This window comes from Physella acuta, unplaced genomic scaffold (genome assembly GCF_028476545.2).
Source record: "Physella acuta isolate Inbredline_101_S28 unplaced genomic scaffold, ASM2847654v3 ptg000456l, whole genome shotgun sequence".
NCBI lineage: Eukaryota > Metazoa > Mollusca > Gastropoda > Physidae > Physella > Physella acuta.
In genome coordinates this window covers 2,655-246,447 of record NW_026731975.1, presented here as the reverse complement: position 1 = coordinate 246,447, position 243,793 = coordinate 2,655, and the positions used below count along the sequence as shown (strand labels likewise).

The 243,793-nt window shown below is 36.8% G+C and overlaps 10 protein-coding genes and 1 non-coding gene across 24 annotated transcripts; 3 read left to right on the top strand and 8 right to left on the bottom strand.

The window, feature by feature from the left end:
• Positions 1-240: 240 nt before the first annotated feature.
• LOC131943443 (DNA excision repair protein ERCC-5-like) lies at positions 241-10,650 on the bottom strand. The gene is made up of 15 exons (XM_059303582.1): positions 10,138-10,650; positions 9,796-9,875; positions 9,249-9,344; positions 8,722-8,930; positions 8,353-8,413; positions 7,998-8,144; positions 7,023-7,590; positions 5,791-6,716; positions 5,366-5,485; positions 4,938-5,151; positions 4,233-4,377; positions 4,028-4,116; positions 3,124-3,226; positions 2,820-2,904; positions 241-2,479 (listed from the first exon to the last, which is right to left on the bottom strand). Exons 1-15 carry the CDS (start codon positions 10,223-10,225, stop codon positions 650-652), a joined length of 4,761 nt encoding a protein of 1,586 aa, XP_059159565.1. The 5' UTR covers positions 10,226-10,650; the 3' UTR covers positions 241-649.
• A 3,466-nt stretch (positions 10,651-14,116) lies between these two features.
• LOC131943441 (protein MIS12 homolog) lies at positions 14,117-18,093 on the top strand. Of its 8 annotated transcripts, none has more exons than XM_059303578.1 (7): positions 14,117-14,319; positions 15,735-15,899; positions 15,981-16,048; positions 16,327-16,425; positions 16,576-16,716; positions 17,355-17,469; positions 17,561-18,093. In XM_059303578.1, exons 2-7 carry the CDS (start codon positions 15,761-15,763, stop codon positions 17,623-17,625), a joined length of 627 nt encoding a protein of 208 aa, XP_059159561.1. In that variant the 5' UTR covers positions 14,117-14,319; positions 15,735-15,760; the 3' UTR covers positions 17,626-18,093. The 8 variants fall into 8 exon arrangements, with proteins under 8 accessions (XP_059159561.1, XP_059159555.1, XP_059159554.1 ...); XM_059303572.1 differs by having other exon boundaries at positions 14,117-14,344; XM_059303571.1 differs by having other exon boundaries at positions 14,117-14,362.
• Positions 18,094-18,185: 92 nt separating this feature from the next.
• On the bottom strand, positions 18,186-23,730 carry LOC131943442 (mitochondrial fission 1 protein). Of its 2 annotated transcripts, none has more exons than XM_059303581.1 (5): positions 23,635-23,730; positions 22,018-22,150; positions 21,680-21,759; positions 20,664-20,769; positions 18,186-18,966 (listed from the first exon to the last, which is right to left on the bottom strand). In XM_059303581.1, exons 1-5 carry the CDS (start codon positions 23,677-23,679, stop codon positions 18,878-18,880), a joined length of 453 nt encoding a protein of 150 aa, XP_059159564.1. In that variant the 5' UTR covers positions 23,680-23,730; the 3' UTR covers positions 18,186-18,877. The 2 variants fall into 2 exon arrangements, with proteins under 2 accessions (XP_059159564.1, XP_059159563.1); XM_059303580.1 differs by lacking the exon at positions 18,186-18,966 and adding an exon at positions 19,903-20,263.
• Positions 23,731-27,361: 3,631 nt separating this feature from the next.
• LOC131943431 (sterile alpha motif domain-containing protein 9-like) lies at positions 27,362-32,069 on the top strand. Its single transcript, XM_059303560.1, has 3 exons — positions 27,362-27,437; positions 27,664-29,974; positions 30,077-32,069. Exons 1-3 carry the CDS (start codon positions 27,362-27,364, stop codon positions 32,067-32,069), a joined length of 4,380 nt encoding a protein of 1,459 aa, XP_059159543.1.
• A 5,559-nt stretch (positions 32,070-37,628) lies between these two features.
• Positions 37,629-40,256, bottom strand: LOC131943453 (protein CWC15 homolog). The gene is made up of 6 exons (XM_059303597.1): positions 40,077-40,256; positions 39,789-39,892; positions 39,590-39,675; positions 39,207-39,309; positions 38,510-38,618; positions 37,629-38,170 (listed from the first exon to the last, which is right to left on the bottom strand). Exons 1-6 carry the CDS (start codon positions 40,205-40,207, stop codon positions 38,044-38,046), a joined length of 660 nt encoding a protein of 219 aa, XP_059159580.1. The 5' UTR covers positions 40,208-40,256; the 3' UTR covers positions 37,629-38,043.
• Positions 40,257-42,968: 2,712 nt separating this feature from the next.
• Positions 42,969-53,857, bottom strand: LOC131943454 (protein CWC15 homolog). 2 transcript variants are annotated; one of them, XM_059303599.1, is made up of 7 exons: positions 53,729-53,857; positions 47,407-47,553; positions 47,137-47,240; positions 46,938-47,023; positions 46,583-46,685; positions 45,870-45,978; positions 42,969-45,362 (listed from the first exon to the last, which is right to left on the bottom strand). In XM_059303599.1, exons 2-7 carry the CDS (start codon positions 47,535-47,537, stop codon positions 45,236-45,238), a joined length of 660 nt encoding a protein of 219 aa, XP_059159582.1. In that variant the 5' UTR covers positions 47,538-47,553; positions 53,729-53,857; the 3' UTR covers positions 42,969-45,235. The 2 variants fall into 2 exon arrangements, with proteins under 2 accessions (XP_059159582.1, XP_059159581.1); XM_059303598.1 differs by lacking the exon at positions 53,729-53,857 and adding an exon at positions 49,933-50,078 and having other exon boundaries at positions 42,972-45,362.
• Trnam-cau (transfer RNA methionine (anticodon CAU)) lies at positions 53,293-53,385 on the bottom strand. Its single transcript has 2 exons — positions 53,349-53,385; positions 53,293-53,328 (listed from the first exon to the last, which is right to left on the bottom strand). It is a non-coding gene; the product is annotated as a tRNA-Met (tRNA).
• Positions 53,858-53,969: 112 nt separating the features above from the next.
• Positions 53,970-137,487, top strand: LOC131943448 (tyrosine-protein kinase RYK-like). 2 transcript variants are annotated; one of them, XM_059303590.1, is made up of 14 exons: positions 53,970-54,164; positions 100,856-100,983; positions 101,508-101,607; positions 102,144-102,272; positions 127,568-127,675; positions 127,822-127,981; positions 130,068-130,144; positions 130,498-130,626; positions 130,984-131,076; positions 131,529-131,731; positions 132,760-132,869; positions 133,606-133,765; positions 134,046-134,182; positions 134,489-137,487. In XM_059303590.1, the coding sequence occupies exons 1-14, from the start codon at positions 54,056-54,058 to the stop codon at positions 134,598-134,600; spliced, it is 1,755 nt and encodes a 584-aa protein (XP_059159573.1). In that variant the 5' UTR covers positions 53,970-54,055; the 3' UTR covers positions 134,601-137,487. The 2 variants fall into 2 exon arrangements, with proteins under 2 accessions (XP_059159573.1, XP_059159572.1); XM_059303589.1 differs by having other exon boundaries at positions 130,059-130,144.
• Positions 137,488-142,860: 5,373 nt separating this feature from the next.
• LOC131943455 (ATP-binding cassette sub-family C member 5-like) lies at positions 142,861-149,262 on the bottom strand. The gene is made up of 13 exons (XM_059303601.1): positions 149,120-149,262; positions 148,704-148,903; positions 148,403-148,588; positions 147,954-148,083; positions 147,331-147,613; positions 146,799-146,985; positions 146,245-146,334; positions 145,706-145,892; positions 145,393-145,552; positions 144,956-145,037; positions 144,384-144,497; positions 143,624-143,788; positions 142,861-143,134 (listed from the first exon to the last, which is right to left on the bottom strand). The coding sequence occupies exons 1-13, from the start codon at positions 149,232-149,234 to the stop codon at positions 142,871-142,873; spliced, it is 2,163 nt and encodes a 720-aa protein (XP_059159584.1). The 5' UTR covers positions 149,235-149,262; the 3' UTR covers positions 142,861-142,870.
• Positions 149,263-149,404: 142 nt separating this feature from the next.
• Positions 149,405-171,873, bottom strand: LOC131943430 (ATP-binding cassette sub-family C member 5-like). The gene is made up of 20 exons (XM_059303559.1): positions 171,712-171,873; positions 170,136-170,441; positions 157,815-157,953; positions 156,838-157,017; positions 155,543-155,693; positions 154,566-154,713; positions 154,370-154,455; positions 153,996-154,169; positions 153,579-153,641; positions 153,368-153,452; positions 152,942-153,090; positions 152,459-152,566; positions 152,225-152,339; positions 151,823-152,064; positions 151,562-151,633; positions 151,107-151,231; positions 150,641-150,713; positions 150,006-150,209; positions 149,531-149,708; positions 149,405-149,421 (listed from the first exon to the last, which is right to left on the bottom strand). Exons 2-20 carry the CDS (start codon positions 170,152-170,154, stop codon positions 149,405-149,407), a joined length of 2,328 nt encoding a protein of 775 aa, XP_059159542.1. The 5' UTR covers positions 170,155-170,441; positions 171,712-171,873.
• Positions 171,874-231,496: 59,623 nt separating this feature from the next.
• LOC131943429 (uncharacterized) lies at positions 231,497-241,727 on the bottom strand. Of its 4 annotated transcripts, none has more exons than XM_059303557.1 (13): positions 241,514-241,727; positions 239,532-239,693; positions 238,896-239,018; positions 238,351-238,452; positions 238,071-238,235; positions 236,810-237,037; positions 236,315-236,382; positions 235,484-235,591; positions 234,583-234,778; positions 234,046-234,145; positions 233,648-233,754; positions 233,257-233,388; positions 231,497-232,184 (listed from the first exon to the last, which is right to left on the bottom strand). In XM_059303557.1, exons 2-13 carry the CDS (start codon positions 239,682-239,684, stop codon positions 232,062-232,064), a joined length of 1,605 nt encoding a protein of 534 aa, XP_059159540.1. In that variant the 5' UTR covers positions 239,685-239,693; positions 241,514-241,727; the 3' UTR covers positions 231,497-232,061. The 4 variants fall into 4 exon arrangements, with proteins under 4 accessions (XP_059159540.1, XP_059159538.1, XP_059159539.1 ...); XM_059303555.1 differs by lacking the exon at positions 241,514-241,727 and adding an exon at positions 240,971-241,264; XM_059303556.1 differs by lacking the exon at positions 241,514-241,727 and adding an exon at positions 240,971-241,264 and having other exon boundaries at positions 239,532-239,690.
• Between the last annotated feature and the right edge of the window lie 2,066 nt (positions 241,728-243,793).

Sequence of the window (243,793 nt, the reverse complement as noted above, 5' to 3'; positions counted from 1 at the left end):
AACATTTTTAAAGAAAATTTTCCTCAAAGGGAAAAGAAAGGTTTCTTTTAAAAATAAATAAAGTTAAATCTCTGTAGTTTTTAAATGTATGGTTCCAATAATAAATGAAATAAGACTATCAATCAAATAATATCCGATACAGGCATATCAACATTATTAAATGTAATGTTTTATTTGTAGAATAATAAACATTTTCCATAAACAAAAAAGGATTGTAGAAAAAAAATTCATAATAATAAATTAATGTGGCTTTTAAAGCATTAGAAGCATGATGCAAATGATATGTATAAATATCACAAACACAGTAGATTTCATTAGGATTAAGAGGGAACAATTATATTATTTTTTTTTAAACAAATGGGAAAAATGTGAAAGGTGGGGTTGTGGAAGTAGTCTACCACAGGAAGAGCATGAGAAAGGCAGAGCTAAGTTTTAAGTCTGCTACAGGCACAGCAGTGAGAAATTATGCCCTGTGTGTCCTACACACCTTATTGCTACACACTTAGTTATCAAGTTGGAACACAGCTTGCAAAAATAACACAGCTCATTGTGTGTATAGTACCAGTTTGTTGGATGGAAAAGTATAGGCCATCACAAAGATATACCAGATGGGACAAAAAGTTCAAAACACCCATTAGTAATATCATGGCTATGTAAAGTCACAATCACTGAAGTCACTTCCTAAATCTTCTGCAGTCATCATAGCATACTCTGTAATGTCATCACTGTCCTCAACTTGAGCACTTCCTGTTTGGTTTCTATTTTTACCACGACCTTTGCCCTTCCCAGCAAATGCCCTGCCTTTACTTGCATTCCCACTGGACTGCAGTGGGAGAATACCATGACCTCTGACTGACCTTGCATCAGTCAAGTGTTCCATTTGCCTTCTGAAAACTTCTTTTGTGCCCAGCTTCCTTCTGTAGGCATCATCTTCATCATCACTCCCAGCGATTGGTTGGTCAAAATTCTTAGCTCTGGCTGACTTACTCCCCTTTGAACTTTGGTCACCCACAGTAAAGGAATCTTTATTTCTATCACTTTTATCTTGAATTTTCAACTTTTTAGATACTTCAGGCGGAGAAACATCTTCAAATGTATCTTCACCCATCAAACTAGCAAAAGAAAAATCATCTAAATTTGCTTTGTCCATAACTTTGTGGGATTTGTTTTTCTGTGAATGCTTTGAGATATCCTTAACTTGTTTTTTTGTTTTAGAAAGTTTTTTAGCTTTGGTCAGGGTATCCATTCCACCGAGTAGATCTTCAAAAGACATAACCTGATCGGTATCTTTGTCCTGCGGCCTGGCCTTCAGCATCTCTGCTGCTGCTCTTTTCTCACTCTCCTCCAGCCTCTTCTCCACAGCGTTCTTGACGTGCTCACCTTTCAGCTGGTGAAGCAACATCTTGTCCTCTCTACTCCTTTTGTTTAAGTACGCCAGTGTTTCCGGAAGGTTCTGCTTGTTGATGATGGAAACATCAGCTTTTTTTATATCCACTTCGGCTGTGCTTTTATCCACTGCGTCTGTGGAGGAACTGCTAAGATTAGAACTGGCCAGAGGTATAGGGGTAATCTCTTTATTTTGGAGTGAATTTTCATCATCGTGGTTTAAAGCTGGTTGAGGGGTTTGACCTTTCACTACATGTGTAGAAACTGACCCCATATCACTCATAATTTTACTAGTTTTCTCAAAAGACACTTTGGAAATTCCCTGTGACTTTTTCACTTGAGTTTTATCACTGAGTGAAGAATGGAAATTATTTGGTGGTTTATCCCTGGCTAATTTTGGTGGTGTTTTCAGTTTGTCCACACTGTTAGAGTGACCAGCAGAGGTTGGTTTTGTTTTCTCACTACCATCATCTGATTGGTCACTGCTGCTACTTTCAGACAAGTTCCCTACTGCCTTAACACTAGGTCTTTTGTGAGCAGTAGCGCCTCTTGGTTTTCCTTTTATTTTAGGTTTTGCTCTATCAAGGGAAGCAACCGTTTTATTTCTAGGTTTAGCAGTGCATGAACCTTTCATGGGAGGACAACTCTGATTTTTTTCTTTCATTTTTTTTAAGACAGCAGAAGCTTGTTTAACCTTCTCAGCCATGGCCAGCATGAATCCATCAGAGTCTGCTTCACTTGCACTTTGGATGCTAGATTTATCTCTCTCTAATTTCTGGTCATTAATATCCAACCCCTTATCTGCTTCTAACTTTCTTTTTCTCCCTTTGCCTCCATCTGACTTAGATTTAGACTTGACATTTGACTTTATGCCATCTTGTATTCCTGCATTTGGATTCTCGACATGTGACTTTGATTTTACATTTACACGTGCGCTTGTGTCATCAGAACCTTCATGATCCACTGAACCGTCACCAGATTTTCCCTGGGAGTTTTTAACTAAAGCAAGGGCTTTCTTCAACCTGCCGCTCTTAATTTTTGAAACAGGAGTGAAACTGTCAGGGTGAAAAAAGGCTGAAATTCTTGCTTGGCTCTGTGGGGAAAAAAAATCTTGAAAGATTAAATTTTAGTTTTAAAAAACTGTTATATAGTTTTCTATACAAGTACTTAATTTCAATTTTTGTGAAAACCAAACTCAATTTAAAATTATAGGAGTTTTTAATCCTTAAATATAAATTATTATTATAATCTAAATTATGATAATTCTTGAGTCAGCTAACAGCTATGATATTTATTTTAGCCTAATCACAACAAACCAAATTAAAATAATTATAAATATCCGTAACAGTTATGTAGCTTTTGTTTGATCAAGTGAGATTAAAATAACTTTATGTACATATGTAGGATATTTTTTCTGAACTTTTTATACTCACATCTTTTTTAGTTAATTGCTTTATCATTGGAAGAAGGGACTGGTCAGTTTTTTCTTTGGACCAACCAAATTTTGTCTTTGCAAAACTAATACTATGTTAAGGGTAATAACTACTTAAAATATTCTTTTAATTGTACTAGACTTCTACTTTTAAATGTTAAAACATAAAGAAATAGACTCAAAAGTACAATATTTTCAACTTTCCATCAGAATATATTTTAATAATTATACATTGCATTTTGACTACAAAGGTTGGAGAAAAAAAAATGTCTACAGTTATAATTGTTTGACTGATTTAAGGATACTCTCTCAATAGATCCAGCTCTGGCAATCTCCATGTAAATCTCTCAGTGGAATCATCAACTGTAGGGTTTAGGTAGGCATCAACCACTGTCTTACTAGGGAACCCTGAAACAGATGGAAAAGGGTTAACTAGGCTTCAATCACTGTCTTACTAGGGAACCCTGAAACAGATAAAAAAGGGTTAACTAGGCTTCAATCACTGTCTTACTAAGGAACCCTGAAACAGAAAAGGGTTAACTAGGCTTCAATCACTGTCTTACTAAGGAACCCTGAAACAGAAAAGGGTTAACTAGGTTTAAATGAATGTCTTACTAGGGAACCCTGAAACAGAAAAGGGTTAACTAGGCTTCAATGACTGTCTTACTAGGGAACCCTGAAACAGAAAAGGGTTAACTAGGCTTCAATGACTGTCTTACTAGGGAACCCTGAAACAGAAAAGGGTTAACTAGGCTTCAATGACTGTCTTACTAGGGAACCCTGAAACAGAAAAGGGTTAACTAGGCTTCAATGACTGTCTTACTAGGGAACCCTAAAACAGATAGAAAAGGGTTAAGTAGGCTCCAACCACTGTCTTACTAGGGCACTGGTTCCCAATGTGGGTTGGGACCCCCAGGAGGGAATCGAGAAGGGTTTTCTGGGGAGGGGGGGGGGGTTGCCAACATGTAGACTAATCCAAACAAAATTGTACTAGAAAATCTTTGGTGTTTATTAATTTCTTTATTAATATTGACTTTTTAATAATGTGGGGGTCACTGGTCACTTAGTGATTGTAAAAAAAGTTTGGGAACCTGTGTACTAGGGTATTTTGAGATAGGTAGATCGTTTTTAAAAAGAAATAATACAATAATTAGATATGACCCACACACAGCACACAAATATCTTACAAGAATTTACGGTACAACTTACCTGGAAAAAGTTTTAAATCTTTAAGTCGATCTCTTGTTCTGTTTTCTAATGTCTGAATGCCCTGTCTCTTTATCTTGTCCCACCACTGCCTATAAATAGATTCACTTTTAATTTTATTTACCAACAAACATAATAGTAAACAATATATATTAAATCTTCATATAACACTATCAGTTAAGAAGACTATAGAAGGATGACTAATTACTTGAATCTACATAAGCCTTCAAGCCCATCCCCAGGAAACTCTGCCATTATTTCTAGAGCTCTCACTGGCCCAACTCCTTGGATACCCTCTGTGTAGTCACTTCCACACAGTAGAGCTATGTTGATTAGCTGCTCTCTGCCTAGCCCTGAACAACAACAAAATAGGAATTTTGTTATTAAGGACACAAACATGTAATAAAATAAAAAAAAATAAAAAAATAATACACAAAACAAATAAAACAATTTAAAAAGCACAGACGAGCTGTAATTTCAATTACAAAATGCATTATAAAACAAAAACTGTTTATTTTAAGCTTCAGTCCTCGTTGATTGTAGTGGCAACTTGAAAAGTACGTGTTTAAGCACATTGGTCACACTTTTTAATCTCCAACACAAAGTTGTTTCTTTTAACTCTTGTAAGGTACAAATAATGACCAGGCAATTGAGTTGTAGTGTGTGTGTGTGATTTCCAACTTAAAAATTTTTTTTGTTGCGGGTGGTGATGGACTACAGAAGACCTACTCTAGTTATATAAAGGAACCATCAAAATTTGAAATGGGAAGGAAAATTTAAGCATGTGATTTCTAACCCTAAAATTTTAAACGCACATTCCATTTATCAATTTATTAAAACTCCATATAACATTGGATAAAATATAGTAACACATCTTTAACGTTTTTACTAAATGAGAATACTAAAATTTTACCAAAGTGCTTGTGTATGTTGTCAAATGTAAACAACTCCACGTGTTTGCTTTGGTTGAAAAAGTTTTTGTACATCCTACGGCCACCAAACAACCAGATGTCGCTGTCGTCAGTGATTGTGCCCTGAGTTTGATCTGTGATGTCAAGAAATGCACACTGAGCCTCAGCTTCCATGGGGCTGACTAAGTAGGGGATTCCAAAAAGTCTCAACAACTCCTGTAAAAGGAACAATATAAATAGTAAGAAATAGCCACACACAACATTTTCAAAAGGTTGACATGATTAGTCAACCAAAACTATTTTAAATTAGCAGAGACAACTAGCAAGCCAAAGCAATTTTTTAAATTAGCAGACATGGCTTGCCAGCCAAAACTATTTTTAATTAGCTAACAAAAAAATATTTTGGCAGGCTTGATTAAAAGACACTTACCTGAGCTTCCATGTTTATTTGTTCTGTTACCGATGTGGCAAGTCTGTTTTGTTTGCCTTGCTCCATGAGCAGTGCCATTCTTTCACTGTCTAGGTCGGTATTCATTTCCATTAGATCATCCTACAATCGAAAATGAGAAAATGAAACAAAAGCACATTATTCATGTTGTTCAGTAATTAAACAACTGCTAATTGAGCAGTAAAGTAAACATTACAATGAAAAACATGCATGATGACTTAAATCTGAGAGTAGATAAAACTAAATTGTATTACACTTGTAAAAAAAACTGTAAGTGTAAGATGATTCCATAGCTTGAGTTAGCCTTGAGATTTAATTGGTCTTTTAAAAAACTAGTTATTCTATAACAAGATTTTTGCATTATTTACCATAGTAAACAGAACCAGTACACAAACCTCGTTACTTACATTATTAAGATTGTGGAAATATGTTTCTATCTCATCCTCTCCTTCAAAATCTTCTGGTTGGGGTCTGGCAACAGCTTTTGATGGTGATATACTGAGCTTTGATCCATCAAGGTTTTCTTCTTCACTAACTTCACTGTCTGAAGAGCTGCTTATACCTTTTTCATTTAGGGACTCTTCAGTTTCACTTAGTGCGGATTTGAGCTCTTCTGTGATACCTTGGATGTTAGTCTTGGATTCATTATTAGATAGTCTGACATTGTCAATGTTACTTTTTACTGAACTAGAAGCAGGTGACTCTTTATTTGCCTTGGTTAAACCTGGACTTGTGTTAGTTTTGTGTGAACTATTGACAGCAGTTTGTAGAGAAATTTCAATGGCAAGTTGTAATTCTTCATCACTATCTGACAGTGGCACAGAATCTTTTCTTGTCTGAGCTTTCCCCTCATGCGCTGATTTTAGCCCAGCATCACCACTACTGAAAGCAGGACAACTCTGCTCATCTTCTACCTCGTCAGAATCTTCCCTAAAAAACCCCCCACTTGTACTGGTGTCAGGAACAACATCCCCACCATCGCCCCCTTCAACCTCTTGTAACGTTTCGTTAAGTTTTTTCTTTTTCTCCTCCAGTTGTTGAAGAATATCGTTGAGAACACTTTTTCTCTTAGCTACAACACTTTCATCAGATGCCAACTTCTGAATGACGTCTTCACTTCCAAGTTGAGCACGTTCTGTTGAATTAGGTTCCTTTCTTATCTGAGAAGGTGGATCTCCTGGCTGCTGAATATCTGAAGTCTTAAGATTTTTATGAGGAATAACTTCAGGCAAAGTTAGTGGCTCTGAAGAAGTCTGAAAAATGCTAGCTGGGAATAATTCATCTTCTTCTACCACTGCAGTTGGATCAATTGTAACTTCAATGAATCCTTCGTCTGTAAAATCATACAAATAATGAATTGCTTTCATAAATGCATGTACACATATTCAGTGAAAAAAATTACTGAAATTTATGTTATACCCAATTTTTACATCAACTTCTATGTGAAAATTAGGGTCAGAATTGTAAAAACCCAAATTTAAAGATATCTAAATTAATATGATGCACAATTGAATGATTAATCTTGTATAATTAGCTTAATAATTTTTAAAAGTTTAAGGCCATTATAATGACTAAACAAGTTTCCAAAAATTCTTAAAATAAATCACACAAAAATTTTAATTTGTGGAGCTACTCATACCTTCAGAACTAGAATCCATTTCATCTGATTGAGCAGCCACTTGAAAACTGGAACTTGACAAAGTTTTCATTGTTTCTGTTTCTGATAGATCCTCTCTTCTTTTCATACTGCCTTTATAAACTTCCTTCTGTGAAGATTTTCTCTTTCTCTGCTTTCTGTTATATTTCTTTTTCATCACAATTTCAACATCGCTATCATCAGAGCCTGCTGAAACAACTTTTATCAGTTGTTTTTGTTTCTTTTCATCTTGTAACATTTTCTTCTTATTGTATTCATATTCATCATTCTCTTCTTCAATTTTCTCTAGTTTCACTTTGTTATACAACTCAAATTTTTCTGCTTCCTCCTCTTGCTTTCTTTTTGTGAGGCCCTTGATCAGAACATAATGCGATGAATCTTCAGACACAATCCGCCTTGCTTCTACCTCATCCCCATACAAATCATCACCCAGAGGAACATCACCTGCTGTTTTGGTAGCCATTTCTTTTCTAACTTCTTCTATACGATTTGTTAGCTTACTTTGCTGCATCAGCTTTTTTAGCTGATATGATGAAAAGCTGTCAGAATCCTGCAAATGAATAATGCATAATTTGCAACACCATGCACTATAAAAATTAAAGCTACACAAAGTATTTGAAATAAATAAATCAAAAAGCTCTAAGAGTTCTGAGTAGTCAGTTTTGATTTAATTAATTACAAATGGTATTTCATTTTGTAAAAATCCATAATCATCAGATTTAAAACCATTAGTATTTATTATTAGGCAAAAACTATAAAATGATGGTTCTTTTTCTAGAATTAGGTCAGTATTAATTAGTTATCTAAGTATCAAATGTAATAAATTATCTATCTTGGTAGGTAAATAGGAAAGTCACCAAAAACTACATTTCCCATGATATCCCCACCTGGATTTGAGTAAACAAATAACAAATGTCTTGACCATGCTTTGATAAAACAATATAAAATAAGAATCACCTCAGGCATCTGTATAAGCTTGCTGAGACTGTGGTATTTCTTCCTCTCTTTCAGCTCATTTAAAACTTCATGCTGGATTTCCATTGGCAGGGACCTGAACTCTTCAGAGTCTGGTTGGGCATCAGACGACAGTGAAGATAAACTTTCCTGAAAGATAATTATTTTTTAAACAGATATGAAATTGTAAAAAAAAACTCCACTTAAGTAATTCTATGGTGAAACAGAGTCCTTGTGAGTGATTAGGTAATGTTACTTAATATAGCGATAAGTCTAAAATTAAGTTATTGATATACTGTGACTAGATTTTGTTTTAATATGTTTTAAGCTTAAGGATTACTTTTTTCATTGTACTTACTTTGATCCAAGCTTCTTGCAGTTCAAAGTCCTTCTCCCACTCTTCTGCGTTAATTGCGAGTCTGGGAACAGAATGTCACTATAAATAATAAATTAAAATTAAATCTATTTGGCCCCTAAAGTCTATAGAATTACGTAAGACCCACTAAAAGTGAACTAATGTGGTCTCTTTTATTTTAATACTGGCTGAAATACCCTCTTCTGCCTAAGATGGGGCTGACATTTAATTAAACAACCTATTTAATCCAGTTTTAATTTAGTGCAAATGTTTGTGTTAAACAACAATAAAAACTTAACATAACTTTCAACACAGTCAGTCAAAATGCAGATGGCATAACAAACTTCAAATTAAAAAGTTCTAAAGCTATACCCGATTTCCTCTGATTCTGGCAGTGGAGCTAGTTGAAATATATCACTTTCTTGATCACGACCCCTGCGAACACCAGGCACTCGCTTTGGCGCCGCAGTTTCTCCTAAAGCTTTTTTCACTGCATTACTTTTCACAAGGTTACGAAGTAATTTCTGAGCTATTTCACTGCTCTCCCTTTCTGCTTCAGCCTTTCTTTCTCTTCTAGCAGCCTAATAATGTAAATGAAAAACATTTTTCATAAATATTAAATATCTCTAAAATGTGAAGGTTTATAAAATTAAAGAGTAGGGACTGGAAAAAAAGGTATATTATAACAACATATAAGCATATTAACTTTTTATATTCTATTAGCATGCTAAATGCTTTTCTTAATAAAACAAATTTGTTTTCAAACAGTGAAAATAAAATACTATAGTTTTTACAGCAGTTTGGTAAAGAATAATGTACAAAGTAATATAGCAACTAAAATCAATTAGGTCTATTAGTTATTAAAAAAATGATGTTTTAAAAACATGTTTATTACTGACCATAGTCTGTTTTTTAAGAATGGGTACTCCACCATCAAACACAAAAACAGGCTTGATTCTATAGAACAAAAGCTTGCAAACCCGTGAAAAAAGGCCCTATAAACCAAGATATAAAACAAATTAAGTTAACTAAAACCAAAAGAACAATCTTAGGAAAACATTTAAGTCTTGAAGGTTGGATTTTACTTTTAAAATTAGTTAGACAAAACTACTAAATGATTGTTTAAATTAGTGTGTAAAACAGAAGATTAAGAGTTAATATCCACTAAAAGTGGACAGCATGGTCAAGGGAAGAGCACAACACCACTAATTGAAAAGTTTCTGTTCACTAGTTTGGCTTGAGTAGAACATCTCTGACTCCACCTAACTTGTGTGTGTACCTGGCTTTGAGTTTGGGAAAGTAATGATAACTGGGCAGAGAAACAGATGAGCTCTACTTTATCTGCCCTACAGATTGTTTGTTCTAATAAACTGCAAGTGTTAACACAGTAATAAAAGTAAGGTTATTTTGAAATTATCATATTACAAATCATGATATAGCATTTACCTGTAAATGAGCATTAGGGAGAGGATTTCCATCCTTATCTCTCATTCCTTTCATAGTTTGGTGGAGCCAAATACTAACATCTTGTGTCAGTTAAGAAATCATAGTATGCGTACTTACATTATAACTAATTAAAATTGAAGAAACTTTATTTGATACAATTTTAAAAGCTTTTAAGTCATATTTATCTGGTTTTCATCCCAATGTTAGATATCACGGACAAAATAAATAAGAAAACACAAAATTAAATAGTCCACAATCATAATTTTTACCATTATAACACCTGTAATTTATGCTATAGGTTCCTTTAAAATTTTGCTTAGATCTTTAAGTAAACAAGGATACCAACTGCTAAAACCTTTCCTTCTAAAGATTCAAGTGATACAGGACGTCCAGCAGAATGCAACAGCTGCCACAGTCCATGAACACCCATCTTTCTTGTCAAAAAATGTCCTCAAGTTAATAGCTGGAGGTCCAACAAAAGCATCAATACCAGTAGGTGGAAGTGATCTATTATTGTAGTTACTGGTTGTAAAACAAAAATGACAGAGATAGTTTGTTAATCATCTTGCAAGATGTACATATCACCTTTAATAGTTCTAATTTTTTAAAATTTCACACTCTTAGTACTTTATTCGGGCCAATTAACAGCTTGCATATAGATCTAAACATTTTTATTAAAATAAGTTTACATGAAAGAATTTGGTTTCCAAAAAATAAAATGATTGATGGTAGAGTGGGAAAGGTCTAAAGTCCAAACCAGCCAATGTATATCTAGATCTATTACTCTCCCGAGTCTGCCTACTGCCTTTTTAAAAAAAGCATTATGCTTTGAATTCTTAGACTTGGTTGGGTCTGTGTCAGTTGACTCAGAAGAATGTCCCTGAGCCTACTCAGCTCTGATGGGTACCTGACTCATATTTACTATGTCAAGTAAGCATAATATTTGGAAAATTGACCTAATTATAATAATTTTAAATTTATTAATTAGGGAGAATATTTCGATAAAATCAGTAAATACTTTAATAGTTTAATACACACATGGCTGGCTAATGTCAATGCTAACCCTGTCCCTAAGCCTAACCCCAACCCTGGTCCTACCGTAACCATCATATATAATTATTATTATATATGCATAAACCTATTCCGAAGGCTATTCCTAGCCATAAAAAATTAGTCGAGATTACAATACTAACTAATACTAATAATAACTAACTAACTAAATGGAGTACTAAATTTTTCTAGATCTAGATCTCTACAACCCAACACACCACTATTTTTTTTATTTTTTATGTAGAATCTAGTTCTAGACTCTAGTACACGGGTTCCCAACGTGGGGGTCGCGACCCCCCTGGGGGTCGCGAAGTTCTTTCTGGGGGGTCGCAAACTGGTATACTAAACCTTAGTAATTTGAAACAAAACATAAATATTTAGAAGAATTTTTGAAATTCGGCTTCATTAACATAACTGGAAATGTAATAGAGAAGAAACAAAGCGCACTATACAAAGTTGTTCTCAGTCACGAATCTATGAAATCTTCAAAACTAAAACGTCATTTGAGACGAGTCATTCGGAACACACCAAAAAATATATGGAGTTCTTTCGTCGATAAGAAGCTAGTTGCAAACGCCAGAGACTGGATCGAACAGGACGTTTTCACCAGCATTAGTGCAAGCATCAAATGAAGTCGCGATAGAAAATGCCAAGCAAAAAAAAAACAAAAAAAAACAATAGGAGAAAATCTATCAAACGCTGCCTGTACGTAAATGTTAAATAACACATTTTTATTGAAATTAAGCTTTCACCATTGTCTGCTTTTCAATTTGATAAATCAACAGACGTGAGTTCGTGTTTGCAGTTGCTGGTCTGTGTCTATATTCATGCGGATGATAGCAAAGAAGAGTTGCTCTTTTGTGAAGATAGCATGGAGAAAATAAATATCTTTTTTGAAACTGGATGATTAAAATGGGTTAGAACGGCTGTGGGGGTTTGTACGGATGGTGCGCCATCTATGTTTAGCTCAAAATCGGGCTTTCAGAAAACAGAAAAGATTAGCTCCCTCACCACTGCCCCAGGGGCGGAACTACAGTGCCGCCAGACCCCGCAATGCGGGGGGGGGCCCAGGCCGTTTAGGGGCCCAGAGCTGACCATAATCAATTTTTTTATAGTTAAAAAATAATTTTCTAGTAAAAACAAAACAGATCTATAATACAGTAGTGATGTTCTACAGTAGCTAACACATGCTGTTTCGTAAGGAAAAAATATATAGGCTACATGACTTGTAGTGTGAAAGATAGGCAAACGTTCTAATCACTCCCATGACTTATTTCCCTTTTTTAAATAGTTAAATATGTGTGCTCTTAAGAAATTTTTTAATAGATTTGCACTAAACAAATTAAAAAGCAATTACTTCTCTTAATTATTATTTTTTTAAAAATACGTAATAAAAATGACATAGTATAAAAAGAAAATTTATTAAAAACTAATAATATAAATACTAAAAACGTAAAAATAATTATAAGGCGAGAAACCATTACACATACAAAGCTTTTCTGCTTCATATTCTTTTGACCGACATGTACATTAGGCAGAACTATTTCAGACATTAAAACAGAGAATTTTAAAGCAGACCAATAGCACACACACAAATTATGTGATGTTTTAACATATTTTAATTTAAAATAAAAACTAAGAATTATTACTATTTTTTGAATTTCGGTCAAGCCCGTATTGAGTATTCTATATACGTATTTCGTATATAGGATCCTAATATATATATATATATATATATATATATATATATATATATATATATATATATATATATATATATATATATGGGGCCCAAAAACTTTTTTTGCGGGGTGGCCCTTTTTTTCTAGTTCCGCCACTGCACTGCCCTAATCAATCAACATCAAGAGTCCATTGCTAGTATAAGTCGTAAATTATATAACATCTGGAGCCTTCAAAGAACTGAGCAAAAATAATATAGATCACGAGGTTCTGCTCTTCTACACTACAGTACGCTGGCTGTCAAACGAAATGTTGTAAATTGTGTTTTTGAATTGAAATCTGAAATCAAATTGTTCTTGGGATTGCAAAGGAAACAAGACTTTTTGGTATACTTAAAACGCCATTGAGTGGTTGGAGAGAGTATCATACCTAGCAGATGTGTTCGAACATCAAGATAAGCTTAACCTGAAGCTTCAGGGAAAATTAACGAATATTATAACTTTCCATGATAATCTCGGGGCATTTTTATCAAAGCTGCAAAATCGGTAAAGAAAACAAATCTTGGAAATATTGTAAATTTGAGAAACTCTGCGGTGTGGTAGATGAATCTGATTGTGAGATAATTACAATTTTGAAAGAAGCGATTTCTGGGCATCTTGAATCTCTTGAAAACGAACTGCATTGCTATTTCTCTGAGCTGAAAAAAAGAAGAATCTGCATTTACGCATTACCCATTCTCTTCTTCCCTTGATGTTGCCAGCATTCCCGATGAATTACAAAATGAATTCTTTGATTTGCAGAATGATTCCGTGTAAGTGTAAGATGAAAAACTGCAGACACAATTTAAATTTTTGGTGTAGTATTCACCATTCATACCCAAACGTAAAATTGATTGACTTTTCGAGACTATATTTTCAACTCTATTCTTCGATTAAAAACAAAATTAAGATAATTATAATGACATAGGTTGGTGTTAACAATTTTTTTTAAAAATAAAAACTTAACCACGAAGGTTTAGTTAGTGAATAGTATGCAATTTTACTCATGCTATTAAAATAAAACAGTTATCAAGAGTAGTTCATATTGAAAGTCTACTAGAAAATCTTATTTTAGTGCTTATTAATTTCCATACTAATTTCGGCTTTTTAATTCTATGGGGGGTCGCGGGTCACTTACTTTTTATAAAAGGGGGCCGCCACTCGAAAAAGGTTGGGAACCACTGACACTGCTCTAGTAAGAAGAGTCGAGTCGAGTCTACTAAAAAATTACTAAAAATTACTATTATCGGATATCGGTACCCTTATTAAATTAATCATCCGCGGAAGAGTACTATAGTTGACTTTAAATTCTATAGAGTAGATAGATCGACAGATTAGAATTAGATACTGTCATCTAGATCTAGAACACTAGATCTAGTCTAGAACCTAACTAACTCCAGTCAAATTTCTCTGCAAAACGCAATTAACTACTTACTAAGTTACTAGTATTAGGCCTACTGCCAGACTCTTTTCAAGTCTTTTGTAGACTAGGACCTAGCGGTAAAAAATAGGTTACAGGGCCAAACTTTATAGAAAATAACCACACTTTAGGCTTACTGTCTTTACCTTTAGCCTACCAATTGATTTTTCAAATAATAGGCCTATTAAATTATTATCTAGACTTCGTATATCAAAATAAAAAAATATCTTAAAATAGAAGTGTAGGCGTATTTGTTTTTGGTGTCTAAATTCCAGTCAATTTGGATTGGGATATTCAGTGCTATTCGGCAATTTACGGTGTTTTGCGAAAGCGCCTGTAAAAAATTTTCAAACAAATCACAGTAGTGCCAGTAGTCTATGTGTGTTGTAAAAGTTTGTTGTGATTTTTAGAATCTAGATCTAGATCTAGAATCTAGATCTATAATTTATGTAGTCTATATAACTATATATTATATTGGCCTATTATAGTAACAATGTGAATATTGTCAATAGAGTATATAGTATATAGTGTGTACCACTGTGACTGTACTGTAGGTAGACAGACAGAGTGTTTCATGATTCAAAGTGTTTGTGTGTGTACTGTGTCACACTGTGTGACTAGAGTCTAGAATCTAGATCTAGAAGTATAGATCTAGATCTACTAGAATCTAGATCTAGAACTAGATTTAGTTTTACAGATCTAGATCTAGAATCGTCTCTAGATCTAGGTCTAGACTCTAGTCTAGAGTCAAGATCTAGATTCTAGTCAAATGACAAGTCAAATTGTGAAATTGTCACTAGTCACTACTAGATCTAGTATTAGATTAGTTAGAGTTAGACACTAGTACTAGACTACTACTACTATCTAGATAGTAGATTCTATAGTGGTTAAGTGATAATAAGTGTTAATTTAATAAGTTATAGATCTACACTATTAGTCTCTTAGTCTAGTGGTTACCCAGTTGACGTTTTTATTTATAATTTTAATTTTATACTACTGAATTACTGTGTGGTAGTGGTAGACAATAATGTCATATGATGACCCAGAGGCGTAACAGGGGAGCTGTAGTGTACACATATGTCCCCGGGCGCCCACCCTAGAGGCGTCAAAATGGGTTGGAAAAAAAATTAAAAGCTCATTTTAGCTGCAGTTTTGATTTATAAATATAAAATAAAACAATATGTGGGGGTGGCGCCAAATTGAAAGTTTGTCCCCAGGTGCCAGGAGGGGTCGCTACGCCTCTGTGATGACCCAGTGAGTAGAGCTTAGTCAGAACATTCTTAAATCTTAATCTGCATAGATCTAGTACTTTGAAAGTAAATATAATTAAATAGAGATATACATACTGAAAAAGAAAAGTGAGTAGGCCTACACTACACTACAAGTGGAGTGAGTAGCAGCATAGGGGGCATGCCTACACAGTACAGTGAGCACACTTCAAACTTGACAAAAGTACTATTAAGTTATACAGTTGTGTTAAATACATTCAAGTACTCTGTACAGTACACATGTAGTAGTTAATAAGCAATAGGCTTAATTTATCATTTAAAATTTATCAGTAACTTGAAATATTTACCTTAATTAAAAGAAGTTTCTCTAAGCTAAGGACTATAATAAATTAACAATTAAAATTGGCCCAAATAAAAATTCAAACAACTCTGGCACAGATAGTGATGTTATCCAATCCATTGAGGACTACTTAAGTGACAGTATTAACTTTTATAATGTTGCTTGATTTTTATTTATTGCAGATTGTAGCTTACTGTAAAGACAATAAATGGATAAAATACCAAAAGTTGAAGGTCATTGTGACAATGACAATTTGAAAGCTGATGCAGACACTGATAAAAACGATAATAAATTTGACTATGAGACACAGCATTTTGGTTTTACTCCTATCACCATGGTTAATGGAAGTAAGTTGCCTAGGATTTGACTTTTTGATGTGCTGCTAAAAAATAACAGTCCACTATTTCAGAAATTTTTGTTCTTTTCAGTGTTTAATGCAGTGTGTGACTTTTACAGAGAAGCAATCAAAGTGTTTTGTAAAACATTAAAAGAAAAAGTAGGTGTTTTATATATATATATATATATATATATATATATATATATATATATATATATATATATATATATATATATATATATATATATATATATATATGTTTTTTGCCTATCCTTTTTATTTAAAATAAAATAAAAAATGCTTTCAAAAATGCATATTAATATTACCATATAAAATAAGTTTTACTTAAAAAATTAATTACTATGTACCATATTTGTGCATTAAAGCAATTTATTAAAACTTTTTTTTTGCATTCTTAAACTTCTTTCTTTTCCAAGTATCCAAATGTTATGAGTGATGAGGAATTGAAAAAAGCCGGCCATGCTGTCAGTGAATTAATTGATAAAGATGTTTGCGAGGTTTTTGATGCTATGGAGGTTGAGTTATTTTATTAAACTACTATTTATTATAAATATTACTAAACTGTAATTTACAGCATTTTTAAAAATTAAAACACAAAAATCATTTATAAAATATTATATTACTTTTATATAAAAGCTAGTCATATAATATTTTGTATTCTCCAGTTTTTTTTACTTCGGGATGTGTTCTCTATACCAGCTAATGTTATCTTACCAGAGGATGTTTGTCAGCTAACACGGCTTGATAAAGAGGCTGAAAATGATTTAGAAAAAAGAATATCTGAAGTAAAGAAGAGAATAATTTCAGTAAGGAAAGCATCTTTTAATCATGTTAATTTACTCCACTTTAAAAAGATTTAGATATTTATTCTTTAAACCAGCTAGATCTCATTTAATTAGCTACTGGGTTTTTTTGTCTTGCTTATTTTGGAATAAAGACAATTAAGAGAAATCATAATCATGTAATTATATTCAAATTTATGAATGCTTGCTAGTTGTGCTAAATTTTACTATAGTTAAACACTAAATCCAAATTTGTTCTTATACAGCTAAAATAAGTTTGATAAATCGCCATCAAACTCAATAACCTTCAATGTTCTAGAGAGTTTAAAATGTAGGACTAGGAGCACTATTTATAATCTAATATTAATTAACATTTCAAAAATCTTTTTTTTTTAAATATATTTTTAAAAATACCATGTTTTCACATTTGGCAATTGGTTTGAAATTGAATTTAAATCTCAAAGTTCAAAGTTATTCCTAAAATTATATTTAAAAATTGTTTATGAAAAATTGTATAAGACATTAGAAAAATTAGAAGTTTTTGATATTTGTTACTGTTTCAGGTTTATTAAATAAGAAAATTAAGTCTGCAAAAATAAGACTGTTGTTTTGGGTTATTTAACATAATTTATGAGTTACATTGCTAGTGCCTTAATCCACAGGTAAAGTATGCTAATGCTGTGTTAAGTCAACACTTAGAAGATTCCCAGGCCTTGAGAGCTTCAATAGACAACATCAAGAAACTAATTTCAGAAAGCAACATCTCACAAACTGGTGGTAAGTGGCTTAAGTAACGGTTAAAGTAAATAAGTTTAAAATTTATTGCATGTGTTTCAAATTTTATAAACATATTACTTTTTTCTTTTAGGTAAAGGTATCAAAGACTGGCTCTCTTATTACAGTGAACATTTAAAGAATTCTGTTCTGGAATAATTTCTTCTGATGGTGTCCTGATCTATGCATTTGATATAAATATATATTGTTTTCTGTGATTTTTTATTTTCACTTCAAACTTTTGAAGTTAAGCACCAATTAAAAATTTGAGTTTTTAATGTTCCGCAACTAGCTTATATAATAACCTTTTGACAGTAATCTGTAATTTTGCATACATACCTGTTTTAGATTTGATAGTACATTTGAACTAAATACCTTGTTGAAATGTGAGCCTTTTTTTTTACTTTACCATGAACAATAGTGTCTCAATGCAGTTGTGGGACAGCATGAGCACATAATAAAAGTTCTCTAAAGGTAGCCATAGTCAGGGAAATAGATGAACTAAATTCATCTACCTCATAAAATTAGTTGATTAAACTGTTATTTGCATTACTTCTTTTTCTATTGCCATGTAAAAATGTACATTTTGAATAGTCTGTGCCTACTGTAAAAAATTCATGTTGAAATTAACCATTATTTTGAAAATGAGTTAAAACTCATGTTATTAAAACACAAATATTGTAAATAAAAAATTAAATGTGTTTGGGTCTATTTACATATTTATTAGTGTTTCCTTATAAGAAGCACATTAGCAATACATCTTAAAATCTACATCCAACATATTCCACACCTAATTAAAATACAGTGAGATTAGTCTTACAAAGGATAAATCATAAATGCATATAAGATTGGCGTTGTCACAGAGATTCAGATTAAAGACCATCACTGTCTGCAAAGTTAGGAGGACCAGATATTTTTACTGGTGAAGTTTCTAAAAAAAAGCTATGGCCAAAGAAATTGAACTCTACTTCATCAGTCTTCACTAGTAATTAACCTCACAAATTTTTTCTTAATTAGATAATAGAAAATTTATAATTAACAAATTTTAAGCTCATTGCATTTTTAATAGGTCTCTCTTACACTCAACATTTCTTTTCATCCATCACATACCAAAGCGATATAAAATGTACAAACATGGGGATATTATAACATTTCCACAGCCTTTTAAGTTTGCAACTATAAATAAAAGAGGAAAAAATTCTTTACAGAATTATATTTATCAAAAATTTTCCAGCTTTGTTTACTAGGTCTATATAATCTTACTCCATGAAAAATTCACATTTTGCTTCAACATTTACTACTTTCTAATACATGTGATTTTGTAAAATAATCTGGTCAACAAAAAGTCAAAGAAAATATAAATAGGAACTACTGAAAAAGAGCTTGAGTATTTGTGTTTCATCCCTCCACTTCATTTTTTTAATGCTGCTATAGTGATGCCTAAGATACCTCCCAAAGCCAGTGCAGCCCCACCTACTATTGCGATGCCTAACAAGCCATCTGAGGACAATGAGCAAAAAGAAAAACTTAAGAAAATGCGTAGGTATAAGAAAAGCATTTGACATATATCAGCACCAATCATATTTTTTAATTAACGTGCCTTATGTTTTAAGTTCGCTAACCTTCACCTGGGTAAACATAGGAGATTGTTTTGGAATGATTGATAAAATTTTATGGAAAAAAACACAGCAATATTTATTTAACTTCTCATATAAAACACAATAGACCCAAACGAGAATAGTCTCGAAAGTATTTGAAAGGCCCATTAAACATTTTAAAAATCATATACAAAGTTATCAAAATAAATATGGTTGAAACAGCCTGACTGTTTATTTCTTGTCTGACTTAACTAAAAATTTGATGAATTTTGCATTTTTGGTAACTAATCAAAAGTAAAGGAAAAAACAACAATGTGTTGTTTACATTTTGTCACTGAAATATAGCATAATGTGGTAAAAATAAGTATAATTTTCTTAAAAAAATTTATCGGAAAAGTTTTGAGTTTAAATTATTAGAAAGTGGGGTTTTCAGAAGATCAATCACAGAGTTCCTGTGCAGCGGTTTAATTCAATGCTTGCCTTACCAACGTGAGACTTGGCAACTTCAGTTTATAATTTAGGCTTGATGAAAATTACCAGAAATGTAGTCTTAAACACAAAATATTATTTTCAAGTTCTCTATATTTGTAATTTTCAAAATGAACTATTAATTTCTTAAAATGTTTTCAAGCTATAGTTTTTTTTACTGCTGCTATGAAGGCAAAATTGAAAAAAAAAACACGATTTTTATCCATATCAACAGCAACGATGGAAGGATTCTGGTGAACTTGATGTCCATTGAGAAAAGGTCGAAATTAAAGTCTTAAAAATGAGATTTCAATAATGTTATGTAGTAGATGGTACGTCATTGGAAAAAAATTGGCAAGAAAACAATAGAAATAATTAGGAAGCTTTAATGTACACTTTACATTGGTTAAATTAGATGTCAATGGGGTTTATTGTAGATAGAAAAATGATAACAGCTTTTTTACCCACTTAGTAAATACATAACTTTAATAAAGAATTTTTTAGGGATCTCAGGTTCAAAAACATTTTGTTGAATTAATTATCAAATACTGTTAATAAAATTGTCAGAGCAAAAACTTTTTAAAGTGTATCATTGGATTGTTCCAACATCATTTTATTTCCAGAACAATTTTAATCTTTAGGTTTCCTCTTCATGGCAGCTATAGTAGCTCCAATGATTCCTCCAACAGCCAGTACAGCACCACCTACGATAGCCATGCCAATCAAGCCATCTGAGGTATGGGAGGAAGATTACACATCAGTTTAGTTAGATGTGGGACATGGGTACTCTTAGGGATGTTTGAGAATACTAATACATTTTTTTCCCATTTGCCCAGGTAGAAAAGCAGCCCTACTAGTGAATTGATATAGTTGTTAAACTAATATATCTGCCAATCAGTGAAAACTGATGTTGTTTTTGTTTTTTTTAAAATAAGTTCTGAGTTACCAGTGGGCCTATATATTTTATCATACCATTACCTCAATTCATTTTGCTAACAGGCTGATAATGTATGATATTTCAAAAATAATAACAGCAAATTTAATATTCATTTATATTTTAGAACTAATATTTTAGAAATGAAGGTGGTCATCAATTACTGATGTGACAGATACTTTTCACATTCAACTAACCTTTTTTCATTTTGTCTTTGACATAATTATGCAGCTGTAAGGCTTGTCTGTTGTTTGGTTCTATTTTACAAATAGCTTCTGTGCATTCAAGAGCCTTTTCATATTCCTAAAACAAGCAATATCAAGACATAATACAAAATGTTCTGTGCAGTCTTTATTTATTAACAAAATAAATCTAACTATTTTGAGTTGTTTAAAAATCATTCAAGGTAAAATACCTTTGCCCTATTAAATATGGGAATAAAGCTTAAAACTTTCAGAAAGTAAATATTCAGAAAAAGAAGTAACAAAGTATTTGTAATGGATATTCTTAAAATTAAAACAAATTATAAGCTGTTAGGATAAAACACCCCTGCACATATATATTTATATAATCAGTAATACATAAATATTCTACAAGACATCATTAACTTTTTAAATTATTTAATAGATTACATTATCAAAAATGCATTTACTCTAGTGCACAATTTAAATATGTCATTGTCACTTTGTTTCCGGTTTACTAAACTGTTAAAAAGCAATTTATGCTCTTTAGAAAGTATGATAATTTAAATTCATTTTTTGTAACCTGTATTCAATTCTACAGTCAGTAGTGTAGCTAAGGTGGTGCAAATGATGCCAGACAGAAGGAACCAAATTTGAGGGTATCTTTTCATTTACTGTTGTCGATAGTGCAGTAAAGGCAAAATGCTCAATATGCACATTTTTGTGCCTGACTGCTACAGCTTTATATCAAACATATCATATTAGTGCTTGCAACATAAACTATTAATACATTGCAGGATATTGTTTTTAACACATAACAAGCTCTCTGTAAAAAAAGAAACTGTTATCCAGCTTTGTTTATCTTTTGTATAGAAAAACATGCTAACCTGTAATACTACTATAACACCAGTATCACACCATGTTCTTAAAATGAAGCAACATGCTTTTATAACGGCTACAACAAGCAATGGCCTAGCTATTCAACCGATTGTAGTGTAAATAACATATTTCACAAAATCATAAGTGTTTACCTTTATCCTCACAAATCCAACTGCTATATAATACAGATAGTCTCTTTTGCTTAAGTCATCTTTAGCACTACGTAACAAATCTGCAATTGACATAAGATAACTAAGCTATTAAATAATTAATGGGTGATTATAAAAATATTTACAAGACATCCCAATGTAAAAGAAATACCAAAAACAAGGTCTCTACTACACAATGTATTAAATGTACTGTCATCTCTTTTTTTTTAGCAATGGTGGTTCTTTTTTCTACTCAAGTTTTACATCATTTGTCTAAAATGATTTTATCCTAGTATAGTAAATATTTTTATGGTAACGTGTGCTGAAACGCATTAATTTACCTTCAAGCAAAGCAATGCCTTTATGCATATCAGCAATGTATCGACTCCTGACAAGGCACCAAGCATAATCAAACTGGGTTTTTTCATTTACATGTCCTCGCCTCAGTTGTTCGTTGTATAAGCCTTCAAAATTCTAAAATTTAAAGTTTTGAATTATGATTGGTCCTGGTAAAATATGTATTCAAAATTTGTAAATTTATAGGGATATCATCGGATGTGAGAAAAAGTTGCAAGGTTACAACAGAAGAAACATATTTTCACAAATAAAGTTTGCTGCATTTGAGAATTTTTAAATTTTATATTTCTAAATTGTGTTTTGTTAAGGATGACGCCTAATTCACTGTAATAAGTTAACAGCCCTGATCTATGGACCCCAGTAGGGAAAGTCTCCAGGTTTTCATTAAATATTTTAAAAAACATGTACAGTGTTAATAAAATAAATGTGGTTTTGATAACCTGATTTTGTGATTTTTGTCAGACTATCTATATATATAATTCTCTTCTGGGAGACGTTAAAAAACAAGCTGCAAGCGCGCCTTGCAGTCCCCTCTCTTCCTCTCTATCGCTACCACCCCCCCACCCCCACCCCCACACACATGGTCTGGTGAGCGGTGTTGTAGAACTATTAGGTTTATCATTATATGAAGAAATAAATCAAATATTGCATGCACTTTTTAAAATAAGACTTTTGAATGACAACCAAATTTTTTATTTTTTTAAAAACCACGTGACCGCTATTTGATGATCACTAGTGAGGAACTCTGGGTACATGGCCACTTAAAAGAGTTATCATGGAGAGGTGTGTTGTCCATGGCAGTGAGTGTCAATTAATATTAAATTAAGTAATTTTAGTTTAAAACAAACTAAAAACTTCAAAATTAGTGCCTAATGGATTAAATATGGATGTCTATCATTCAGTAGTCATGTTTAATTTGAAATTTGGGTAAATTCTAGATTTAGTAAGAAAAGCTAATATATTCTAGCAGTTCTTCAAGTATTAGTAGTTATTGGACTATCCCTAACTTGTATTTCAAAGATTCATAATGAAAGGGATGCACTCGATGTTTCAAGTGCTACAATCTGTAGCTGTTACTTTGTGCATGACAGCATCCCAATAGTTCACTGTTAATGTAATCTGAGCTTGACGAGACTCCCATCGTCAAGCAATCGTTTAATGATAGACCCAGCAAGCATCACTCATTAAATTCGACATCATGGCTATAGGCCTACCAGTCCTTGATTTTCATTATCATTAATTCCTTGCAACGCCTCGTTCTTGGTTTTAAAAAAAAAGTGTCTCCCCCCTCTCCGCTTGCACCGACAACGTCATCATGGGCCACCACGGTGAATTTTTTTTTTAGATTTCGGGTCATGTTTTTACCGCTAACTCACCCGATGTCGACAACCCAATTTTAGGCCTAATGATTTTAAAAATTTATTTTCTAGTGAGTCACCCTTGCCCTTACTTACTACTTTTTTCACTTTTCACAATAACTAGTCTTGGCAGATTTTACATACCTAAAACGATAGATTACCTATGGGCCTAGTAATAAAGATGTTTGGTTATTAATTACTTCACATTAACGATCTTTTAACTTAAATAAATACAATACCCACTTTAAGATCAACTGGATCAATATTTTGTGTAACAGTGGCCTCCATCTTGGAATAAACTAAAAAAGTTGTGTATGTAAACACAAGCAGTTAAAAATGTTAAAGCACGGGTTTCCACTGTTTTTTTTTTTTTTTTGGGTGACGATCCCCTTTAAAAAAAATACTGACCGTATTTTTTCTAAGTTGAAAAAGGCATTGGATTAAGGTAATTAGAAATAGTTCATAGAATAATTTGATTTTAAATTCATTATGTTCAATCATTAATTATTTAATCGATGTATTTTGTATTTATACAAGGAATTGCAAATCTGCGCACAAATGGAACTAAAACGCGGAACGTAGTATGATTTGTACTCTAAATTGTAAAGACTAAATAGAAATCTAGATCTAAATTAATTTATTATCAAATTCCAACTAAAAATATGCGACTTATTTCAATTTTTCCCTTTTTTAAAAAATTGTTCAAACTTCTACCAAAAAATATTTCAGCTCAGATTATGTTTAATAAAAGAGATTAATGTCACCGGTTCTCAGAAAGATGCGCAACGGAAAAAGCGCATCGTAAAAAGCGCACAAAAATATGTGCAACCAGAAAAATATGCGCAAACAGAAAAATACGCACACAGAAAAATGTGCAAACAGAAACATGCATGCACACAACACACGCACATTGCCATAATCTTCATTGGTGAGCGATTTGTGTGTAGTTTTCTGTGTGCGCAAATTTTTATTTGGGTGTTTTCTGTGTGTGCACGTTCCTCTTTTTCTATGTGCGCAAATTTCTGTTTGCGCCTTTTTCTCTTTGAGCATGCTTCTGCGTGCGTAAATCTGTTTGCGCTTTTTTCTGTTTGCGCTTTTTAGCGCAATTTCCATTCTGGAGAATTGCGTTTATTTTCCATTGCGCAATTTTTTTTATTGCACTCTGATGAAAGGTGACGAACCGCATCTGACTTTCATTTTCTTAAATATACCGTATATAGAGCAGAATCGCACCCTACCAGGCGCCACACTTGCGAAATTTAAAAAAAAAAGATTGTTGTACATAACCCCCCCCCCCCCCGGAGTATTCTAATCAACTCGCCAAAGTTTCATACGCCGCTATTTAGTTGTTTTATTTTCTACTTTTCAGTAATTCATAATTTGTGAATTCGACAGTACCAATGCTGCCACTGAAAATATTTGCTTTAAAACACTAAAACCCTCCTTTCCCCAACCCCTACCCCCCCCCTCCACCACCCACATGAAAGCAGCCTCCACTTAGTTACTTCCCCTAAGTATAAAATAGTTTTAAACTAAATTATCTGCCTCTAATAGCCGTCACTAAACCCGGCTCTACGATGTAAACATTTAGCGTGAACTACAGCTCACCAGACCATGTGGGGGGTGGGGTGGTTGCGATATGCTTAGAGAGGAAAAGAGGGGACTGCTCGGCACGCTTACAGCTTGTTTTCTAACGTCTCCCAGAAGAGAATTATATATATAGATGGTGGATTATATAATGAAGCACATTTTTAAAATAAGATATTGTACATTTATTTTTCACTTATCAGTTGAATCTCTTAAGGCTTTTAAAAATATCTCTATAGAAAGTATTTAGCATTGCTTTATTTCATGTGAAGACTCAGGCAACTTTTAACTTAACTTTAGTAGAAGTTCTTAATGTGCTCGAATTGGTTAAGTTGGTGATTTTCATATTGTTACACTTTGTATTCAGGAGGATAGTGTGGTCTGCCCTATTCCAAGCCACATTAGTTTCCCTAACTTGAATCAGGTACCCATCAGAGCTGGGTGGGCCCAAGTCTCTTGCTTGGGATCCAAACTCAAGACTTGTGAGCTCTACCATCAGACCACACCATCCCCTGATTCTCTTATCTAGGTTAAAACAAACTTAAACACATCAACAAATTTAATAGTGATCTTTTTTTTATTAGGTGATCCACGTGTGTTTGAAAGTCAAGTAAGGAAAGTACTCATAGATAATTATACAAATCAGCCAGGTAAAACAAAGCTTTGTGATGTGATGGAGACTGTTAAACAACATGTAAAAGGTAGATTTGATTGGAACAATAAACTGTTATCACAGTTCATTTGCAAAGTCTTTGGCAATGTAACAGTTGAAAACAGCAAGTCTGATGGATGCAAAAAAAAAATCCAAGTACGTAATATTTAGAAATAATTTAATTATATTATTGTAAAAATACTTAAAAAAACTTTTTAAAAAACCACGTTTTTCTTGTGGACTAAAAAGTAGAAAATAAATTTTTCTTCCAACCCTATGGGATCTACCAATGACTGCTCGTAGATTTTGTGCTTCATCGAGCTGTGCAGGTTCTTGTGATGACTGTTCATACATTTGATGACAAAAAACGTGGGTACGTTCACCATCAAATTTCCTGACCCATCTGCCCGACCCACGTTTTTTGTCATCAATGACTAATGACTTAATAAAGTATGACTTGACTAAGTGTTTTTAAATACATAAAAATTTAGGTACCCATCAGAGTTGGGTGGACTCAGGGACGGTCTACTGACTTAAACCCGGATTCGAACTCGAGACTAACGGGTTAGCAGTCCAACTCTCTACCGCTAGACCACTCCGCCACTTATAAAACCTCTTAATTTTGTTTTGATAAATCTGGATTGATAATTTATTTTTGCTTTAGAAATCATGTCCTCAATTTTAGGGTCCTTGGGGCGTAATTTAATTAAGCTAATTTAGGTCTCTAATTGCTAGTTTTTATGATTGCATCTGAAATTGTTAGGCGAAAATAGTCTGCATGCCGAATTTCAGATCTCTAGAGCAATCAGAAGTGGGCTAATTTTCGTTGTCAATTTTAACAACAAACCCACAAACGCGAAGCTGAGTTAAGAAAAACGTGTTAAAAAACATTGCATGGTTGGAATGAGCCCATAGGCTAATAAAGCAGGATCTGAACTAACAAGCTAAGAACACATATTTGTAACAAGAAATTTTGGTACAATTTCTGTTCCTATGATACTTCTTTTTTTTTTTTACTCATTATCTTTCAGCTTCTTAAACTTGGCTTGTTGGTGAAAACTCTCTACCGCTAGACCACTCCGCCACTTATAAAACCTCTTAATTTTGTTTTGATAAATCTGGATTGATAATTTATTTTTGCTTTAGAAATCATGTCCTCAATTTTAGGGTCCTTGGGGCGTAATTTAATTAAGCTAATTTAGGTCTCTAATTGCTAGTTTTTATGATTGCATCTGAAATTGTTAGGCGAAAATAGTCTGCATGCCGAATTTCAGATCTCTAGAGCAATCAGAAGTGGGCTAATTTTCGTTGTCAATTTTAACAACAAACCCACAAACGCGAAGCTGAGTTAAGAAAAACGTGTTAAAAAACATTGCATGGTTGGAATGAGCCCATAGGCTAATAAAGCAGGATCTGAACTAACAAGCTAAGAACACATATTTGTAACAAGAAATTTTGGTACAATTTCTGTTCCTATGATACTTCTTTTTTTTTTTTACTCATTATCTTTCAGCTTCTTAAACTTGGCTTGTTGGTGACAGGCAGTAGCGTTAGATCTATTGTATCTGCTAACTTGCCAAAACTTCACGTTTTCTAATGGATTTAACAATTCTACTTTTTTGTTTACTTTAAGAATGTCTAAAGTTTGTTTTGTATAACTAAAGTATGTTCAAAATGTAGACATTTGTGTAAATTTAGTATTATTTTGCCTTTTTGTATTTCAGGTTCATAATGAACTTAATCCCCCTAACTACAAGAAAAAGTTGTTCAACTTCAGATAATGAAACAACATCATACAGTGATTATGGTATGTATTATTATGACCAAAGAGTAAAACTCATCAGCGCAATTTATATAATATGTACACCACTTTGCTACCGTGTGCAATTCTTGAGTATTTGAATAAGTTTTCTTACTGCAGTAAAAATGTAACCTCAAAAGTAACCTATGTATTTTAATACATTTTAATTATAGGTTTTTTTTTCTTTTAACTTTGGTATTGTGTTAATTTTGATCTATTTTTTTATTTTTAGTTAGCTACCAGGAGTTTCTTAATTTTGATCCTGAAACTTTAAAAGCCTACCTGGAACAGTTTTTTCACCAAAAGAAGCAAAAAACAAATTTACCTGAAATTCTATGTAAGGCAATGTTGAATGGAGAAGGTCTATTACAATGCAAAGAAGAAGAAATAGAAAAGTTAACACAAGCCCCATTAGGAATCCTCAAAACGCTTACTCTTAAAATTTCTGAGATTAAACAACTCAATGAATCAGAGACATTATCTCAAAAGAAAAATGAAAGTTTGCGAAAATTTGGAAGCAAAGTGGAAGACTCTTTTTTCTATAAATATAACTGTAATGTTGATATATCTAACAAAATTTATAATAAGCTGAATCCTATAAGAAATTTTTATCTTATAGGAAACCAAGAAAAAACAGATTTAGTAGTAGAGGAAGTAGCATCAAAAACTATTCAATTTTCCTCATGTTGTGCCAATGATAGACAAAATGGTACAATTTACTTTGGTATAGATCCTAATTCTGGAAAAGTAATTGGTATGGCAGCTAGAAAAGAAGATGTATCAGAAACTATTAAATATTTTATTAAAATTTGCTTTCCTGAAGATATAGTGGCTAAACTCCAATTAGTTATTCTAGATCCAGTCTTTATATCTGTTAGGGAATTAGGAAAAACAAGTGAAAAGTTTGTTATAGAGATTGACATTGTCCCATCATATAGAATTTTAAATGATCTTCTTATCACACCAAAATTAAAAAAGCTAAAAGCATGCTCAAATACTGAAACCAAATGTAGAAAAGTTGGACATTTCTACTTTTTTGATGGTAAACCAAAATTATTTAGGGTAGATAATTTAGGTAATTTCCAAGAACATGTTAGTAAGGCTCAGAAGATGAGGCAAGGCGATGAAAGTATTTTATCTCCTACCGCTGAAAATTTGAGAGATAAATTGAAGGACCTTGTTACTGGTGGTAGTGAGACATTGGAAGACTCAATTTATCCATTTTTTATCCTTAGTCCTTTGGATCCATCCAATAGCACAACAATTATTAAAAATGTTGAGTTTATTAGTAATGTACATGCAGAAGCTGTTTTTGATTTTGATCCTAGTGGGTCTACTAAAGGAATTTTTAGCCAATTAAGCCAAAATGAGATCATGACTAGTGTAACATTGGAAAATTTCAAGCATGAAAACAATCAAGAGAGCTCCAAATTTATTGAAAGTCTTGCTTCGCATCCCAGATTACCATGGGTTTTTTGCAATGGACATGAAGCTACCTTATTTGTGGAAACACTTCCCACTGAATGGAATAAGTCTATTCGCTCCACATTTCAACGATGTTTAAATCATTTTATTGAAGGTCGACCAAAAGAACGTATCCTTGTAATAGTGTGTTTATTTTCTAAATTGTATGATACTATGATTGAAGGATTTGAAGAAATATTAACCAACTTTTCCAAACAATGGGTTCTTATTGCTGAGTCAGAAAACATTGTAGAAACATGGAAAAAAGAAATGGTACAGCGGAAAAGACTTGATGAAGGGGATGTGCATGATAGATGTGTAGTGGGAATGACATGGGAACAGATAAACTCTACAATATCACAGTTTATACCACATGAAGAAATAGGAGAATGCATGATACCCCAAGCTGCTGGTGCTCTTACAAAAATACCTGACAAAGAATTAAAATGTTGGGAAGATATTGAGCTGGTTTCTGCAGCAGATCCAGATTTGGATGAAGAAACTAGCTACAGCAAAAATGCTATGGTTAGCTTTTACAAAGGAGGAGAAGTGGATTGGTTGAACTTTAGGTTTGATCAAGTTATTAAGAGGTCACATGATGATGTGCTTATGGACAAAGTTAATAAAGCTTTAACAGAAAGCACAAAGGATGATGGAAAGGTTTCAACAGTTGTTATATTTCACCAACCTGGATCTGGTGCCACAACATCTGCGAAAAAGGTTCTCTGGGAACTTAGGAAAAGCTTCAGGTGTTGTGTAGTAAAACGTATCTCCAAGCAAACTTGCAGTCAGCTTGCAAAAATATGGAAATATTCTGAACCAAGCTCATCCCCTCTGCCTTTGTTGATTTTGGTTGACAATAAAAATAAGGATGAGGATAAAGATAACCATCGTCAGTTAAAACAAAATCTAGAAGACAAATATAAAGAAATATGGAAACAAAGCAAAGAACAGCCCAAATTATTTTGCACTATGATAGTTTGTATTCGTAAAATAATATTACCTTCTCAAGTTTTTCCTTTTCAAATTAAAATAAGGCAGAAATTAACTAAAGAAGAACAAGAGCTGTTTAAAATCAAGTATATTGAAATAAAAAATGCATATGATAAAAATAATGATGAAATTGATCCAAAATTTTTATATTCCTTCAGTTTTTTAATGAATGACTTTATCCTCCCAAGATCTGTTGTTGATATTATTAATGAATTTGTTAATGGTATAAAAGATGAAAGAGAATTAACTCTTCTTTTCTACATTGCCTTTTTAAACAAATATGACCCACAGTTTAGAGCTATTCCTGTCTCTTGTTTTGATGATCTTTTTAAGACGTCCTTAAATACTGCAAGTAATAGAAGAAGCACAAACTGGGAAGCAAATTTAAGTCAAGCAGCTGAAGTTCTGCTTAATATTTTGCCTTTCTCTAAGAAAAAAGCTGGTGATGCAAGAATTTCACTTAGAGTATATCATAAAGAAATGGCTATAAATATACTTACACATAAGAACAAGAAAAATGAAATAATTATAATGAGAGAACTAATAAATTCTATTGCTTTTAAACATGAGACATCAGACTTACACACTCTACAAGACATCATTGCGGACATCATGCTTAAAAGATACTTCAATCAATCTGATGGCAGTAAAGAAATGTTTTCTTCCTTTGTCACAGAAGTTAACAGAGAAAGTAAAGAAAATTCAGCACAACTTCTTTGTGAACTCTTTGAAAAAAATAAAGACCCATTTACTGCTCAGCAAATAAGCCGTTTTTATATTTATTTACAAAATTGGCCAAAAGCAGAAAGATATGCTGAAATAGCAGTTGACAAATATCCTCAACATCCATTCTTATGGGACACTTATGGACAAGTTTATAAATACCAACTTCAAGAAAAACTTCAAACTGTGGGTGTGAATGGCAAATATCCTTTGAGTGATGTTGAACAAGTCATTGAACTTGCCAGGAATGCCATATACTGTTTTAAAAATGAGCAAAGTAAATCTGAAAAATTATCCTTTCATAATGAAAGCAGTGTATCTGGATATTTTAGTGAGCTAAAGACACAAATAATGTTACTGCAGTTATTAGAGAAAAATGAAGCCTTCATAGATCGTAGTCATCTATCTAGGTGTTTAATTCATAAGCGTTTTGATGATCCGTCTTTAATTTTTCTTAAAGATCAAGATAAAGACTTTTTAATGGGTTTAGAAGATAGTTACATACAGACAATGAGAGTCTTAGATGAAGAATATTTACAAATAAGACATGATATTCCATTTGATTATGCAGATTATACAGTAACTTTTAACAAAAATTTAGATCAATTGATTTCTCTGATGACCACTTTCCATATGTATTATGGAATTAAATATGATAAAGAAACTATTAACAAAATGCCTGAGCCTAAAGCTAGTATGTATCGATGGAGAGTGGCCCTGGCAAATGGAGCAATGTCTCTAACTTTCCTATTACACAAGCGATCATATGGAACTTTAGAAAATAGTACTTTAAAAAATATATACAGCCTAATGCTACCTAATGTTTCTTCAAGTCACTGTACTGATAAATACATTTTAGCTATCCTTAATGCAGTAACAATGATGATAGTGAGTAAAAGAAAAGTAAAAACCATAACATCCTTTGAAAAAGTGTTAAATTGGAGCAAAACATTGTATGATTATGAACAGCCACTTGACAAAACTGCATACATTGAACCTTTTATGTATTTTGTTATGTACAACTTCCCTCTGGAGGAAAGAAAAAAATTTGCTATTTGTTCTGTTGAAAAGCTCCAGGATGTCTGTAACAAATGGCAAGAAGTTTATAAATTAAAACATAATAAAGCTGAAGCCAAAACACTATTTTACTTAGCAAAAGGTGGATTCCCACAAGATATGGTTCACTCAGACACCTTCCCTATGACAGAACATGATAACTGGGATAATCCAAAAATGAGAGAACACTTGGCATTGTTTAGTGGAACAGTTGATGTTAGTGGAGCCAGAGTAAATATAAAAATTTTTACCAAGGAAGGGAATAAATTGCATTTAACTATTCCAACATCATATACTGTGAATATTGAGTTGAGGCAGAGGGAAACCTGGTTCTTTGTCGGTTTCAGTTTTGCAGGTCCCAAAGCTTATGGTATTCCACAAGACCCTCCTAATGTGAAATAATTTTCTTTAATTTTTTTTTGCCAATAAGATATAGTATTGTAAATTTAGGAGTAAAGCAGTTAAAATTGTATGTCCTTTTTTTGATAAATTCAAATAACTTATACAAATATATTCACAAAAAATCTTCTGTGTTCTTAATTGAATTTATGTTGGAGGATTTAAACAGATCTGCGGGTGCCCTGTATAGTTTTTTCCTTGAGTGGTGTGTATAGGGGCCAATGTTTGGATTGCACTTGGTTGTACAAGCTAGACCCACTTTTTATGCTCCATTTTGTTTTGATGTATTTTTAACGTTGAGATAAGATTAATGCATGTTTAAATTTTCTTTTTTTCAATTGTGTATTAATAGTAATATGTATGTAAAAAAATTATTTTATTTTACCCAAATTTCACCATCTGTGCACTAAACATAATACAATATGGCTCTATAGTCTATTTGAACATTAGATGATCGCACATTGGAAAATCCAAGCATAAAGCCTGGGCCTTAAATTGAGGAGAGCCGGATGTAGCCCATGTATCAGGCCCCCTTTCTCCACACAGCTATAAATACATTACCCGTACAACTTTGAATCAGCAGTGTCACAGGTGCTGCGGAAAGGATACCAGAGTTGGTAGTCCTATCACCTAAGGGGCCCCACTCCTGTTTGATTTCAGAGTTTTATCTTCCAGTTGTGTTGCGGTCCCCAGCTTATGAGCCTCCTCTGCCCGAGGATTCGAACTCGAGACTTTCGGCTTAGCAACTATGTGCTTGCCGCCGACCACTAAACACAATACATTTTACATAAAACAATATATCTTCTACTAACATTGAAAGATGTGTATTGTGATTTCAAAAGCAGATTGTTTATTAAAAGCATTCAACTGTATTCTTCCCATTCTTAATTGTTATATTGTGGGGGGGATCTCCTCCAAACATAATTAAGTATTATGTTATGTGCCATATTGACTTCGACTTCAGCCTGCTAATTTTTTTGGATATGCTTCCATAGCTTTTGTCCATCCAATAACACTCAGAAAGGCAGATGTTTAATTTTGAAGTTTTCCCTCCAAGATGGGTTCATGTCATGTTTGCCTGTCGTCCCTACTGGGACATAGGCCGCTGACAAGAGCTTTCCAGACGTCTCTGTCCAGGGCTAGTCTCTCCAACCGTCCCCAGGTGTATCCAATCTTCTTGGTGTCTTCTTCCAGGTCACACCTCCAGGTCTTTCTTGGTCTGCCTCTCTTCCTCCTGCCTTGTGCATTCCAGGTGAGGGCCTGTCTTGTTATGCTGGATACAGGCTTCCTGAGTGTGTGGCCAATCCATTTCCATTTTCTCTGGAGGATCTCTACTTCAACTAGCAGTTGATTTGTCCGTTGCCATAGAACATAATTTCTTATGGTTTTAGGCCAGCGAATTTGCAGGATCTTTTTGAGGCATGCGTTTATAAATGATTGTATTTTCTTCTTATTTATAACAGTTATTCTCAATGTCTCGGCTCCATAGAGTAAAACAGGTTTTACTATGTGTTGAAGATCCGGATTGGAATAAAATAAGGTACCTTATATTGCTTTGATGTGTTAAGAATCAGCATAATTGAACACATTTTTAAAAATTTGCTTTGAGAATTTAATAATAGTGATGTTAGTGACCTTTAATTGGTGGTGGATATAGGTAGAATTTTTGGGTAACATTTGATTATTGTTGGCTTATTTGTAGGTTTTATTTTAAATGCCAAAGTAGTAGTGTTAGTTAATTATTGTGCATCTTTTGCTATAACCAACCAGCTACCTTTTGATAAAAAACATATAATAGAACAGTTTTTTTTACAATTAATTGACATTGACTTTAATATAATGGTCATGATTTTATATCCTGTTTACAAAATAATTTTCATTTTGTATACTATTGTTTTTGACACCTTGTTGTATTTTATAAAAATGTATTTTATAGTTAAATAGTTAGTTATATAATTTTCACTAAAAAATAAAACTAATAATATTAAAATTGTGCCATTTTAAATTTTAGTGTATTGATTGCAATAATAATAGTAACAATTTTAAACTGTATTTTAAAAACAAGGTCTTACAAGCCCTAAATAAAAGAAAATGAGGAATAATTAAAGTAAAATAAAGTAAACAAAAGCATGATATTCTATGAAAAAAATTATCCATTTAGGACGTCCACACAGATGGGGGGGGGGGGTAAAAATAGATTTTTGTGGACACATGTGGACTGGGGGGGGGGGCCTTCGGGTCTATGCAGATGTCCACATGTTACATTTAACATCAAAGTGCAAACATAAAACTTATTCTGTGTGTAAAAAGTAAAAATAAGACAACTGTGATCAAGTTTGCTAAAACCATCATAGCGTTTAAATATCTACCCTATAAATTGTTGCAAGAATGTGTCATCACTCTGTTTGAAACCCTCTACTCGACCTTCCGGAGTGTGATGTCGTTTATGGAATAGCTCTGATCCTGAAATTAGTAGTTTTTTTTTTCATAATTGTTTATTGGATTTCCACAGAAAATGTTACCTGATGACCACTTTTGTATAGAAATTTTCATTTTTTAAATTTTTTAAATTCTATTTGCAAATTGTTGAAGTGTTAAATATATTTTTGGACTGAGATATATATATATATATATATATATATATATATATATATATATATATATATATATATATATATATATATATATATATATATATATATATATGATTGTAACATTTTGTGGTGTTTGTTTCAAGTGCATTTAAAATTGTAAAATGTCAATATTTTTAAACATTTAAAGGGATAGTGTGGTCAGCACTGTGCTCAGCTGCCTTTACTTTTCTTGAGTCAGGTACCCATTTGAGCTGGGTGGACTTAAGGACATCCTACTGTCCCGACTTAGATACCTTTGGAAAAGCATGTATTCACTTCACTATTCGCCCCACTAATTTTAAAAAAATGTTCATCTAAAAGGGATATTATAAAAAATGAATAACCCCTAAAATACATAACAAAACAAATTACCAAATGGAGAGGAAGGTAGATATTTTGCTGTTGCTCATATAACCTGAAAATGTTTATAGCATTATTGACGTAGGCCTATATGTTATGTATTAATAGTGTACTTTTCACTTTACAAACATTGTTAAGGTGATAAGCAGGTTGTTGTGTGTGAGTATTTGGACTGTCTTTTGGTATAAACATGATGGTTAAAAAGTTGTTTTTTTTTTTACCTATGAGGGAATCAGAGAACAAAATAACAGTACATTTTCGTATAGTGGTACTATTATCAATTTCTAATTGTACAATATTGAAATTATAAAGCAGCTGCCATTGAGATTAGATTCTTTTGTGATTATTCATGGTAAAGAACCAGTTGCTTGAACAGGTGGCACTGCTTGAAACAGCTTTGTGGTGGTGAATTTTACATTTATATTGCCAAGTAAATTTTTTTTTGGGGCAGATCAATTTTAGTTTAAATTGCTAGTCATCACACTTTTTAAAATTGTGTTTCTATACTTGTATGATAGAGGAATAAACAAAATTGTTAATAAAGTACTTATAGGGTTGCCAGATACCTTTTCCGAAAATACTGGACACCTTTCCATCCTTCCATTCTCAGGTATGCCGCAAAGCAGAAGAAGGGGGGTAACAGTATTATTCATATACTTGTCCAGTATTTATATTTATTTTATCCTGGACAGTCTGCTCAAATACTGGACTGTCCAGTTAAAAACTGGACACCTGGCAACCCTAAGTACTTATGTTTAATTTAAGCACATTGTTCACCAGAATTAACTTAGTTATGATAGTAATGATAGCCTGAAGACTTGAACCTGAACACTAAGATTTTAATGAGTGACTGCTTTTATTTTAATTAACTAAATCATTATGTATTATTAGATGAGAATATTTACATAAAAAAACTTGTTTTTGCCTATTAGAACTTATTTTTATAGTTGATTGTATTGTTTTTACTCTATACCTCAACTCTTTGTTTTTAGGAATTTTAATAATAAATAAATGAAGTGATATTTAGTTTTATTAAAAATAAAATAATCATTTTCATCCCATCCCCTGTCAACATTAATTAATTTTTTTTTCAAATACTAAGAGTGACTATTTTATAGTATAAAATAACATCCTACATGCATGCAAACCAGGATGATAAGTTTATAAAGAATGCATTATGGGTAGGGAGGTAATCTATATATAGTACTCAATGGTGAATAATCTATATATATAATTCTCTTCATTGGGACCATGCGAGACACAAAGACGTAAGCTCAACAGACCATATCACTACCACCCCCACCAGTCTGGTGAGCTGTTTACAATTGTAGTGATGGCTATTAGGGGCAGATAATTTAGTTTTTAAACGATTCAAACTAAGTGGAGATAATAAGATGTTCTGCTTGCTCTTTTCGTTGTCGCCTGTAAACTGTCATCCCAGATGTTTTGTTAACAATTCACCCCCTCCACACAAAGATATTTTGAAAAATATGTAGGCCTATCTATCAAAGTTGACTAATTTTTTTGCATGTGTAATTTTAATGCTACAAATATTTTAATTACTCTGCTCTTAATTAATGTATTGTGGGGCTATAGGCAAGATTTTAGGAGCCCCCCCCCCCCCCCCACCCCCTTCCATACAGATATATCTAAACCCAAACAAAAACTGAAAGGCTTGATCCACTTGTTATTGAAAAAAAAACTGATCACTAGTTCTATATCTTCCAAAACTATAAATAGAAATCTTTAAATCAATACACTTGTACTGTACTTGTAGTATTTAATGGACCCAACCAAGAATAGACTGTTTTATTTTTGTATTTTTGTGGACTTTACTAAAGCTTGTATGTATTTTATGTCTTTAGTATTTTTGGAAACCAAACACAATGTAAAAAAAATGCAAAACAATTTGTTTGCATTTTATCACAAATATAAGCAAAAATGGCAGAACTAAGTCAAGTCACTTAGGTGGTTTAATTAAAATAATTTTATTTAAAAAATCTGCAAAGTTTTAGAAGAAATTACTATGAAGTGGGGTTTTCAGAAAATTGATTAATGAGTTCCTGTACTGACAATTAATGTTTGTCTTATGAAAGTGAAACTTCAGGTTATAACTTAGGCTAGTTGAAAATAAATAAAAATGTAGCCTTAAACTCAAAAGTTTTCAAGTTCTCTGGATTTACAACTTTTAATTTTATACCACTGATTCTAAAAATATTAAATTTCTGTATTATTTTCAGGTTTAAGTTATTAAAAATTGTTTTTACTGCCACTTTGATGGCAAAATAAAAAAAAACCACAATTTTTATCCACATCAACAATAATGATAGGATTCTTGCAACTCGATGTCATTTAATATTATTATATGAAAATAAAGCCTACATTTATATAGACTAACACATTGTCATCAAGGATATTTTTGAAAGATTTGGAAATAACATCTGGGTGAACAATTTATTTAAACATTACACCAAGAACAACAGCATCAAGAATTGAGTTAAATAAATACTTTTGAGTATGGGTTTTAAAAATAATTTTATTGGAAATGAATCATTTATTTTATGTAAAACAATTGTTTACACATGTTGTATGCTTCTTTTGGTCACACCTAATTTATGTGAATATGTCTTAATCTAATGAGGTAAAGAATAACTAAATACAATTTAACTTACTTCACATAAAGGAACTATCATTGAATTATTTTTATGTGAAAGATTACATATAATAAAAAGTTTTTTTTTAAAAGTACTAAACATCAGTGAGACTAATCTAACAAGCACTCCCTACCCTTGCCTTAACTCACTCATTAAGACATTCTGACAATTTACACTTACTGTTTGATAAAATCTTTTTTTACACCTAAGTTGTTGGTTACAAATATAACCAAATAAGCTAAACATAATCTCCACATATAATGATGTACAAAAATGAATGAATTTAATAGTACATTTTAAAAACTTTAATCAAAAGCAAAATTGAGAGTGTTATTTTACATATTTCTCCATAAACTTTTTATGAAACTCTGAACGTAATGTGTCGTTTATAAAACCCCTTGAAGTTCTTGATTCATCACCTTTGGCACAATTCTTGAACACAACATCATCATCCCATCTGTTAAAAATAGTTGAGAAAGAAAATGTGTGAGTTTCCATCTGGAATAATTTTAGTTGCATGCATGGTAGCATGAACCTTAAAAAAAAGGTCTTAAGATTTTAAAATAATAGCAACTGATGTTACAGTATTACCTATTTATACTTTTCTAGTAAGCTATTGCTCAAATTTTTAAGTACAACTCATTTAAATGTACAAACTTTGCTTGTCTCCATTATTTTAACCAGTTTTTGAAACAATGCAATTACAATTTGACATAAAATTTTGGCAGGTTTTTCTTTTGATTTAAAAAAAAACAACTCAACATTAGATCAGAAGAAATAATACAAACGGACTAACCTCCTTTTAACCTTAAAGTCTGTGGCTGATTGCTTTTCTGGCTGCATTAATGGGTTACCCATAAGAATATTTTCAGTTCGAATCCTTTCTTCTTCTGCTTTTCTTTCAGCTTCCTGTAACCACAAAAACAGTTTAGTGCTCAGAAATGTTGAGAGGATTTCATACACCTAATTTTAACTTTAAAAGAACTTTTTAAACTAAGAAAAAAAAAACAATGAACATCTTTTCTTGAGGAAAAAACACTTCAGAGGTAAATTATGCTCAATGAAAACAAGTGCATGTTTATGTCCCTACCCAATCATGGCTGATAGATTAATACTATAACCACTTTATTTTTTGGTAATTTATTTAACACACAAATGTTATTGTTTTGATTCTGCAGCTGAAGACAGTTCTAAATAGGCTTACTTTTTCACAATTTTTTCTCTAAAAAATACAAAAACAGATCTAAATGAAAATGCAGCAAGAAGTAAATACAACTTAAGAGTTAGAGCTCTTGTGATATCACTATCAAGATTAATGATTAAAAAATTTGAATCTGCAAATGAATAGAATAAATAGAATAAAGTATCAATGAACACTGGTGGCATTCTGAAAACTGCGAGCATCATTCTTGTCTTAAACCAGGTTTATAACAATAATCTACACACATAATGAAATTTAAACGGATAATAAGTCTCTTGAAAGTATTCTGAACTTGCCATTTTTGCTTTTTCTTCTATTCTCTCTTTCTTTATTCTTTGTAGCTCTGCTAATAATTCAGCTGTGTCATCTTCATCATCAGAATCCTCTTCATCTTCCTTTTATTTGTTGAAAAGGAATTGAAATAATGTCTCAGTTAAAACAATAATAGGCCTAATAATAATAAAACAAGTGATATTTAAACACAATTTTTTTTTGTAATTGAGAAAAAAAGTTCATTTTAGCAATCATTATTAAAAATTAAAATGAAATAAATTAGATCATAATCAATTATATGAATTAATTATTGCTCAAGTTTTTAATTTCTTTAACTTTAACATTTTCACAAGAACACACAAATTATCTTATTTTAGAACTGAAAAAAATGTTATGTTTTACATCATCATCAACAGGGTCATCTGCATCAAGGTTAGCTGCTGGTATCTGTTCAATTCTTGGTCTTTTACTACTGCTGCTACCAGAATCTGAAATTTTCAACAAACTAAGAATTCAAAGTATTTAAAATAAGGAAAAATAAAAGATAAACAATTAAAGATAGAGAATACAAGTTCTTTTTTTTTTTAAAAAGACAATCAACCTCTTCCTCTGTCCCGCTTCTCTCGTGAAGATCTTTCTCTTTCCTCTAATTCACGACGAAAGTCACGATTTCTAAGTTCTTCTTGTGTGCCTTGACCTTCTTGTCTAAAATAAAAATAAACTTGATATTAAAAACATCTAGCTAGAAAGAAATGTATGTATTTAATAATCCATAAGAACTCATACATTGGAATGTGCATGATAGAATGACATTGAATTGAAAGGCATACTTTAATTTAAACAAGACACTGCTATTGTAAATTTTAGAAAAAATAAAACTTATAATCACCTGTATTTTGATTTGGTGTGGGATGGAAGATCTCTACTTGAATATTGTTTTGAGAGAACACTAAGATCACCCTCTCCTTTACCACGGCCTCCTTTGGCTGTATCCCATGTTGGTCTAGCAGCTGTTGTCATCTTGATAAGTCAGGTGCTTAAAAATACAAGAGAAAACAGTGGCATCATAATTACATATATATAAATGTCATTTGATACATAAGGGAAGTAATTTCAAACAGTCTGAGTTTGAAATGGATGTTAATTTATGTGATTATTTATTTCTATTTTTAGCAACTACTATTTCTAAGAAATGTAATTAAATTTTTCAATTAAAATATACAGAACTACTTTTTAAATTTTTTAACTACTATGGCAAAGCACTATTCTGTTCTACTGCTAATACATTCTACCCTTCTCTGTTTTATTATCCCCTACTCTCCTCTACCCTAACCAACCCTACTCACTGAGTCACTCTAACCCTCTCTGACCCTAACCATTCTCCATTTCAGTGTACAGTACAGTGTCCAAATAGTGGTGTGTAAAGTGTTGCATGTCTGTTTGGGAGTTATCTGGCGGGTGTAGTGTTGTTGGTGCATTAAAAAATACATTGTTTTTAAGAAATCTGAAAGAACTCAACAAAAACCTACAAATGAGATTAGCTTGTTATAAGGGGAATAAATTGTTATATGAATAGTTGGCTGAAAATTTCTCAATGACAGTACAATTTTAAAAAATGTTTTTAAAAAAGTGTACTTAACATGTATATTATGTATATTAATTGTAGTAATACATTATTTTTTAAGTAACCACCTTCTGTAAGGAATTATAGTTTTGAAAGTTGCTCAATAATATTTCTTGCAGGGATTCGAGCTCAATGTGTAAATAGGTAATTGCATAAGCAATTTCATTTAAATATCACAATTGATGACTTTTTAGTTCTATTTTTTAAATACTCTATAGGAATACTGAAGTTCAGATCTCACTGTGAATGTAAACCATAGGATTTATGTATTCCATATATCCATTGCTATTCCAATATTTTTAGTCTAGCAACAGTTTGTGATATCTTATATTTTAAATATTACAGCAATTTATTGCCCTAGTGCAGATCAAGTTATGGTAATTTTTTCAGCATATACAATCCTGATTTATTGACTAGTGGTAAATCTATGTTCTAATACTAATTGTCACAAGTTATTACATTTATTGTCTCTTAACAAATCTGTTATAAAAAAATGTATTAATGTAATGTTTATTGCCACCAATTATAATTTGAAATATAAATAATTTAAGCAGAACAAAATCTAAATTAAATTTTGATCAGTTGATTAGGAAAAACTTGCCAATCTTTTTTGTAAAATTTGTGTTAAAATAACTTGACCAGATGTCTTCTGAGGTATACTGCTAATTTTATTTAACAAATTAGTTGTAAAAGTTTTAATGGCTAATCGCCGATCTAGCAGTTCTTTATTACTAGGACTTAAATTAGTTACCTAGTTTTTCTTAGAGAGCATAGTGATGTTTAAAGAACCACTTGGCTTTATATAACCAGGCTCACAACATAAATGCTTAAAAAATTGCTCTGTTGTTATTAGTACTATTTAGTGTAGCTATAGCTTTAATTTTTGGAAATTAATTACGGTATGTATTATTCTTGCTGGCTTATTGATCAAAGAAGGTGTGATTTTGTTTTATATGATAAAGTATAGTGTTTCTGTAGCCTTTGGTTGTTTTTTTTAATGAAAGAAGGTTTTATGCCCAAAGTTTAACCACCAACCTGGAGGACCAAGATGCTAGCTTTCATCTGATCCCTATCCATGGAGTTCTTCCAGCTTAGTTGAATCTAGCAGGAGTTTACACTCCCAATGGTATAGCTCTGGTAGCCATCAGGGCACACAAGCTGCCAAGTCAGGCAAGGCTCTAGCACCAGACGGACATATCACTAAACTGTCATGCATCTGTTGCCATAAGCAGCCTGTACTATTAAAGTTGATATGCAAAAGAAGTTTTTTTTTTACTGTAAAATATAATTATTGGCAGTATGAAAGATCTCAAGTGTCTTGTACCTTCGACATATACCATAACATAATGGTCATGATTTTATATTCTATTTTCAATATATTTTAATCTAGTATACCATTGTTATTAAAATCTTGATTTATTTCACAGTTTATTTTTATAGTAAAATAGCTTATAATTTTACTTTTATACTAAAACTTAGAATAGTACAATTTTGTTATTTTAATTTTTTTAGCATAATAGTAATAGTAAATGTTATGCACTGAAGTCAAGAAAATAAATTTGTTTTGTTAAAATTGTTGTACCTCAATTTATTAAAATATAAATAAAAAGTGTCTTTTTTATTGTAAAAGTTGTCAAATTTATACACCATATTTTGAAAAGAGTACATTTTTTTCTACATGGAGTACATATTTCTGTCATGTGTATATTTTTAGCATAATAGTAAATGTTATGCACTGAAGTCAAGAAAATAAATTTGTTTTGTTATAATGAATTGTTATACCTCAATTTGTTAAAATATAAACAAAAGTGTCTTTTTTATTGTAAAAGTTGTCAAATTTATACACCATATTTTGAAAAGAGTACATTTTTTTCTACATTGACTACATATTTCTGTCATGTGTATGGCTATTCCATGTATAATATTTTTCTTAAAATTTACAATTTTTTTCAGCTTTCAAAATATGGAAAAAAGTAGTTTACTGTTGCTTATTTTTGATGAAAATGTTCTGCTGTATTTAGCAGAGGTGAAATAGGCCTATATATTACATACTCAAAAAGCATGGGATTTTACAGACATTTTGAAGAGTTGTTATCTGAATTTGGACTGTCATTTGGGATAAATTTGTTGGTGTGTATTGTCATATTTTCCCATGGTATTTACTATTCATTTCAATTTACAAGTCAAAATTATAAAGTAACTATCATTAAGATTTTTTTATATTGTAATTGTTCATAGTTAAGAACTAATAGGTAGAATGGGTGGCGCTGTTTTAAAGAACTCTGTGGTGGTGAATGTTACATGAATATAGTTGGATAAAAATTAAGCAAATAAGTGAACAATCATGACTGATTTAGTACTGTGTTTACATGTTTATTAATGAACTATAAATGTTTAATTTAAGCACATTTTCCACCTGAAATTACCCATATAGATGTAGGCCTATATAGCTCAGAGTGGATAGCCTGAAAACTTGAATCTTAATGCCATTAGTGACTGCCTTTATTTCAGCAATACAATTCATTGTGTATTAGAAGAAATTTTGTAGATTTTTTATATTCAACTTTTTTGGTGCATAATATTAAAATTTTTTTTTAAAAAACAGTTTATTCATTTTGTTTTTATTTTAAACCTGTTTGTTGTTTTAATAATGAATAAGTGAATGAACAAGAACTAACTGATCATTAGTTTGATCTATATATCTTCATAAGACTAAAAATCTTCAAATAAATAATTTGTACCAACTGATATCAAAATTAACCCTTAATATTTATAGATTCACAAATCGTCATCATGTATACATCATGTATACATTTCAAAAGAAATGAAATAACTGTTTTGGTAGAACTGGGCAAAAATTGATTGCAATATTTCACAGATAGGATCAAGAAGGGAGTCATATGAATTCTCTTAATATTCAAGAATTAAAAAAAAAGGTTTTTATCGGAAACTAGTTATTGTTCATTTTCTGTAAAACTATTGTTTGTACACATGATATGCTTTTTTTGCACAAACCAAATACTTTAAAAAAATTTGTCCTAGTGCAATTCAATGAGGTTAATAATAACTAAATAAAAATTGAACTTACTTCATGTGAATGAACAATCATTTATAAATTGTAAGTAAAAGTTAACAAATAATAAAAAAAGTAAATTATATTTAAAAAAAAACCTAATCTCATTGAAACTAATCTAAGAAGCCTCCCTTCCCACATAATTTATACTTATTGTTTTAGAAAATGGATACTTTATGTTACACAAGAAGTTTATAACTAATAATGTGATCAAAGAAGCTAAATATTATCGGGTGTAGGACAAAAGGCAGACATAAATAAACCAGGAGTGATCTCCCCTAAACTTTCTCGAATATTCTAATATAACACTACGGGGGATGGCAACTCGAGACAGACAATATTTTTAATCCATTTTTAATTACTTAAACTTTTTATAATAGAATAGAATCTCGTATGAAAAAGAATTGCACACCAAGTGAAAGCCAAATAAAATGCGTTTTTTTTTGAGAAATCGGAAATAGCATAAATTACTACTTCCGGTCAACGGAAATTACTCAAAATTTGGTAGAAGGCAGAGAATTAGAACTTTTACTTACTTGTGAAATTTCATTTATCTATCTGAAATAGTACTCAAGTTATAGGCTTTTGAAAAATTCAAAATAGGAAAAGTTCAACTTCCGGTTATCGGAAATCGCTTAAAAAATTGATACGGATCTACGATTTTGATATAATACTTATATATGAAATTTCATCAAACTAGCTGTAACGGTACTTAAGTTATCGTGTTTACACACAGACACACATATGGGCAAGATTGCAAAACTACGTTTTTCCGACTCGGGGAGCCCTAAAATGTCAAGATTTGCAAAAATCTCTATTTTTTTTTTTTTGCAAGATTACAAGACTTTATACTTCGTATATACGAGAAAGTAAAAAGGCTCACTGGGCAAAATGCCAACAGACTATAAGGGCGACAAACATAAAACTCCTAATATCACAAAATATGGGTCACTACAGATCTCCCCTCTAGAGTACCATCAAAGAACAAAGACAGAGGTCGAACATCCAAGGGAAGAGACAGTGTTAGTTGCTATCCTTATAATGTGAACAATCTGGTCCAAGAAACTGGAGATTACAGGAGTGTCCTAAACACAAAAGGTCAACACTTAAATATTGCGAAGTTTGGTCACTACTGATTGTTTTTAATAACTACTAAGCATGTCTATTATTTTAGATTGTTGTTTTATAAAACTTGTCTGCCTTATGTCCAGTCTGCCTTTCTAATGTCAGCCTTATGGTTTGTCTGCCTTTTTTTGTCTGAATCCTATATAATCCCATATAATAATATACAAAAATGAATATATTTCATAATACATTTTATTGACTGTAATCAAAAGCAAAACTTAAAGTGCTATTTTACATATTTCTCCATAAACTTTTTATGAAATTCTGAACGTAATGTGTCGTTTATAAAACCCCTTGAAGTTCTTGTTTCATCACCTTTGGCACAGTTCTTGAAAACAACATCATCATCCCATCTGTTAAAAATATTTGAGAAAGACAATTTGTGAGTTTCAATAGTCACAACAATCTAGAATAACTTAAGCTGCATGCTTATGGTAGCATGAACATTAAAAAAGTCTACTTTTCCAATAAGCTATTGCTCAAATTTTCAAATACAACACATTTTAAATGTACAAACTAATGTACATTATTCTAACCAGTTAAAACCAAGGGGGTCATTGCTTTTCAATCATGAAAGCAATTTTCTAAAGAAATAAAACGTAAGTTTTATATAACTTCCTTGAGAATAGTAATCAAGTACAACTGATTTTAGCATAAAATGGGTACATTTTTTAAAGTTACTATTGTTGCCTTGGCCCCAACCATCAACAGGAAAAAGTTTTATGTGCTTCCATATTTTCCTATTTGTGTTTTTGAAACAATTCAATTAAAATTTGACATAAAATTTTGGCAGGTTTTTCTTTTGGTTTAAAAAAAAACCCTCAACATTAGATCAGAAGAAATAATACAAACGGACTAACCTCCTTTTAACCTTAAAGTCTGTGGCTGATTGCTTTTCTGGCTGCATTAATGGGTTACCCATGAGAATATTTTCAGTTCGAATCCTTTCTTCTTCTGCTTTTCTTTCAGCTTCCTGTAACCACAAAAACAGTTTAGTGCTCAGAAATGTTGAGAGGATTTCATACACCTAATTTTAACTTTCAAAGAACTTTTTAAACTAAGAAAAAAAAACAATGAACATCTTTTCTTGAGGAAAAAACACTTCAGAGGAAAATTATGCTCAATGAAAACAAGTGCATGTATATGTCCCTACCCAATCATGGATGATAGATTAATAATACTACAACCACTTTATTTTTTGGTAAATTATTTAACACACAAATGTTATTGTTTTGATTCTGCAGCTGAAGGCAGTTCTGCTATGTTAAATAGGCCTACTTTTTCACAATTTTTTCTCTAAAAAATACAAAAATAGACTAGATCTAAATGAAAATGCAGCAAGAAGTAAATACAACTTAGAGTTAGAGCTCTTGTGATATCACTATCAAGATTAATGATTAAAAAATTTGAATCTGCAAAATGAATAGAGTAAATAGAATAAAGTACCAAATGAAAGCTGGTGGCATTCTGAAAACTGTGAGCATCATTCTTGTCTTTAACCAGGTTTATAACAATAATCTACACACATAATGCAATTTAAACGGATAATAAATCTCTTGAAAGTATTCTGAACTTGCCATTTTTGCTTTTTCTTCTATTCTCTCTTTCTTTATTCTTTGTAGCTCTGCTAATAATTCAGCTGTGTCATCTTCATCATCAGAATCCTCTTCATCTTCCTTTTATTTGTTGAAAAGGAATTGAAATAATGTCTCAGTTAAAACAATAATAGGCCTAATAATAATAAAACAAGTGATATTTAAAAAGTTCATTTTAGCAATCATAATTAAAAATTAAAATGAAATAAATTAGATCATAATCAATTATATGAATTAATTTTTGCTCAAGTTTTTAATTTCTTTAACTTTAACATTTTCACAAGAACACACAAATTATCTTATTTTAGAACTGAAAAAAATGTTATGTTTTACATCATCATCAACAGGGTCATCTGCATCAAGGTTAGCTGCTGGTATCTGTTCAATTCTTGGTCTTTTACTACTGCTGCTACCAGAATCTGAAATTTTCAACAAACTAAGAATTCAAAGTATTTAAAATAAGGAAAAATAAAAGATAAACAATTAAAGATAGAGAATACAAGTTCTTTTTTTTTTTAAAAAGACAATCAACCTCTTCCTCTGTCCCGCTTCTCCCGTGAAGATCTTTCTCTTTCCTCTAATTCACGACGAAAGTCACGATTTCTAAGTTCTTCTTGTGTGCCTTGACCTTCTTGTCTAAAATAAAAATAAACTTGATATTAAAAACATCTAGCTAGAAAGAAATGTATGTATTTAATAATCCATAAGAACTCATACATTGGAATGTGCATGATAGAATGACATTGAATTGAAAGGCATACTTTACTATTGTAAATTGTAGAAGTAAAAAACTTATAATCACCTGTATTTTGATTTGGTGTGGGATGGAAGATCTCTACTTGAATATTGTTTTGAGAGAACACTAAGATCACCCTCTCCTTTACCACGGCCTCCTTTGGCTGTATCCCATGTTGGTCTAGCAGCTGTTGTCATCTTGATAAGTCAGGTGCTTAAAAATACAAGAGAAAACAGTGGCATCATAATTACATATATAAATGTAATTTGATACATAAGGGAAGTAATTTCAAGCAGAGTCTGTGAGTTTGAATAGATGTTAATTTATGTGATTACTTATTTCTATTTTTAGCAACTACTATTTCTAAGAAATGTAATTAAATTTTTCAATTAAAATATACAGAACTACTTTTTAAATTTTTGAACTATGACAAAGCACTATTCTGTTCTACTGCTAATACATTCTATCCTTCTCTGTTTTATTATCCCCTACTCTCCTCTACCCTAACCAATCCCACTCACTGAGTCACTCTAACCCTCTCTGACCCTAACCATTCTCCATTCCAGTGTACAGTACAGTGTCCAAATAGTGGTGTGTAAAGTGTTGCATGTCTGTTTGGGAGTTATCTGGCGGGTGTAGTGTTGTTGGTGCATTAAAAAATGTGTCTTTTTATGGTTTGGTGGTTTCATGAGGCGTGGCGTAGTGTAATTAGGCTTACTGTTATTTAATTATTTTAATATTGTCACATCTTTTTGCTTTAATTAATTAATAGGGGCCTAGCCTCTAGAATACCATTATTACTTTTTATTACTATAATATTAGTCTATAGTAGGCCTATAGATCTAGAATCTATTCTAGATCTATAACATTTATACCTATTAACAATTAGATCTAGATCTATATACTCGGTTGTGTTGTGTACTGTTTTTTCTTATTGCCCTCCAAAAACTTAGACCTAAATCTAACCTACCAAAAATTATTTTGAAAAATTGTTTACAAATTATTTAAAAATGAAACTTTTAATATGATCTTTTTTTTAAATATGTATTTGAAAATATTTCTATTGCCTACACACACGCCATCTTCAATATGCAAAGTTTCATCACTGGACCTTAAGGTCGATTCTAGCCAGAAGATGCACATAGAGCTACAATTACCTGGTTTTTCTTTTCATCTAGGCTATTCAAATAGATTTTAAAATTTTTTTAATACTTTACTTATAGTAGTTATAGAATAGAACTCTTAACTCGATATACTATAAATCCATAACTATACTATGAACGCATCGTCCGAAGCGCAACTGCTCTACCACATGGATAGTTTTGTCAGAAGAATAAGGTTAAAAGTAAAAGCCAAAATGGCAATTAATTTGATCCCATTGCGCAGCTATAAAGTCAGTAAAGGGATAATTTGAGCCCATTGCTCATAAGTAGTTACATTGTAACTTAATTAAATAAATAGGCAATCCTAAACTTTAAAGCTGGACACAAACTTTGAATGCAGATTTTCAGATCTAGATCTAGATCTATTTATTTTTAGTTACAGTCAAATCACGGGTTGGTTAAAGTCAACAAAGTGACTACTTGGAAAAAGATGTTTCGGCGGATAATATGAAACTCAATAGTTCTGCACATGCCTGATGACCTTGCCTTAATACTAATAGGTGTGCTAGGATTAGTTAGGGTTAGGGTTCTGCGGTTTGTTTGTAAACACATGCATGTGCAGAGTTAGGGCAGAGTACCAATGAATGAAGGCGGTAGTTTCTCCATTTTTAAAGTGTAAAAAGTAAAAGTAAAGTAGATCTAGTAGTGAAGTGTTTAAAGAACAGAAATAGATCTAGACTATTCTAGTAAACATCTAAAAATTAGGCTTAGATCTAATTAAAATTATTATTCTAAAAAAAATCTCAAAAAGTCCGTTGCTCAAGCACTCCAATCACTCAGGGGGAATCAGATCAGGGTAATCTATCGTTTTGGGTACGTAAAATCGCCCGCGGCTAGAAATGTGCGAAAAAGTTACCTCACTGTCAAGGCTTTAATAGAAGTATATTGTGATATATTTGTGTCAAATATTATAGATAAATGAATAATAAACCTAAATCAATGGCTAAATATATCAATATAGGCCAGAAATTAACTTTAAACAGCAGTGTTTGCGAGCAAGATTTCCTATATAAACAGCCGCCATTTGTAAAATAGAGTTGCCTTCCCCTGAATCTTGCGCTATATTCCGCTATAAGTTTGCAAAAACAGAACTTAAACAAGATGGCTGCTATAGTAAATGAGCATGGTTGCATCTGTTGGAAACATCGCTAGTCTTCATTTATTACTGAAAAGTTTTAATTCAGTTGTTTAAAAACAGGTACATAAATGAAACAAGGAATCATTTTTGTATTTTTCAGAACATAAATCCTCCTCAAAATGTGAAATAATTATTAAAATTCAAGGAGTCACCTGTCTTTCACATTACTAGTCGCGGGCGATTTTACGTACCTAAAACGATAGATTACCCAGATCAGTCAGAATCAACTTCAAAATCACGGCAATAAACCACAATTTATAACTGAACGTTAAATTATTACAGATGGATTACCTTTACTTAAATTTTTAAAAGATTATATTGTTTAATCTTTAAAATTAGATCGAGAAACTATAAAGCTATTAGATCTACACTATATTTATATTGAAAGAGCTCTTTTCATAAATAATCAACAGACGGACGCCATGTTAGGAGAAAATATTAAAACTAAAAACCGTCTGCCGGCGTTTGCTAACGAAAAACGTAAAATGGACTAAGCAGTATCTGTAGTACAATACAATTACTAAAATATTACTATTATATCTAGAAAAGATCTAGTCTACTATTTTTAGAATCATTTAGATCTATATCAGTGCAGGAATAATGTATTGGTTTGTTTGCGCAACACTTTTTAAAGCTTTATCAAAAGAAATGTCTTCAAAATATTCGAAATAGCTGCTTGTATTCTGTTTAAAGTTACTTTTTAAAATGGACAACTATAACATAACACTTTTTTAACGCATCCATCTATTTTAACTCGTCGCACATCATCCGTAAAGTCCGAGCGTCCCCCCGGAGTGACGTAATTTATAGACGACCCCTGCTTGTAAATTACTGCAAATAGAGATGCAGCCTCAAAGAAAACAAGTTAATTAAAAAGTCTAGTGACATTTAAGCGCAATTTCCTTATGTTATCTAAAAATAGCTCTGTCGTATCGTAAATCAAGAGCAGGGTTAGTAAAACCATTGGTTAAAATACATGTTTTATTTACAATAGAGTTACATGACTAAAAACCATTGCGCGCCTAGCTACTGAACGTGATTACGCAGCCATTGAACGTGATGGCGCAGCTATTGAACGTGATGACGCGTGTGGTGTGGTTGGATAAAAATGCCTACTAATTCAGTCCAAATTTTAATTAATTAAAAAAAAATTGTGACCGAACGAAAGGATATTTTTGAAAACTTTCTTCGGCAATATTGTTCAAAATTATGGCAGGAATCGATTGGTACATGTTTCAAGTCGCTAAGTGGTCTGGATGCCGAGATATGGGCCAAAAAAACTGCATTTTTTCGAGGTTTTTTGGCTTTTCCGGGAAATCCATGAAAGAAACCCGGAATTTTTATGGCCTATGTTTATCCTCGTAACTTGCTTAACATAATTGCTTTTGGAACTAGTCCTCGATATTGCTTTGTTGAGGAGGAGATACGACTTAAAGCTGCGGACACACATTCATCCATCCATCCATCCAGAAATGACGGGTTAATAAACGCAATTCTCCAGAATGGAAATTGCGCTAAAAATCTCAAAATATCTACATTTGCAAAATATGGCATAAATTCTTAAAATATTAAATTTTCTAAATTTTACATGAAAATCTCGTAAGTTAAGTTTGTATGTAACTCTACTTAGTAAAGGGAATCAGCCAAAGAAACACAGAACACAGAACAAGCCTAGAAGAATTTCGGGGAAACAAACTTTTTTTCCCCTCCAGATTTAAACGTCCGTGTTTGTAGTTTTTATGCCCATTGTTTGACATACAATATTTAACAAATTGACTCGAGTTGTTTATCATTTTGTTATAGGCCTACTGTGTTATAAAGAGGATAGGGTGGCGCCGATCTATATATATTTCTCTTCTGTGAGACGCTAGAAAACAAGCTGTAAGCGCGCTCCCTACCACCCCCACCCCTACATGGTCTGGTGAGCTGTGGTTCACGCTATGTTTACATTCGTGGAGCCGGGTTTAGTGACGGTTATTAGGGGCAGATAATTTAGTTTGAAACGATTTTAAATTTAGGGGAGGTAACTAAGAGGAGTTTACTTTCACGGGGGGAGGGGTGTAGGGGTGGGGGAAAGGAGGGGGAGGGTTATCGTCTTTAACGAGCTACTGATAGTGTTTTAAAGCAAATATTTTCAGTGGCAGCGTTGGTACTGTCGAATTCACAAATTATGAATTACTGAAAAGTAGAACATAAAACAACTAAATAGCGGTGTATGATACGCCGCGGGTCGGTTCGTTGTAAATATTTATGGAAACCCACCATATTTGTTGCTTAAAGTATTTTCTTGATTACCTCCCCTTACCATTATCTCTTACCACAAACACGCGATGAAGTAAGCAAGTGTTTCTTTCAGGCTTTTCTTCGAGCCTCTCACTCCCCCCCCCCCCCCCCAAGAACTAAATGGAATTGTTATAGAAAATAAAACTTTTACTAGTGTCCGCCTCCCCCCCCCCCCTCGTAAAGTTTAGTCAAAGATCGCTCAGTCTTTATTGTTAAAAAAATGTTTTTTTGGAGATTGGTAAAAAATAGCTAAAATAAAGAAATGAGTATAAGGTATAATGAAAATGAGCGTTTATTTAACTTTAAAGCATCTTTTTGGAGAACGAGGCGCAGTGGCGTAACAACCATGTGGCCAAGATGGACAAAACTTACAATATTTATCTGAGAAATATTTAGGGACCTACACGTTTATAAGAAGTTTGTGCTTACCCCCCCCCCCCCCCGATATTGTCCGCTCCCCAGCTTGCTTGCGAAATTGTAAACAGTATTCCATTTATATAGAAAATAGGCCTATATACTTTAACAAGTGTCAGCCCCCCAAACCCCCCCCCCCCCTCGCTACGTCTCTGGCTCCCCCGGAGAAAAAAAGTCTTTTTTTCTCCGGGGCGGGGGTGCACTTGATATTTTCGGAGGGGGGGGGGGGCGGTCTACATTTTCCGGGGGGGGGGGGGGGGGGCTGACACTAGTAAAAGTATACTATATAAATTCCATCTCGTCCGGAGGGGGGCGGTAGACTTTCTTCGTCCCCCCCCCCCCCCCAAGAGATGCCTGGAAGAAACTCTAACTACTATGTATTCTTGTAATATGAAGGCGAAATCAGGGCCCGACTTCCGTCTAGTCAATCAAGGATACTGCCCTGGGGCTCTAGTTACGAGTTCTGTTTTCAATGGCATCTTAATGAAACTTTCGGTTATCATATGAGTGTTCACCGTTTTTCAAAAAAAAAAAAAAAAAAAAACAGGAAAAAAAAAACACTGTATGTCCTAATACGCCTTCATCATTAGAGTATTTATGCTTTTTTTTCCCCATGCGACTTTTTTCCTACAATCGAGGTAAGTTGGCAGTTGAGATTTTGAATCCTAACGTAGGGAGACAAGATAGGGAATGAAACAATGCATATGATTCGTCGAGGAAAGAAAAGAAAATAGACTTATAGTGATAGACTCTATACCTCTTGAGACCCGCCAAGTATTCTTTAGGAAATATTAAGAACAGATATTTGTATACAGGCTAATAGAATATATAGCATTTTACGTAATCCGATTTTTATATCATGGGGCATAAAAAAATCCGGGCATACATTTTTTCCAACCTTTTTAAAAATAAATTATGAACTGAAAACCCTCGTCTTAAAAAAAAAAAAAATTTTGCCCCGGGTGAGGATCGAACTCACGACCTTCAGATCGCTCGGATTTTTGTATGATTATGAGACTGACGCGCTACCTACTGCGCTACCGAGGCTACGAAATCGCTGGAAGATTATTTAACGAGTCTCTTGATCTATTTTAAGCTATTGTAAGGGAAATAACCAGTACATTAATCAGAATGACGGTATTATAACCTCGGCACAAGACGTTATAAAATGATAAAGGATCATTAGCTCTATTTAAATAAACACCTTTGTTAAAAGTATAGAAGTGATTTTTTATACTTAATGTAAGAAAAAAAAATAGGATAAAAACAAGTGACAAAAACATTCTTATTTATTATTTAGTTGCCCACGGATCTAGATCTTCTACTTGACACCGAGAAGACTGAGAGAGACAGTAAGTGTTGATGAAGCGTTAACAACACTTAGATCTACAATACGTCTCACAAAAAGTATCTAATTTAAGTTCTGTATTCTTAATGCAATTATCATTTTTCGCCACTTTGTAACAGCGCTGTAATTTACTGACGTAAATCCCAACTCTTATTGTAAACATTGAAGGTCTATGCTTTGTTTCCCCCAGTGAATTTCTAGCCAATCATCGCTCGCTAAACTCCTCGCGAAGTGTGTTTGTGGGCTGGATCGACCCCGATTGGGGTCGCGCAGCAGTAGTACTGTAACTCGGATGCTACGAGCTGTGTTATTATGGTGGACAGAATGTGTTCGGAACTTGGATGAATAAGTTGCGCATTCTCATGGAAAATGCTTCTTGCTAGTCTTCCGAGGATTGTTTTCCTCTTTGGTTATATAACTTTTTCTAACGCCTATTTAAATTTATACTTAAGTACACAGGAAACTTTTCGTTTGCTAGGTAAGTCGGCACATTTTCGATCATTTTTTGTTGATTGGTTCGTTTCGTATACTTTTTTAAACTCTTCCTTTGAAGTTCAAGACTAGAGAAGCTAGGCTGTTTTATTTTTAGTTTTCACTCGACCTAGAATCTAGGTAGATTCTAGTCTAGATCTAGATCTAGAATCTCAAGATCTAATCTAGATCTAGATCTAGCATAGAACTTCTGGCACTCAGGTTTCCATTCAGTACGGCAAACGTGTAGATTCTCGATTCCTCTATCTATTCCATAGGCCATAAAAAAAGGCCCCTACCTAGCCCTGGAACTAATTTACTAATTTTAAAGTAGAGTCTAGAATCTAAATCTTGATCTTAATCAGTAATAATCAGTCTTAATCGTATTTTAAATTTTAAGATGAAGTCATGATATGATAATAATAAATAATTCTACAAGTTACAAGTCAAGTATTAGGCCCTAAGTATTAAAAATTAAAATAAATAATAATCTTCGATTCTAGACTAGGGAGACTGACTAGCTAGACTAATAGCAGATTCTAGAGAGTAGAGGTTTTAGAATTCTAGATTTAGAAAATCTAGTTCAGCTGCTAATTCACAGTTCTATAAATTATTGCTAGTGTAGATCTACATATAGATTAGATCTATATGCCTAGATCTAGTCTAAATTCTATCGGTGACTCAAAACTAGACAACGCGACTCCAGATCTAGCAGACTGTATTCCAGCTTAAATTTTTTATTTAACTATTCCTAGGCCCTTAGCAGCTATAAGTATCTGTATGTTGACATTGTTATTATTAAATCAAGCAGATATTCCTATTTTAAAAGTTAAAAAGAGGTCTTCTTTTAAAATTAAAATGAGTTTACCCCCCCCCCCCCCCCCTCCTCATCATCGCAAAAAGTGATGATCTCCATGATTTTAGACTGGAGCCTACCACCATTCTCAATGTTGGAGCTTTTGATTTTAGAATGTTGATTTCTTTATAATAATATAGGCTTACAGAACTTTGTCAACATTTTGTGTATCGATCAATTTCTAAAACAAGTCTTTTTAAAAACATGAAATAACGGCTAAAATTTAGTTCCTTGCACTTGCATTACTTTTTCAAATGCAAGCGTGAGTCACATTTCCTGAAGCCCCCTTGTCACATAATTCCAATTCCACCACCTCCTAGGAATGTGACACCATTTATGAATTAGTCAACACACTTAATATTAGTTTTATAGATACATAGTTCAATGGTTAACTCTAACTTAACTCTAACTTAATCCCTGTTTCTATCATGTTAATACATGTTTAAAGTCACTTATACATAAATCACCTTTACAAGTATATATTATAAATATTAAAAATAAAACAGACCTAGTAATAACTACCATGTTCGTTCTATTTTTTCACATTTAAAAGATTTTTTATATCCTCTAACGTCTTAACCAGAAATAGCTATTTCTTTCAGCATTATACTTTGCAATTAAGCAACAGAAACTGCAAACACTTAATCCTACTCGTAAACCTACATTTAGTCCATAAATAATTGTAGGAAAAGGTAATCCTTTAAAAATAGAAGATTGAATAAATATATGTAAAGCAAAATCAGCTTTTGATTTGTGCCGTTACAGTACTCATCATACACTAACTGTTGTTTTAGTGTCTTTTAACATTACCTGTTCAATTCACATTGCTTATCTCTTCTGATAATACTCCAAAAGTCAAACCCTAAAGGCAGATGCTGGAAATTACTGTTCATTATGATGATTTAAAAAAATTCTTTTTACTATGACTCTTTTTACTCTCCTCAAGAAAAAAACCCCAAACAAACAAAAGAGTATCAAAATTTCCTTCAAGTTTTTACTAATTTTACTATTTTACTAGTATGATGATGGTTGCTTTGTTTAACTACTTACTTACAGTTGTTTTTGTTGACAATGCTCCTAAAATGTATACTGTGGAAAATAATATTATAAGCAAGAAACAGAATAAAATACAATTGTAATGCTCTTAACACATGCACTTCCAGTATGATGATGGCTGCTTTGTTTAACTACTTACAGTTGTTGACAATACCCCTAAATGTATACAGTAGAAAATAATTGTATAAACAACAAGGAATAAAAAAAAAAACTATTTTATTGCTCTTCACATATGTACTTCTGAAGTAGCATCAAGAAAAACAGCGACCTCCATCATACAGAGCCTCTCTAGTCCTGTTAGAAAAAACTGGATCTTATTCCTGTTTTTTTTTTCTTTCTTTTTTCTTGCTAATTAAGTGTCACAAAAAGCCCAGCAATTTTAATTTCACCGGCTTTAGCAAAATCAATGTAACACCTGAGTTTCCAGCATTAGAGACGAAAATCAAATTTAGTCATTATAGTCTAAGGTCAGGGGTCGACGTGGTCGAGTCGGTAAAGCTCATGGTTGCTAAACCGAAAAGTCTCGAGTTCGAACCCTCGGGCAGATGAGGCTCGTTAGCTGGGGACAGCCACTCTTCTAGGAGAGACAACTCCAAAAATCAAACAACTGCTGCCTTGTAGCTTGTTCTTGGTTGGGCAAAGGCTATGGAAGCAAATCCAAAAAGAAAAGCAGGCTGAAATCGGAGTCAATGGCCTCAATGGCGCATAACCAGTTGACACGTAACGCTTAATTGTGTTGAAGGCGTGGTCGAGTCGGCAAAAAGCTCATGGTTGATAAATTCGAACAAAGTCTCGAGTTCAAACCCACTGGCAGATAAATCTCGATCCCCATTCAACACTAATAATTAAGAACGAGGAAGAAGAAGAAGTCTAAGGTCTTTAAACACAAACTATTTTAGTAATGAGCAACTTTAATGTGAACACACATTTAGTCCTTCTATTCCGAGTTGTTCTTTGTTTTCATATAAATGCCCTAGTGATGATTTCAATTTATTTGGAAAAATAAAAAAAATAAACTAAGACTGGGCTACTCATACGTTGCACATATTAAAAACAAAAAGGGGGGGGGGGGGGGGGCAACGACGCTGCGCTTCTCAAGACGTCAATTTGAGAGATCACCGACCTATAAGCTGCTAATTAAAGAAGACGAAAAGCTATTTAGGAGGCGGGCGAATTTCTGCAGAAACACCAAGCCAAACGTGGCAATATTAATTTTCGTCCCCGGCTTGGATGTCCCCCGGCTGACGCGGGGTATGCGGAGGGCTGTTTGGATTTCATTAACCGCTCTAGACGGGCGAGAGACTTCCCCCCAGACAGTCCGTCCGAAATTCGCATTGTCCTTCACACGCGACGTTCCCGCTATCCTTTTTTTGGCTTTGTTTCGGCCCCCAGAATTTTACTCTCGTTTATTTTAAATTATTTAACCGTGGTGCTGTTTTTTTTACCCAGTTATGGCTCATTCGAAATCTGGGTCCCTCGTCGGCTCAAGTAATATTTTCTTTGATGACATTTTAAGAAAATTCAGCATAAAAATAGTATTCGTATTTATGGCTTTGAGGATTACTATAGAAAGTATTGAATCCTTTTTGCTGGTGTCGTTGACCTACCCTAGCCCTGATCCTTACTGTCTTGAGGCCCGATGACAGCATTAGAAATACGGTAGGGCGTATCGAATCAATGTTTTTACTGGTATCGTTTACACTACCTTAGTCATCGACCTAGTTTATATTTATAAACACCTAAGAGATATATTAAAAACGAGAAAGGGAATTTATTGCGAGGCAGCTAACATAGAAGTAGATACAAAACAACCCGTACTAGCCTACACCTGACGAGAAATTCACATCCCCAACACTAAACTTCACCTACATATGTTTTACCAACATTCACCTAAATGTATTTTATCAACACTATTTTAACATCTAAGACAACCTTTGCGGTGCGTGTATCCTTTTAAAAATATCTCATTAATAACCTTATCAACATTGCAGATGTTTTTTAAAAGTCGGTTTACACCAGCGATGCCCAGCCACGGCGACTTTTCATGCAGCTCGTTAATTACTGGCTGCATCGGCTCATCTGTTTTAAAAGTCTCCGCATAATGTGTCTTTGATCATAGATTCTGGTACCGCAATGTAGGGTAACTCTTGGCCCACTTATACCATTGTTGTATCTTAATGTTAACAGCTAGCGTTTAACATTAACCTCTGACCGGTGTATTGTATTCTAATTACTGTATCACTTTACTTATTGTTTCATGGATAGACAGAATCTCTTTAGATAAACACTTATATCCCTTGACGAATGGCGTTACTAAAATTTTCGGCTCCCGGTGCGGATAATTAATATTGTCTTCCCATACTCCCATACAAGTAAATTGTTAATAAGGACTGACTCGTTTTTTTTTTTGGCGCCCTGGGCGAATTTTCTGTACTCTTTTCATATTAGTTGGTACATTTTTAATAAGAGGGGGTTTCCAGTTTTGCCACCCAGGTACCTATATATTTTTACTTAAAAATATTGACACCCGGGGCGATTCGTGTCCTCCGCCCCACCTTAAGTACGCCACTGCCACTACCCTTGGTCTCTCCTTTCCTTTATTCTCTACCTTCTTTATTCCTAAAACACAAACAGGAGAGAGAGAGAGAGAAAAAAAAACTAGCCCGATGGTTAAAATATTAGCAGTAAAGAAAAACATACGGTTGGGGTTATGTTATTCCTGACTAGGGGATAATTGTTTTATCACCGCTGGGCCGCCCCATCAGTACTGCCTGGGTGTTACGGTAAACACTGTTACAGGCGTGTTAGAAAATTTTAAAATTAGCGCTGCTGTGGTGAGGCACCAAGTTTATTATGTGTCATAATGAATTATTGTTATTATATAGACTGGGGGAACATGCTGGGGTTTCTTGTTAAAAACTGGCGAGGAACGGTGCGAAATGGTTAAGTAAGCATATACAAGGTAGCTGATGTTAATGAATTGTATTGCACATGATACAGTTATCAAAAACAATAACATAAAAATCAATGAAATTATGTTATCATAAATACATAATGAAAAGGTGTAGTTTATCTTGATCCAATGGATGTATAGCCGCTTTTGCTATAATTTTTAATCAGAAAAACAAGATCATAATAATATTTTTTTTGTTTATTCTTGTCTTTAAGACATAATTTGCTTGTTTACAAAAAAAAAAAAAAAAAGACAACGAAAAAAAAAAGAAAAAAAACAACGTATATCACATTTAAAAAGTAAGGGTTTACATGTCATATAAAAAAAAATGCCGGCTCTCTACTCAAAAGGACGGTTTTTATTTCAAGTGCTGTGTATGCATGTAGCATGCTTACATTTTATTGAAGATAAAACGTACGAATAATAGTCGTTATACATTATATGTATATTTATTTTCTTTATTTTTCCTCTATGATTTGTTATTGATCTAAACTAAGTAGGCCCTATCAGTATTTTCTACTACCAGTCTAGTTTTTTTTAGTAACTCCAGCTGAGTGTCATGACAGGATAATTGTAACGCGCCACAGCTATCTCCTCGTTATTCCGTGCTTGATGTAGCTATCCCACGGTTGTCTTCCCCTCGTCCGACCCCCCCCCCCCCCCTTTACTCCGGACCCCCCACCCCCACTACTGGCTTCGCGTGTTTCGGACAAATTGGATCAAGCCTGACCCATCACCTCATCTATTTCTGCTGCAGTTTCGTTAGCAGACTTTAATACAGCGGTTAATATGATTTCTCTGAGGAAAGGGACGGGAGCCGAGAGTCTCTCCCCGGTAGCGTCATGGTGTACCCCCGCGCCTGCCCTCGCGGTTTTCATGACGCCAAATGAGGCACACGGGCGAGTGCTGCTAACATTTGATGTATGGCACTCCCCAACCCGGCCCTCTGACATTCTCTCGGTCTTGGTCGCAGATACAATAAACTTGTATAAATAAAGAGTAAGCACACGATTTCACGCTCGTGTATTTTTCAACACAAGATACCCTAACATTGAGAAATAAAAAAATAAAAAAAAACAACACCGGGTTCGTATTTCACGAAACAATGTTCTGTTGCAGAAATAAATGCAGAGTTGATTGGTAAGAACCGAGTCAACCTTTAGAAATGCACGCGTCCTGAAATAGTCCTGAATGGAACAATGTATAATGTGGTGAGAACAAAGTTTGATTGGCGCGTGTCACACTGATGACGCACAGTGCTTTTCGGTGTTGCGCCTATTGAACGCACGAATTCCCGTCCAGCGCTGGTACTTATTAAACTAATTCTTTCCGGGTAGAATAAAATACAAGAGTCGAGGGGCACACATTCATCATTGTGTCAAAACTCCAGTAATGAACCCCAATAATCAATCGTCATGCACCCGATTGACGTAAACATTGATGTTTTCTCTTAATGGCGCTACTGTGGAGGCTGAAAATGGCGCTCGTTTCACGTTTTGTCTCAAATAGCTTATTATCATGTTTTTTCTTTTTGTTTAGTACCTTTATATAATATGCTATTGATATAATTGATATTTAAAAACATGTTTTGTATGAGTTATTTTAACATCTTAAATATTGACTTTTTAATGTATTTTGAAACCGCATACTGTAGTGTATTGATTAGCTTTAAAAATGTTGCCTAAATATTGACATATTCAAGACTTTAAAACCATATGGATTGTGTGGGTTGGCTTTACCTAAGTTATTAACATTTTAGATATTTTGCCAAATTTTGTGTTTTATATTTCAAGCTGCTTACTATATTATCGACTTAATTTTAATATTGAGGCGATTATTTCACCATCTTATTTATATTAATGTAATCTTGTAATCGCCTTAATAAAATAAATGTAAAGCAAATTTCATATTATCACAGCTATTTAATATAACAATAAAATACACTGATAAAGAAATATTCGATATATGCATAACAAGAGGTCATTCCCTGCCATGGCGTGGAGCCAATTGGACATGACCACTACAAGTGGTTGACACTTTCTCCCGATAAGGGTAACAAAGCGCTACAACTCTTGATTGTATCTCTGACCGCACTCGTGGTATTTATTCTGCCGATACCCGTTATCTAGGCTATCGCTAAATCTTATTGAAAAACCTTATCGCCCGGTGACTTATACAATAACACACTCACCTGGTCGGACAGGATGTGTGTTCATAAGTCACGCACGCAACTGCCAGGTCTACAGTACGCCAGTATACCGCAGGTTAACGAATTATCATACGGTCAATTGGTCAAAGTTCAATCACTACCGAATTTTTTTTCTCCCGTCACGGAGTGTCGTATCCGACTTCTGCCGCCTGATTAAAATGCGTAGCCATGCATATCTGCTATAGTTTGTGACGTTGCATACTGTACACGTTTTCTTTTTTTTTTCTGGCGAGAAATATGATTCATATCGCACAGCGGGAACACAGGGACGTTATTAGAAATTTAACTCTAGAGTTTGTTAGCTACTTTAAAAAAAAAAAAAAAAAATCCTCAGCATGTAAAATAGAAGCTTGTTACTGATCGTCATTAAGGCAAATCATATGTTTGTTTTGATTGTATCTCTGACATATCCGCAATCCTTAACGTTGTCTGGAATTTGTTAAGCGATGTAACAAAAACATGTACCATATAGGCCATTCTATGGGTTGTCACCAAAGCGAATCACAGCTTTGTTTTGATGGTATCTCTGACATGTCCGCGGTCTTGTACATTGTCTAAAATCTAATTCGAGAATTTGCTTAGTCTTGTAAAACAACTACAAAAACAAACAAAAACATGTAATATAAGGCCATTCTATGGGTTGTCATCAAAGCTAATCACAGCTTTGTTTTGTGGTATCTCTGACATATCCGCGGTCCTAAACATTGTCTAGAATCTAACTCAAAAATTTACTAAGTCTTGTAAAACAACAACAAAGAACAAAACAAACATGTAATATAAAGGCCATTCTACTTTCTATGGGTCGTCACCGAGTCGATTCACATCGTTGTTATGATGGTATCTCTTGAAATATCCGCAACCTTAAACCTTGTCAGAAAATTAGCTCTAGCCCTACCATCGATACCAGCGGAGTAATAAACCTCGACATGAGACCGACAACAATCACCCAAGGACTGATATACATCCCTGTAACAAAATGCAATTTAACTACTGAGAAAATGTCAGTAAAAGGGCATCGACTTTTCTATCCTTAGTATAGGCTAATATTAGCAGTTATATATATATATATATATATATATATATATATATATATATATATATATATATATATATATATATATATATATATATATAATTGTTTCTAGACGTATGCCGCTACTATTGAAAGTATAGTTTAGTAGCAGTGGTAGTATAGTACATATACAGCTAACATTGGAAGTATAGGCTAATAGGGTAGTACAGTATTGAAAGCATAGTTTAATAGCAGTGGGTAGTAACGCACCAATACTGCTAAAATTGGAAGGGTAGACTAATAGCAGTAGCATTATACTATTATTATAGCACACACTGTTTCTATGTTATATAGTTATATCCATACAACTAGCATTGACTTGCTGGTCGGCTGGGGTTTAATCTATCGGTGTCAAAAACGCCGGCGGAGGTGTCAGTCAGATCGTGTTCAAATCTTCACGCCCCAACAGGACGGCTGGACAGCCGTAACGAGCAGCGTGCGGGAGATCACCGGGCTGACGTAGATCGGAGTGGGCACACGGAACGTCTCCGGTTGGTTGCTCTGCGGTCCGTTTAGGCTTCAATACTCATATACGCCGTCGTTCAAATTAGCTCTCGCCTTTCTTACTTTATCGTGATCCTTTAAAATATATACATTTGGACGGGGAAATTTTAAAAGGTACTTCCAACCTTAGATTAAAATTTTCATTGTGCATTTTTCTCCCATCAAAGCTTGATGATCATCCCCGGCTTGATGGGAATTCACACGGCAAAATATTTTTATTTGATTAAAATGAAATCAACAATAGGCCTAGTACAGCTCCGTTCATGGGGGCCTATCGAGATATTTTACCTGGGGGCCCACCGGGATTTTCACTGTAGACCGGCTGGCCAGTCCACCTGTTTTGTATTAAAGGGTACGCTACTCACTTCTGATCACAAAGTCTACCTTCATTTATGGCTTTTGTGTACATAAAAAGCATTCAATTTATGTGGTCATTTGTCAAATCGTGGATACAACCAACAACATCAGACATCGAAATTCATCGTTGTATTGTAGGCCGTTGCGTAGAATTCATGTGGAGTGGATTAAAAATAAAACTCCTTTAAGTCTCTCATATTATTATTATTTTTTTTACATCTGTCACTGTCGTCTGTCCGAATATGGACCTCATTGTTAGTTTCATAACCACTGGGACACCAGCGCCATCTCCCGTCCGGGTGCCCTAATGATTTCTCTTGTTGGCCCGAGTCAGGGGAGCAAACCTGATTTATGCTGCGCCAGCTGCATACAAAACAGCCGGCCCCCGCCGCGATGAGTACCGTCTTTAGGTAAATCAGCTACACTTCTATACCCAGGGGCAGCCGACGCCCACACGTGTTTTGTGAACTGATTAGCGACAGCTATGAATTTTTTTAAGCTACTTTGATTTTTTTTAAACGAACTCCAACCCACGTTCGTTTATCGAATTTCAAATCTTTATAATAAAATTTCTTTTAGTTTGTCACAAAAGCACCAATTCCCCCCCTCTCCCCCTCCATTGTTGTTTAATACCACATGTCTCCACCCCCACGTCCCTTGGCTTTAAACTTGTCAGTTTTACTCTACAGCAATTAAATCGACATAATCTTATTTGGCCTGCGGTAAATGAAGTGTGAGGAAACACGTTTTTACCGTATCACACGTTTTTGCCGTATAATTTTATGGTCCATGAAATTTGATCACTTCGTCACCGCGTGACGTATTCTCTATTGACAAGTTTCTGATAGTGTATATATTTTTTTATTAATAAATAATGCTGTGCTAAACTTAATAAAATAACTATATAGTTAAAAATCGTGCCATGTAGTTTGGCAGTGTTAATGCTTTGTGTTCAAAGCAAAATCTGTTAAAACGTCCCACGTTACATTCTAATAATAAGCAACTTAAATAAATTTAAAAAAAAGCGGTTCTTAAAACGTTATAAAAAGTCACAAGACCAAGACGTTTTTTACCACCCCTAATCCGTTTATAATTACCGTTCATATTTTAGGTAGGAAATTTGATTTCCCAATTTTCGGGACGTTTAGTATTCATTCACCATTTTTTATCACTCCCCCTCCCCCTTTCTTCCCCCCCCCCCCCCTTTCCTTTATCCCCAAATAACGAACACGATAGAGCTGACACCGAGACCAATACACCCCATGTGACCTGATCCAATTAACCAAAAAAAAAAAAAAATGACAACTATCCTTTTTCTTCATTTCCATGACGAAACCTATCCTTTTTTTTTCGTAAGGAGAGACCCCGTCTTCTTTCGTGTTCGACAGCTATGAATAATAAAAAATAAAAATAACCCACAGGATATTGTTAGCCTGAGATCTTGGTCACTATGTCCGCGACACCTTGGGCGTTGTCGTACTCTATCAGACTGATCACTGTATCATTTTCTCCTTCAGCCTTGGCTTACCCACCCCGGTGTCTAAATATTCACCTAACGGTTTACGCTTACACCACGGGTCTATTTACGAGTAGAAACACAACACGGAGTTATATATTTTTTTTTATCATTCGATATCAGACATGTTTGGCTATGCAAAGTTTGTGCACGTTTCTTTTTGTCCGACTCGATATCACGTGACTATACATTACAGCCCCCATAAATCAAACCTTTCTGTACTGTGATATGGAAATAATGAAGAAAGCTTGAGTGTGCTTCTGACTGCGCTTTGAGTACCCTTTTGGGAGCACACAGCTTTTTGTATGTCTGCTGTAGAGACTTAGTTATTATATTGCGCTTGTTCCTCCCATTTTTTTTACGTGACGTATTTTTATGCTAAAATATTCCTGTTTGATTGCCTGTTGAGTTTTACAAGCCAAAATGGAGGCAGGTAGTCGAGTGTGCTGTTACATTTAGTTGCTGAATGTAAAAAAAAAAAAAAAGATGAAGGTACCAACGTCATTGAAAAAAATAAATAACGACCAGCGCATGGTGTGTGAAAGAAATGAAAAAAAAAGTTATTCAGAATAAATTTCTTGGTGTTATTTTTTTTTTTTAGATAGCGAATGTCAGAAAATTCACTTCCGCAAATACATTCTTTACTTGAAGTATTATAAAAACTGAAATTTTAAATTAAATTCTATAAAGGCATCTTAAATCTTTATTTAGCTTGATGGTTTGAATTTTTATTTTGTTTTTGTGAGAAACGTGTTTAAAAATCTGTATACCCGTTTGTCCTAGTTTCCCTCTCCTCCGCTTCTCCACCCAAAAGAATTAAATGAATTAAATTGAAACAAAAATAGTGACATGCAATACATTATTATTATAACTGTGTTAACGCTGGCATTTCAATCTTAAGTTCTTAAAACTCTGGTCGCTTTGTTTTCTCTCCCATGTTTAGTGTTGTAAGAGCAAATCCCCATAACCCCCGGCTTGCCTACGTGGATAAAAGTTATTTAGACGGCTTCCTTCTTAGCCGATGTTGACACAAATCCTAACCGCAAAAAAAAGTCATTTCCCTGTCGATTTTTCTAGCCAGATTTCAAGAAATTGATTAACGTTTTTTTCCTTATATTTGCCCATCAGATTATAAGCTTTACTGGATTATATATATAAAAAAAACGTACACCTTAGATATATTATTTTATTTTTCATCCGGCAATAAAAGAAAAATAGCAACCGCCAAGTTTTAACGCGCTATAAATTGCTTAGAATCTCTTATGTGGGATTTAAGATACAAAATGGCAATATAAATGTGTTCCCTGTGTATTGTTTAAGTACCGAAATTTTGATGCAGGTATTTTAAATCATAAAGTACCATTATAAAGTCATTTCATATTTTAAATTGAAATGGACACATATTTAGATTTAGTACACACGGTTAGATATATAATATAGTACTTTCAATACAGCCAATTATTTTTTAGCGCAATTTCCATTCTGGAGAATTGCGTTTATTAACCCGTCATTTCTGGATGTATGAATGAATGGATGGATGGATGGATGGATGTGTGTCCGCAGCTTTAAGTCGTATCTCCTCCTCAACGAAGCAATATCGATGACTAGTTCCAAAAGCAATTATGTTAAGCAAGTTACGAGGATGAGCATAGGCCATAAAAATTCCGGGTTTCTTTCATGGATTTCCCGGAAAAGCCAAAAAACCTCGAAAAAAAAAGCAATTTTTGGCCCATATCTCGGCAACCAGACCACTTAGCGACTTGAAACATGTACCAATCGATTCCTGTCATAATTTAGAACAATATTGCCGAAGAAAGTTTTCAAACATATCCTTTCATTCGGTCACAAAATTTTTTTTTAATTAATTAAAATTTGGACCGAATTAGTAGGCATTTTATGCAACCACACCACACGCGTCATCACGTTCAATAGCTGCGCCATCACGTTCAATGGCTGCGACGTCACGTTCGGTAGCTGGGCGCGCAATGGTTTTTAGTCATGTTACACTATTGTAAATAAAACATGTAAAATAATGAAAAAAAATTAATAAAAAATGTTTTAATAACTAACCAATGGTTTTACTAACCCTGCTCTTGATTTACGCTACGACAGAGCTATTTTTAGATAACACAAGGAAATTGCGCTAAAATTGTCACTAGACTTTTTTTAATTACTTGTTTCTTCTATAATTTACAAAACAATTTCGTACGTATGTATAGAGTATAGAACATTGCTCTCTTTCTTAAAGGCTATGTTCTTATCAGCTGAAGTTCTCATTTCGTTAAGAGAAACATGTATGTTTTAAGTATGCGTAGCGGGCACAGGTATCTAAAATTGATCTTCGCAAATTTTATTTCGTGGGGCTTTTTTTTTTTTTTTGTTTAATGAAAATGTTGGGACGTTTCGACCCAGTCAAAGAACAAGTCGGTTAACTGCACCCAGTCTTATCCTTGCATTTAGGAATATTTACATGTAAACAAACTGCCGGAACACACATTACGAAACGTGTAGTAACAGGAATTTGGGCAATACACTCAAAACATTCGTTTATCAAGGCTAAGCCATGGTGAATAATTATATTGTTGAAAAAATAAAACCCAAACCTTTCTGATTATACGACTTGTATGAATTAATAACAAATAATAATCCGTCGATTATTATATTAAAGAGACCTCGAAGTGCACATTTTTGAAAAATCGTAGAGATAGGAGGGGTCGGCGTGGTGGAGTCGGTAAAGCACATGGTTGCTAAACCGAAAAATTCTCGAGTTCGAACCCTCGGGCGGAAATCTGCTCGATAGTTGGGGACAGAAACTCCAAAATCAAACAACTGCTGCCCTGTAGTTTGTTCATGGTTGGACAAAGGCTATGGAAGTAAATAATAAAAAAAAGAGGCTGAAATCGGAGTCAACGGCTTAAACTAGGCCACATAACCAGTTGACACGTATACTTAATTGTGTTGGAGGGAACCCCTTCCAACACTAGAATTAAGATACGAGGAAGAAGACAGAGAAAGAAATCCAGAAAACTTAACACAAAACATAATATCAGTGTATATTACATGTTGAGCATTATGTTTTTGAAGAAAAGTCCAACCGTATGACTTCCCCTGCATTGTGTTGATAACCCAATCCTCAGGCTTAAGCCCAGCACGTGATAGCACATAGAAATTGGCCACCGCGGGCATTTGGGCCAAGAGTTTATGTGGCCATACTGCCGCTGCACTGACAACATAAACCTTGATTGTAAAGATTGACACGTATGTCTGATTTATGTCCCCCAGCCATCGTAAGCTTGTATAGAGAGGGGTAGTTGTATAATGGAGCAACCGCATAAAAGTAATGGAGTCGCTGCATATTGTTAAACGTAAGGTTGTTTTAACCGAGGCTGTTTTAATGAAGTATAAAGATTCGCGTGTGGAGTAATTGTAAGGGGCGCGACGGGACACATAACTTAATTAATTGTGTCCCGAATCGGTGGCGCATTTTAATGAGGAAGCGGAACAGATAGGGGGGAAGGGGGACAAAGAGATTTTTTTTTTTTTTTTTTTTTTGGAAACGTGGTGTGGGAAGGGTGCAAGGGGTCGGAGTATTTTTTTCTCAAATTTGGTGCCTTAATTTTGATGACATCATTCAGCTTTTCTTATTGTTTAAATAGACATGGATAGTGATAGTTAATGATATGTATAACACGTCTTAGTGGTATTTGCAGAGTATATTTACTTATTATTTTAATTTAGGTGGAAACTTATTCTTATGTGAACTTTTAAAAACACTTTTTTTTGTTTCTTTATTTTGTTTCTTTATTTATTTTTGCTGTCGTTTTTTTAAAAAAATGCCTATTTTACAAAAAAAATAATAATTTAATAATTATACATTGTAGCTCGCATATTTAAATATTGCTATTTTAGTTATGTTTTGAAAATGTTAAGTCAATAGAACGTTCCCGAGTCCACCCAGCTGTGATGAGTACCTAACTCAGGTTAGGAAATGTAAAAGCGGCTGTGTAGTCTGACCACACTATCCCTTCACATGCTGAGGTCACAGAAACAGGTGAACTCTTCTTCTCTTACCCCATAGACCTTACATTTCGAAAAGGGAACAATACTTTTACTTGCATTCATAGTCAGTGAAATGTACAGAGAAAACAGCCCAAGAGTGTCACACATGAAAGTTGAACTCTGATCGCGGAGAGTGACACTGGAACCTCCATATTCACAAATCATTCTGTGCTCTCCGGCATATACAAAATGACAGCTTTAAATTATAGCGTAATAGGGTGTGTTTATTGCCCCAGTGTGCGTGCATACATGGGCGGTCACTTTTTTTTTACAACCTTTCATAGGGGTGGGGGGGGGCATAACAACGCCCTGTCTTCTTGTAGAGATTTAAAAATGTATTTAAAAAAAAAAAGATATGAACCAATTACTGGACAGGCCACCAGAGGCCATAAATCGAATAGACAATCAAGCGCCTATATTAGTTAAAGAAATATGCATTTATGCATCTACATGTTTATATATATCTATGTATGTATGCATGCGTGTCGGTGAGTTTAAAGATATATTTTATCGATATCACCGTGTTCACGCACAGACTGCACTGTTGTTCTCTGTAACGAGACAAGGCCCCAGAAAACTGGCGCCTGCAGTTGTCAATCATCTTGATTACACCGTTTTATTCAACTGTGATACGCCGCTGCTCACCGAATAATGCGAGGCGAACCGTCGGAACTACCCCGCGTGAGATAATCAAGGGCAGATTACAAACAGCATCTCTCTCGTCGGGTGGGAGTTATCGTTCTTCTTTCCCCGTGTAGGAAATGACGCAGGCGCACTGAGATGACCCGGTGCTGATTAGTTAATGTGTAAAGAGATGATTTTGAAAAGTAAAGTGCTCTTTATAACCTACATGTTAAAAAAAAATATTTTCCTGTTGATGTTTTATCAAGAATATTCTAGAAACAGCTAACGTTGGCACACAAAAAGGCGTACGATAAAAATACTACAATAACAATGTGTAATTGCGGTAATACAATTTTTAAAAAATGTTTTGCGAAAAAAAAATCACGCTAAGCTGATTAGCTTATAGTTCAAAATCGTGAGGAAAATAAATGTGTTGTTGCTTGATGAGAAAAAAATAGGAGAGAAAGGGGGGGGGGGGATGCTTTATGTTTTGTATTGACAAGGGCAGGATGCACGTGCATTGTGGGCTTATTAACTTTGTAATTACTGTAAACCCTTTACTGTATTGTTTTGTCCGTATAGCTTATTACCGTTGCAGTTACTGTAAACCTTCTATATAGGATATTATTAAAAACACCCGATATCAGGTTTGATAAATGGCTTATTACCATTAGAAGTGCTGTAAAACCCTATACTATATTGAAGATTCATAACATAGGGCTTATTGTCGTTATAATTACTGCAGACCATTTTATTTTGTTAGGATATTTACAAAATTTCGATACTGTATAAGTGGTAAGAAATGTTATTTCAACACTAGGGTCAACCTTTTTACCCTAACAATTACATGCCCCCCACAGCACCTAGTTGACTGGTTGCTCTCGTTAATTGCGAATCCACCACGGTGGCATAAATACTTTATCACAACGTCCGCGTGCACTTATTAAATGTTGGAAATGAGCGATAACTCCGACGGCAGGGGAAAATGAATCGAGAAAACAAATGTTCGCACCGAGTTCGATTGTCGTTCTTGAGGTGGTCTGCACTGGTTCGTATAACACCCCCCCCCCCACCCTCCTATAAGTTACAGCTGCTGTGGACGAAGGCATCGCACACAGCAGTGAGTACTGGGGGCGAGATTTCGTCTGAGCAGCCGGGGGTAGCTCTATTGACCTTGAATCATGCGTGACACATGAACGTACTCTTTTCCCACCACTCACCTTCAGCTTAAGTTTACTTTTCGAAAAAAAATATTTCAAACTTAATTTTTTAAACGTTTCTATTTCTAGCATGTTAAGTTTTGTTACCTAACTTAAAAACCCCAGTACGTTGTGTCGTATACAGTAAATATTTTGAGGCTGGCTTAAAAAACAACACGATAAAAAACAACTGCATAATTATTGCATTTACCAATCGGGCCGATCTATAAACAACCAGCTTCCATACGAGTATTTATTAACATACCCTTAGAAGTTAAAAACACCAATAATAAATGCAGTTTAAAAAAAAAACGTAACACTTTCCTACTAATCAATCATCTATATACAATCTCACTTCATGGAGTATCTTAGATACATTGGTATTAAATCAATTGTATTACCCTGAATTATGCTTTTTGATTATCGTTAATAAAGCTCTGTATCTATTAACCTTTTTAATGATGATTACTTTCTTCTACTTTAGACAGAAGAGTTATATGGATAGTAAAATCATATAAATCGACGTGTATTTTTAGGGTTGAGTTTAAATTTAACGAAGAATGATGATAGCACAAAAACACATTGGTTATATTGATAAGAGACGTACAACTAGAGTTTAATTATCTTATAAACTACGATTATTTGGTCAAAACGAAATGGTTAAAAATAAAGTAATTCAAAGTTAAGGTAATTAGATATTTTATTTTTTTAAATTTTACATTCCCTCTTATTTTCCCAAATAAGCAAATTTGTCAAGTTTTGTCCATTTTTAAAAATAATTTTGTTTCATATATTGTTCTACTTTACCTCCAACCTTCCATGAGTAATCTACATTTCTCCTTGTTGCTTAGAAGTAACCTACATAACCTCAACTTTCTTACAGTATACGTACTACTCAATGTAAGGTATTGATGTTTTGTTTATTTTTTTGACATCTGATACAGGACAGAACATGTGTGGTCGAGACGTTTCGTTATCCCTTAAAAATAGCATAACACATTGTTTTCACCGAAAGTCTGGCGCTAAATAACAAAACCGAGATTTAATCGATGTCACACGAGATGCAGGCCTCTTACGGAGTCTGCGATGTGGATGTACTGCATTTCATGAGGATAACCTCTCCTAAAAGCCGGCCTTTGATGCTGCTTGTTAGGGTTAGTGCACTCCCTGGGTAGGACTCGCATTTCAAAGCTCTCGCTTTACGCTCGGAGAACGATCTTGTCAATTGTGTCCAAGGTTTCTCCCATGCGCAGCTGTGTTTGTTCTGTACAGCCTGCTTGTGGAGATTCTTTAGCTATTACGTGGATTATTTCTATATCCTATAGCAGAGCTGCTAGGAGTGGTATGGAATACTCGTACACAATAGCCTTGGAAAAATAAATATGTTCCTTTGATGTTTTTATTTATACTTATAAACTGAGTTTATTTAAACAAAATCTGGGTTTGGTTTAAATCATTGGTTAAATTTTCAGATTTCAGATTTAGAAAATATATATTCTGATAAATAAACACCTGCTGTAATAAAATTAAAATTGACATGTCCTACTAAATAGAATGTATACAGTATTGCATTTGTTTCCGATTTACTAACTAAAATACCCAGCGTTGCCTGAGACTTGACTTATTAGTTGTTCCAGCTCCTGCTTTACTTAGTAAGAAACAGTGAATAACCCTTTATGTTGTTGAAATAACAGTACACGCAGCACAAATAAGAAATGAACCGTTAATTAAAAAAAAACAACAACAAGGTAAAACACACAAAAACGTTAAAGTTTGTAGGGCGACCATAAACTTGTAAAAGTAGTCTCTAAACATATTGTACTATTTAAAAAAAAAGAAAATCCTTCACAGTACATTAATACTGGTATACAAACAAAAGCTACCTTCTATAGTTGAGCGGCGATGAACCTAACATATATTGTGTCTTGTGGGGGTTTACATGAACGCTGGGGGGGGGGGGGGGGGGGGGAGGAAAAAAAATAGAAAAGACGTAGGGCTGTTAATCATCCGAAAACAACGCCAAGCCACAGCTATGGTTTCAGTGTCTTGTTAGTGTTCATGTGGAACGCGCGGACTTCAAAGCTAGATAATCAATGCGATGCTGCCCGTTGTTGACTCCAGCCATGTAAATCTATCACTAGTACCTGTCGTGATATTTGAAGAGATTGTAAACAGATCCCGTGGTGTTGCCGCATCGTCAGCACAAACGTCAACAGGCCGAGGAGGATGTGGAGCTGTCGAGGTAACCTCGGATGATGCGATAGGCTGTGATTTTTTTTTTGTGTTGGGGGAAGTAACTCTAGAAGCAGGGAGTTGCATCCCCTTTTTGCAGGAGTGTTTTCCTTCTGTGAGTCATGTTGTGGAGTGGAAGATGCTGGTGTCGTCTTGCTGACTGACTCGTGCTTTGTTCTGGCATTTTGGCATTCTTACATATGTTGGTGCCATCTTCCTGGCTCGTGCTTTGTTAAAGAATTTCGTTGTTCTTGTTTGTTATTGTCATCTTGCTGGTTTATGCTTTGTTAAAGAAGTTCGGTATTCTTAAAAAAGTTGTTTTTTCCCGAATCATGCTTTGTGAAATAATTTCTTATGTTTATACACGTTGTTATTGTCTTTTTAGTGGGTCATGCTTTGTTAAGGAATATCTGTACTTTTATGTTATTTTCCTGACTCATGCTTGGTTAATTTCTTATTTGTCCTCTTGCCCGGGGACAAACTTTCGATTTGCACCCCCCCCCCCTCAACCTTTCAATTTATTATTCCAACCCATTTTGGCGCCCCCTAAGGTTGGCGCCCGGGGACAGGTGCCCCCCCCTCCGCCCCCCCCCCCCTCCGCTACGCCTCTGCCTCTCGTTAAAAAATTAAGGAATTCTCACAAATGTCATTTTCTCGTCTTATGCTTTGTTAACAGACTTCCGATGTTCTTCTAGATAAAAACGTCTTTTATTAAATTGCCTTGGAATATTTGATACCCACACGCTTGTTAGAACTACCCTATGACTCTAAAACGACAGCACATACCTTTTGATGTTATGTTTTTAACTAGCTCTCATGTTTACCTAAGCTGACACTTCCTTTTCTGCACTGATTTGTCCGGAATATCTATCAGTTTAGCATTACACCTGTCCATTATCTTCCAGCTCTACAAAAAGGTTTAACTTAACACCAACTGATGTCGTTTCACGCACTCTCACACCTAATAGCCGCAATTCTTTGTAGATTATTCTTATCTCTTCTCAATTATATTAAAATCATAATCTATTTTACTTATTTATCAAAAATTCTGAAACACTGCCTTACACAGTGTAAAAGAAATGTAAAAAAAAATTAGGTTGAAGTCCTAAAAAGCCTAGGAGAAAAAAAACGACACAGCGGTCACATACAATTTGCATCTCTTTTATATGGAGCCTTGGGTGAAAAGCGTCTCCATTATCCAGGACCACGAGACGCCGCTCTTTTCTTTAACCCCCCCGAATTGCGGTAAATTGCCGAGGGGAAAACCGAACGCTGGGTAGCTGAGAGCTTCTTTCCGTTTGAAGTTGCTCAACTTCAAGATCTCCTTGAGAAGGGAATTAAGATGGTTGGCGGAATCGTTCCGCTTTTTATACGTATTTGTTCAACCGATATTTCACTCGTACGCCGACCTTGTCGGAACTTTTCACATCAGAACTCAGGGGGATTCGTAGAAAGGGTTGGGGGAAGAGATATGACAGATTAAATTAAAATCTCGGGCTGAGGTCTGTAGGACGTCCCTGAGTCTACTCGGCTCTTATGAGTACATGACTCACGATAGGGAAAGTAAAGCCAGTTGGGCATTGAACTGAAAACTATATCCCTTCACATGCAGAGGTGACAGAGATAAACTCTACTTAATCTGCTCTATTGACCTTTTTTCTTTTACGTGCGAATGTCTGCGTTGTTTTTTTTTTTTTAAAGAAAATTTATTATAAAATTTTTCTTCATGTATAATGATAATAAAAAAAAACACCACAAAAAATAATATTATTAAAAATAGACAATTAAGCCTACCAACTTGAGATAATACTAAAAAAAATTGCGATTTAATCACTTTATTGCACGTTCATTATTTCCGCCTAATGAAAAGTTAAATTAATCGATGCGTAAAGAAAACACCGTAACGATATTACTCCGCCGCGCTTTTAAAACAACGCATTTACGTAATTGTTTTTATCCCGTTAGCCAGGCCTATACGGGGTGTGTGTGTGGGGAAGGGGGTGGGGCGACACCAAATTAATGCACAGGAAACGAGTTTGACAAGTTATAATAATTGAGACGCGCCAGACGTTATTAAATTAACTCCCTCTACGCTTCCACTGCTATCTTCCTATTTTTTTTTTTCATTTTCGCATTTTAGAATAACATTTTTTTTTAAAGACGGGGGGTAACTTTCAGTAGATGATGTTTGCTTTGGTTGACAGGTTCCACCCCCCCCCCTTCCTGGTCCTCGCATACTGGACCGTGTTTTCACTGTAAATAGAAGGAAGTCACCCCCCATCCCCAAACCCCAACACGACCTTCCGGTCAACCCCCTCCTCAACGTGACTTTCCAGTCAACGCCCATCCCCTCCTCGCAATATTCCAGTCCCGCCCCCCCCCCCTTTTCCATCCCCCAACCCCACGCACTCTTCTATCGGCCTCAATAGCATGCTCGGTATCAAAGAAGCAAAAACTGATTCGATTTTTTTTTCTCCCTTCACATCCGCTCAGACCAAATTGTGTAAGTTAAAGTCCATCAGTAAAAAAAAAAAAAAAACTCAATCTCAAAGCAGCGTGCTACTCTGTGGTGAAGTCGAGTCATAGGCACAACGGCTTTCAAAACTCGCCTTAGTTCAAACAAGTAACGCGGAACTAAAATCTGGCATTGATTCAAACTCATATTCTTTGCAATCCATTCTGTCTCATATTCCTCTACATTTGTCTTACAACCCAACTCTTATTTCCTATTATGTCTGATATATTCTTGTAGTCTATCTTACAAGGAATACAAGTCTCATGTTATATCTTTCCTATATCCCTCTACATTTGTCTTACAGTAGTACAGCCCGACTATATTTCCTATTATGTCTGATATATTCTTGCAGTCTGTCTTATAAGTCTCATGTTATATCTTTCCTATATCCCTCTACAGTTGTCAAACAACCTAACTCTAATTTCCTATTATGTCTGATATATACTTGTAGTCTGTCTTATAAGTATCATGTTACATCTTTCCTATATCCCTCTACATTTGTCTTACAGTACAGCCCGACTATATTTCCTATTATGTCTGATATATTCTTGTAGTTTATCTTACAAGTCTCATGTTATATCTTTCCTATATCCCTCTACATTTGTCTAACAACCCAACTCTAATTTCCTATTATGTCTGATATATACTTGCAGTCTGTCTTATAAGTATCATGTTATATCTTTCCTATATCCCTCTACATTTGTCTTACAGTACAGCCCGACTATATTTCCTATTATGTCTGATATATTCTTGTAGTTTATCTTACAAGTCTCATGTTATATCTTTCCTATATCCCTCTACATTTGTCTAACAACCCAACTCTAATTTCCTATTATGTCTGATATATACTTGCAGTCTGTCTTATAAGTATCATGTTATATCTTTCCTATATCCCTCTACATTTGTCTTACAGTACAGCCCGACTATATTTCCTATTATTATGTCTGATATATTCTTGTAGTTTATCTTACAAGTCTATCTAGTGTTATATCTGCACTATATCCCTCTACGTTTGTCTAACAGTGGCGTCGAAGCAGCACTCATGTACTTATAATAATTAATTTAAACCAGAACCGTGTATTAATTAATTAATTAAAGGTCACCCCCTACCAGACGTTTCGTGAAAAATATGAACGCATACTAATCTCGACTGCATCGACTATAGTTAGACTGGAGGATCCATCGTATGCGCAGCTGTGGATTGTGACACACATATAGTTCTAGTTTATGGAACTTGTTTATTGCCCATAGTAACATACGCGTCAAATTTTTTTAAAATTTCGTTTGTCTCCAAGACACATGGAAAAATGAAGTTGAGTTCATCTATTTCAATGATCTCGGCATACAAGGGATAGTGTGGTCTGCACTATGCTCAGCCGCCTTTGTTTCCCATAACGTGAGTCAGGTACCCATAATAGCTGGGTGTCCTCAAAGACAACCTACACCCTCAAGCTCGGGATTCGAACTCGATTTTCGTGTTAGCAATCGTGAGTTCTGCAATCCGACCACAGCCGTATGAATACTAAGAGAAATAATCTGTTTCTGACCAATCTAATGCCAGTTGTATTTTTTTCCTCAATCTATCCAACCCTTGTGGTTTAACCTGGATTCGATCCTACAGCAACATTATTACTACCCAACTACATCGTCATGTTACACATTGTTCTCAACTTAGTTTCTTATTCCGTTTTATCCACCGTGTATTAATATCGAGATAAATACCATAATTAAACAAACAAAAATCCCCGATTAGCTTGATTACCAGCGCAATAGGTTGTTGAACTAATTACTTAATTTGCAAGACATTAATACCCTGCAATGTTTTAACTAACATGCTTATGATTAACGTATTTCATAATTAATTTCATTATCAGAATGAAAAAAAAAAAAAAAAAAAAAAAAAAAAACAACTAGAATAACAATGCTTTAAAAAAATCGTCTCTAGATCGATAACGTTTTTTAAAATCAATTAATACAAATCGCGTTGTCCGTCCTTTCTGGTTGTAACTCAATATCCAGCAGCAAGGAGATGGACAACATCCGCTAGTTAGCTGTTGTTTGACAGGTTTATGCCTTCGATCGTAATTCAATAACATGGACACCGGTGCTGAGAGAGATTGGAATAATCCTGTAAATCTGTCGACCCTCTCTGTGAGATGTCAACATCTATCCGATCTTTTCATCTTGTCAATTATTTTTTATTAAGATATAGAAAATTCCCCACATAAGTTCGTGTATCTAATTTTTTGTTGTTGTTCCTTGTTGCTTTTCCTAATGTTGTTTTTGATACATTTAAAAAAAAAAGTTGTTTAATATTTATTATACATTAAAAAATATATAGCAGCTATAAGGGGAAATAATTCACATTACATCTCTCCACGCCAACTAGTAATCTCCCATTTCCTTTTATTTACTCTTAGTCGCCGTGATAAAAACGCATTAAAGCATTTTCATTAGCTGGGCATTCAGTGTGAAGGAAAAAAAAAGTCCCTTCGTCCTTTCAATTTTCGCTTCATATTCTTTCAACTGTCACTTGCTAAAAGCGCCCAGTCACAGCCCTGAATGGGGGACACAGGATACGGGCAGCCACACATGGGGAATTCACTCCGATAAATTACCACCAGGCCGGGATTGGGGCTCTGAAGCTCTAGCCTCGCTCTGACAGCATCCCTTTCAGCCATTGTGAAAACAAATATTTCGATATCAGCCTGTTGCAAAGAGCCCCGTAGCTCCCCAGAACCTGTAAGCAGAGACGAGTGGGAAATTGGCGAGGGTCGGGTTAACTTGAGTCATTTTGTGTGTGTGTGTGTCACGTGGGGTGATCTCGCTCTTAGGTCGCATACATTTTATTTCTGTGGCCAGATGAAATTCGATAAGAACGTGTTATCACAGCCTTTTTGCTTTTTTCCTCCCCCGTACAGTGGATTGGCAACGCAAATTGGTGCCTAGTGAACCGCGGGTTCGAATCCACTGTCTCTAATTTCAATTTAATAAATTCTCTACATTAAGGGGTCATCCATTTATGACGTCCACAATTATTTTTTTAAATTTTAGACCCCCCCCCCCCGTCCACAAAAATCCACTTTTTTTTCCCTATACAAGTCCATATGCGTCCACAAAAGTCAGTTTTTATCGGACCTTCCCCCCCCCCCCCCCCCCCACGTATGGACGTCATAATCCAGTTAAAATATACGTAGATTATCTTTTCGATTGTCTGTTTATTTTTGTTCTCAAAATTGTGATTTGCTTGTGTATCTTTACCCAAACCATGTACTGTAACGCTAACCTTAACGATAACAACAGTTATTGCAGGAAACACGTGATCGATGCAATACTTTATTATTACCGCCTACAATAATAGAAATGCATAATTTAGTAAATGTAACTCGCTGTATGCTTCCAGCTTAATAACGATTTTAGTTCTCCCAAATAAACGATTTTAAGGTTTTTTAAATTAAGGTAAAGTTTGGCCTTATTATTTTGCTTTTAAGAAACGTTTATTAGGTATGTGCAATACTTTATTATCAAATAAACGATTTTAAGGTTTTTTAAATTAAGGTAAAGTTTGGCCTTATTATTTTGCTTTTAAGAAACGTTTATTAGGTATGTGCATAACAATTTAAAAACATGATTTATATTGTTTATAGGCTACTAAACTCCATACGAACTATCTAACGTCATTATCGTATTATTTCAACCTTTTGCACAATCCACTTAACAGGTGCAATGCAATATTAGACCTATGTTTTATAACGTAATATCTTAATACACAAGCCTCCATTGGATTGTTTTTTCTATATTCCGTATGTTTATTTTTTTTTAAATAATTTTTTATCAGATATAGGGCATTACACAATAGGACGTGTATTTTTTCTATATTCCGTATGTTTATTTTTTTAATTTTTTGTCAGATATAGGGCAGATTTCACAATAGGACGTGTATTTTTTCTATGTTCCGTTTGTTTATTTTATAATTTTTTTTTGGTCAGATATAGGGCAGATTTTACAATAGGACGTGTATATTTGAACAGACACTCGCAGTGGAAGTATGACCCCGACGATGACTGAAAACGGGGAATTGATTATTATCCTCATCTCTTGATTCATCTTTTGTTTATTGTCTTTGATCCTTTTATCACCCCCTCCATCCACCCCCCCCCCCCCCCCCCCCACCATACGTTTCCTTTCTTTCTTGCTCTATTCAAGGCACTTTAGTTCTTCGTTTATTGTATACGTTCCGATTACTGTGTTTATCTTCTGATTACTTATAACTTATGTATCCTGTTTATTCATGTGTATCCGAATACTTCATAGTTTCATCCCATATATCCGTCTACTCATATGTATTCGACTACGTAAGATATATATATCCGATTATTTTATGAATTTAATTAATTATGTGTTTGACTACTTTCCCGTTGTACGACAATCTCATCTGTATCCGATTACTTCAATAATATAATTATGTATGTCCCCGACTACTCCCCATAGTGCTATTTATTTTCGATGACTTCATATGTCTCCGCTTCCTTCCTAAAACTTTTCACTTGACTGAGTCGATATCCTTTCATAAAAATAAAAAAAAACCCATCTTTTCTATCACCTTTTTCTTCCCTTCTCTCTTTCTTATTTGGGAAGATTTGTCTTCTCCTCTCCAGTCCTTTTAGAAAATGACAAGCTCCCAAACTGCACAAAAACATTGGGTGTATCAGTGTCCGGAATGTGAGCACTAACGAAAAAAAACAACATTGGCGGCTTATAAAAATAGAGCCGAATTCGGCGAGCGTTTCTCGGCCGTGTTTTTCCAGCTAGCCCAGCGAGTAACCGTAGACACGGGCTCATTGAAAGACAAGCATTTTTGTACCGCTGTAAGCACTACGCCAGAAGGCAGAGAATGGATGTTTCCTTTCGGCTCAGGGAGCGCTCACACAAAAAGGTCTGCTTCAGTTGCCTCGTAGAAAAAAAAGTTATAACGGGGCTGATAGCTAGTATTGAAAACGTTTCTTTACTTTGTTACTTATAGGTGGGGTGTCTGGTGCCGAGGTAGTTAACACAGTCGTAAAAATGACTTGCAAAGATTTCGGAGAAAAGAATTGATTTGCTTTGGCGACAAAAGTGCAGTAAATATGTATATACGGGTTAGTAATGGCACCATAAGAATTGATTTACATACTAAAAGTGATGCAGTATGAATTGATATACCTGTTGACAATGGTGCAATAACAATTGATATTCTTGGTAACAACGTCACCATTAGAATTCATTTACATACAAACAGTTGTGCAGTATGAATTGATATACTTGATGACAATGGTGCATTAACAATTGATATACAACGATTAAATAAGAATTGATATACATCGTTATTTGGTGCAATTAACGTAGTAGGTATTGATTTTAAAAATTATCCAATCGTATATCATTGAATGGTTTATCAGTACATTGACCATATCTTATTCTGTTTAAATAATAACATACTTGTCAACGTTTTGACAAACACTAGAATTTCATTATATATTTTAAATATTTGTAAAATTTGTTTGTTAGTTTATATTTGTTCACAGACATAGATTTCATCTGCGTATGTAATGAAAACCACGTTATCAAAATGCAAATTATTTTGTATTACCTATCACCCAACCTAATATTCCGATCACCCAACCTACTATTTCGTATTACCTATCGCCCAACCTAATATTTTGTATTACCTATCGCCCAACCTAATATTCCGATCACCCAACCTACTATTTCGTATTACCTATCACCCAACCTACTATTTCGTATTACCTATCACCCAACCTATTTTGTATTACCTATCGCCCAACCTAAGATTCCGATCACCCAACCTACTATTTTGTATTACCTATCCCCCAACCTAATATTCCGATCACCCAACCTACTATTTAGTATTACCTATCACCCATCCTACTATTTCGTATGTTACCTATCACCCAACCTACTATTTAGTATTACCTATCACCCAACCTACTATTTTGTATTACCAATCACCCAACCTAATATTCCGATCACCCAACCTACTATTTCGTATTACCAATCACCCAACCTAATATTCCGATCACACAACCTACTATTTCGTATTACCTATCACCCAACCTAATATTCCGATCACCCAACCTACTATTTCGTATTACCAATCACCCAACCTAATATTCCGATCACCCAACCTACTATTTCGTATTACCTATCCCCCAACCTAATATTCCGATCACCCAACCTTTGTGTACGGATGGGCATTACCTGGCTCACCTGTACCTTTCGCTCAAATCGCGTGCATTGATTCTCAAAGGCACGTTTTTTTAAATCCCAGATGGACGGCCAGATTTCCCCCCTCCCCTTCCCCTTCCCACCAACGACCAGACGGCCAACCTGCGCTCAACCTGGCTAAGACAGGTTTAAAAGGAATGAGCTACTCGCTAAGACAGGTGAGCTACAGTGAGTCGCTAATGATTGCACGCGATACCACTGTCTTATAATGATCTAGACGAAAGGAGAAAACCTTTTTTTCTTCCTCTAGACAAAAAACAAAAACACAACTTACTACCAACACGTTGAAAAAAACGTATACATAAATGCTGCTTGTACAGGTTTATGAACAATCCTTTCTTAACCTGTCTAAAGGTTAGGATGCTAGTTTACCAAGATCATGGTTTATTAGACAGCTGTCTTAAGATTGTAACCTCAGGTTTGGGGTTTGTCTTAGGGTCAGATTAAGACCCGTATCCCAAAATAATTGTGTTTTCGGTTCTTCTAATCTAAGAAAAAGCTAGGACAGGACAGTATTGTATCAAATTGTGTTCTTGTCGGTGTAGTTGTTATGTTATGGTTAGGTTAGGTTAGGTTAAGACTATAGCTAGGTCTAGGTTTCAAGGGTCGCGTTAGTAACAGACAAAAAAATCAAGTCTTGATGCTCTATCCCGGCATTGTTGTAAAAGTAACAAAATTTTTTGTTGGAGTTCCTGTTCTTAGTTCAACTGGTTTTAGACGAAACAGGCATGGAACCCCTGGATTCGATTATCTTTTTATAACCGTATTCTAGTTCGATTGTATCGTTTTGTACGCCGTTGACGTGTTAAGTACAAGCCCCTTAAAGTCACCGAATAAACATACAGACACGGCCCTAAAGCTCTTATAATCGCAACCATTAGTTAATTTAATCCCCCTAGTGCGGCTAGTCAAATTAAAACGTCACGTTTAAATTTCTTTTTGGCTCCCTTCCACTCAAAAAACCCCACTCTTTATGCTGGAATATCCTTATACAAACTGATCCAGCTGTATTGGTTTGACGCTTTCTCCTAGCCCCAATGTACTCACGTCTTTAGCACAATACAATACGTGTGGGTTGTAAAGTGTGAAACTCGAACAAGGGAGATTATGCTTGTTATTTGAGATTACACCCCTATCCCAAAGTAAATATTAATTATTAGATTTCGTTTTTATTTCTGCCTCATTGTGGTCCTTAAGGAGAGTGCGAATGTAATTTTTTCTCTCTCCCAGTTACCCTCAATGGGTGTTGTGTATCGCCTCCTGCCTGCTGTACTCTTTGCCCAAGGGAAATTCAATAGCCAAGATAAGGGGAAACAGGGAATGTAATATAAACCAGCGGGCTGTGAACGGTGAGTCCCCCCCCCCCCTTATAATATCGCTGTGTGACCCCAGATCCTTGGAGCTGTCAATCACGGGGGTGACACCTGCGACGATTGACACAGGCGCGACTAAAACAATTGACCCAGGGAGAGCAAACAGTATGGCAGCCCTGACGTTGTGTGTGACTTGTGCTGCGGTCGGTGCTTCCACGCACTTTTCAGGGTGTGGTGATAAGGGGGGAGGGGGGAGGGTGTGTGTCTGTGGAGGGGGGGGGGGGGTTAAACGGAAACCTCACACCCACACACACACACACCCTTGCTGGTATTTGGTCTTTGCCATTAATATAGCGTCTAAAAAATAGCAATTTAACAAACTAGCTTACAAGTTTACAACTTATCTTTTTCATAAGAACGCGAGTCTAATCCCAACGCTAAACAGAAACAGAAACCTTACACACACCTTTGTTTTACCATTACTTCGCTTCTAGAAATTATAGCAATTTAACAAAATATATATACATATTACTGTTTTCTTTTCATAAAAACTTGAGTCGAATCCTAACCCCAAACAGAAACCTCACTCACACCTTTGCTGATTTTGGCATTACTATCGCTTCTAGAAAATATAGCAATTTAACAAACTAGCTTACAAGTTTATAACTTATCTTTTTCATAAAATCACAAGTCTAATCCTAACCCGAACAGGGATAGAAACCTCACACATACCTTTACATGCCATTAATATAGCTTCTAAAAAATAGCAATTTAACAAACTAGCTTACAAGTTTATAACTTGTCTTTTTTTAAAATAAAAACACGAGTCTAATCTTAACCCCATATAGAAACCTCACGCATGCCTTTACATGCCATTAATATTGCTTCTAAAAATAGCAATGTAACAAACTAGTAGACACGTTTATATTACTGTTTTCTTTTCATAAAAGTCTAATCCTAACCCAAACAGAAACCTCACACACACACCTTTGCTGATTTTGGCATTAATATAGCTTCTAGAAAATATATCAATTTAACAAACTAGCTTACAAGTTTATTACTGTTATCTTTTTAAAAAATACGAGTCTAATCCTAACCCCAAACATAGATATCGGCATAAATAAAGATACTATATCGCACTACTGAAGAAATCAAATGTACCGTAGTATGTTCAAATACGCTGGTATACCCCAGGCATTATTTTAAGGAAAAAAAAATGTTATGTACACAAAATAGCAACATTCTCATGACATCCTACGTAATGCTCTGCTCTTGAAAAACTGTTGTCTAACCGTACACTAAAAAAAAAAAACAACTTTATTTTAAATCGTTGTATGTGTCAATATTCTATTTCTGTTTTGCCACGGGAAATTAAACTGCCTCTCCACTCCGACAAAGCCTAACGGCGCACAGCAACGCTGACAAACGCCCGACTCGCCTCCCAAACACAACCGTATCAAGTGCAAATGCATTTTCAATAGACAAATACTGCCTGGCCCCCAGCCTTTAGTCTGGCCGCATGCAAGTGGGGCGCCCTACACTTGACTGTGAATGGCGCTAGCACAAGGTGTAGGACGGCTGGAAGGGGGGGGGGGGACAAAAAAATCCCATTACGGCCTCGCTAGTCACAAAGGTACAATAACGGCAGGTAGATAGGGTGTTAATGGTGTGTTTTTGTGGGGAGAAATTTTTTTTTTTCGGTCGCTTATGTGCGACACGAAGTCATGGCCGCCAGTCTCAACAACCGAATTTGTTTCGTTTTTTTTTTTCAACTTAAAAAAATGTTATCTAAATGTTTATATACTTTTTCATGTGAGAAAACAAGCACCTTGCTGTATTCACCTCACGCATTATAGACACGTCTTTGAGTTTCTTGAAAGAACTCTAGTAGGGCTTATTGGAGCTATTTAAATTTACTACTTTTACTTCAGGAATATCCCGTTCTCTAATCCTAATTTGACCCTAACATAGATCGGCAAAAAGAGATAATGATTTCGATATGATAATGAGTTTTTACAAGGACCAAAAACGTAATACATTGTCCTTATGTAATGGAAACGCTATAACGAGTAAAACTTTTCTTTTACGTTGACAATATATATAGTTTGTTCAAATCCTACGTATACACATTTAGTAAAATAATGTATTAAAAGTGAGTAGGAATTAAAAAGTATTGCTATAATGCGGTATCTTTTTACTGACTTAAGTAGCACAATTTTTATGTCGTCTACTCATGACCATGTAATATGATAACCAAACTAATTCAGACTTAATCACTCGACTTAAGTTGCTCTTCTATAAAACAATGAAACTCATTGGCAGTAGCTATATATAGTTTATATCAGCTACGTAATTCCGGGTTTTACCAACTATCAAGACTGGCCCATAGCACACTTTTAGTATTGTAAACGTTCCAAAATTGTGGCAACAGACGGTAGATTTGAGACCAGATATGGAAGAAGAAGACAGCAAGCAAGTTTGAATAGAATATGTGGTAAAGCAGGCCAAAGCTCCCCATGAAATGTAGAGCAACAAAGATGGATGGATGCATAATAAATGCACACACTTTTAGTTCTCCAAAACAGGAGTTTATACGTCTTCTCTACGGGGGTGGGAGGCGGGGAGGAAGAGCAACTCTTCTCACCCTGTTGCTTCTCTGTGTTATGTAACCGGATCTTGAGATTTCCCCCATATTGTTGTAGGCGGGGTCTAGACGTGCCTGAGATATCACTGTTACACGATCTGAAGAAACAACTCCACAGAACAAAACACTCGGAACCTTTTTTTTTTTTTTTTAACAATTTGAAACTCGACATGAAGTAATTTGCATTATTTGTTATGGCGTGTGTGTACAATTAGCTCCAGTGTGTTGTTAAATAAAAACCTCTTGTTAGCACAGAGTTACCTACGTCGGCATGCTTGGTTTACCTTCAACACTGGAATCTGATGATGCCTTTTTTTGTCACCTCGGTAGGGGCCGATGTAAGATAAGCAGAAGGGGGGGATGGCTCAAAGATTGATCACCCCGGGAGCCGAAACACATTTTCAATTTGGAATTCAATTTCAAGCCGCGGCACGATAAAAGAGATAGAATTACCATTCTTTTTACCTAGGTTGTCATATATTTGTGTAAGGGGAGGGAATCAGATCTAAACAATGACATGGTGGACGGTTCTGGGGCTTTGCATCCCGTACGCACCGGCGAATGGTGAGACTGGCTTCGGCGTTTTGTGTACCTGGATCGTGGCGTTTTGTTCTGTTGCCGTTTTGGTGTGTGAACGGGGGAAGGCTTTTAACATGGGACGTATAACACGACTCGACGTTTTGAGAACAGATGAGATGCACTAGGCGTGCTTAGCTGTTAAATTTGGTGGGTTTGTTTTACATCGAGGGAGGAATTGTTGACAGAATGGGTGCTGTGTTAAGAAATTTAATTTCATAACTGAACAGTTTCGAAATTTTGAGTGCTATGTCTAGGAGTTTATCTTGGGTTAAGACCGGTTTAGGAACTTTAAATATAATGCAACAACAGAACGGATTGGGAACTTTGAATTTAAATAAATGGGTGCTATGTCTAGGAACTTAACCTGAAAATTGAACGGTTTAGAAACATTAAACAGATTGGCTAGTAATTCAACTTGAAAACTGAACTGTTTAAAAACATTGAACAGATTGTCTAGAAATTCATCTCCAAAACGGCACTAGGTAGTGGAACTTGGGATTGTTCTATCGGGTAAGATTATAGATCTAGCACTTATTACGCATCTTCGCACAAGGGATACTGCGATAAATGACCATTTCACCATGCTTCCCTTGCATCCCTCGATTCTTAATTTTCTTGTCTCTAAAGGTTTTAGTTTGTGTCTCTATTATTCTTTTTTTTTACCTGTATGTCATCTTCTCATTAGGGGTCATCCATTTATGACGTCCACACATGGGGGGGGGGGGGGGGTCCGAAAAAACTGACTTTTGTGGACGCATATGGACTTGTATAAGGAAAAAAAGTGGATTTTTGTGGACGGGAGGGGGGGGGGGTCCAAAATAAAAAAAAATTGTGGAAGGCATAAATGAATGACCCCTTACTTCGTCATCTATTCGTCACTTGATGTCTGACACTTTAAAGTTTTTCTTCGTCTCTTTGTGTGTCTACTTGCGTGGTCTCCCTTGATGTGTCTATATGAATACTCTCATTATCAGTGTTTTGGATACTGACTTGTACAGTAGCTTATAATAAACAAAAATCTATGCGCTGGGAGGCGGTGGGTTGAGGTAATCAAAGTGAATGGATTCAGTTTACCTTGTTATCGCCTTTGAGTGACAACCAACACATCTTTTGATGTAGATGAACCAAGTTCTGTAGTAGCATCCTGGGTACCCAGCCCCTGCACGACTTACGTTACAAACTCAAGCATTCCTTCTTGTCAATTTAGTTTAATAAAAAAAAGTCTTAGGAATATTCTTTTTTTTTTGGTAGACTGACTAGTGAAACTTTCAACATATGTAAATCAGTGGCGTAGCTACCGTAAAGCTAACGTAAGCAAAGCGTAGGGGCCCAAGGCAAATAGGGGCCCTTTTTCGAAAGTTTGAGGGGGGGGGGGGGCAAATCGAAAGCTTGGGGGGGGGGGGGGGGGGGTGCAAATCGAAAGTTTGTCCTCATTCGCCGGGGAGGGTCGCTACGCCTCTGAGGGCCCAATAACACTTTTTGCATAGGGGGCCCAAAATTCCTAGCTACGCCACTGATGTGAATGTTAAAGAATTTACATTAACTATTGGGCTGAATGTATGTAAGGAATGGACAAGATTATATCCAGCATAAGCTATTTTCCTTGCATGCATCTGTCATTCCCTGTCATTCTGGATTTGTGTTGAGCCTGAATACAAAATACCCGTGTGAAGTTTAATTTGTTTTAGATATGTAAACAAAACAGCAAAACACGATGAGAAAGTATGATAAATTATAGCAAGGTGAAGTTTTTTCCCCCCTTCCTCTCCCCTCTAACTTGAAATATATGGCCGGTACCCGTTCAAATTTGTTATTTCCTAAACAACTTTAACCACTCAAACGAGTGATGGAATACAACATGTCTAGCAATTCGCTAAATATAGCAGCCAATAGGATCCATCGAGAGAAGTGCATGACGTCATGTACTAGAACACCCACCGTGACGTTTTGTACGTACTCTCCAAACCTACAATTTTTTTTTCTTTCTCCGTTTATTTTCATTTCCTAACTAAATATTTACCACGCGTGAATTCAGACTCAACATACCAAAGACACAGTTGTTTTACAGCTACAGGATTATGAAGATTAATATATTTTTATGTTGTGTCTTCTTCTTCTTCCCCCCCCCCCCCCCCTCCCCTAACCTAACGTCACACGGTGGTACTTCTTGAAAACAAAATAACGAATATGTAATGTCATGTGGGTGTCTAGGCTCAGTGTGACGTTTCACATTAGCTCTTATTAATGGAGTCTACTCCACGCATGCTTTTTAAATTAAGCCCCCCACCCCCCAACCCAGTTATCGTTCCTGGCTAGTTGTAGTAACGCGTCGCCCCGCTAGTCTCCCCTTAAATAACTTACAACCCCCAGTCGTCTATCCTGGGGCCGGCGTGAGATGCCAGCCAACCGGATCATCCGCTTTGTTCGGCCGGTTTGGCTGCTGGAATAGGGAAATGTGCCGGCGATTATCTGCCAGGTTTGGGTGCATGTCTCAGTGGGCTGGTGTTCGTGAGACAGAGATAAATCTTCGCACAAATGCCGACCGGAAGTCACAGCTGATCAGTACAGTTTCTGCCGGTTAAAAAAAAAACAACACACATTGCCGGTTTTCTACTTGAATTTTAAAAAGTGTTAAAAGATAGCTAATATGAATACAGTAGGCCTGATACACAGAGATTCAATGAAATCGTTTGATAATACGTGTAAAACAATAATATAATACGCATGAGTTCAGTTTCCGTCGGTTTTTTTTTTAAAACCACAGCCGGTTTGTTAGTTGAATAAACAAAGTGTTAAGAGAAAACTAACATAAATAAATAGGGCATGAGACATGCAATAGTTTAGAAAACACTGAATTTTAATGGAATCGTTTAAGAATACGTGTAGCATTTTAAACTAGCATATTTCTACTATACTTTAGATCCAAAAGACACATTCATATGTGCCTTCACTAAAGCATAATGGAGTGTGTACGCACCTCCGCCTCATTGGAATTATGTAACAGCCAAGTAAATTAAATTTATTTTATTGAGAAATCTAATGCATTTATGCAAATGAAGCTCATCTAATATTTAATTAGGTTTTATAAAATATTAAACTATTTCATATTTAATTAGGATTTATAGAATATTAAACTATTTCATTATTTAATTAGGTTTTATAGAATGTTAAAGTGTTTCATATTTAATTAGGTTTTATAAAATATTTGATAATTTTAAAAATCCTTTAATTGTTATAATATTTTCTTAATCCCTAAGTCATTAATAATAGAGTAGTCTCCCCAGATTAAAAAAAAATTCACGTGGGCGCCTCATCTATTTGTAACTTGAGTTCATGACACTTTGTCATTTGTCCCACAAACACTCTTTTTTTGTAAATCACACATAAGTCGAATTTCTACCAGGTTATGCCACAGCTCGATGTAAAGTACGAACCGATTTGTTCTAGCAAAATCCCAAGGAGAGACGAAACAAAAAAAATTCAGCCAACGCCTGGGTAAATGTGACGCTACCCCCTCCAGACGGTCGCCAGGAATCCTTATCATTGTTGAAATCTTGACACTGGTCTCCATCCCTTCAAAGTCTACGAAGAGCCAGCGCCTCTCTGTAGGGCAGCGCAGTATCGGGGGATGCTACGGGCATCTTTGTGTTGGAGCGCCGTTATAAACAAACCCGCTATAGCATTACACGTGTAGCACTAGAAGCAGGGGGACCGCTTTATTTTCATGTGTTTGCGGTGTTCGTGCTGTAAACAGACTGCCAACGGCTTGGCAGCTGCGAGATGTATGTGTACAATATTAGGAATCTATCTAGGCTTGAGCTTAGTTTATGAAGGGAAGTAGAAGAAGTGTGTTTTGAATCGTGATTTCAAAGAATTTTTAAAAATAATTTTTTTTAATGGAAACAAAAATGACCCTGTTGAGTGGTGTTTGAGAACCGCCGTATGAGTAAAATATTTTTAGAATGTCAGCGGTGCCAGACACCCCCTGAGAGTTGTTTGAGAACCAGCACTGAGCCGAACATTCTGAGAATGTCTGCGGTAAAGGTCTTGGTTCCTGGTACGAGACGGTGGCCGAAGCAGAATCCTCGTGGAAATTCTCCACCACGACAAAACACATTTTCAAGTTTCACCTTTTGTCTGAGTGCCTCCGAGTGCGGGTATTTTTAGCTCCCGTCCGGATTTCGATTGTTGAAAGGGCCTTGTTTTTCAATACCGCATTATTGATTCCAATTCATCATTCAATTTGGGACGCTTGTGTTCTACAAAGAAATATTATAATTAATTTTTTTTTTACCTCCGCCGTGACTGTTTTTCTAAAAAGAACTTTTCATAATTCACTTTTTACAGTAAACAGTGAATACTATTTCTTTCTATTTGAGCTTTTGTCTCAAATATTTTTTTTTAAAGTACTCAAACCGGAAGTTGCGCGCACGCGAACTGCACATGAGTACCCAAGATGGTGTAAGCGCTTGTGTTCTCTCCCCTGGTCCCCATTCATACTATAGTAATGGTATTGACATTACGGTTGGCTGTGTAATGGAAGAACAAGGCTCTGTATACATAGACGTTATGGCTTTCAAGTGAAGTTGAATTAACTTTTCTTTATATGAGCGCACAGCTCACATAATGCCAGCACGTTTCAAAGCTACAAGCGAACAAACACATAGTGCGTAGCGCGGCGTTTGAAATCTTGTTTTAATTAAATTGTTTTAAAATTACGAAACTACCAAGCTATTGTAGAATCTTGTATTTGTATATTATGTAAACGGTACGAATCGACAATGTATATAATACATTTTATTTAAACTCAAGTCATGTATAAATTCACACCTCATACAAACGCATGATTCGTAGCGCGACGTTTAAAATCTTGTTTTGATTAAATTGTTTTAAAATTACGAAAGTACCAAGCTATTGTAGAATCATTGTATTTGTATATTATGTAAACGGTGGGGTTCGACAATGCACAAAATACATTTTTATTCAGAGATCATATATAAATTCACAACTCAAAATGTCATCAAATTTTAAAATTTATAACCTTATCATATTATGCAACGTGCATTTTAAATGTTATTTTAATTTTTTGTCCCCCGAATACTAACCTTCCCCGTGTTATGTTGTATTGTGGAACTGTTATAACCCCTACGTGCTAGTGCTACAACCCCCACGTGATCTTTCACCCGAGGTGTCTGTCACCGCCCTGATGAGAACACTACATACTGTGAGAAACAGCGGGGCCCTACGCGACATCTGCCGAGGGATGTCATGCAGCACATGCCAGCGTTCCCAGGCAGGAACCCCGGCAAATTCCTCGCCCCGACCCACGCTAATCACCAAGAATAATACCAGATGATATTGCGCAGGGAATTCGCAGAACCACCGTGGTAACGCTCCAGGAACGGGGACGTGTTCGGCTGACGAGGTCTTCACAGAGCTAGCATCCATCACTTGTGACACATAGTCTGCCTTCGTAGAAGTCTAGCTTGCCCTTTGTTATAGATTTGAGAACTTGAAGAAGTAGTTTTTTCAGTATACTATGCAGGTAGATAGAAAATGATGGGCCCAACCATTTCATGATAGCCAAAACCGCCCCTGATGCGTCGGACCATTTATAAGGGCTTATAACCGCCCCTGCTGTGTACAGCCGCCCCTGATGTATCTGTCACCCCTAATGGGAAGCGGTGATCACACGACAATATTGAGGGCGGGTAGTGGGGGTGGTGATAAGAATTATATTGGACACACATATGCTGTAGTCACACAAGCACATTATTTCTATTTGATGTTTTTACCTTTAAGTTTTAAAATTACCTATTCCCCCTCCCTTCCCATTAAAAACAATACAAGAAAAACAGTGCAAAAAAAACCTCTAATTATTCTTTTGAATTCTTGCCTCAGCTGTGTGTCAATTTCTCCCCACTTAGCAAAACGTTAGACGAAACTCGCGCTATTATTGCGCATTAAAACAAAATTATTCCCTAAGTCCCATGGATTTCCTACTTTATCTATGCTAATTCTCCCAAACACCGCAGGTAAATAGGCGGGAGCTTAACTTTTCATCCCCGGCGCCTCAACATCGGATTTGCTCCCCCTACCATCCAACGACGCGGGTATAAACTTGCCAGAAAAGATCAAATCGTTCTCGAAATCCAGTCTTAAGGGGGATCAACCTAACCCGATCATAATTTGCAACTTAAAACGGAAGCTAAATTTGTTTTGGTGTATCGTCAGCCCGTCTGACGCGCTGGGTGTTTTATTCAATCAGATAACGCCCAACGCCACGGGAAATTAAGTCATGCATATTGGATATTGTGCTGACATTATTTTTTGTTGAATGCAAATTGCATAGACGTTTTAAACAATAGGCCACCACTGTTGAATACGTTTTTTATTCAGTTCAGAAATGCCAGGATCAAATTTTATTGTTAGATATAATTTTAATTGTTGGGGGGTGTATTTATTTTTCAAATAACTCTACATTTGGTTTAGCTTAGGCTTTTGGTAAAGACTACATATTTCTGGGTAGGGTTACGCAAGATAAGATAGTGCATATTTTATTTTTACCATACACACACTAAAGAAAAAAAAACTAATTTAAAATATAAAATAGCTAAATACCTAAATAAAAATAAAAGATTTTATCAGACTTTATAAAACTGATCTATATATTTGGATTGGCGATTAATCTGGAAAAAAATAGTTTTACTGTTACAAAACAAAACAAAGTAATAAGGAGAAACGGAAAAAAAATCAATATCAGCATATTAATATATTGCAAACGGTTTGCAATTTTCAGAAGTTTTATAAGAAAAAAGTGTACTTGTCAATTTTTTTTGTCAAATCTCTTTTGTTGATGAAAATTAATGTAGCAAACTGAGTGCCCGTGGGGTAATACGTTACGTCAGCTCCAACTAATGGCCTTGATCCCATGCTTGAGCAACCCAGAACCAACGGGGTCTGATTCTCTGGGCCCCATGTCAAGGCCCTCCGCTATAAACAAGCCTTGATTTGTGTCCGTCTCCGCATCCGGCTTGCGCTTTTTAAAGGCCAGGGGGGAGCAACGCGTGTAATAGGATATGGGCGGGGGGCGTTTAGTTTGTGTGGGGTTGGGGGGGGGGGGGTCACAATAGGCTGTTGTTTTATATAAACAGTTTACACTGATCCACCTAACAGGAATAATCCAGTTACGTTGTCAGCGGTGAAATCGACACATCGTTATAGAAGCGTTAACTTTACTTGTTTGCTGCACTTAACCGTTACATGGGATTAGAGCCATGTTTCCTCTAAGCTGCGCGGTTGCGCGGCCGCGCATTAGTTTTGACCCGGCCGTGCAGTCATTTTGTAAAATAGATACATAAGACTTTTAGAAAAAAATACACATTGCACTCGAACATTTTCCTCTTAGAGGGAACGTTGGCCAGAAAGTAACTGTTAAAAATATTTTAGTGCTTAGTCAGAGACTCCTTAACTTTCAATCTAAGTTGACTACAATTTAAGGTTTGGGCCAAGGTTAAAATCAGATAATGCTAGGGTGTAAATTAAAAAAATATATACTTAACAATACCGAGCATTGTCGACTCGCTAAACATTTATGAAATGCATCCTGTTCTTTATCTACTGTCGATACAAAATCCTCAATTTATTTCAAGTCGAATAAAACATGTTCCTTTTAAGCTTAAATAAGCAGCTAAAATTAAAATGTTAACAGTAGTAAATTGTGTAAAAAATTGTCTTGATAAATTTCCTTTCCACAACCAGTCCATCGGCCTAACGTAACAACAAAAGGCCGTAAATATCTCCTACAACTCACGCCTGTGTTAATTGGATCGATGCCCCTATAAACTATTACGCTACAGCGGCAATAAAACTTGATATGCAGTTCTAATAAGCCATAACATCTTCTGATATGACCCGTTGCTAAGGCGGGGTGCCAGTCGGTGAGGATAGGAGGATTTATGTCTGATGTCTATTTCATCGGTAGGGAGTAACATTAGGTGAAGTTATGACATTTAATACACTGTTAACAATTTTACGACAAGCTGTTAGCTATAAAAACGTGGAGTTTGTATTGTTTTGGATACGTTTTACGTGGTGAAATTCATAAGAAAGATATAACTGGATATAATTCCTGTTTTTCATCGGTAGGAAATAACATAAGGTGACGTTATGACATTTAATACACGCTTAACAATTTTATTACAAGCTGTTTGCTATAAAAACTTGGAATTTGTATTGTCTTGGATACATTCTACGTGGTGAAAGCATTATAAAAAATATAAATGGATATAACTCCTTTTTTTCTGATGACATTATTTTATATCTTTTTTATCGATATACTTTTTTTATCTCGTAAAGATCGTATATAAATGAATGATTTTGTTGGCGAGTGACGCTTGCTAGCAGCCGACCTCAGAGGTCAGCCACCAGCCAGTAGATGACGCATCAACGTCCCTGTTTGCGCTGCGTCAACATCCAGATCCCATCATGTCGTTACATGGCAATCAATCAATAACGATCAGACCCGTCTTGGGTTCCATCTTCCATTTTATATATTTCTTAGTACACGGAAGGAAAATTGGTTTTCTTGTCTGGGGTCGTTATGATACAGTCTCAGATCATTTTCTGAAGATTTCGCCCTCGACAGTGGGATCGGTTCAAGTGGAGGAGTTTTAGCGAGGCTCCTGTAGGGTGTCCTGTTTGTATTAGATCTGAGATAGTTGTGTGATTGATCCGAGGGCGCTGCCTCGGTAAATCTTTGTTAAGGCTACGTTAAGACACTAAGAATCTTTGTTGAGGTTACGCTAAGACATTGAGAATCTTTGTTAAGGCTACGTTAAGACATTGAGAATCTTTGTTAAGGCTACGCTAAGACATTGAGAATCTTTGTTAAGGCTACGTTAAGACAATGCTTATCTTTGTTAAGGCTACGTTAAGACATTACAAATATTTGTTACGTCTGCGTTAAGACATTGAGAATCTTTGTTAAGGATACGTTAAGACATTGCACATCTATGGTGCAGCTGTTTTCAGACATTGCAAATGTTTGACTACACTAAGACACTACACATCTTTGTCACTGCTACATTAAGACAATTTTTTGTTAAGGCTACATTAAGGCATTAAAATCTTTGTTACGACTGCATTCAAACATTTCTGCTTTGGCTACATTACGACCTTACAAATCTTTGGTACGGCTACATTAAGACATTAAAATCATTGTTACGACTACATTCAATCATTAATGTTTTGGCTACATTAAGACATTGCAAACTTTATTACGGCTACATTAAGACATTGCAAACTTTATTACGGCTACATTAAGACACTTGAGTTCTATTTGCTAATTCGTGTATTGTTCTAACGCTGGCTCCGTTGTTTTATTTATAGACGGGGGTCGTCTGTCTTTGTATTTAATCGATACAATGTGGTGTAGCCAGGATTTAAAATTTGCTTGAACTGGCCTGCTAATGCTGCATTAATAATTCATGAAGTTTTAAACATACTCAAACATCTGCTGCAAGCAACGGCAACATTTTTTTTTTATTTTAAAAGACAACACAATACACGCTGCAAGCAGATATTGTATGTATGCACGTGTATACGTATTTTGTCTATGTTAAAACAATTTTTGTCTTATTAATGGATTCTGCTTCCAATCCCTATTTTATTTCATTGCCAGTAATTACTATTTGTAAAAAGACGTATTTCCTTTAGCTTCAGCGCCTTTAATTTGTTTTCAATAAAAATTACTTTTTCGAAAGTAAACATCCAACCCAACATAACGGTTATTGTTTATTTTTAAATATCAAACTAGTTAGGTAAATCTACAGATGTCACAATATATTGTATCCTTTTTTTCTATTTCTACACTCATGCCACACTGTATAATTTACCGATTCCATTACTTAAATTTAATTAAATTCCTACTTAAGTTTTTACAACATATCTTAAAGCCCGTCTTAAACTCCTTCATAGGACGATCATTTCTGTGTCTCCAATTATCTCTTCAACACGGTTGTCTGTACAAAGTCTCGGTGCACGCACATTATCTCCCCTTAGTTATAGACGGATCTACAATTAACGCGCGGAACCACGACGGTCATTAAGGCTATTACGTAGTGCTGTCTCGCGAATGGACTTGTTCTGGCCATAAAAGTGTCACCGTTTAATACCTGGCTCAGAATTGCAGAACGCCAATCTGGTACCGTCGATGTAACGCACCTGAAAGAACAGGCAGGATTGATCGCTGGCTAACTCGTGTACAGGAGGCGCGCGAGTACGTGGCTATCTGTCTCAGTCCGATGCCGAGGTTAGAACGAGTGTACGGACACTGGGCGGAGGTGAGGGGGGGGGGGTATAAATTCAACAGGTGCTACGCGATAACGGTACAGGCCCGCAAACCATAACTAAGCATCTGTTAGTTTTTAAAAAAAAAACTTAAACTTATTTTTTTTCAACATTCATTCAAACTAAAAAAAAAAACAACAAACAAGCGCGGTGTCTGAAAAAAGGTTTTTGTTCATTTAAAAAAATGCGGCTGTTCCTCCCAAACAAACACTTTCCATGATTTAATATAGTAATATATTTTTTATTAATGCAGTTTGAAACTTAACGTTTTTTTCTCTGTAAACACAACCAAGTTATAGACCTCACTCCACCCCCCACCCCACCCCAATAGATCGACATTTTTTTTCGCAATGGATTTAAAAAAAAGGAAAATCCGCGTTCATGCCCGTTGCGCAATAATCTGTTGCAATTACGTATGCAAATTGTACATCGCTAACTTGGTTTATTATTTACAGCCTCCCAACCTCCGCGGTTGAACAGAACGATTCTCGAGATAAATTATTCCATTCGGGGACTGACCAGCCGGGAAACAAAACATCACGTCTAACCACTTTATTTCTCTCAAGCACATCTGTTGTAAATAATCTCTGTATCCTTCACTCCCCCCACCCTACATATTCTCCGTGATAGTTCTCACCCCCCCCCCCTCACCCCCTACACTATCAATTTCCACATTTTCGCTGATCCCCCCGACCCTGTCCATGTGTAACATTATCCCTGGCCTGTCTCCTCAAACACTTTGGCACTGACATATCTACAGGCACACCCGGTCGCCGGGACATTCCACCCCCACCCCTCCCCCTCCCTGGGCATAGGACATGTAAATTAATAACCAGCCCGGCACAACGAGCTTGTGTTAATCCTAAATATGTGGTACGGTCGCAGACACACAATATGTAATTACATGACCACGCACATAACTTAGCGCGGTACGGTTGTCATTTAATTATATAAAACATAACTTGATCTGTTACTGGTAATAAAACAGGGAGTGTTAGTTACCGCACAAGTTAAAAGACAATTTCAGGTGCAATAGATGTTTGGACTCAAGGGCTTTGTCAGCTCATGAGAGTGTGATTAAAGATTAGACAAAAAAAAGACAAACAGTGACATAATTTTGGACTTAACCCGACAGTGAAAACACATCTGGTTTAAATGCCACGATATCCAAAAGAAAAGACGTGTGATGTTTTATTACTGATTGCATTAACCTCAATGCGGCTACTATTTGTATTTATCCATTTCGCTGATCTGTTACTATGTACTTTTTAAATGTTCCGGTCCATTTATCATTTTTATTCTTACCCCCCCCCCCCCCCCCTCTTGTTTTTTTTTTCAAAATTAATCTCCCCTTTATAATTAAGCCCCAACCCCCACCTTTAACTGCTCAGCTATCTTTCTTTCGTATTTACCTATCCTCTGTTTACAACTTCTTCTCACACCTCTTCCCCTCCTTTTTTTTCCTCACAGGAACCGCCCTTTCTCAGTTGCCTCCCTTTTTAATTACCCCCCTCTCCTCTATCATTTACCTCCCCTTTTCTCTCATGTTACCTCCCCTTTCTCATTTACCTTATTAATTAATACTGTCGTAGAAAATCCAGTCGCTTAAACAGCGATTAGACACGGGGATACCCATAGATTAGGTCCTTGGCATGAAAAAAAAAGGAAACACCAGCACTCAATCTGCGGGGGAGTTGGACGCCTACACCGTTTGCCACTTAAGAACAACAATGGGCCAAGCTTAGATTAGGGTTGACAATGATTTTTTGTTTTTGTTTCCGTTGAATGTTGGACTAATACCCAACACAATGCTTTTCGCACGCCACCGAACATGCGACCCGGTGGGAAAAAAATGTATTGGGACTTAGCTACAGTGCGTAAAAAGCTACAACGATTCCTTCCTATCTATAGTAGCCGTGACCACAAATATAGTACGGCTTAGGGGGGGAGGGATATTTTATTTTCTAAATGTCTTAATAATGCTGCCCAGTTTTCAATTGGTACATTTTAAAAAGACATCAATATGATGGCGAATCGATATAGATCTACATGCAATCAAAACTAAACAAAAACGTTTTGGTTGTTGAAAATTGATCCCAACTGGATATATATATATATATATATATATATATATATATATATATATATATATATATATATATATATATATATATATATATATATATATATATATATATATATATATATTCGTTAAGACGAACAGCACTACTGACTAGAGATTAAATTGCGAACGTCAGATAATGGCAGTTTTTACAAAACAAAAAAAAAATTGTACGAAACGTAAGAGAAGCTGTTCAAGTTAGCGTTACGGTTAAAGAAATTCATTAAAAACCGAACCTCAAAAGCCACGGGTTTAAGTTGGCAAGAGTGAAGAAAGCTGGACGAAAATAGCCCTCTAATTCTTATGCTGTGCTCGGGGATTAAGGTTAAAAGTTAAAAAGATAATACATACATCGACATATTTCCGCTTTATTTTTTAATTCTCTCGTGAAATTTCGCAACACATTTCGTTTTGTATCACCCAAGCACTTGTTTCGCCTTTAAACAGATTGTGTTTAAAAATATTTAAAAACTGATTGGAAGTACGACCACGACACAGAAGGTTGGGTTCCCCGTTGCACTTTCTTTTGTAACAGCAATGTAGATATAAAGGGATAAAGTGTTATTTCAATGCCAAAGGTATCCCGTCTTCACTTTGAGGTGTTTTAAAAATAAAAATCACCAGTCACATTAATAACATAATCTTTGAGACAGTTAACTTAATCTTTAAACAATTTAACTTGATCTTTGAGCCAATTAACTTAATTTTTTAGCCATTGACTTCAGCTTTAAGCCATTTTACTTAATCTTTGAGCCATTTTAATTAATCTTTGAGCCATTTAACTGAATATTTGAGTCATTTTACTTAATCTTTAAGCCATTTTACTTAACGTTAGACCCATTTTACTTAATCTTTGAGCCATTTAACTTAACGTTAGACCCATTTTACTTAATCTTTGAGCCATTTTACTTAACGTTAGAGCCATTTTACTTAATCTTTAAGCCATTTTACTCAACGTTAGAGCCATTTTACTTAATCTTTGAGCCATTTTACTAAATCTTTGAGCCATTTAACTTAACGTTAGACCCATTTTACTTAATCTTTGAGCCATTTTACTAAATCAATGAGCCATTTTACTTAATCTTTGAGCCATTTAACTTAACCTTTAAGCCATTTCGCCATCGTAAAACTACTCTATGCTGACAAGTCCTACTTAATCAACCCCAAACCCCTTGTTTTATTTTAATTGCTATCTACAAGAACTTTTTATAACAGTGTGCCAGTTTTCATTCGGTTGTTTTAAAACCGTCCTGTGTGGTATAGTTTACATTACCCGTCATATTTAGATTGACAGCTGTCAAAAAAATATAAACCAGATGACACAATGCCATAAAGCAAATTACCTTCTGTGACGTAGTACGCCATTATCTTTATTACAGCGCGTCGGCAGTAAACAATGGCTGAAAAAAAACTCAGCGCGCGCTTAAATAGTGCTCGTCCGCCCCGTACAGACTAAACGGTTTTCTCACAACAGTGGTATGAGCTAGTAGTAGTTGTGGTATACTGGGGGATATACTGGCAAGTAGAAGCGTTGTGCCAGATACTCGTGTTTGGTAAATAAACACGGCGTGTCAACGGAGTGCAGGCCGGGTCAGTATGGTGGAACGTTCAGCTGCTTTATGGCCGGGCTACTCGGCAGCCCTCGTTACCCACTCTCGGCTTTCATGCTCTCGAGGGCCAGGCTTTCTCGGTACCGTAAACCTTCCAATTGTTCTGGTAATTTGTAATTAGTTTTAAACCCTCGCGACACTCGTGAGATCAGGGGTTCTAAATTTATTTCCTTCCCGTAGAACAATGTACCCGGTTTCGGATTAAGATGTTATTGAGATCACAGAGTTAATTATAATTATCACATGACCAAGATGTATTTATATCAAGAAAGCGCTCACCATATAGAGACATAAGAAAGCATGAATAAGAATTAAGATATAGTTCTCTGTCATCATCATCATCTTTACGCGTTCATGCTCAAGACACACGGGGTCAGGTGAAGTAGAGTTCATCAGTTTCAGTGACCTCGGCATATGAAAGGATCTTGTGGTCAGCCGCCGTTACTTTCCCTAACGTGAGTCAAGTACACCAGCAGAGCTGGGGTGGATTGAGGGACGTCCTACAGACTCGAGCCAGGGATCCGAACTTTCGGGTTAGCATGCGAATGCTCTACAACTCGACCACACCGTCCCTCCTATAACCTTATTGGACCTATATTTCCCCACCAAACCTGTAACCACCCTTTACCTTGTGTCCCCCCAGGTGTGGAGTACGAGCTGTACTACGTGAGGAATGGCATCATCAACCAGTACGCCCTGTCCTTCGACCTACCTCTACAGTCACACATTGACGAGATCTTCTTCAACTGGCAAAGTCTCGGAAACTTTCCGGTAAGTTTTCTCATACAACCTACTCAGGCACGAATTCACTGATTTTTTGCTCTTTAACGTAAAATGTTCTACGTTTTAAAGGTTTTAAGTCCACTTTCATACACTTATAACGAGGACATTTTTACGAATCATTAAAAAAAAATTACTTTTATAGTTGTTTTTTTATTTGGGAGGGGGGGGGGGGGAGAAGCGTCTTTGTTATATATTAAAAGTCTTTGACAATATATTATAATAAGAATTCTTTTTCCGAAATAGTTATTTATTTTTTAATATTAATTCGTTTTAAGACCAAACCTATTTGTGATGTGTTCTTTTTTGTTGTTGAAAGAGTGCAATATAAGGAGATGAATTGTTTTGGATATGCTCATCGTCCTAAGTCTGCTTTATCTGCTGATACTGCAGTAAACGTCGACTTGAAATTTTTCTTTATGCTACGTTTTAGTATAACAAAGCCATGACTTAAACGTCTTGATTACTACTCGATGATTTCCGATATTTTGATGATGTCTCTGCTTCCATCTTAGGTGTTGTACAGCCTGAGCTACAACATCAGCAACCGCCGAGCCATGAACATGCCGACAGCCAACATCTCGGATAAAGGCGAGGTCCCCAACCAGGTTTCTGGTGAGTGGCAGTTTTAGAATATGAATACCAAGGTGTGCTTAACCGGCTACAAGACATTACCCCCCCCCCCCCCCCGGACAGTTCACCCCGGTCACCCCCCCCGTATTTACCCCCCCGGAACAATTACCCCCCCCCCTGTCAATTACCCCCACCCCTCCTGGGGAATTTACCCCCCCCCCCCCCCCGCATCCGCCAAGATACCTATGTACTACCTTAATCCTAACCTTAAAACAAAGACGAAAAACCTAAGAATTCCCCTCACTCTAAAATTAACCCAAACTTTAGACATTGATTTAAGCCTAACCCTGATCCTAACACTAACCCTAACCCTTACCATAACCCTAGCCCCAACCCTAACCCTAGACCTAGCCCAAACTCAAACCCTAGCTCTTGCCCTAGCTGAACCTTAAGCTATCTACTTTACTTATTTTTTAATGTATGCAATAGCGCAGGTTTAGCACGCCATAACCACCATTTGTAGTGTCCGCCATAACAAGTGCTAATTTGAGATTGTTACTTTTGTTAACTGTTGACAGTGTTTGCGGTGGCCCTGCCGTGCAGTGGTCAGATCAACGCCGAGGTCCACATCAACATTCAGATGAGCATCATCTCCAAACCAGAGCCAACCACTCTCAACTTCAAGAGGAAAAAAGTTTGTCTCAAAAGTAAGTTCATCGCATTTGACTACAGTTTTTTCTTCTTGTTCTTATACAATTTTCTCATCATTGCTTACTCATACACACTTTATTTTTTTCACGTGCAATCATATTTTTTTCTTAATAATTTCAGTTTTTTTATATTATTATTATTATTTTAAATTTTGTTGTTGTTGTTGCATTTCTTAACATACCTGAAGGAAGATTCGGCAAAGTCTGTTCAGTAAAATTCGAGTGCCGATCATTTGTGTCCTTTGTTGAGACTTAAAGCAAAACCGGGGTTAGAGGTCACCCGGCACACCATTTCATACATAAGTTTAAATAGGAACCTTCTCAACATACATGTCGCTTTATGTGGAGCCGTCTAGCGCTCGTAGATCATAGTTTGCAGGGCGAATTTCCGATTAAAAACCTTAATAGGTCTAGGATTGGCTACGTGAGAAATGCCCGATCCTTTTTTTTCTTACACATGGATTAAGGGCACTTTCTTTGACTTCGCCGTAGTCTATAGAGGAGATTGTATATTCAGCCCTATCTCCAGAAGGGTTTCTTTCAGACATATTTGTAGGGGTAGGGCGGGGGAGGGGAGTGGGAAAAGGGCTCTTGAGACTTGTGCACAAGGGCTCACTGGTTAAAGAAGGCCTATATATTTTATATATAGATTATATATTTTTCTTTTTGGTCCAGGGGGTCACCCTCCCTCCCCCCCCCCCCCCCCATCCCACCACATTCCGAAAAGAATGCTTGAACTATACTGATTCATATCCGTTTTCATCTTTCTCGAGTTGGCTACCCATCATAGCCGGGTGGACTCGAACCCTGTAGCCTGAGTACTCCCCAACTCGACCCCCACCGTCCCATGTTTATACTAATAAGCTTTGGGAAATCACCCTGTCGACGCATTGCCCTCGAGGCTCATACATTGACTCACCCACTAGCTCATCAGCACACTGTACGCATGCACTGTGTACAATATAATGTTCATGATAGTCCCAGGGGTTTTTGTACAAATAGCCAACAAGTCAAGATGGGGTCATTGATGTTACGTCATAAAGGTTAATTTACTCAAAATAACAGCGTGGTCAGCTATTAAATGGACAGTCCCTGTTTGTGACTGACGAACATCATGTTGATATTTGCTTTAGTTTAGCGAAGACTACCAAAAACTCATTTTAAAAAATGACCCACCTCGACTGTCTCTAGTTTAGCTATTCCCAGAAAAGCACTTCGTGTTGTTTTTGGCCCCTATTTTAACAATGACTATTAGAAAAGCACAATTTGACATTATTTAGTCCCTTGTTTATTTATGACTCCTATAAAAGCACATCGTGATGTTCTTGGCCCCTAGTTTAGCTATGACTCCTATAAAAGCTTCTTCTCTTCTTTTTCGTGATTAATATTAGTGCTGGAAGGAATCCCCTCCAACACAATTAACTATACGTATCAACTGGTTATGCGCCATTGAGGCCATTGACTCCGATTTCCGCCTACTTTTCTTTTTGGATTTGCTTCCATAGTTTTTGTCCAACCAAGAACAAACTACAAGGCAGCAGTTGTTTGATTTTGGAGTTGTCTCTCTTAGAAGAGTGGCTGTCCGCAGCTAACGAGCCTCATCTGCCCGAGGGTTCGAACTCGACCCTTTTTGGTTTAGCAACCATGAGCTTTTACTGACTCGACCACGCCGACCCCTACTCCTATAAAAGCACATAGTGATGTTTTTGGCCCCTTAAGCGATGACTCCCAACCAAAGTCAAGGTACCGAATGCACCTCACGTCACGAGGGGGGTTATGAAATCTCCGCCGCTGAACACCCCCCATAGTCAACACCTTCTGTCCACGCCGCGGCTTGTCTTGTAGGTCCCGGCACAAGTTTAACAAAACACCCCGGCCACATCTCGCTGAACACAGAAACAGCAGTCGTGTATACATACACCACACTTTGGCCGGCAGCCGATCAACACCATAGCAGATCACTGCCAGCGATGGCACAACCCTTCAGGTACTACATTTTTTTTTTCAAGTCTTACACCCATTCGTCCTGTTCTTGAAAAATCGTCCAATGAAATCTTACACCTATTACGTTAGCTGAGAAAAGTATACCCGTTTAGGTGCGTTGTTTTTTAAAAACACAAACTTCTAATGATAAATGCACGGAGCGTCATAGGAAAAGGGAAACAATCCATGGACTTTAAAAAAAAGGGGAAGCAAATCCTGTACTAACCCTGTCATTAACGCGGCGATTCCTTGTTTCCATGAGCAGTTTCTCTCGTTGACTTCCATTTAGCAAACGAAATGGCGATGACAACCGGGCTGATGACAGGAGCTTGCCTGTGCTCAGATCGTTACATTCTTTCCTTTTTTCTTTCTTTCTTTCCTTTTTCTTTTCTTTCTCTCTCTCCTCCTGATCCTTTCAAAGCCCCCCCCCCCTCCCCTAGTTCCCCCATCCTCACTCCAGAAAATGTTTACTCACAGCTTGACATGCGCAGACCAACACAACATCCGGGGTAACATCATTCTATGTCTAATCCCTACTTACAACATACTGGGGTAACATCATTCTATGTCTAATCCCTACTTACAACATACTGGGGTAACATCATTCTATGTCTAATCCCTACTTACAACATACTGGGGTAACATCATTCTATGTCTAATCCCTACTTACAACATCCGGGGTAACATCATTCTATGTCTAATCCCTACTTACAACATACTGGGGTAACATCATTCTATGTCTAATCCCTACTTACAACATACTGGGGTAACATCATTCTATGTCTAATCCCTACTTACAACATCCGGGGTAACATCATTCTATGTCTAATCCCTACTTACAACATACTGGGGTAACATCATTCTATGTCTAATCCCTACTTACAACATACTGGGGTAACATCATTCTATGTCTAATCCCTACTTACAACATACTGGGGTAACATCATTCTATGTCTAATCCCTACTTACAACATACTGGGGTAACATCATTCTATGTCTAATCCCTACTTACAACATACTGGGGTAACATCATTCTATGTCTAATCCCTACTTACACCATACGGGGGTAACATCATTCTATGTCTAATCCCCTAATTACAACATTTTATTTCTAATCAAAGAAATACAAACGTTAATCATTTTCAATATTTAATCTTTTAAAAACATTGGTGTAGTTTAACGTAAATGCATTTAAGTAAAATTAAGTATGTCAATGAGATTCGGGTTTTAAAAATATTTTACATGTATAGTTATCAGTAACAATTTTCGTCGCTCAAGGTGATGTTAAATACCTACACTTTTTTTTACACCTTTAACCGTATTCATTACAAAAAATGCGTCTACACGTAATACTGGACATCATAATGCATATGTATAAAACAAAACCAAGGTGGTATGTTACGGTACTTTCATAGTACTTCTTTGTTTACATTAAATACACACTGCCTCGCACAGCAACAGTGTTACAAACCACGTAATAAAATTTTCTGCATAGTATTACTTTTATTGCCAGAGTTCACAGTAAGCTTAACATTTGTTTATTTACTGCGTAATGTTGGTGTTTAAAAGAAATGATTTTTTTTTCGTAAATTTAAAAAAAGCCACAAAAAGTACGATTTGGTAGACGGATTTAATTTCACAATAAAAACGTTTTTTTTTTCGCACAAGGAGGTAATTTAGTGTCAGTTACACAAGGGAGATTATTATCACTTTTATTTATTCGACTTTTGATGCAAGACCACTGCGTATATAAATAACTGGGTTATGCTGTTGATTTTTTTTTTAAATTTTCAATTTAAACAACGATTGTAGCCTAAGCTTTATTTGATTAGGTAAAGAAGTGTATTTTAACTTATTTAAAAAGTATAGCCAAGAAGTTAACACGTTACTAACAGCTGTATGTGCAAATGCACCGTGGGTAGAGTGATGCTACTTTCAGTGTGGGAACATTGCCACCGCTTTCGGTGGGCATAATTCTACTACTTACAACATTGGCACATAGCTGCCTCTTGGGCACATTGCCGCCACTTATAACGTGGGGCACAATGCCGCCACTTACAACGCGGGACACAATGCCGCCACTTGCGATGTGGCTGGTATCTGACAGGCTTACAAGACAGGGGCAGACAATTAGTTCAGGGGAAGCAAATCTTGGCCGTGTTGGCTAACGAAAAGCAGATGCGTATGTGTGAAAGCATCTAAGAGATCCAGTACAGCGGTTCCCAAACTACAGTTTGTGTCGACTTATGACGGCACTATATTTTTGAATAAATCACCTTCTCTTTTTTTCTTTAGTACTATCAAAATATTGCAACGGTGAACCACAATTTGTGTGTCGTCTGGTGTAAAGAAATTGAAAAAAAAAAGACTTGAACATTATTGTTATGTGTTGGAAAGATTTAGAAAAACAACAACAAAGAACAGAAAAGCGTGGAAGGACGTTGTGAATGGCATATGCTCCACTAGGAGTTGAAAATGGCGAAGAAGAAGTAGAAGAAAAAAAGCATTTAAGATGTGTATAATACAAAAATATACTCTCAAGCCTAGGGGGGTGGGGCATTCATCATTATTTTGCTATTTTAACCGATTTTATACCCCTCTCTCTACCCCCCCATTTTTTTCCTCTTGTAACACATGGTCACGAAGCCATCCCCTCCCCATATTCCCCCTTAAAGTCACAACGTTACATCCAATGCATGCTAGGTACCACATATAGCTGGGTAAATGTATGGGCAACGACACATAAACTGCGAGATTCGCAACCTGACAAAAAGTTCTAGTCTGAAGGAATTTTTTTTTTTGTCTTTTCTTTTTTAAAGATAAGTCTTCGTTTCTTTGTTAAACCTAAGATTATTTCTTCGTTTGTTTGTTAATCCTAAGATTATGTCTTCGTTTTATTTGTTAAATCACAGATTATATGTCTTCATTTCTTTGTTAAAGATCATAGGTCTTTGTTTATCTGTGTTAATCAGAGATTTTGTGGCTTCGTTTCTATATTAAACATGAGGTTCTACTTTAAATTTTTTTTAATCAAACCTGAAATTTAAAAACACACACTCACCATAGCATCCCAACTTAAAAGGGGCTCGTCTGAAGATTTGCGTATTAAGATTAATAACAAATGTTACGAGCTTTCATCTTGAGATAATGTAATTTAAATACTTTACTATATTAAAAAAATGTTTTTATGATAGACTGCTGTTTAAAATTAAAAAAAAAAACAATATAAAATGCATATAAATCTATTAAAAGTCATTAAAGTAATTAAATTTGTATTACTATTCAGGTAGTCTAAGAACATGATTCAGTAAAAGACACATATTCTGTGTGTAGTGGGTGAAGGAAAGTAAACTAGACAATATTTATGAAAGAAAAGATTAGCTATAGGTGTTTGGAGGTAAAAACAATAAATAAAAGGAAACGGCATGGGAACCCTTGTCTCTGAGATAGCGATAAAAAGGATCAAGATAACCCAAAGGGACAGAAATTATTCGTTTTGTTTTCGCTCTTGATTTGTTTCAATTATTTCACGGAAACTCTACGGTAAATCAACGCGATTTGTCGATAGAACACTACCCTTTCCCCTCTCTCCCGGAAATCCACTAATATGTTGATTTATAGTACATCTCATGGCACTACGGTAAAAATTATTTAGAAAAAGCAGCGGTTCAATTTATTTTTTTAATAATTAGGTAGGAAATTTAAAAAAAAATGTGTGTGAATAGTTAATAGTAATGTTTTTCTCCCCACAAAGCTAAAGGAGAATACACGCTTAAATACTACATCCGAAAATTTTCCACAAAACCCGATGTTAAAACCAAGTATAAACGTATCGTAGGAGCAAAGGGAGAGAAACAAAACAAAGGGCAGCTAAATCATACAGCGCTGCCTACCGTAATTAATAGCGACGGTACGGGAAGACGCTGGACTGTAAAATCCCTGGATGGGCTAGACAAGTGGGTAAATCGTGTGATGACGACTGTAAATATCAGCCGCCACACGCTAATCGATCTTGGCTTTCCTGTGTTTTACTGTTGACCTGGGGCTGAATAGGTTTTTTTTTTTTTTTTTTTTTTTGGGGGGGGGGGGGGGAGGGAGTAGCAGAGACAGACGTCTCAAATAGCCGATGTCCTCTGATGGGTACTCACGGCCGAATTTTAACTCAATGGCGTCCCTGTTCATGTGAGATGTCTCTCGCGAGATGGCGAGATGTCTCTCGTGAGTTCCAAACCTATTCAACGAAAAAGATTTTGGTTCACCACAGAGGATAAACAGTTGGAACTGCGTGGTGATCTCTTTGATTATATTCCATAATAAAATAATTATCTAAAAAATTGATTACTCTGATAATAAGAATCAGATGGAGCGAGTTTCGTTTTGATATTATGATTTAGGCTTTGAAACCTAGAAAATTATTTACTTTTTTTTCTTTTTTTTTTTTCTTCCTTATTTTATATTGTTACGACCCCAAGTGAACTTTACCTGGGTTTGGTCCCATCGAGGAGGGCCAGGTAATTAAAATGAAATGCTTAGGCATGTTAATGCACTGGCCAGCATAGGCCGTGAGAACCTTTGGGCCGTGACGGCCACACCGGATTGGTTACCACGCTGTGGGCGGTGCATACCTGGTGTCTTGGGGTCCGAGCTATTAACGTGGCCAAGAACTCGTGATTTACGGCTGGGAAAACCTTCCAGATCGCACAGGGCCGAGATGGACGGTCATGTCCTGACCTGACCCGACCTGGGGGTCAGGCTCGATTAACAAGGTTCCCACACTAGCGGGGGACGACTTGAGTACTTTAGGAGGGTAGACCGGAGACTGGGGGGACACTCTCGACAGACACTCGGGACACACACACGGAGACGGACGGACGTCTCGGATAGCTAGGTTTAGAGGAGACAGACATGGGGTCGTCTTTGTGAGCTAGTGGAAAGCCACGACATGTTTTAGACTTAGGCTAGGCTAGACGGTTAGGGACAAGTAGGGTAGTCGTACTAAGTACTTTAGTTGTTGTAGATAGTTGTGTATTTTTCCTATTGTGTTCCATGTGGTGGCGGGTTAATGTTAGATGTTGTATTTTGTGGCGAATAAATAGAGATTACTGAAGTTGGCTTTTATTTATTTTTATTTTTCTTCTTCTTGTTTACGATCCCCTGACTAGTTCGAAAGGATTAGAGAAGGGGGTACGTAACAATTGGCGGCTAGAGTCCGGGATAGGACAGACAACGAGTTGAATAGTTTCTTTTGATGCCATGTTCAGTTGGGGGCTCACGAGCTTGTGTTTTAGTTTTAAGTTTTATGAGTAGTGAGAGTAAAGTTGTTCACGGAATCAGGAGAGTTTTCCAAACATTGAGTAAGTAGCGAGCTTATCACCTTTGTATTGACACTGAGTTTATTTTTCTTGATTTTTATGTTGGTCCAGTAGAGCTGGAATTTTTTTTTGTTGATTCAGTATAGCTGGAGGGATTAATGCCCAGTATACTCGAATATTTTTGTGTGGTCCAGTGGAAGTGGAGTGTTCGGGTTTATTCAGTACAGCTGGAGGGTCATTCCCAGGTACGTGAATAAATTCGTAATTTTTATTTGGTTTGCTCAGTATAGCTGGAGGGTCAATTCCCAGTATACGTGAGTGAATCGTTTGTGATCCAGTGTAGCTGGATATCTTAGTTTGGTTGGCCCAGTATAGCTGGTGTCTACCTGTTTCAAGTGTCAAAGGTGATAGCCCTACTTTTAATGTTTAAGTTAAAGTTGTTTGTTGTGAGCCACATTTTTAGTAGTTAACCGCCACCATTTAGCTGAATAAGTTCCGTAAGTGTGAATCATGGACGTAATGAGTTTTATTGAGTGTCCAACTCTAGAAGTTTTAGACAGGTTTTGTCGCGTAGAGTTGTTGCGTCTAGTTGAGGAGCTAGGACTAGAGGTTGATGTGTCGGATAGAGATAGAGTTCTACGAGATCACATTTGTGTTGAGTTAGTGAATACAGGTAGATTAGAGGAGGAGTGCCTAGACTCTATAGAATATTATGAGATAGGACGTATTAGAGTAGAAGAAATTGAGAGAAAGTTTCAAGCTAAGTTGTTAGAGATCGCGAGAGAAAAAGAGGATAAGTTGTTAGAGATCAGGAGGGATATATTCATGTCAGAATCTTGGAAGGAAATTAACATTAAAAGTTTAGAGAAACTGTTCGGACATGAAGTTAAACTATTAGAGATCAGGAGGGAACGGGATTTACTTAGGCTATGGGAGGAGGCGCATCTTAGTGGATTGTTTGACTTTCCAGAATCTGTCTCTGTTTTCTCTCAGGCTAGTGTAGTAGTTTCCGAGGATCGGTATAGAGATGAAGATAGTTTGTTGTCTGATAGAGTAGGTAGTGAGTTTTGTCAGTCTCAGACTAAGGCTGCCACTAGCTTTGGCTCAGTCCCTGAAGTCGACTCTAACCTAGCACAACCAGCACCAACGTCAAAACGTGCTGATAGCTTACGAGTTGAGAGTTGTGTGCCGACAAGTACTGAAGGCATTCAGCAAGTTATTGGTTTAGATAAAATCACGGCAACCACTCTGGTGTTGACCAGTCATGAAAAGGGGCTGTCAATATCTGACCCAGTGGATACAACCACCGATGATATCACGGAAACCACTCTGTTGTTGACCAGTCATGAAAAGGGGCAGTCAATATCAGAACCAGTGGTTACAACCACCGCTGAAATCACGGTAACCACCGAGAGAGTGAATACCCATGAGAACAGGCTGTCCTCGTCTGAACCTGAACCAGTAACTGTATCTGATCAAGACCTTACTACTTGTGGTCTTGAAGGCGTCATGACCTTAACTGGAGGTCATGTGAATGGTGACCTACACCTTCAGTTAGACGAGTCAACGAATCTTCTGCCAGCATCAGTAACGGACGGAATCGTTACCCATTGTCTTGGAGGTGAGCCTAACACGGGCTGTCCTCCCATTATCACGGCAGTATTTGATTTCTCCCCGACCAAGTCCAGCAACCCAGAGGCCATGACCTCACCTGGAGGTCACGTGGATGGTGTTCTACATCCAGAGATAGACAAGTCAACGAATCTTCTGCCAGCATCAGTAACGGACGGAATCGTTACCCATTGTCTTGGAGGTGAGCCTAACACGGGCTGTCCTCCCATTATCACAGCAGTATTTGATTTCTCCCCGACCAAGTCCAGCAACCTGGAGGCCATGACCTCACCTGGAGGTCACGCGGATGGTGTTCTACATCCCGAGTTTGAGGAGACGACGAATCTTTTGTCAACGTCGGTGACAAGCGTAGTTGTTACCTCTTGTTTAGGAGTTGAGCCTAACTCAGGCTTCCCTCCCCTTATCACGGAGGTGATTTATTGTTCTCTGACCGACCCGGTCGAGACCAACAACCTGGAGACGGTGACCTCAGCGGGTCACTTCAACCGAGGGTGCGTACATGCGAGCGCATACCCCATCGCTTTCATGGAGACGGGGCGGGTAATCGTTCCCTCTTTGTGTGACCCGATGTTCAGGATTAACATCGTGTCAAAACATGGCTACACTGCAAGAAGTCCTGTGAAACCACGCCTTATGTGCGAGTTGTTGTTGTTGTGGACGGACAATAACTCTGTCACTAAAATTGTGCTGCGCCGGTATAAAGTTCGGCTAAAGATTTATATTTACGGACTCATGATGACCCGCAAGACGGAAACATAATGACAATGTGTACCTTTGTGTTTCAAACCTATTAGAACTGTTCCCAAGATAGACTGTTTCATGTTTTCCCAGGATGCAAGTGTTCTAATCAAAATGAACTGTTTTCAGGCTTAAAGAATGTACACTTTTACATGTCTTGTTTGAAAAAAAAAATGTGTTATTGATGTTTTACATGCTGTTGAATTCGTGACAGTTTTTAATTGTATTGACAAGTTTTGTTGACTGATGACGTAACTATCAGTAAAACGAAGACTGTTGGTTTTCAATCTTAGCATTATTTGCGACAGTGACACATGTGTTGCAGATTTGCTGTTTTATTTACTTTGATGTCTATGTTTGATGACACTGTGGTTGGTGTATTTAGTCAAACTTGTTATTGTGACTAAATCATTCACGTTTCTTATCTTTTTAGTAATGATTATGTTAAATGGATTTAGTCCCATTTAGGTTTATTCTGGGACTTTTGAGGAATTGTGAGATTGGTATGGTTGTCTAGTAAGAGATGTTCAATTAATTCACCATGTGGTGGCGAATTAATTTCTTGAAGGGTGGGGGTGTTACGACCCCAAGTGAACTTTACCTGGGTTTGGTCCCATCGAGGAGGGCCAGGTAATTAAAATGAAATGCTTAGGCATGTTAATGCACTGGCCAGCATAGGCCGTGAGAACCTTTGGGCCGTGACGGCCACACCGGATTGGTTACCACGCTGTGGGCGGTGCATACCTGGTGTCTTGGGGTCCGAGCTATTAACGTGGCCAAGAACTCGTGATTTACGGCTGGGAAAACCTTCCAGATCGCACAGGGCCGAGATGGACGGTCATGTCCTGACCTGACCCGACCTGGGGGTCAGGCTCGATTAACAAGGTTCCCACACTAGCGGGGGACGACTTGAGTACTTTAGGAGGGTAGACCGGAGACTGGGGGGACACTCTCGACAGACACTCGGGACACACACACGGAGACGGACGGACGTCTCGGATAGCTAGGTTTAGAGGAGACAGACATGGGGTCGTCTTTGTGAGCTAGTGGAAAGCCACGACATGTTTTAGACTTAGGCTAGGCTAGACGGTTAGGGACAAGTAGGGTAGTCGTACTAAGTACTTTAGTTGTTGTAGATAGTTGTGTATTTTTCCTATTGTGTTCCATGTGGTGGCGGGTTAATGTTAGATGTTGTATTTTGTGGCGAATAAATAGAGATTACTGAAGTTGGCTTTTATTTATTTTTATTTTTCTTCTTCTTGTTTACGATCCCCTGACTAGTTCGAAAGGATTAGAGAAGGGGGTACGTAACAATATAAAAAAAAAAATCAAGATAAATGTTTTTCACTACTTCAATTGATATTTCTATTTAACCTAGCTCATCTGTTTACACTGTAGATTGGGAACAAGTTTTTGAGCAGGAAACAAAAATTAGGCTTCCTGTTTTAACATTTGGCAGCACACGTTTCAACAATCTTTATGTTTGTTTTTTTGTTGTGGTCTATAATCTAGGACCTTTTAAAGCCTTAAGTTTGTTTTTTAAATGTTCCGAGTGGTAGTAGAACTCGCTAGCCATCTCGGGATTTATACCAGGCTTCAGCATCACAACTCGCGAGTTTCCTGTGCGGAAATAAAAATGGCTGTTTAAAGAGATAAAAATCTGGCACATTGGAAGTCAGCGCGTTTGCCAAGAAAATGAGAAAATGTTATTTCATAAATCAGGATTTAATGATATGAAGATAACTTTCTATTTTTGTGTGTCGAATCCGAAGAATTTAAAGACGCATAAAAATTGTTGATGAATAAAATCGGCTGGCTGCATCATTTCTTGATGAACCAGGAATTGATTTAGACATTGAATGCTGTGGCCTCCAGTTGGCGGCTAGTTAGGCCATGATATTTTTTTGTAGATTTTTTTTTCGAATATTTTTTTTTTTTTGAAGCAGCTCGTTAGTTTGTTAAGCGAGGTCAGCAACAATTACGTTGTGGGCGATGCAAGAATCAGCTTCATTAAAAATAGCTTCCTGCTTAATGGCCGTCATCAGAGTAATTACGGTACAGGCAAACACGTGATTGGCCTCGTCCAATCGCTGATGATGAACCACTGCAATGAAGTCCTGTGATGACCGGAGATATGTTTGGGTGAAAATAAGGTTGAAAAAGTTTTTTTTTTGTGTTTCGGGTGGGGGAGGGGGCTGTGTTTATTCCAGGCATCTCTTCGCCTGGTACATACAATGTCTAGTGGACACGAAATGTAATGAAATATTACTCAGATTCATAGGTCGTTTTTCCTCAACTGAGATAAGTTACTACACATAGCTGGGTGGGCTCATGTATGTACTACAAACCTAAACACACACTTATCATTTTTTTTTAACCCCACGCGATCAGAATTTAAAAAAAAAAAATTTATTCCCTAAAGCCTCACCAAAGCACCTTAATTAATGCTTTAAGAATTTTTTTTTTACTGTAATACATATTAATTTCAACTCCTCGAAAATACCACGAAACGTGCCAGCGTCGAAGCTTGTGCTACTTTTACAATATTTACGAGCCTGGTGTTAAAAGTTCTAATTTATTATTGCTGCATTCGTCAGGTTTATTTTTTTTTTAAATATTTTTTTTACACCTTCTAAAATCCCTTCTGATCTATTTTTGTGTTGCCGAATCATGTCGGCCATACTGCGTGATAAATGTAAAACAAGTCACTTCCGCTGGCACCCGCCCCTCAGCTCGTGAAACATGGACTCCGCGATGAGTTCATCAAACAAATAGTGAGTCGAGAAATTCGCCATTAGGGCAGAGAGTCGTAAATCATCGCCGAGTTTTCCAGGCTGGCGATGCTGCAACGTCTTGTACCCCCCCTCCTTCCTCCACCTGTAGACTTGCCTCTGTCATGTCTTATCTGTTGTAACGTCAGTAGCAAATTTGCTGGCTGCTCGTTTGACGCCACTCGGCGATACTAAAACGTGTCCAGGATTTGTATGTTACGAGAGGGTACATGCATTCGTTTACTTCTCCACATATACATACTATACATTCAGTGAAACATACTTTAAATGTGTTTTTAAGAGAGGGTACATGCATTCGTTTACCTCTCCACGTATACATACTATACGTTCAGTGAAACATACTTTAAATGTGTTTTTAAGAGAGGGTACATGCATTCGTTTACCTCTCCACGTATACATACTATACGTTCAGTGAAACATACTTTAAATGTGTTTTTGAGATAGGGTACATGCATTCGTTTACCTCTCCACGTATACATACTATACGTTCAGTGAAACATACTTTAAATGTGTTTTTGAGATATGGTACATGCATTCGTTTACCTCTCCACGTATACATACTATACGTTCAGTGAAACATACTTTAAATGTGTTTTTAAGATAGGGTACATGCATTCGTTTACCTCTCCACGTATACATACTATACGTTCAGTGAAACATACTTTAAATGTGTTTTTGAGATATGGTACATGCATTCGTTTACCTCTCCACGTATACATACTATACGTTCAGTGAAACATACTTTAAATATGTTTTTAAGTACATGCATTCGTTTACCTCTCCACGTATACATACTATACGTTCAGTGAAACATACTTGAGAGGGTACATGCATTCGTTTACTTCTCCACGTATACATACTATACTTTTAGTAAAACATACTTTAAATGTGTTTTTATGAGAGAGTACATGCATTCGTTTACTTCTCCAGAGATACATACTATACAACCAGTGAAATAAATATTAAAACATATTTAGAATATGTATCTTAAGAGAGGCGTCTTATATAAAAAATATTCGACATCAGCAAAATTGTTTTAATTGAGAACAATTGCCTGAATCCTATATTTTCCATGTGCGCGGTTTTCCGTTTGCGCATTTGTCTAGGAACCACATAATACATGTTCATTATATAAGGCTAAATATTTGTATTGGTTTTGTATACTACTTGCAACATTTAGTAAACATAGTAAACAATATAATGTTATATTTATATGTGCGATATATATATATATATATATATATATATATATATATATATATATATATATATATATATATATATATATATATATATATATAGGATAAAACTATAACATTTACAGCAAATGATGCCCATAATAGAATGCCGTACATCGCTTTACCTATATCACTGTTTTTTTTAAGGTAGGCGACAAAATGCAAATAAAAGCCTACTTAAAATTTAAAACATTTCAACAATTTCAGGTACCAATTAAATACGCAAAATAAAATTTGTAGTACGATACTTAACACTACCGTTACTAGGTTAGTAGGGGGTTGGAGAAGAGGGGGGGGGGGGGGGCAAGGAACAACAGCATTGTTTATTGGTGGGGCTTGAAAAGAATCTCGTCATGAGAGTGGGGTAAGGTAAGGGGGTGTAACTGGAGTGTTTTATGAAGCGGATGCCGTGCGTACACCCCGGCGTCGGGCCGTTGCCTGTTGTCTAACTGTGTTTGTTGTGGCACAGACCTACTTTATTCCTGCCTGTCTAGTTCAGTTGGACAAATTGTTGACATAGTCAGCTCAGTTATGGGGGGTGGTGAGGGGGGGGGGGGTGGTGGTGTAGCAGTCTGTCGTGTCTACATTAGTATGACGTACGACTTAAGAAATGACTGCACTGCTAGCTGTAATATATAACTGTCTTGTCTACATTGGTAGAAATGACTGCACTGCTAGCTGTAATATATAACTGTCTTGTCTACATTGGTAGAAATTTTTAAAAATATTTTTAAAATTTGAAAGAAATCGGTGTCTTAAAAATGGGTCAAAATATGGGTTACAAGATATGACCTCAAGCCCACCCACGCATAAATGGAACACGGACAGTATGACTTTTTGGTTGTTGTACGTTTTAGTACAGATAAGCTGACGACCCCGACTATCAGATTACCAGCCGATGTAGATATAATTCTTGTTTCTTTCCTTGAAACTACCGACTTGTATAATTGACAATAATGCGTCCTTTACAGTATGAAATAGCTGACTTACCAGCTAATATTTCATGCATTCTCGACAAGTCTTGCCATGTGACTGATATAGACAAGTCAGAATCGAGCATAATGGCTATAATAAACACACAATAGAGCAATGGCCGACAAACCCATATGCAGAGGCGTAGCGACCTTCCCGGCGCCCGGGGACAAACTTTTCGATTTGCACCCCCCCCCTCAAGATTTCGATTTGCACCCCCCCCCCTCAAACTTTCGATTTGCACCCCCCTCAACCTTTCAATTTATTTTTCCAACCCATTTTGGCGCCCCCTAAGGTCGGCGCCCCGGGGCATATGTCCCCGCCCCCCCCCTCGCTACGCTACTGCCCCTATGCTTGCCACTCCACTTTACATGCCGTTTCATACCCGCAGTTCATAATAAACCAACCCAGTCACAAAACTATTTCCCTTCTACAAGACATTGCCCTTTCCCCCAGCGCACAACGGAGACAGGCCATATGGCCATCAGATTAATGTTATCAATACCATTGTTCTTTGTTTTGTTTTTTTCTCTCACTCACGCGGTACAGTGCTGGTAGTTTATCATTCCCCAACACCTTGACTGCTCTCACATTACCGGAGAGTTCCACCCCCTCGCCCACCAGCTCGGCACCGGACCATTTGCGGAATTCTTTTCATTTGCATCTTATGAATAAATTCTCGGCGTTGGTTGTGTCAGTTGAAATGAGATTCCCAAGGAATACCGCGGACACTCTCGCGCTGACAGTGGAGTAATTGGCAAACGTCAGTGCCAACTAGCCCAGATAGTGCTCACTAGCAAGGATCTAGCTCGCTTCATGCTTTTAACACGATCTAGAGATTTTGTTTTCGTTGCTTGTTACAGTAGTAGTTTACTTAGAATATTAAACATACTACGTTTGCCATCAGGCTCTTGGTACATACAGTCTAGTGGTACAAACAAAGTCTAGTGGTACATACAGTCTAGTGGTACATACAGTCTAGTGGTACATACAGTCTAGTGGTACATACAGTCTAGTGGTACAAACAAAGTCTAGTGGTACATACAAAGTCTAGTTGTACATACAAAGTCTAGTTGTACATACAAAGTCTACTTACAGTCTAGTTGTACATACAAAGTCTACTTACAGTCTAGTTGTACATACAAAGTCTACTTACAGTCTAGTTGTACGTACAAAGTCTACTTACAGTCTAGTGGTACATACAGTCTAGTGGTATATTCAGTCTAGTGGTATATTCAGTCTAGTGGTACATACAGTCTTGTTGTACGTACAAAGTCTACTTACAGTCTAGTGGTACATACAGTCTAGTGGTATATTCAGTCTAGTGGTATATTCAGTCTAGGGGTATATTCAGTCTAGGGGTACATACAGTCTAGTGGTACATACAAAGTCTAGTGGTATATTCAGTCTAGGGGTATATTCAGTCTAGGGGTACATACAGTCTAGTGGTACATACAAAGTCTAGTGGTACATACAAAGTCTAGTGGTAAAGTTGCCATACAGTCTAGTGGTACATACAAAGTTGTCATACAGTCTATTGGTACATACAGTCTAGTGGTACATACAGTCTAGTGGTACATACAGTCTAGTGGTACATACAGTCTAGTGGTACATACAAAGTTGTCATACAGTCTAGTGGTACATACAGTCTAGTGGTACATACAGTCTAGTGGTACATACAGTCTAGTGGTACATACAGTCTAGTGGTACATACAAAGTTGCCAAACAGTCTAGTGGTACATACAGTCTAGTGGTACATACAAAGTTGCCATACAGTCTAGTGGTACATAAAAAGTTGCCATACAGTCTAGTGGTACATACAAAGTTGCCATACAGTCTAGTGGTACATACAAAGTTGCCATATAGTCTAGTGGTACATACAAAGTTGCCATATAGTCTAGTGGTACATACAAAGTTGCCATATAGTCTAGTGGTACATACAAAGTTGCCATACAGTCTAGTGGTACATCCAGTCTAGTGGTACATACAAAGTTGCCATATAGTCTAGTGGTACATACAAAGTTGCCATATAGTCTAGTGGTACATACAAAGTTGCCATACAGTCTAGTGGTACATACAAAGTTGCCATATAGTCTAGTGGTACATACAAAGTTGCCATATAGTCTAGTGGTACATACAAAGTTGCCATACAGTCTAGTGGTACATACAAAGTTGCCATACAGTCTAGTGGTACATACAAAGTTGCCATACAGTCTAGTGGTACATACAAAGTTGCCATACAGTCTAGTGGTACATACAAAGTTGCCATACAGTCTAGTGGTACATACAAAGTTGCCATACATTCTAGTGATACATACAAAGTTGCCATACAGTCTAGTGGTACATACAAAGTTGCCATACAGTCTAGTGGTACATACAAAGTTGCCATACAGTCTAGTGGTACATACAAAGTTGCCATACATTCTAGTGATACATACAAAGTTGCCATACAGTCTAGTGGTACATACAAAGTTGCCATACGGGACAGAGCGTCGCACCCGCCCAACTGGGGGCCAAAAGGTTAACCCTCTGGAGATTGATAGCCTCTTTAATTTTCCACTGATCTTTCGATTTTTCCATCAGGCTGACCGATTATCCATCCATTCCCATACCCCTGTTTTCCATCATCCCCCCTCCCCCTAAAGCCACGCCTTACTTGTGTGTATCCCCAAGAGAATCTTCTTAAATTAAAAAAAAATATTTTAAAGTAATGCATGTAGACGTAAGCAGGAGCATATATCACTATCTTACGTATGTCGCCCAGCCCATTCGTCAGGTTTATTGATGAATTCACCAATTATTTCAATGACCCGCCGGTCAGTCAACCCCGTGTCTCAATCAATGCCCCCCCCCCCATCCCCACCAGATGAAATGCAGTCCTCTCCCCACCCAATTTATATTTGCGGGCGAATGTGTCTAAGCCGGTGAGTCAGGGTGGGCAGGACGTCTTGTGTCAGACATCTCTTCTTCACGTGGTCAAACTGTCAGCCATTGCTACATGAGTACACAATAGGGGAGTTTTCCCACTCGCTTTATTGATTGACCATCGGAAATATTTAGGAATTAGGGAAATTATATATATATATATATATATATATATATATATATATATATATATATATATATATATATATATATATGGCTCTTTATAAATGTGAAAATTTGTAAATTGTAACTTTTGTCTCTTCCGTTTAAAAAGGTTGCCGACCCCTGGTCTAGATACACACTATTTTGCAATCATTACAACTATGATAAAAAAAATTATATGCTACAAATTCGAAGACAGCAACAAGCACCCGATTACACGGGATCGGGCAGTTGTCTATAGATTAAGAATTTACTATAGCTAATAGTTTTATATTTAAACTACAATGAAATGGTAATTTTAAATCAATGAAATGTTAAGATTAGGCAAAGGAACATAAACGATTTTTAATATTAATGTTTAATGTTACAATTAAAAATAATTATTTTTATAAATACATATTTTTCCTTTAGTTTTAACAACTTTTTAACATTGTTCTCGGTTGTTTCCCTTCGTCTACATGAAATTATAAACGGGAGGTAATTCAACATAAATAACTACTATTCAGCATAGGCCTACCGAATTTCTTGTTGCTGGCTAATGTGTCTAAGCCGGTGAGTCAGGGTGGGCAGGACGTCTTGTGTCAGACATCTCTTCTTCACGTGGTCAAACTTGTCAGCCATTGCTACATGAGTACACAATAGGGGAGTTTTCCCACTCGCTTTATTGATTGACCATCGAAAATATTTCGGAATTAGGGAAATATTATATATATATATATATATATATATATATATATATATATATATATATATATATATATATATATATATATATATATATATATATATATATATATATATATATATATCCATTTACTGGATTTCAGTGAAATTTGGGACAAAGCGTTTTACTGCAACACCCCCGCCCCCGTTTTTATCATTTTGTTTACTTCCAGTAGGCAGTAGTTGCTCTACAGCAGGGTCTACAAACTTTTCAGCCTGAGGGCGAGTTTCTTCCGGGCATCTCATTGGGGTGGCATTTTTCCTCAGCCACCTACAACAAACATTTCTTTTCCGTGGACTAAAAGATCTTCCGAAGGCCGGATGAGAGGACCTCGCGGGCCGCATGAGGACCTCGCGGGCCGCATCCGGCCCGCGGGCCGTAGTTTGGAGAAAATGGAACATCACCGCGAATTATAATATCAGGCCGATGTCTAATTGCTCCGTAATGCCACGGTAACCCGGGAAGACTTGTTAATGAACTGTCGCACATAAATATAAACACTGAGAAACTTATTAGCCAACGTGGGCTGTGTGAGGAATACTGGCGAGGAGGGAAAGTTCCAGCCTTTTCCCGTGTACGTTCACCCATCTTCTTGTACACATTTGACTTGATGCTTGCACCTACTAGCACCGCTACAAAACGCAGCTTCAACTCATTGAAAGATGCGTCTATGTTAGACTGGTAGTTGCGGAATATTCTTGGTCGGGGGGGGGGGGGGGGGGGGTCTCTGGTTGAATTTTGATTTAAGATTTGTTTTCCAGTGCTATAAATTTAAGAATAAAAATATCGGCGACCCTAAAACAAGGAGCCTATAGCTACTACATGGTGTCCACACTCACTACAATGTAACAAACCGCAGTGACTACTAAGATGATGTTTGGTAGTAGCAAAAAAAAAAAACAACAACCTATATATAGAGAGGTCTAGATCAGGGGTCGGCAACCTTTTGAGCCAGAAGAGCCAAAAGTTACAATTTACACAAGTTCCCATTTTTTAAAGAGCCACTAAACTTTTTATTTCAATATTTTGGCATTTGCCTTGGATTACATGTATACTTTTGAATTTTGATTTGAAATAAATAGCTTTAAATATGAAAGAATATTTATACTTAAAAAGCATACTAATATTTCGCACAAAACATATTAAAGTATTATACCTAGCTCTGCTATAATAAAACAACTAATCAAATAATATACCATAGGAAACAGGCTGGCTTGTCAGCAAGGTCTTGTCTTATTATTGACTTGCTATTTTTGTTACAGGACTGTCACACATAACTTTTTTCCCAAATACATTAAACTTTCTAATTATTTAAAAAAAAAAGAAACTTGGATCTTCGTGCGGCTCTTTGATGTCAATATGCGGCTCTCCAGTTCCATAATAATTATATTATTTTATTTTCAAAACTCAAAAAATATTACAATGTAGTGTAAAACTAAAGCAACTATAAACAAAATAAAAAAAACAACGAGAATAGGTGGAGTAGAGCGTATATGGACACGTGTCTCCCATAGCCCGGCAGCCCTAAGCACGGTCAACTCCGACTTTTGGCTTGGGTATCGGTCGCTTCTGTCTTCGGTTCTCACCGGGCTTATCTTCCTACCAACTCACCGCAGGGTAAACTCGTACCCCACCGACTCAACCGTAGGAAGCTAATAACTTAAAAAACACATCACTCATGTCAAATCAATGCATTCTGAATCAGAATAATATTCCTCATTTAACAATATTCCAAAAAGTCGGCAGTGGCAAGAATGAAACCTTTGCTGTGGGGCTGGCTACAGCACGGTTGTGGGGCTTGGTCTGGTGCCCAAGCGGCTGTTAGCTGGCTGTATACTCTGATGAGTGTTTTTATCCTGTTTAAAGTTGTTGTTTTTCTCTATAATAGTTTTAATGAGTTTTAAAAATAATATAAAATAATTATTAATATTTGTGAATGGAACTGGAGAGCCGCATCTTGACACCAAAAGAGCCGCATGCGGCTCGCGAGCCGCAGGTTGCCGACCCCTGGTCTAGATAGATTTCAAATTATGGGAAAACATTGAACAGGAGGGATTTTAAGAAGCAGAAACAAATATTTAGCATTATTTAAAAAAAAAAAAAGAGATGCACAGTCAGGGGCGGGGTGGTTTTGAGATCGTTACACAGGTTCAGTCCCTTGGTTTTTATCTCAGATATGCACCAGACCTGGATGGGGGAAAGTAAATGTGGCTTAGCAATATCCATTTGCACTCATAATATAGAGAAATTGATAGACTCTACTTCATCTTCTTCATGGACCGTCTGGTCCGACAATGCACTAACAGCATAGTCCACACACAAAATGCAGTAAAAATCAACGAACAATTTTTTAACCTTTTGGTTCTCCATTGTGTGCAACTTCTTGTGTGAGTACCGTATTGTGTGTACTGTCGTGTATGTGTACTGTCGTGTGTGTGTACTGTCGTGTGTGTGAACTGTCGTGTGTGTGAACTGTCGTGTGTGTGTACTGTCGTGTGTGTGTACTGTCGTGTGTGTGAACTGTCGTGTGTGTGTACTGTCGTGTGTGTGAACTGTCGTGTGTGTGTACTGTCGTGTGTGTGAACTGTCGTGTGTGTGTACTGTCGTGTGTGTGAACTGTCGTGTGTGTGTACTGTCGTGTGTGTACTGTCGTGTGTGTGAACTGTCGTGTGTATGTACATGTGTGTACCGCCTTGTGTGTGTACCGTCTTGTCTCTGGTGGCAGTGGTAGGTCTCTTAGGGTGATGGTACGTCTTTGAGGGTGGTGGTAGGTCTCTGAGGGTGGTGGTAGGTCTCTGAGGGTGGTGGTAGGTCTCTGAGGGTGGTGGTAGGTCTCTGAGGGTGGTGGTAGGTCTCTGAGGGTGGTGGTAGGTCTCTGAGGGTGGTGGTAGGTCTCTGAGGGTGGTGGTAGGTCTCCGAGCGTGGTGGTAGGTCTCTAAAGGCGGTGGTAGGTCTGATGGTGGTTGTTGGTCTCTGAGGGTGGTGGTAGGTCACTGATGGTATTGTAGGTCTCTGAGGGTGGTGGTAGGTCTCTGAGGGTGGTGGTAGGTCTCTGAGGGTGGTGGTAGGTCTCTGAGGGTGGTGGTAGGTCTCTGATGGTGGTGGTAGGTCACTGATGGTATTGTAGGTCTCTGATGGTGGTGGTAGGTCACTGATGGTATTGTAGGTCTCTGAGGGTGGTGGTACCAGGTCTCTGATGGTGGTTGTTGGTCTCTGATGGTGGTGGTAGGTCTCTGAGGGTGGTGGTAGGTCACCGATGGTATTGTAGGTCTCTGATGGTGGTTGTTGGTCTCTGATGGTGGTGGTAGGTCACTGATGGTATTGTAGGTCTCTGATGGTGGTGGTAGGTCACTGATGGTATTGTAGGTCTCTGAGGGTGGTGGTACCAGGTCTCTGATGGTGGTGGTAGGTCACTGATGGTTGTGATAGGTCTCTGTGGGTGGTGGTACCAGGTCTCTGAGGGTGGCTCTACCAGCTCTCTGAGGGTGACTCTACCAGGTCTCTGATGGTGGTTGTAGGTCACTGATGGTTGTGATAGGTCTCTGAGGGTGCTGGTAGGTCTCTAAGGGTGGTGGTAGGTCGCTGAGGGTGGTGGTAGGTCGCTGAGGGTGGTGGTAGGTCGCTGAGGGTGGTGGTAGGTCTCTGAGGGTGGTGGTAGGTCGCTGAGGGTGGTGGTAGGTCTCTGAGGGTGGTGGTAGGTTGCTGAGGGTGGTGGTTGGTCTCTGAGGGTGGTGGTAGGTCACTGATGGTATTGTAGGTCTCTAAGGGTGGTGGTAGGTCGCTGAGGGTGGTGGTAGGTCACTGATGGTATTGTAGGTCTCTAAGGGTGGTGGTAGGTCGCTGAGGGTGGTGGTAGGTCTCTGATGGTGGTTGTAGGTCACTGATGGTTGAATAGGTCTCTGAGGGTGGCTCTACCAGCTCTCTGAGGGTGGCTCTACCAGCTCTCTGAGGGTGGCTCTACCAGCTCTCTGAGGGTGGCTCTACCAGCTCTCTGAGGGAGGCGCCACCATCGCCTGGAGAAGTCGTTATCCGCTACTCTGTGGCCGGCCCGGCTTGTCAAAGCTGACTCGTATTTACCGTCAGGCTCGCCGTAGCATGAGCCTCAGCCGTCAACCGCCGCAGGTAACCCCGTCACGCGGATCCCGAGCTGGCATCTTCTCTAGTCAACTGGGAGCGCTAAACGACAGACAATATTTAGTTTACTGGCCCATTGCTCGGGCTGCGAGAGCTAACGAAGCAGGGCAGAGGAAATATTTGGGATATTGTTACTACACGTTCATCATTACCCCCTACTGTAAAGATAGGAATCAGAACTTCTTGTGACATTCTACTTCGGTTTCTTCTCTATTTTTAAACCTCACCTCAAACATTGCGATTCGGCAATTTTTTTTTTCCCCACCAGTTTTTTTTTTTCATAGTTTCTGCAAAGATATCCCTCCCATAAGTAACCTGTCTACATTTTGAAACTTGGTGAATAGTCGGGGGGCTGTCAGAACGAGGGTAAAAGATTGTGCCAGGTGCTCAGGTAGACGGTTCCGTTTGCCTCCTCATTATCCGCGAGCCTACACGCGCCACACAAACCTGGGGAGAAATTAACTCCAGTGTAACACACTCCCTATTGGACTGAGGGTTAAAAAACAAAAGGTGGGGGATGGAGGCAGGGGGATAATTATGACTGATTAGTTTTCGCAAAATTTCCGTGAATTCGTTTGTTATGACAGTTGCAGTGAGACGAACAATACCTGATGGAGAGCATGTTGTTTTTTTTTATTACTGCAGGGGAATGTGGGAGGAGGGAGGGTAGTTAGACTTGTCAGATAGGTGCTGGGGATGGGTGCTAGATGGTAGAGATAGGTGCTGGATGGTAGACTAGAGAAGAGTGTTGGATGGTATACCAGAGATGAGTGCTGGTAGTCAGAGATGGGTGCTGGATGGTAGTCTAGTGATGGGTGCTGGATGTTAGACTAGAGATGGGTACTGGATGTAAAGATGGGTGGTAACTAGAGATGGGTGCTGGATTGTAACTAGAGATGGGTACTGGATGGTAACTAGAGATGGGTACTGGATGGTAACTAGAGATGGGTACTGGATGGTAGAGGTGGGTGCTGGATGGTGGAGATGGGTGCTGGATTGTAACTAGAGATGGGTACTGGATGGTAACTAGAGATGGGTACTGGATGGTAACTAGAGATGGGTACTGGATGGTAGAGGTGGGTGCTGGATGGTAGAGATGGGTGATGGATGGTAGAGATGGGTGATCGATGGTTACTAGAGATGGGTGCTCGATGGTTACTAGAGATGGGTGCTGGATGGGTAGATATGGGTGCTGAAGGTAGAGAAGGGAGCTGGATGGTAGAGATGGGTACTGGATGGTAGAGATGGGTGCTGGATGGTAACTAGAGATGGGTGCTGGATGGTAGAGATGGGTGCTGGATTGTAACTAGAGATGGGTACTGGATGGTAACTAGAGATGGGTACTGGATGGTAGAGGTGGGTGCTGGATGGTAGAGATGGGTGCTGGATTGTAACTAGAGATGGGTACTGGATGGTAACTAGAGATGGGTACTGGATGGTAACTAGAGATGGGTACTGGATGGTAGAGGTGGGTGCTGGATGGTAGAGATGGGTGATGGATGGTAGAGATGGGTGATCGATGGTTACTAGAGATGGGTGCTCGATGGTTACTAGAGATGGGTGCTGGATGGGTAGATATGGGTGCTGAAGGTAGAGAAGGGAGCTGGATGGTAGAGATGGGTACTGGATGGTAGAGATGGGTGCTGGATGGTAACTAGAGATGGGTGCTGGATGGTAGAGATGGGTGCTGGATGGTAACTAGAGATGGGTGCTGGATGGTAACTAAACTAGATATGGGTACTGGATGGTAGAGAAGGCTGCTGGATGGTAAACTAGAGATGGGTGCTGGATGGTAACTAAACTAGAGATGGGTACTGGATGGTAGAGATGGGTACTGGATGGTAGAGATGGGTGCTGGATGGTAGAGATGGGTGCTGGATGGTAACTAAACTAGAGATGGGTACTGGATGGTAGAGATGGGTACTGGATGGTAGAGATGGGTGCTGGATGGTAACTAAACTAGAGATGGGTACTGGATGGTAGAGATGGGTACTGGATGGTAGAGATGGGTGCTGGATGGTAGAGATGGGTACTGGATGGTAGTCTAGATATGGGTCTTGGATGGTAGAGATGGGTGCTGTATGGTAGAGACGGGTGTTGGGTGGGAGACTAGAGATGGATGCTGTATAACAGATATATTAGAAGTGGGAGCTAAATGGAAAACTTGCTTAGAGATAGATGCTGAAAAATGAAATGGATATTTGTCTTTATTAATATGTTTGTAAAATGTATTTATTTATATATACGTGTGCGGGGGTGGGGGTGGGTGGTGTGTGGTGGTGGGTGTGTGTAGGGGTGGGTTTGGGTGTGTTTGTGGTGTGTGTATTGTGTGTGTGTGTAGGAATACCTACAGCAGAACAACCCATGCAGTCAAACAAAAAAAAAAGCAGCAGGCAGCACAGGATACAAATCCCACCTTTCCCTTGTATTTTATTCAACCAGGTTTTATTTTCTTTCAATAACTCCATAAACATCACCCCGGCCCAGGCTGACACAGCTCCCAGATACTTCACTTTTATAACCCCCCATTTTTACTGCCTCAAGACATAACTGCTCCATTCATGATCAGTATTTTTTTTCTTCTCTCTAATCCATTCATGTCAGCTTAGCACAGAGAAAAAAAAATTTAAGCATTGTTTTCATGGGGTTTTTTTTTTTTTTTTTTTTTTTACAATTCTAGAAAACGAAAACTCTGTGTGGGTTCCCAGAGAGAAAGAAGGTTCCAGCAGGTACCAATTCACATCTAATAATGCAACTCTCACATTGACACATCTTGCTACAAATCCAGGTAAGCTCCCCTTTTTAAACTATTTCCCACACCTAGTTGCAGCACTATTGGTTTACCTGTTTACCCCACAGGTATAGAAAGATAAAAAAAAAGACCTTACCAACATTCACCCCCCCCCCCCCCCCCCTGTTCTGCTTGTGTTTCAGTGTCTGAAGAAAAAGGTGATTTGACCACGTCCACTCATATTTTCTACGCTGCTGTAGCCTGTACGTGTGCTGTCATTATTCTAATTGCTCTGGGGGTCACCATATACTACCTCAAATCACAAAAAGGCTCTGACCGCTATTCAAAGAAAATAAATTGCTAGTAAGTTTGTTTTTTCAAATATTTCCTCTCCCAAGAAATCCTGATTTTCATTTTACTTAAAATATTAATGATAATAATGTTATTAAATTAAGAACTGTTAGACTTAATTTAGATTTTAACTTACTATATAATTATATACTATATAATTATATACTATATAAAACTTCAATTCCAAACATTATATTTTTGTGCATTCCCATACTCTTTTGTGGCATAACTTCTATAATTTAAAAAATTTCGACTAAAATAGATACCAGTTGCCTACTTGATATCTTGACTGTATGTACAATAACTGGCTACAACTATTCCCTAACATAATTTGTGCATTTTTAATTTGACTACAAATTTCTTTCCCACTGAAGTACTAATTTAAACTGATCACAAGGTATATCTGGGTCTATTTAAATTGACCTCAACATTTCTCTTAACATATTTAAATTGACCTCAACATCTCTCTTAACATATTTAAATTGACCTCAACATTTCTCTTAACATATTTAAATTGACCTCAACATTTCTCTTAACATATTTAAATTGACCTCAACATTTCTCTTGACATATTTAAATTGACCTCAACATTTCTCTTAACATATTTAAATTGACCTCAACATTTCTCTTGACATATTTAAATTGACTGCTGTTATGATATTTCTCAGTACACTGAAGCATCTTTTTATAAATATTTCTCTAACCATTTATATGACTATTTAAAAGGACTAGTTTTTAAAATCACTAATGCACCTAATTAAAATGACTATTGTTTGACTATATAAAATGACTATAGATCAGTAATGCACCTAATTAAAATGACTATTGTTTTACTATTTAAAATGACTACTTGATTTATCTAAAATAACTAGTTTATAAGATCAATAATGCGCCTAATTAAAATGACTGTTGTTTGACTATTTAAAATGACTACTTGATTTATCTAAAAATGACTAGTTTATAAGATCAGTAATGCCCCTATTGAAGAAAACGAATTCCCTGACCAGTGATGTAACACTATCCGCAGCAATCCATCATCCTCCAATTGATCCATCAGACTACCAATAGAACATCCACCCAAGTCCCATAACTGGCTTCAATTTCTGACTGCTAAAAATAGCCCATGATTGATAGCCTCAATTATTCATTGGGAATATTAATCATTTCAAATAGCCTGTTTCTGTTTTGACCAGAGATTCGTTGTGTACAAGTTTGACAAGTTTCTTTTCTTGAGTCATAGTCACACTGTTAAAGACATATAATTACATGGTTTTAGATAGTTACATAACTTGAGATTTATAGTTACACTATTGAAGATATTTGCATTACTTGAGATAAGGCACCATTACTTAAGCCAGTTACATCACAATAGTTATAGGTAGTTTTCTTAAGATTATGTTACACAGTTTGAGACATACTTTACTTGTGAACTATTAGCATTACTGTTACTTTTACTTGTGAAGTATTTGTATTGCAGTTGATTACTTTACTTGTGAAGAATTCACATTGCTGCTAGTTATTTCACATGTGAAGTATTCACATGGCTGTTGCTTTACTTGTGAAGTATTTATATTACTGCAAGTTACTTTACTACTTATGAAGTATTCACATTGCTTACTTTACAAGTGAAGTACTCACACAACAGCTAGTTACTTTACATGTGAAATACTCACACAACAGCTAGTTACTTTACCTGTGAAGTACTCAAATTGCTTACTTTACCTGTGAAGTACTCACACAACAGCTAATTACTTTACATGTGAAGTACTCACACAACAGCATGTTACTTTTCATGTGAAGTACTCACACAACAGCTAGTTACTTTACATGTGAAGTACTCACACAACAGCATGTTACTTTTCATGTGAAGTACTCACACAACAGCTAGTTACTTTACATGTGAAGTACTCACATTGCTTACTTTACCTGTGAAGTACTCACACAACAGCTAGTTACTTTACATGTGAAGTACTCACACAACAGCTAGTTACTTTACATGTGAAGTACTACCATTGCTGTTACTCTACATGTGAAGTATTCACATTACTGCTGGTTACTTTGAAGTACTCACATTGCTGTCTCTCCCTAGCGACAGTAGCAGTTCTCAAGCTCTGACTGGACAACAGAGTCAAACCTTCCTCAGGCCAGACACCCCAAACAATGCTAGCGGCTCAGGTAAGGGCAGGTGTTGTTAGAAAACTGCTCAAAAAAATTATTAATTTTGTTTGTATACCTTTGTAATAACATCTCAGGATTTTAAAAATATAATAGGTAAACATTTTGCTCTTACTATTTTAAATAAATTATTATTGTTACAATTTATCTGTGTTTACCTTTAGCATGTTAAGAGAATAAAGAATACAAATGTTTTATTAAACATAGAACTGTTATAAAGATGAAAAAAAAACCACATCAGAATATAGATTTTATCATACATTGAAATTATTTGAGCAATAGCCCTGTAGATCTGTTGATTAATAAAACATCGTTCACATATCTGTTGATTAATAAAACATGGTTCACATCAGGTGCATCATCAAATTTTCGACGTGGTGTTTCTCCCTCCATTGACCTCAAGCCTACAGATATAAACACAGTGTTGAGTGATATTTTGATAGAAAGAAAACGGATATCACTGGGTGATTTGGTTCATGAAGGTAAGTTTGTGTGTTTAGATCCGCTAATTTTTAATATTTTTTATGAACTTAGAAATTTTATTTTTTTTAAATAATAGTTTCTTTTTCTAAATTCTCTTTTAATAATTTAAAAAAAAAAATTAAATGATTATGACACAGGAAGATTGGCATAGATAAAAGTCATATTCACTAAGCTCGTATTCTGTGGGACTTTCATTTGTCCACCCACTGAAGTATCTGGTCATACAATCCTATAATATCCTATATGAAAGAAGCAGAAGAACACTGCTTTCATCAGTCTGAAAGTTTATTGAAACAAGTTAATGAAACAAGAACATGTTAATATATAAGAAATATATTTTATTCTTGATTTTCTAGGCACATTTGGCCGCATCTACATGGGGACATTGATTGGAGATGATGAGAATGAGGCTGGGACAGAACAGGATGTTTTTATTAAAACTGTCACAGGTTAGCCCATCATAAGTTTGAACATTAAATTGCTGTTTTACAAAATATAAAGAGATTAAATATAAAAAGCATTAGGCTTTATCCAAACTTTTGTATATTAGGCTCTATAATCTAAGTAAAATATTTTGTTAGTTTTTATATAATTAGAAAAATTTGGGTAGATCAGGTATATTTTTAATGGTTAAATTTGTTTAAAATGTTTAAAAAAAATTTGGTTTAGATCAGGCATATTTCTAATGATTAAATTTTGTATCAAATGTTTTGAAAATTTGGTTTAGATCAGGCATATTTCTAATGGTCAAAATTTGTATCAAATATTTTGAAAATTTGGTTTAGATCATGCATATTTCTAATGGTCAAAATTTGTATCAAATGTTTTGAAAATTTGGTTTAGATCAGGCATATTTCTAATGGTCAAAATTTGTATCAAATGTTTTGAAAATTTGGTTTAGATCAAGCCAAGACTGATCAAGTCCAGTTGTTTCTGACCGAGTCTGTCCTGCTGAAGAGTTTGATCCACCCCAACCTCCACAACATACTAGGGGCATGTCTAGATAACCCTGACCAGCCCCTTGTTGTCTACCCTTACCTACAGGAAGGAAATATGAAAAAATTTCTTTTAAAGTGTCGCATGTCAGAGTGTGGTTCAAGATATGTAAGTTAACTTCACATTTTTTTAGTTTTGTATTTAGATATTTAAATACAGAGTGATTGTTGTGTATGTTGTCTTGTAACCTACTTCCTTTGAACCTTGCCATGGTGAAGATTTATTTCTAAGCCTCATTTGTTTTCAAAATTTGCTGTGTTTAGTGTTCATGGATTTGTTAATTTTTAAAGGATTTTTTATGACATGATTTAAACAGTCAAAACTCTGTGTATACACTTACAATGTGTAATTTTAACTATACACACTGTGTGTATTGAAAAAAAAGTTAAATGCTAAAAGCTATTAGAAATTTATTTTTTAATTTTCACCAAACATTTTTGTCGCCCTTTCCTTTTTGTGCCCAAGGCACACGGGACCACCACATAAAGCTCTTTCCACTTTTGTCAGTCTTCTGCAATTTTTCTGCTAGTCCCCCATGACAGTCCTGCCTCTGCCAGCTGCTTCACTGCCTCCCTTGGCCTTCCCTTCTTTCTTTTTTCCTTGAGGTGTCCAGTTTATCCCCATTCCTGTGATAAAACATGAGTACTTTAGGAGAAAATTAAATATTTCATCCTGTGATAAAACATTAGTACTATAGGAGAAAATTAAATATTTCATCCTGTGATAAAACATTAGTACTTTAGGAGAAAATTAAACATTTCATCCTACTAAAGACCACTTGAGAAAAACAATAGTAGTATAGATAAAAACTTACAATTATTTGAGTCACTCCCAAAAGAGCCACACCTATTTCTTATGTAGTTTTTTACAACAGAAAGAAGAATTGTAACCATGTGTTGCAAATGCTCCATAACAGTGGTTTTTGAAAGAAATTTAATAAAGGCATTTTTATTTTAAAAAATGCTTTAAAATATTTTTTAAGGAATATGATTTATATAAAAAATTGAATATGGTATACAATACAGAATAAATAGTTTCATTGGTCTATAATAAAAGTTTTAAATTCAATTGATATCCTAATTCAATGCTTTATGTTTTACCTATGTGAAATTCTTATCAAAATGTAAACATTCCAGACCCTGAATACTCAGCAACTGGTGTACATGGCTATCCAGATGATTAGAGGCATACAGTACCTACATAGGAAGAAACTCATCCATAAAGATATAGCCACAAGGAATTGTATGTAAGTGGAAACATAACAAGCAATTCAATTCACAATTTCATACTTCCTCTTAACTCACCATCTTTCTCTCATTGATTGTTATGATTATTATGAACGAATGTGGTGATAGACCTCAAGATTCTTAGCACAAGTGTCCTGAGGTAAAATCCAAGTCACAGCCAAGCCTTGAGCTTTAAAGGACAACCATGTCCTGTTTAAGATAGTGATAAGTGTTAACTAATAAGCTGTTTATACATAATGTACAGTATGACTTCAATATCTCAACACCTAGATATTTATTTTAAAATACTATTTTTCGATGAAGTTTAGGAAATATTCTTAATAATTTAATTCTCAACACCTAGATCTTTATTTTAAAGTACTATTTTTCCATGAAAGTTTAGGAAATATTCTTAATAATTTAATGTTATATTTCATATTTTTTATATTGTTTTTAGTTAGTGTATAATAATTTATGGGCACATGTTTACCTTTATTATTATAAATAAAATGATCTCAATAAAAAAAAACATTTTTGAAAATTTTTTGTTATATGATTAAAAAAATATATTATTGTATTTAAGTTTACATAAAAACCCAAATGAAATAAATAGCCTGCAAGTAATTTGTCCGCCACTTTCCACTACCCTCCTTTGTTTTGTTTTGATCGTCTCCCCTGGCACCCTGTGTGACAGAAGTCATCTTTCCCTGACATGCATGCTGTTCAGCTTCCCCCCTCTGCTTCTGATTTCTTTAGTGTGGGCACAGACCTGGTGGTGAAGGTGACAGATAACTCCCTGGCCAGGGACCTTTTCCCTGGGGACTATAATTGTCTGGGAGACAATGAGAACAGGCCGGTCAAATGGATGGCTATTGAAGCTCTGATGCAGAAGAGGTTTTCCCCGGCCAGTGATGTGGTTAGTTTGGTTTTTATTGAAAAAAATTGTTTTAGTATTCTATGTAGTTAATTTTAATTAGGTTTAAGAGAAAATTAGGGTTTCTTGTTTAGAAATTTAAAAACTATGAAATATCAAGGGAATTAACTCTGGTTTTTTTTTTTGTTGAAATTAGAAAACATTTTTCTCTTTATTCTTCTAAATCAAATGTAGGTTTTAAGTTAAATCATTTTAGAAAAATGACTATTTATACTAGTTTGTACTTTTAATGCAATTAATTAACATAATTTCTGTTCTGTAGTGGGCATTTGGAGTAACACTATGGGAAATGATGACCCTGGGTCAGCAACCCTATGCTGATGTTGACCCCTTTGAAATGACAGCATACTTGCAGGAAGGTTACAGGATAGCCAAACCTCACAACTGTCCTGACGAATTGTAAGATTTGAAAAAATTCCCAACCATTTTATGTATTCTTTAAAAATTGGTAATGAAGTGAGTGATTAAATGGGGAAAACTAAAAAAAAATATATTGCAAAAGACTTACAGGTTCCCCTTCCACACTACCTTATAAAAAATTATATTAACAGCTGTAGAAATACCACCTGTAACAAGCATGATTTCTTGTATTTGTATTATGATTTTCCTGTTTAGCTAAAGTTATTTTCCATTAGATGTAACAAATGTAAGTTTATTTGAATACATTAGTTAAAAAACTGTAACGAATGTTATAATTAATTTCAGGTTTTCGTTGATGGCCTGTTGCTGGGCCCTGTCACCTGATGAGCGGCCAAAGTTTCCCCAGCTGATCACCTACCTGCAGAACTTTTACATGGCTTTGGGCAGATACATCTAACCTTTCTGCGAGGTCAAGGTCACCTTTTCTAGCTCTAGTCAAGTCTGCAGCCAAACCTGGGTGTCTGTAGTTCTGTGAAGCAGGTGATAACACAAACAACAGGGGTGGATGCAGGTACCTTCAGATAAACTGTGCAGGTAGATCAACTCATCAGTATTACACAGGTATCCAACAACTCATTTCAGTCATTGTCTGAATCACAGCCGAGCAGACAACTCATGCAAGCAAAAAAAAACAAAAAACCATTGAGTTGGGTACTTCTATAATCTTGTGTTTGTGCTTGTAGATGGAAAGTGTTCCAAAGATAACTCTGATTTAAATTAAAGTCAACACTTCTCTGATCAAGAGAAACAGAACTTTTTTCACCAAGAGAAGAGAACTCTTGCGATCAAGAGAACAGCACTCTCGTGATCAAGAGAACAGAACTCTGGCTTCCAGATGTCCTAGCTTTAGTTGTATAGTTCTCAACACTAATGAGAGCTACAAAGATGTATGTACAGCTTAAGTACCTTATGGAGAAGAATTTCTCATATTTATTTTTTTTTCTACTAATTTTAATGGCTGTGTGAAATTTTTTTTAACAAAATTTAACCATCTAAAGCAATTAGATTGTGAAGATTTTAAAAATTTGTTCTTATTCAAGAAGAAAAAAGTGACAACATACAACAGGCATATTGGCCAGTGTTGCGTTCTTATTACACAAATTATTGTCTTTAGATTACAATCATATATATTTTATAAAGAACATATGTGGAAAATATGCTGATTATGCATGTAACCACTGGTTGTGGAGAAGATGGTGCTTTTATTTAACCCTAAACACAATTATTGTGTGACTGATAAGTGCAAACAACATTTGTTTGAATGATGTTGCATGTGATTTACTGACAATTCATGAATGGAGATTATTATATTTTATATATTCGAAAAGAGCCACAAAAGAACAAAGCTGTTTTTAATCCTAAATGCTGAATAGGTTTCTATTTCGTTTTATAAGATGTATATACATTTAAAAATGCTGATAAAATGCTATTTTGTATTATGTAAATAACATCATGACTAGTTTGTGTACAGTTTTTTTTTTTAGCAAGATCATCCACATTAGAAAATCATGTGTGTCAATATTTGCTGAAGAAATATTTTTATCCATATCGCAGTATTCATATATATGACAGAATTAATTTTTAAAAAATGCTCAGTCTAGTTTTTTAAATTAATCAGTCGATTTGGTTTGCAGCTTGTCATTTAAAAAATAAAACACATAAAATAGTTTGAAACTAAATGATTGATAAGTGAATTTTTTTTATTCAGGAGTAAAAATGTTCTTTGATATTGTTTACTCTTTAATGTTAAGTTAAAATTAAAGAAAGATTTATATATCTGTTTATCGAAGGTGATTTAGATATGCTTTTAAAATAAAAGAAAGATTTATATTGATGTATATATCCTTTTAAAATTAAAGAAAGATCTATATATCTGTTTGTAGAAGGTGATTTAGATATGCTTTAGGCTACATCAAATTCAGCCATTTTATTCCTAGATCCTTTAAGTTGCATCAAAATGAGTCATTGGTTTTCCTAGAATAATAAAGATATAAGTGTAGCATAGGCGGATAAAACTTTGTTCTGCTAGGGTGTGAAATTAGCAAATTGTTTGTCAAAAAATAGCTCAAAGTAAGGCAGGCTTGATTATTTAAAATACAATTGTTGTTTATTTAAACAATTTTATGCATATCTTTCCTAATTTACAAGAGAAAACCTTACTATGCAGAATATTTTCTTAGTGCCAGATCAAAATATTTAACGCAATTCAATTACAGCTTTTATTCTGCAGTTAATTTAATTTTAAATACTAAATTTAATTTTTTTGAAAATTTAAAATAGCATATTCCTAGTTTACTTTAAAAAATGACAAGTTTAAAATACACTGGTCATTTAATATGAAACTTTGAGCACACAACAGTTTATGATTAACAGCATGGTTAACGTAAACTCAGATGTTGTCAGAATTGCAGTTACCTTTTCTGTGGCTTTCAACAAAGCAATCGTAAAATATTATCTTGTGTTCTAAATGTAAATTATATCTTAGATATGGATAATAATTTTTTTATGAAATCCAAACACCAAAGCAAAGAATATATGTATGCAAAAGAATGGGTAAAGAATATTTCAATTATGTAACATTTCATCCGGTCTGCTGACATTGTGGATGTTTGCTGATGTTGCTTCATGTGTCTGCTGATGTTGCTTCATGTGTCTGCTATTGTCTTATTGTCTTTACATCATGTTCATTGACATCATTGTGGATGTTTGCTGATGTTGCTTCATGTGTCTGCTATTGTCTTATTGTCTTTACATCATGTTGGTTGACATCATTGTGGATGTTTGCTGATGTTGCTTCATGTGTCTGCTATTGTCTTATTGTCTTTACATCATGTTCATTGACATCATTGTGGATGTTTGCTGATGTTGCTTTATGTGTCTGCTATTGTCTTGTACATCATGTAGGCTGGTGTACTATACATATGTACACTTAGTGATGTTCTTAATGCCTGTCTTCTGATCAAGTCTCTGACATATGTACGTCTGCTGATAGTATCCTAACTAATTGGTATAATGACTGATGTGTTTGATTTTAGATTTGTAAATACATGAAATTGTCATCAGTAGATTTTTGAATTATCACTGCCATTGTAGTAATATTTATTTTAGTTTAACTAGCTACCTTTATAATTTACATGTGACGATATTAGATATATAAAAAAAATATTTAAATTATGCATTAACATACTGTACATAGACAACTTCCAAATCTTGTTGAATACAATTTTAAAAATTAACAAATTTAGTTTCAATAGGCCATATCAGCATACAGTACTGGTGACCAGTGACAAATTGGCCATTTCAGAATTTTAGTAATGATGGCCAATAACAATGAGCCATACCTGAACACAGTATTGATGGCCAATGACAATCGGCCATATTACCATACAGTAATGATGGCTAACTATAGAATACTTTGATTAGTGGAGATTCTTACCCTGTACAATGTGTAAATAACAATTCTAATAAATGTTAGCTTTAGCATTGAGTGTTTCTAATTTGGTTTAGTAAACCAAGAATCAAATGCCTGTATAATTTAAAAGGTTTTAAACTGTGTTGCTAGTATTTAGTATGAATTTGGTTGATTAGTATGGGTAGAGAATGTGGTTTTTGTTGATTATTTGGTCTATTGTAAATTTCATGATAAAAAAATTTTCATTAACCCTGCTGTTAAAGGTCAAGTATTTTTTATTGTAAATGTTAAATTTGTATTTAGTTTATACTGTAGAAGAGAGAACAAATTAAAAAATAAAAACAACTTTAAATGAATGCATATAAAGGTCATAAAAGTTTATTTAAATTTTTTTTTTAATGTATTAAGATGGATGCATAAATTAACAGTTAATGACTTACTACTTCAGTGTGTGTATGTGTGATTCAGCAGTTAAAATATGCAGATTTTGTACATTTAGTCATCGATTGAATGAAATGTGTACATTTTTGTTTTTATATACAGTTTTAACAGTAATTTCTTGGTCTTAAAAATTGGTCATGAAAGTAAATCAGAAACTGACAAAGCAGTTTTCTTTTAAAAACTTTTTTGTGCCACTATGATATTATAAACTTTTTTTAGTTCAATTAAAACTATCTTTCATTCTAGATAACATGTTTTTTTTTTTTTTGGCAAATTGCATTAGCCCTACATTTTGATTAAATCTTTATTTATAGTGGAACAAAATTTAACTTACAGGCCTAAATATCAACTTTCAACTAACTCATTTTATAACTGAGTTGAGCTTTTCTCAAATAACCTTTTGATGTTAATTAAAATGTAGATCCGGATACTTACTAAATCTGAAGAATGTAAACAGATAAATCGACCAAGATTTCACCTATGCACAAGTCCTGTTGATAATTTAAACTTTGAATAATTTGTTTTATGTACATTTTTTTTTACTTTTGTAGCTTCTCTGCATATAGAATCTAAGAGTTGGTTCAATGTACTATTGTCTAGTGTCCAGACGTCCAAAAAAATTTATGTTGATTTCAATGATTTGTTGCAAGTAAATTTGTCTGTGTTAAAATGCAGCTGTTTAAATGGATCTCTTCCAGATAAGCCCCGCCGCTAATGCAAAAAGTGCACAGGGGAAAGTTAAGCAGCGCCACTTTTTGCCAGCTCCAATTTAATGCATGCACATAACCTTGACCTATATCTGATGTCTAGACATTTAAGTATTTAAACATCCAAATTTAACACAACTCACGTTATCTGCCTCTAGGGTTAGGGCTAGGTGATGCTTAAAAACTAAAAGTACACGTTTCATATCCTTTTTTAATAATCTTTTTTTGGGTGGTGGTGGTTAACTTTTTGACGTTGCCTATCTGGACAAAATCTGTTTAAATAACATATTGAGCATAGGCTGTACAGTGTAATAGCTGGTATGTCCAGCTAGGTAGTCCAGGGGTGACAGTCTGTTCAGGTGAGACTAGGTAGTTCAGGTCTATACATACCACGTGTGAAGGTCATTATTTTATGTTGAATTTTTATTTTATTCAGATATTAATATTACAAAAAAAAATAAGTTGATACAAGTTTTAAAAACAGTAGGATTGCCATATTTTATTTTTTCGTTTTCATTTTAAATTAATGCATCTGGTAAGTTTTAAATATATTACTGCATGTAGAACAATTTGAGGGACGGCCTGATTGAATGGTATTATACTGCTAACACAGAAGTCTCCAGTTCAGATCCCAGATTCAAGTCCGCAGGCGAGCTTTAGTCCACCCAGCTCTGATTGGGTACCTGACTCACGTTAGGGAAAGTAAAGATGGCTAGGCATACATGTAGCAGAAATTTTTACACAAATCAGCATAGCATAACAAGGTCTCATAAACCTTTTCTTTATCATATTATCCTACCAAATTTGTTATAACCAGAAACATGGCCCGTAGGGACTGCTTTTCCTACGACTATTCTCAAGACAGTGGCGCATTTTTAATAAAAAAATAATATAACTTAAAAAAAAAAGGTTTAATTGAAACGACTGAAGTGTAGAGTGTAGAGAAGTTTGATACAGTAGAGTTGTGAAAGATCTAGATCTTGGGAAGCATCATTTGTCCAAAAGTTTGGCTGTCTAACCCTGGTTGGATGCACAAGTAACTTTTTTTTGGAGGGGGTGGGGTTAAATGTGTTAAAAATTGTAATGTTCATTAAAGACAGCAGTGCATTACAATATGGGGGAATTACAATGGTATAAATAGTATGCTATAAAATAAAAATTCACCAGTTCCTGCCCATGCCACTGATTCCAGCTATACCAAAGTTGAAAATCAAATATTAATAAAGAAAATTTGATGATTTCTTAATGTGAGTAGAATACAAGTATAAAATGAAAACATTGGGATCTAGCTTTAAGGGGAAGCTATAAAAATATTAGGTAAGGGAGATAACTTATTAATAACGAACATTAAAAACCAGTCAATTACGTTCAGTCTAACTTACTATCTTTCCACTAAGCAATAACTATGATAGCAAGAAATTTTGTTTTCTAACTTATGTACGTATTTATTTACTAGTTTCTACATTTCAGGTCTGTTTATTAATTACAGTGATGGCTATTATTCTGTATCACCAGACTATGAGACTAAACTATATCTAGCTATCACATAGAGGACACAGCAATGAACTCTGAGTTGTAAATAGATCTTAAAAATTATATACACATTTGTTATGCTTATAAAATTTTAATTTTTATAAAATGAGATAAATAGAATTTTTTTACTTAACAATTATAAAATGAAGCATAATTTTATTTCTTTGTTCTAACACTTTATTTCTTTGTTCTTTTCAATCCATGAAAACTTGTATTGGTACAAAAAAGTTTAAATAAAAGGTTTAAAAAAGTGACCATTATATATATATATATATATATATATATATATATATATATATATATATATATATATATATATATATATATATATATATATATATATATAAAATGACCTCCCTCTTTCTAGTTAAAAGATATGTCCACCTAACAAATAAAAAAAAACACCTAACAGACCCCCAAGACCCAATTTTAAACTAGGAAAGAAAATGCAACAATATAGCCACATAGTGCAAAGCAGCAGAATGATGGCACTGGCTGTTTGTCTGATAAGTGGTGGAAGGGGTGCGCTGTCTGATGCTAGGATTAGTTTTCCATCCCTGCTGATATCAATGTCATCGTTGATTGAGCGATGTCTAACACAGTTAATACTCAAACTCAAATTTATCCTAAAGATTGTGTATTTTCAATACAGAAACATTCAGGACAACAACACACAGATGAGGTTAGAAATACACAATAAAACTGAACAAATATAAATATTGTCAAAATTTTTATTCTCAACAAATGATGTAAGCACATCAAGCAAACATTTTGTAAATAAAATAAAGGATTCACATCTGATTTAAATGGGGTAATCTTTTTTTAAGCAGATTTTAAAAAATTGCATAGTCAAAATAGTATTTTCTTGTGACAAGACTACGTATTAAACCTTTTCTTTTATTATTTTTATAATCTAAGTTCAGCTAAAAAGATTTTAAAAGTATTTTCTTATAAAATTGTAAAATGAATTTCAAATGTGACAAAAAATGTGTATAAAAATTTTGTTGACTACATCTTAAGCGTGCATACTAAAAAAACAATTTAAAAAACTTTTAGAATAGTTTTTATGCAGTTTAAATAACTCTGCATTAAACAGCATTATTACCTGTCATTTATTTATTGAAGAAAGTATATCTAACAAATTATGGTTAACTATGTAAATTACCTACTGCACAATCTGTATTTTCTTGGTGAAATCACCAATGTCAAGAAAATTGTAAATACAAAATGATGTAGACAACATCATAAAAAAAAATATAGACTGTATTGAACACCTGTTAAAACAAGAGACACATTGTTTTTAAATGTACAAGTGATTTCACAGAAAAATTATTTACAATCCTGTGAATAAATGTACAAATGATTTCACATAAAATTTCACAGAAAAATTTATTTACGACCCTGTAAATAATTTTGTCATGTTTAAATTAAATCATTTCATCAAAACAGACAAAAAAGAGTGATATGTATGAACATTTTATAGTATGCATTAATATAAATGTCAATTATTATAAAAATAAATAACAAAGAAACCATACAGAGATATGGGTGAGAGAGCGGATCTTTAACAAACATATGAAAAGGCAATTGATTTGTGATTGAATAATGAAAATACAAGATTCGGAAATCATCGTATGATGTGGAGTAGTGTAAAGAATATAAATTAACTAATCTCGTTATGATTGTGGTTTTGATTGAATTCTAATATTATGTCATCTCAGTTAATAAAAAATGGGAAGTATTTGTGTAACTAAGCACCAAATAAATTGTATATAGAAAATACTGCTCATGCATATTAACTTGATTGGAAGGTTTTTTGTTTAAAAAAAAATATCAAAATGTTAAAAGAATTGTCAATACAACAACATAGGAATCTGATTATATACGCATTCTAAAAACTATAATTTAAGCATAAAATTGCAACTAAAAATACTAATTCACTTTAAAACAGACCAGGACAATGAGAGTCTAGCCTTTAATCTACATTTTACAAACTTATAAATACATTTAAATTTAAAAAAAAAACAGCAACATTTTTACCTAAATGATGAAGAGAACTGATTTATAAAAAGCAAAAATAAAAATGTATGCCAATGTAAATCAGACGATTAAAACAAATATAACCAAACTTTTCATATTCAGGATAAAATAAATTAAAAAAAAATAACCAATAAATTAAACTACAAGGAAAGAAACTATTAATAATTGAAATACATCATGTTTTCTCACAACAATCTGATCTCATAGCATACCTATACAACCATTAAGCAGCATTCATCACAGTAACATTGAAACAGTATATATTGTATAAAATAAGCAGTTTGATTTAGACTGTTACATAGTAACAATATACTTAATCACATGTTTGGTTTTTTAATTTTCTCATTAAATTGGATATTTTAAGCCCCAAGTGCTGATAAATTTATGTGGATATAAAACTATCTTGAGATGTGTTCATTTTAAAATTTTGCCAAAACAAGGTTATTTTACATAATTATATAAATTAATATTTAGAAATGGGAATTACATTGTGTATCAAATATTACATTATGGCGTCGCATTTTGTATCAAATATTACATCATGGCGTCGTCATCGTAGATCTCATCTGTAAGAGGCGAGAGCTCACCAAACGGCGAACTGGATGGAGTGTGCTGGATGGGGGACTGGAGGCGGGGGGAGGATGGGAGCCTGGGGGATGTTCTTGATGCTGAGACGGAGGGCATGGGGTCCTCGTTGATGGACGCTCCCCGAGGCTGGGACTTCATCATCTCAAACATGGACTTGAACCTGGAGAAAGATTTCTGTAGCAGGACTGTGGGGTGGTTGAACTCAACAACCTGGGGAGGAAAATGTAGGTAAGAATTTTTACTAAAATAAATGTAGAGAAGAGTCGCCAGAAAAAAAGGAAAGAATAAGAAATTTTACTAAAATAAATGTAGAGAAGAGTCGCCAGAAAAAAAAGGAAAGAATAAGAATTTTTAGCAAAATAAATGTAGAGAAGAGTCGCCAGAAAAAAAGGAAAGAATTAAAATTTTTAGTAAAATAAATGTAGAGAAGAACCACCAGATAAAAATTAAAAAAAATTGAATTGATAATAGAATTTAAAAATTTCCAAAGAAATCGAACTAGAATAACTAGAAATAAATTAAACTGCTAAGCTGGAATCACCAGAAATAAATAGAATCACCAGAAATAAATTGAATCACCAGAGAAAAAAGTAAACAAGTAAAACCACTTTCAACAAGATAATTGAAACTAAATGAGTTGAATGTGCACTAGTGCCAAGAAGATACACTAACTATTATGAGTGAAATAAAAATGCCAACCTTTCCCCCTTCCATGACAAGCACTTTGTCACAGTCCCAAACTGTGTTGATTCTGTGGGCTATCATGAGCAGAGTGCAGTTCTTGCAGCACTCTTTGATTGTCTGCTGGACTAGAGCTTCAGTGGTTCCATCCACAGATGCAGTTGCTTCATCCAAGACTAAAATCTACAACATAATTATTTAAATCATAATAAAATCTGTTCATTCAATACCATATAACATATTTATTTAAATGATGAAGCATTTGTTTCATCCAGTACCAAAATCTAGGACAAAATTATTTCATTCATAATACATTTGTACCATTTAATACCAAGATCTACACTTAACTAATTAATTTATGATGCATTTGTTTCATTCAGAATCTCAAAAATAATTTCTAAATCATTGATGCAATGGCTTCAACCAACACTAAAATATAGAACAATTTTTAAACATGCTTCATTAATGGAGAATTTTAAAATCTAAAGAATTGAACCGTTTTAAAACAACATAAGCTTTTTAAAAAGCTAAAACCAATTTTAAAAACTGAACTTTACTTAAGGTATGGAATTTATTTTACATATTTTTAATTTAATATTAAAAATGTTACTCTGGTTTGATCACTAAAGAATTGCAAATAAATTATTTAAAAAAAATTCCTAATCAACTCATTCAGTCCAACATGCATCATGTTTTATAAAAATACAAGTTCTAAAATAAATCAAATCGACTAATAAATAATATTATTTATGCAATATAAAAATATATGTATTCTTACCTTTGAATTCCGCAGTAAAGTTCTTGCCAAACATAAAAGCTGCCTTTCACCCATTGAGAAATTTCTACCATTTTCTTCAACAAGAGTATCTAGTCCTCCATCTAAGGACTGAATCTAAATAAGAAGCAAAATGATATATTATTATAAACGTTTTGCCATATAGAAAGTTATTTTAATTCAATCTTACTTAGCTACTTATTATTTTACAAATATATTGATGGTAGTTACAGTAAACAGCATTTTAAACAATCATAATTGAAGGGCTTATATTGCTAAAAGTACTTAAGTCACAAAACTATTTTTTTAAGATAACAGAGTTCACAAATTCAAATCTACTATAAAACAAACTGTTTTGGTATTATATCGTTTCTTTAGTGAGTGAGTTTAATAAATACTTCAGCACTGATATTTTTACATTAGATAGGTCAAAGTCAAACTGAAGGAGTAACAACCATGGCTTCGTCAGACTGTCACAAAAATCTCTTTTTAAATGTACATGTTGCATTGATAATAAATGAAAATTTTCTTTCAATAGCATTTTTTCATGCATTTAATATTAAAATCTTACCAACCTTATTTTTGATATGACACTTCTCTAAAGCTTGCCAGAAAATGTCATCAGACTTTATAGTACCAGAAGGATCAAGGTTATACCTGTCAAACATTAAAAAACAAAACAAATATAGTAACTACATTCTGATAATGTTAATACCTTTATTTCCCACCAATGTTTGAAAATCAGGTTTTTGATGTTAGTAATTGTGTTGTAATACTAATTTGAGTGTTAGTGCTAAGCTGTGATGGGACTTGAACTAGGGTTGAAGTTAAGGCTGACATAGACAATAGCAAGTAATATTTTACTAGAGCATTCTAACAAATAGAGTATTCTTTTTTTTTAAAAGTATTCCATTATTGTGGCATATTAGATACTGGTATAAATAATACTCCTAACTGTTCTGAGAAAAAATAATTTTTTTAAAAATGTTTTTTCTCTTTGAAACATATTTACCTAATTGTTCCTGTAAATAGAACAGGATCTTGGACAAGAATAGATAGCCTTGACCTTAGTATTTCAAGGGGCACATCACGAATGTTAATGTTGTCTATAGTTATTGTCCCTGCAGCAGCTTCAGATAATCTAAATAATGCAACCCCCAGAGAAGATTTTCCTGTAAAACATTGAACATTCCAATTATTAATTAACAATTCTAAAAATAAACTCACTAATCTCAACTTTTAAAATAATTTAAAAAAAAAACCATCAGTTAAAATATTTTTAATAATATTATTTAATTCAAACACAAAAAGATAACTCTACCAACCTGATCCTGAATTTCCCACAACTCCAATTTTCTCCCCTGGTTGTATATTTACACTAATGCCTTTGATGACTGGGGCCTGACCTTCATTGTATTTCATCTTGTATTGTTTGAAAGTAATGGCGCCCTCACTAGGCCAGTTTGCTGCAGGCTCTTGAGGATTTATACTTGTTCCCTCTGCTTGAAAGGTCTGAGAAAACATGTTCAGCATTTAGCAAACAGAAAGCACAACTTAAAAAAAAAATTAGGATGTAAATTGAAGTTTGGGTATTGTTTAAGATTTTAAATAATATTCTTTTATTTTATAAGCCTTGTTTAAATGAGCGATATGTTTTTTTTTACTGTAATTCCTAGAACAGACCGGGTCAGGAGTTTTAAAATAAATATTAAATACGCAAATGAAGCTACTATCTAAACAACTTCAGCAAACTTTATTTCTTAAAAGCTGGTGGCTGAAGTTGCAAATATTTTTGTCTGTCAAATGTGAGATAAATATAGTTAAATAGTAGGGTTTAAGAAGGGTCAAGGTTTTTAAAATTTACCTCAACATAATCTTGTATCCTTTGAACTGAAGAAAACCGTGAGATGGTTTCCATAGAGAGTCTAAGTGTGTACTGGACAAGACTAGTTATCTGTGCAAGCAAAAATTTTAAATAAAAATAACTTCACGGCAGAATATATTCAGTAGTTTCATGTTGGATTCAAAACATCTGCTACAAATCAACACATTTTAACTGAGTCACATTGTAAATTTTTGCTAGAGTGCTAACACCAAGTTTCAAGTTTGAATTGGGGTTCTGGGGTTCAAGTCAGTAGAACATCTCTGAGTCCACCTAGTTCTGATGGGTACCTAACTCACATTAGGGAAAGTAAAGGCAAGGTCAAGGATACAGGTGAACTGTACTTCACTTGCCCCATGGACCGCCAGGTCAGAAAAGGGAATTTTTACTTGTAAATTTTTTTACATAAAGAAAGATAATCAAAAATGTTGAAAATGATGCTTTACATTTATAACTCTTAAAAGGATAAAATGTGTCATTTAAAAATATAAAATAATGTCTGAATTCATAGCAATATGATTTATTATTATCCTGACCTGAATAGCAAAGGATAAGGCAAGCCCAGCCTCTGAGCTATTGTCTGAACTAAGTGTGAACACTATGAGAAACCCAGTGGCACCTGTCACTACAATGGTCATACAGTCAAGAAACACAGCAAGCCAGCGATTGGCTGCATAAAACAAGAAGAAGGGCACACTGTTGCCGTTCAGCAAATCACAGAATCTGAAACAAGACAGAAATAACTTTGATGTTTATATAAGCCAAATTTTATAAAATAACAATTGATATTTTAAAAGAAATTAAATTAAACTTTAATAATTTGTTTATCAGATTGATTTTTATGAAGACAAACAATTAAATGCTAATTAGAGCAAAGTTTTGTTCCAGTTCTTATCCCTGATAAAGTTATGTTTTTAGATAACTCATTGTCTATTAATTAAATAGTCCAATATTGCAAATCATTATAATAAATCTACGTTTGGGTGGCAAAACGTTAAATCAAAGAATGAGCTATCTGCAGAAAAATATATGAAAAAAATTATTTTAATGATTTCATATTCAACTTACTTCCTGTAAAACCTTTGACCCTGGTTGAAAGAATTGATTGTAGCAATGCCTTCAACAGAAGCAGCAAGGTGACTTAGGTACGGTGACCTTGTGACATTGTCCATAAACTTGAGCTGCTGCAGAATTGGAGCAAACATGTAGGCCAGGACACAAAAGATGACCACTAGAGGGAGAATAGCCAGCAGATCAAATGGGAAGATAACTGTGATTAAAACAAGGGCAGACAAGACCAGGAACACATTCTGGAGGAAAAGCTCACAGTTGGCTGGTAATCGAACATCAACTGTTAAAAAAACAAAAATGTACAAAATTAATATTAAAAGTAGAATAAATACAAATTAGAGCTAATAATTTTATTTTTAAAGAATTAATTATTAAGGGAAGTTTGCTTAACACACATTATTTTTTGAAAATGTTGTCTATTTTCGTATTCAAAATTGAAGTCCAAAACAAAAATGTACAAAATCAATAATTAAAGAAGAATAAATACAAATTAGAGCTATAGTAATTTTATTTTTATTTTCAAAGAATTAATTATTAAGAGAAGTTTGCTCAACACAAATTATTTTTGAAAAAATGTCTGTTTTCGTAATCAAAATTCAAGTCCAAAATAAAGAACTTACGTTCATCTAAATCTGCTGAAAAGCGATTGAGTATTATTCCAATAGGGTTGGTGTCAAAGAACTTCATGGGGCTTCTCATAGTTCTTTCTATCAAACGTTTGTGGAGGCAAGATGAAGCTTTGAGTAAAATCTGCAATGAAAAACAGCAGATACAAGCATTTTAACTACCTGACACATTTTAAATGTTACATAGGGTCCAAAAGAAAAATTTAGATGGTTAAATTGATAATTAATGTAGTTGGCCTACTAGTTTTTTGATTTAGATGGTCAAAACACACTGTATGGCTTAGACCATAAATATTCAATTTGGTAAGCATACAAATTTAATAATTAAGACACATAAGTAATCAGTTTAATACAAAATTAATGATTCAGATGGATAAATAGTCAATGTAATAGGCCAACAGGCCTTATAATCTGGATAACAAAAGATGCAATATAGTACCAACTTTGACAAAGATTATAGATCTTCCAACCAGCAGAAGAAGCATAGTCAAGAGAAACATTCCGTAGATGAAGGCGTATGTATTTATATGTGGGTTGTCTGCAGCTTTTCCAATATGGCTGCTGCTGTTTTGATAGTAGCTAACATTGATGTTGCTTTCATTGTTATAAGAGTTGGAAGAATTGAGTTCCTGTGGTAAAAGAGTGAGATTTACAATTTTAAATACAAAAAAAAATTAAAAATCAGCATACATTAAATAAACTTAAACTTAGGAATTTGATCAAACTATTGTGAATTTATCTTACCACATGGCCAGATCCCTGGTCCAACCAATATGCCAGATAAGCTGTTGTCATTGACTGTATTGCAACACTGACCATAAAACTGACCATCATAAAAATAAAAATGGCCACTCCACCCATAGCTTTGATGTAGGTGATGTAGGTTCCAGGCCTAACCATACAGTCAGGTCGACCAGTTGAAGTGGCAAGATCATCCAGGTCAACTAGAATAGTAAGAATAATATATATATATATATGTATATATATATATATATATATATATATATATATATATATATATATATATATATATATATATATATATATATATATATATATGCATATATTTTTGTAAGACTTTCTTGAATATATATTATTTAAAATTTAAATGTGTAACTAAGTTTATGGGATAGAAACTAAAAGAAGAAATGTATTCCCACCATTTTCATAATCAGCACACAAGCTGGTGGATGAGATGACACTGAATTGATGTTGGACTCCTCCAGCAGTCATTGACATCATACTAAGCTGGCGATTGAGTGCTTTCTCTGACATTCTAGAGAATCCTCGCTGTGGGACTGTCCTCACTGAAATTAAAATAAATCAGTTGCATTTAGTGTATTTTTAAAAGTAAAATATGATAAGAATTGAAGTTAGTTTTAGAATTAAATTAAAAAAAATAAAAATAAATATAAATAAATTGTCACTTGGTTTTAAAAAAAAAGTCAATTGTTGATAGAGACTAACATTGTTTAAAATCATTTAATTTCAAAATACATAAAATATAAATATGAATATTTACTTATATAAATGTTTTAACAAAAATAGGTAAAATAGTATCATCCACTTGCCTTCTTTCTTGTCCCCTCTATACAACATTCTCTCCTTTAGAATTCTGTCATATTTGTTATTATACAAAACAAACAGTTCAGCATAAGGACTCTTCTGTGTCATAAGTTCAGCATGGCTGCCAAATGAAACCACATGACCTTCATGCATGTATAAGACCTTGTCACATTTAGGGAGGTACTACAAAAAGATAAAGATTAAGTTTGAATAATGCAAATACTACTCTACAGTTAAATAAAACATATTTTACTTATTTTTTAAGTTTTTATGATTTAAATAAATAAAATTAATGAATTTATACATTTCAATAATAAAAGTATACAATCAAAATACAATAAAATATTCAAATATTCAAAATAGATTTTTAAAATATTTAGGCTTATAAATAATCTATTTTCTTGAAGTCTAGTATTAAAATTCTTTGACATTAAAACTAATTTTAAACAATCAACAAAAATAAACTTCAATTCAACAAACCTCTAAATGATGAGTGACCATGAAAACTGTTTTTTCATGTAGAATTGTTTTGATGCAATGAGCAAAAATATGGCGGCCCATGTTTACATCAACAGTGGAAAGGGGGTCATCAAGCAACAAAATGTCTGAGTCGCTATAAATAGCTCGAGCAAGGCAAATTCTTTGCTTCTGACCACCTGAAAGTGTCAGGCCTCGATCCCCAATCTAGTATAACATAAATAACATTAAAATACATTATTGTTGCTGAATAGAAATTTAATAACATAAGTGAATAAAATTATCGGTAAATGAATTAATATGATTTTTTAAATTTTAATTAGGTTAGTTATTTGTTGTTTAAATACAATTAGAGTAGATTATTGTTACTAAATAAAAATGTAATCTAAAATTGAATATAATTATTGGTTAAAGTGTATGGCATCTTTTATTATAATTAGGTTGGTTATTTATAGTTTAAAGTGTTTTATTAACATGCAGTAGCTTAGGTGCAGTAGGCTTACACAATATTTGGTAGTTTAAAATCTGTGATGACCATCTGGATTATTAAATATTTTTTTTAAGAATAAGTTTGTTAGAAACACATTTATATGTTATATGTGAATATATGTAAAAATAAAATTGTAAAACCTAGTCACCTCAACTTCATCTCTTGCACTGAAAGTGTCAAAGTCTTTATCAAGTCTTGTTGCTTTTATTATTCTGTCATACCTGATAAATGCAAATTTTGAAATACATGTTATAAATTAATTGCCTTACTTTATTGATATAGATATATATATATATATATATATATATATATATATATATATATATATATATATATACACTTATTTATTTATTTATTTATTAACTTTTTTTGTTTTGAAACAGAAAATATAGTGAAGGAGATCAAGTTGTAGAGCTTGAATGCCCACTTAAATGGAAATAAATGGGTTCCAATTTTAATTCTAGACTAGTCTTTAGTAGAAGTATCTGAGTCAACACAACTCTAATTTCTCAGATACTTAAAACAAAAAAAGTATATACAGATAGGAGATGTATTTATTACACAATGACCACATAAAATCATGAATTTCTTAAATTATACAGTTATTGACCTACTTTACTGCATCATACGGCAGACCAAACAGGATGTTATCTCTTGCGGTGCCATTGACAATCCACGGGTCTTGGCTTAGGAATGCTATGGATCCATTCACTTTCAATTCCCCTTCTAAAACTTGCATCTGAGAAAACATATAAAACAAAAAAATTAAATTTAAAAAAAATGTACCTATCCTACCAATGTAAAAGAGCATATATATACATATACATTGGTAAATAGTATACATATATATTTTTTATATTTTAATTTGAAAAAAACCATCGTTATCATGCTGTAAATAATGATGGAATTATGTAATTAGGTTGTAAAGGCTCATAGGTAAGGTTTGAAACATAAATTACTGATTATGAGGACTGTAATATCAGGTGTTTTGTTTTACCATTCAACTGTCTCTGTCCTAATTTCAACTCTAAAAAGAATTATGTTTAGTAAAGCTTTTGTAAGTACTTACCCTTCCCAAAATGGCAGCCAGCAAAGAACTTTTCCCACACCCTTTCATACCACATATACCAATCAACTCGCCCTGGAAAACCATACAAATTATTTTTGTTACATTATGTTGAAATATAACATTAGAAAACAGAACAACATACAGTTATATAACAATATAATAATAATTTAAAAAAAATTTGATTTAGGCCCTTATTTGAAATAATTTTTCAGTCTAATGAATAATTTAGAAAAATGTTTTTGACAACTCATTCCAATTTACCTTTTTCACACAAATATCAATCTCCTGTAATGCTGGCAACAGTGATGTGTTTCCTTCTGTGTCTGTACTATTTTCATTTTTAGGTAACAGAATGGCGGAACTCTCAACAGAATCTAAATGTGGTGCGGCATCTTTAGAGGCTGAGTGTTTGGTGTAGCTTGATTTTGTTGCGGTTGTTGTTGATAGCGTTTTAATCTCAGTTGATTTCAAACCTGCAATAATACTGTCTTCGTCTGTTGCTTCTGCAAAACATTTGAGAGCAATAATTAATTTACAATTAAAAATAACATATATTGTCACACAATTTTATTTTTGCGGAATAAATTATCATTTGAAAATGAACATTTCAATCAGTTTTTAAATATTTTAAACAAATTTTCTAATAAGTAAACAAAACGGTACCACAATCTCCTTCTTCTTCTGTTTCCCAGGTTAAAGTTGCCAGACTAATTTCCACAGAAACATCTCCATCTTTTGGCTTGTCATAAGAAGTTTTTTCTGGCATAAGCAGAATTTCCTGAAAGAGAATTAATTAAATAGATTGAAAAACTTTATTTTTAAAATAGTTAGACAAGAAAAAAAAACTACCTTTAATTTGAGTAAAATGAAAAGATAATTTTTTTCTACATATTTTACCTTATACCTGGACATAGCCACAGAAACATCAATGAGTGTTTGCACTCCGTACAGTGATGTGACAAGGGTGAAACTCATTGAGTAAAACACTGATATAACAGTAAAAGCCTAGGAAAGTTTAAAAGAGTAAATTGTAAACAAGCAGAAATATAATTAAAAAAATAAATAATTAAGAACTGAAATGAGAATTAAATACTGTCAAGAATCAAGATTTTAGTATTTTTAAGATTGGTGCTTTGTAGTTGGAATTGGAGATGTGAGAATATCTATTTGAAGGTATTTTAAATAAAGTAAATAATGTCTTAAAGTAAAAATGTAAAATATCCTAAGGGCCTCAAATGTTCAGCTAGCACCTCTTTGTTTAGGCCACTACTAATGAACAACATACAGTAACCAATTAAAAGCATCAAATTTTACCTCTTGGTAATCAATAAATAACAGAAATCTAACAATAAAATCCACTTGAATACAGATTTAGCTTACCCTGGCTGCAGTTAAGTGATTGCCTGACAAAATATACCCCAGAAACATGAAGACAGAGGCTATGACAGGAATCATTGGTGCTAGAGATGTCACAACACTCTTCAGCAGAGCACCACCTTCTAAAGCCTTACTTTCTTTCTGTCGTCTCTCTGATAGTGAGAAAAATACATGAATGTTAACTCATTCAACAGAAGTACACCAGCACTAGAAGCTAATTCATAGATAGAAATCAGATTTCTTTTAATACATATTTAAATATTTTTTGTGATATTTTTTTCAACTGTTAAACCTGATTTAGTTCTAAAGATGATGTATAATTTCTTCTAATGTTATGAAATATTTAGAATTAATCCTTTTTCCATGTCACTTTAATGTTATATAAAATATGTATATACAAACAAATGTTAAAAAAAAAATTAATCTTACCTGTTACTCTGTTGATGAATGCTCTCTCCCATCCATTCATTTTAATTAATTTCATACAAGTCAAAATTTCTGTCATTAACCCAACCTGTAATGTCATGACATATTCAATTATTAAAGCTGTATCTTATTTCCACTTAAACTTTTCCAAGTTTTAAATTTTAAGCAGTTAAATCATCAGCTGGCTACAACTCGTAATATTTGAGTGACTTACTCTCTGGCCAGTTAAAGAGACAGCTTGCTTGCGAAAATGTTCAATGCCATCATTCAAAAATTTCTGTTGATTGTAAAACATAATTGTAATTTTTAAAAATACTATCACTACTAAGATTAACATGCACTTCTTTTCTTTGGCAGTGTGATATTAATCAGTTAATCGGGATATCCATTTTTTTGTCTCTAAATCTAATCAGAGTTTAAGTTAAATTTAGATTATGAATCAGGTTTAAGATGGTGCTATAATTACAATATTAATAATTCAATACTATACTATACACTGTATAGTATCATACAGATACCAATCATTATGATATTCTAAGGTCTAAGATTCTTTGTAGTACTTTTTTGAATCTTCTGAATTTTTGGGTAGGTAAGTGCAAATTCCCACTAAAGCCCTACACTAAAAACTTACCATAACAAGAAAAACAAGAATGTAAGTGCCAATGCCCACTAAAGCCCAAACTCCCATGAGAACACCCAGGTAAATGGAACCAGCCAAGAACACAAACGGCCCTCCTATGACAAAAGGTCCATTGACCATCGCTTCAAAGATTCTCTGGCTGTCATGGCTGAACATATTGACTAGCTGGGGATAAATTAATTTACAACAATATAATTTACACACTACTATGAATATAATTTGTAAATTTACACATCGAAATATAATTAACTTAAACTTACACACCGCTACACAAAAACGATGGGTCTACATAAGGGAAACTACTCTGACTCACAAAAATGTTAAAATATATTTTTTGTTAGCCTCCCTTTATTTTTAAAAATTACCTCCCCTATCTTTTTATCTTGAAGACTTCTCAAATTGAGTATTTTCTTGTATAACAAACCCATTGCAGCTGCCCGACCTCGCATACCTGTAATAATTTTAAAAGTTTAATTAACTGTTAATTATCATGTTAATTCAAAACCATTATCTCCGTAGCTTTTTTATCATAAATTCATATTTTCTTTTAATATATCTTACCATTCAAATAATTTAAACTCCACGACAGCGAGAAAGTAAAAGAACGACAAAACTCGCACAAAATAAGGGCGACAACTATTATGAGCCCCGTCTGCAGATCTGGGTCAACAGACGAGATGTGGTCCAACAGCAAACGAAGTATGCACGCCTGCAAGTTGTACAAGAATTTTAATTCAAATAGTTTTTAAAAATTGACTCAAGTTTGTTGACGGTGTATTACACAACCAGTTCATTTAAAAATCCTAAACAATAACTACTAATGCTATAGAAAACTTTAAACCGATTGTTACATTTTTATCAGACGGTACGCACGCTAATCATAATTTTGTAAGACATCCGGTTTCACTTAGATCCAACTCACGTTAGGGTACACAGGCGGATGACCACACAATCCTTCGGGAACGTGTGTCTTGGGTACGAACGGGAGCAGCGCCTCTCCCGGGGGGGTGGGGGGGGCGACGCTGGTAAAAGTATATATATATATATATGCCCTCCATATAAATTCCATTTCGATCGGGGCGTTAGGGGCAGACCCTCATCGGGACTCCGAACGGGACCCATCCACCCCCCCCCCCCCAGTTCTTGGAGGATAGTAAGTTTAACCCTTTCGGTATTGGGTATAAGTGCTACCTCGTTATAACTGAGGTCGCTTTGACCCTACCAGTGCTGTTTTAAAAACAGATTAACTCTACTTCATCTGCCCACGTGGCGCTTAAATCCGAAGGGGTACTTTATCAATATTATCATACCGCTGACCTCCACTTGTACCAGTAAATATTGATTTTCTACAAATCCAAAATTAAATACCCTGAGTGACCAGGATTGAACTTCTTATACCTTTGGTATCTTATTTTTAATTTTTTTTTTTAAACGGTGTGGTATTGGTGACCAACGGAGGCGTGTAAATTACTATACATATATGTTTATATCTAAAAATATCTGTAAATATCTGTAGATATCTGCGGATATCGACTTACGGATCCCAGGAATGAGAATGAGAATGTGACTGAGATGACGAACACGGCCCGCAGTAAATGTTTTTTAAAGGCCCGCCTCATGGCCCGGCTCAGCGACATGTCAGTTTGACATTTTTCTGTCCTTAGTTCTTCCTCCCAAGCTTTTTCCAGACTGAAATACAATTTAAAAAAAATCTTAGTTGTAATCTTTGAAGTGAAAAAGAGTTACTGCAACTGACATTATTATTTAAAAAAAACTTATAAGAGAAAAAAATGTTTTATTTATTATAGTATTTTTCATAATCCCATGTATGGTTGTTCCAACAGTTGATCAAGTTGCCCCCCTTGAATTACTAACTGTTAATTTTTTGTATTTTTTGTAAATAAATTATCATCTAAATACGATTTAAGTTGTAAGTCTTGATTAATAAAGTTCACAATATATAAAATCCCTTAATAAATCAAATGTTCTAATTCTCATTAAAAAAACGACTGATCCAACAAAATAACTGGGCAGTGAATAGCCGAGTGATCTCCCCTGAAAATGCTAATGTGAAAATGTGATACTGTGAAATATTTTGATTGTTTATGCTTTCAACCTTTTTGAACGAAACAGCAGGCAGCCCGCAGACGTGATGAAAGATACCCGACCGCTGCTTGAGGTGCAGGTGCAAAGCCCAAACATTGTAACGGCACGGAAATGTTTTAGACAACAATAATTTAAAACTTGGTTTGTTTTCTCGAGAAAATCGTGGTTAAAAAAAATGTTATTACCACATTTTAACAAAGGGGAGGGAATTATTATGAAGAAAAGGGAGGAAATCATCAGGAAGATTTAACGTGTCTAAAACTGAATTGCAAGATGATTTTTCAAAAAGCTGTGATCAAAATTTCAATATACTGTTAAAATATCTTCGCTTTGTAATTATTTGGCTTAAAAGGTTCTTTTTTTTTCATCACTGGCGCAGCTAAGCGAGGAGGCGGGGGAGTTCTGCCCCGGTCAACAAAACCTGATTAACTTTCCAGATTTTCTATACAGCTAGAACGACTTCGAACATACACATTCATAAACATCATAAATATCCGCATATAAATAATATATATATATATATATATATATATATATATATATATATATATATATATATATATATATATATATGCCCTATATCTATATATAGTTAGCAACATGACAATTCCTATATATGAATTTTTTTTATTGATATCGCAACATAAGTTACATTGGTGTTAGCTCTGCGACTGTATTTGTGTGGTGTGTGTGTGTGTGTGTGTGTGTGGTGTGTTTCGCTACTTACAGCTGGACATTTGTTTCCGCTGTGTCCTCGTCCATGAACCGGAAGGTAAACAATCGGTTGATGCCTCGTCTGTACAAGCTGAGCATTATGGTCCACATCCACCAGAACGAGGCACGGGACAGTATGCCCGCCCGGCTGACCTCAATTCTGATCAATTTGGAGCTTTTCCCGTAGATAGCACTGAGAATGGGGTAAAAGAAAAGTATGATGCACACATGGTTCGGGTGCAGAGTTTCTTTCAGGCATCTCTTCGGGGGAGGGGGGGAAGGCTAAGCCCCCCCGAAGAAAGTCTACCGCCCCCCCCCCCCCCGAACGCAACGGAATTTATATAGAAAACATACTTTTACCTGTGTCCGCCCCCCCCCCCCCCCCCCCGAAAATATCAAGTGCCCCCCTCCCGGAAAATAAGTCTGGATGAAACACTGTTCGGGTGTCGTCTGGACGTCTGGTGCGGTCCAGACCCTCCCCCCCCCCCTCCCCCCTCCCCGAACCTGGACGTGACAAGATAGACTAGATGCAGGTAATGTAAATATTGCTTCGTTTAGAATCTAAAAGTTTTGTTTGTTTGTTTTGAAAAAAACAAAAACGGCCAAGTTAGCGTTAGCTTCGATCATTTAATCGTTATGTTCAGACATTTTTCTAAAGGAAGCTCTTGAAACATTCAGGGGTGGGGGGGGGGGGGCAATGTTTCAGATTTTTTTTCTTCGAGGGAGAAACAGAGATACACCATAACAAAAAACATAATACAATTCTAAGCAAATTCTAGCAATATTATTGCTAATATTTTAAGATGAGTAGCAATGGATGAGGATATAGGGGGGGGGGGGGGTGACACTACAGCGAAATTACTAATTTTAATAAAAAATTCTCTCTCTCGCTCTGACACCTTTTGGGTTAAGATACAGGATATTTTTATATAACGATACAATATGTTGTAGTAATTGATTAAAACAGTTCGATATTTCGATATAACTTACTTTCTCTGATCTATTGACTGGCTAACAGATCTGACCAGTCCGTCCTTGACCTTCACAGCTCCTCCACCCTTCACCTTGGCTGTTTTTTTCTCTTTCTTGGAAGACATTTTACCGTTGGATGAATTCACGCCATTGTGCCCTGCTGGATAATATGTAGCTGTGGTTAAAGGAGGTGACAGGAGATGGTGATACAGTGTGGTGATACAGTGTGGTGACAAGCGATGGGGATACAGTGTGGTGATACAGTGTGGTGACAAGCAATGGTGATACAGTGTGGTGACAAGCGATGGTGATACACGAAGGTGAGAAGCAATGGTGATACAGGAAGGTGACAAGAGATGGTGATACAGTGAGGTGACAGGAGATGGTGATGCAGTGTGGTGACAAGGGTTAGTGATACAGGAAGGTGACAAGCGATGGTGATACATGAAGGTTACAAGCGATGGTGGTATAGGGTGGTGACAAGAGATGGTGATACAGTGTGGTGATACAGTGTGGTGACAAGCGATGGTGATACAGGAAGGTGACAAGAGATGGTGATACAGTGAGGTGACAGGAGATGGTGATGCAGGGTGATGACAAGGGTTAGTGATACAGGAAGGTGACAAGCGATGGTGATACATGAAGGTGACAAGAGATGGTGATACAGTGTGGTGACAAGAGATAGTGATACAAGAGGTGACAAGCGATGGTGATACAGTGTGGTGACAAGCGATGGTGATACAGTATGGTGACAAGAGATAGTGATACAAGAGGTGATAAGCGATGGTGATACATTGTGGTGACAAGAGATGGTGATACAGTGTGGTGACAAGAGATGGTGATACAGTGTGGTGACAAGCGATGGTGATACAATGTGGTGACAAGAGATGGTGATACAGTGTGGTGACAAGCGATGGTGATACACGAAGGTGAGAAGCAATGGTGATACATGAGGTGACAAGAGATGGTGATACAGTGTAGTGATAAGCGATGGTGATACAGTGTGGTGACAAGAGATGGTGATACAGGAAGGTGAATAGCGATGGTGATACAGTGTGGTGACAAGAGATGGTGATACAGTGTGGTGACAAGCGGTGGTGATACAGTGTGGTGACTAGCGATGGTGGTACAAGATGGTGATACGCGATGGTGATACAGGAAGGTGACAAGCAATGGTGATACACGAAGGTGACAATAGATGGTGATACATGAGGTGAGAAGCGATGGTGATACAGTATCGTGACAAGAGATGGTGATACAGTGTGGTGACAAGAGATGGTGATACAGTGCGGTGAATAGCGATGGTGATACAGGAAAGTGACAAGAGATGGTGATACAGTGTGGTGATACAGTGTGGTGACAAGCGATGGTGATACAGTGCGGTGAATAGCGATGGTGATACAGGAAAGTGACAAGAGATGGTGATAAATTGTGGTGACAAGTCATGGTGAAACAAGAAGGTGACAAGTGATGGTGATACATGAAGGTGATAAGAGATAGGGAATGGGGATCCATTGAAAAAGCCAAAAAACTAACTTTTTTAGCCTAACCCACATTTTTTTTTAAATAAAAGATATTTGGACCTTGTCATCCTAACTGTTTGTACAAAAATTGTTTCCCATTTAGTTATAGTTCTATCTACAGACTGTTTTAAAACGTATTGAGGTAATACTGCAGGCAGTGCCGGCTCCAGGTTATTTAGCGACTTGGCAAAACTTCTTAAAACGCCCGCTTTCACACAAATTAATTACTAAAACATATGTGTAAGAAAACAATTAATTAAAAGTGACGTATTAATTTATTATCACTTGCATACACGTTATCAGTAGACATCAAAATCAAATTTTACTTGCCTCCTTCGTCTCAAAAGTTTGTACTAATTCCTTCATTTTATTGAAGTTGTTGCTAAGTCCACGAGTCTACTTTGTACTTTACGACATAGACCCCCCCCGTATAAAATTTTAAGTGCTCCCCCTCCCTTCTCGGGAGAAAAAAGTCTGGGGAAAAAACCGCAAAAAATATATTCTTGTAGTGTTGGGCTCTATGCAGTCCTCCCAAGTTGAGTTCCAAAACGGAACGTACCTGTTTTAAGCTTGACTGTCTTCAGAGTTTCTTCCAGGCATCTCTTCGGGGGGGGGGGGGGGCGGGCGATGCCCCCCTGAATTTTTTTTACCGCCCCCCCCCCCCGAACGAAATGAAATTTATATAATTTATATAGAAAATATATACTTTTAACAGTGTCCGCCCCCCCCCCCCCCCGAAGAAAGTCTACCGCCCCCCCCCCCCCCGAAAATGTCAAGTGCCCCCCCCCCCCCCCCCCCCGGAGAAAAAATTCTGGAAGAAATACTGACTGTCTTTAGTTATAATTGTAAGATGTCTATATTGAGTGATTATGAAACGATTTTTTTGTTTTTGAAAAATAAAAGGTTAGAAATGTTATAGATTCCAGCCTAAAATTGTTATACATGGATCCTTTAGGAGAGGGTGAAAAATATGAAAAGACTATTAATTAGATGTTTAATTTACGACTAAGACTGTATGTTTACTAATATTAAGTATTGCAATCTACATCGGCTACTGGTGTATTTGTTTTTCAACTTGACAATGCTAAAAAACCTACCTAGAACTTAAGCTCTATATAATTTTTACAATAGCAAATAATAACTTAAAGTTGTATTTATATGTAAGCGGTCAACCTAAGGTGCAGGAATTTTAAATGAATGTAAAGTTAAACAACGAATTATCTCCCATTTGAAAATCCGAATTCCAAAATTTTATTCACAGGAAATAACTTTCACAAGAATAACTAAATTAACCAGTGTGTAAGTAAGACATGCTTGCAAAACACAATAAAACGCTTTATATTTCATAACGTAATAATTACAAAAATCTTTTATATTAGCAATGTAACCTTGTAAAAAGAAAATATTTTACTCATTGAATACTTAACTGTAGGTTTTGTTTGAAAGTCTAAACATGTTAGCTTTATTACAATATACTTTTATTCAATTCTGATGACAGACTCATAAATGTATCTAGTTTTAACCTACATGATATATATTTTGGATCCCCTAAATAAGGGGGACACCTTTCAAATAATCCATTCCAAACACATGTAACTGATTTAGACGTTGCTAGAATTATTGATTAAATATAAAAAAATATAATTTGAGAAAAAACAAAGTTTAATGTTAGTTTTAAATCCCATCCTTTTTAATATTATATATTGATACTTTTAAGAGTGGTAATATAGATTCCTAAAAAAACTAAAGATTTTCAATTAGAGAACGCCCACCTTTCTTTGTTGTGTGTTCCGTACTTAATTGAAATCATCTAACTTACGATTAACTCGACTACTCGATATAATCTACTACATTCACAACACATATCAAACTTCGATACTTAAACATAACTAGACTCGATGCTCCATAACTACAACACCAACTCGTTTAACGGTACTCCCAATCAACAACGATTTCACTTAACCTACTACCACACTTTAACAGTCAATATAATTCGATACCTTAATACCACAAGAATCAATACTCCCGAACTCCAGAACTACGATACTTCATCACCCACATTATCATTTCTCTTTTACCAATCAAATTCCATTAGACCTTGCCTTCATTTACATAACAGCCGAATAAAAATTAAGACACTTTAACACTTCGATACTATATACCTATATCATACCATATCAGCAACAGCCTTCCGCCGTTACTAACAAATCTAAACGATTCATCAAAACTTACCAAACAATTACAATACTTTGAACACCCCGTCATTACAAAACTCTATACACCAGGACAGATTTCTAATTCAAAGTCAGAGAAAACGAGACTTACAAGCCCTATTCAAATTAGATAACCGTTTGAAATGTTCGAAATTTAAATTACGAACTTTATTTAATCGTTTTCTACATCAATTATGTGACACCAAAATTAAAAAGGCAAAGTGGCTGGTAAAAAGCGCCCCGACCTTTCCAAATAAGGAAGGTGGGGTTGCATTTTCACCATCGCGAATAAATATAGGCCTATATAGACCTAATTTTGGGGTGGGGTGCAAAATTGATAATTCGTCCTGAATGCCGAAATAGATCGCTACTCCTTTATAAAAGTTATTAACTATTAAGTACTTTTTGATAATAGCGATTAAACAAGTTGCGCCCCCCTAGGCATCGCGCCCTAGGCGACCGCCTGTAGCGCCGGCCCTGACTGCAAAATACTGTCTAAAATAGAGGAACATGCAGGCATTTGTCAAACCCGAGGTAAGTTAACATCGCGATGTTTATGAGCGGAAATTGAGAGACCCGAATCTGCATTACCAGACAGGTATAAAACGATAGGCCTAACAGCAAATACGTAAAACGTCACTAACGAGCAGACATAAAACGTCATTTATAGTCATGTGCACAACGTAACTTACAGGCAGGTATAAAACGTCATTGGATATTGCGTAAAACGTCATAGATAAGCATAATGAAAACGTCTCTTGCAGACATGCTTAAAACATCACAAACAACTGTGTACAACTTGAAAACCCGACAGCTAATCTGCATAAAGTCATAACACAAATTGTCATGGGACGTTTCAGCTAACAACTACTTGCTGTGTAAAGTTAATTGAACTAAGACCAAATTAGCATGACGTCACAATGATCGGCATTCACACCACAAGTCACACAATGTCACCAGTGTTTCTTTCAGACATTTTTCTCCTGGGTCGACGGGAGGGGTGGGGTCGCTTAAAGTGGTTAAAGTATATTTTTTCAATATAGAGCATATATGGGGCGGAGGGGGGGGGCGGTGGACGTGCTTGGGGGGGGGGGGGGGGAAAGACAGTGCAGAAAACCTGTATGCAGAGGCGTAGCGAGGAAGGGGGGGGGGGCGGGGGTGCACCGGGTGACACCATTTAGGGGGGGTGACAAAATATATAGAGAAAAGTGTTTGAGGGGGGGGTGCAAATCGAAAGTTTGAGGGGGGGGGGGGTGCAAATCGAAAATTTGTCCCCGGGAAGGGTCGCTGCGCCTCTAGGGAGTGACATCATTAAGTGCCGCACCGGGTGACACCCGACCTCGCTACGCCACTGCCTGTATGTCACACAAACCTACACGTAAGACAATATACCTGTCACACAATAAACCTGTCATATGATCTACCTGCCAGACAATATACCTGTCAGTCTTTCCACCTGTCGCATCATTAACCTGTCGTAATATCAAGGTTTCGTTAAATTCTTTTGTACGTGTAAAAAAAATAATAATTTACGACCACCTCAGCAGGTAATTTCAAATATTTTAAAATCAGATTTGTTTTAGATTAAAAGAGTTGCAACGTGTGTTTGGCGAATTTCTTTACGTTGTTTGCGTGAAGACAATGCTACGTCCCCATAAAGGGCTGAGTTGGGCCGGAGGTTAAATAGTTCATACCTTGGTCTGGTGACAGGTAGATACGCCGCTTGTTATCTAAATCTTGGGTGTACATGGGTTCTGGGAAATTCTACCAGTGGTCCTGGGGATTCTATCGGGGGTCCTGGGAAATTCTACCAGGGGCTCTGGGGATTCTATCGGGGGTCGTGGTAATCTGCCAGGAGTCATGGAAAATTCTACCAGGGGTCATGGAAATTCTACCAGGGGTCATGGAAATTCTACCAGGGGTCATGGAAATTCTACCAGGGGTCATTGAAATTCTACCAGGGGTCATTGATATTCTACCAGGGGTCATGGGAATTCCACCAGGGGTCGTGGAAATTCCGAGGGGTTATGGGAATTCAACGGGAAACATAAATTCTATAAGAGCCATTAATTTCAATTAAAGGGCTTGAAACGTGTACTAGTCTGCTAAGTCGAGAGCCTCAAGTTCGAATCCGGGTTCAAGTCAGTAGAACGACCCTGAGCCCAGCCAGCTCTGATGGGTACCTAACTTAGGTTAGGGAAAGTAAAGGCGGCTGGGCATAGTACTGACCACACTTTGCCGAGGTCTGAAACAGTTAAACTCTACATGATCTGCCTCATGTGTTTAGGGCACGAACGGGAAAAGATGATGAGGAACTCGTATAATTAAGATGAGAAATCTATCAAGATTCAAGTAAATATTGCCAGTCATCTCTTTACTGTTTCCATACTACCACACCAGAGGTGATGTCTAAACAGTTTTACAAGCAACACCCACATAGTGACAGTAACATTATAGTATCATGATAAATACTTATTATGTTTTATATAGATTCTAATTACAGAAAAAACACCTAAGAAGTCCTTGTTTTGTTTACTATGGACTCGAACTAAAGACAAACCAGGCTTACTGCTGTTTTATATACACTCTAGCTCAACACTAGCTGTGGACAAACTAGAATTAGTTCTGTTTTATACAGACTCTAGCTAAAGGCAAACTAGACCTAGTTGTTTTATATAGACTTTAGCTAAGGACAAACAATAATCAGCTCTGTTTTATACAGACTCTAGCTAAGGACAAACTAAGAAATCCTAGACTCTAGATATGTTTTATATAGACATTGTTAGATTTTTGTATGCGGAACAATAAAAAACAAACAAAAAATTCGCAGAAAAATAATGAGATGAGATAGGAATCAGTGAGAGATTGTCAGTCAAGCTTTGTGTTGTTTGTCGAGGTCGGCTTGGGTTAGGGTTAGGTTTCACTAGATCCGTGATACTTGAATGGTTTTTTTTTTGTAACGGCTGATATCTGAGCCTGAAGGTTTGGTGGTTGATGGGTCGTGTCGTCATGCATGACTACACTGGCAGCCATTGTGTCATTAATTGTGTTTGAAAGTCTCTTGGCGCGATCAAGGATGTCCTGGCCACAAGGAAGGACATTGAGCTACAGGCTACAGGGAAGGACATATTGTGCTACAGGCTACAGGGAAGGACATATTGTGCTACAGGCCACAGGGAAGGACATTGTGCTACAGGCCACAGGACATATTGTGCTACAGGCCACAGGGAAGGACATATTGTGCTACAGGCCACAGGGAAGGACATATTGTGCTACAGGCCACAGGGAAGGACATATTGTGCTACAGGCCACAGGAAAGGACATTTTGTACAACAGGCCACAGGGAAGGACATATTGTGCTACAGGCCACAGGGAAGGACATATTGTGCTACAGGCCACAGGGAAGGACATAGTGTGCTACAGGCCACAGGGAAGGACATTGTGCTACAGGGAAGGACATTGTGCTACAGGCTTCAGGACATATTGTGCTACAGGCCACAGGGAAGGACATTGTGCTACAGGCCACAGGGAAGGACATTGTGCTACATGCCACAGGGAAGGACTGCTACAGGCCACAGGGTAGGATATATTGTGCTACAGGCCACAGGGAAGGACATATTATGCTACAGGCCACAGGGAAGGACATATTGTGCTACAGGGAAGGACATATTGTGCTATAGGCCATAGGGAATGACATATTGTGCTACAGGCCACAGGGAAGGACATATTGTGCTACAGGCCACAGGAAAGGACATATTATGCTACAGGCCACAGGGAAGGACATATTGTGCTACAGGGAAGGACATATTGTGCTATAGGCCATAGGGAATGACATATTGTGCTACAGGCCACAGGGAAGGACATATTGTGCTACAGGCCACAGGAAAGGACATATTATGCTACAGGCCACAGGGAAGGACATTGTGCTACAGGCCACAGGGAAGGACATTGTGCTACAGGCCACAGGGAAGGACATATTGTGCTACAGGCCACAGGGAAGGACATATTGTACTACAGGCCACAGGAAAGGACATATTATGCTACAGGCCACAGGGAAGGACATTGTGCTACAGGCCACAGGGAAGGACATTGTGTTACAGGCCACAGGGTAGGACATATTGTGCTACAGGCCACAGGGAATGACATATTGTGCTACAGGCCACAGGAAAGGACATATTGTGCTACAGGGAAGGACATATTGTACTATAGGCCATAGGGAATGACATATTGTGCTACAGGCCACAGGGAAGGACATATTGTGCTACAGGCCACAGGGAAGGACATATTGTGCTACAGGGAAGGACATATTGTGCTACAGGCCACAGGGAAGGACATATTGTGCTACAGGCCACAAGGAAGGACATTGTGCTACAGGCCACAGGAAAGGACATTGTGCTACAGGCCACAGGACATTGTGCTACAGGCCACAGGGAAGGACATATTGTGCTACAGGCCACAGGGAAGGACATATTGTGCTACAGGCCACAGTGAAGGACATATTGTGCTACAGGCCACAGGGAAGGACATTGTGCTACAGGCCACAGGGAAGGACATATTGTGCTACAGGCCACAGGGAAGGACACATGGTGCTACAGGCCAAAGGACATATTGTGCTACAGGCCACAGTGAAGGACATTGTGCTACAGGCCACAGGGAAGGACATATTATGCTACAGCCCACAGGGAAGGACACATTGTGCTACAGGCCACAGGGAAGGACATATTGTGCTACAGGCCACAGGGAAGGACATATTGTGCTACAGGCCACAGGGAAGGACATATTGTGCTACAGGCTAAAGGAAAGGACATATTATGCTACAGGCCACAGGGAAGGACATATTGTGCTACAGGCCACAGGACATATTGTGCTACAGGCCACAGGGAAGGACATATTGTGCTACAGCCCACAGGGAAGGACATATTGTGCTACAGGCCACAGGGAAGGACATATTAAGCTACAGGCCACAGGGAAGGACATTGTGCTACAGGGAAGAACATATTGTGCTACAGGCCACAGGGAAGGACATATTGTTCTACAGGCCACAGGGAAGGACATTATGCTACAGGGAAGGACATATTATGCTACAGGCCACAGGACATATTGTGCTACAGGCCACAGGGAAGGACATTATGCTACAGGGAAGGACATATTATGCTACAGGCCACAGGGAAGGACATTATGCTACAGGGAAGGACATATTGTGCTACAGGCCACAGGACATATTGTGCTACAGGCCACAGGGAAGGACATATTGTGCTACAGGCCACAGGACATATTGTGCTACAGGCCACAGGGAATGACATTGTGCTACAGGCCACAGGGAAGGACATTGTGCTACAGGTAAGGACATATTGTGCTACAGGCCACAGGGAAGGACATATTGTGCCACAGGGAAGGACATTGTGCTACAGGCCACAGGGAAGGACATATTGTGCTACAGGCCACAGGGAAGGACACATGGTGCTACAGGCCAAAGGACATATTGTGCTACAGGCCACAGTGAAGGACATTGTGCTACAGGCCACAGGGAAGGACATATTATGCTACAGCCCACAGGGAAGGACACATTGTGCTACAGGCCACAGGGAAGGACATATTAAGCTACAGGCCACAGGGAAGGACATTGTGCTACAGGGAAGAACATATTGTGCTACAGGCCACAGGGAAGGACATATTGTTCTACAGGCCACAGGGAAGGACATTATGCTACAGGGAAGGACATATTATGCTACAGGCCACAGGACATATTGTGCTACAGGCCACAGGGAAGGACATTATGCTACAGGGAAGGACATATTATGCTACAGGCCACAGGGAAGGACATTATGCTACAGGGAAGGACATATTGTGCTACAGGCCACAGGACATATTGTGCTACAGGCCACAGGGAAGGACATATTGTGCTACAGGCCACAGGACATATTGTGCTACAGGCCACAGGGAAGGACATTGTGCTACAGGTAAGGACATATTGTGCTACAGGCCACAGGGAAGGACATATTGTGCTACAGGGAAGGACATATTGTGCTACAGGCCACAGGGAAGGACATATTGTGCTACAGGCTACAGGACATATAGTGCTACAGGCCACAGGGAAGGACATATTGTGCTACAGGCCACAGGGAAGGACATTGTGCTACATGTGTTGTGTAATGTGGATCAAATTTCAAGTCAATAGAGAAAACTATTCATATTATTTTTGAAAACACGTCGAATCGAATTACCCCCCCCCCCTCCCCCTTTTCCCTTCCTTCCCCGGCAGTGGCATGGGAGGTGGGGGGGGGGGTGTTAGGGAATTAGGCTGTATTAAAGAAATCAGGTGTTGCTTTATGTTTTACAATTTCAACATTTTAAAGGTCATAAACACAACAACTTTAAGCTTTTTAACATTGAACTAAAAAACATACATGTTATATACATCCCTATACAACACATTTTAAAAGAAAATAAACCATCAAGAGGTATAATTATAGATTTAGCTTATTAAGCTAAATGTTCACCTGGGATGTGCAAAATGGATGCGGCGTGTTAATTTTTCAATGGACACACAGTTGCCCTTTAGTATTAAAGTAGCTTCGCAAATCTAATAATTTGATATTGGTCTTCAATGTAGGTAAAAAATAGTTGTTATAGACATTTTCTGTGATGAACGTTTATGAAAGAAATAATTTTTTCTTTATATATAACAAATTTAATATAGCTAACAGTTTTGTTTTTGAAATACAGTTAAATTACAATTCCAAATCTAATAAATATAAAATTATACAGCTAATTTAAAATAATGTTAAAGCCTTACTTAATTATATAATAAAAAAAATAACTGTTTCTTTTAGTACAGAATTTTATCTTTATTTTTAACCACTTTTAAGAATATAGCTCATGATTGTTTCCCTTGGTATACTATGATATTACAATGGGGCCGGACGTTTTCACGAAAGACACTTTCCCGCAGAGGCGTGGCGAGGGGGGGGGGGGTGCGTACCGCACCGGGTGACACCATTTGGGGGGGGGGGGGTGACACCAAGGCATAAAATAGCAAAATATATAGAGAAAAATTATTTGATGTGGGGGGGGGGGAGGGGTAGAAATCGAAGTTTGACGGGGGTGGGGGGTGCAAATCGATAATTGAAAGTTTGTCCCCGGGAAGGGTCGCTATACCTCTGGGGGGGGGGGGGGGGTGACACCATTAAGTGCCGCTTTTCCGAATGCCGTTTTCTAGTTCACAACGCTGTTAAAATACAAGACAGCATCAAACCAATGCCCATCTTTTACTGATCGGCTATTCGAAACTGATCATTCGATTTAGACAGAAAAGAATAAAATACACATTGTTGAAGACGATGTTGTATAAGCATAGAGCAGATTAATCATGTATTTTAAAACATTAAAAAACGACCACACATAATATTTTCCCTTTGGTAAGTTTCTATTCAACTTATTTTTTTTTTAACCTATCGTTCATTTGACGAAGTCTAAATACCGAAACGTGTTTTCATATTTCTAAATTTTAAATTAAAGTTCTGTCAATTATTATTATTATTTTTTTTTTTTTTGGTGTAGATTTATAATATTATCGAAGCTGAACATCGACCCATATCAAAAGTTATTTACACCAAAGTTAGGTCACGCAGACCTTGAGAAAAAAATCTCAAACACCTCGCTTGATCTTATCAGTCTATATATCAATCATAACAACCTCCCCTCGCCCCACCCCTAAATAGCTCAAATAGTCTTGAAATAAATGTGGGTGTTCCCGTTTTAGAAAGTTTGCCTCGGGGCTGACATTTGGTTGCTAAAATTAGAACGAGACTAGACCCGCCGCATCAATGCAGTTTATTATAGAGATCTAGTCTATATGTTCAAATATCATATTTAGAGCACACAGCATCTGAGCAAAGGTGAGATAAACACCGAACTGAAACTGAACGACTTGGGGGGGGGGGGGGGTATTATAAAGACAAAATAAATTTTTGGTGTGACGAGTTCTAATTTTTGCAAAGCTATGTAAAGCTTGTTATAGATATAGATCTACTTGTTTTTATTTTATTTTATTATTATCTCAGTACGAATTCGATTCGATGGTTCTTACCGATATATTCACAGAGTGGTTTGGTCAACGATGGTTCCGAGTGTGAATTATGCTTACTTGTCACTCTTCAAAGAATGGGTAATAAGGAGGGGAAGTGTATCTTTCAGACTTTTTTTCTCCGCGGAAGGAATGGGGGGGGGGGGGCACTTGAAACCTTTTTTTGGGGAGGGGGGGCGGACACTGGTAAAAGTATATATTTTCTATATAAAATTGTATTTCGTTCTGGGGGCGAGGAGGGGGGTGGGGGGTGGGGTTTAAAGGCTGTAGACATGCTTGGTGGAGGGGGTGGCGGTCCTCCCGAATGGTTGTCTGAGAGAAACACTGGGGGGGTGGTTGGGTTCAAGAAATGGGTTTAGGCTAATCCTATTGCTAAACTTGTATCATCAATACGCCCACCCATTCATTCAGTTAATAACAACTACATCTAGTTGTTAGTAGGACTTAACTTATTCTGTTGTTTTATCCATTGAAACGAAAAAAAACAACAACACCACAACAACGTAGAGCAACCTACCTATGTCTTCTTGGTCCATGAACGAGACAACTTATTTTCCAAATTTCTGCCTTGAATTATTCCAATTTTTTTTTTAAAACAACAACACAAATATTACAATTATTCTCAATCGTGTATAAAGACTTTGACTTGACAGTTCCTTGCATAAAATCAGTATTTACTAGCTCTGGACAATTTCTTGAAGTTTCTAACTGGAATTGAATAGATTATATCCTGTTGTTTGACAACTTCGTATCCAGTCTGTGTTAAATCCACACATGTCTTTATCCACTCGTTGCTAGTATCCACATAGTCATGTTGTCAAACCTAGAATAAAACGAAACAAATTTAAACAACAAATTAGACTTTGATATAAAGTTCTTCTTCTTCGTTCTTAATTTTAGTGTTGGAACAGGATCCCCTCCAGTACAATTAAGTATACGTGTCAACTGGTTATGCGCCATTGAGGCTAATGACTCCGATTTCAGCCTGCTTTTCTTTTTTGATTTGCTTCCATAGCCTTTGTCCAACCAAACGAAATGGAATATATATAGAAAACATTTATTTTCACCAGTGTCGTCCCCCCCCCAGAATATGTAGCCCCCCCCCCCCCCCCCCCCCCCCCCGAGAAAAAAGTCAGGAAGAAACACTGGTTACAATATAACCGGAAGTTACACGTATATTACATTCATACTTTTAAATTACATTATTTGTTTCGTTAAGTCTATCGTAAAACCCAATCTCGAACAGTTAAGTGAGGGTTTACAAATTTTCCGGCAAGGGTTTTATTTTTAATCTTTTAACATGGTTGAGTGGTTCTCCCTCTTCTGTCTGTTGTTTTAAGTGCCTCACAGAGTTCAATCAAGGAAAACAACACACACATAAATGACGCCTTTTAAAATTTGTACTCTACAGTCGATCCTGTACTAGCCGATGTTAATACTTTAATCGGGTCACGGTGAAGATAGTCAAACTTTATAAGGGGTCGGTCGGTTGAGGAAGGTTAGGAATTTGGTGACGATGTGTGAAATGGGGGTGGGGGGGGGGTGTTCAGAAACAGAGACGTCACAGTGTTACATTTAAAAAGTAATGCTCTTAGCTGAATTTTATACGTCATTTCGCGCTTTTGAAAGCTGATTTATAAATGGTGTTAGATCTAGATCTAGTAATTGATTAATACACTCTAAGATGACCGAGTTTAGTCAACATTAAAAATAATATAATTAAACTGCAATTTTGATGGGAGGGGGATAGGCTGAGGTGTGACGTCATTTTAGAGGGGGGGGGGGCTGTTTTATTTGACTATATGTGACGATGGGGAGGGGGTGTAAAATCGTCCAAAAACGTGACGCCATTTATAGAACCCCCTCCCCCGCTCCTCCTTTACATTACTCTAATCCTACTCCTGACAGAGCCATCATCGTTCCGTTTCATTCCGCCAAACAGCTCTTCGTTACCTAGAAGCTGCGACATCATAGCCTACGGACATCTAGAATCTATCATTAAAACAAAGTGTAAAGATCTTCTACACCGCAAGAAATGTTTTTCTAACAGATCTAGACTATGTCCGATAAAAAAATCGAGAAATCCAACTTACTTTCAACAAGCAGACGACACACGTTTCACCAAACGACTGTCAATGTTTAGCAGCACACGCAATAAATAACCCAACAGGCCTTAACACACATCACCGAATAAAATGCCAGAAACTATTTTGAAAATCAGATCAATAATTTAATTAAAACAACTAACATTTAAACAAAACTTTTATCAAATTAACTGTCACGAGTTTAAGTTATTTTTCCCAATCACACGTGATTTTAAATATAGACACCTGTTATTAAACAAACAAATTGATACACTCCTTTGTACGGACTGTTGTTTTATCTATGAGCAGATAACTCCGAAATAAACAGATGCGTGTAATTTTAAGTCCTGAAACACCACTTTAAAGTCACTTGTGATCGCTTAGTCTACACAGTGTTATCAAACTCTGACAATGTTGAACAGTCTTCCGGTGTTACGATATATTTGTACCCCGGTTTTTTTTAACACTCCTTGTTAACAGTGCAGTTTTGAGTTGGCTTTGATCTTTTATATCTCGGTGTTAAAAAAAATTGTGAAGTGCTGACATATTTATTCGCGCTGTGCTTTGTAAATAAAATAAAAGTTAAAAATAAGGTGATATAATTAACGAAAAAAAAAATCTTTTTAAAAGTGATACAAAAGATAAAGGCTGGTAGAATGTAGACAGGTGTTGGGGGCGTTGGTTCACGCCCCAGTGTGTGGGCGTGGGTGGAGGCTTTCAGGTGTAAAATCTATTAGCAAAAGTAAATAAAGAGGGGTTAAAATGTGTATTATATTTATTTCCGTACGTAACTAAGCACTTGGAGAAAAGTTCATAAAGAGACATCCGTCTCGGAATTCATAATTTCGATGCTTAGACAGCGGTAATTTAAGTCCCACCCCCCCCCCCCCACCACACACACATCCCCACACAATTTATTTCGAGGGGTAAGGGGGGGAGGGGTGCTAATCCGAAGTCACTTTGAAATATGAAACTGATATAATTAAGGAAAACAATTAAAATAACACAATCGATAATTGATTCATAATCAAGCTTTAAGAAAGATTAGATCTCTTAACCGACGGAGGTGTTCAGACTTAATCCAGTTAGGGTTGTATATTTGTAAGTTCTTTATCCAATCCGTAATCAGAGGCGTAACGAGGGGGGGGGGTATATATGTCCCCGTGCGCCGATCCTAGGGGTCGCCAAAATGGGTTGGAAAAACAAATTAAAATCTCATTTTAGCTGCAGTTTTGCATTATAAATAGAAAATATATATGAGGGGGGGGGGGGGGGGGGGGGGGGTAGCAAATGGAAAGTTTGAGGGGGGGGGGTGCGAATTGAAAATTGAAAGGTTGTTCCCGAGGGGGCGCCAAATTGAGAGTTAGTCCCCGGGCGCCGGGAAGGGTCGCTACGCCTCTGTTCGAAATACACGATAATTTAACTACTCCATCGTATTTCATAAAATAGTGATTTCCCGTCTTCATTTGATGAATAAAAGAGTGATCGTTCCTGCCAATTATCCCGCTTGAACTCCTGACTACTGTGTTTATGGAAATAGTGTAACAAACGATCACAAGAACAAACAAATCTCAAGAATAAACTATTTCTATACTTAAAATACAAACATATTGAAATATCGTTTTGTGGTTAATTTAGACAAACGTGAGCTAATAGCATCTGATCGCTGTGTGTTAATCGACAGTGGTGGTCCTCTGACCGCCGTTTGTATACATGATGCTCAAATGGAGGGAAGTGAATGCATGGTCGATAGGTAGCACATACGACTACTAACCCGACCGTCTCGAGTTCGAACCCGGGTTCGTGTCCGTAGGAGTCCACCCAGCTGTGATGGGTAGCTAACTCTCGTTTAGGAAAGTAAAGGCGGCTGGGCATAGTGCTGACCACATTATCCCTTCAACTGCCTATGTCACTGTTGTTATTAAACAAATTGTTGCACTCCCTTGTATGGACTGTTGGTTTATAATAAGTGAATAAGTGAACTCTACTTCACCAGGTTAAAAATAGTAGGCCTACTTTTTCAGATAGAGGAAAGAAACGATAGTGTTTCGCCTTAGATATTATGTTTTTTAGTGAGGATTAAAAGATAAGTCTAGTGTTACATATCTTTCTAAATTAAAGAAATAAAAAAATTCTTGCTGACTACACGTATACACACATGCGTTTAGTATCAAATTATGCCGTGTTGTTTCCGTACACATCTTTATCTGGCTACCGGTTTCAGCCAATCTGGGAACTAATGACCTGGGAACTAATGATTTGGGAACTAATGATTTTGGAACTAATGACCTGGGAACTAATGATTTGGGAACTAATGATCTGGGAACTAATGATTTGGGAACTAATGATTTGGGAACTAATGACCTGGGAACTAATGATTTGGGAACTAATGATTTGGGAACTAATGATTTGGGAACTAATGACCTGGGAACTAATGATTTGATTTGGGAACTAATGACCTGGGAACTAATGACCTGGGAACTAATGATTTGGGAACTAATGACCTGGGAACTAATGATTTGGGAACTAATGACATGGGAACTAATGATTTGGGAACTAATGACCTGGGAACTAATGATCAGGGAACTAATGATCTGGGAACTAATGATCTGGGAAATAATGATCTGGAAACTAATGATCTGGGAACTAATGATCAGGGAATTAATGATCTGGGAACTAATGATCTGGAAACTAATGATCTGAGAACTAATAATGTGGGAACTAATGATCTGGAAACTAATGATCTGGAAACTAATGATCTGGGAACTAATGTTCTGAGAACTAATGATCTGGGAACTAATGATCTGGGAACTAATAATCTGGGAACTAATAATCTAAGAACTAATGATCTGAGAACTAATGATATGGGAACTAATGATCTGGGAACTAATGCTCTGGGAACTCATTATCTGGGAACTCATGATCTGGACACTAATGATCTTGGGACTAATGATTGGGAACTAATAATCTGGGAGTTAATGATCTAGGAACTAATGATCTGGGAACTAATGATCTGGGAACTAAAGATTGGGAACTAATGATCTGGAAACGAATGGTCTGGGAACTAATGATCTGGGAACTAATGATCTGGGAACTAATGCTCTGGGAACTCATTATCTGGGAACTCATGATCTGGACACTAATGATCTTGGGACTAATGATTGGGAACTAATGATCTGGGAGTTAATGATCTAGGAACTAATGATCTGGGAACTAATGATCTGGGAACTAAAGATTGGGAACTAATGATCTGGAAACGAATGGTCTGGGAACTAATGATCTGGGAACTAATGATCTGGGAACTAAAGATTGGAAACTAAAGATCTAGGAACTAATGATCTGGGAACTAATAATCTGGGAACTAATGCAATTGGAACTAATAATATGGGAGCTAATAATATGGAAACTAATAATATGGGAACTTATAATATGGAAACTAATGATCTGGGAACTAATGATCTGGGAACTAAAGATCTAGGAACTAATGATCTGGGAACTAATAATCTGGGAACTAATGAAATTGGAACTTATAATATGGGAACTAATGATCTGGGAACTAATGATCTTGGACTTGATGATGTTGGAACTAGTGATCTGGGAACTAAGGATCTGGGAACTAAAGATCTGGCACTAAAATACAAACTGGATATTCATTGTCCTCAATTGTCAGATCATTACCATCATTGGCCAAGTCAGTGACTCAATGACGTCACACGGCGATTCCTATTAATTACAGCTTAATTTACGACCACTGACTTGATTGACGGCGTCACCATTAATTTCAAATCAGCCCTGGTCTTCGATTGCGACCAAATCGATAAGGTTTATCGGCGTGACGTCACAAACTAGACTCCCCCCCTACCCCAACCTTTAAGTTGCGTCATCGTACAAACGTAATGCATAACCCCTTATCGTATACGGGGCGGGGAGTTCACTAGCGTACCACGTCTCGAAATTCGCAATCAATATTATCTGTATTTAGTGAGATCGATATATAGGTACATAAATAACACCCAGGGTAAAAGGTCACGGGGTCAACCGGTCCGTTTGGGGGAAATGTCGGGTTAAGCTGACCTTTAAATTTGAACAACGGCCGACGAAAGACGAAGGACGTTTTTTTTAAAAAAATAATAAGACGGATTAGCGTTGAAAAAAAAAAAACTGTAGCCAAGTGCCATGCGGTTTTATAAAAACTTAGGTCAGGGTAACATCAAGAAACGCGTTGCTAGGCTCGAGCTAAACATTCTTGGTCAGGACTGTCAACAGAGGTAGTTTTTGTTTAGATGTATGTAGGTTGGTAGTAGCAACAGCAATTAGGTAGGGGGGGGGGGGGAGGGCAAAAAATTGGGTTGCTAAGAAAAACAACAAAGGCGTTTTGTGACAACGTCGACAGCGATATTAAGGGATAATACTATACAGTATTTCATTAAGAGATACTTAGAGACAGAATGACTATTAACAATAAAATGTAGTAACCATGCAGTTAAATTGAGATTGAAGCTTGCATCAGGCAACAGCAGATTTACAAGAAAGCAAATAACTAAATAACCTACTAACACGGATACAAACAAACAAAGGAACAAATATTCAAACACACAAACTAAAAACACTTAAAAACTAACTTAGGAACATATATACGAACAAAAAGAAAACAACTTAAAAACAATTAAACGATTAAACTTACGAACAAATATAGGAACAACTTCCGTATGAATGCTTACACGTTTTGTTTACATGCTTACACATTTTATGTAAAAACGTCATATTATAAAACTTAAGTGTATAATAAAGTTGAATAATTTTTCTAGAAAAAGTTTTTATTTTTCCAGTCACACCTTACTGTAGGTGCGGACATTATATACTGGGAACATATGAGATAGATGGCATCCAGGTAATTAGTTTCTTAGAATTAGGACATTGAATTACATGTGAACTGGGCTGTTGGTGGCGATCCTGTGTGGGTGTTTCTTTTGGTCCCCGGATAAGGAACAAGTTTGACGCTCTTTAGCCTCTAATTGGTAAAATGCTAATTAGCAGATTACCCGGCGTTCAACTCCTCTTCCCCCTTTTCGACCCACATTCACATCCACTCTGGTTAAACTCGCTTAATAAATTTCCCACTGTCACGTCACAAGTGTCACGTCTACAGTGTCACGTCTACATTGTCACGCTACAGTGTCACGTCTACAGTGTCACGTCTACAGTGTCACGTCTACAGTGTCACGTCTACAGTGTCACGTCTCCAGTGTCACGTCTACAGTGTCACGTCTCCAGTGTCACGTCTACAGTGTCACGTCTACAGTGTCACGTCTACAGTGTCACGTCTACAGTGTCACGTCTACAGTGTCACGTCTCCATTGTCACGTCTACAGTGTCACGTCTACAGTGTCACGTCTACAGCGTCACGTCTACAGTGTCACGTCTCCATTGTCACGTCTACAGTGTCACGTCTCCAGTGTCACGTCTACAGTGTCACGTCTACAGTGTCACGTCTACAGTGTCATGTCTCCATGTCACGCAGTGGGATTGTCAAATCACAGAGAGTCCACTACTGCATGAATCGTAACGATGTTACGAGGAATAGATGAAGTAGAGTTCATCTGTTTCTCTAAACATGCTCTGGACTTCAGCCAGAAAAATCGATACTTTCCGCATAGCTCTACCACTGGACCACTGTGTCCTATCGTTATGTAGTGTACGTCTTCTCCCATAGAATATAAGCAAGTCATAATCACATTGTAATATAAAATACAACCCGCTAGGTAGTGTGTCATTCCGTCAGTGAACGGTATAATAGCTTTGTCACAAATAAGCTCATCGTATGCACATCACATAAGTTAATGTGGACATTACATTACGACCTACCGAGGTTCTCTTATTTACCTAAACTAGTTGGAGTTACGGATTCACTTTAGATGAGGAATAAAATCAACTTGAAGGTTTTATCTCTTTAAGTATGTAGGAGATTGATATACAGCGGCATTGCAGAAAGACCGATGTAAGTTACTCGCTGTGAAAGCCTTCAGTTCGATTCCCCTGCTTCAGTGAACCTTTCAAACAAACCCAGCTCTACTTCAACTACCCTAGTAATCGCCATGTATAAAAATGGTACTTTTTATACTTATTAGAATAAAAAATTAAACAAATAAACGAAATTTTGATTTGAATGTAAACATTCATACATTTTAATGAGATCTTTAAAAAAAAGCGATATATCTGTTTACAATGTATGGAGGGCACGTCATCAACACGGGAGTTTTGCAGAGCAGGTAAACTGAAGATTTTGTAAACAGGAAATCGGGAGATTTGGTTTATGAGGGGATTTAAATAAACAAACAGTTATCCTGCCCGAGACGTTGAAAATAATTGCGAGATTTTATTTCACTTGGTTGGTTGTTGGGGGGTTTATTGACCGTGGCGAAAAGGGAACAGGGGAGAAGTTTATATCGGGAGATATGTCAGTTTTAAACATCAGACAATCAGGCAACCTCACACATGACAATCTGGCTATTTCAAACATCAGACAACCTCAAACATCAGACAACCTGACAACCTCTATCAGACAACCTGACAAACTCAAACATCAGACAACCTCAAACATCAGACAACCTGACAAACTCAAACATCAGACAACCTAAAACATCAGACAACCTCAAACATCAGACAACCTCAAACATCAGACAACCTAAAACATCAGACAACCTCAAACATCAGACAACCTCAAACATCAGACAACCTCAAACATCAGACAACCTAAAACATCAGACAACCTCAAACATCAGACAACCTAAAACATCAGACAACCTCAAACATCAGACAACCTCAAACATCAGACAACCTCAAACATCAGACAACCTAAAACATCAGACAACCTCAAACATCAGACAACCTAAAACATCAGACAACCTCAAACATCAGACAACCTCAAACATCAGACAACCTGACAAACTCAAACATCAGACAACCTGACAAACTCAAACATCAGACAACCTAAAACATCAGACAACCTCAAACATCAGACAACCTAAAACATCAGACAACCTCAAACATCAGACAACCTCAAACATCAGACAACCTGACAAACTCAAACATCAGAAAACCTCAAACATCAGACAACCTGACAAACTCAAACATCAGACAACCTGACAAACTCAAACATCAGACAACCTGACAAACTCAAACATCAGACAACCTCAAACATCAGACAACCTCAAACATCAGACAACCTCAAACATCAGACAACCTCAAACATCAGACAACCTCAAACATCAGACAACCAGACAACCTCAAACATCAGACAACCTGACAACCTCAAACATCAGACAACCTGACAACCTCAAACATCAGACAACCTCAAACATCAGACAACCTGACAAACTCAAACATCAGACAACCTGACAAACTCAAACATCAGACAACCTCAAACATCAGACAACCTGACAAACTCAAACATCAGACAACCTCAAACATCAGACAACCTCAAACATCAGACAACCTCAAACATCAGACAACCTGACAAACTCAAACATCAGACAACCTCAAACATCAGACAACCTGACAAACTCAAACATCAGACAACCTAAAACATCAGACAACCTCAAACATCAGACAACCTCAAACATCAGACAACCTGACAAACTCAAACATCAGACAACCTGACAAACTCAAACATCAGACAACCTGACAAACTCAAACATCAGACAACCTGACAACCTCAAACATCAGACAACCTCAAACATCAGACAACCTGACAACCTCAAACATCAGACAACCTGACAACCTCAAACATCAGACAACCTGACAACCTCAAACATCAGACAACCTCAAACATCAGACAACCTCAAACATCAGACAACCTCAAACATCAGACAACCTGACAACCTCAAACATCAGACAACCTGACAACCTCAAACATCAGACAACCTCAAACATCAGACAACCTGACAACCTCAAACATCAGACAACCTCAAACATCAGACAACCTCAAACATCAGACAACCTGACAACCTCAAACATCAGACAACCTGACAACCTCAAACATCAGACAACCTCAAACATCAGACAACCTCAAACATCAGACAACCTGACAACCTCAAACATCAGACAACCTGACAACCTCAAACATCAGACAACCTCAAACATCAGACAACCTGACAACCTCAAACATCAGACAACGTCAAACATCAGACAACCTCAAACATCAGACAACCTGACAACCTCAAACATCAGACAACCTGACAACCTCAAACATCAGACAACCTCAAACATCAGACAACCTGACAACCTCAAACATAAGACAACCTGACAACCTCAAACATCAGACAACCTCAAACATCAGACAACCTGACAACCTCAAACATCAGACAACGTCAAACATCAGACAACCTCAAACATCAGACAACCTGACAACCTCAAACATCAGACAACCTGACAACCTCAAACATCAGACAACCTCAAACATCACACAACCATCAAACAACCTAAAACACCAGAAAAATCTGGCAACCTACCTATTAAAAATGTGAAGGTGTGAAACACTTTCTCGCGGTTATGACCTCTGAGTCAGGAAACACTCCAGCCCCCCCCCCCCCCCCTCCCCCCCCCCTCACACACACACCTCCCCCATATGTCATGATCAATTTATCAGAAGATTATCAGTAAGCTTAAAACCATGCCGTAAATCAAACCGCCACCTTTAACGAATTACAACTGTGAAATAAAATCTAACGTAATAACATATGTCAGGAGCTACTTTATCAATGTAAGAAAAAAAAAATCCTACATTATTGCAGCTACAACTTTGATTGATGAGGCGGGTTTTGCTAGTCCTTACATTCAAAAAAAAAAATAAACGAGTCGTATTAAAGAAATGCTTTAGGTTTTTGTTGAAGTGAATAAGAAGGAGGATATTTTAAACATAACGCGGTTGAAAACAATTTTATTTCATCACTGAAAAAGTTTGGTGGGGAACTGGTTTGTGGGAGGGGGTGGGGGTGGGGGAGGATGTGAGACGCCACACATGAACGAACTCCACATATACTTCATCCACCCCCATCGTCGTCACATCAGCCACCCCCAAATTCCATCTAACAACCCCCTTCTCTACAACTTTTCAATCACTGTCATATTCCATATAATACCCCTGCTTATAACTTATCAACAATCCCCATCTACCATGTCTTAAAAAACACACGATTTCCTATCCCTATAGCCAATCACCCACCCCCACATGCTCTGTAATACCCCTATTTCACACATGAACCTCCATAATTTCCGTCCTATACCCCCATCTTTATAACCAATCAACCACTCTCCACATTCCTTGCCACACCTTTGTCCCCAACAACCACCCACACACACACAAACGATCTCGACCACAACCAACTTTAACCAAACCCATCTTCGGATCTAAATTTCTCCTGATTTACAGTCCCACCTCTCACACCTTCTCCTACACCCCCCCCCCCCCCCACAGTTTACAAACATACCCTCCAAGTGACAGCATTTTATCACCTCCCACTTTCAAAATTTACTGTCTGACAACTTGAATGAGACAGTGCAAATACATCACTGTCAATATCGTACCAAAGCAATCACAAACAAAAAGTTATCACAAGTATCACATGTATCGGGACTGTGAAGGGTAAAACGACAGGGGGGGGGGGTTGACGGTTGACTCTAACATTACAAAAACTGTACTTATAAACATGCTGCACAAAGTCCGGGTAGAGGGATAGGGTGGGATGGGTGGGGAGAGGAAGAGGTCGAATTTTTGTGTCATAAGACGCCCACAATAAAACACCAGTGAGACTTTCACTGCAGAAGTTTATCAAAGTATAAGGACGATACGGATTGTTATGTTAAGTAAAAAATTTTAACCTATGATCTGAGCGTTACATGTGATCTGCTTCACCTACTTATGACAGGTAGTGATTTCAATCATAGAGAGTCTAAAGAGACTACAATACAGACTCGGACCAGGGTTGTCCCTTGACCGTCATAGTACAGGGGTCATTCCCTGACCAGCATAGCACGGGTGCCAACCCCTGACCAGTATGGCACCGGGGTCAACTCCTGACGGGCATAGCACCGGGGGTCAACCCCTGACCGGCATAGTACAAAAAAAATGATTATATTTTACAATACGTCAAAAAGTCACCAACATATTAAAAATAGCAGTGGGTGTTTAGGTGTCGTCATTTCTAGTGGCGGTGGGGGTAGGAAGCTACAGACAACGTTTAGGGAGGAGGGGGATGGACATCGAATGACCAAATTAAATTGTAATACTACAGAAAGAAAAAAAGCGATTTCCATTTTAAATTAACGATTGGTTATATAGATGCACCACGAGTTTACCAAACTGTTTACTAATTTGTTTTAGAGCATGTTTCGTGTTCACCAGAGTACCATACCATTTGAATTACAGCAGGTTACTTTATCTTAGTAATATTACTAATAGATCTAAGTTATTTTTGTCTACTGGTCTATCCTAGTATTCATATCCCCCTAATGTCCTGTTCTACATTGTATAGGTCCTAACGTAGTTTTTATGCATGTCCTGGCGTAGACTGTATGCCCTACTGTAGGTCCTATACATATGTTAAATACAGCTTATAGAGAGGACCCGGTTGGTCATAATACACGAGGCTATGTATTTAAGAGTTACGGGACTTACAAGGAAATAAAAAAACACATACCTGAAAGAAAGTATCCACCGGTCAAAGCAGATAAGCTAGTGTTATCAGCTCATGAAAAAGTAAGGTGAAACTAATAATTAATATTACCATTTACAGCAACACAAGCGGTTGTTTACAAAACAAGACCACGTCGGTATGCCATAAGAAATATCCGTTCGCCCCAACAGGTTGATGTTAACCCAGAAAACAATGTTCACCCACCTGTAGCTGGGGATGTTTTTCCTGCGGTCTCGTCACCAAAACTAGGTCACAAATCCGCCACAGCAGATCTCGTCTGCTAGCCCCTGTCCCCCACCGCACACAACCTGGTTCGGCGTTTCCTAACCCCCCGGTTTCAAACCGAAAATATGCCGAAACGATTAGGAAGGTCGGAGCTCGCCCGAAGGACAATAATACATCAGCTTACCGTAAACACGAAAAAAAAATGAGGCTGAAGTTTAGCGGAAGTTGGTGGTCGTATTCCAGAATGAACGATCCGCTAGACCTACCCGTAATGTTCATAAGCCCCGCCCTGTTACGATAAGTGCCCCACGCCTTCCTTTACCCCCCCCCCCCCCCCCTTCCTCTATACCTGTCACGAGAATTTCAATGAGTGTAAGCTCTATTGGGTTTACAAGCGGCGAATTCCATTCGAGTGGTGTGCGAATGTTGACTTAGTGTTGTTTTTTTTAAATATATATATATACCCGACCCAGTCAACGCCAAGTATTAAGGGTGTTCGTTTGTAGGCGACAATAGGTTAGCGATAATGCTCGGAACAAAGACAACGTCTCGCGGTGGCTGCGCCCTGAAAAAAATGGAATGCGGCGGCGCCATTTCGAGAAGGGTGTAACTGCGTCTTGAGTGAAGGGCGTAGCGGCGCCTGTGAATAACGGGCGTGACGGCACCCGGTGAGAAGGATGTGACGGCGCGTTGAACGCAGGGTGCGACTCGGTGCTGGAAACGTGCGTGACGGTGTCATTCTAGCTAAAGACTGTGACGGTACTCTGAATAGACCATGTATCCTTCTAGAGATTGACGGTACTCCGAATAGACCATGTATCCTTCTAGAGACTGTGACGGTACTCCGAATAGACAATGTGGTCTTCCAGAGACTGTGATGGTACTCCAAATAGACCGTATATCCTCCTAGAGACTGTAGTAAAGGTACTCCGAATAGACCGTGTGACCCTTGTCTCCCACATGTAGAGTGATAACGCCTTGATGAATGATAGTGTCAAAATGACAAGAAATACAAATATGACGGTCGGTTGAACAATAAGTTGAGCAGTGACAAGTTTGCAGTACACTACACTATCCCCCCACCCCCACCCCACACGCATGCCATTCTGAAGAACTGCTACGAAAATGCCGATCAGCGTTTTAATAGGGTACCATATTTATTTGAACAACCGTCGCCCCGCACCTTCGTATTGTGCCCAACTGTAACCCATCACTTCCCCTACCACACCCACCCACACCTCCCCCTGCATCAGACTTAGATACCCTACAGCAGACCTGACCAGTGGCTCGCATCCACGAACTCTAATCCGTTTAATCCTAATCCTAACAAAATGCTTACATACCCGCCCAATCCCCTTTCTTCCTGCTCCACCTATTCCCGACACCCCTCCCCCCCAAAAAAAAATATGAATGAAGCCCCACCCCTAAACACCGACTGATCACGTGACCTAATAGTTTAAAGCCCCCAACATTTGCCCATTCACCATTCTATTTTTAGCCTCAACTTTGAAGGAAATCCGCCTCGACAGGAAATGCATGTGGAGCATAAATTAAATTAATGAACTTTTTTTTTGCTTAATGAGAAGAGGAAAACGTGTAGGTCGACTACATAGTTAGTCTCTTACATTTTAGGCGAAACCGGAAGTAGATTTTAAAACACATTCAAATAGCAGACTACAGGTAGGTAAATTAAAAAAAAAAAAACAAAGATAAATTCCATAATGTCGGATGTGGGTAATTAAGCATAACAATGTAATTAGCGTGCAGTGGGTAACAATAACATTTATTATCGTGACCTCTGATTAATTAAGCTATAATTTCTAAGCTAAATATGGCAGCATTGTTTCCGTAGGGTAGACGACAAAAGGGAGGTAACTTCGCTAGAGAAGAGCAGACGAATAGATTTGTAGGGCTAAAATTATGGGACGGTGTGGCCTAGCGGTAGATAGCTAGACTGCTACCCCGAGAGTCTCGAGTTCGTATCCGGGTTCAAATCAGTGGAACGTCCCTGAGTCCACCCAGCTCTGATGGGTACCTAACTTACGTTAGGGAAACAAAGGCGGCTGGGCATAGTGCTTCACATGCCGAGGTCAATGAATCAGATGAGCTCTACTTCATCTGCCCCATGTGTCTTGGTTGGGCACGAACGGGACAAAGACGAGAAGAAGAGGGTTGAAATTAAGAATTTTAACGCTTTCCTTTAAGGGCTTTAAATATTTATTTCTAGCATAAAATGACATAACATTTTATGATCTAATGTATAATTACCAACCATTCAACGAACTAACATTCACTGAAATAATTTTAATAAACTAATATTCAGTGACCTATTTTATAATTACCTTGCATTCAATGACCTATTATAAAATTGCCTAACATTCAATGACCTAATATTTAATTACCTAATATCCAATGACCTAATATTTAATTACCTAACACCCAATGACCTATTATATAGTTACCTAACACCCAAAGATCTAACACTGAATGACCTACTTTAACCACGCCGAATAAAATCTATTTTAAACCACGCCGGAATTTTAAAGCAAGGCACGTATCAAATTCGTGGTTTTAAAATGTTTAGATAATAAAAAATACCCCCCCCCCCACACACACACACTTGAACTTCCTCTCTTCCAAAATCTTGTTCACGTAGGATAAAATACGTCACTTTCAAGGTGTAAAAGTTCTGAATAAAATGTATTATTATAACAGCGACGGGAGGACTGGTTGTGTCAGAGAGGCCCCTGGAAACCTTTAAACGGGCCCCTCCCCCGCGCATTTTCCTACAACATCAAAGCCCTGTGATCATCTTCAGATAGATGGACATTTACGCGATAAATAAATTTATAAAAATAATCAAAGCACTATTAGGTCTAGTACAGCACCGTTACTTGGAGGCCCGCCGGGATTTTTTGCCTGGGGCCCACTGGAATTTTTTTTTTACCTGGGGGTCCGCCGGAAATTTATACCCGGGGTCACCGGGATTTTTTGCCTGGGGCCCACTGGAATTTTTAGCCTGGGGCCCGCTGGAAATTTTTTTTACCTGGGGGCCTGCCGGAAATTTTTACCCGGGGCAGAGGCGTAGCGACCCTTCCCGGCGCCCGGGGACAAACTTTTCGATTCGCATCCCCCTCAAGATTTCGATTTGCACCCCCCCCCTCAAACTTTTGATTAGCACCCCCTCAACCTTTCAATTTATTTTTCCAACCCATTTTGGCGCCCCCTAAGGTCGGCGCCCGGCGACATATGTCCCCCCGCCCCCCCCCCCCTCGCTACGCTACTGACCCGGGGCCCACCGGGATTTTATTTTACCTGTGAGCTCACTGGAATATTTTACCTGGGGGACAACTGGGATTTTTCGCGGTAGACTGGCGGGCCAGTCCACCCCTAATAACAACTGACGAAGACCAAACGCCGAAACACGTCGTGGTTCAATTAATTTTTTTCTGCTTGAGATTTTTTTAAAACCTTGTATTTTAAACTTATGGAATAATATCGAAAAAAGGGTGGGGTACTTTATCATTTTGTTGGCTAGGGTATGCTGGAATGTTGGAATGAAGGTATGCTATTGAGCATGTCTTTGAATGAGTTTATTCTTATTTGTGCTGCATGTTTTTCTTTTAAGAAAGATCTATATACATACCAATTGCGTGCGGTGGTATATCCTATTGGGATCAGCTAGGAGCAAAGGAGAATTAATAGAATAAAAAAATAACCTGACAAATGGCAATACGGGTTTCGAACCCGCATCCTCACAACTCGGCCACGACGTCACATATCACTTTGCCACTTTAAAAAAATGTATTATTTGAGACTCTTGGGAGACTAATCTTGTCACTTAGTGACTAACCTAGTCCACCCGAGTGACTAATATAGTGTCCCCTAGTGTCTAGCCTAGTCCACCCCAGTGACTAAAATAATCCCCCCCCCCCCCCCAACGAGTGACTAACATATGACCCACCTCTCCACCCCCCTAGTCCATGAACCACACGCCACTGTTAAAAAACGCAACTACAAAGGCTTATGACGTTCTTTCTTTTATCTTGTAAACACAACATAAAACGCTTTACAATAGTGTTAAATAAACTCGTGCCATGTTCAACACAACGGCGTATGGCCCTGGGTTATTTTAAAATATTTGTACACCCATTTTGAAGTTCCCTTCGTTCTCGCGTGCGCGCGCGTGTCTGTATGTGTGCGTGTGTGAGTGAGTGTAACGGGCGGAAGGCGTTACTTAGGGATGTTATATAACATGAGTGGGTGAAATATGAGTTAGAATATATAACGTTATGTGAGATAATAGTAAACATTTAGTTCATTTTTCGAACCTTACAGTCCATATGGCTGGTGAAGTAGAGTTCACCTGTTTCTGTGACCTCGACATATGAAGAGATAGTGTGGTCAGCACTATGCCCAGCCGCCTTTACTTTCCCTAAAGTGAGTCTGGTACCCATCAGAGCTGGGACGTTCTACAGAATTAAACTCGGATTCGAACTCGAAAATTTCGAGTTAGCAGTCTAGCGCTCTACCGCTAAGCCACGCCATCCCTCTATGACCTATGTGAGATAATGGTGGGACCAAACATCCTAGTTTTGTGTTACGTCTTATCTGCGCCGTCCCCTTATAATAGTCCAATCAATCCCCACACTACCAGAATCCACCCTACCAGTTCTCTGTTGGTTTCGAACTCGCGCAATGTCAGTATCCGCCTCCTCAACACACACCGATGCTCCAGCCAGCTACTAATGTCAACAAATGTCGCGCCATATGACATCTGACTAGGAAACTTGTCATTAATGTCACTCTCGACATGTAAGTGGACTCTGGCTATATGACATTTCCAAAATTTTGACTAACGATGTTTGTCGTATTGCGTTCTGTCCACAGTAACCTTTCAAATATTAGAGTTAGAAAAATAGAGTCGCTTTGAGGCATCTCTTCGAGGGGAGCCCCACCCACCCACCCACCCACAACGAAATGTACAAGTTTCCTTCTAGAGAAAAATGAAAGAAACACGGGGAAAAGTAAATTTCTCCTTGTGAAATATTTTCAGAAAATATTTTTAAAAAATTCATAAAAAACGTTTTAATAACAAGCTTTTATGTAATGATGCACTAAAAAGTAGAAAATAAATTATAGACTACTATTTAAATAACTATAAAGAAAAGCGTGGGTCACTTTAGTATCTATTGGATACCTTTACTAATGTTAAGGAAGACACCCACGCTTTTCTTTATAGTTATTTAAATAGTAGTCTATAATTTATTTTCTACTTTTTAGTGCATCATTACATAAAAGCTTGTTATTAAAACGTTTTTTATGAATTTTTTTTCAGTACTTTACATGTTTTATTTACAATAGAGTTAAATGACTAAAAACCTTTGCGCGCCTACTGATCATCACGTTCAGTAGGCGCGCAATGGTTTTTGAACGCAGCCATTACGTGATGGCACAGCTATTGAATGAAGGTGATGACGCGTGTGGTGTGGTTGGCTAGACATGCCTACTAATTCGGTCCAAATGTTAATTAATCCATAAAAAATTAATTAGGCATCCAATTAAGTCAAATTTAGTTTCAGATTGCATTGTCTTCATGTCTTGACCCACGTGCCAACTGTGAATCGTGTCGGTCAAGTAGAAGTTTCCGAATTTTCACTCCTGCGTTTCCGTCTAGACTGACGACAGACCGACGACAGAGGAAGTGAGTTAAATAAAAGCTTGTAAAAAGTAACAAACTTGAAAAATAAAAATAATTTAAATAAACGTAAAAAAAAGTTCTCTTTTGAAAAAGTTTTAAATAAAAGTTAAACAAAACAAACTGCTTATTTGAGATCTGGCAGTTCATAGAGCAGGTGAAGTAGAATTCACCTGCGGGCACGTGAGATGGGTATGGCTATTATACTCATGCACGTCTTAACTAAACGTGCAAGCAGGGTTTTAAACTCCTGCTTTACAGGACAGCCATTGCGCGCTCTTTCCCTCCGCCTCGTGGTACCAAAATGTGATATCATCCATCGAATATCTAAACATGTTAGTATATAGTAAACAGAACTACCATGGGAGCGCATCCAAAACCACGCTTAAAGAGCACAAAAAAGGCAGGTCTTAAAATATTACCAGAGAAATAGAGACTATAGTGAAGGTTACTGATAGAGAAACCATGCAAACTGACGGAAAACACAGAATCACAAATCGTATCTAACGGAAAACACCGAATCACAAATCGTATCTAACGGAAAACACCGAATCACAAATCGTATCTAACGGAAAACAACGAATCACAAATATTAACTGACGGAAAACATTGAATCACAAATAGTGACGGAAAACACCGACTAACAAATATTAACAAACGAAAAACAACGAATCACAAATATGAAAATAAAATTACGGAAAAAAACCGACACGTTTTTACGAAGTGTTTTATGTACGGTCAACTGAAACTACTATCGCTGCTAGAAAGTTTTCAGGTTACGTTTTAGTTTTAGAGTTAGAGCATAACTACACGTGTTTTACTTAGTATAATACAATACCTGGAGGTAAATAGTTCTATATACCTTAGTAGAACACGTTAAAGTTTGGATTAGTACACAACAAACAAGTCTGATCCGAAATACTCACTTGAAACTAATCCACTATGGTCTGCTTCAAGAAATCAAACCGCGTCTGCTGGTGATTCCTGATGAAAAACCTCATCACGTGACAAATCTCATGGGGCGGGAACAGGTAAGATCAGGCAGGACTAGCAGACGAGTAGAGCCACGTGCTTTAATTCAATCTTCGAGCGGGAATAATGCGATGGTTGGATTTACATGAGAGGGTTGAATATATAGGGGATGATCAGGTATATACGGGAGAGTGTGATATATAGTAGGAGGATATATATAATATATATGTAACTAGGGTAGGCCTAGCTACTAGTTACAATCTGATGCAACTGATAACGAACGATAAGCCGCGACGCAGTATTACAGTCTGATGCAACTGATAGCAGGTGGCTTATTAGATCGGAATGATAACAATCTCAAAGCCAACGCGTGCTATTTTGGGAAACGGTACGAGGGGATTCAGACGGCCTGTCAACTTTGATTGATAGGATGCAGATGTTTATTAAACGGACTGTACGTTAGAACTGCGCAACTAGTAGTCGGAGACATCGAGTACAAGTATCGATTACGGAGGAATACAAGTACGAATACGAGTACGAATACAAGGGATAAATAGGAGGGGACGGCTGAACTCGCCCTCTTCCCTTTTCGATCGCTCGCTCTCTTCATCGCTCGCTTTAGATCAGTCAGTCTGTGTGACATATCAAGTTGGTTATATTGTGTTAAGAAGGACAATAGACATGTGGATTCAGTTATATGAAGCCTAGTGAGGACTGTTAGGGGTCAGTTGATTCAGACTATTATTGTGAAGCATTCCTGTTGATTCATTGTGTTATTTTGAAGCATTTCTTGATTCATGTAATAAAAGGATCAATAGCGAACCTGCATCTTCGAGTATTTCTACTGTAGTCGATGTTGTGTAGCATGAGTGGTTAAACTCGTTACATTTGGCACTACAGGCAAATAGTCTCGTAACATGTGGCGTTGCGAGCAGGGTAACTGTTCGCTCGTTACAATTGGCGTCGTCGGACAGGATGAATTCAACTAGACTTGCCGCTTTAGGCACCCATAGTCAACCTTGTGCATAACTGTGTTTAGTGTGTGTGTGAATTCGGACATTCAGGAACTGTGAAAATTGAGGAACGAGGAAAATTTTTTCATACACACACGGTAAGAAAGAACTCTTTTGTTTTACTTACGGAATACAATGTCTACTCTGGACGAGAAGCAGACCCATATAGTGGTCCTACCCAGAGAGTCCCACATTAACAAATTTTACGGGGACGGTGATCCAACTTTAACCAACAGGTTCAGTGAAGAGGTCAAAGCGGCCTGGGCCTCGAGAGGCATGTCACCAGAGGAAAGATTAAGACTGCTGATGGGCAGTATAGGAGAGACGGTTAGGGCAGAGGTCAAATGCCACGATAAAACCATCCAATCAGATCCAGATAAGGTGCTGGATCTGATTATGGAGACCTTTGGGGAGAGACGGTCGGGATCGCAACTGCTGGCAGGGTTCGTAGGCTTAAGGCAGAGAATGGCGGAGAGTGTGATGGAGTACTCACACCGGATGAACAGGGCCTTTGATTCGGTAAAGGTCAAAACACCTGACATTGATGTGCGCCTACTGAGGGACCATTTCATCGAGGGGCTAGCAACCCCGATCCTAAGAAGAGAGTTGAAAGAGGAGGTCCACAAAGACCCGCAGTTGACCTTCCTTCAGGTCAGGAACTCAGCGATCCGCAGGTCCGAGGATGAGGACCAATCGAACTGTTCGGTGGACAAAGTCTCTGTGCCTGAACAGAGACAATCCCCACCCACAGGGGCCGACACGATGGAGACCATGATGGCTCAACTGTTGGCCCACCTGGTTAAGGTTGACCAACGATTGGAGAGGTTAGAAAGCAGGTCAACAGCTGAGAATCAGGGCAAAAACGGGACAAAACAGAGACGGGTTGGACGGCCGCGTCCTGCCAAGCCATCACTCCAATGGACGGCCGACGGTCGACCAATTTGCTTGTCCTGTTCACAACCCGGACATATGGCACGGTACTGTCCGGTGAAACGATCGCCCTCTGTACGGCAGGTCAAGGCTACAGAGCGGCGAGGTAATGACTTAGTAAACAAAATGACAAAGAAACACAGTAAGGAGAAAAAGAAAGGCAAAACACAACTAATGGAAAAAATGAACTGTGAAATGAACTGGGATGTTGAAAAGTTTCAAGTGAACAATTTGTTGGTAGAGAAAAATGATGATAAGAAGGAAATTGGTAGACTTAAGAATGAGATCTCAATGTTAACCAGGAAACTGGATAGGGAAAGGTCATGCAAATTAAAAGCACAGGAGAAATGTTCATCTTTAGAGTGTCTGTTATCGGAAGAAGTAAATAAAAATAGTAGACAACAGAACAGTGTTGGCAAACTAGAAGAAATGAAAGAGTCTCAAACAAGACTTGAAGAGAAATTATCCGATATTGAAAAAGAACTTCAAAGTACAGCAAGGCTGGGATCCATCGAACAGCGATGGGCAGCAGAATTGGCACTCGTTGACCTAGAGAGAAAACATCGCCCGGGGCGGTCCAATGGCAATGCGGACGCCTTATCAAGGAATCCTTACGAGAGACCGGGTGATGGGGAAGAAACGCTGACAGGAATATGTGAGGTCAGAGCGTCAACAGATATCCCTCATGGGGTACAAGTGATGCAAAACGGGCAGACCGGGGTGGAGCACATATCCACAGAGCCCGGACATATGGACAGTAGTGATTTTAATTGCCTTAATCACAAAAAGATAAGAGATGCCCAGAGAACGGATAGTGGCTTACAACCGCTATTGAAATACGTCCAGGAACAAAAATTCCCAGGAAGAAGGGAAAGAGAACAATTTGGTCGAGAAACAAAGAAAATACTGAGTCAGTGGGACCGTCTCAGTATAGAGGATGGTGTTCTCATGCGGAGAATTCATGACCAAATTGATGGGACAATACACCAGGTGGTGGTGCCTGGACAATTACGAGAAGAAGTGCTAAGGTTGGCACATGACAGGGCAGGACACCAGGGTCAGGACAGGACGCACAAAATTTTACGACGGAGGTGTTACTGGCCCAATATGGAAATGGAGGTCAAACGCCATTGTGAGGCTTGTGTGAGGTGTCAGCATGCGAAAATGCCAGTTGTCAAAATGAGACAGCCATCAGGACACCTACTAGCGACAAAACCACTAGAGATTGTGGCTATGGACTTTACGTCGTTGGAGCAATCATCGGATGGGACGGAACATGTGTTGGTAATGACTGATGTTTTCACCAAATGGACTGTGGCGGTGCCCACACGAGATCAGACTGCCAAAACAGTGGCAAAGGTCTTAATAGAACATTGGTTCATCAAATATGGCATACCAAGACAATTACACTCTGACCAAGGAAGGGCTTTCGAGTCAGAAGTAATTAACCAACTGTGCAGCCACTACGGGATCAACAAATCTAGAACAACCACATTTAATCCGAAAGGAAACGGACAGTGTGAACGGTTCAACCGTAGCATGCATGATTTGCTGCGTACCCTAGAACCTGAACAGAAAAAACGTTGGCCTGATTTTCTCCCAGAGTTGGTATATCTATACAACTGCACCCCCCATGCCACAACCGGCTTTGCGCCACACATGTTGCTGTTCGGACGGGAGGCTCGACTCCCTCTTGATTTGTTCCTAGGAAAAAGGGAGAGTATGACTGGCTCATACACCGCACTGGAATATGTGAATGAACATATGAGAAGAATTAGAGAAATGTACAGGGTAGTACAGGAAAGACTAGAACATGAAGCACGGCGAAGGGAACCGCCGGTACAGACAAAGGACCCGCCACTCAAACTGAATGACAGGGTATTACTGCGTAGCCACCAGTTAGGCAGAAACAAAATCCACGATCTCTGGGGACAGGAGATATGGCAAGTCGTGGAGATGCCTAAAGTAGCAGGTGGCCCCTTTAAGATAAGACCCATCGATCACGCCAAACCGGATCGGTGGGCGAATATTGCTCAATTAAAGAAATATTGGAGTAGGCAAGAAGAGCAGTTACACACAAGGAAATCCAAGACAATTAGGGAACCGGAAACTATAACGGAAATTCACATACCCATCCCGGAACCATATCACCATCAACAGAACAACCGCGATACACAAGTGGAGGATAACGGCAACAAAGAGGATCCCGTTCCTTCCAGAAGCAGAGAGACAGTAGACCATCAGATAAGTAGTCCGCGGAGAAGTTTGAGGAACAGAAGGAAGACGAAATTTTTTGTCAGCAACCATCAATTCTTTCATGGTCGCGCTGGTATGAGAACAGACGGTTCAAAAAGCTATAAAAGTGAACTGGTGAAGGCACCAAACGAAAAGGGTGGATGTGAATTCTAGAACTGTTTTGTGTCTCAGGAAGATGATGTAGACACAGTTGATATGTGAAATAGGTATAACTGTCAATCGTATACGAATGGGACGACGTGGACAGTGAGTGGAACAATAAAAATTTTTTTTACGATTGTGCGATTGACTTTGGAGGAGTGCACCTGCCAGGCGTTGTTTGTGGTTGAAAACACACAAAAAAAGGCAGGGGTGGATGTAACTAGGGTAGGCCTAGCTACTAGTTACAATCTGATGCAACTGATAACGAACGATAAGCCGCGACGCAGTATTACAGTCTGATGCAACTGATAGCAGGTGGCTTATTAGATCGGAATGATAACAATCTCAAAGCCAACGCGTGCTATTTTGGGAAACGGTACGAGGGGATTCAGACGGCCTGTCAACTTTGATTGATAGGATGCAGATGTTTATTAAACGGACTGTACGTTAGAACTGCGCAACTAGTAGTCGGAGACATCGAGTACAAGTATCGATTACGGAGGAATACAAGTACGAATACGAGTACGAATACAAGGGATAAATAGGAGGGGACGGCTGAACTCGCCCTCTTCCCTTTTCGATCGCTCGCTCTCTTCATCGCTCGCTTTAGATCAGTCAGTCTGTGTGACATATCAAGTTGGTTATATTGTGTTAAGAAGGACAATAGACATGTGGATTCAGTTATATGAAGCCTAGTGAGGACTGTTAGGGGTCAGTTGATTCAGACTATTATTGTGAAGCATTCCTGTTGATTCATTGTGTTATTTTGAAGCATTTCTTGATTCATGTAATAAAAGGATCAATAGCGAACCTGCATCTTCGAGTATTTCTACTGTAGTCGATGTTGTGTAGCATGAGTGGTTAAACTCGTTACATTTGGCACTACAGGCAAATAGTCTCGTAACATGTGGCGTTGCGAGCAGGGTAACTGTTCGCTCGTTACATATAATATAATATATATATATATATATATATATATATATATATATATATATATATATATATATATATATATATATATATATATATATATATATATATATATATATATATATATATATATATATATATATATATATATATATATTTACAGAGAGAGAGAGTGAGAGAGAGAGAGAGATGGAGCGAGTGTGTAGAGGGGAGCGGAGCGTTGAATATAAAGTTGATTGTACGTACGAAAGCTCACTAAAAGTAAAGTTCCTTTTTCGAAGCTGACGATCCAATGGGCAAGGAAAAGTAGAGTTTATCTTTTTCTTTGACCTCGGAAAAAGAAGGGATAGTGTGGTCAGCGCTAAGCCCAGCCGCATTTACTTTCCCTAACGTGAATGGTAGGCCTACTTATCATCAGAGCTGTTACGTTATACTGACTTGTGCACAGATTCGAACTCGAGGCTTTCGGGTTAGCAGTCTAGCGCTCTACCGCTCGACCACGCCGTCCCCTATTGTGTTAAAATTCCCCTGACCTCGTACGTGATCAACCGGTTGAACTGAGTTACTCATCCTAAGTGCAATCAACATCAACAATACCACTCACCTTGAAGAAAAAAAATGGACCTTTGACTCACAATTCCCTTCTATATCGGTGACCGCGCAGCCGGAAATAGCGCGCATATCTAAACAATGCGACACGTGCTTACTGCCATAGCCTCATCCCCCCATCTGGCATGGATTCTCAAGATAGCTGAAGAACACCTCAGATTCCAGAACACACTTAACGCCCTCGCATCCCCCTCGGTGTTTTATCAGAACAGTTTTTGAACCTCAAGAGCGATAAAGTTCCTGACATGACAATTGACCGTAAACAAATCTTTCAACCCGGTGTCTTGTTTAAATTGTTACCACCAAAATTTCATCCCCCCTGACTCTAAATTCCTCCCATTGTTTTGATCCGGTAAAACGAAACGAGTCCAGATTTAGGTTTTCAATTAGTTTAATCTTATACAACTCTCCAGTTTTAGCAGTTTAAGTTTTGCTCCGGGGCCGTTCGCGTGACGTCTTCCGGTGACGCATCTTCGCACATGCGCAAACAACTGCTGGAGGTGTAAATGCGATGTTGCAAATGTACCCTTACAGGTACACGATTGCATCATCCTATCTCCTTCGGGACAGGGGAATACAGGTAAAAATCACGATTCTTCTATTGCTGTTTGTTGTAATCACAAGGGAGGGGAGGATGGAGGGGGGGGGGGGGCGAAAAATATATGTGACCTTCATATAGCCAGGTTATGGTAACATGACCCCCTCGCGGGCTCTTAAGATTAGATTTAATTATACGCGGGGGTAGTTGAAGTAGATTAGATGTTAATGTGGCAGTTGTGAGGAGTGACCCCTCGCTATCCCAGACCAAGCTGCTACGCATGTCTAAACAAGCTCTTACCTCATCTACCTCACCATACCACACCTATCACAGCATCACAACCATCTCGCTATATTCATACATCTTTACATTATCACATCTACCTCACCATACCACACCTATCACAGCATCACAACCATCTCGCTATATTCATACATCTTTACATTATCACATCTACCTCATCATACCACACCTATCTCAGCATCACACAATCTCGCTATATTCAATCATCATTACCTCACCACATCTATCTCATTATACCACATCTGTTTAGCTTATCTCTTGTAACAAACCACGTCTCTTCACACCCACACCCACATCCACCTCAACCCAACCAATCCACACTCAACCTCACCAACCATTCTCAACTTCGCACATATCACTCACAACCCCCCCCCCCCCCACCCACAATCACCTACTTTAGTAGCCCCCCCCCCTCCATCTACTTTAGCAGCCCCCCTACCTACCTCGCTTCTCCATACCACCTCTATAAAACAACCTCTACCTAACTAACACACGAAAACCACCACATTCCACATCACCTACCCACCCACCCCTCCTTTCTAACCTCTATATTCAAACATTCAAATATTTCAAGGTCACCAAACGAGCAACTATTTACCGACATACATTTATTACGATGCGTGAAATCTTAAGACAGGCAATATATTTTTTTTTAGTTCCGGTATTTTGGTTCAAGTTTTTGAAAGGTGTTGATTCACATTTTATGTTTGTTACCGTGCATAAAAAACTGAGGCAACCTACGGGTGAACTTTAAGGATAATTTCTTTTTTCACCTTAAAAAAAAAAGTTTACTTTTAGTTCACTTTTCGTGATGGCTGATACAATTTGTTGTAAGTTTTGATTAAACGTTAGGTCCTAGCATTAGTGCTAGCTCCTGACATTAGATCCTAAAATTTAGTCCTAGGTCCTAACGTTAGGTCCTAACATTTGGTGCTATGCCACGAGATTAGGTCCTAAAATTTTGTCCTAAACCCTGACGATAGGTCCTAACATTTAATCTTAAATAGCCTTAAAACGTCTATACAATCATATTAAATTTTTAAAGAAATCTTCAAAACAAATATGGCAAACGATAAAATAACAATTATATTTGTAAAAATTAAAGCTAAACATACTATCCCCCCTGTATGTCGGGGTCCTTGAAACAGATGAACTCTACTTCACCTGTGTCCTGTATCTTTGGCACGAACGAGAAAAAAGATGATAGAGAACTATCTCTTTCTTCTTCTGTAAAAAAGTAATAATAATAATAATAAATATTACATAACATTTTCACATTTTCAATTTAATAACAAGTTATGATTTTTTTTTCTAAAGAGTTTCCTTTGACCAAAAAAAATCTAATCGCCTTAAGTGGGTTCTGAGGTGTAGTTTCAGAGCGCTTGTGTATGCCAAGACTTTTAACTTGAAATAATTAGTTTGGAAAAACTGAAACAGGTAATCAAAGACAAGATAGATATACGCATGAAGACTTTATTAGTGACGTTATACAGTTAACGAGTTTAAGATAGTTATCTATGAAGTCCTGAAATTCAATTTACAAAAATTGCAACTTACTTCTCGTAGTGATGATGTACGCAAATGCTTCAAGGAAATAAAAATCTATCCAGTTAATAACCACTGGATGTGCAGGGATCTATACGATGTGTTAGATTCATCTAGTTGTAAAAGTTTCACAACGAAACAAAGTTTCTTTCCTCGCCTTCGCGCTGGATGTCTCAGCCGTTTGTAATATTTTATATGCATGTGTCAAATTTATCAATTTACCTCCTACACCCCCAACCCCCCACCCCCACCCCCACCAACATTATCTGCTGGAAGTGCTAGAAATATTTTTTAGATTTCTGTGTTTCTATAAAAAATCTAAACCTGCGTGGGTTCTAAAACGAAACAAAAAAATTAATTAAATTCAGCACGAGAAAATCTTTTTCGGATAAAAAATATATAACGTAGAACGCTTTTAGGCAGGGGGGTGTTAAGTTTCTTAAAAGAATGTATCACTGTAGTTCACCTATGGGTGAGGTATGGCGTGTGGAATAGTGGAGTTACATTTATAATGTAAATGGGTGTATATTTTTTTCTGAACAATCTTTACCACAAAAACTTTAAAGTAGGAGTGTGATGGAAGCTTGATTAGATATAAGACAAAGAAGGTAACTGGTAGGTGCGCCCGTCAACACGATATGCACTGTAACTATATCCCGTTGTGTGGCCAATTCAAACTATCCTTAATCCTCATCCTCGATTTAATCCTTATCTTAGCCTAAAGCCGAAGCCTTAACGTTAAATATAGCTCTTGACCTACTAGTATATGTTAACCTGATAAGGATATTACATCATTGCTCAAAGTTAATATTAGAATTAGTATGTGAGTATAGTGCCCTTGCGAATCTGACGGTCCGCGCGGCAGGTGAAGTAGAGTTCATCTGTTTCTGTGACCTCAATATTAAAACTAACCATAAACAAAATCTTAATTTTGAAACCAAGCCTAATTTTTAAAGTATTTCTAACCTTAATGCTAATCCCGATTCCAAGCCTAACCTAAAACCAAACCATATGCATTGATAAATAAAAAAAAAAAGTAAACCGTAACTTAACACACTTTAGCACGAGATAATTTTTAAAGTAGAGTTTAGGGACGGGGCAGATGAATGCGTTTAGAATGGCAGCAGATCTTCGAGAATGTTCCGTTAATTCAAACCTGCAGACGATGATTGCCCGTGGCAGGCGGAGACTAAAAGCCAACAAATTAGCTGCCAGCCAGGGGTGGCGCCAGATTCTTTCTGGGATAGGTAGGTGACGTCACGGGTAGGTGACGTCACGGGTAGGTGACGGCACAGGTAGGTGATGGCACAGGTAGGTGATGGCACAGGTAGGTGATGGCACAGGTAGGTGATGGCACAGGTAGGTGATGGCACAGGTAGGTGACGTCACGGGTAGGTGACGACACGGGTAGGTGATGGCACAGGTAGGTGATGGCACAGGTAGGTGACTATACAGGTAGGTGACTATACAGGTAGGTGACTATACAGGTAGGTTACTATACAGGTAGGTGACTATACAGGTAGGTGATGGCACAGGTAGGTGACTATACAGGTATGTGACTATACAGGTAGATGACGGCACAGGTAGGTGACTATACAGGTAGGTGACTATACAGGTAGGTGACTATACATGTAGGTGATGTCACAGGTAGGTGATGGCACAGGTAGGTGACTATACAGGTAGGTGACGTCACATGTAGTAGAGGCGACACAGGATTTTTAAAAAATTTACTGTGTTTGTAGTTTTTTTTTAACTAACTCAAGTGTTAGATGTACCGACTCCCACACACTCCACCACTTTCAAACCCACCCATCCACAAACTCACCCACACACCCATCCACAAACCTACACAAACCCACCAACAAACCCAAAAAGCCCACCCACAAACTCACCCCCCTACACAAACCCACCAACAAACCCAAAAAGCCCACCCACAAACTCACCCCCCTACACAAACCCACCCACCGCCCACCCACAGGCTAATTAAAGCTTGTAAAATATGCTTAATCACAAGATAATGGTTTTTTAAAGAATAATTAGGTCTATAATAACACGCCGTGTTTATATTTCAAAATTTTTCCTTATATTTAGAAAAAATATAGTTATTACTGTCCAATTTCTGTGTTTCAATGTTTGTTTTAAAGCAAAAAAAAAATATTTTTCTCTAATTTTGATATTGAATTTTCCAACAAAAAAATAAATACATAAATAAAAATAAACGAAAAAAAAAATTATTTCCTGAGTTTTAAACAACGAACCGTATTTCCGCTCTTTTGTATGGTTCATCCAGTGCACTTACCTCCCCTTTCTTAATACCACAGATGCGATTTGGACGAGAATAGTTTGTTCAGATTTTGTCCTATTACGAATACAATGGCGTCTCATGGAGTAAAGGCCGGTACACCCATGACAAAATTTCTTAATTACGGCGATGAGGTTGGGGAGGGGACGTGGGACGGGGGGGTCAGATACAAAATCAGCCTTGTAAAAATGATTATTTGATTATTAAGAGAAGAGAACTCGGGAATTCGACCACCAACCCACATCCACCTCCCTCCCCAGTCCCCAAGGGGATCAGCAAAGTGCGCAAGACATAAACCACCCTGCACACAATTCCCCTTGACAATCCCCCCCCCCCTAGCATAACATTCTATAAGAAGAACCAAACATTAATAAGACTGGGTTTCCGTTTAAAAAGATGTTATACAATATTATAACAATAAAAATTAGAATTTAATCATAATTATTAAACAGAACGAAAAAGACCTGCATAATCATAAAACTTTTTTTTACTGGAGTTTTTTTTTTCTTAAACAAAACTCTAAAATAGCCTACCCTTCTACAACCCCCATATAAAAAATCACGCTGGTAGGGGGAGGGGGGGGGGGGCAAAAAATCGTGTTTCCGCCCCTAATGCTGGAAGTGCTACCCTACACCATACTTCGTCTCGCTACATCAAATCATTTGATGTACACAACCCTACACCATACTTCCCGACATCAAATCATTTGATGTATCCAACCCTACACCATACTTCCCTACATCAAATCATTTAATGTACACAATCGTACACCATACTTCCCTACATCAAATCATTTGATGTACACAATCGTACACCATACTTCCCTACATCAAATCATTTGATGTACACAATCGTACACCATACTTCCCTACATCAAATCATTTGATGTACACAATCGTACACCATACTTCCCTACATCAAATCATTTGATGTACACAATCGTACACCATACTTCCCTACATCAAATCATTTGATGTACACAATCGTACACCATACTTCCCGACATCAAATCATTTGATGTACACAATCGTACACCATACTTCCCTACATCAAATCATTTGATGTACACAATCGTACACCATACTTCCCTACATCAAATCATTTGATGTACACAATCGTACACCATACTTCACTACATCAAATCATTTAATGTACACAACCCCACACCATACTTCACTACATCAAATCATTTAATGTACACAACCCGACACCATACTTCACTACATCAAATCATTTAATGTACACAACCCCACACCATACTTCACTACATCAAATCATTTAATGTACACAACCCCACACCATACTTCACTACATCAAATCATTTAATGTACACAACCCGACACCATACTTCACTACATCAAATCATTTAATGTACACAACCCCCACACCATACTTCACCACATCAAATCATTTAATGTACACAACCCGACACCATACTTCACTACATCAAATCATTTGATGTACACAATCGTACACCATACTTTCCTACATCAAATCATTTGATGTACACAATCGTACACCATACTTCCCTACATCAAATCATTTGATGTACACAATCGTACACCATACTTCCCTACATCAAATCATTTGATGTACACAATCGTACACCATACTTCCCTACATCAAATCATTTAATGTACACAGTCGTACACCATACTTCCCTACATCAAATCATTTGATGTACACAACCCTACACCATACTTCACTACATCAAATCATTTAATGTACACAACCCTACACCATACTTCCCTACATCAAATCATTTGCTTATGACGCTATACAGCGAGCCAACATAACCCAGACGTTCTATAACTCGTGTGAGCTCCACTTAGATGTAAGTTTCTTGCATCGTGAGGGGGTGAGGTAGTTGGGTGAGCGAAGATTATTTTTATGCTTTTGATCAGACCTCACTCATACAAATAAACATTTCACGAACAGACTCGGCGTCTCAACCAGCCACCCACACTTTCATCCTTACATTCGTATATTTAAAAATAAACAAAACGGGTTATCATAAAAAAAAATGCTTCTCGTATTCCTTGCATTCAAGATCGTGATAGTCCAGCTGAATAAAAAATGAAATTTAAAAATAAATTGTTTTGTAAAGTAAAATAAAACATAATAATTAGCTTTTAAATGCACGAAAATAATTAAAACAAACAATATTTGCTTAGCTATCTATATATATAACTAGCCGTCCCGGCCGGGCCCTGCTCTGGCTTCTGTGAAAAACCTTTCTGTTAAAGACCATTACCTGTGTGTTTAGTAATCATCATAAACCCGGCATTGCCCACCCAAACCACAACCAACCAAAACCAAAACAACAAAACGCAAACATAACGCTAACACAATTACAAATACAAACGAAAACAAAAACCTAACAACAAACCCAACCACAACCACAAACACCAATACCAACACAAAAAAACAACAACGAAAAAGCAAACGAAAACAAACCAAATTCAAACGCAAAACCAACCAAAAACACAAATACAAACCCAAACAAAAAAACACAAACAAAAACGAAAAAAGAAAGAACAAAAACGAACCAAATCAAAACGCAACCACTAACGCAAACCCACCTAAACACAAAGAAAACACTAACGCGAACATAAACGCCCGGGGCGGAATCACCTGTTTTAGCTTAATGAACGACTATAGTACCCCAACTTATTCATAGTCTTTTGCACTCACTTAAACGAACGCGCCTGTTTCAATTTATTGAACAATTATAATACTCCAAGCTTATCCGTAAAATACCTACAACATTTGCCCTTGATCAATCCCCGCTAATTATGTAATTATTTTTTTTTCCCAACACCAAAACAAAGTAATAAAAAGTAAATTCTTTTCCACTAATGCAATGGTTTTAGAAAGGGAAGTAATTGTGTTTTCCTAATTTATCAAAGGGAAGTAAGTGCTATAGGACTAAATAAAGACATAATTAGAATTTTTGTAAAAGAAGATATTTTTTTAAAACTTGTGTTTAATGAACATGCCGACAATTATTACTTTCAGTTTGATAAAGGAAAATTATTTCCCAAAACTTTCAATATTAATTTTTTAACTCATAAATTTAGACCAAAAGGACTTTAATTATCTAACACTTTAATCCATTGAAGTATGTCAACGACAAACATGTATTTTTACACATACAGAACTGAGCTTTATATATTAGATTCTCTTCTGGGAGACGCTAGAAAACAAGCTGTAAGCGCGCTCCCTACCACCCCACCCCTACATGGTCTGGTGAGCTGTGGTTCACGCTAAATGTTTACATTCGTAGAGCCGGGTTTAGTGACGGCTATTAGGGGCAGATAACTTAGTTTGAAACGATTTTAAACTTAGGGGAGGTAACTAAGAGGAGGCTGCTTTCACGGGGGGGGGGGGGGGGGTGTAGGGTTGGGGGAAAGGAGGGTGGGGTTAGTATCGTTCTTAACGACCTACTGATAGTGTTTTAAAGCAAATATTTTCAGTGGCAGCATTGGTACTGTCGAATTCACAAATTATGAATTACTGAAAAGTAGAAAATAAAACAACTAAATAGCGGCATATGATATGCCGCGGGTCGGCTCGTTATAGATAAAGTAAAATAGGTGGTTGCTTCAGAAATCTTTTCAATTCATTTTGCGATCAGTAGTCTTTTACTCTTACTAATGAAGCTTGTAGATTAAAAAAACAACAACAATGTATTATCAGATTAAATTGGCTACTATTGTCAAACTTAACAACAAATGAAAACGAAATCAACTCCTAGCTTTCTGCATACAAGTCAATCGAAACAGATCGAAGATTTAACCTAACCGGTAAAGCTTTAAACTAACCGACACCCACTTTGTTTCTCACGTGAGTAAATACTTGTTTACCACCCTACTCACCCACACCTGCTTCATCAAAGCCCCCCTCCCCCGCCCCGCCCCCACCTGCCTAGCTTCTTGTGCTATAAAGATTAGCTTACATAACAGTATAACATATCATGCGCTTACTTTTCAAATACCTTCTAGGATTTTCGATTTTTTTAATGAAGTGTAATCATAAATTATTAAAATAAGATATATATATATATATATATATATATATATATATATATATATATATATATATATATATATATATATATATATATATATATATATATATATATATATGTGTGTGTGTGTGTGTGTGTCTGTGTGTGTGTGTATGTTTGTGTGTTTGTGTGTTGATAGAAAATTAAAACGAAAATGTAAATTTTTTTACGAACTAACACGCCCACCAGATCATCACTTGCCTCTTTTGTCCAACAAAAGCCACAGGTGTCTAAAACATTAGGCAACCCCAGGTGTTTCATCGTGTTATATAACCCCTACAATCCGATTCCCCCCCCCCCCCCTTTCCACTCTTCATCTTCTTGCTCAGCTACATGATACGAATTTTCTTCTCTTACAAAGAAAATTTCTAAATTAAAATTTTAATTAGCATGCTCGAAATCCATATGTTTGCGATACATCCGGTATTAAAATAGAAGTACTTCCGGGTCACGTGTAGGTCATATTTCAACCAATGTACTCGCTCGATAGAATATAAGAAAGCTTTAATATTGATATGATATGAACCATGTGTAAAATATCGTATTTCGTTACGTTCGCCAACAGTTAGAAAATAAAACTAGGGTGGGTTGGAGTGTAGTGAGGGTTGAGGTGTAGGAAGGATTTGGGGTGTAGGAGGGGTTTGGAGTGTAAGAAGGGTTCGGGGTGTAGGAAGGGTTAGGGGTTGGTAAGGATTTGAGGCTGGAAAGGGTTAGGGATGTAAAATGAGTTTTGGATTAGGAAAGATTAGGGGTCAGGAAGAGGTAGGGGTTAGGAAGGGTTGGGGGCTAGAAAAGGTCAAGGGTGTAGGACGGGTTTGGGTTGTTTAAAGGGATGGGGGTTATGCAAGGGTGAGGAGTGAACGTGGGTTTAGAGACTTAGGGCGGTTTAGGGCAGGATAAAATATAATGCGATCTAACTTCGACTGGATGTGTTTGAACTTTAGATCGTCAGTCTCACTTGTTGCTAACAATCTCCCCCCCCCCCCCCACTCCACACCCCCGCCCTCAAACCTTACTGTCAAGACTTATGTCAGCAGTGATTAGCACGCTCGTTGCTGAGAAAAATAAATGGTTTCCTACGCAGAAGCGTCGGCTTCGAGAGTAATTGACGTCACTGTGGCATACACTCAGCTTGCCAAACACCACACAAGAACATTAAGATGAAAAATATTTTCAAATCGCCTGATGGTTTCAATACGCCACAGCAGTCTAAAATGTAAATAATCTCCTACATTTAAAAGTAAGTGTTTAATTTTCCGACTTGTAAACAAGATATATGTCTACATCCAGATGACGCTATAGAAGAATATAAATCATAATCTTGGAAAACATTACAAATGCACATATATTGGTTTTCGTTATATAAATATAAATATCTGATGTAGATATAAATATTGTTGTAAAATAAAATGACCTCCTTCTAAATTTTGATGCTGATCTTTAAATTAAAAATACCCATTTCTTAATATCAATGTAGATCACTTAAAATAAAGAACCCCCCACCCCTCACTTTTGTATAATTTTGATGGAGGCTATTAAAAATAAAAATCACATTTCCAATTATTTATATGTGGGTCTTTTCAAATAAAAGACCATCGTTTATAATTTATAACGTAGATCTTTTCAAATAAAGACCCTTATGTTGATATAGACCCCCTAAAAAAATGTGAAGCGGCGTTTTTCTGTGTGAAGTTCAAGTGAACAAGGGGCGATCACCCACCCATCCAACCAGCAAGAGAACAGACGATCAAACCAACAACCCGATGTAAATATTTACACCAGGCGGCTCTACCTGTGCAACACCCCCACCCCCTCCCTCCCCACCCACAAATCACCGCACACAAAAATCTGTTGAAAAATTCCTTCGATCATGTCTGCTTGTCACGTGGTTAACTAACTGCTCTCTTGTCTAACCGAATTTCAATGCGAGCTTTAAATAAAGCGAGAGTGATCTCCCCTAAACTTTCTCGAATATACTATTATAACACTACGGGGGATGGCAACACGGGATATAGACATGCTTTTTCATTAATTTTTACATACTTAAACGTTTTAAAATAGAATAGAATCTCGTACAAATAAGAATAGCGCACCAAGTGAACAGCGTGTATAATAGTGCTTAATATTAATACTTTATAAATTCATGTGTTTTGTTTTTTTGAGAAATCGGAAATAGCGTAAAGTACTACTTCCGGTCACCGGAAATTACTAAAAATTTCACAGAAGGCAGAGAATTATATGTAAAATTTCGTCTATCTATCTGAAACAGTACCCAAGTTATAGGCTTTTGAAAAACCAAAAGTAGAATAAATTCCACTCTCAGTGGAAACATTCAGGGGAGGACACTGAAAAACGTATATATTTTTTTTATATATAAATTCTATTTTGTTCTCGGGGGGAGGGGGGGGGGGCGGTAGACGCCAAGAGATGCTTGAAAAATCACTGAATATGTAAAAAAAAAATGGGCTAGATAAAAAAAATTCGCTAATGATATACTTATTACCCAGACATTTGTATATGTGTCTGCTCTAGATGTAGTATTTGCATGTAGTATCATTAATGTTTAGCAGTATAAGGCTTATAACACCATCATTTTCCGTTCGTGTCCAAGACACATAGGGCAGATGAAGTAGAGTTGAGCTGCTTCGGGTTAGCAGTCTAGCTCTCTACCGCTAGACCACGCCGTCCCCAAAGCTTAAATAAGTTGATGGAATTTATAAAATTGCTTGACTATTTGTTAGCTCAAAGAATTAATTCTACTTTTTTTTCAGTACTACTTACACGTTAGCTAGCAAAATAATAATGCGCTTGTTGAAGGCAAAATGTTTACGTTGTCGGAGTTCTAATTTTTAAGTATCTTCGAGTAAAACTCGTGTTTTGAGTTACCGATAATTTCCAATTCAACACGTACATTTAACACGTACGTTGAAAGGTTGAAATGTTAAGGAAAAACATATCAACCACCAAAAAAATATAATTAAATAAAAATAAACACCCTTTTTCTCCATCATCCCCCCCACCCAAAAAAACAAACAAACAAAAAAAAAACAACAAAAAAAAAAAACAACCCCAGAGCATATCATTACAGTTAAAATAATGGGCAATAAGGAGCTACTATAACAGAAAGGAATTTTATACAAACAATACAATATAATCTAATGTAATGATACGTGACCATCCTAATATGTAATGGCCCACGTGCGCACTTCTCTCTCTCTCTCTCTCTGTCTGTCCGAAAAAAAAATTCGCCGGACATCACATCAGAATCTGCAGCGATATATGAAGAACTTTATACGGACTTTTGTTGAAAATAATATGTTAGATGTTTTAAATGTATAACCACAATTTTATTTAAAAGAAGAAAAATAAAAATAAAGGCGTATTTGAATGTAGAGAAACAGTATTAATTATGCAACCGGAAAAGATCTTATATCTGGGACAAGAACGCATTTAACAATGACGTCGCTTATTGTTTACTTTAAAAGAGCACGAAACTGATGACGTCATCCTCCGAGTTTAGAATAAAAAGAAATGAACTATTTCATTCAAATATGATATAGAGCTATGTACGCTATGAAATGTAAACAATACGATTTTCTCGGCCTAAACTTAAAAACATTATTTTATCTATTTTGATTCTAGATCTAGAGATTCTAGATCTAGACTAGATCTAGATCTAAATCTTCACAAAAACTAGACGTAGACGCTACGTCGCTAAGATCTATTCTAGATCTAGATTTAGACTCCTATCTACTGTAGAATCTATTCCAAAAATAAATTTCTATAATAAACTTTTTCAGGACTTAAATATTTTATAGAAATCTTTGTTGTTTAGCAATGAAACTGGCTAATTTTGGGTAAAAAAATAATTTGAAAAAATAGGCATATTCGCGTAAGTTATTTTTTTTTAAACACTTCTTTTATTCTCCAAATTTTATAAGGTACCTAATTCGCTGAGATGATAGTGTACTTGATACCAGACAAGTGGTGCTGGATTGAGACACACCAAGTCAAACCTATTTTTTTTTCTTTTTATATGTGAATCTTCCTATTTTAGACTATAAAGAAAGGAACTACTTTGGAAATCTTTGTTTATCTATGCGATTTGCTAATCTCTATAATATATGAAGCAAAGTTGTCGGGTGCCCGCCATCGGGCACTTCCCGGCGCCGCAGGCGCTTCACATTTGGCAGGATCTTGCCTTGGGGCGACAGAACACGGGGGCCGGTTGGCCGAAGAGTCTACGATGAGGGGGTCAAAACTGACCTCGACTGACCGGCGCCTTATATGAGCTATAAATCGAAAAAAAATGTCCACGTAGGAACCTCTTTATAACTCCTGAGGTCGTAGGCCGACCCTCGGGCGAATTAATTAAGCTTTCAAATTCCCAATGTTTTCGAAAGCCTAAGCGAAGCTGGGCAGCATGCCTAGTATAAATATATTTTACTGCAGATAATGACCAGTTCGTCTACATTGGGTTTCTTTAATGAAATACATCTATAACATAATTACAGAGTGAACGCCCTTGTGTCTGTCTATTGTATCGTCATCCATGACAACAAATAAACAAAACCAATCATTGTTTCAGAGGCGTAGCGACCCCTCCCGGCGCCCGGGGCGAACTTTCAGTTTGGCGCCCCCATATATATATATATATATATATATATATATATATATATATATATATATATATATATATATATATATATATATATATATATATATATATATATATATATATATATGCGTGTGTGTTTGTGTGTGCGACAGTCTGGAAAAAAATTAACAATGACGCTGATTGTCGTGCCCTAAAACTTCACTGGACACCAATTAAATTCCCCTTAAGATGCCGAAACGAATAAAAAGTAGAAAATCAAAAGAGCTTAGAACAGTGGGCTCCATCGAACCCGAGAGGTTTGGTAATTCAGTCTCAGGGCTTCCTCGGAGGTCAAGACACACACCCGACTCATATGATTCACGATCGGATTTTGTCATTGAGGACGATACAACTATTAAGGAGGTTTCGGTGATTGTGCATATGAAACTGGTTGGGTTCGGTACTCCAAGAAGTTAAGAACCACTGCTTTAGAATGTATTTTGTAGAAGGTGCAAGCCTTATTTGGTCTACTTTTGGTCGTGTCTTTAGAACAATTTCGATAATAATAGGCCAATATTGCAATTTTGAATTATCAGTTAGGTTGAACAAAGTAATAATCAGTACAATATACTAATTTTCTTCTCTCTTAAAATTTTGGTAAAGAGTGTCGCTTCCCATCCACCCGCTCCGAGAGTCTGCTAACTCTTTTTTACTTTCTCGTATATAAGAAGTATAGAGAAAGTCTTGTAATCGTGCAAAAAAATAATCGAGATTTTTACAAATTTCGACGTTTTACATCTCACTGATACGGAAAAACATAATTTTGCAATCTTGTCCGTATGTCTGTGTCTGTCTGTCTGTGTGTCTGTGTGTGTGTAAACACGATAACTTGAGTACCGTTACAGCTAGGTTGATGAAATTTCATATATAAGTATTTTATCAAAATCGTAGATCCGTATCAACTTTTGGGCGATTTCCGATAACCGGAAGTGGTACTTTTTCTACTTTGAATTTTTCAAAAGCCTATAACTTGAGTACTATTTCAGATAGATAAATGAAATTTTACATGTAAGTAAAAGATCTAATTCTCTACCTTCTTTCAGATTTTGAGTAATTTTCGTTGACCGGAAGTACTAATTTACGCTATTTCCGATTTCTCAAAAAACGCATGTAAATGTATAAAGTACTAATAATATTGCGCACTATTATGCACTTTTTTATTTTCACTTTGTGTTCAATTTTTTTGTCTACGAGATTTTATTCTATTTTAAAAACTTTAAGTATTTAAAATGGATTAAAAATCTATAGCCCGAGTTCCCATCCCCTATTATTTTATATAAGAATATTCGAGAAAGTTTTGGGGAGATCACTCCCGGTTTATTTTTTATGTTAAACAATCGTAAAATACGCTTTAGTTCAATGGGTTTCTTTTCTGGGTGATATCGGTTTATTCCTCAATCCGGTGTGAATTTTTTCAGATTTTAGTCTTCGAAAAAGCGCCCCCCCCCCCTCCCCATCTAGTAAAGCTGGAAAGCGTTTTTTCCGGTCACTGTTTCTTAAAGATATACGTTTTACAGTTACACAACCAAGGTAGAAAACAGTTAAATCAGTATGCAAAGACTCTCAGCCGTTAAATTTCTTTACTTTGACTGTTTATGATTCAAAATTGCAGCTTAAAATGAGCTTTTAATTTTTTTTTCTACCCCTTTTGGCGCCCCCCTAGGGTCGGCGCCCGGGGCGGCCGCCCTCCCCGCCCTCCCCTAGCTACGCCTCTGCATTGTTTACCTTACAGTGTGTCCTTAACTTAGGCCTGTACAAAGCGATGTTTTTGAGTTCACGGTCTATCAAGGAATTTAGGGTCTGGCATAGCTATGTAATCCCTGCATAATTCTAGGTCCTTGACATGACTTAGGGGATATGATTATTATTGATTCTCAGTCTAGTGGACCACATAACCATATGGCGTTGTGCCTCGGCATAACTATGGCGCCTCTGGTAAAGATATAGGGCCCGACTATAACTATGGGGTCACGATATAACAACTATAGTGCCCCCTGTAAAACAAAGCAGTCCCCCCCCCCATCCCCATTATAACTAGGAGGCCGAAGGTTTGGTACCCAAGGAAAATGTGGTGTTGATGATCAGCTAAGCCAGCAGTAATCGGCCCGTTGCGGTCAGTCAAGGTATCATTCGCATGAACATCAGTCACTACAGACGTTAGCTAGCCCAATAATAACAGAATTCAGACATCCCAATCCGTAGTCAACCATTAGTCACCCCAGTAATGAGTCACTCAAGTCATCAGTCGCCTCAGTCACCCCAGTTACCTCAGTCATATCAGGCATCCCAGTCATCTCAGTCACTCCAGTCACGTAAGTCACCTCAGTCACATCAGTCACATCAGTCACCTTAGTCACCTCAGTCACCTCAGTCATCCCAGTCACCTTAGTCACCTCAGTCACGTAAGTCACCTCAGTAATAAGCCACTCCAGTCATCAGTCACCTCAGTCATATCAGTCACCGTAGTCAGTCACCTCAGTCAATACAGTCACATAAGTCATCAGTCAACCCAGTCATTAGTTATTTCAATCATCAGTCAACTTTGTTTAGAGTCATCCTAGTCATTAGTCACTCAGTTATCAGTCCCGTCAATCAAAGTCACTCCGTCATCAAACATTATCCACCTCAGTCACTTCAGTCACTTCAGTCAGCAGTGACCATTCATCAGTCACTCTAGTCACTAGCCTGTCCAGTCATCCCAAACATTAGTCACCTCAGTCATTAGTCACCCCAGTCATTAGTCACCCCAGTCATTAGTCACCCCAGTCATTAGTCACCCCAGTCATTAGTCACCCCAGTCATTAGTCACCCCAGTCATTAGTCACCCCAGTCATGTATCGGCCCAGATCCACCCCGACCCAGTCACCAAACACCGCCTCTGAAGTCACACTCTACGATTCCTACACGCCCTCCTCCCCCCCACCCTCCCCACCCCACGTCCGTACACCACCAACCCCTTGAATGGATCACGCCACGTGACGTCACGACGGTTCCATAGAGTACACCACATTGGCAGCGCATTGGGGTGAAGGTGAAGGTCGCGCGGTCACTGGAGCGAGAAAGGAAACAAAGGTGAGGTGACGCATTTGATCTCACGGAGAGGGGGTGGGGATTGGTGGTGTGGAACGAGACTTTGATGAATGTTAATTTACCGTCTTACGTGCGAATTATCTGACAATAATATATCATATTTCAGGTGACAAATTACCTGTCTACATACTCTAAGGGTAGCACACCAAATCATATACATGGGTAGAGGGTGTTTAAGTTATGGAGAAAAAAAATTAGCACTTAGATTTAGGGTTAAGGATAAGTCCAGAGTTAGTTTACCAAAAAGGGTTCGTTTCAACCCCTGAGTTGATTGTAGAAGTACCAATTATTATTATCCCCCTTTAATATTTGATTTCCTGTTGTCTATAAACATGTGGACTTACAACGACCGACAACTCGTGTCTACTTTGGTACAGTTTGTTATTTGCACCTAGAGGTGTGGATGGTGAGTGTACACACCGAGAAGTGGCGCCACGATTATTTTTCCCCTCATATAATAAGGGCGGTAAGTATAGACTAGAAAAAAAGGGAGGTAATTAAGAAATTAAAATAAGGGCAGTAAGGTCGGTTATTAAGATCAAGAAACAAAGGGCGGCTATTTAAAACTAGGAATAAAAAGGATCGTCGTATTTTGTATAAAAAATATGTAGACCATCCTTTAACCTTACAGCTAGAAGGTTTTTTACTGAAGAATAAGTATAGACTTGAAATAAAGTGCAGTAATTAGGATTTAGAAACAAAGGGCGGTTATTTAAAACTAGGAATGAACAGGGTCGTGTTTTATATAAAAAAAGTATGTAGACCATCCTTTAAACTTAAAGCTCTAAGGCAGGAGTCTCCAAACTTTTCAGTCCGAGGGCCGCATTAACTATCAAATTTCAGTTCGGGGGCCAACTTCTTCCAGGAATGTCTTTGATTTTTCTGGGCAAAGTTCCTCAGCCATCACCATCAAACTGTTTTTCCGTGGACAAAAAGATCTCCGCGGGCCGGATGAGAGGACATCGCGGGTCGTAGTTTGGAGACCCCTGCTCTAAGGTATGGACTGAGGCATAGACTAGAAATAAAGGGCGGTAATTATGATTTAGAAACAAATGGCGGTTATTTAAAAACTAGGAATGAACAGGATCGTGTTTTGTATAAAAAAAAATATGTAGACCATCCTTTAACCTTAAAGCTCTAAAGTATTGGACTGGGGCGTTTCGGCTTCTTTGAACCATAAAGATTATCCTAACTGGCTTTGATTTCACCTACAACAGAGATGGAACGGATAAGGGCGTACCATCCCACTTTCAATACGTTAATCTCGTACCCCCCCCCCCCCACCTCACTTTGGCCTTGTTAAAAACTTAAAAATATTTGTCGTATCTGTTACAAGTTGATGTCCCATTTTTTTAATATCGCTCAAAGCATATGGGTTTTACTAACACAATTTTTAGGTATTGAAAACCAAAAACGTATATAAATAAATTGCATAGAGCAATAAAAGTTACCATTTAAAAGCGCACCACAAATTAGACCCCTCCCCAATCTTAAAGAAGGAGAATTTTTCTCTGATATAATCGATAACTATTTGTAAAAGTACCTAACGATGAGTTGTAGCTCATAATGTTGATTTAAAATCACAGTAGTAACGTTAAAAATACAATTTACTGCTTTTTCTTTTGTTTTTAAAGCTGTAGGCCAAAATTCAATGGGATGTCGTGGTAGAGAGCTAGACTGCTAACCCGAATGTCTCGAGTTCTAATCACACTATCCCTTCATATGCCGATTGCCGAGATCTCTGAAACAGATGAACTCTACTTCATTTGCTCCGTATATCTTGGGCACGAACGGGAAAAAAAAGATGTATACCTAAATACTTAGAATGTAGATAGTCAAAAAAGCGAATTAATTAGTCCACATAATTAGAAAAGTGTCAATCACCCGTACGACATAATGATGGACTACACAGACGAGCCCATATGACACATGTCAATCTCTTACCCACACAGCTAACTCACCCCCCCCCCACCCCCTCAAGGTGTGTATTGAGAGTCCAACGGATCGAAGTTTTAAAAAAAATGCCGATACATTCCGTGTGGTGAATGGTCGACCTTTTTTGTGGCTTTGTTGTGCTCCGTAGTTACCCTCTCAAACAACGCCGCTACCGTGCTGGTCGCTAGATACATTGATCTTAAGGGCCAGCCCTGGGGGTGGGGGAGGGGGGTAGAGGGTGGGAAGTGGTCGCTAGATACATTGATCTTAAGGGCTAGTCCTAATGGGAGGGGGGGGGGGGCGGGGGGGGGAAGGAGTAGAGGGGGGGGGGAGTGGTCGCTATATAATTGATCTTAAAGGTCAGTTCTGGGGTTGGGGGAGGAACGTATTGTAAGGTGTTCGATATCTGAGAATTTATATCCTAGATATATAAAGAAAAATATACAAATAAAACGGTTAGGCTTATTCTTTAAAAACTTTTTTCTTAAAATAGGCTACCAATAGTTTTATTTTCATAATCGGATCAATATTTTTAAAAAAAAGTTATTCATTATTATTAGGTCTATTATTTTGAGTGTAAAGAAGATTTTTAAAAATATTTTTTTTAAAACAAGAAAAATATTATTTGTGAAAAACATAGGTCTGTAATATACCAGTGTGCCTACTTAGTTTAAGATATGAAAGGAACTTCTGTTTTCTCATAAATAACATATAAGCCCCTGAATGGACAGTTTCGTTTCAAATGTTTAATACTACATTTTACTACTATGTTAAGCAATAACTTAACATCCTTAAAAAGTGAAAAGGTCAAATGTGAGTACAGATAAACAGTTGTCTTTTAGTTCTGCTGGTAATGTGTACCCAGAGTCTGGTGACCGCGGCATTGTGTGAATGCGACAGTTCACACGACATGACACGACCAATGCCAGTTCAATCGAAGTACTTGAGATCACGCGAAACTGGTCTTTCTTGACTGGAGGGCGGTGTGGGTGGAGAAAAAGTAAGGGGGGGGGGGGGGTCAACTGTAAGTACGTTTCCACTAAATCAAGAGTTTTCCGAATTCGAGACTAGATTACCATATCTACCCCCCCCCCTTAATTTCTCACCCTGTTCACAATAGATAACCAAAAACAGACGTTGCATAATTGACGCGCAAGACTAGTCTCCCCGTTACTGCAAACCAATTTTCCAAAAATTTTCATTTCTATTTTGTAGCTCAGTAGCCCTATTTCAACAGTGACCTGCTAGGCGTACCAAATCTATTATTCCCTACTGTAGCTATTGTAAATGTGATCTGTATTTTACCTCTCTGCTTCACCTTAACATTAAACCTAATAGTTTTATCGGTGTTAAGCTAAACTCCAATACGATTCAGTATTGCCATGTGACTTAAACTGCCATAAAAATATTTAACTTGAATTGTGTTTGAACAATATGCAAACATACACATACTGAAAAGCATTCATCTTTAGGTTCAGTCATATTTTACAGTCGAGAGAAAACTCGGGATACCATAAAAATGCTTACGTATAACTAATTAACTCAATTGTGTTTATAACTCAAATACAAATATGCAATACTGAAATTCCTTCATCTTTAGGCTGAGTCATATTTTACAAGCATAAAATTAATTAAAATCATATCGTGAGAATTCTCGGGATACTATAAGAATGCTCACGTATAACTAATTAACACTATTATGCTTATAACTCGGCAAATACAAACATACACATACTGAAACTCCTTCATCTTTAGGTTGAGTCATATTTTATAAGCTAGCATTATATCGTGAGATAACTCGGGATACCATACAAATTCTTACGTATAAGTAATTAACACTATTGTGTTTATAACTCAAATACAATCATGCACATACGGAACCTCCTTCTTCTTTAGGTTGAGTTATATTTTATAAGCAGAAAATTAATTAAAATCATATCGTGATATTACTCGGGATACCATAAAAATACTGACGTATAACTAATTAACACCATTGTGTTCATAACTAGACAAATACAAACATTTATCTTGCAGGTAAGCGAGAAATCCTGTCTATTTCTTACCTTGTCTGTGGGAATTCCGTCAGTCCGATGACAGCGTCACACGGCGGGTGTTTATGTTCATGTCCCAATCAACAGGTAAATAATTCACACGCCGCGGCGAAGGTGCCGGTCACGCCTCATTAGCACGTCACGCTCTGATTAAGCACGTCAATAAACCGTGGAAAGTCTGGTCGCGCTATGTCCGCGTGTGTCTGTTAGGCCGCACAACGTGAGACGGTTGGCGAGGGTTATTAAATCATTTTTTTCGCGATGACTGATGACTTGGGGGCAGGGGAAATGACTTTGATGGACGAGCGTCTTGTGACGTGACGTGAAGAGGGTGGGGGGGGGGGGGGGGGGGTGCAGGGGAATGGGTGCATGTCGGAAATTTGTTGGTCTATAAATAGCTTACAGGTGCGTGTCGGAAATTTGTTGGTCTATACATAGCTCACAGGTGCGATACAGGCCCTATTAAAAATGTGTTGCACCATTGTTTTGATAAATCAATTTATTGTTGACAGTTTTCATTGGATGGATTTATCAACTTTGAAATTATTGTATAATAAGTATTAATGTCTTAATCACTACATTTTTTAACGGAATAAAAGTAAAGGTATTATTTCGAACCTGGCGGTCCGTAGGACAGATGAAGCAGAGTTCACCAGTTTCTGTGACCTCAGCATGTGAAGGGATAGTGTGGTCAGCACTATGCACATATACTCATCAGGACTGGGTGGAGTTAAAGACGTCTTACGAACCCAATCCCTGGATCCGAACTCGAGACTTTCGGGTTAGCAGTCGTAAGTTCTACCACCCCCACCACTATTAGCAGTACCATTGATAGTAGTCTTTTATGGAGAATATCACTATCGTCATGGATCAATTTTATCTAGTAGACCCACATAAAAATGTTTAAAAAATGCTGAAACACAATAACATTCTTTTAAAGTCAGCATCACCATGATTTCTTACAACTGTATCTCCAACACTCATCGATGTTGATAATCATTGATGGTATGCAGAAAGGAGTTTCGGAACAATATAGATATTTATTTATCACAGTGCTGTATGTTTTAAACTTGACAAGATCGTGAAGACGCCCATTAAAAAATGCACGAACGGAATCGATGTATGCGACAGCAGCTAGATTATAATTATATCAATCTAATACTGATCCAGTCACCATTATGGTAAGTCAAGTCTCTCTTTCTGTGGGGGGGGGGGGGGAGGCAATGCCCACCGGCTGAAATTAAAAATATAATTTATTTATAAAAAATATAATTTCAAGAGCCTGCAGGAGAAATATGTCAAAGAATTTAAACACTGCTTCTGTTTACATATCCAAACCGTGTTACACATAGTCACATGCTTCACCCCCCCCCCCCACCTCACCCCATCTGTAATCATAACCCATGCTCAGATAGGATGGGGTTAAATTACCGAATAATTGCTGCATGTTTCATCATCTACCGAAATCGTCCCGAACTTGGGACACATTATTCGGCAAATCTTCAATGAAAGACGATGATTCAAGAAAATAAATGATTATTTCATAAAGAGGCCAAAGTATTAGAACTCTTCGCTCTGAAAAGATTAGTATTGCATCAGAACTAAATGTGACTTTTAAAAATTTCCCATGAGTAAGGGTTCGAGTTCATTGATATGACTGGTGTTTTGTATAGTTTTAGTTTTATATAAAACTGCTAAGCTTTTCTATTTTCTTTTTTAAAAATTGCCTACGTGTAGGGCCTAACTCATTCAAAAATAAAATAAAAGGCTGATTTGTTTTCTTGGATCGGTAAGGGGATAGGTCAAATTGCAATGCCTGGAAATTTGGAGTTTATTAAAACAAATTTAAAAAAAAAAAGAAAATCCCTAATAAATTAGACGACAAATTATACGTTACAATTGGGCAGTTGTTAAAATAATTAAAACCAACAAAAAACACAGTGACGGTGCACTTTAGCAATAGATTTCAAGGTGATTTTATTTGTGCACATTAGACGCACAATATATGTTGTATTGTATACAGTGAACTGTCTAATTATGAACGCTTCGTTGTTCGAACATTGGGCAGTTTGTGTGCAGTAAAGTGTCTAATTACGAATGCTTCATAGTTCATTGGATGGTGTTGTTATGGATGAGGTGTTAAGGGTGGGGGTGTTATGGGTGGTAGACAGTGGTAGTGTTAAGGGTGGTGGTGTTATGGATGGAGGTGTCATGGGTGAGTTGTTATGAATGGGTTGTTATAGGTGGGGTGTTATTTACGAGGTGTTATAAGTGGGGCATAACAAACACCTGCATAAGGATAAGACAACTGTCAAGTCATATCCAGAAACATCTCGATAACAATCTCGAGTGGTTGTAGCTGTTGCACATCGGTATTTGATCTAAAGGTCCACATGCGGTAGAGGGGAGGGGGGGGGAGTCGTTCTACAAAGGAAGGGTGCAGCAAGGATGGGCTGTTGGGTAAGGGGTGTGGAGGTGGTGGAGGTGGTGGGAAGGGGGTGTAGGTTTGGGGTTTGGATAAGGGGTGTGGAAGGGGTGGTGGGAAGGAGTGTAGGTTTGGGGTTTGGATAAGGGGTGTGGAGGTGGTGGTGGGAAGGGGGTGTAGGGTTGGGGTTTGGATAAGGGATGTGGAGGTGGTGGTGGGAATGGGGTGTAGGGTTGGGGTTTGGAAAGGGGTGTGGAGTGTGGAGGTGGTGGAGGTGGTGGTGGGAAGGGGGTGTAGGGTTGGGGTTTGGATAAGGGATGTGGAGTTGGTGGTGGGAATGGGGTGTAGGGTTGGGGTTTGGATAAAGGGTGTGGAGGTGGTGGTGGGAAGGGGGTGTAGGGTAGGCGTTTGGGTAAGGGGTGTTGAGGTGGTGGTGGGAAGGGGGTGTAGGTTTGGGGTTTGGATAAGGGGTGTGGAGGTGGTGGTGGGAAGGGGGTATAGGTTTGGGGTTTGGATAAGGGGTGTGGAGGGGGTGGTGGGAAGGGGGTATAGGTTTGGGGTTTGGATAAGGGGTGTGTGGAGGTGGTGGTGGGAAGGAGGTGTAAGTTTGGGGTTTGGATAAGGGGTGTGGATGGGGTGATGGGAAGGGGGTGTAGGTTTGGGGTTTGGATAAGGGGTGTTGAGGTGGTGGTGGGAAGGGGGTGTAGGGTAGGGGTATGGGTAAGGGTTGTTGAGGTGGTGGTGGGAAGGGGGTGGATGGTAGGGGTTAGGGTAAGGGGTGTTGAGGTGGTGGTGGGAAGGGGGTGGATGGTAGGGGTTAGGGTAAGGGGTGTGGAGGTGGTGGTGGTGGTGGGAAGGGGGTGTAGGGTAGGGGTTTGGGTAAGGGATGTTAAGGTGGTGGTGGGAAGGGGGTGTAGGGTAGGGGTATGGGTAAGGGTTGTTGAGGTGGTGGTGGGAAGGGGGTGGATGGTAGGGGTTAGGGTAAGGGGTGTGGAGGTGGTGGTGGGAAGGGGGTGGATGGTAGGGGTTAGGGTAAGGGGTGTGGAGGTGGTGGTGGGAAGGGGGTGTAGGGTAGGGGTTTGGGTAAGGGATGTTAAGGTGGTGGTGGGAAGGGGGTGTAGGGTAGGGGTATGGGTAAGGGTTTGGATTAGGGGTGTGGAGGTGGTGGTGGTGGGAAGAGGGTGTAGGGTTGGCGTTTGGATAAGGGGTGTGGAGGGGGTGGTGGGAAGGGTGTGTAGGGGGTGTAGGGTTGGGGTTTGGATAAGGGGTGTGGAGGTGGTGGTGGGAAGGGGGTTTAGGGTTGGGGTTTGGGTTTGGGTAAGGGGTGTTGAGGTGGTGGTGGGAAGGGGGTGTAGGGTAGGGGTTTGGGTAAGGGGTGTGGAGGTGGTGGTGGGAAGGGGGTGGATGGTAGGGGTTTGGGTAAGTGGTGTGCAGGTGGTGGTGGGAAGGGGTTGTAGGGTAGGGGTTTTGGTAAGGGGTGTGGAGGTGGGTAGGGGGGTAAAGATGGTGAAGGGGTGTTGGATTTGAAAATTGGGTAGGGGGTGGAAGGAGTGTTTTTGTCGGATGGGATTTTGGGTAGATGTTTTTGGGTGTGGAGGGGATGTTGGGTATGGATGTGGGGGTTTTAGTGACAGGTATAGGGGTGTGTGTGGAGGCAGGCGTTAGGTAAGGGTGGGGGGTGTTAAGATGTGGTATTGGGTAAGGCATGTGGGGGGCAATGGTTAAAAAGTGTGGAGGGGTTTTGATTAACGGATGTAGAGAGGGTGTTTGGTAAAGGGTGTGTTAAGAAACAACTAGGCTGATAGGAAATTACAGGACCGAAAACAACAACAACACACAAATAAAGTTAGCTCCTCTTCTTAAGACTTTTTGGACTTTTTGAATGTCGTAACTTCGTAACTATATCAGCGTTTCTCAAACGAGTTCAGCCTACCACCCCTATTAAAAAAAATGAAACCAACGTCACCACCCACCCCCTGATTCATACAGAAATCTACTATATTAAAAGGATTAAAATAGAATTTCTCTTGCTTCGAATATCAATTTTTTTGCAGCTTTCGAGACATAGCCAAGGGAGACAAACTAAAACTTTGTGTCTAATAAATGTAATACTCTTCGTCAGTAGTAACTAATTACAAGAAATAAACGTTATCAGTTTGTATAATAAAGGTAAAAACTAAATTCGTTACATACGTATGTCTATATTCTATAAATCTTAAATAAAAGAGTTATAGCGTAATTCTATTTAAATAATGAACCTGTAGCTTTATTAGCTATCTGATTTTTAGACTTGTGAAAGTGCAGTTTCAGTGATGATTTGTTACAATTAAAAAAAAAAATTGATTTCCCATGCTAAAAACAGGATACAAATTCCCCGTTTTACATAGCATTCTGTAAATGTTAGATGTCTTATGCAATAAAGTGTAAATATTATGTAAATGGCATTTAAATTGGTTTGATGTAAATCCTTTATATAAGCTACTACAGACAAATGCACTCACGCACATGTTGATGTTACTTGTTTTAATTGGAAATTAAAGTTTTTTTGTTTTTTTTAAATTCGTATATTTGACTCAAGCAAAAAACATTTACTGGATACAATAAAAAGCTAGAAATTTAAAAAACAAAAAATCATATGCGTGAAAAGAGTGGCATCCGCATTTTAAAAAATTACAAAATGAAAACCAAAGCAACTTGCTATCTACTTTTTAAAAGTAATTCTCAGAGACAAAAAAAAAATAATTAAAATCGATGTTGATCTAAATAAACTACAAAACGTATTAAATCAAGTCAATATGTTTATCTGATGACCAAATGTTCAAATCTAACAAGGTTGATGAGATGACGTCAGCAGCCTCTGTATGACGACAGAAAAAAAAACCCTCATGTCTTCCCCGACTTGCACGGACCCCCGAGATTTATTTTTAAAATGTATAAATCACGTATTGAAATGTGCCGAGATTAAATTTTTAAAATGTATAAATCACGTATTGAAATGTGCCGAGATTAAATTTTTAAAATGTACAAATCACGTATTGAAATGTGCCGAGATTAAATTTTTAAAATGTATAAATCACGTATTGAAATGTGCCGAGATTAAATTTTTAAAATGTATAAATCACGTATTGAAATGTGCCGAGATTAAATTTTTAAAATGTATAAATCACGTATTGAAATGTGCCGAGATTAAATTTTTAAAATGTACAAATCACGTATTGAAATGTGCCGAGATTAAATTTTTAAAATGTACAAATCACGTATTGAAATGTGCCGAGATTAAATTTTTAAAATGTATAAATCACGTATTGAAATGTGCCGAGATTAAATTTTTAAAATGTATAAATCACGTATTGAAATGTGCCGAGATTAAATTTTTAAAATGTATAAATCACGTATTGAAATGTGCCGTTGGTAACTCAAGCAAGAGCTGAATCGTTACCCAAACGAAAGCCTGTTATCATTTCACACGATCAAACAGCATCTACACGGGGACATTCAACATTTGCACACAAGGCAGTGAATGGTGGTTGGGGGGGGGGGGGTAGTTCGGGGGGGGGGGGGGTGTTAAAAGTATGACGTCAAGAAAGTGGGTGTTCAATGCACTCCACCACAAAGTCACAAATCAAACGCACCGATGCGTGCCTCGCGTTTTCTCCTTTTTTTTTAAACCTTCAGTTCACTGTGACCTGGTGTTGCTATCACTCTCACTGCACGACCCACGTGACCATGTCAAGTGTTGTAGTACACAATGTTGTTGTTAGGCCTAGTTCAATCCATATAGAGCAGTCACTCCCCCAACCCCTCGACACACAATATTTAATATCGTGTGTTTTTAGGTCTAGGGCGACTGCTTGAAGGATGGTGTGTCAACAGGTAATTCAAATACCGATCAACACTAGACTTAATCGAGTTCGGTGATGTTTTTAATCACAGGCTATATATATATATATATATATATATATATATATATATATATATATATATATATATATATATATATATATATATATATATATATATATATATATACATATATATATATATACATATATATATATATGTGTGTGTGTTTGTGTATGTATATATATAATGTGGACCCTATATATATATATATATATATATATATATATATATATATATATATATAAATATATATATATATATATATATATATATGTATATATATATGTATATATATATATATATATATATATATATATATATATATATATATATATATATATATATATATATATATGTAACGAGACTATTTGCCTGTAGTGCCAAATGTTAACGAGTTCTGCTCGACAACGCCAAATGTTACCGAGTCTAACCACTCATTCTACACACATCGACCACAGTATAGATACTCGAAGATGCAGGTTCGCTATTGATCCTTTTATTACATGAATCAAAGAAATGCTTCACAATAATATAATGAATCAAAAGGAATGCTTCACAATAATAGTCTGAATCAACGGACCCCCAACAGTCCTCACTAGTCTTCACATAACTGAATGCACATGTCTATCGTCCTTCTTAACACAATACGGCTAACCCGTTCAATAACCAACTTGATACTGCCACACTGACTGACTGATCGAGAGAGAGAGACACACACCGACCGCGAGCTCAGCCGTCGCCTTCCTATATATCCCCTTCGTATTCGTAATCGTATCCGGTTCTATCATAATCGTAATCGTAATCGATTCTAATCGTTGCATCAGAATGTTAATTACGCCGCTTCTGTCGTACAGTCCGATTTAATAAGCCATCTGCATCCTGTCACATCAAAGTTGACAGACCGTATTGCGTTCTTCTCGTATCGCTTCCCGAGATACTACGCCTTGGCTTTCTGATCGTTATCAGCCAACACCTGCGTTATTACATCAGTCGTGTCAAAGTTGACAGCGCTGTACTGCGTTCTTATTTCTCTGGTAACTTCCCCTAGTTACATCCACCCCTGCCTTTTTTTGTGTGTTATCAACCACAAACAACGCTTGGCAGGTGCAGTCCTTCAAAGTCAATCGCACCACCGTAAAAAAAAATTTATTGTTCCCCTCACTGTCAATGTCGTCACATTCGTATAAGATTGACCGTTATCCCTATTTCACATATCAAATGTGTCTACATCATCTTCCTCAGACACAAAACAGTTCTAGAATTCACATCCACCTTTTTTTGTTTGGTGCCTTCACCAGTTCACTTGTATGACTTTTTGAACAGTCTGTTCTCATACCAGCGCGACCATGAAAGAATTGATGGTTGCTGACAAAAAATTTCGTATTCTTTCTGTTTCTCAAACTTCTCCGCGGACCACTTATCTGATGGTCTACTGTCTCTCTGTTTCTGGGAGGAACGGGATCCTCTTCGTTGCCGTTATCCTCCACTTGTGTATCACTGTTGTTCTGTTGATGGTGACATGGTTCCGGGATGGGTATGTGAATTTCCGTTATAGTTTCCGGTTCCCTAATTGTCTTGGGTTTCCTTGTGTGTAACTGCTCTTCTTGACTATGACAATATTTCTTTAATTGAGCAATATTCGCCCACCGATCCGGTTTGGTGTGATCGATGGGTCTTATCTTAAAGGGGCCACCTGCTACTTTAGGCATCTCCACGACTTGCCATATCTCCTGTCCCCAGAGGTCGTGGATTTTGTTTCTGCCTAACGGGTGGCTACGCAGTAATACCCTGTCGTTCAGTTTGAGTGGCGGGTCCTTTGTCTGTACCGGCGGTTCCCTTCGCCGTGCTTCATGTTCTAGTCTTTCCTGTACTACCCTGTACATTTCTCTAATTCGTCTCATATGTTCATTCACATATTCCAGTGCAGTGTATGAGCCAGTCATACTCTCCTTTTTTCCTAGGAACAAGTCAAGAGGGAGTCGAGCCTCCCGTCCGAACAGCAACATGTGTGGCGAAAAGCCGGTTGTGGCATGGGGGGTGCAGTTGTATAGATATACCAATTCTGGGAGAAAATCAGGCCAACGTTTTTTCTGTTCAGGTTCTAGAGTACGCAGCAAATCATGCATGCTGCGGTTGAACCGCTCGCACTGTCCGTTTCCTTTCGGATTAAATGTGGTTGTTCTAGATTTGTTGATCCCGTAGTGGCTGCACAGTTGGTTAATTACTTCTGACTCAAAGGCCCTTCCTTGGTCAGAGTGTAATTGTCTTGGTATGCCATATTTGATGAACCAATGTTCTATTAAGACCTTTGCCACTGTTTTGGCAGTCTGATCTCGTGTGGGCACCGCCACAGTCCATTTGGTGAATACATCAGTCATTACCAACACATGTTCCGTCCCATCCGATGATTGTTCCAACGACGTAAAGTCCATAGCCACAATCTCTAGTGGTTTTGTCGCTAGTAGGTGTCCTGATGGCTGTCTCATTTTGACAACTGGCATTTTCGCATGCTGACACCTCACACAAGCCTCACAATGGCGTTTGACCTCCATTTCCATATTGGGCCAGTAACACCTCCGTCGTAATATTTTGTGCGTCCTGTCCTGACCCTGGTGTCCTGCCCTGTCATGTGCCAACCTTAGCACTTCTTCTCGTAATTGTCCAGGCACCACCACCTGGTGTATTGTCCCATCAATTTGGTCATGAATTCTCCGCATGAGAACACCATCCTTTATACTGAGACGGTCCCACTGACTCAGTATTTTCTTTGTTTCTCGACCAAATTGTTCTCTTTCCCTTCTTCCTGGGAATTTTTGTTCCTGGACGTGTTTCAACAGCGGCTGTAAGCCACTATCCGTTCTCTGGGCATCTCTTATCTCTTTGTGATTAAGGCAATTAAAATCACTAATGTCCATATGTCCGGGCTCTGTGGATATGTGCTCCACCCCGGTCTGTCCGTTTTGCATCCCTTGCACCCCGTGAGGGATATCTGTTGACGCTCTGACCCCACATATTCCTGTCAGCGTTTCTTCCTCATCGCCCGGTCTCTCGTACGGATTCCTTGATAAAGCGTCCGCATTGCCATTGGACCGCCCCGGGCGATATTTTATCTCCAGGTCAAAGAGTGCCAATTCTGCTGCCCATCGCTGTTCGATGGATCCCAACTTTGCTGTCTTTAGGTGACTCAAGGGGTTATTGTCAGTGTATACCACACATTTAGCACCTAATAGATAGTCCCTGAATTTTTCAGTCACAGCCCATTTTAATGTCAAAAGTTCTAGTTTCATGGCGCTGTAATTTGTCATGTTCTTCTCTGATTCCTTCAGAGCTCGACTGGCATACGCAATAACCCTGAAACCTTGCTTTTGTTGTTGTGATAGCACAGCTCCCAGACCTTTAGAGCTGGCGTCAATTTCTAGCCGAAATGGTTTGTCAAAGTCTGCGTATCCTAATATCGGCGCCTCTGTCAAAGCCTTTTTCAATAGCTTAAACGAGTTCAGGCATTCATCAGTCCATAATTCACCTATCAGTTGTGTTTTACCCTTCTTTTTCTCCTTACTGTGTTTCTTTGTCATTTTGTTTACCAAGTCATGCAATGGTGCGGCAATTTTTGCAAAACCAGGCACAAATTTTCTATAATAGGAAGCAAAGCCCAAGAATGATCTGACCTCTACCGTGGTTGTTGGCTGTTTCCATTCTTTAACAGCTGCAATTTTATCTGGGTCAGTGGCGATGCCATCCGACGAAATCACATAACCCAAAAAACGTACCGATTTCAGACCGAAGCCGCATTTGTCTGGGTTCAGCTTTACTCCTATCTCCCTAAGACGGAGAAACACTTGTTCTAATCTTTTTAGATGGTCCTCCCAAGTTTTTGAGTAAACTAGTATATCATCCAAGTACACCAACATTATTTGAAATAGAAAGTCACTCATAGCACTCTGCATTACTCGCTGGAATGTAGCAGGCGCATTAGTTAGACCAAACGGCATACGGGTCCACTCGTACAGTCCCAGTGGAGAAATAAATGCAGTCTTATGTTGATCGTTGGGGTGCATGGCCACTTGGTGGTAGCCACTAGCCAAATCCAAGGTAGAAAAAAATCTTGCTCCCCCCAACGCATCAAGACATTCATCAATACGAGGCAAGGGGAATGCATCCCTTCTTGTGATATTGTTCAATTTCCGGTAATCACAACACAGTCTTATCTCCCCTGACTTCTTTTTTACCACTACTATCGGTGCCGCATACGGGCTCGTGCTGGTTGTAATAATTCCCTTTTTTAGTAGATCGTTCAGGTGTGCTTTCACCGCCGAGTAGTGACTTGGTGGTAATCTTCGATAAGGTTGCGCCACAGGCCTGTCCTGTAGTAAGGGTATCTGGTGTTTTATTACTTCCGTGTAACCCAAATCACCCTCGTACGAGGCAAATATATCCCTGTACTTATTCAGCAATTCATTTAGTTTTGGGTCCTCAGTTTCCGGGAATGTATATGATCGGCCATCCTCTTTCTTCACCTCGGCCGTCACATTGACCGACCTAATTGTTACTTCATTACTGCTGGTATTGCTCAGTTCGATGCACTGTGCCGAGCTTTGTACCTCGACGTTCTGTGGTACTCCTACCAGAGTGTTAGGCGGTATAAAAATTTCCTCATCCAAAACATTTGCCACTAATCCTTGAACTAGTCCATTTTCCGCTGATGTGTATGTCCGCAGTAACACAACGCCTGCCCTCAGTGCGGCGCCACATGGTTCTATCATCACCTCACCATTCACGCTTCTATCACCAATTTGTAATGTGATTGCCTTGACCGTGTTTGCCGGGACTGATATCCTTCCTCTGGTCTTGGCAAACCTGGCCAACTTGGATCCCCGACCTGGTGTGGTCGATCCGACAATATTTGTAAGAAATTCTGGCAACTGGCCAAGAATATTCATGCCCAACAGGCAAGGTATATTTGACACATTTGTCTCTAGGTTGTGTTTCGTAACGAACACCCCAACCTGCTTCAACCTATGTCCCGCCACCACGACATCCGCCAGAAAATAACCACAGTATGGAATGGTTAGTCCATTAGCTGCCGTCAGGCGCATGCATGTGTCAGACCTCAACCTATGGTCTTTTCCTTTCATCCATTTGGTGTAAAAATTTTCCGTAATTGTCGTCACCTGGGAGCCTGTATCCACAATTGCCTTCACCGCGATGTCCCCAATCGTAATCACCATTTCGGGACAGACTCCCATCATTTTGTTTCTTGGGCCATAACCTCGCCCCTCTGTAGCCTGGCCCTGCCTTACAGAGGACGACCGTTTCACCGGACAGTACCGTGCCATATGTCCGGGTTGTGAACAGGACAAGCAAATTGGTCGACCGTCAGCCGTCCACCGGAGCGATGGACCGGCGGGTCGCGGCCGTCCAACCTGTCTCTGTTTTGTCCCATTCTTTTCCTGATTCTCAGCTGTTGACCTGCTTTCTAACCTCTCCAATCGTTGGTCAACCTTATCCAGGTGGGCCAACAGTTGAGCCATCATGGTTTCCACCGTGCCGGTCCCTGTGGGTGGGGATGGTTTATGTTCCGGCACAGAGACTTTGTCCACCGAACAGTTCGATTGGTCCTCATCCTCGGACCTGCGGATCGCTGAGTTCCTGACCTGCAGGAAGGTCAACTGCGGGTCTTTGTGGACCTCCTCTTTCAACTCTCTCCTTAAGATCGGGGTTGCTAGCCCCTCGATGAAATGGTCCCTCAGTAGGCGTACATCAATGTCAGGTGTTTTGCCCTTTACCGAATCAAAGGCCCTGTTCATTCGGTGTGAATACTCCATCACACTCTCCGCCATTCTCTGCTTTAAGCCTACGAACCCCGACAGCAGTTGCGATCCCGACCGTCTCTCCCCAAAGGTCTCCATAATTAGATCCAGCACCTTATCTGGATCTGATTGGATGGTTTTATCGTGGCATTTGACCTCTGCCCTAACCGTCTCTCCTATACTGCCCATCAGCAGTCTTAATCTTTCCTCTGGTGACATGTGTCTCGAGGCCCAGGCCGCTTTGACCTCTTCACTGAACCTGTTGGTTAAAGCTGGATCACCGTCCCCGTAAAATTTGTTAATGTGGGACTCTCTGGGCAGGACCACAATATGGGTCTGCTTCTCGTCCAGAGTAGACATTTTATTCCTTGAGTAAAAAAAAAGAGTTCTTTCTTACCGTGTGTGTATGAAAAATTTTCCTCGTTCCTCAATTTTCACTGTTCCTGAATGTCCGAATTCACACACACACGAAACACAGTTATGAACAAGGTTGACTATGGGTGCCTCAAGCGGCAAGTCTCGTTGAATTCATCCTGTCCGCAGCGCCAAATGTAACGAGACTATTTGCCTGTAGTGCCAAATGTTAACGAGTTCTGCTCGACAACGCCAAATGTTACCGAGTCTAACCACTCATTCTACACAACATCGACCACAGTATAGATACTCGAAGATGCAGGTTCGCTATTGATCCTTTTATTACATGAATCAAAGAAATGCTTCACAATAATATAATGAATCAAAAGGAATGCTTCACAATAATAGTCTGAATCAACGGACCCCCAACAGTCCTCACTAGTCTTCACATAACTGAATGCACATGTCTATCGTCCTTCTTAACACAATACGGCTAACCCGTTCAATAACCAACTTGATACTGCCACACTGACTGACTGATCGAGAGAGAGAGACACACACCGACCGCGAGCTCAGCCGTCGCCTTCCTATATATCCCCTTCGTATTCGTAATCGTATCCGGTTCTATCATAATCGTAATCGTAATCGATTCTAATCGTTGCATCAGAATGTTAATTACGCCGCTTCTGTCGTACAGTCCGATTTAATAAGCCATCTGCATCCTGTCACATCAAAGTTGACAGACCGTATTGCGTTCTTCTCGTATCGCTTCCCGAGATACTACGCCTTGGCTTTCTGATCGTTATCAGCCAACACCTGCGTTATTACATCAGTCGTGTCAAAGTTGACAGCGCTGTACTGCGTTCTTATTTCTCTGGTAACTTCCCCTAGTTACATATATATATATATATATATATATATATATATATATATATATATATATATATATATATATATACATGTATATGTTTATTTGCTTATTTATATTCTAGTTCAGCCGCTGCATTTGAAACTTTAATAAATAAAAAAAATTAAACATGTCGACTATGTGAGAAGTGACTAACTTTATTATTAATTCGGGTTTTAGGTGTTCCTGTGTATGAGCAGGCTACAATGCCCAGCACTCAGCAGCCCTGGCTTACGAGTTACTCACGACATTATGTACACCATCTTCTACAACGTAAAACAAAAACGTTCGTTTTCATTTAGCCATTCATGAAAATAATAGATTCTAGGTCTGTATTATACACATCGCTAGTTTTAGATATTTTTACATTCTCGTATAGAGAAAGTATTGTAATCGTGCAAAAACAAAAATCTAGATTTTTACAAATCTCGACGTTTTACACCTCACTGATACGGAAAAACATACTTTTGCAATCTTGTGTGTGTGTCTGTGCGTAAACACGATAACTTGAGTACCGTTACAGCTAGGTTGATGAAATTTCATATATAAGTATTTTATCAAAATCGTAGATCCTGATCAACTTTTGAGCGATTTCCGATAACCGGAAGTGGTACTTTTTCTACTTTGAATTTTTCAAAAGCCTATAACTTGAGTACTATTTCAGTTAGATAAATGAAATTTCACATGTAAGTAACATATCTAACTCTCTGCCTTCTGTCAAATTGTGAGTAATTTTCGTTGACCGGAAGTACTAATTTACGCTATTTTCGATTTCTCAAAAAACGCATGTAAATTTATAAAGTACTAATAATATTGCGCACTATTATGCACATTTTGTTTTGCCGTTCGCTTGGTGCGCAATTCTTTTTTCTATGAGATTCTATTCTATTTTTAAAAGTTTCAAGTAATTAAAAATCATGTCTACATTTCAAGTTATATAAGAATATTCGAGAAATTTTAGGGGAGATCACTCCCGGTTTATTTTATTTTACATTAAAACGGTCTTACAAATAAGAAAAGAAAAATTTACATTTATTATTCCAATGTAAAGGACCGAAGTTAATTTCTTTTATGACCCCTTAGGGCCTGGAAGAAAACTGCTAAGGGCTTGCAGATTGATCTACGCTGGTGCATGTTCATCAGGCTAGCTTTTAACTTCGCAGCCCACAAGTTGTACCATACCTTACTACCTTTATTACTCAGCGAACAATTATTTAAGTGTTTACATGCAAGGGAGGTAATCATTCGTTGGTTTGTTTTATGCTGACGTACTATTTTGTTACTTCCCTTGAAAAATAAAATTTTAAAACTATTTTATTACTCCTTGTTTCTCTTCCTTTTTATTCTTTTATAACAGGTGAAAACATGCATTTATTGTGGTAGCATTCAACATTTAGAAAGTAATTTCAAAAAGTCCAACACTGATAATCTGATAGATTTATTCAAAAGCAATGATAAAATAACAAAATATCACCATTGTAACAGTCAATGTGTAAATTGAATACCTCAAGCAATACAGCAACAAGTTTATTTTTTGTATAAATGCTGCATCAGCAGTTTGGAATGCAAAATATACCAACATAGTTTATCAAAGGTTTGTATGAAAGACAAGTATAATCAAATGTAGCATGAAATTAACATAATATAGATTATTATTTAAACATTTTTTCAAATCAAATTTTTTTTTTAAAAATGTCACATGGATAAATGGCAACATGAGTACTTATAAAACAAACATTTAATTATAAAATAATAAACAGATAAAGAAATTATGATTTTGCTTGAGCTAAAAAAAAAATATAAATGCATTTAATTTTATGATACAATTACAATAGATTTATGTAATTTTTTTTTTCTAGACATCCACCTGATGGGAACAAAGTCATTAAAAAGAAAGAATATTTGTTGAAATCCATAATAGAAAACAGATAAAACAATAACTTAACAACAATGAAATTATTCAATTATTTTACAACAATGATCCCTATCTTTGTAATAATTAAGTGTAAATATTGGAACATCAAAACAGATCTGTAAATTCAATCCTGCAGTGTAAGTGTCTAATTAATGCTAAATAAAATCTGTAGCTGAGAAATTAGCAATCAATAAAGTACTCAAGCAGACTAAAACAAAATCAGCCATTAGTAAAATATTAATTAGGCTAGGATTTGCAATTTTATTGTAATTCATTTATATGATAGCATTTTAAATAACACAATTAATCTATTTCCTGTTTGTTGTAATTAAATTAAAAATCACAGCTAGTATTCTTAAACAGAAAAACTATTTGCTTTTTTTGTGCATAAACTTTTTTCATTAATACCACTGTAAATAATTAGATGAACTTATGTGAAAGTAATTTAATAATTAATTTAATTTTTTTTTTAATGATTACAGTTTCCAAAACAAAATTTTGCTATTTTAAAATTATGTTTCAGGCTTATTTGTTTATTTGTATTTTGTTATTAAATCTCAATCCAGTTTCAAAGTAAGTTTAAAATGAATAATGATCAATATAATTGGCTTTACATGCATTCAATTATCCTTCATGATGAATCATATATAAATAACACATCAGTTTAAACATTACAAAATGTTGATGCGCATAAATAATGGGGAACTGAAATGGGGGATCAAATATTGATCATTTAAGCCTACAATGAGTGTAAAAGTTTGTGTCATATTATCTGAACAATGAAGGCACAAGAAGGGTTCAGTAATAAAAATAAAATTTTGTATTCTTAAAGCGAAATACTATTATGTTGACCATTAACTATACAGATTAAATAGAGGTCAAACAGAATATATGAGGCTTGAACAATGCCTAATTACAATGTCTTTTCCCAACATCAGTCAGGTACTTATTAAAGCTAAGTGGACTCTGCAAAGTCCTGCATAGATAATCAGTCTTTAACTCTGTCATGTGACCACCATGATCCATATGTAAATTATTTACAGGGTCTGATCCAGCAGGCTGTGTTGTATGATTGACACATCGTTAATTAAAAGAAATAATTGGATGGCCCAATGCTGCTGGTCTGTACAAGAATCAGGAGGACGAAGGCGCCGACCACTCCAGCAAAAATAAGGTGGGACGGTAACATGGGGATGTGGAACAACTTGGCCTGGAACATAAACAAAACAAGTTAGAAGAAAGGTAAGAAATTTGATTCAGTTAAAGAATTAGTCATGAGCACAGACTTTAGAAACTATTTTATGGCAGGGAACATCAAACAAAACAGATTAGAAGAAAACTAAAAAAATTTGATTCTGACAAAAAACCACTCTTAAATACAGACTTTACAAACAAATCTGAGCTACATTTCTTATACTAGAATCTTATTTAAAAGTTAAATAAAAATACTGCAAAGTTGGGGTTATAGAATAAAACTAATGCTATCCAAACTTCATTAAAAAGCATGAAGATAATTTAGTTTCCATTGTTTAGCCAAGGAGTCAGGAATCTGGCAGTGTTGGGCTGCATGTATCTCTTTGAAAGTGTGTTGTTTTTTTGTTTTTAATTTGATAAAATTATTTTTATATAAAGCAGACAAATAAAATAGGTGTAAGTGTAACATTTGTTTTAATGGAGGCTCTACAAAGTAAATTCAAATACTGGAAAGGCTCAATAAAAACCGTTAGGCAGAAATAAGTTTCTAAAACTATTTTGAGAAAATGTTTCTAAAATAGTTTGTAAAATAGCTTCTTTAGGAATAAATAGTTTCTAAAATGACCAACTTACTTTTAATTTAGTCAAGGATTGAATGACCAACTTACTTTTAATTTACTCAAGGATTGAATGACCAACTTACTTTTAATTTGGTCAAGGATTGAATGACCAACTTACTTTTAGTTTGGTCAAGGATTGAATGACCAACTTACTTTTAGTTTGGTCAAGGATTGAATGACCAACTTACTTTTAGTTTGGTCAAGGATTGAATGACCAACTTACTTTTAGTTTGGTCAAGGATTGAATGACCAACTTACTTTTAATTTGGTCAAGGATTGAATGACCAACTTACTTTTAGTTTGGTCAAGGATTGAATGACCAACTTACTTTTAGTTTGGTCAAGGATTGAATGACCAACTTACTTTTAATTTGGTCAAGGATTGAATGACCAACTTACTTTTAGTTTGGTCAAGGATTGAATGACCAACTTACTTTTAGTTTGGTCAAGGATTGAATGACCAACTTACTTTTAGTTTGGTCAAGGAAACAAACTGAAGAAAGGAATCCAGGTCCAAAATGGATGCTCCCTTGTACCCAAACACCCGCATCTCTAAAGAAATTTTCTGAATCCTCAGACAGATAGAATTGACTCGAGCAGCCTGGTGATTACATACAGACATACACATTACACATATTACACATATTACACAGAGCACACACATTACACATTTTACATGAAAGTATTTTGCAAAATTGAAAAGTTCTGTTCCGTGTGCACAATAAAGCAATCTTCTCGTCAGTATAAGAAAATAATATTCTGCTCTCTGAGTCAAAAAAAAATACCAATCTTCTGGTCTATTTAAAAGCAAGCAAATTTTTATCTATTTTTTGAACTGCAAGAGAATTCAGGGAACTTACTTGAAACAGAGGAAATGAAAGCATTACAGCCCAGATAAGTGGGAAAAGGCTCCTGTATGCCCAGACTTTTGGGTCGTTCATCTCATTTAAGAACAATATACAGATACCTGATACAGAGAGGTTATAACTTTTTAATAATAGCCTAATACCTCTTCAGGTAAGTAATATTACATATGATTTGAACAGAAATAATTATAAATATATACAGACAGACCAGTTGCATTATGTATCTGCACTTAATTATTCTTTTAATGATCACTAACTTTAAATTCTATTTTATAAACTAGCACTATCTTTCAAAATTAAACTGTTTACAAATATTGAAAACTGCTCCTTTTTTTAAAAAAAACCTATTATTTACCTTGAATAATTAAAATTTAACAAATGATCTCCCTTACCAATGATAGTTAACTCTGCAAGAATGACAGCCACAAGTGAGGTCATTTTGGAGATTATCCCATTCAATAAACTCAAACTCTGCCTTAGCATTAGCAGATCCTGTATTTGAAATTTTAAAATACTGTTTAATCTGACTTTTAAATTTTATAATTCAGGGGCATTTTAGATAGTTTTTCTTAAATTTAAAAAAATAGATAATCGAGAAGTTATAACAAGTGATGATATGATAGAATTTTTCTTTAAGACCACACCATATTATTTCATGTGGATGTAGGGGACACAAGTACTATAAGAAATCTCTAACGATGTAGGGGACACAAGTACTATAAGAAATCTCTAACGATGTAGGAGACACAAGTACAATAAGAAATCTCTAATGTTTGACTTATGGTCAGTGAAAACTCTTCATGTAAAAATATGTTTTGAATTGTTATGAAAATATTTTTAAAATTCTTAAATGAAGTATATAATGTATAGTCACAAAACAATGCCTATAATTGATATAAGTTTGTGAAGAACATTCTTTGGGAACTGACCTTCATAGCAGTTTTTAGATCCGTAGATTTTTCTTGTAGTCTCATGCTGAGCCCCCGCACGTAGAACTTTATCATCTCACACTGGGTGGCGTAATTCATCACGATGGCCAGGATGACCGCGTTAAAGAGAGTCCGTCCCAGCAGCTCGATGCCAAACAGTGACCAGTAGCCAGGCACCCTGTAGGGGAGGATACAGCTGTCAATCAAACAGATGGCACTGTTGCATTGATTTAACACTTGTGATGTCAGAATTTTATGCTCACAGTTTATGTTAAGATTGTGGGGTTTATTTTCGAAACAGGATCAAAATGACATTTAGAAACTCTCAGAACAAAAGTGAAAAGTTGTATACAAATTTACATCTCTCAGTGAGCAACATCATCATCATCAAGTCATGATGCCAATATAGATGCACCTTATTTAAATTGGGTTTAAGATTGTATGCTCAGAGGGCAGAGGGTTAAAAGCATTAATAACTATAGACATGTGAGCTTCAAATTCTTGCATTCTTTAAATTTGTTTAAAGCAGATTTAGAAATGAACAATATAATAATTTTAACATTATAAAGTATAGTGAAAATAATAATTTGATCTTAACAAATTTAGTAAAAATAATAAATTAATGTTTATAAATATAGTGAATATAATAGTTCAAACTTTACAAATGTAGTAAAAATAATAACTTAATCTATAAATATAGTGAAAATATTAATTTAATCTTTATAAATGTACTGAAAATAATCATATAAATAATATCTTGCACTAATCCTATGACCAAAATATATTCCAATTTATTGAAAATGTTAACATTTATATACTAACTTCATGCACCCAATCAAAAAGCTATACTCCAACCTATTAAAGATGTTTACATTTTACTAAACTACTATCTCGCACTGACCCAATAGTTTTGAAGAGAGGCAACTTAGGGAAATTGAAGGCCCAAACATACAGACACTGCAGTAAAACAGTTAAGAACACCCACAAGGACCCAGCCACAAGGAACAGTCTGGAATAAAATAAAACAACAACACATGAGTACAAATATCTTTTAATTCAAATTGTTATTGTTGCATAGAAATACTTTGTCAAGATTAAATCATAAGCCGTTGTTGAAACTTACTAAGTACATTTATCATTAATTCTATAGATTTATCTAAGCCTAGGTATCACTAATTAATAGATCACCTGAGTCTAAAAATAATGATTTATTTGGGCTTATCTAATGTTATAGATCATTAATTAACAGATCATCTGAATCTATGTATGATTATTGGTTAGGATGTTTTAAGTGTAGATTATTACATGACTGGACTAAATGGTAGAGTAAGACATATGAATTAATAAGTTTGAAGTTTATGGTTAGTTTGGATTGACAGTAGACACTTTGGTTTCAGAGTATTTGCTGTGGTTATATTTGCTTGCAAGAATGTCTGTATGTGAGTATGACATGAAGAGCACCTAACAACTAGGAGACAAGACTAGAGAGACAGTCAGGACATAGTATATGAGGTAGGGAGTTTACTTGTAGTGTAGACAAAGTGAATTAGTGATTTATATAATGATTAAAAGTTTTGTGTTTACTATTTATCTATTCATGTAATTGATTAGATTGTGCGGAAATAAGATGGATATTTCTGTCCTGTTCACAGAAGCCATTCTAGTTATAGATCATATTGTGTATTCTTGAAGCCCCTTTAGACATATTGGTAGAGACACCACAACAACTTACCTAAGTCTATGTATCATTTTTTGCTGTGAGGCTGTCCTAGCTTGTACAGGTGTAGCTTGAAGAAACACCTGGGGTTATATCAATGAATTCAATGTTATAAAGTTATAAACCTATACTTATGTGACGTCATGGTACAGTGCAAGACTGCCAACCTGACAATCTTGTGATTGGTTGTTTGGATGTCACGGAATCTACCCAGTTTTAATGAGAAGCAGATTTAAATTCAAGGGAAGTAAATGTGGTTCGGCATGGCGAAGACCGCATATTATATGCTAAGGTTAAAGAAAAAAATTAAACTCTACTTCATCTGTAATATAGACTCAAGTTTTAACAATAATTCTAAAAGTTAAAGAAACAAACTCTACTTCATCTGTCACATAAACTCAATTCTTAACTGTAGTAAACAGATGTTTTTGTTTTGCCAAAGACTTCAATACAAAAAAATAAATACTTTTATCTAAGTTTGTACAACAAAATTAAATGAAAACTACAAACTTTTTCCATGAGCGCATACAACTGCTCATTTTCCTGTATCCTAAAGTAGTAGAGGCCAAACGTGTAGGCCAGGAGGTGGAGGATGTTGGGTATCATGTAGGTGGTGACAATGTGCTCACAGCCTATGTTCCAGCTGGAGGAGTTACTGCCCTTTAAAATAGCTGGGACTAAGCTGCTCATTGGGATTGAAGAGTTTGGCGTTGTCATGGGAACAGCTGTTGTTGGTACCTGACAGTGACATGCATAGTTGTGTTAGCAACAGCTCTTCAATTTTTAATGATATACATAAATATAAACAAATTTTATTTGATAATTATATAAGATGATGAGAATAATAAAGTAAATAAGGATTATAAACAAATGTAATGAAATAATTCACGCAAAATAGAGCAATAATTGCCAAAATATATTAGGATTTTTAATTGATGGTAGAATGAATGACTGCTAACTTAATTCAGATCATGAGCCAGAGTCCATCCAGCTCTAATGGGTACCTGACTAACATTAGAGAAGGTAAAGGCAATAGGGCATTGAACTGACCACACTTTCCTTTCATAAGCTGAGGTCACAGAAACAGGTGAACTCTACTTCATCTGTCAGGTCAGAAAGATAACATTTTTCTTTGACTTCCAATATATCAATTATGGTTTGTTCAGGATAATAGATTAGCCAGACATGCTAGCAAGATGAGTTTAATTCTTAATTTAGGGAAGATAATTTATTGACCTCATAAGGGTTATGTGGGATAGAAAGAGGTTATGATTAGCAGTGAATTAGAACCATGTTAGGATAATGAATACTTAATATCAATTCAACACAGAGATCAGATGGATATCTAATCACCTAATCAATATACAATATTTACAGACATCTTTTTGAAATCTGACTTTATTGATGTAGGCCTTGTAGTGTAGCATAGGGGAGATAAACAAGACAGGGGAGATAAACAAGACAAGGAGATAACTGCTATCTTATCTGCCCATTTTACTTTTTGTGTTTAATCACTTTAGCTTCATGGTCATATGAATGTTTTCATTCAAATATGTGGATTAAAAGGCAATTAAAAATAACACTCAGTATACAAATTCAATTAGTAGAAACAGCCTACTTTACATTCCCTAACATGAGTTAAGTACCCATCAGAGCAAGTCTACTGACTAGGACCCGGATTTGAACTCGAGACTTTTGGGTTAGCAGCCTATCACTCTACTGCTTAGGCCACGTTGTCCCATAGTTTAACACAAGTTAACCTAAAACAAACCTTGCTGTCTGTAGCGATGTTGAGCTTCCACTCACAGGCCAGGATCTCATACATGTAGGTGTACAACAGCAGCAATACCATCAGCATCGGATACAGGAAGTTGACAATCTTCCAACGCCTTTTGTTGGCATGAATGGATTCTTTGTGAAATCCCCTCCATCCAATCTTTACAGAATATACACATATACATATAAACAACATCGCTAGAACTGCATTTAATTACATATGTAGCATTGGATTACACATTCAAGAAGTTTCCTAAAAGCAAAAAGTAACTTACAAATACAAGAAGTTTCCAGTAAGGTCGAAGCACCAACTGCTTGCATTTACGTAGCGTGCTTGTGGTAAAGTTAAAGCTACCATCATTACACAAATCCTGAATCTAACAGTTGAATAATATAGATTAAAAATTGTTAAATACGATAGAAAAAATAAACATTTTGAATACAAACAAGCATTTATTTCTAACCTCTGTTAATATTATAAAAGTTTTTAAAACTGCATCCACATTTTTAAACAGAATATGTGATACATATACCCTGAGCTGTTGCATAGGTATTGAAACTGTCATCACACGAAACTCTAGATTATCCAACTGCATGAGTCCACATAAACTTGACACAATAATTTACAATGAAAGAATATAAAATAAAAACATCTACTCTTTGTTCTATAATGCAATGCATATGTTTCTGCTCAATCACATTAAAGTCTAAAGTCAGTTTCTGTATTAAAACTCTTCACACAAATACAGAAAGATACTGACTGAACATTGTTTCTATAACTGACCCAAATACAATTCTAATTATAGCAGATTTGACCCACCTCTAATCTGATTGAGCTTGACCTGCTAAACTGACCGCAGTCATCTGCCCCCTGTGTTGCTTCATCATACTCTAACGACGCTGACATATCACTGGCATGGTGGAGCTCTTCAGTAACAGAGTCCTGATAAAAATGTACATTTTTATTTTCATTTCATAAGAGATGTGAATGTCAAAAGTTTATTTACTTGGAGGGTGTCATCCAAAGATAGGATGGTGTGTTGCTGAGTCGACCCAGCAATGATGAGTTCAGAGTTTCTTTCAGGCATTCCGAAGCAAGTCTACCACACACTACCCCCTCGAACAAAATAGACCTTACATAGGCAATATATAATTTTACCAGTGTTTGCTATCCTGGAAAATTTAATCTGTCACCCCCACCCCACCCTGGAACGTTTCAAGTTCCCACATGGAGAAAAGTCTGAAAGAAACACTGGATGGGTTCCAGGCTCAAATAAGAGAAAGTAAAAGCCGGTGTGCATTAGAACTTTGACCACAATACATTCAAGTATGTGTAAGCCGCAAAAAAAAATAAAAAAATTTCTACTTCAACTGCCTTGACGGCCATCTAAAGAACCACAGCAGGGCTATTTTTCAATGTTAAACTAGTAAAAAAAAATATTTAAATTTAAATAACCTTTTCATTTTTCCTCTTTGTTTTGGGTGTAATTGGAGAATTCTCCGTCTCCCTCTGATCCTGTGCTGGAGTGCCAGACACAATCAAAAGGTAACTGTCCTGGTCATTCCTGGTCATTGGGCTGTCTGTGGAGTCCAATTTTAATTCTTGCATCTCATCCTGCTGGTAAAAACAACATAAAATACTGTCTTTTGGCTTATTTGATTACTTTTTTAAAAGGTTAATAAATTACAAAAATAATCAAAGCTAATAAATCTTAGTCAAAGTAAATAAAAATGAAGTCAAACAACATATTAGCAATTACCAGTAACAACTAAGCCGGAATATCTAAACTATAAGAAAAAAAAGTAAAAAAAAAAACCAGATCATTTAAAATATGTTATGAGACAGCATAGAGTAGGCTACAAATAAATTGTTGTATGGGCAAAATGCTGCATTTGTGAAAGCAAAATTTGAGGATGAATGTTTTTAGCCTTCTGTGCTATGCCAAAATCCATTATGAGATCACTGAGTCCAATTTTAATTCTTGCATCTCATCCTGCTGGTAAAAAAACTTAAAATACAGTCTTTTGGCTTATTTGATTACTTTTTTACAATGTTAATAAATTACAAAAATAAACAAAGCTCAAAAATCTTAGTCAAAGTAAATAAAAATTAAGTCAAACACCATATTATTAGCAATTACCAGTAACAACTAAGTCGGAATGGCTAAACTATAAGAAAAAGGGTTTTAAAAAAACCAAAAAAAAAAACCAGGTCATTTAAAATATGAGACAGCATAGAGTATGCTACAAAGACACTGCTATATGTGCAAAATGCTGCATTTGAATAAGCAAAATTTGAGGATGAATGTTGTTAGCCTTCTGTGCTATGCCAAAATCTATTACAAGATCACTGATGTCATTAGAAACAAATTTTAATGTTATAAAAATGAATATAAAATTAATTCCTGCTGTACGTTTACGTCAAAGCCACATAAACACTGATTACAAGTAAAAACTGAGTTGTAACTAGAATACATACAATATTAGTGCTATGAATACTTCATAAATTTCATTTTAATAAACAGACCTATTCATGTATTAAAACATGTTTCAGAACATATTGCTCAACAAATTCAGACAAACTGCAATGCTGAAAAAATATATTGGATTGTTTAACAACAATTATTGATGTATGTTAGTATTGTTAGTTATCTCCAGTGCATTAATTATATTTAACAAAGGGAGACAACCAATTACTATGTTGCTAATTATTTTATTCAAATTGCAGAGAAACTCAATAGGAATGGAAAACAAAAAAATATCATTCTTTAAATATTATTCCACTAAACACGAATAGTGATAGTCTTGTACTATTGTTAAGTTTAATTTTTTTATAATAACAAAACTAAAAATTAAATAAGAACAATACAATTTAATGCAATAAAAAACTCTTACCAGAAACTCATACTTTAAAAAAAATTAGTAGCCAAATGTTAGGATTCTTCATGTCTATTCCAGGATTGTCACATTAAACCAACATTTACTTTTTAAATGTCTTCAAAACTATCTTCTTGTAAAACCCTCTAAAAATATGAAGTTCTTGGAGTCTCATACAGTTAAAAACATGTTTATAGTCATCCTAGACTAAACCAACTCAGCCACTATCTAAAATAAATGTAACATCAATATCATAGCTTATCTTGTACTATCAAGGTTAATCTTGGTATCATAATCTATTTGCCCTTATATTTATTACAGTAGTATATCATTTATAGGTAGCTTAAAAGCTCAATGCAGTTATTTTTAATTATATATATATATATATATATATATATATATATATATATATATATATATATATATATATATATATATATATATATATATATATATATATATATATATATATATATATAAGCTCATCATGAAGTTATTGATTTCTGTAAAAAGGTGTAACATTATTTTATTAATAGAATGTAGACATTTTGGCATGCTTACAGATTTTGTGTTGCAACCTTGTCATTCAGCAGTAACATTAAATGCATCATGAAATTGATGTGTGACTTTACATACTACTTTAGAACACACCAGTTGCTATGGGTATGCTGTATGAAGTATGCAGAGGGGTGTGAAGGCTTGGCGCCATATACAGGAATTACTGATGCCTTTCACCTTACCCAACATTATACAATTATGGTATCAATAATACATACACATAAACAAACTTTAGTTCATAATAAAACCTAGCTTTTTTTTTTTGCAGTGGGGTGAGGTAGGGGGAGGACAGTGCCTCTTTCAGTCTTTCAGATATTTTCTCCAGAGAGAGGAGGGTGCACTAAAGTTTCTGGTGGGAAGGGGGTGGAGCAGATACTGGTTAAAGTATACATTTTCTAAATAAATTACATTTTTTTCTTTTTTTGGTGGTGGGAGGGGCCGTAGACTGGGGGAGCACCAGGCATATGTTCTGATGTGTAAACAATTCAATCACTGACTTGTCTACAACAAAATGAAGCTTTTCTAATCAGCCACTATCACACTCAATGCACAGAGAATGTGGCAGAGGCGTAGCGACCCTTCCCGGCGCCCAGGGACAAACTTTCAATTTGACGCGCCCCCCCCCCCCCCCAATATTTTTTTTATACTTATAATGCAAAACTGCAGCTAAAATGAGCTATTAATTTTTTTTCCAACCCACCATTTTGGCGCCCCCTAGGGTCGGCCCCCTGGGAGATATGTACCCCACGCCCCCCCCCCCGCTACGCCTCTGGAATGTGGTTGACTGATATCTGGGTGGCAAACCATAAGTTTAGCCAGGTTTCATTGAAGTGTTACAATACCAGACCACAGGCACACAAAACCAGGTTTGTGTCTTTAAGATGGCACCCAACTGGCTGTTTGAGACATCGCGTAAATAAAATAAAGCACAGTCCACCGTGCTTGGTTAGAAGGTAGAGCATATGACTGCTACCCCGAAAGTCTTGAGATCAAATCCTGGTTCATGTCCGAAGAACGTCCCTAAGTCCAACCAGCTATGATGAGTACCTGACACACGTTAGGGAAAGTATAGGCGGATGGGCATAGTCCTGAGCACACTATCCTTTCATATGTCGAGGTCTCTGAAACAGATTAACTCTACTTCACCTTCCCGGTGGTATTTTACTTTACTTACAGTTCCCTATGAGGCCGATTCAGGTTGTATTGATCTACCACATACGCCATATGTATGCAAATGTACAGAAAAATAGTTACCGGTAAAGGCGGAACAATCTGGGTGTGCACAGAGGGAATAGGATACCACCACAACCCACCAGCACCGACTCGCCTCGGCTTTGAACGACGAGTTAGACGTGCTAGAGTCTCGAGTTCAAACCCTCTGGCAGATAAGGCTCGATCCCTTCCAACACTAAAAATTAAGAACGAAGAAGAAGAAGACGTGCTAGCACGCTGACCAGTTGTTCAAACCCGATGAAGAGAAACGTTGGTTGGGTGACCTCTGACCCCGAAAGGTGTCGACTCAGTGGCGTAGTGACCCATTCCAGCGCCCGGGCGAACTATCAATTTTGCTACCCCCCCCCCCCCCCCCCCACCCCCATTTACATATAGTTATTCACAATGGTGAGAAAAAAAAACGCCCTCACCCCATTCGGAAAGGTCGCTTTTTACCAGGCATTGTTCCTAGACAGGTTTCATTTTGGTGTCACACATCTGATGTAGAAAACAGTTAAATCATTCGTTAAGCCAAGTAACAGTTTATTTTTTTAAAAACTTCGACTGTTTGGGATTCAGTTATTCAGCCCCGAATATATGGCGCACCCTTAGGGTCGGCGCCCGGTGAGGTCACCCTACCACAGCTACGCTTCTGTGTCAACTGACCATATATATTTTGAACACGTTTTAAAATCAATAGCATTTAGTGATTTATTGTAACGAAAGCTGGACGCACCTTTGAACAAAATGCACGTGTCCTACGGTCCGTCCGTCCTCCACGTTTGCGTGCTATTGTGAGGCCGTTCACCGCACCCTATCTAAAACAGTACTAAGGTCTAATATCGCAATAATTAACGGACATGCGACCTTTTTTAAGAAATAGGGGTCATACATGTATGACGTCACATTTTTAATTTTTAAAAAAAAAAGCAGTTCTTCTCTACATCGTCACAAAAAGCAAGACCCCCCATCCCCCACCCCTTTAAGACGTCACAACTCAGCCTATTAACCCCCCCCCCCCCCCATCAGAATTATAGTTTTAGTTATAAATAAATTACAAATTTATTCTCA

Bases quoted from the DNA above. Each gene is read 5' to 3' on its own strand.
- LOC131943429 (XM_059303557.1), bottom strand. From the start codon at position 239,684: ATGCAAGAATTAAAATTGGACTCCACAGACAGCCCAATGACCAGGAAT. The intron at 238,236-238,350 runs GTAAGTTACTTT...TATTCTGTAAAG, and splicing joins ACTGGAAACTTCTTGTATTT to ATTGGATGGAGGGGATTTCA. The intron at 237,038-238,070 runs GTTTGTTTTAGG...TGTCACTGTCAG, and splicing joins ACATCGCTACAGACAGCAAG to GTACCAACAACAGCTGTTCC.
- LOC131943430 (XM_059303559.1), bottom strand. The intron at 157,018-157,814 runs GTAAGTTATATC...CCCCATTCTCAG, and splicing joins CAGTCAATAGATCAGAGAAA to TGCTATCTACGGGAAAAGCT. The intron at 154,170-154,369 runs GTAATTTTTAAA...ATTTATCCCCAG, and splicing joins AAGATAAAAAGATAGGGGAG to CTAGTCAATATGTTCAGCCA.
- LOC131943453 (XM_059303597.1), bottom strand. From the start codon at position 40,207: ATGACAACAGCTGCTAGACCAACATGGGATACAGCCAAAGGAGGCCGT. The intron at 39,676-39,788 runs GTTGATTGTCTT...TGAAAATTTCAG, and splicing joins GAAGCGGGACAGAGGAAGAG to ATTCTGGTAGCAGCAGTAGT. The intron at 38,171-38,509 runs GTTAGTCCGTTT...TATTTTTAACAG, and splicing joins GACTTTAAGGTTAAAAGGAG to ATGGGATGATGATGTTGTGT.
- LOC131943454 (XM_059303599.1), bottom strand. From the start codon at position 47,537: ATGACAACAGCTGCTAGACCAACATGGGATACAGCCAAAGGAGGCCGT. The intron at 46,686-46,937 runs GTAAAACATAAC...AACAAATAAAAG, and splicing joins ATGACCCTGTTGATGATGAT to GAAGATGAAGAGGATTCTGA. The intron at 45,979-46,582 runs GTTCAGAATACT...GGTTACAGGAAG, and splicing joins AGAAAAAGCAAAAATGGCAA to CTGAAAGAAAAGCAGAAGAA.
- LOC131943455 (XM_059303601.1), bottom strand. From the start codon at position 149,234: ATGTCAGAGAAAGCACTCAATCGCCAGCTTAGTATGATGTCAATGACT. The intron at 148,904-149,119 runs GTGGGAATACAT...TTACTATTCTAG, and splicing joins GTGTGCTGATTATGAAAATG to TTGACCTGGATGATCTTGCC. The intron at 145,038-145,392 runs GTAAATATGTTT...AATGTTTGACAG, and splicing joins CTATTTACAGGAACAATTAG to GTATAACCTTGATCCTTCTG.
- LOC131943442 (XM_059303580.1), bottom strand. From the start codon at position 23,679: ATGGAGGCCACTGTTACACAAAATATTGATCCAGTTGATCTTAAA. The intron at 21,760-22,017 runs GTAAATTAATGC...TGTCAATTGCAG, and splicing joins AGGCATTGCTTTGCTTGAAG to ATTTGTTACGTAGTGCTAAA. The intron at 20,770-21,679 runs GTAAACACTTAT...TGCTTGTTTTAG, and splicing joins TTGGATTTGTGAGGATAAAG to GAATATGAAAAGGCTCTTGA.
- LOC131943443 (XM_059303582.1), bottom strand. From the start codon at position 10,225: ATGGGTGTTCATGGACTGTGGCAGCTGTTGCATTCTGCTGGACGTCCT. The intron at 8,145-8,352 runs GTAAGTACAATG...ATTATCTTTCAG, and splicing joins TGCAAGAAGCTTGGATCAAA to GAAAGTTTATCTTCACTGTC. The intron at 2,905-3,123 runs GTATCCTTAAAT...ACATAGTATTAG, and splicing joins GAGCTGGATCTATTGAGAGA to TTTTGCAAAGACAAAATTTG.
- LOC131943448 (XM_059303589.1), top strand. From the start codon at position 54,056: ATGCTTCTTGCTAGTCTTCCGAGGATTGTTTTCCTCTTTGGTTATATA. The intron at 131,732-132,759 runs GTAAGTTAACTT...TAAACATTCCAG, and splicing joins CAGAGTGTGGTTCAAGATAT to ACCCTGAATACTCAGCAACT. The intron at 133,766-134,045 runs GTTAGTTTGGTT...TCTGTTCTGTAG, and splicing joins TTTCCCCGGCCAGTGATGTG to TGGGCATTTGGAGTAACACT.
- LOC131943441 (XM_059303578.1), top strand. From the start codon at position 15,761: ATGGATAAAATACCAAAAGTTGAAGGTCATTGTGACAATGACAATTTG. The intron at 15,900-15,980 runs GTAAGTTGCCTA...TGTTCTTTTCAG, and splicing joins TATCACCATGGTTAATGGAA to TGTTTAATGCAGTGTGTGAC. The intron at 16,717-17,354 runs GTAAGGAAAGCA...CTTAATCCACAG, and splicing joins TAAAGAAGAGAATAATTTCA to GTAAAGTATGCTAATGCTGT.
- LOC131943431 (XM_059303560.1), top strand. From the start codon at position 27,362: ATGAACTTAATCCCCCTAACTACAAGAAAAAGTTGTTCAACTTCAGAT. The intron at 27,438-27,663 runs GTATGTATTATT...TTTTATTTTTAG, and splicing joins AACATCATACAGTGATTATG to TTAGCTACCAGGAGTTTCTT. The intron at 29,975-30,076 runs GTATATTGAAAT...TATCCTCCCAAG, and splicing joins CAAGAGCTGTTTAAAATCAA to ATCTGTTGTTGATATTATTA.